This window comes from Mustela lutreola, chromosome 2, assembly GCF_030435805.1.
Source record: "Mustela lutreola isolate mMusLut2 chromosome 2, mMusLut2.pri, whole genome shotgun sequence".
NCBI classification, from domain to species: Eukaryota; Metazoa; Chordata; class Mammalia; order Carnivora; family Mustelidae; genus Mustela; species Mustela lutreola.
This window is the reverse complement of record NC_081291.1, coordinates 16156736-16413955: the sequence shown is the minus strand read 5'-3', so window position 1 is coordinate 16413955 and position 257220 is coordinate 16156736. Positions and strand designations below refer to the sequence as shown.

Here is a 257220-nt window from a genome sequence, read left to right as displayed (position 1 = left end):
GAAGACATTGAAGGGGGCATCTGCACAGGAAAATGGAAAGGATGAGAGAAACACTCCCAGTCCCAGGAGGGCGCAGGCACTGACCTGACCTGCAACCGGGTGTGGAGGGTGGGTGGGAGAGAATGAGACCGCCCGGCGGGAGCACCCTGGGAGCTTGGATGTGACCACACCCACACTCTACAGCCTGGTATTCATGGATCATGCGCCCTAAACGAGTTGCGGAGGAAGGAGATTCCTTCCGAGCATCTAAAATGTGTAAGACCGGGGCCATCTTGTCTCCCTTTTTTCAAAATCGTGTAGAGCCCCTCGACCGGAGTGTAGAAGGAAGCCCAGCACGTGATAAAGGTCCTCGTGCACCAGAGCTGGGGTGTAGGGGGAGGAGGGGGACGCTTTGCTCATCCCATGACCTGGCCCCATGGGAAGCTTCAGTGTATGAGACCAAGTCAGGATTGGGACGCCAAGCCACCGTTCAAAGACTACAAATGCCAAAGAGCCATCTGGACACACGGAGCAGCTTTTCATTTACTGGAGCAGGAAGTCGGGGTCCAAAGGTTTCATGCTTCCTGACAGCCTTCCCAGGGCCTTGAAGCCCATGGTAGACCCACTGCCCATCACCACCACACTATGCTAGAGTGGTTACGGCCTCCAGAGAAGGACCACCAGGGCAACGCAAGCGGCTCTCCGGGGCTGGTGGCTTCCTTGCGCAGAACCATTTATAACAATGGCTGTGGCCAAAAGGAAGACATTATAAGCACACGCCTGTCCCACGGGAGCCAACAGGCGGCCACCCGAGCCTCTCGCCAGGCCACAGGAAGGCACTGTATCTAGTCCCGCTCTAGCCGGCCCTTCCTTGACCACCTGTTCCTGTCAGGCTGCCCGTAGAGAATAAGACGCCATTACTATCCTAAGGACCTAAAGGGCATGTTGCTCAAGGTTGTCAAGCTCTCTTTTCTTCAAAGTTCTCTGGCAGCCAAGGTCTGACATACAAACTACACATTTGAGAGATGACCACTTTTAATTTTAACAAGGTTACCTGTGCAGCATAGTGTATCTAACTTACACCAGGCATCATGTGTGGCGGGAGGCGGTTTGGACCCTGCAGTGGGTCTAGAACACACACAAAGATGCTCGTTCAGAGGCCACCCAGAGAGGCTACCATGCACAGCTTGTCTCCAGAATGATCTACAAACCAGTCCGTCAGCTGTATGAGGCCTCTTCACGCGTCTCAGCCAAGGGACAGCACCTGGCAGAGCTTTGCATGCTGTCCTCTGTGTCTGAGCCCACACAGTGCCCGGCTCTTCCATATTTCCAGAAGGTTAGCATTTTGAGGGAATGGGCTATCGCGAATCTCTTATCGCCTCGGTGAGGAGAGAGGGTCCGGCTCACAGTATACACACCAGTGTTTGCCGAAAAAACGAATGTTCCACAGGCCTGAAAGACAGCCCCAACAGAACGAATCTCCAGTCATCCGAGGGGACTGTGTCAAAACAACCACCCCGCTGGAATGTACCTGTGGTGACGGGTGGACTTAGAATTAGTTTTTAGAAATTTTTTGGTAGGAAAAAAAGAAGATGATTTCTTTTTTGATCATGAAAACACACCATCTTTCATTCAGTTTCTTAATTTTTTTTCCGTTTATGAAGTTCTCGTCAACCATAATTTGATACGATAATCCTCTTTTATCTTTATTTCAAGAAGTACTCACATGGCGTATTTTCTGGAAATGTCCGGTGAGTCATGGTTCTTAATGGGTTTCCCCGTGTTGGCTCTTCCAGTGTTTTTATCTTAGGATAAATCTGCTACCAAAACCTAGATTCGTCTGAATGTAACATGGTTCTGTTTATGTAATCATTCAAAAACCAAGATAATTTGCCGTAAAAAGTACTTAAAATCTTCACTGTGGGGTTCAATGGCAGCCCGTCTAATCCCAGATTGGAGCTCTGTTAGGTCTGGGCCAGTAGGGACAGTCATGTCCTAAAGGAAGCCCTTGGAAGCAGGCATGACCATTGTGAATTGGGGGCTACCCAGGGTTTGTCGTTCTCAGGGTATTTGTTCTCTAGCATTTTGGGGTTTTTTTTGTTCTGTTTTGTTTTTCCCAACTAACGTGCATTGGTCAAAAACACACGACCTCTCAACTCATAAAAAATACCCATTCTGATGTGTCTTAAATAACTCCAGGCTGAGTGTAGACCTAGGAGGCACGATCAGGGCTCAGCCCCTTCCCTCTCCACCCCTCCCCACGTCCTCAGCTCCCCCGTGGCCCCCGTGACATGTGGTCAGAGAAGCGCAGTATCAGAAGGGCACTGAATGGAAATGCCAACCCCAGTCGTGTTCTTTCCACCTTGTGGCACCATGTTATTCAGGTGTGTCCCGTGCTTGTTGCTTATTCTCCTGATTTCCTTAAAAGCCACCCCGGGGTCTCCTGGAAATGGTAGCCAAGCAATGGCTCTGTCCATACAATGGCCTTGGGGATGTCACCCTCCCCTTCACTGTAAGTGGTGTTTTTGCAGGAGGACCCATGTCGCTATGCTGGTCCCAGACAGACACTTACTTACCCCCAGCTGCCCATACATAGGACGGGTTAGCAAAGCCTGCGCGTTGCTGCCCGGTTTGTGCTCCCTCTACTGCTTGGACAGGGAGGAGAAGGAGGATGTGGCAGAGTCCAGGGCATCTGTGCCCCCTTTGGAAGCCACTCTTGGAAGCCCAGCGATGCCTCCTTGAGACCAAGTGTCAAAACCCAGTTCTCTGTGTCCCCCTCGAATAGTCCCCCTTGGAAATTCCACTGGACTGATTGGGACAAACCTGGGAAATAAGCTTGGCCAGAGAAGAGATTAAAAACCAGGTACCCCGAGACCCCTGGGTGGCTCAGTCAGTTAAGCATCTGCCTTTGGCTCAGGTCATGATCCTGGGGTCCTGGGATGGAGCCCTGAGTTGGGCTCCTTGCTCTTCTGGAAGTCTGCTTCTCCCTTTGTCTGCTGCTCACCCTGCTTGTGCTCACACACTCTCCCTCTCTTTCTCTGTCAAATAAATAAATTAATTAAACCTTAAAAAAAAAAAAAGCACCCAAAGAGAAGTGGGGGTGGGATAGGGTAACTGGGGGACGGGCATTAAGGAGACACTTGTGATGAGCTCTGAGCATTGTAGGCAAGTGATGAGTGGACTCTGGCCCTGAAACTAATAATACACTACATGTTAACTAACTTGAATTATTTTTTTATTTTTTAAATATTTTTAATATTTTAATTAATTTTAATTATTTTTTATTTTTTTAAAGAATTTATTTACTTGAGAGGGGGGAGCAGAGGGAGAGGGAGAGAGAGAATCCCAAGTGGACGGCCCCACCAAGCAGGGAGCCAGCCCCCTGCGGGCTTTGATCTCACCACCCTGAGATCATGACCTGAGCCGAAATCGAGAGTCAGATACTTAACTGGCTGAGTCACCCAGACGCCCTGCGTTAGCTTGAATTCATAAAAAGTGAAAAGAAAAAACAAAAACAAAAAACAAAACAAAACCTGCAATCCAGATGGCTTTAAAGTGTTTCAGAGATTTTATTTCCTTATCCTGATCTGTTCTTCACACTCTAATGTGGCTACGGGACCTCTCACGGGGCACTTCTAAAATACAGAAATGACAAAGAAAGTGACCAGTAATGAGTATTTTACACAATCGTCAAAAAGCACTTTTTCTGGTATATAAAACATTTCACAGGTGAGATAGAAGACACAAAGCAAAAGTGAGCTGCATTACTTTTTTTTTTTTTCCCCAGCCTCATCTCAGAATTGGAAGCCTTTGGACAGGTCAGCACTGTACAATAAGAAAAAGAAAAGCAGCGGGGAGGCAGATATCCTTCCAGCAAGCTCAGAAAAAAAGAGGCTCAATAAAACTAACTCGTTTTATAGGGAGGAGACGAAGCAGACCATCCCAGAAGCCACTCGGCAGAGTGCGCCCAAGACAGAGCCAGAGCCGGTTCTGCCAACTTGGGCTCTCGGGGTCTCCCCGCAGGCTGACCCACCCCTGTGACACGAGTGGACAAGCAGAGTCCTCGGGCAGGTCAACCCGGCAGGCAGGTGTGGAGTTACAGAAACCCTTCCAAGGTCAGCCGCATCAATGCTCCATTAGGTGGCAAAAAGCCGGGGGGGGGGGGTGTCTGCGGGACCAGTCTGCTGAAAACTGCAGCCATTGTAGCCAAGAGCCAAGCAACAGTCTCATTGGACAGCCAGTCAGTTTGGAAAACTCTGGCTTGGAAATTCTAACTAAAGTAATCGTCCAAATTTATCCCTTTCCGGGTTTGTCTTTATCCTCACTTCATTCTTCTTCTTCTTCATTGGTTTCCCTCCAGTTGCACGTAGTGCAGGTGTACCCCCGTATTTCTTGTAATTTCCGAAAAGGGCCATCCATGTCAGAGCGGAGACCCCTCAGTAGGAGAGAGCACCAGAGGTCGTCTCCAGCAGCATGGATGATAGCTTCACGCTTCCCTCTCTCCTCGTGAATGAGACCCACTGTGCCTGGCTGATGCAACCCAAGTTCTTCAGGGTCTTTATGAGATCCCGGCGGAATCTCTCGCCCACAAAGACGTAGAGGACGGGGTTCAGGCAACTGTGGAAGAAGGCGATGGTTTGAGTGACCTGGAAGCAGATGTCAATGTTGATGGAAATGGCACAGTCGGAAATGAACATGGTGTAGGCGTCGATGGTCTGCACCAACAGAATGCAGTTGTAGGGGAACTGAGACAGGACAAAGACCGTAAGGACCGTGATGGTCACCTTCAGGGCCTTGTGCTTGGAGGACTTCCTGGCTTGTAACAGAGTGTGAATGATGATGGTGTAACAGCACGCCATGACCACGAAAGGGAGGAAGAAGCCCAGGAGGACCTTCAGGGTCAAGACTGTGGACTTCACTCTGGTGCTCTGTTCGCTGGGGTAAACCATGGTACAGATGGTGATGTCCGATTGCTTCCTGAGTTGACTGTACAGGATTTCTGGGATGCAGAGCAGGGATGCCACTATCCAGACGGTGAGGCAAATCATTTTGCTGTACAGGAGCCTTTTCTGCCTCCAGGTCTGGGCTCTCATGGCCTGAGCAATGGCGATGTACCGGTCCACGCTGATGCACATGATCAACAGCACGCAGCTGTAGAAGTTCATCTTGTACAAGCTGTTGACCACATTGCACAGGAAGGGCTGGAACCGCCACTGGTCGGCAGCAGCGATGGCCCAGAAGGGAAGGGTGATGAGAAAGAGAAGGTCGGCGATTGCCAGATTCAAGAGGAACATGTCGGTCATGGTCTTGACCCGTGTGCAGTAGCAGTAGACAAGGATGACCAGACTGTTGCCCACGGCGCCCACGATGAACACAAGCCAGTACAAGGGGGGGAGGAAGTAGCTCGCAAACTGCCTGACGTGGCTTTTCTCACAGAAAGTGTTCTCAAAGTCATCATCCATGGTAGACGTGGAGGGGTAGCTGTAGTCGTCAGATATGTTAGAGAAGAAGGTCTGCAAGCAGATATCGGATACCGTTTGGTTAAGGACAAGCCTTTGGAAGATGGCGGGATGACAGAGGCATGGGCCACGTGGTCGTCCCCATCCCAAAAGTCTATGATGAGACAGAGACACGTGTGAGTGGAAAGCTGGCATTTCTGAGAGCATCTGTCTGGATCACCCGACAGATTTATATATCCAATGAATGTTATCGTGCGCTGAGGCTATGTCAGGAACTGTGTGCATGTGTTCACGCTAACACCGCAGCCGCCGCTGAGTCAGACATGGCTCCCGCTTGTGGAACCCACATCCTAGTGAGGGCACACACAAGCAAACCAACAGTGACAGGACATGTAGCAAGTGCTCAGAGCCCTTTAGGACCCATGATGGGCACAAAACTTTTATCAAACCCTGAATGATTCTGATTTCTCCTCTCCATTCCCTACACCCAAGGGGTCCTCAGAGGCTCCTAAACTTTTCCAAGACCAGATTCCTCTGAGTCTTCTGAAAGCTATGTAGCCTCTGCTCATGAAGCACCAACACACACACACACACACACACACACTCTCACATGCAAACTCACATCCATACCCTCTCCCATGCACACACATACATAAGCGCTGGTACAAGCAATGTCATTTTCAGGATTCTTTGCTCAAAATTTGGTAAGAATTTCAAGGCAGCAGAGCATGAAGTCAAGCAAATGGCCCTTCTAAGTATAGGCCCTGTACAGTTGTGCAGGTTCAGCACTCACATATCATTCTTTGGTCTCTCTAAAGGCTCTGTCCTGTTAGGCAAGAAGCCTAAGCTCACCATCACCAAGGGTTTTATTGTTTTGTGTTTTTTTTAAACCAAATTATGGATCGTCCCTCACCCTTGTTTGTCTCAATTTCAGAACAGACACAGAAGCAGGCACATCTAGTTAAAGATCATAAACACCCTTACGTGTTAATAAAATCACAAATAGCATTTTCCTCTCACTTCGCCACATACCCCCAAGCTCTTCTGGTTTTGCGTGTTTGCAGAGCCCTCTGTGCTGGCGTCAACGGCCCCTCCAGGGCACAGCTCAGCAGAGATCTCGCCCAGGGAAACCACGCAGAGAAATCGCTCCCCGCAGCAGTTTCCTTCCCACAAATCTCCTCCCACCCCCCACAAACAGGCAAGACGACAGTGTGTTTCAAGGAGCCCGAGGAATGTGGATGTACTCACTGTGAATTCTGTGGCCACCATGATGGATAAGATTCAAGCTCGCTTCTCCAAAGAGAGGACACAGATCAAAAAGAGGTCTGCCTTGCAAAAGAACGGCAATGAATACCTAAAGACGAAGACTGAATGTTAAATTCGTTTGTTCTTAAGAAAGAATCCCAAGCAGAAGTTAGAGTCCTCCTGACATTGATGTCAAACCAAATATTCTCGATTTCAAAATGACCTTGGTCGTTGACATAGGAATAAGAGAGACCGCTCCCCTGAGAGCCCTTTGGGGCCTTAACGTTTTACAGCACGTCCTTTTCACATTAGTTCTTTTTCTCTTGATGTAACTTCGTAATCATGCTCTGTTTTGCTAAATGTTCCACCCTTATTTTATCAACCAGGGGGCTCCTGAAGATCACGGGAGGGAGGTCAACTTGAGAACCATCTGGGCCCAGACTCTGCGGGATAACCAGGTGGCAAGGACACAGGAGACAAAGGCTGGGTCCTTCCCCCAAAGAGGTTCAGAGCCCTAGCACCAGCCTACATGCTCTATTTACAAACCCAGGATAAGGAAACGGGCCCTATTTTCTCCGTCTCCTGACTCCAGCAGGAAAAGGAGATCCCAGGGTTTGTTTAGCAAAGAAAACGTAGTTAGTTCCCTAACACAAAGGGCCTCCAAGCTGACTTAAATAAATCTTGGCTGTTGTTCGCATGTGCTCTGAAGCTCTGTAAACCTACCCTGATATGACTCAGGGAAGAGCAGCTTGCCTCTCTTCAAGGAAGGATCTCTCTACCTGAGCCAGGCATTTCTCTGTACGCCTTACGCGAATATATTCCAAAGAACCATGTCCAGCGTCACACCCTAAGTTTCTAGAAGGAAACAATTCCCCTTCATAGATCCAACCCTATCCTGTTGGTTTCCTTTCCATAACACAACATCGTGACTCAGCCTCCTTTTCTGAAAGTATAGTGGTTTTCAGTACCTGACGTGTGATGCAACCACTTTGGAAAATCGTTTGTCAGGTTCTTAAAAAGTTAAACAAACGCTTACCGTGTGATCTAACCATCAAATAACCATGTACTTACCTAAGAAAAATGCAAGCATGTGGCCACAAAAGACTGATATACACACTAGTAGCTTTATTTATAAGAGCCGTTACTGGAAACAACCCAAATGTCCGTCAAGTCTCGGGAAGGGATAAGCGAAAAACATTGGCGTGGCCACACAATGGAATCAGAATGAATAACGGATATACACAGCAACACGGATGGCTCTCAAAATAATGAGGCTGAGTAAAGAAGCCAGACCAAGGCAGCACATACTTTGTGATTCACTTACATGAAATTCTAGAAAATGCAAAGCAATCTATCGTGAAAGAACTCAGACCAGTGATTTTCTGGTAAGAGAGAGAAGAGGCAGGAGAGAGCGTGGGAGTGGGAGGTGCAAAGGCACACAAGGAAGCCTTTTGGGGTGATGGAGATGTTCGCTGTGCTCATCGTGGGAAGGTTTCGTGGGCATATACATAAGTCAGGACTTACATTCTGTACTTGGAATACGTGCCGTTTCTTTGTAGTTGGACCCCAAAACAGTGGTTCAACTGAAGAAAGGAAAAACAGTGAAAACTTTCTGGTTTTCTTCCCTCCCCAGAGTCCTCTCCTGCCTTTAGCAAGCGAGGAGGAAGGTGGCACAAACTGAGCCACCCAGGCGCCCCCTCTTTTTGTTTATGAATCATGCCCTTAAGAAGGAAAATCTCTCTCTCTCTTTTTTTTTTTAAATGCCCAGTTAAGTGTGGAAATTCCCAACTCAGCTCATGTAATTCTATTATAGGTTGGGAAACAGGAAGATGGGGTTTTTGAGACATTAGCCAGAAAACACTTTATATATTTCTAGTACAGGGTTCCTTTCTACCTGCATAAGAAGACTGAATGTTGGGCACCTGGGTGGCTCAGTTGGTTAAGTGACTGCTTTCATCTCAAGTCATGATCCTGGAGTCCCGGGATCAAGTCCTGCATCAGGCTCCCAGCTCCACAGGGAGTCTGCTTCTCCCTCTGACTTTCTCCTTGCTTCATGCTCTCTCTCACTGTCTCTCTCTCAAATAAATAAATAAAATATTTTTAAAAAGAAGAAGAAGACTGGATGTTAAGAAATAATATGGAAGAAAATAAACTCCCCAGGGGAAAAAAAAGTCCCATAAAGAAGAAAGAATGGCATTGGTTATAATTAGTTATAGCTAGTTAGTGGGGAGTATAAATCACGTGTCCCCATGCTCTCCAGCCTTTAAGGGCCAGCAAAAAAATGTCACCTCCTCGGTGAAGCCCTCTGAGGTTTCTCTGGTGACGGAGACAGAATGGTTGATATTTGCACCCCTCCTGCCCTCTTGCCCTTGCCCTGCACAACATTTTCAGAGGATAGAGCTATCTCTTGTCAAAATTTACAAGGCACAACAGCTCTGACTCCGCCCTTGACCCTGGAAACATGCCCTATTGTTATTCTCACAAAAGAACATAAAGATACACCTTGAGAGATGTGAGAAACAACCTTAACAACCAGCAGTTGGTAATGTTTTGATCCGTCCTTCAATAACACTCAAATAGTCCATAACTAGAATGCACTAGACCTCACACTGATAAAGAGAGGTCACTAAGAGTATTAGGTAGCAATACAAAAGAGAAGACTACATTGCAAGATCTTTTTTTTTTTTTTAAATATATGTAACAGTTACACACTTCAGTGCTTATCAGTACTGAAACATTTTCTGGAAGGAGATTGAACAATCATGACCAGTGGAAAGTGAGACTTTCTTTTTTTCCCTTCAGGTTTTGTAAACTATTTAAATATTTTACTTTGTGCATGAAATTTTATTTTAGGAACTATTGTAAAAATAACCTGTCACCTTTTTTTTTTTTTTTTTTAAAGAAGCCCCAGTGTGCTTCCGTTCCCTACACCATACACCTGTTAGCCAAGCTCGGCCCCAGAAGGCCCTCACGGCCCTCTCCGTTTGGCCTGGAAGGTAGCCCCAATTAGTAGTTAAAAGTAATTAAATTCTCTGGGACACCTGGGTGGCTCAGTGGGCTAAAGCCTCTGCCTTCGGCTCAGGTCATGATCCCAGAGTCCTGGGATCGAGCCCCGCATCGGGCTCTCTGCTCCGCGGGGAGCCTACTTCCTCCTCTCTGTCTGCCTGCCTCTCTACCTACTTGCGATCTCTTCCTCTCTCTGTCAAATAAATAAAATCTTTTTTTAAAAAAAGTAATTAAATTCTCCATGGCTACTTTTTACAACTTTGAGCTCCTACAGGAGCATTTTGGGAAGGCTTATCTTGCCGCCTCTCAATGTGTTTCGGGCTCATGGAAAATTTGGGGAGAGCCAAAAAGTGTAGAATCGAAGCATAGTCCTCCCTAGAGCCACCGTCAAAAGACACTGCCGAGGGCCCTTGAGCTAGAATTCCCCTCTCCCATCAGAATACTCTTGGGAGATTTTACTGCACCAATCGCAAAATCTCCAGGCTCGCTTTCATTTTCTTGTCACCCCTGAGAAGGAGGCAAACACCCACATATAACAAAACATACTGAAAGCGGGCCCCTCTCGGGTCTGCTGGGAGGGCCCCAGCTTCTGGCTCAGCACTGCCTCAGTCTCTCCTCACCGTGCTCAGGATGGCCTCATTATGGAGCTACAACTGCTCAAATCTGAAAGGCCTGGCCGCATCCTGCAGCATAATGGGTGCGGTGAAGGGAAGCACGACAGACCCCCAAATGTCCCTGGATCCATCTCTTTCTGCATGTGGGACCTTAGCAAGAAGGGCCATGTCCTCACCGAGCCTAGATTTCCTTGGCTTGCAAGGGTTTGTGGCAAGGAGCGAGTGCAATGCTCTTTGCAGAATGCAGAGGGCTACGGGAGAAGGAGGGAACATTCTTCGTCCTCCAGCTACTCCTTCAATGTGTCTTGACACCGGATACAATGGATGCACCTCTCCCACTTAAACACCGTGTGAGACCTGATCCATGTCCTCAAGAAGCTGACATTCAAGTACAATGGATATGTCATCGCAGCAAATACCAGCAATGCTAAGTGCTACCAGTCGGTTTGGGAATCAGGAGGAGGAAGTCATGACTCCAGCGTGGGAGAAACCCAGGAGGGCTTCTTCGAGGAGGTGACATTTTTTTGCTGATTCTTGAAGGCTGGAAAGGATCAGGATGTGCAATGAGGGGAGAGAACATTGCTCGAGGGCAGGGAAAGGTATGCACAAAGGCGTGAAAGTCAGAAAACAGATGTGTACAGGAGCTTTGATGGTAGTAGAAAGAACGGAGAGCTGTTAATTTACTAAAAAATATAATAATAATAATAAGGGAAAAAAAGTAACTCTGAGAAAAGTTAGGCTGGCATCCATTACCATCCAACCGTTATTTTTCTGTTCTCAGCTGTCCTTAAGTAATTGACGTGAAAATCATCCTGGAGGGGCTCCTGGCTGGTTAACTCAGTAGAATACTGGGACACTTGATCTCCGGGTCATGAGTTCAACCCCCGTGTTGGGTGTAGAGTTTGCTTGAGAAAAACATCACTATGGAGCCCCAGCCTCCCTGGTCAACCATTGTCGGTGAGCTGGATACAGACACTAATGTGAGTCAGGAATGTGGGTGTTGCTCTGATTTTTGTTCACTTTGCTACACCGAGATTGAATCATTGCTTGCATTTTTTGGTAGGCCTGGAAGCAGGGTCTACCGGGCCGTCTGCAGGCCAAGCCTGGGTCGGGTGCCCACCCCTGCCCTGTTGTGGGTGCCACGCTGAGCAACCTATGAGCCCAGAGTCCTGGTGGGAAGTTTCAGAGCAGACAGATATGGAGAAAAGAGGCAGCTAGCCCCAGGGGCTTATTCAGCAGGGGGAGGAGGAGACGGGCTCCAGCAGGCTAGCAGCTGCCCCCAACGTCCAGCTCTGGGCTTGGCGACAGCTCACCTGCCACACTGGCCAGCTACAGAGCCTTGGCTTCCGGGAAACTGGAGAGGGTGCATAGGTTGTAAAGGACAAAGCCATAGTCACTGAGGAGTCCTTAAAAATAAAGGAGCTTTTGGGGTGCCTGAGTGGCTCAGTGGGTTAAAGCCTCTGCCTTCAGCTCAGGTCATGGTCTCAGGGTCCTGGAATCGAGTCCCACATCAGGCTCTCTGCTTGGCAGGGAGCCTGCTTCCCCCTCTCTCTCTGCCTGCCTCTCTGCCTACTTGTGGTCTCTCTGTCAAATAAATAAATAAAATCTTTTTTTTTTTTTTAAGATTTTTATTTATTTATTTAACAGACAGAGATCACAAGTAGGCAGAGAAGCAGGCAGAGAGAGAGGAGGAAGCAGGCTCCCAGCTGAGCAGAGAGCCCGATGCGGGCCTCGATCCCAGGACCCTGGGATCATGACCTGAGCCGAAGGCAGAGGCTTTAACCCACTGAGCCACCCAGGTGCCCTAAATAAATAAAATCTTAAAAAAAAAAAAAAAGGAGCTTTGCTTTTTTCTGATTCTAAAGGAGATTTTGCACATTTCATAACATACAAGCAGTAACAACAGCAACCCTAGAGCAAATCAAGACGATGACGACGATTAAAACTGCTCCAACAGCCCTTTCTTGGGTTGGCTCTTGGTCACTCCCTGAGATGTATCCTTTTAGACATTTTCTCTGCAACATAACCTCACACACGCGCACATACCCACACACACACATAGACACACACAATGGGAAGGGAATCAGGCTGCACAAACCATTATTGACCCGGCTTTCTAGTTAACACTCTTTCCCAGCCCACTTTTGCCAATTAACGTAGAGCTGTCATCAGACTTGACAGCTGTGGGGTGTTCCATCGTCCGGCTACACCATAGTTCACTTAACCAGTCACATCCTGGTGCAAACTTTACTTGTTTCTAATTTCTTGCTGCTACAGAGAATGCCGCCCCGGACATCTTTCCATGGGGCAGACTCTTGGACCCAAGGCCTGTCTGGGGGCTTTACTTTCCTAGTCCTGACCCTCTTTTTGTCACCTGTCCCGAGTGCTGGCTTCTCCCCCCTGTAAGGTACAAATCACAGAACAGACTGCCTTGAATCTTTACCTCCCATGTGTGGGTGGGAAGGTATCTTATTACTCATCCTTGAAGCCTGGGCAAGCCACTACCTGATTCACCTTTGCCTCCCTGGAAGCTTCTAGCAAAGTGTCTGGCACTCATGAACACTGGACAGATAAGCAAAAGCCATCGAGGCAATGCACAGGGGAGGGCACGGGAGACCTGGGAACGTGCAGAGGAGAAAGGTGATACTCACTGCGGAGGGCAGCGGGCGAGGCTCCAGGAGAAGCTGGCCCCACCAGCTCCGTGTAGAGGAAGAAGGCTAGTCTGCTCTCTGCCTGGGATGAGGGACAAGGCTTCTGTGGGTTCTGTGCAGGCAACTTTGCAAAAACACTATAAAGGAAGTCAGCTACCCCCGGCCTGTGTTGTCACGGGTGGGGTGACCCAGGAGGGTGGGGACGGGGAGTCACCAGCTGTAGCTCCAGCAATCAGCAGACCTGATGATTTGCAACCAGAAGTGAAAAACCAAGAACTGCTGGGCTAAGGGAAACCATCTTTTCTGAAGACTTGTCTATGGACGGCAGAGGCTAAGAACACAGTCTTTTCCTAGACAGCACAACTACTTGCAGGGGAAGGGGAGAAAGAGGTGCTGTTGAGGGAGGGTGCTCAGCCTCGCCAGCTTGCTGGGCTGGGGCAGGGGACGGGGTCTGGCCACACCTGCCGGGGACCAGCACCCCTGCACGGCACATCACCGCATCACCCTTTCTGGCCTTGACAGCTTGACCCAAACCCACAGAGCCCTCCCACTGGACACAGACACAGTGGCTACTGGCCACAGGGACCTTCTCAAAATCAAACTAATTGAAATGTAACTAGTTCCTTGGTTGCAGCAGCCCCACTGGAAAAGCTCAATGGCCCCGCGGGCTAGTGGCTTCTGCAACAGGCAGCACAGGTCTCTGAAAATCCTTCTGAATGACGCTGCTTTAGAAAGTCATGCGTGTGATGCCTGTCTAGGAAGCCAGGGAGCATTGGGGGGGGGGGGGGCGTGTCACAGACCCCTTAAAGTTGGGGTCAGATACTGTAAGCTTTCATTTCGATGTGACCACCCTCCATCAGATACACGGACACCGACAACAACGTTTCATCTGATTAACAATGGCTGTTTTGATGATGTTTTTGTAAAAGCCTAAACATACGAAATGGTATGTTCTTAATGAGGCCTACAGATGAAGTTCTCCAGCCCCCAGCTCTGGTAGGCCTTCGATCACGACGTGGTGGTCCCCTTCCCAGGTCCCAGGGTCAGGGGCTGTGCCTGGCAATGGAGGGGCGTGTGGGGGGATAATCGTGGAGAAGAAGCTACAGCCGGTAACCTCGGCTAACAGAGGAAAGACCCAAGTCAGTTCCTTGCTGTCATTACAAAGACCTCTCTTTTATCTTTGTTCTGGGGGGAAATCACAGCAGCACTCTCGTGGAGACAGGTTTCCTCTTTCCAGTACATTGTTCATCCCGTGGGTTCACCGGAACGGCAGGGTGGTTGTCCCCTGATGCTCGACCCATCGGTCACCGTCCGTTCACACAGAGCACCGTGAGGCATCAGCAGCTCGGCCGACTGTCTCCATGGGAAAGGCCAACAAGCAGCATGTACAAAAGTTACAGAATGAGCAGTAAGAATGAAAGCACTGGTTGATTCAGCAGCCTTGAGGGGGCCGTGAATTCCCTGCTCTCGGCCCAGAGTCGTTGAGTATTGGTGTCTAAAACAGTACCCTAGCCAGGGGCTCTGGCCTTTCATTTCTCCCTCCACATTGGCAATTCTGAACAGAAAAAAAAGAAGGAGCAATAGAGAGGAGAGATGCTCTCTGAACTGGTTTTTGGCCGTCCTCGGGCCAGCGGGGAGCTGTGGACCTGCTTCTGCCCCCCCCCCACCCCACCCCGGGGCTGGCCTGGGGCCTAGGAACGCTTTCAAGATGCTAAGACACGTGCTATGGGTGCGGGAGCCCCCAGCCAGGAAGACGCTCGGCTCCCACCTCTTCGGGACTCAAGCCATCACCTCACCAGGTAAGGGCATCCCCGGGAGTGGGATGAAGCTGGCAGGAGTTAGGGAGGGGAGTCAGGGAAGAAGAGAAGGATAAATGCACTGTCGTGGGGTGATGTCTTCCGCTGTGTGGTCCCTCGTGGTCCCAGTGAAGTAGGGACGCTCAGGCGGCACCAAGTTCTAGAACACCCGAACCCCCTCCCTGGGGATGCGGAGAGGAAGCTCGAGTCTGGAGAGGCAGGGAGACATGAAGAAGGGAAAAATGATTTTCTCCAAGGAGCCAAGAGCAACGTGATTCCTTTCGCTGTGGTGCAGTGTGGGTTCATTCCTCCCGGGGAGGACCCCCGACTTCTGTCCCTTGCCATGTGTCTCCGTGTGCAGGTGGAAGTCAGAGTTGGATGTTTATGAGGTTATAGGCGTCCTCTGACAGAGGGCATGTCTCTCTTTGTGTTCTCACATGTGACGAAGGAGAGTTCTAGAGGGCAGGGCAGTATGTGTGCCTGTCCCCCGGCGCCAGGGCCGACTGAGGGAGCCCCTGGGGCACGGATCCTGCTGCCCACAAGCTCTGCTGCCTGCAGCAGAGGAAGGACCCACATACCTCATTGCAGGGGCCAGTGGGAGAGCCACTTCTGGGTTCCCTCCTGTCGATCGCCCCCCCCACTTCCACGTGTCCAACACAGTCTCTAGCAGAGAGGAAATGCGTTTTGCTTGCATCCTCTGCTTCCCAGATTCTCCGTGCTTAAACTGGAGTCTTAATCCTGACTCCTTCCCGAGCCTTCCAGACAGAGTGGGACAGTTGTATTCCAAAAGCCCGGTGAGGTCTTTGGAGGCAAGCTTGCTAGATCTCTCCTTATCATCGACCAAGGAAAGCCCCACTAACTTGGGAAACCCTAAGCATCTCGAAGGGGTATGGTGGTGAGGGTCTGATCATTGCATGTATAAGGAGCCTCAGGGCAAACTTCCAAGGGACAAAGTTGGTGATGACCCCTCTTTGTCCACTCATTCCATGAGGACAGGGACCGTGGGGTCTTGGCCACGGTTGCCTCCCAGCACCCCATTCTAGGAGGTCACAAATCGTCTTCTAACTACATTAATGGGAAAGACACACCTCCCGTCAGCGCTGGGGCTCCAGGATAGTGCCATCCAACAACAGAGCTTTTCTACAGGGGTGGAAATGTTCTCTATCTGTACGGTTCAGTGGGCAGCCGCCAGCCACAGGGGGCGGATGAGGACCTAAACCGTAGTTCGTGGGACTGAGAAACTGATTTATTATATGGTATTTGTTGTCTTGCAACTGGTTTCAATTCACATGTAAATAACTACAGGTGGCTAGGGGCCACAGAGTGACCCACACAGGTCTATGTTTAGCTAGTATCTGTACCTTAGAATGGCTCATTCTGCTACAAGCTGGGGCAGCCGACCCAGGGCAGAGCCACTCTCCCCTCCCTGACCTCAGAGGGGCTTGAAGAAAGTGGAGGTCCCTCCTACCACAGCAGGCTTAAATCCAGCACAGGCTTGTGTCCCACTGGTTTTCCAGGACACCTGTAGATTCTTTATGTTGCTGATGTTTGGAGACAGAGAGAGGAAGAGAGAGAGATGGCAGGCAGGAGTAGGGGACCCAGCAGCAGAAGCAAGGAGAGGAATGGGAGGGACACGGGACCCACAGGAGCCGGCACATGATGGGCTGTTGCAGGAGCGGGGGCAGCAAGATCATTCGGAGGCTCTGGAGGCCCGGGGGCAGCTTTCTTAGAGGGGGCGAGTGAGAGGACGTGTCGGTTTCAGCAGATAGGGGATGCATGGGGCGTCCATGTCCGCAGCAGAAGTATGGATGCTCAAGGGCAGGTCATGGGTTCTCGGTGCAGCTGCCAAGCTCTTGCAGGACACCAGCTACGTAGAAGAGAAATAAAGGTCATCCACACCCCCCTGAGATTCAGTGCACATAGCACATGGATCGTGAGAGCAGCTGCGGGCTTGGCGATTTTATTTGCTCCATCTATGAAAGATAGATTCTCCCCTCCCAACCCTGCCCCTCTCTGTCTCCTCGAAGATCTCACGGCAATCCTTCATCCAACACGGACTGGTCCGGTTCCGACGACCTGCCGGCTCTGATCGCAGAGGTAGGGATGGAGCAGGAAAGAAGACAGACCGTAGCGACGGAGAGACCTCTTGACACTGGGTGGTTAGGAAGAGCTCACTAAGGAGGTGACTTTTTTTTTTTTTAAGATTTTATTTGAATTTCCCTGATGGCGAGTGACGTTGCACATTTTTACATGTGTGTGTTGGCCATTCATATGTGTTCTTTGGAGAAGTGTCTGTTCATGTCTTCTGCCCACTTTTTTTTTTAAGATTTTATTTATTTATTTATTTATTTGACAGAAAGAGAGATCACAAGTAGGCAGAGAGCGGGGGGGGGGGGCAGGGTCCCCGCTGAGCAGAGAGCCCAATGTGGGGCTCGATCCCAGGACCCTGAGATCACGACCTGAGATGAAGACGGAGGCTTAACCCACTGAGCCACCCAGGTGCCCCTTCTGCCCACTTTTTGACTGGATTATTTCTTTTTGGGTGTTGAGTTTGACAAGTTCTTTATAGATCTTGGATACCAGTCCTTTATCTGAAGTGTTATTTGCAAACATCTTCTCCCATTCCGTGAGTTGCCTCTTTTCTTTGTTTTGTTGACTGTTTCCTTTTCACCATCATGAGCCATCAGGGAGATTCAAATCAAAACCACACTGAGATACCACCTTAAGCCAGTTAGAATGGCAAAAATGAACAAGGCAGGAAACAACGTGTGTTGGTGAGGGTGCGGAGAAAGGGGAAACCCTCTCACACTGTTGGTAGGAACGCCAGCTGGTGCAGCCACTCTGGAAAACAATGCAGAGGCTCCTCGAAAAGTTAAAAATAGAGCTACCCTATGACCCAGGAATTGCACTACTGGGTATTTACCCCAAATATACACATGTCGTGAAAAGAAGGGGCAGAAGCACCCCAATGTTCATAGCAGCAATGTCCACAATTGCCAAACTGTGGAAAGAGCCAAGATGCCCTTCAACAGACGAATGGATAAAGAAGATGTGGTTCATATATACAATGGAATATAATTCAGCCATCAGAAAGGATGAATACCTATAATTTACACCGACATGGATGGAACTGGAGGGGATTATGAAAAATGAAATAAGCCAGAGAAAGAGAATCATCATATGGTTTCACTCACATGTAGAACATCAGGAATAGTATGGAGGACATTAAGAGACGGAAGGGAAAAATGAAGGGGGTGTGGAATCAGGGAGACAAACCTCGAGAGACATGGACTCGACTCCAGGAATTAGAGTGAAGGTTTCAGAGGGGAAGGGGGTGGAGGGATGGGTCAGCCTGGTGATGGGTATTGAGGAGGGCACGGATTGCATGGAGCTCTGGATATTATATGCAAACAGTGAATCTTGGAACACTGCATCAAAAATGAATGGTAGACCGTCTGGTGACTAACATAACATAATAAAATAAAATAAAAATAAATAAATAAAACTCCTCTAAGACAGGTTAAAAAAAAGATTTTATTTATTTATTTGAGAGAGAGAAAGAGGGAGAGAGAGAGCACAAGCAGGAGGGAGGGGCAGAGGGAGAGGGAGAAACGGGCTTCCTGCAGGGAGCCCAATGTGGGGCTTGATCCCAGGACCCTGAGATCATGACCTAAGCCGAAGGCAGACGCTTAACCGACTGAGCCATCCAGGTGCCCAGGAGGTGTCATTTAAGATCCGAATCCCAAGACCTTCCCACGAAAGTGAAGATTGCGATGACCATTCCCAGCAGGGGGAACAAGTGGCAGGAAGAACCTGAGGGGTCGAAGGGTGAGAGGACCAGCCTGCTGGGGGATGGAGAGGTGTGAGGGGCAGCCAGAGAAACGGGAAGTGCCCGACCGTGTGGGGACTTGAGGCCAGAGGCTGTCGTTTTGATCTGATGCCAGGCGTGATGGAAAGTCCCCAGAGGGATTCATGTAAGCAACATGACATGACTGAGGTTCTACTTCTAATAAATCATGGGCTGCCACATGGGAAACTTCAGGAGAAACAATAAAACCAGGTTTCTGGGCAGGCTTGCAGCATGAGTTCCCACTGGCCAGAAGCCTTCGAGCTTCCCCCTTCCCTGGGCCACCACAGGCAGGAGCCAGAGCTGGGCTCTGTCAACGCTCTCCCCCTCCCACTTCCACCTCTGGGAGGCGTCGGGTGAATTCAAAGTGCTCACCTCCTCCCTCCCTTCCTCCCCACACCCCAGACGGAGGGAGGGCCCCTGCTAACTGCTGGGGAATCTTGGAAGTGAACCATGACCGTGATATAGTCCAACGCACTAACAGGATTTACACAGAGTTCCCACACATTCCGGTGCCCGCGCAGAAGCAACCCCCACCACGATGAGAAGCCTGCACCCCGCGATACATTTGCTACAATCAGTGAACCTACACGGACACATTCTTATCCCCCAAAGTCCATGGTTCACCTTAGGGTTCACTCCTGGTGTAGCACTCACGATGCGTTTGGACAAATGCAGACTGTAATGACGTGTAGGCACCATTGTCTCATCCTACAGAATCGTTTGCTGTCCTAAAAATCCTCTCTGCTGGGGCGCCTGGGTGGCTCAGTGGGTTAAAGCTTCTGCCTTCGGCTCGGGTCATGATCTCAGAGTCCTGGGATCGAGTCCCACATCGGGCTCTCTGCTTGGCAGGGAGCCTGCTTCCTCCTCTCTCTCTCTCTGCCTGCCTCTCTGCCTACTTGTGATCTCTCTCTGTCAAATAAATAAATAATAAAAATCTTTAAAAAAAAATCCTCTCTGCACCCCCCCCACCCCGCCCCCCAGTTCATCCCTTCCTCCCCCACCCCCAACCCCTGGCAATCCCTTTTATTGTTTCCATTGTTTGTCTCCCCCTCCCCCCAACCCCCACCCTCCATCCCTCCCACCCCCCCCCCACTCCCCTGCTGTCTAGTCCTATGGTTGGAACCCTACCAGGTGTAGACTTTTCAGATTGGCTTCTCTCACTTAGTAAAATACATTAAAGTTTCCTTCCTGCCTTTTCAGGGCTGGATGGCTCTTTTTTTTTTCTTTTTCTTTTTTAGCACTGAAAACTATTCCACTGTCTGGATGGACCATCGCTCATTTATCCACTCACCTATTAAACGACATCTTGGTTGCTTCCAAGTTTGGGCAATTATGAGAAAGGCTGTTATAAACATCCATGTGCAGGTTTTTATGTGGGCGAAAGTGTTCAGCTCCTTTGGGTCAATACCAAGGAGCTCCATTGCTCCGTCGGGAGGTAAGAATATGTTTAGTTGAGTTTTTTCAAAAAGTCACCAAACTGTCTTCTGGAACAGCTGTACCACTTCGCATTCCCAGCAGCGCTGAATAGGTGGTCTCATCCCCCCAACAGACTAACCAGCACCCGGTGCCACCCATGTCCCAGATCTTGTCCGCTCTCGTAGGTGCATAGTGATACCTTGTTGCTTAAATTTGCATTTTCCTGATGACATATGACACAGAGCATCTTCTCATAGGCTTATTTGCCATCTGTCTCTCTTTTTCAGGTTAAGTGTCCTGTGTATATTTTGGGGTCATAGTCCTTTACTAGCTGGATCTTTGGCAAACACTTCCTCCCAGGTTGTGGCTTATTTTCTTTCTCTCGGCATCGTGTTTTGCAGAGTAGGAGTTGGTAACTTGAGTCAGTTTCCAGCTCTCGGATGCTTTCTTTCACAGTTTGGGTCTTTGGTGTTGTGTCTAAAAAGTCATCACCATGCTCAAGGTCACCTGGGTTTACTCTTGTGTTGCCTTCTAGGAGTTCCAGAGTTCTGCATTTTACATTTTGATCTGTGATCCATTTTGAGTTCATTTTTGTTAAAGGTGCAAGGTCTGGGTCTAGACTTGTTCATTCATCTTGTTTTGCACATGGATGCCCAGAGGTTGTTCTAGGAAAGATTGTCTCTGCTCCGTTGGATCTCCTTTGCCAAAGATGACTGTATTGATGGGGGTCAATCACCAACCAGGCTCTCTATTCTGTTCCATTGATCTCTTTGCATATTCTTTTCACCAATATCACACCGTCTTGATGACCGGCAGGCTTTATATACAGGGGGCCTTTTTGGTGACCCTAAAAATGAGACTATTAAACTTTTCAGTCTTCTTTTCCTGTAAGAAATGTAAACAAAAATGGACCCCCACCCCACAACTTCATCCTATCCCTTGTCCTCCCCACGATGCGGACCCTCGCCCTGGGCCTGACCCCATGCCGCACTGATACTTGATAATTTTTTTTTTTCACAAGCTGAAAGTTCAAAATGGCTGTTGTTTTTAAAAAGTCAGAAAATTTCCACGGCATTAAAATAGCTGTGTCAAAATGTCCTCAGTTTCAAAATGGCCACATCAAAACAAGCACATCAGAGGCTCACGTCCCTATAATGGGGCCCAAAGTAGAGCTTCTTGGGGGGTTGGGGGAGGGGCAGTTGACCCCCGAGACCTCCGGGCTCCTGTTTCCTTCTCGGCCGCACACCGGGCCCAGCACACAGGGGCCGACTCAGCTTCTACCAGCCGGATGCAGGGAATCACGAATTAAGATGCCATCCCGGGCCTCAGATTGCTCACAGGGTCCCATCTAAGAAATAATCATCCAGTTTTCGATATTAACCATGGTTAGAAAAATGTGCCCCAAAACAACATGGTCGAGTCCCATGACCCAAGGTGTGCGCGTAGGTATTCAGCAAAAGGCGCGACTGTTGACAAAACAGACAAAGCAGCGTATTGAAGGTTGGGAGGGGTGGGGTCCTGCGGGAGAGAAGATTCTGAGGGGCCCTAAAGGAAGAGAAGGTTCTAAGGAGTCCTGCAGGGGAGAAATTTGCTTGATATTTTCTAAACCTGGAATTTGTTTTTCCATGGTGTTAAACATTTTATTCAATGTATCTCAAACTGCAAGAGTTTGGGACCCCTCTTCTTGTCCCCTTCTCTGACACGTATTGATAAAGACTTTTCTCCCTATATTCCAAGTGATAGAAGAAGGCCGCATCTGCTGTCCTACATCCAGGGAGCTATGAGGAGAGGCTGGGAGACAGGTCTCCTTCTACTCCTAAGTCCCAACACTACCTACCACTACTAAGATGACCCCTTCTTCCTTCCTGTTGCCCTCAAAGATTTCACTCATTTCTCTTTCCTTTTCAAGGCTCCTACGACCTACATAATTTCTAGAACCCCCACCCCCACCTCTGGGGGTGGCCAAGAAAGAGAGTGAAAGGTCCACACTCGGCAGAAGAGTGCTGGGGTGACAGCTGCTTACTGTGTGTCTCAGGCAAGTTCTTCCCTTATCTGTAAAATGTAGCAATCGCAGTCCCTCAGAGGGTTGCTGTCAGGGCCAAAAGAGCTAACACGGGCAAGAACCTGGCACCTGGTCGGAGCTCATGAGCAGGGTTTGCTGTTGGAGGGTGTCCTCACAGAGTTACGGTTGTATCTGGGAATGTCCAATGTTACATGTACTGCACGGTCTGTGTCCCAGAGCCTCAGTTTACTCTTTTGTAAAAGAGGACGTTAATATCTATGCCCTATGGTTGCCTGGCATTCTGCAGGTACCGAAGCAACAGTGCTTATTCTTCTGTTAAAAGACTTCATTTCTCAACGTTACAGAGAAATCCAATCAATGACGATGCAAGAACATGACTCTACTTCAGGGGAATTAGCAGGCTTGCTTGCTTTGCTCTCCCACCCTGAGTTTCCCTGTCCTCCCCCACTTCCCTTCACCCTTTGTGCCCAACCCCCCCCCTTCCCCCATGGCAACGATCAATTTGTTCTCTGTACTTATGGGTCTATTTCTGCTTTCTGTTTGTTTGTTTGTCTGGCTCCCCTTTTCCAGCAACCTTTCTTCTTATGGTTCCAAAGTCTCTCAGGGCTTTCTCAGGACCTTCTCTCCTCTTCCTGAGGGAGAACAGCTCAGGCTTCCTCCTGACTGTGATCCCTACTCTGCTCCAGGGAAAGAGAAAATAAATAAATGCCCTGGGTGCCTAGTTTGTGCAGGAACTTTACAAACATCATCCCATTAAGTATCACAATAATTCTACAAGATAGAGTGTGTCCTTTCTAAAGATGGGGAAGTGGAGTCTTTGAGCAGCTAGCAGAACTCCCCAAGAGGTGCTCTGAAGGAAATAAACAAGATGTATCAGTTGGCTATTGCTGCCTAATGAACAACTCCATGATGATTCTTATTTATCTCCTGATTCTAGAAGTTGCAGTTTCAACTGGGCTCAGCTGAGCAGTTCTGGTCTCAACCAACCACAACCAACCTCAGCGGGGGCTGCTCATATATCTGTGTCTGCAAACAAGTCAAACAAGTTGACCGGAGTTGGCTGTGCACGATGGCCTTCGTGCTCACCCACGTGGTCCCCCATCCTCTGGTCGGCCAGCCTGGGTCTAGACACATGGTGAGGATGAGGTCCTAAGAGAGAGTGTAGACATGTACAAGACCTCTTGAGATCTGGGTTCAGAGCTGGCCATGGCCACTTCTGTCCACATCCTAATGGTCAAAGCAAGTCATAAGTTTAGCCCAGATTCAGGCAATGGGGAAATCAACTCTACCTCTCCATGTGGAGAGCTGCCAAGTCCACTTCAAAGGGTATGAATAAAGGGAGACTATTAACTGGGGACTCCAGGTAGTGACATTTATGTCGAAGTATGAAAAAAAGAGCCATTCCAAGACAAAGGGAGACGCTCCCTCTAGGAAAAAGTTATTATAAAAGATACAAACGCTATCACCAAATATCTATATCCCATACACGAACCTATTAGATAGACATATATCAAACGAAGGACTTAACAGCCAGCACACAGATGAGCAGCACAGCACAAACACAGCAGCAACACGCTCACTCCTTCACCTCCCCCCACTGCCACATGGAGGCTGAAAGCCAGAAAGTTTTTCCGGTGGCTGTTATTTTCATGAATTAGTTTTGGTTCCATAGAGAACAATGTCTCTAAAAGAGGGACATGAAAGAGAGGAGGAAGCAAAAGGTGGTAAACCATTGGTAAATCCTTGATGCGCAGTAAACCATTGGTAAATTCTTATAGTGGTCACTGTCTATCACATGAGACAAAGCAAATACCAAGTAATTAACATAAGACGGAATAAGAAAGCACCATGAGGTATACACACGTATGTATATACACATGTATGTATAGTAGTATACTAGTGTGTGTGCCTGAACTGGTGCACATGCAGATGAACAATGGAGGACTAAGGGAGTTCAAGAAAAGCAGAGAGAGACATCTCTACTGATGGGGGTAAAGAAGCTAAATAGCTATGGAAAGTTGTGTTACAATTGAGCAATGAGTTGCACGTAGAAGATTTTAGGCGAAGGGATGATTTCCTAAGAGGGAATGGCTTGAGGGCTGCTCCGGAGCAGAAAGGGATTGTTTTTAGATTTAGGGAAAAATTAAAGTGAGTAGAGGTAGGGAAGTCTTCCAGAGAAAAGGGGACTTCATAGAATATCTGCTCTGGTGAGCTTTTGGAGGAGAAACAGAAGATTATTATGAGCAAGACATTGTAAGAAGAAAAGAAAGACAATTCAAAACTCTGGGTAAAACAGAGGGCTTTGTAAGAAATGGACTGCAGTAACCGTTCACTACTTGGCTCTTCACTGAGCAAGTTTATTTTTTTTTAAAGATTTTATTTATTTATTTGACGGACAGTGATCACAAGTAGGCAGAGAGGCAGGCAGAGAGAGTGGGAAGCAGGCTCCCCACTGAGCAGAGAGCCTGATGTGGGGCTGAGATCTTGACCCAAGCTGAAGGCAGAGGCTTAACCCACTGAGCCACCCAGGTGCCTCACAACTTTAGATCATCACTATAAATAAACATGGTCTATTAATATTGGTAAAAATACTGAATAAGATTATAACATAAAGTTGGAAAAATAAATAGGGCTTTAAATCCTCATCTATTAGAGTAAGAAGCATATGAATAGTGTCTAAAATTGATTATACCAGAACACAGAATTAAAAGAATGATTTAAAACCTTCCAGTACAGGGGTGCCTGGGTGGCTCAGTGGGTTAAAGCCTCTGCCTTCGGCTCAGGTCATGGTCCCAGGGTCCTGGGATTGAGCCCCGTATCGGGCTCTCTGCTCCACAGGGAATCTGCTTCCTCCCCCTCTCTCTCTGCCAGCCTCTCTGCCTACTTGTGATCTCTCTGTCAAATAAATAAATAAAATCTTTAAAAAATAAAAATAAAAATAAATAAAACCTTCCAGTACAAAGTCTGGCCCACAGGCCAACATCAGCATAACCTGAGGATTGGTTAGAAATGTAGGATCTCGGGCCCTGCCCCAGAGCCACTGAGTCAAATTGGCATTTTAAAGATCCCCACTCCGGGCTCTGTGCACTCCGTAAAGTTTGGGAAGCACAGAAATGTTGGTTTGGGGGAATAGGAATGGAAGCCAGGAAAAAAGGAACCAGGAATAGGAGTCTCTTGTCTTCAGGCTTCAAAGAATGACTTGACCTTCATGTGGCCACATACATAGTATTTATTACTTTAACTTTACAGGATTTTAATGGTTAAAATAATAAAAACCTGGGTGGGATGTGGTCTCTTTCTCACTTAGGTTTTATTCTCCATCCCAGCTTAGTCTAATCCTGGCCCTGGCCCTCGGTTTCGACTAGGGTGATCCTTCTAAGACATCACAGCCCCACAGCAGGTAACCTCTGGGGACTCAAGCCTCCCTTGCCTTTAAAAGCTCATCAGGCAGATGTGGCCCGTCATCTGCCATCTGCAGACTTTGTCATGTTGCATTTGTGTCCGACCCTTCTCCTCTGACTTCCCTCCCTGCATCAGCCGAAGGAGAGATCACAGACACAACCGTGTAAAATGCCTCTCAGCGTCTGTTTTCTCCCTGATCAAAGGTTTCTCAGGCAACTTCTCTCTAACCCAGTGGTTTTCAAAGTATGTTCCCCAGAGTGGGAGCAGCAGCACCCAAACATTTGTTAATGCTGCGGAGGAACATCACACCTGCCGAACCAGAAACTAGGGATGGGTCCCCTCATCTGTGCTCCCGGGAGCTGTCCAGCAGGGTCCTGCCTCTTGCCAAGCTGTCAGCGCTCCATCTTGGGTCTGTTGGCTGCGCACCTCGGCTGGGCTTCCTTTTATCTCGCTAACCACTTTCACAAAGGCTGGAAGCATGACCTCTCCCAACCCTGTTTTGAAAAATGGCTGGAGCCTCCCCCCAGGAGAGTCTTTTGGAACGATACATAAAACAGAGCGCTGAAGGGATTCTGCCCCTCATCCCCAGCACCCTACTCCACACCACCCCCATCTTTGGAGATTATCTTTAAATCCGCTCCTGGGCCTCAACCACACACACCCATCAGAACCGACTGCAGAGACGACGGCTCTCCTGCCCCCTTCCTCCTCAGCCCCTCTGCACCCCCTAAGTGCCCTGCTTTCTCAAGCCCCCAGACTTCAGCTTTCACCCAGGAAGATGCCTTGTGGAGATAAGTTCCCTTGTGGTTAAGGGTAAGTCAAGAAGCCCGGGCTGCCACTCCCCGTTGTCATCTGGTGCTCCTCTGTGTCTGTCACTGCCAGGGGTGATGAGCCTCTCAGATAACCCCAGCTGGGGGCCACAGACTTACGTCACTTCCTTAGGTGGGCAACTGCTGGGCATGAACCCAGATCCTAAGCTACCGGTAGCAAAAAGTTTTCTACGGGAAGGAGCCCCAGGAGCCAGCCCTGGGATAGCAAAGCGAGCCTTGGGCGGAACACGAAAAAGCCACATTTCACCTGTTGGCTGAAAATTGCCCTTGTTGTTATTAAGCGTCTAGTAGAACAGCCTTATTTTTCTTGGTCTTTCATCTTTGCCGTTGCAATCTTTGGGGGCTTCACTCCGTTTTAACTAAAATGTGTGTGGGTGTTGAAGTCACGCTATGGAAAAAAAAAAACACACAGACAAAGACACACACCACAGGCTTTTTTTTTTTTTTTTCCCTCTGTTTCTCTGCAAGCAGATGCTTTTATGACTTTCTGAAAGAGAGAAAAACTGTCTGTCACTACTTGCTTTTTGCAATATCTCTCCAAAGAAGAGCATTGCTCCTACAAACCCCAAAGAAAAAGACAAACAACCCCAATTTTTAAAACTTGCCAAAGCGTGCAGAGTCCTTTCCCAAAGAGAGAAGCAAAACATCTTGCAAGGACGCTCTCTCTAACTCATCATCAGGGAAAGGCACGTGAAACAGTAGTATTTTCAGTCTTCAAAAGGCAAATCTCCGTAAGTTTAATATTGAGCACTGGGGAGGGGAGCTCGGCTCTTGTGCTCCCGAGGGTGTGGGACCTGGTTCAGCCATGGCAGTGGATCAGGGGAGGGTGTGTTAACGTACGAAGCTCGAATCCCTGTGTCTCAGCCATCCCACACCACTGTCTGCTTTAGAGAATACTCATGCGCGCTCTCGAGAGGGTATTGCAACAGAGGCACTTGTGTTGGTGCAAACAGAAAACATTCTTCGTGTCCATTAATAAGATAATGATTTTGCAAAGGCTGGTATAGTCATTCTATGGAATACGATGCAACAGTTAAAAAGAATGAGGTCAGGGCACCTGGGTGGCTCAGTCCGTTAAGCATCTGCCTTTGGCTCAGGTCATGATCCTAGGGTCCTAGGATCGAGTCCCACATCAGGCTCCCCCTGCTCATCGGAGAGCCTGCTTCTCCCTCTGCCTGCGGCTCCCCGTGCTCTAGCGCTCGCTCTGTGTGTGTGTGTGTGTGTGTGTGTGTGTCAAATAAACAAAATCTTAAAAAAAAAAAAAAAAAAAAGAACAAGGTGTATCTCTATGTATTCACAGGGAGAGATCTCCAGGGTGTGTTTCTGAATGAACAGAAAAAATTCTAGACAACATGTTCAATATAATGGTGTTTCTGTTGGAAACAAAACAAAACACGGAAATGACAATTTGTCTAAGAGCATGCATGTGTTTATCATTGCAGAGAAAGAACCTTCATTCCCAAATGACTACACTGCTTACCTCCGAAAAGAAATTAGGGGGTGGTGGGAGATGGTCAAGGGAGAAATTCGCTTTGTCTATAGCCACTGAATATTTTACTAGGAGAGTATATTTAGGACTAAATCACATAGTTAAATAATTAATACTAAACATTTTAGATTCTGATAAGTGTTTCTATTTGTTGAAGAGCACAAAAAGTTGTCTTAAATGTACGCTTTGGGGGCACCTGGGTGGCTCAGTGGGTTAAGCCTCTGCCTTCGGCTCAGGTCATGATCCCAGGGTCCTGGGATCGAGCCCTGCATCGGGCTCTCTGCTCAGCAGGGAGCCTGCTTCCCTTCCTCTCTCTGCCTGCCTCTCTGCCTACTTGTGATCTCTGTCTGTCAAATAAATACATAAAATCTTTAATTTTAAAAAATGTACGCTTTGAATTTGTGCAAATATATGATTAGTTCCCTGTAGAAAGTTATTACAAAATCATCCCATTTGTCGAAATCTCTCATCGTTCATCTGATCGTTAAGAACAAAGGTAGGTTCTCTGTGTTCAACCACAAATGCACACACATGCACACACACATCCCCCATCACTCATCCTGGGCATAGCAATTTCCCACCCTATGCCACATTGGGCTAACTTTCAGGATGTCTAAAACCACATCCAAGCACATTTTTCTGATTAGCTGATAACTTTGTTGACAGATTTCCGTGCCACCTGACTGTCGGCTCATAATTTCTGAGCAGCCAGAATCAAGAAGCACCTGACTTGGTAGTGGTGCCTAAGTTTGTGGGTGTAGCCTGACAGCAGGCACCTGGTTTCCTGACCCCAAACCACATGGCTCCCCATGTGGCCTCCTGAGCATCTCTGTTACATGCCCATTCCTCGCACCAGCCTGAGCAGCGGAACGGGCACCAGGGCGATAGCGGGAGTCCTAGGTGGAGGCTGGTCTGGCAGAAGTAGCCTCTGGAAGATCTTCATTATAACTTTCTAATGTATGTCCCATTCAGTGAGGCTCATGGAAAGACGTGAAAATTTGGAGGAAGATGTAAAACCGATCGTCTTGAGTATGTCGGTTGGCGTAAGTGCTCTCCGCTGGCGGCCCTACTGGGGAAGCCAAATGAGAAGTCTGGAGGAAATGGTTTTAGACAAGAGGTAAGAAGGTGATCTAAATGTCAGCTTGCGTTCTATCGGACTTTGGGATGACCTCTCCTCTCTGTCATATCTGAATTCCTTTGATTTCAATGAGATGGGGATGTTAGGGCACCAAAGAGAGACCCATCAAAGCCTTCTTGGGACCTTCATTTCCTACCAGGACTGTGGCCAAGACATCCCCAGACATGACCCACAAGGCTTCCCACCCCCTTCCACAGAGGAGGGTCTCATGAATGAAATAAACAATCCCAAGCTCAGAGTTGGCCACGTTCCCTTAAAAATGAGAGCTGAAGGGGCGCTGTATGGCTCAGCGGGTTAAAGCCTCTGCCTTCTGCTCAGGTCATGATCTCAGGGTCCTGGGATTGAGCCCTGCATCAGGCTCTCTGCTCAGCAGGAAGCCTGCTTCCTCCTCTCTCTCTCTGCCTGCCTCTCTGCCTACTTGTGCTCTTTGTCTGTCAAATAAATAAATAAAATCTTTTTTAAAAATGAGAAGTGAAGCACGGGGAGGAGGCTCCATCTCGCAGCTGTGTTCCATCCCAGGCAGGGGAGGCGAGAACTCGTGGGCACGGGGTGACATCCAACCCCTCCTGCATCACTTGAGACGTGGACGAATTCCTCCAAGAGAGACACAAAAGCGTAAGGCAATGCGATTTGTAAGCAAAGAGGAGCTTTCGGCTGGTATCAGGCACACATCGCATCTTCTTTACCCTTCTTCCAGGAAGGTCTTCATGAAGCTTGAGCCATGAAAATGAATTCGAGTCCCCCCTATCCTATGGTCCCAAGGTCTGCATGGCAGAAGTGCAGTATCAACAGGCTTGGATGCCTGGTGCGTGCTTCGAACGGCAGGACTGGCCTTGCCTCTGACCATCAGCTAGAAGCCTCCATCCAGGAGCACTGCTGGTTTGGCCTGCCAGCGGTCACCTCTGTGACACCCCTTTCTAGTCCTCCCTACCTGACCGACCCGATTCAACACACACGTTTTCTGGAGCGTTTCAACCGGTGTCCCACCAGACCTGCCGGCCTGGGGGGACCCTCTGTCTCAATGACTCTGTGTGTCTCTGCTCTGGCCAGACAGATTCAGGATGCAGACCTTCGCTGGCTCACCGGAGAGGGCTTTTCAAACTGTAATGTGCCCACAAGTCCCCTGGGGAGCTTGTTAAAATACAGATTCTGGATGGAGCCTGAGCGTCTGCATTTCTAACCAGCTTCCGGGTGACGTCTGTGATGCTGGGCGAGGACCACACTTTAAGTAGCACGAAGTCAGAGAATGGTCTTGTTTCTAATTTCGGGACACGTAGAGAGAAGCCCAGCATCACAGCAGCCGCCTGGCAGGGCATAGCTGTCAGGACCCAAACAGACAAGGTCCCTAAAGGGTTTTGCAAACTGTGGTGTGTGAGGAAAATGTTGACTATTGCTACTTTATATGATGTAAACCACATACTTACTTTGGATTCAGAGAGGGCTGGATTTCCTCCCTGTCGACACTTAATAAGGGCAGTTTGAACATGTCACTCGGTTTCCTTAAGCTTCAGTGTCCTGAGCTATAAAATGGGAGGTGATTGTTTAAATGAAAATATGTTTGCAGATATTCTAAGTCAACATGTATTTACATATTCCTCTTCTCGAGTTTATCTAAAGGAATAAGAATCTTATCTGCATGTGTGCGTTTAGCTCACTAAAGATTTCTGCTCAATGCTGGGGATCTGGAACCAGAGGCTGACACAAAAATCCACTCCATCCAAGTACTAACCAGGCCCGACCCTGCTTAGCTTCCGAGATCAGACGAGATCGGGCGCGTTCAGGGTGGTATGGCCGTAGACAAAAATCCACTCCAAAGCTCTTCAATCCAATAGCTCTGTCAGGGGGCACCTGAGTGGCTCAGTGGGCTAAAGCCTCTGCCTTCGGCTCGGGTCATGATCTCAGGGTCCTGGGATGGAGCCCCACATTGGGCTCTCTGCTCAGCAGGGAGCCTGCTTCCTCCTCTCTCTCTACCTGCCTCTCTGCCTACTTGGGATCTCCCTCTCTCTATCAAATAAACAAACAAACAAACAAACAAACAAATAAAAACAGCTCTGTCAAGGGTCACCTGGTTTTCTAAGTTTTACAGAGCTTGAGATACCCAGAATGATTTACGGTTTGCTACCATGACTCTGCGAAGCTACTGGTTTCAACTAAGAATCACCTACCCATGAAATTCAGCAGAAAGCTGGGGGATTCCACTGGAGAAAGAAAATTGCTTCGCTGCTGATCACCAGAACTTTCTAGAATTTGGAATCCCACTGGGGCCAGTGTTTATCTTTGGCTAAAATGAGTATTCTAAGGTGGTCTAAAGGGAAACAAAAAAACTTACCCCAAAGATTATTCAAGCCAGGCTGACAGATACTCTTAGATGGGCAGATCCCATCTAAGATAAAGAATTTGAACTGAAAGAGCCAAGAGGGGACCACGGACAATTCTAAAACAAGAATGACCCGTAAGTTCTGGCACTTACTGGCTTTGCCGGCTTTGCACCCTCGCCTTTAATGCACAAGAGGTAGAGACTATTATACTTCCATTTTACAGAAGAGGAAACTGAGGGAAAGAGATGATTCTCAACAAATGAATTTAAAAGACGGGAACTGTAACTGTCTTAATTTTTATCTGGGCCGTGTAAAATTAAGCCTTTAGACAGCTTCCTCGGGTCCATTCGTGGTTTGGGAATTGGCTGCCATAGAGACGAACCTTCCATGACACACCCAAGCAGGTGCCCACAGAGTAGAATATCACAGCATACAACTGGTGACATTGAAACCTGGTCAACGACCCAAGTCCAAAATCAAACAATATATATTCAGACAGGGGAAGGGTGTAGAGTCACAAATATATATTCAAAGCATGTACAGTGACATGAAAAAGCTCTAAGGAGTCATTTAAGCATCTGCCTTCAGCTCAGGTCATGATCCCAGGGTCCTGAGATCGAGCCCCGCATCGGGCTCCCTGCTCAGCAGGAAGCCTGCTTCTCCCTCTCCCTCTCCCACTCCCCCTGCTTGTATTCCCTCTCTCACTGTCTCTCTCTCTCTCTTTCTGTGAAATAAATAAATAAACTCTTTAAATAAAAAAAAGTTCTAAGGAAATCATATGCAATAGAGTAGATTATTTTCTCATTCACTTATTTATTCAAAACAGTTTTGGAACACTCGCTCCTCCAGCATAGTGCTGGGAATACAGCTGCTCATTCACGTGGACTTGTCCTCCTGGGGCTCACAGTCCAGTAGGTATGGAAAAGCCCCACCTGTCAGCTGTAGTCTTCTCAAGGGAGTAAAGGTGCTATTTCTTTTTCTTCTTCATTCTTAGGTTATTTCCAAATTTTCTATGTTAAACATGCATGACTTTTTTTTTTTTTTTTAAAGATTCATTGATAGCATTGGCACATAATTGACCATACCTGTTTAAAGTGTGTAGTTGGGTAAATGCTGGCGTAGCTACACCAATGAGCGCATCAGCCCAGTGCAGGGTGTGAGCGTATCCAGCACTTTCCTGGGGCTCCTTTGGAATGACTTCCACCCCTCACCCCCTTCGTCCTCCCCATTCAACCACCCATCTGCTTTCTGTCACCAGAGTCTGGTTTGCATTTCTAGAATCTTCTATCCGTTGAAATCCATGGCATGGACTCTTTTTCATCTGGCTTCTTTGACTGAGGGTCATGATCGTGAGATCCATCGAAACTGCTGTGTATGTCAGTTGTTGGACAACGTTCAGTCACACGTCATACGCATCTGCTAATCCATTCAGCAGCTGGGGGACATTTTGGTGGCTTCCATTTTCCATGACGAATGGGCTTCTATACACATGCGTGTCTTTCTGACGACATAGATTTCTTTTTCTCTCGGGTTAACACCTCAGAGCAGCATGGCTGGGTCACATGGTAACTCTATGGTTCATTTTTGGGGAACTGCCAAACCGTTTTCAAGGGACTGTACCATTTTTATATTTTTACCAGGGGCATGTGAGTTCATCTTTGCTTATTTTTTAAAAAGTACACAAGAATTCAGTAAATAGCGGCAGTTACAGAAAGAAAAAAATATTTTAATTCAGAAATCTAGAGAGTAAGAAAAGGTCAAGTTCTCTTTTCTTCCATCCCTTTCCTAGTTCCTCATACATATTTATTATTAAAATTTTGGTGTGCATTCATCCAGAGGCTTTTCTTTATAGGTGTGGGTGTGTAAGCGAGATTCAGTGAGGTCTGCCCTTCTGGCTCTGGCTTCACCCGAGCGACACACAGGGAAGCCCAGGGATCTCTCCTCGCCAGTGCATGAAGCTTTACCTCAACCTTGCGAATTCTTGCGGAGAATCCTACCTCCATAATCGGGATTGGTAGGGGCTGTTTGACATAGTTAGACTTTTATCTCCCCATCCCATGAACAAGGTGGGTCTTCTCAACATTGTCAATGAACTTGACACTGTTTCTTCTCCGAACAGAGGGAAGACCACCCATGAGGATGGAGTCCATTTCTCACGGTTGATCCCCATCTCCTGGCAGCACCACAGGATCGGTCATCCCCCTGGACAGTGAGAGAATGTTCCAGAACAATGCAATGGTGGACCGTATGTTTCAACAGCTCTGCCACATGTGATGGGCCTGCTTCTCCCAGGTTTGTCGGGGCAGAATCGTCTTCTCCAGTCAGCCATCTGGTCCTGTGCCTGGCAGCAAGGAGGCTCTCTTGAGTTTAGTTGTTCTGAAGGGCAAAAGGGCTTCAACTCTTCAACTTTCAGTTTTGGAGATGAGTAAAGGGAGGGTGTTCTTTTTCTCATGACAGCAAATTTACCACATCTGCCCCATGTGGTGAGACACCTCGCTCTTGCTTGAAATAGACAACAGGGTAATCCATGCCTGGTAAGCGCGATAGGCTTTTTTTACCGTCTCCTATGTGGGGTTTTTTTCCTCTTATTTTCCTGCAACAGTCACAATGGTGTAAGGGCAACATGAGATGCTCCCTCTTTATCCTCTTTCAGCAATAATGTGGGGCTAAATCATGTACACTTACATAAAATCGTGACTGTTTGGTAAGAGAGTTGTATCTCTTCCACTTCTCATTGTATGGTAAGAATATGTTCATGTTATTAAATAGAATTCCAAGCATTAAATAATTAATTAATTACTTTAATTAATAAAAATTAAATTAATTTAAATTGTTAATGACTTCACAATATTTCCGACAAAGGCATATGCTGTAATTTATCTAACTATTCCCTTACCACTGATCAATTTTTACTAGCAGATGAAGAATTTGAGGAGCACTAAGTGAATACAAGTTATAAAAAAAGTCTTAATTGTACCCTGTGGGAATTAGGTTCCTGTGGCAGTACTAAAAGCTGAGTTAGTTATGAGGTCTTGAATTTTTTTTTTACTTGTCTTCTCATGATTATGCGTTCCTTATTATTTTGAATAAATTTTCATGTTAGTCTTTTTCATGTTACACTTCAAAGACTTCAATCTTTAGAAAATGTTGTAACATTTTTTGCTCATTATTTGATAGCAACTTATCATTACACATTACTTGCCAGTCTCAGTGGTTGGTTCCAAGTCTGTGTATTTGTAGGATAAAACAGTATGTGTGTAAAGAATGAATTAGAGACGTCATGACATGACCTCCTAAATATTTCAAAATGCATTTCTAATCAATTAGTAATGCTGGCCTAAGTAACAAAAAAATAGCATGATCACACCTAAAATTAATAATCATATTCTAATAGCAGATATATATTCAAATTCCCCAAATGTCCCCCTAAATGTCTTTCACAGCCTTTTTTGTTCATACCAAGACCCAGTCCCAACCACACATTCCACATGGTTGCTCTATGCCCTCAGTGTCCTTTGATCTAGACATTAGCCTCTTTCTTCATGGAATCTTCTTACTGCTGTCAGTGGGCCGGCCTAGAGAGCCCCACCCCCACCCCCACTTGCTTAACCTGTGGTGTCATTTAGCTTCTTCCTCTCTCCTCTGTATTTCACAGATGTTACATTTACAGGTTGATTAGACCCAGGTACATATTTTTGGCTTTACTGCATCCCAGGGGATTCTGTGACCTCAAAATGCATGATACCATGAGAACAGGGACTCTCTGGTTGTCCCACCATTTCTGATCCTAGATCAACCACTGGTTAGGGTGATGGGAGTCTGAGCCATCCATTGTACAATTATCTTTTTCTCACAATGACCCAAACCTCATCATTGTGATATTACTTTGGATCCATAGAAATGCCCAGGTCCCATCAACTATCTTCCTCATGTCCTTTACAGAAGCTGATAGTCTTTTCTTGGATCTACACTCTCATGGGAATGGCAGGACTATGATTTTCTAAGTCTATCCTTCTACATCTAGTTGGCATCCCTCTGTAAAATAGTAGTGTCTTGTCAATGAGAGCTATTAGGTTACCCTGACATAAAGTTCCTACTGGAAAGACATTAAATGTATTTCCCCTTTAATCACATAGTGTCCAAATAAGGAGTCGGTGCTATTTCCCTCAAATGAGTTTCTGCTGGCTTTCTTCTGAGAATCATTACAGACTCATGAATTTTCATATATTCACTGAGTGTGTTTTTATTGAACTATTCTTGGCTCCTGTGATAAGACTATTCTCATCAGAACCCAACCCAGCCCTGACTAAGTTTCAAAACAAGGGTAGTTCCAAATATAATCTTCACATATTCCAAATATAACCTTCACATATTCTGGAAAGAGGAAGCGCTACTTTCTAAGAGAATAGTGGTAAGATAACCTAATAAATTACTGTTATCATTTTTATTCACATATATGTTTTCTCCTCCTTTTTAAGATATGGGAGAGTTCCAAATGTGTGCTTGAAGGAGGGTTGCAAGCTTATACCTGTTAAATTCACTTAGAGACACTCAAATTCAAGAGCTAGTTGACTGACCCATACTTACAGATGCTTCCAAGCCACAATAACCACTAAAATTTTTTCTTACTTGCACCCGGTCTAGGGTCTTTCTTTCTGATCTAGCAGATGGTAGAAACAAGAGAATCAGAGCCCACCCTCACCAAGTCATGGTTTCCCCACCACGGTTTGAAAAAGAAACAATGAGGAGGGGGGGAACCAAGCGTTGTTGTTATTGTTTTTGTTAAAATAACTGTTAAGGAGGGTGTATTGTGGAACCCTCTCTTCTCAACGGCCAGCATGGTCTCCCAAATCTGCCTTTTCGTCCTGGGTCACTCCTGGTCCCTTCTCTGGGGAGCAGACTCACCTGAAAAGAAATCAAGCATCTCAGACCCTCACCTTGTGCACGGCCATGCTTTGGTCCCCTTCAGCAGAGGCTGAGACCATCTCCCAGGCTGTTGCTCACATACCTAGCCATTCTGAACGGAGACAACAGAGCCTTCAATTAAACTGCAGGCTTCCCCAATGGAAGAGTAAAGCCTTAGAACCAATTCACACAACGATAAGACCCACTTTACCTCCCAGAGGGGAAACTATATCTGTTTTCCCTACTATTGTGACCCCAGAGCCTTAAGGTGTGCCTGACATACATACAGGGTTTCAATATACATTTGATGAACAGACGAATGAACTTGGCATCCAAAAGTCCATAGCTGGTCATATGTAATTTTATATTCCCGTGAAAAATGAGCTTCACAAAACAACGATGATCATAATAACCAGTGGGGAATAAAATGCTTTGTCAGTGGCTTGGTTCCTTGGGCTAAACCTCTGCTGTCCCCAAGACAGGTTCATAATAAATGATATGAATGCCCCTCGCAGCTTTCCACTTCTGTCTTCCTTAGGTAGGGGGTGAGTAAATCCCTCCAGTAATTACACGGAGAGGGATAATCAGGGAAACCTAAGAAAGCAGAAGACCTCAAATCGGTGATTTGCTTTAGCTTGTCATACAATGCTGATCATGTCGCATTATGGTCCCATCCAGGGTCTTACTCATCTGTGATTCTGTTCCTTGTATCTACAAAGAAACGGGCATCACACACACACACACACACACACACACACACACACACACACTCCTGAAGCTGTAGTATATGGTTTTTATCTGAGACTGGCAGCCAGTTAGAAAAACCTTTTAGGAATCAAGCAAATCTGTTTGACTAGCTTATTGCCCCAGAAGAAACAAACACTTAGCAAACCAAATGGCTCTTCTGGGCTTTCTGAGCTTTCGCATTTTTACCAGTGCTCTCGAATTCACTCATGATCTGTCTTCCCTTTTAACATTAAAAATAAATCCTCCCTTGAACTTTTGCCCTCTGAAGGTTTGCTCTATAAAGGGTTTTTTTTTTTTTTCCTTTTTGCTTCTTTGCATTCTTTCAAAATAACTGTATTACCCACAAGTGGTATCTGTACTGAGATTAAGTGGTTTGGAATAAATGCTCCCCTTGGACTCTCTCTCTGGTTTCCCAGAAGGGGTGTCGGCCTCTCCAGCCTTGGTACCCTCCTGCGAGGCCAGTGTGCTTGGACCCCGTGCTAAAGAGAGTTACTTTTCTCTCTAAAAATTATCCCCAGTAAAAGATCCAGAAGAAATCCACCCGAAGGAGAGACGAACAGAGAAATGGCATTTATGAGAACAGATGAAAGCTCAGGCTTCCCTGCACCCCAAAGACCCCCCCACCTTGCACCCCGGGAGTTGTGTCTGGCCTTTGCGGTCCTTTTCCAAAATTGCTCATGTGTTCCACTTGCTTTGAATGTTGCAGAGTGGTTTTTTTACAGAACTGGAGCCTGGCCTGGGGATGTTGCCAAAATCTAAAATAATAAAAGATTAATCCGAGGCACAGAAAACCTTTGCCTACCAAAGAGAACTCCACAGCTCTCCAACCAGAAAAGTAGATTATTTACGATCACTAACGCAACTATGTTCCTCACCTACAAAAAGGCAGGTATTAAGATAAGATTCTGATAAAGTCTCATCCACCATCTGATTTATTTTAGGGTTCCAAAGTCCTTTCCTTTTCCCGTCTGTTCTTCCCCACTAACACACACACACACACTCCAATACATTCATGCACAGTATACACACATGTTCACATATGCATGCATACAAACACCTATATGCAACACACACACAGATCCATACACAACACACACACTCATACACATTTAGACACACCCCCTACACATTCATATATGACACGTACACACAGTGCAGAAGCATACACACCCATACACTCACACCCACACAGTCACACACACATTCATACACAACACGTACACACCTATAGAGACACACACATACACACACATATATATGCACACACACACACATGCATACACACACAGACACACACTTATCTTTCATTCTTGGTGTAATTTCTCAAACAAATTCTTACTCGTAGGTGCAAATTTTTAAATCTACACTGAATCTTTATTTTCTCGTTCTAAAATAAGAGTGTCTGTTCAGGGGCGCCTGGGTGGCTCAGTGGGTTAAAGCCTCTGCCTTTGGCTCGGGTCATGATCCCAGGGTCCTGGGATTGAGCCCCGCACTGGGCTTTCTGCTCCGCAGGGAGCCTGCTTCCTCCTCTCTCTCTCTCTGCCTGCCTTTCTGCCTACTTGTGATCTCTCTCTGTCAAATAAAAAAATTTAAAAAAAAAAAAAAAAAAAAGAGTGTCTGTTCATTGTGCCCTGATCCTTGGAGACTCTTGGCACCATATTCTGTGATTAACATACAATTCGTATGTCATTCCATGTCAGGTTTCCCAAATTCTTTTCTTTTTTCCAAGTGTTTATTTCAATTCCACTTAGGTAACATACAGGCTAATATTAGTCTCAGGTGCGGAATTTTGTGACTCATCACTTTCTTACAACACCCCGGGGCTCAGCACAACCAGCGTCCTCTTGAATGCCTGTCACCCCTATAGCCCATCCCCCACTAGCAACCCTGAGTTTGTTCCCCATGGGAAAGAATCTGCGTTATGATTTGCCAACCCCCAGCCATGTTCATCTGCTTCGCTTCTTAAATTCCACATAGGAGTGAAATCATATGCTGTTTGCTCTTCTTCCCTTAGCATTATTCTCTCTACCCCCACCCTTGTCATTGCAAATGGCAAGATTTCATTCTTTCACACATTCTTATTTCTCAAAAAGGAAGTGAATTTTATTTCAGTCCTGCACACTACTTAATCAGTATCCCACGTAATGTTCTTTGAAAGAACCACATTCATCCATTCATTACCCGTGTTGCCATTTGGGAAGGAGAACTCAGCCTCTTGGTGTCTTTTGTCAGTGCGAGATGAAAGTATTCGCCTAAACCGGGGGGGGGGGGGGGGGGGGGGCTGAGTCACATGTCCTTTGATGGGTGTGACTGGAGTAAAAAAAAAAAATAGACCCGACTTGCAGGTTAATCAAAAAATTAAAAATTCTTCCTGCACAACATATTCTTCTAAAATACAGGAAGACATCTGAAACTAATATTACACTGTATGTTAACTAACCAGCATCTAAATAAAAATTTAGAAAAATAGCACAGGAAGAGATCAGTTCTCATTTCTGCCCTGCATGTTGAATCAGTCCCAAGAGGCAAGATTCTGCGTGTTGTCTTTCAGTTTGGCTTTCTGTTAGAGCACAGTTTATTTGTCCCTGCAAATAATCTTACGAGGAGCAAGATTCCCACCTGTGTCCCTATTTCTCAGAGAGCGCTCTGGCAGCTCATAGTTCGTAGTTGGTGGGTTCATCTCATGGATGACGAAGTCAATCAACCTCATCTGAAAACCACAGTTTACAACTCGGAGTGAACAAACATCGGTGTCTGTAGTAAACATCCCATAGAAAACCATATTCGACCTCAAGGCTCAAATCAACAATTCTTAGAATTTTTTTTTTAATGATATCATTACAAGAACTCTCTTTGCCTTTTGAATAAAGACTGACTCACCCTTCTGATGGTGAGATAAAATAGCGATTTAACGAAGTTCCCTTGGCTTTTCCTTTGGATCTAAACAAAGGCTCTTTCGAAGAAGTAGTGTCGGTATCCTTGTTCTCTCCAGATTTGGATTTCTTTTTCATTGAGGTGACTTAAAAATATATATCTTTTTACTTCTATGGTGTATATATATAGCATACAGGTAGAGTTTACAAAATACAGCGTGTGATGGTGACTTTAACAAAGGATAGGAAAGATAGTAGGGATATTAGAAAGTTATCTCCATGGCACGAGGTAAAAATGTAAGCAGGTATATCCTGTCATTCACCCGTCGCTTTGAAGGCTGTCAGCTCCTGAACGATGAGTTGAGGACACAAGTGACAAGCAGGGGCTGACGGGGAAGGGTTCATGGTCATCCTCAGATAGGACAGATGAAACCCGGGGAAGGAGTGGAATGACATACACAGGGAGGGTACAGTGGGCAGACAAAGCTGATGAGGACAGAGATCCAAGGGACACCGCTAGTCAGAGGTGAGCAGAAGAGGAACCAACCATGCGAGCCAAGCAAGCCAACGGCCATGTCAACAAGGAGGACATGGTTTCACGGTGAAAGGGTGGGTTTTCAGTTGTTTGTCATTGTTTGGGTTTGTTTGTTTTTTTGTTTGTTTGTTTGTTTGTTTTTAATTTATTTAACAGACAGAGATCACAAGTAGGCAGAGAGGCAGGTAGAGAGAGAGTGGGAAGCAGGCTCCCTGCTGAGCAGAGAGCCCGATGTGGGGCTCGATCCCAGGACCCTGAGATCATGACCTGAGCCGAAGGCAGAGGCTTAACCCACTGAGCCATCCAGGCGCCCCTGGGTTTGTTTTTAACAGGGAGGAGATGCGAGCCTGATTTTCAACAGTGGAAAGGTCAAAGAGAGAGGAAGAGAATGAAGGTATAGGAGCTTACAAAAAAAAAAAAAAAGTGAAGGGACCATTGATGGATCTGGGCCTCCCTCAGGGTAGCAGAAGGGGTTGGCCGGGGCCATGAGAAGAGGATCCTGCTTAGCTTAGCTTTGGGCAGGAGATCCTCCAAGAACCAGTGAAGCCAGGAGAAGAAGTATAGGGGTTTCTAGAAGATAGGATGAGAGCTTAAATTCTCTGTGTGGTCACTGTGAAACTTGACCTACATCACCTAAGTATGTCTTCTGTTTCTGGAAAAAGGCCGACAGTAATAAATCCTGATTGATCATCATTGCTCTCAAAGTAAGTCACACCAAAATTGAAATACACCCCTCCCATAAAAGATACCCTCCATAAGGCAGTTAAAAAGAAAGAAAGAAAGAAAGAAAGACAGAAAAGGACCCTAATGGTTATAATATTCCCATAAGATACATCTTTGTATCCAGAGATATATGCCAACTTCTTGTTTAATTTTGCTATAAAATATCTGAATGGGACCTGCTCAGTGAACCTAATTCAAATCAGACAGAAATTTGACATTCTTTCCCAGAGAGGTCGCGAACAAGGTTAGGCAACAATCAGCCCAGGGCCAGTGGAGTCCTCCCTTGGGTTCCACCCTCCTCACCTCCCGTGTGGGAGACCCTAGGGCTGTTCCGGGGACCATCTGGAGAGCAGGGGAGAAAGCTCACAGCAGAGGGCACCAACCAAAGTGAAAACATCTAAACATTAGCAACAACGTTTGGAGCGAAGAATAAAAAGGAAAGGGCATGTTCCTTTAGGCGATCTCTACGGGGGGGCTCTTGGTGACCTGAAATTTCTGACCTGAGATTGCTGACTGAAAGGGAAGAGGAAAGAGACCTGGGCCTTTGAAGGAAGGTGCCTTGGTTGTGATGAGCGCTAAGACAATGGCAGATGTGGCACAGACTGTGTTTGTCCGGGCTGCGATTTTATTTCCTCTTTGATCATTGAATTATGCAAGTAATGCCCTCATAATCACAAAATCCAAATTACAGGTGTGTATCAAGCAGAGGTCAACCACCCCCGAAACGCCGGCCTTCGTTCTATCACCCTCTCTGCATTCGAGCATAGAAAGGGGATCTCTTTACCTTTCTGAGTTTCTCTGTCTGTGCATTTACAAGCAAGTGGGCTCCCCCCATGACTCTCCTTCTCCAACTCGATTTTTTCATTTTGTTGTGTATTGTGGATATCTTTCCATGCTGCTGGGCGTGGATTCTTCCTCCTGCTTTGTGACAGCTGCAGAAAGATCCCTCTTTCCTATAGCATCATTTATTTGGTCATGGGGCCAGAAGAGAAACATTCACACCTACCTCAAGATTGCTACCACATCAAAACCACAGTAAACATCTTCGTACACACATCTTTGCGCTCTTGTTTTTTTCTTAAACACTTAGGAGGTAAGGCAAATCACTGGGTCAAAGGGCGTGTGCATTTTCAGTTTTGAGACTAATTTCCAGTTTTGATAGTAATTTCCAGTTTGCCCTCTCGAAAAAAAAAAAAGGCCATACTATTGTATCCTCTTACCGAAAAGTCTTTTGTTTTTGTTTTTAATGTTTTTTTTTTTTTTTTCCCTCGTACCCTAGGCAATACTGAGTGTTAATAATCCTGACATGGTTGCTCACTCATTGATGAAGGAACTCACTTTGAACAGCAACACAGAGACGCCAGGAGAGTTGACCCTTCTGGAAAAGCAGGAGGGGAAATCATCTGTTGGGACTGAAGAGGGAGAGACGGTAGAATATTTGAGGACGAGGAAAACTTGAAGGGACGGCCCCTTGGATGAAGAGGCAGAGGAGCTGACCCAAAATGTCTAAGCAGCTGTATTGCCCAGAGGACATTGAGGGGGTGGGGCGGGGCAAGGAGCCTAGATGAACTTGGCCTTGGAATCACTCGGGTGGGTGTTAACAGTGAGTCAATAGGTGAGAAAAAGAAACTTCTCGTGCTTGAGTCATGTCTTGGAGCTTTAGAGCGGGGACCGAGAGAAGTAAGTCAAGGAGGAAGGAATGAGAGGGCAGAAAAAAGCCGAAGGGTGAAAAGATCACAGTGGTGGCATGCCTGGTGGCTCAGGTGGTTAGGTGTCTGCCTTGGGCTCAGGTCATGATCCCAGGCTCCTGGGATAGAGTCCCACACTGGGCTCCCTGCTCAGCAGGAAGCCTCCTTCTCCCTCTCCCTCTGCTGCGCCCCTCCCGCTCATGCGCTCCCACTCTCTCCATGGAATACATAAAATCTAAAAAAAAAAAAAAAAAAAAGATCCCAGATGGGTCACCCTTGGGGCTGAGGCGAGGCCGAGGGGCAGGGACAGGACTGGAGCTGGTGTTCAGACGGCGGGTGATGATCACAGAGGGACAGTTCTCTGGGGGAAGCAGAGCAGGTGCTAAGATGACATCGAGTCCAAAGCCACCAGCCGGTAGCTCACAAAGCAGGATTGGGGACGGTAAGACAGGCTGGAGCCAGATATCATGGGCCTCAAGGAATGTGCGTGAACGGAGGAATGATCCAGAAGTGGGTGGAAGGTGGTTGATGGGAGACAGGCCGTGGAGTGGTCCCTGGAGGCAAAAGCTGGTTGAGGGAGGCCTAGGTCTAGGGGTTGATAGGTGACTGTGGCACACCTGTCCTACCAAGGAGGAAGCTCCCTTTTGGACAAGTAGTGTTCGAGGGAAAAATCTGCTGCTCTGAGGTCATCGGGTAATGGCACGTGTATTCTACGGGGCACAGAGGAAGCAGGGGGGGGGGGTAAGGGGACAAGAGTTGATTAGGATAGCCAATGAGCACTTTAGGGACCCCGAAATGATTGAATGGGGATCAAGGGGTTTAGGAATCGGGGCATCAGAATTTAGATGGAAGGAAGGGACAGTCCACCCAGAGCTTCCAAGTGCAGGTGTCCTGGTTACTCGCTCTGGCCCTGTTGCCTGGATGTGTGAAGTGAGACAGTTGAAACCGTCCATTCTGGAGGAGGGCTGGGGGACCCTGCTCCTGGCCACACATTCATTCATCCGTGTCCCAGCCCCTCCACCAACCAGCCCCACAACCTTGCAGAAGTTACCTACACTGCCTAAGCCTCTATTTTGTCCCTTCAGGAATGAGAGTAATCATAGTATTTAACTCATGAGTCAATGAAATATTGCATTTTTTAAAAGATTTTTTAAATTAATTTGACAGAGAGGTAGAAAGGCAGGCGGGGGTTGGGGGGAGGGAGAAGCAGGCTCCCTGCTGAGCAGAGGGCTCAATGCGGGGCTCGATTCCAGGACCCTGAGATCATGACCTGAGCCGAAGGCAGAGGCTTAACCCACTGAGCCACCCAGGCGCCCCCAAAATATTGCATTTTAAACAGGAAGCGTTTGTTACTGGCCCACAGCAAGTACGCAACAAATGACAGCTAAAATGACTCACAGTGTGGACGGCTTAAATGTATAGATCCATTTTAGAGAAGCAAATCATCACAATACTGTAAATGCTAAGTCTTTACAAAGCACATCGAGCATCTGGACAATCTCTCAATACAGAGACAGAACTTTCTTATGTGGATACAAGCAGAGATCCTAGTTTAAAAAAAAAAAAAAAACCTCCCTGATTTTCATGGTTTCTCTCACGCAGAATCAAATACAGAAACCATACTTTGAATTTCTTCAAATGCAAACTTGTTTCTGTCCTATACAGGGAGATACTGAAGTTGTTGTCGTCGTTGGGTTTAGGCTCACATCTCACTTTTTTTTAAAACAAGACCAGATTTTGTCAGATAAGAACAGCTGGGGACCTTTTATCTCCAATCTAATCATAAAGGTATCAAGCCTACGTGTGTCAGATGTTCAAAGTTACCCCTCACAGACTGGTTTGTGGATGATTTTATGAAGCTGCCCCTATGCCATATTTCTTCCCCACATGTACTTGAAAGGGACAAATCCCATCTGGCTCACCATTCTCTTCCCCACACTGTGTTCCCCAGGTTTCCAGGGGAAATCGCCGGAGATGAGGCCTGAGCCCGTAGATCTAACACACACAGCTATGTTCGTGTAAGGGTGTGAAATGAGGATTTGGGCCACATCCTCATATTTACGTACTTCTCATACTTCACAAGAAGGCATTGCCCGCCACCGGTTCCTAACGTTTTTAGACTTCCCTTTTTGATGGGTCAGGCGTTTTGTTTCCTTTGGGGTGTTTGAATACATGGACATAATCACTGAAACAGATCTATCATTTGGGCTAAGAAGTTGCTGTCATCTACATAAGCTTAAAGGGAGTTGTAGTATTTTATGGTGAACCACCTCCTTGCCTGACCTCTTTGAATGCATATGATAGTGATTTCACTGAGCGAATTCATCAGCACCCGCCAATACCCCGCCGATCACTGGAGCATTCTGCAACCAAGCCATTGAGGCAGTAAACAACAGAAGAACCGGAAGTAATCTCTTGCCCACCAGAGACCCACTGAGCTGCCATAATTTATAGCTCCTATAAAGACCCTTCCAATCCTGGCTTCTTCCTTTCTTTAAAGTCTTGGCTACTTTCTCAGTTGTAACCGGGTAGGGCTGGGGAAATCGGAGGACTCTTGGGGTGTTACATGCCAGAGCCATACTCCAAAGACTCAAGAGAATCCCCCACAATGATTTTCCCCAAACAATTCCCCCACTGGCTCAGTGTTTCTCCAACATTCCCCTTCCCCACCATGCCTTCAAGATTTTTGCCTTTTCTTGGGGCACCTGGGTGGCTCGGTGGGTTAAAGCCTCTGCCTTCGGCTCAGGTCATGAGCCCAGGGTCCTGGGATCGAGCCCCGCATCGGGCTCTCTACTCAGCGGGGAGCCTGCTTCCTCCTCTCTCTCTGCCTGTCTCTCTGCCTCCTTGTGATTTCTGTCTGTCCAATAAATAAATAAAATATTTTTTTAAAAAAGATTTTTGCCTTTTCTATATACCACCTGTACCATGTTTTACCAAATCCCTTCCTCCGTTATTTGGCAACAACCCCCACCCCATCCTGACCTTAACCAAAGCTCTGTAGAGTAGGGAAAGTTGGGGCCTCCTGAATCCCCCGTATCTCTTGTGAGATTCTATCACAGCCACAAAAACTAGCACACATGGCAGGGGTAGGGGTGGGCTCTGTAAATAGTGGCGGGCCAGCTAAATCTGTCAGCACTGCTAAAAGAGCACAATGACCTTCCGTTTCCCCTTTTGCCCAGTGTGGATTGCAAAAGCCCTGGAGTTGGTGGTGCCCATGTTAGGACTGATAACCTATGAACCTACAAGTGTCTCCCTTCCTAAACATCTGAAGAGACAGAGTTGGTCTTTGTTTTATTTATCTTCAGCTAGGCTAAAAAGTATATAATGGCCTCCTTTGCACGCCTCCCACTTACTCCTTCCAGATTTACACACACACACACACACACACACACACACGCACAGAATTTTTAAATGGTCACAGCAATTTTTTTTTTTAAGTATGAGACTAAGAAGCTTGCTATTAAGGTAGGGCAGAGATGTTCTCCCCCGCAGCTCGTACTGTTTGCCTTGATAGTCAAGCCAAGTTAGGAAATAACTCAGAGCACAAGTTCAGCCTCTTCATGAGCCAAATTCATCAGCTGAAGGCCAAAAATCCGTGTTCATATTTGCTGACACTATTTAGACAGCTTATGTAACAACAATCAACCCAGCTGGGTAGATGGGCTTATCGTGATTATTATAACCCCCTTGGTTCAGAAAACTTTAGATTAAAAAGGAATTTTAAATTAAAACAACTACCCGATGCAGGTTTGCAGAGCAACTTGAAAAATCCCCAAGCCCCAAACATACTCATGAATGACATATTTGCATGATCTACCCACTCTTTTCGTCTCCCGGCATTAATAACACTTAGTAAGCACAGACAGGAGTTTGCCCGTGGGAAAATACACTTAAGTTTCCTGCGATACACAAACTGATAACTTCAGCTAAATGTCATAAGAGTGGTTATGAAACTCGTTCTTTATCTTGTATCCACCGTAGCCAGTAAAGTGACCTTCCCTCTTTGTGAACTCATGAATGTCCACTGTAGTAAGAAAGAACCAGAGATTGTGAAGCTGAACTATTGCCCTGGAGTCTGGCTAGCCCATCATGGGCACTAAGCAATGGCGACCATTATCAAATTCAAAAAACACTCAACAGAAATGTGAGAGATGGTGTGATAAAGCAGACATTTAACGGAGTTTGGAGTGGGTCATGATGCAGGTGGTAGGTATTGAGACCTTGATGTATGGGCCTTGTAGGGAGACAAGAGCTCTGCCAGGATGCCCCTGGGAGGCAATGGTGAAGTGGGGTGGCCAACCCAGTGCCTCCAGAACATCCTTCCATGCCTGAGGGTGCCCCAGGTTACACGCAGGGACGCCGTGCCCTCTGTTCTTCTTGTCCCTCAGGCTCAAAGTCCTTCCATGGGTAACTGCATGGATAGCAACCCTTAATCATTTAAGTGAAGGACTCCTGACTGTGCCCCAAGACTTTGCCAAGCCTCACGCAAACGGGAAATCTACACCTTTGCCCCTTGCTTTTCAACAGCCACGGGACACCCATAAGTTCCTCCAAACAGAAGTTAAGGTGCCCCACGTTCACAGGAGTGGAGCTAAAACTGAAATAGAAAGCCAGGGCACCTATATTTGGGTAGGATTAAATGGTTGAGAACTCTCACCGGTGATCATGAGATTTGGATTCTAGAACTGACTCCACTCTCACTCCTACTGGGCAAGACCCTTTACTTTTCTGAGCTGTCTTTCTGCATCGGAAAATACTATTTCCTCCTAGCTCTTAGTTTGTCTGAGTTGAAACTTACCCATTTTGATTATTTCCATTGTACCGTATTGGCCATTTAATTCAATAAACCTGTGTTCATTGTCGCACCTCTTTTTCTAAAGATGTCATCCCTTCATGCATTCCATAGGATATATCTGCTCCCACTTTGTTCTAGCAATGGAAGTTTCAAGTTTATTTTTTAAAGCACCGAACTTGCATCTTGGGACAACTCCTAAGCCTGGTGCGTAAAAGAAGGTGGCAAGAAACAAAAAAAAAAAAAAGAAATTCTCGAAACCAGAATATGATTTAATGTCCCCCATACCAGACAACTTCACACCTACTTTCTGGTTTTTCTCCTGAAAACTTGGTTTCATCACACACTCCGACTTCAGATGCCTCTGCCTAGCCTCCAAGGTCCTGGACACGTGGCCGTGGCTCTCAATCTCCCCATCCATTAATGAATTGGGCAGAACGGGGACTGTGAAGTCCTTTCTAGACTTTTAGGTCCCAGTTGTGACCCTCTTTAAGTAGCACTGTGTAGTGGCCAAAATCAACACAAAGCCAAAAGCAAGATCTAAGTTGGCTTATCTATCCTTGAGTCGGGACTAACTCATGCCAGATAGCTTCTCCTGAGTTTTAAGTCTCCCAGATTCTCAGGAAGTTCCCCACTCTGAGCTCCTTCCTATTTATTTCCCATTTATTTCCTATTTGCTCCTTCCTTTATTATTTCCTCTCATGCCAAGCTCACTTTTTAGCTTATTCATTCCCTCCTCAGTGTGTCTGGCTCATGCTTCTGAGTCTGCTGAAACGCCCACTCAGTGGCTTTCACCCACCCAGCCCCGAGCCCCTGGCACTTGCAATCATCTGTTTCACCCTGCACATTTGCCTCTTCTAGGACAATCTCCTTCCTTCCTCCCTCCCTTCTCTCCTGCTTTTCTTTTTATATAAAATTGACAAAGAAAATTCTAAGAAATACATTGTAAAAGGATTCCCCTCTTTGAGTTAACCCTTTCCTCGTCACCTCACATATTTACTTTTTTTAAATTTATGAGAACACTTAAACTCTACTCCCAATGAATTTTAACTATCCAATACAGTGTTATCAACAATCACATTATGCATGATATCCTCAGAACTTACTCATTTTATAAATGAAAGATTGTACCTTTTTGCCAGTATCTTATTTCCCCCACTGCAAGCCCCTGGCAATCGCCTTTCTATTCTGTTTGTGAGTTCGATTTTTTTCCCTCTAATTCCACATATGAGTAATAACATGCAATATTTGTCTTTCTTTTGTGGCTTATTTCACTCAGCATACATAATACCCTCCAAGCCTATCCATGTTGTCCCAAGTAGCAAAATCTTATCATTTTTATGGATGCATAATATTCCACATTGTGTGTGTGTGTACACATCTTTTTTTTTTTTTTAAGATTTTATTTATTTATTTGACAGAAATCACAAGTAGGCAGAGAGGCAGGCAGAGAGAGAGAGAGAGAGGAGGAATCAGGCTCCCTGCCGAGCAGAAAGCCCGATGCAGGGCTCCATCCCAGGACCCTGGGATCATGATCTGAGCCAAAGGCAGAAGCTTTAACCCACTGAGCCACCTAGGCACCCAGTACACATCTTCTTTATCCATTCATCTTTGGTGGACACTTGGGTTGCTTCTATATCTTGACTGTCATACAATGCTACAATAAACATAGGAGTGCATGTGTCTTTCTCAGTGCTTTCGTTTTCTTTGGGTAAATACCCAGTAGTGGAACTACTGGCTCATATAGTTCTGTTTTCAACTTTTGAGTAACTTCCATACTGTTTCTTCCTGTGGCTGTACCAATTTATGTTCTCACCCCGAGTGCACGAGGGTTCTCTTTTTCCACATCTTCCCCAACACTTACTTCTGAGTCTAGCCATTCTGACAGGTGTAAGGTGTTATCTCATTGTGTGTTATCTCATTTCCCTGATGACTTAGGACAGTGTTTCTTAAAGAGGGCTCCCTGTCCCTCCTGGTGTGTGATAAAAACTGCAGATTCCAAACACCCAAGCTAGCCTTCCTGATTCAGAATTTCTGGAGGGGTGAGGCCCAGGAAGCATTTGTTCAACAAGCTTCCCTGATGATTCTGGGCCTAATAATTTGAAATTCACTGCTCTTTCACCAATGCACATTTAATTTTGTTTTTAAGATTTATTTACCTATTTATTCGACAGAGAGAGACACAGCGAGAGAGGGAACACAAGCAGGGGTCGTGGGAGAGGGAGAAGCAGGCTTCCCGCTGAACAGGGAGTCCTATTTGGGGCGGAGTCCTGGGATCATGACCTGAGCCAAAGGCAGATGCTTAATAACTGAGCCATCCAGGGACCCGTCGCGTTAATTTTTAAGGATAAAGCAAGACTATAAGGGGGGCGGGGGGTGAAGCGGGGCGGGGAGACAGCCATTCAAAAGTATATCGTGGCACCAGGCAGAGCAGGAGCTGCCGGCCTTGGAGAGGAACCAGTCCGGCCACCCACGCCCAGGCCCCCTGAGACCACTAAAAAGCCGGGGAGTCAGCCCTTCAAGCCCCAACCGGCGTCGTCACCAAGCCCGGGAAGGGAGGGACAGCCCTTCCGGGCAACCCAAACTCCGACGCTCCAGAGCGCCCCTGAACGTGAGGGTCCAGGCGGCCTCTCCTCTCCGGTTACTATCGGCAACGGAGGCCGGCTCCCAAAGTCGGCGTGGCGCAGATAGGTGGGACTTCCGGCTCTGGAAACCAGTGCGCATGCGGCGGTGGGCCGGTTACGCTGTACTTCCTGTCGCGTGATCGTGAGGGCCAATAAAAGTGCAGCACTGAGGGTCACGTGCCTCCGTTCCCATTAGCAACCGGAGGCTTCTAAACAAGTTGCCCACCCTCCGCATCTTCCGCGGCCCAACCACCCGCGGCGACCCGGGGCTTGGCGGGGCTCCGCCTGGCCTCTCGGGCTCCTCTGGGCTGCGACTCTCGCCGCCGCCATGGTGAGTAGCCGGCCGGGAGCCACAGCGCGCGGAGGAGATGCGGAGCGGGGCCGAGGGAGGGCGTGGCTGCGTGAGCCCGCTCACGGGCCTCCCGGCTGGTCCCCAGAGTTCAGTTGACCTCGGCCGCAGCCCCTCCTGCAGACGAGCAGCCTCTCTCCGTCGCGTGGCGCCGCGTCCTTCCTCGCTCCCGCCTGGGACCAGTGGCCCAGGTCACACCTCGAGGGAGCTGGAGGGAAAGGTCTCCTGCAGAAGGCGCAGGGCAGGCTTCTCTGTTCCTAAAACTCCCCAAGTTCCTAAAGACACACGCAGGCACACCATTTGGCGGCCTGAACAGTCATGTAGGATAACGAGTTGAGGAGGGAGAACGTGGTGGAATCTGGCTTTCCGGTGTGAGAGCGACATTAAAGAGTCCACACCGTCCACTTGACAGCCCAGGACACTTGAAGGATTCTTCTTTTGTTTGGACCTGTTCAGAAGAGGCTAGTTGTCCTGTGTGCTAAAATATATACATGCATCCTTCCAGCGGATATAGGATGTCAGCTTAAATAGCAGCCCTTCTTAGAGCCGTGCACAGTGTTCAGAAAAAGGGCTGAAACCCGAGTTGGGGCACCATTGAAATGGGCCACTGAAAGACGTCAGCAATGAAATGAATTTAACATTGTGGGTCAGCTGTACTCAAGTTAAAAAATAAGTAAAAGCTCCCAGGTGATCATAAAAGAAGTTGCTAGTGAGCTTTACAAAAGCAATTTGAGCAGCTATGGGTTTAAGGACTAGGGGAATAGCATGGGGATAGCAACACTAGAAAGGGCGTGGAGAAATGCAAGGGTAGCTTTAGGGATTCTCAGGTTTGAGGCTTTTTGGGTTTAAGCATGAATAAAGTTTGTATATATAGCGTTCCCCATAGTCTGAGGGAAGAAGAAACCTGTGGAATGTTGAGAGGGGAAAATAATTGGTTAATCAAGTTCTCCAGGAGTCTGAAAGAGAACCAGTTAAGGCCTGATGAAGAAGTGACCTTCAAAAGGAAGAACGCTTTTAAGTTCATCTGTTGGCACATATCTATTGCTTGGAGGCACTTGCTTAGTACTGGGAACGGGGTTACCTCGGGGAACAGGGTGGGCAGGGTCCTGGCCTTTAGAGACATACGTCCTAAGGAAATCGAGTCTGCAGAAAGGAGGTATGTGGCTGCAGAAGGGCCACTGTGAGCGACTTGGGAGTTGAAGGAGATCATGCCTGATTGCTAGCCTTGGTGTTGGAGGCATCCCAACCCTGTGTGTCCACAGTGACAAGCCTGAAAAAGGCTTGGAAGTTAGATCTTGGTCTCCTGTAGGAAGGCTATGATAAATGATAGATCATTATTCCTAAAATAAAGATTATTGCTGACTCATTTAGTCCCTGCATTAGATGTTCAATGGCATGATGTCCTTTTCAGCATAGCTATAAAATGAAAACTTCATTGATCTCTAGCTCATAGTTGTCAGACTCTCTGTTGGTTTAAAATAAAGACCCAATTACTGTCTGTTTCAAAACCAGATATATTTTTTAAAGCTCTATTAGCTAGGGTAAGGTTAAGTTGGTGTAGTAAATATTAAAAAAAAAAAAAAAACACCAAAAACAAAAACAGTGGCTTAAAGAATGCAGAAGTGTATTTTGCTCACTTAACAGCCATCTCACTAGTTATCTGAGGTCTGTAGGTCAGTGCTACTCCACAAAATCAGGAATGCCGGTCTCTTTCATCCTGCTATTTGCCCGACCCCTCCAGAGAAATATGTATGACAAAGACATGCCCACATCATAAGGCTCAGGCTTTGAAGATGGCCCACGTCTCTTCTGCTCACATCCGTTACTGAGCAGTAGTCACGTGACCAGACCTGGCTGCGGGAAGAGCCGAGAAGCATCACCTAGTTGGGCGGCCATTTACCCAGGAAGAAGCAAAGAACAAAATTTGGTGGACATCTAGCAATCGCTACACCTGAATATCTTGTATATTTTCATTGTTGGCTCCTTTGTCACATCTTCAAGACTAACGATTACTTCTCTCTGTTTTAGGCAGAGTTGGGCCTAAACGAGCACCATCAAAATGAAGTTATCAATTACATGCGTTTTGCTCGTTCAAAAAGAGGCCTGAGACTCAAAACTGTAGATTCCTGCTTCCAGGACCTCAAGGAGAGCAGGTATCAGAGGACTTTAAGGAAACCCAGAGGGAAACATGGATCCTTTCTGGGAGCCATAGTGGGGATGCTGTAGCAGAGACCGCACAGACCGTGGCTGAGATTACTGTGATCAGTTACTCACTGAGAGTAGCTACACCACGCCTTGTGGATATGTGAAATTCAAGAAAGTGGGTTGTGGTGGGAGGAATCTATTACTAGATATACACCCGTTAAAATTACGAGATTGCAAAGTTTCAGAAGAGCCCTCAGGAAGTAGTGAAATGCATGTAGGTTAGTGATCGCCTTGTTGTATTAAAGATCCCAGAACTTTAATTACCGGAGTTATTAATGAAAGGATTAGAGTCGTAAGCTATGACAGTTAGCAAGAAAACCCCTACATAGTTCATACTGAAGAATTAGAAGGGGGTAAAATAGCAGAAGACCCTGAAAAACCATTAACTAACAGAAATTATTAGTAGATGATAACTTGTTGTGTTGAATCCGTCATTCAATATAATAAAGTCCGTAGAAAATGCATGTTTGATCTAGAGAAAAACAGGGGAATCAGTGAAAGAAAAGGACTAAGTAATAAAGAGACATACGACTACTTGGGGGTCAGACTTTGGCACAGTTAAATGTCCGATGAGGTGGAAATGCCCAAGGCCTCCACGTGAGTGCTGAGTGTCATAAAGCCGTGCTCCGCACTTGGTAATAGACAGTGTCAGCTCTAGGCCATTACCGAATATAATATGGTCAGCTGGTTTCCTAACCCCCAGCTGATGAAAGCAGCAGGTTCACTGGCCCAACTATGAGCCAGAAGAAGTACTTCAGTACTAACTTTATACATCGAGTACCTTAATTGTTCAGAGTCATGAACTTGGGTTGCAAAAAAAAAAAGTTGAAGCAGGAAGATTGTTAATATATTGAATAAAGACTTTCATCAAAAATAGTTAAAGTTTGGGGTTTTTTTTTTTTAAGATTTTATTTATTTATTTGACAGAGAGAGATCACAAGTAGGCAGAAAGGCAGGCAGAGAGAGAGGAGGAGCAGGCTCCCCACCGAGCAGAGAGCCAGATGCGGGGCTTGATCCCAGGACCCTGAGATCATGACCCGAGCCGAAGGCAGCGGCTTAACCCACTGAGCCACCCAGACGCCCCAAAGTTTTGGGTTTTTTTAGACTGGTTAAAATCAGGCTAAATGAAACGCTGAAGAACGGTAAATCGAATACTGTTCACTTGGGTATAGTATAACTCTGGTAAGACTTTGTGGCCCCTGTCTTCATTATGTCCTTCTGGAAATGAGGAAGAAAAACTGGGGCTGGGGGCCTTGCTCCTTATTTCCTGAGCAGCTAGAAGTGGGTCAGAACTGGGGGCAGGGCAGGGTGGGGTGAGACTTGGTGGGGGTAGGCGGGGAGGGGAGAGGCCCTTTTACTGCTGAACTTCCCTTGGAAGTAGGAGCCATGTGCAGTTGCTTTCTCGGGATTCAGCTGTCAGGCATGTTAACTGAGATTGCTGGAAATGATTGTGGGTCTGAGTCACCCCACTCCCCGCAGGACCAGCGGCTTACCACCTCCAAGCCTGCGCTCCCATCTGTAAAGTGAGGGGATTGAAGAACATGGTTCTGAACTTCCCTCCCAGGTTCCATAGTGTAATGGTTAGCACTCTGGACTCTGAACTTCCCTCCAAACCCAAACACGCTCTGTGCAAGAGTAGGTTTAATGCTACTGGTGATGTGATGGGTGGTCAGTGCTCAGAGGAGCTTTTTTTTTTTTTTTAATTCAATTAATTAACATGTTATACTATTAGTTTCAGAGGTCAAGGTCAGTGATTCATCAGTTGCACATAACCCCCAGTGGTCATTACATCATGAGCCCTCCTTAATCCCCATCACCCAATTACCCGCTCCCTCACCCCTCACCCCTCCAGCTACCTTCAGTTTGTTTCCTGTGGTTAAGAGTCCATTATGGTTTGTCTCCCGCTCTGATTCCATCTTGTTTCATTTTTTCCTCTCTTCCACTGCGATCCTCTGTTTTGTTTCTTAAATTCCCCGTATGAGCGAAATCATACGGTAATTGTCATTCTCAGAGGAGCTTTTTTTTTTTTTTTTAAGATTATTTATTTATTTACTTATTTGACAGAGAGAGATCATAAGCAGGCAGAAAGGCAGGCAGAGAGAGAGGAGGAAGCAGGCTCCCTTCTGAGCCGAGAGCCCGATGTGGGACTCGATCCCAGGACCCTGAGATCATGACCTGAGCCGAAGGCAGTGGCTTAACCCACTGAGCCACCCAGGCGCCCTCAGAGGAGCTTTAAGAGAAGTCGGTTTCTTTTTCATTGGGGCCTAGATGCTAAGAGAAGCAGCATGTAATTGACCGCTGATTTTCTTACACTCATTTACTCTCATGTGGGTAGTTCATACAATTATTGAAATGCTAAACAAATAATAGAAAGAAAAGAGAAACAACACCTTCCAGATGACTTTTGAAACCACTAAATGGGCTAAGACTAATTTTAGCAGAGATCAAAGTAGAAAAAATTTTAAACTGAAAAACTAAAGAAAAGCGTGAATGTTTGGGGGACTATTTGCGACTATGGACCTCGTATTAGAGGATGTGCTCGTCCACTGCATGATCATTTAAGTAGACCTCAAAGATTACCCGAGCTTAGAAGAAAACTAACTGAGCTTGAATTATTTTTAGTGTGTCTTATTAAGAAAGAAGATCGTTCCCAGAGAGATTTCCACTATAACCCTTGAACCCTTCCGATGACGTGAATGTGGGTTTCTTAATTTTGTTGTATTTGATAAACAGTCTGGGTTGTTTCTCCTGAAGCCTGGGACTGTGGCTGTTTTTCAGGCTGGTGGAGGAGACCTTCACTGTAGACGAGGTCTACGAGGTCCTGAGCGGGCTGCAGGCTGTGGTCTACAGCGAGGTGGAGTCTGAGCTCATCAACACAGCCCACACCAACGTCCTGCTCCTGCGGCAGCTCTTCTCCCAGGCTGAGAAGTGGTACCTCAAGCTACAGACTGATATCTCTGAACTTGAAAACAGGTACCCACATCTGTACCTGCAGTTAGGGTAGGAGGGGCCCCGGCAGGATCTCAAAAGTTAGCGAACGCCTTTGCCGCTTCTTAAGACTGGCGTGGGAGGAGCAGCAACGAAGCATCTGGTCACTGAGTGGTCTCTTAGGTGCAGGAGGCTGGAATATTCCAGTTTGCATCTGCCCTGTGGTAGTAGATCGGGACCAGTGATTTTATTTTTCTGGGTGTGTGGTCCAGATCTAGTCTAAATGAACTTTTTTTTCATATTTGTTTTTATCTTCAAGAGAATTATTGGAACAAGTTGCAGAATTTGAAAAAGCAGAATTTACATCTTCCAATAAAAAGGTAATTTTTGGTCATTCTGAGTTCATTTCTGAACAGCCGGTATTTCAAATCCTGAAGTTGCGCAGAGCAGTCAGGGGTGAAAGTGAAAACCATCAAGGAAGAGCCTTCAGTTCAAGAGCAAACCTCACAGATTGCCTCGTATTTTCAGGCAAAAAAAAAAAGGAACATTTTGGAAGGAACTCTGGAAACCTGCTTCAGTCTCCTCTTGCTCACTTGTGTGTGCTCTCTCTGACACACACACACACACACACACACACACACACCCCACCCCCACCCCCGCCACAGTCCATCTTACTCCCCGCCCTATAAACTCTTCACTGGGTTGACGCTCAGCACGGGCGTCGGTCCTGGCCCTATCTCTCCCACCGGGTGACCTTGAACAGGTTGCCTCCGTCACTGAGCCCTGTTTTCCCCATCTGTTAAGTGGACACAGTCCTTGCCGTGACTCTTGACCTGCTTCTCTTTTCAAACATTGTCATCGTTTGCAGTGACCACCTCACACGGCGTCGGGCAGGCGCCCCGCAAACGCTCCCTGGTGTCCGAGTGAGAGAAACGGTGCTGACATGAGCCCATGAACAGACACGTAAAACACAATTTTCCAGTGATTCACTTGGAACATAATTCTGGCTAAGAAATGTCTGGGGCGGAGGGTGTGGATTCACCTGTTTTTAATGCATCTCGCTGAACGGCCGCAGTATTTGCGGCAAGTTACTCCTCACCCGCGGCGTAGCCACACGTGACCGTTTTCCCCGACGCGGGTTCAGGCAGAAGTCTGTTCCAACCCCCACATGTTAAAACTCCCGTCTCTAGAGGCTGGCGTCTGTATCTGCTCTGGTTTCCAGCACCTTCCATCCTGCCTTTCTTCCCGCCTTTCCCTTCCATCTGAATTTATTTAAAAGGATTTGGGGAGGACAGGTTCCCTCACATCGCTAATCTGTTTGGAGCACTGCAGGGCAGGCACTGCCCTAGTCACTGGGGTGTGGCAGAGAACCAAACCTACAAAACCCCCCGCCCTGTGGAGTTGGCACCCCCATGGATATGTTTTTACAGTGTTTTTTGCTTAGAATGTGCAAGTGTTGAGTGATTACATGTGATTTTGGTTTGATTTCTGTATTTTGGGTCAGCCCATCGTAGAGACCATGAAGCCCAAACTCGCTCCACTTAATGAGGGCGGAAGCACGGAACTCCTGAACAAGGTAATGTCCTCGTGGCAAGAAAGCCAGACCCTCTCCCTCGGCCCTCTCACGGCCTGCACAGCTGGAGGGTGGGGAAACTGAGGGAGGAGGTGGCGCATTCGGGCCGCGGTCCACTGAGGGTGCTCAGTCCACTGTAGTCGTTCTGCTTCGTGGTGCCATGGGCCAGAAGAGGGCACTCACCTTCCAGAAAGTCTGAAGCAGCTCTTAATTTCATCATTTTGTGGTGACACGAAGGGCATGGCATTTTGGACAGTGTTTTATTAATGGACATTTGAAGTTTATCATCTACAATAGCAAGGATGGGGTTTTGAATTAGGAGGTTTATAAAAGTTAACTACCAATATACAAGTATTTGTCATGGCTCCTGTATTCTCAACATTGTGCCAGATGTTATTAGATGAAAAGCAGTATAATACGGAGTCTTTTGTCCTCAAAAACGTTATCGTTTCATTGAGCAGGGAGAATTAATATTCTAGAAGCGGGATTGCTACCCATGTGCCCAGGGTGGCTGAGAAGACACAGTTCACGTGGATGTGAGCAGCAGAGGACAGACTCTGGGGGGAGGTGGTCCCTGAGCTGGGCTGAAGGCTGAAGACGGATGAAATTGTCAGAGGGAAGAAGGGGGCATGGCAGACAGGGCAGTGGCGTGGGCAGCTGTGAGAGGCAGAAAGAAGAGTGCCGTGACTTGGCACAGAGTCCATGCTCTCTGACAGGGCCGATGTGTATGTTGGAGCTCAGGGAGGCAGGGGACTGGGCTCACAGCTGACTCTCGTGATGGAGCTGCTTGGAGCAAAGGCCTGAGGCCTCAGGTCAGGCAGAAGCATCTAGGGTCTTGGGCAGAGTGTGGCACTGATAGAGACTGTGTTTTAGGATAAGTACCTGTGGCAGGCTGTGTCAGCTGGGAAAAGACCCATGAGTGGCAGGATCAGCTGGTGAGAGGTGGGACAAGAGGGCTGAGGACAGAGGCCTGAAGGGAGCCTGAGAGACCAGGGAAGAGGCTTAGAGCCGCAGGTGACGCACCGGTGTGGAGACCAGTGGGCTGGGTGGGACAAGAATCACACCAGTGACCAGAACACGCAGGTGTTCGAGCTCTTCTAGAATTTCAACTTAATTTTGGGGGCTCCTGGGTGGCTCAGTCGGTTAAGTGGCTGCCTTCGGCTCAGGTCATGATCCCAGTGTCCTGTGATCAAGCCCCACGTTGGGCTCTCTGCTCAACGGGGAGCCTGCTTCTCCCTCTGCCTCTGCCTCTCTCTCTGCTTACTTGTTCTCGTTCTCTCTCTCTCTCTCTGCCAAACAAATAAATAAACAAACAAACTTAAATTTTGCAATTCAATTTTGAGGTGAAACACTTTCAAGTATTAAAAATACCACAGTTAGGGGCACCTGGGTGGCTCAATGGGTTAAGCTGCTGCCTTCAGCTCAGGTCATGATCCAGGGTCCTGGGATCGAGTCCCACATCGGGCTCTCTGCTCCGCAGGGAGCCTGCTTCCCTCTCTCTCTCTGCCTGCCTCTCTGTCTACTTGTGATCTCTCTCTGTCAAATAAATAAATAAAATCTTAAATAATAATAATAATAATAATAATAATAATAATAAAAATACCACAGTTAAAATAATAAACCTGAATTGGGGCGCCTGGGTGGCTCAGTGGGTTGAGCCTCTGCCTTCGGCTTGGGTCATGATCCCAGGGTACTGGGATCAAGCCCTGCATCAGGCTCTCTGCTCAGCAGGGAGCCTGCTTCCTCCTCTCTCTCTGTCTGCCTCTCTGCCTACTTGTGATCTCTGTCTGTCAAATAAATCAATAAAATCTTTTTTAAAAAATCAAAAAAAATAATAAACCTGAATTTACCCACAAAGGAAATTTCCAGACTTCAAGAAGAGAACGAGAAATTGAAGTCAAGGCTGAAGACCATTGAAATGCAGGTAACTGAGAAGTACTTTGACAAAAATATTGGAAGCATTGCCTACGGACTGAATATTGAATGTGTGTTGTTTAAATCTGATTATAGGCAACGCATGCATTAGATGAGAAGTCACGGCTAGAAAGAGCACTGCAGGATTTACAGCTCGACCGGGGAAATCAAAAGGTGAGAGAAGTTTTAAAGGTAGGCAGTAATACTGTAATAGCTTTGTGACAGTGGATCACTGCACTGATCATGGGGGTCCCTGTGTTGGTCACCTGAAAATGATAGGGCATTGCATATCAATTATACTTTAATTTTTTTAAAAAAATGTATCATCAACTTTTAGCTTTCTTTTTCACATTTTTCAAGTAGAATAAAGTTACAAACTTAATATGAAGTGTTGAGGGGCGCCTGGGTGGCTAAGTTGGGCGTCCGACTCTTGATCTCACTCAGGTCTTGATCTCAGGGTCATGAGTCCGAGCCTTGCCTTGGGCTGCACAGTGGGCTCCACAAGGGCATGGAGCTACTTAAAAAGAAGAAGTCTTAGTTACTGTTTGTTATGGCCCTTCCCTTCCACTCCCTGAGAAGGGTGCCGCTGTTGTCCTGCCTCGGGACACCCCCGTCCAGGAAAGGCTGGGGTGAGGGGTTTCGCCGGGGCAGGGACACAGCTCACATGTTCCCCATGTCCCCAGAGCCCCCTAGCACACAGATATGCTGAAGTTTTAAGTTCCTCCCCCTTTTACCTTGACATTGCACTTACAGTGGGGGGAAAGGAGGTGAAAGAAGAAAGACGTTTTAGTTCATTGGATGTGTGTTTGGTTTTGTTATGCAGAGCTCATTATTAGTGAAGTCGGCCTTGGGTGAGTATGACAAAAGAGAATGAATTTACGGGGTCTGCATCTTCACATCCCCCATGTCTGGCGGGGCTCGTGTGATGCGCTGAAACACGGGCTGGGTCTCCAGGCCTGTCTCGGTGGGTCAGTGAGGCTCGCTCCCGCTGTGGGAAGTTCGCACAGACAGAGTTCTGTCTCCCGTGGCCTTCCCATCGGCACCAGATGCTGGAACAGACTTCCTGTCCCCAGGCCATGTAAGTGGCTTTGCAGGGTGGCTCTGGCTTTTCCCATGGTTGTATTATCCTTGCCTGTGTCTGCTAAACACTCCCCAGACTGACTTTGCTAGACTTCTATTGTTAACAGGTTTTTTTTTTTAATTTTTTTAAGATTTTATTTATTTGTCAGAGAGCCGGGCGCCTGGGTGGCTCAGTGGGTTAAGCCACTGCCTTCGGCTCGGGTCATGATCTCAGGGTCCTGGGATCGAGTCCCGCATCGGGCTCTCTGCTCAGCAGGGAGCCTGCTTCCTCCTCTCTGCCTGCCTCTCTGCCTACTTGTGATCTCTCTCTCTGTCAAATAAATAAATAAAATCTTTTAAAAAAATCTTTTTTTTTTATTTGTCAGAGAGCCAGTGAGCTCAAATTGGGGGAGGAGCAGCAGGAGAGGGAGAAGCAGACTCCTCACTGAGCTGGGAGCCTGAGTGGGGCCCGATCCCAGGACCCTGAGATCATGACCTGAGCCGAAGGCAGAGGCTTAACCGATGGAACCAGCCAGGCATCCCTCTTGTTACACTTTTTTATGGAAAAATTCGAACACACAGAACAGTAGGGGGACCAGGACAATACACGCCCTGTACCTGTCACTCGGCTTTACTGATGACCAGGGCTTGGCCTGTCTGGTTCCTCATTTACCTCCTCTTCTCCCTCCCACCATGTTTTTTTGAAGCAGATCTCAGACATTACATCATTTCGTCTGTAGAGATTTTAAAATAGGAATATTAAAAAAATAATAACAAAATAGGAAGATAATTCTTAGATGACTAAAAAAAAAAGGAAAATAAATATGGTTTTCAATGCTATTTAAAGGACCATAGATTTATAGAACACAGAGCTACATACTTCAGAATGGCTTTCTAATTTCTCAAAAGTAAAACTGTTACAAACATTTTTAGATAATGAATTTGTTTTTAAAGCCATTTTGGACTTTGTTCCAATTTTACTTTTCAGACTTTAGCAAAAGCAAAATGTGTACATGCTTTCACTAGCTGTGATGAAGTAAAATCTTTTTAAAAGACCAGATTTCAAAAATGAGTGAGGAATTTTGTTGGTAATACTACTTCTCCTTCACATTTAGCAATTAGAGACCATTTTCCTGTTTAGTAATGCAACTTTTTTCTATTACAAATTTATCCAGTCATAGACAAGATCCAGCTGACAGAGTGTACAAACATGCGTATCACATTAATACAAAAAAAAAAAACCCTTAAGATCTTATAAATTTAGCAAGTCATAGAATCAGTAAGCATTGATTAGGCTCTCATATTTTAATGTAAATAGTGACTAAGATATAGATTAAATTTTTGATATAAACTCTGTAAGTCTATTATTTTTCCATCTGTATCATTCAAAATTCTTCACCAGGATTTTTTTTTTTTTAACCTGACTTTTCAAAACTGAAACATGTTTGCCTTCCCTACCCGGGGACACACAACCTTGTTAGACTTAGGATCGCACCTCTCTCCTGTACCTCTTTGGAATTCCAGCAATTTGTAAATGATATTTTACATGTCTGGAGTTGAGTGACCACTGAGTGTCTGCCAGGTACACGGGGGCTGAGGGTGAGCTGGGCCCACCGGTGACCCTCTAGGAGCAGGAGCTTACCCAGGATGGTGGGGGGCCAGGGAGTCTGGGGGCCGACACGCACACACACAGCATTCCTATCACAACACCAAATCACTGTTGTACAACAGTCACCATCTGGGATGTCAACATGAAATTATGTCAGTGCATATATCTTTCATAGGATTTTATAAAAGCCCAAGATCTGAATGACTTGGAGAACACAGTAGCTGCTTTGAAGAGTGAGTTTCAGAAGACACTTAACGACAAGACAGAAAACCAGAAGTCCCTGGAGGAGAATCTGGCGACCGCCAAGCACGACCTACTCAGGGTTCAGGAGCAGCTGAGCATGGCTGAAAAGGTCAGGTTTGTCTGCATGCGTCTACCTCGCTGAGGAACAGGGGTCACTGAGGGACCCACGCTGGAGGCCAGCCATAGATTTTCCTTACCTTTTCTTACGGTATTGGCCAATACATGTTCGAGAATTATCATTTCCGGGCATTGAGATCCTTCTGTGTTTGGCACTAAGATATCTATGATAATAGAAAATTGCCACTCCTTCTTTGGAATGGTCAGAGACTCGGCCACGGATAGCGTATGTGAGCAGCGCCGCACCTCCGTGTTGCCCGGCCCCCTACAGCCCAGCACAGGGATGGCTGACTTCTCTTGAAAGGATTCTACCCCTTGTTTTTAATTTCTATGAAATATGTAGAGAACCGTGTTCTTCAGTTTAGGGATGAGACTTTAAGCACATGGGAGCTAAAATGTAACTGCACGAAAAATCCTCCTCCTAGAATACTGATACCATGTTGGGATTCTCGGGAAAGAACATGCGTATTTCACCTGAGAATTAGTTTACCGTTTCAAACAGATTTCTCACTGTCCTTAGTTACATGCTAACAATGTTGCTGTTTTCTTGGGAGGAATGTATTTTTAAAATTTGCAGTCTTAATTTTATTTAAGTATATTCTAAAAAGAAATTCGAAAATAATATAAAAGTATTAGTAAAGCTAAAGTATACATGTTTATGAGATGTGTTATTTCTCTCCGTCTCCATTTCGTAGTAATGGACCAATGTTTTTCACTGTGCAGGAATTAGAAAAGAAATTCCAACAAACAACAGCTTACCGAAACATGAAAGAGATTCTCACCAAGAAGAATGACCAAATCAAAGACCTGAGGCGAAGACTGGCCAAGTAAGCCTTGCAGATCCCGTGCGGCTCTTGGTTTTGTCTCACTGCCAGATCGCTGTGTGTTTGTCACTAAGTCTCACTAAGTTTGTGTCCAGAGAGGCCAGGCCGGGGGTGCTTGGTGTCCCCTAGTCTAGAAGCCTGCATTTGAGGAGCACAGAGGAGGTCTGGCCAGGCTGTCCGCACTGCCCTTGAGGGCTTCGGTGGAGGTTCTGAGGGACTTTAGACACACATGCACATGCACACACATGGCCACACTGGGCTACCCTTGGCAATGTATTCCTTTAAGCAGGACAACAGAAAGGAAACCCAGCAAGCTTCCAGGGCATCCTTGGGCATTTCTCCTCAGGAATGTCCTCAGGAGCCTAGGGCCTGGTCGTCCTGTGCCCGCCCTCAGCAACAGTTCAGGTGCTTGAGAACGTGGTTCCTGCAAGTGGGTGCACTTACCAGCCTGGCTTAGAGCCCCACGAGCCACAGAGCACTGGGTCCCTAACCATGCACTGTCTTGGGATGGGAGGGACGTGTGCCATTACCAGAGCTCAGCACCCAGAGCGGGGACCCTGCGGCCGCGCCCCTGCCACACAGTCACAGCTCAAGCCCAGTCCTCCCGGCCCACGTGTGCTCCACTCCTCGGGCTCATGTCTGTCCTCCGCGGTTTGCTCCGGAAACTCTGTGGCCCTCTTACCTTCATCAGGGCTCCAGGGGGAACAGAGCGAGGACGTAAACCCCAGATCCACTTCGTCTGTAGAGGAGGAGGGTCTGTTAACCTTGTCCTCGCGTCGCCCCATCAGCACTTTGTGACCGTCCGACGACTCAGATCATTACGAAGTCTCTGCTGTCCTCAGCTGTCTTGGGTCTAAATGCCAGCTCCAGAGACTCGGAGTCCGAAGGTGGCCTTGCACTTCTCTGGTCCTTCGTCCCCACTGGGGGAGCCCCACACGGTGCCGTGGCGGTCTCTGACTTCCCCCTGTAGTGATTCTAAGTGAAAAATGCACTGTGACTGGGGTGGTCGCTGGAGAGCTGGCGGGTCAACTCACGGGGGAGCAGTGACAGCCACAAAGAGTATCGTGTCATTGTTTATGGTCTTAACGGAATTTTCATCTCTTTGCAGGTACGAACCGGAAGATTAAAACCCAAAGAAGATTTCTCCTGGAAGCCGCCAGCACATGGAAGCACAAGCCGGTTCACCCCTCAGTCATGTATTTTGAAGCAGTTTGTTATATTCCCTCTCTTTATTTTTCTAATATATAGACTTGGCTTCTGATATTTAGAACGAGACTTCTGTTCCAGTTCCCTACTTGAGAAGACGGGAACCTACTGACCGACTCTGGCCGGTCCCCCCAGAGCCCTCTGAGCGCTCCTGAGTCTTCGTTCCGATGCAGTGAGAATTCTTTATTAGTCAAGAAGAGATGGTTAGGGTAGGAAGAAGAGTCTTAGCTGTTTGCATTAGTATGAAAAGCACCCGTTTCAGTAAATGTTAGAGCAGCGTTGTCTATTCTTGTACGTTCCCCAGAGCAAAAATACAAACAGTTATTAAAGAGAGTTACTACAAATAAACCTGATTTTTCAAAATCAAGTTCATTTTCTCTATTTCATTTTAAAATACGAATGCACTGAAAATATGCCTACTAACTTTTGTAGGCAGCATTTTTATCAATTATAAGGAAAATTAATAGCAAACAGGATCTGATTAACTTCAGTCTCTCTAGCTAAACTCTGTAATTATCAGAGGATGTGCAGACTTTTTTTTTTTTAAATTTTATTTATTTATTTGACAGAGATCACAAGCAGGCAGAGAGGCAGGCAAAGAGAGAGGGGAGGCAGGCTCCCTGCTGAGCAAAGAGCCCCATGTGGGGCTTGATCTCAGGACCCTTGGATCATGACCTGAGCCAAAGGCAGAGGCTTTAACGCACTGGGCCACCCAGGCGTCCCCCCACCCCCATGCAGACATTTTTTCAACCCCACCTAGTCACGAATCTGGATCGCTGAAGTCAGGTGCATCCATACTTCTACAGTTGAGAAAGTCTCTAGACTCAGAATAAATATAATCTTTATACCTCAGTCGTCTAGAATATTCTCTTAAATTATGACTTATGTTCCAGTTAGCAGACCTAAGATTCAACTTCTGATTGTTGTTCATTTATTTGTATGCATCTAGAGTAACTGCATTTTCAAGGGATTCTTATTCTGTTTCCATGGGTTCTGCTTTTATTCTGGAGTGATTTTGGATAAAGCATTAAAATCATTAAATCATTAAAAATGAGGCCTCAGGGCGCCTGGGTGGCTCAGTGGGTTAAGCCGCTGCCTTCGGCTCAGGTCATGATCTCAGGGTCCTGGGATCGAGTCCCACATCAGGCTCTCTGCTCAGCAGGGAGCCTGCTTCCTCCTCTCTCTCTCTCTCTCTCTCTGACTACTTGTGATCTCCCTCTGTAAAATAAATAAATAAAATCTTTAAAAAAAAAAAAAATGAGGCCTCAATCTCCGCAGTCATGTAGTGCAGCGATTTGCCATAAAGGTAAATAAAATAAGGTGCACAAAGCAGTAATGCATCAGAAGGAAAGGACTGACTTCTGTCACGTTTAGAAAGTAACTGTTTGCGTTTCCAGAAGCAGAGCGTCACGCCTGAAAGAAGTGCAGTCTGCTGAGAGGTCATCCCACTTGCACAAATGAAGATTTTATTCACCAAGAAGGGTTCACCGATCAGACAATAAGGCTCATTATTTTTATTCAAGCTTGTAATACTAGCCTTGAATTTGCTGTTTTTCTTAGAGGCTTTGTGTTAAAACACCGAAGGAACAAATGATAAAGGGTAAGACCAACGACCTCCCCTGAAAAGGACACAGAAGGCAGTCTTAAAAAGAAGAACGAATCAGAGAAGGGAGGGAAAAATCCAACAGGCCAGCATCTAGTGCATAATCTCTCCCCACCAGCCTCTCACCGTTCAGGTCACTTGTGAATCTCTCTTCCTTCTAGAGTTTTTACCCGCCTAGTTCTTTAGCCCCAAGTTGATACTCTCTCCAAAGATCTATCCCATTCCTTAAGGACCAGGATATTCTATATAATTCAGAAACAGAACATGCTAGAAGAGCCATCAGAGACCATTTGATCATTACCTCCCTGCATCTTCTCAATGTGATGCCCACGGGGGCGGAAGAGGTGTTGAGAAACCTATATTGCTAAGAAAAATTTCAGCTTGTTTTTTGGTAGCAACTTTGAAATATTCTGTACGGTGTGTTCCTGTTCAATCATAAATTCCAAAGTAATTCTGAAACCTTAAAACCTAACTGTGCCCCACGGGGAGATATATAGGACATTCTTTGATATAAATCAACACGATGATTCTGTTGCATCTAAATACCTTGTGCTCAGCTTTTGCCCAGCATCAGGCTGGGTATTCTTTTGGAATGAAAAGATAAGTCTTTGTTTGCACAAAACGAAGTCTTAAATATTTATTTTTTGCACACGTACCTAGTTTTAAGATTTATCGCACTTGACTAAGCTAGCAAGCCTCTCCAGTCTATGTATTTTGGGCTTCTAAGAGCATTGGCTGAAGGAGTGATTAACCCTCCGGGGCGCTAAGCTGTCTAGACGGTACATTCCTGGTTGTCATGATGCAACTTTGGTCGAACTTAAAAATTCAAGGCTCCTGCTATGCTCTGACTCAGACCTTTTATCAACAAAAATAAGTATAAAGGGTTTTTGTTACTAATATTTTCTGTTCAACATCTAAGCATTCATTTTTTTCCCCATTATGTGGTTCGTTCTGAGTCTCTGTTAACTGTCTCGTGATCACCCACTTGCGTCTTATAACACTGTTGGGGAGATATTGCTCTATATTGAATGGAATGTAATTCTGTTTCATAAAACATTTGCTATCACTTCCATTCTGATCAATGGGACAGTCCGTAGAGATGCGTACACTTTGACATGCTAGGTGCTCTTGGATAGAGTGGATTGCACACATTGGGCGTGAACGATTTCCATGGCTTATGTGTAAATGCTTATTATATACTGAAGCTTTGCCATCAGAAGTTCAAGACCTGATTCCTCTCATGTAAGCAAGTCTTTTAAAAATAAAGACAGAAGGGGCACCTGGGTGGCTCAGTGGGTTAAAGCCTCTGCCTTCCACTCAGGTCATGATCTCAGAGTCCTGGGATCAAGCCCCGCATCGGGCTCTCTGCTCAGCAGGGAGCCTGCTTCCCCCTCTCTCTCTGCCTGCCTCTCTGACTACTTGTGATCTCTGTCTGCCAAATAAATAAATAAAATCTTTAAAAATAAATAAATAAATAAAGACAATAGTAGTATTTAGGCAAGACAGAATAGTAGTATTTAGGCAATACTGTTTTTCAAAAGATTTTATTTATTTATTTGAGAGAAAGTGAGAGAGCATGAGTGGAGGGGGGAGGGTCAGAGGGCAAGGAAGAAGCAGACTCCCCGCTGAGCCAAGAGCCCAATGCAGGACTCAACCCTAGGACCACGAGATCATGACCTGAGCCAAAGGCAGACGGGGTGGGAGGGGACCCCAGGAAGCACAGTGAGGGCAGGGGGGCAGAAAGCAGAAAAGGGAGGAAGCCGAGAAAGGGCGTGTTCACGTGCGGGCGACCGCTGTGGGCCACCAAGCTCCATCCCACTCAGGAGCGAGGAGGCCGGGGCGCCCTCCACCAAGCTCCTTTATCAGGTTGAGCGTTGCTCATGAGACATGAACTCTCAGCCCTTCTCGTGCCTGGGTCGAGCAAGCTCCAATGTTTGAGAAGAGACACGGAACCTTCCGCTGGCTACCTCCTGGCAATGACAAGCAGGATGTGTTGGGCACTGCCAGCACCGGGTCCCACCATGAACTGGGAAGACAGAGGCTGCACGTGGTGGACGTTCCGTACATGCTGTTAGTCCTTCCCAAAGGCTGAACTCAGACGAGGAATCACAACCCTGCTCAGCCTTTCAAGCCCAGCGTGTGCTCGTGTGGCCAGACCACAGCCAGGGCTCTGAGGAAAAGCGTATCCCTCGACTGAGCGAGCCCTCAGCCCACGGCGCCCCTCGGTGACTCAAGTGTGAGGGCCCATGACAGAAGCTCCGCACCAGTGTCGGTGAAACCGCACCCCTGCGTCCTGCACAAGTGCTGCTTAAGCCATGAAGACCTTGGGTAGATTGTTCAAAATTAGATATTACCTCTAAGTTAGTTTTCTGATAATGAAAATTTCCCCATACCAATGACCAAAATTGTTTGAAAACCCGGACACTAGAAAAACCTTTTGTACGCAACATAATTCCCATCCTTTTAAGTGGTGAGTCACAATTATAATTTTCTTTTCCTGACAAGTGTCAATGACTGTCTAGCAGCCATGGGCTGCTAAGGTATGGAGTGCTGTTTGCCCCAGTAATAAGTGGTTTGCAAGCACTGTAGTTTGTTTAAAAATATATATATATATATATTAGAGAGAGAGAGAAAGATAGTGTGTGAGCAGGGGGAGAGACAGAGGGAGAGAAACTTGAAGCTGACTACCTGGCGAATGTGGAGCCCCACGCAGGGCTTGATCCCATGACCCACAAGCTCACGACCTGAGCCAAAACAGAAAGCTGAACACTCAAGAAACTGAGCCACCCAGGGGGGCCCAAGCACCATGTTTTTTGAACGACTGCATCTTTTCTTAGGGTTTCCCCACGTCCACGGGTGTCCTTTCATCAGGCTGGTAGCTCACACTCTGATTGTGACCCATGCCTAGTCTCTGCTTCTAAGTGGTACGGGCTTGGAAAAGCTTATTAGAATTATTCCTATCCCCAGAGTGAGGGCTTAAGGGACTCCTCTTCTATGGGTGATGTGCATAGACTTGGCATCTTGGCAGCTCCAATACCTTTTCAGGTGCTTTATAAGACAATGTTCACCAGCCAGGTTATCTGCATGGTTACATAGTTGCAGTTTGCAGGTAAATAATTCTGGGTAAGTGGGATACTGTATCGTTTCTTTATTTCTCTTGCCTTATTGCACTGGCCAGGACCTCTAGTACAGTGTTAAATGGAAGGTGATAGAGGACAGCTTTGCCTCATTCCCAGTCTCTAGGGGAACCCTTTAAATACTTCACAAATAAGAATAATGTTTGCAAGGGGCACCTGATGGCTCAGTCAGTTACGTGTCCACCTCTTGATTTCGGCTCAGGTCATGCTCTCAGTGTTGGGAGATCGAGCCCCACATCAGGCCCCGTGCTGGGCGTGGAGCCTGCCTAAGATTCTCTCCCTCTCTCTCTGCTCCTCTGCAACCAAAAAAAAAAAAAAAAAAAAAAAGAAGAAGAAGAAGAAGAAGAACGTTTACAATATTCTGTATTAGATTAAGGATGTTCTTGTCTATTCCCAGTTAGCTGAGATCATTTATAAAGGTTATAAATGGGTATTGAATTTTGCCAGATGTTGAGATGATACTCTTTTTCTCATCTTTTTCTGTTAAGGTTGCAAAGTGCAACACTTAATTTTCTGATATTCAACTATTCTCAGTCAGATGCCTATCCTTTGCTGACTGCCCAGCTAAAGTGAACTGCCTTGGCCAAGTTTACCTGCCCCTCCAGGTGACAGCATCTGACAAGGGTCAATGTAGAGGTACAAGGGTCAGGCCCTCTTGCCCCCTTCACAATACCCCACAGTGTTCAGAGCCTTTCCATGGGGCCTGCCCAGCCCTGCTCTTCCCCTTCCCACGGACCACCCCCCAACCCCACCCATCTGGGGTCCTGCACACCAATCTCTATATCATATGCTTCCCAAGGGACCCCCCCCCTGCAGCAGTCATGATACACTATCCTTTTATACCTTGCTGGTTCCTGTTAGTTGACATACTCCTTGGGATCAATACTCCTTGCATCAATATTCACATCAGACTTTGCTCTGGAATTTCCTTTCCTTATAAAACAGCTGTTATTTGAAAGCCACCAACAAGACCTCTGAAATTGATCACTGGTTCACATGAACTAGACCTTTGAATCCTTGAACCAGTGCCCGTCCCGCTTGGTAACTAACATCCATGATCTGTTGTCAGAGTCAAGCCCACCTGAAAAAGATAGATAAGATAAGATAAATAGATAAGGAGAAGCCTGAGGGAGCCAGGTGGGGGTAACAGGCAACCCCCGGTGTCCTCCAGGACAGCTGCCCTATTAACTCAGTCAAGGGCTCCTCACTCCCGGCGGAGGCTGCTGGTGCGTTCCGGAGGCCTGAGCGGCAGGTGCGAAGCTGGAGCACTGGGGTCGGAGACGGGGACTCTGCCGACAGCGCCGCCTCTCAGGTGCGCGCCCTCTGTCAGGCTCCCGACAGTCAGCACTGCCTGTTCTCTGTCCCTTTGGTGTTACATTTTCTGCTTCCTTCTACATTCTTGCCACATAGAGTCTTGGACTCCAAAATCACATCTTCACACCTGCTTCAGGGTCCACAGTGGGGATTTGCTCTAGATAATTATGACATTATTCTAGACAAACCACCTGATGATACCACCTTTTTTGAGATATCATTTACATACAGTCACCTGCACCCATATCAGGGGTCCCGTTTGATGAGTTCGGACAGACGCGATGCTTGAGTGTTCACTAAGAGATTGGGCCATATTCACCACCCCCCCAAAAATAGCTGGTGTTCAGTGACCCTCCCGTGCCCTGGGCTCAGAGCCATGTTCATCTGCTTTCTCTTGGGAACGCTCAGCTCGTTTCACACAGCCCGCTTTCTTTTATGTCTGGCTCCTTCCGCTCAGCAAAATGTTCTTGACCTTCATCCACATTGCCACGGGCAGCGTCCATTCCTGTTGGCCCCTCCAGGGCGCCACGTGTCAACCATTTGTTTAATCGGCTGAGTCTTAGAATACTTCAGCAGGGACTTCGCACACTAAAATCAATAAATCCGTTCCTTTTCAGGCTTGAGTGCATACTAGGTGCCCAGCCCTGGTGCTTGAAACACATCACGCACAAAATAGTCATTTGTGCCCTCAGGGAGCCAAGAGTGAGAGAACACAGAAAATAATAATAATAAATCCATGATATGGCATATGCATGATTTTCCTAGAGTTGCTGGAGAAAATTACCTCAGCCTCGGTGGCTTAGAACAACAGAGATGAATTCTTGCCCACAGCCGGAGGTCAGGCATCCAAACTGAAGGCGTTGGTAGCCCTGGTTCCTTCTGGAAGCCCGGAGAGAAAATCCACTCCCTGTAGCTTCCGTTGCTTCCAATGGCAGCCAGCAGTCCTTTGCTGGTGGACTCATCACCCCGCCTCTGCACCCCCATCTTCGCATTCCCTGGGCCTCTGGGTGTCTTCTCCCCTTCTCTTCTCTTCTGTGGACACTTGCCATTGGAGTTTGTGCCCTCCCTAACCAGGATGCTCTCATCTCCAGACCTTTCATTATACCTGCAAAGTCCCTTTTCCAAATGAGGTCACACCCATAGGTTCTGGGCGGACATTTCTGGGGTCTACCCTTCAAACCACGCAGAGTTTTTTGGAGGAAGAAGTTGCTGGAGTAACGTCACGAGAGTCGTACAGAATGAGGAGGAACAGGAGTGCCGGGGGTGCTGAGTGCAAGGTCAGTTGCGGGTCAGCACAGTCCTTGTTCCCGGGCTGAGGGAACAGCAGACAAAGGCCTCTGCCGAGAGGGGCCAGGCATGTGGTAGGGCAGCAAGGAGCCCCGGGGCTGGATCCTGCCGGCCATGAGGCTGACTGGGAAGAATCTAGATGCTACTCAGAAGGAGCCGTTGCAGAGGTGAGCCTCAGAGTGATAAAACCCAGCCACTTTCTGGCTGTGTTGAGCTCAGATCTCCTTGGACAACACTGGGAGCAGGGGCAGCTCGGGAGTCACCCGAGGGAGTCCCGGGCTTGGATCCAGGGAGGAGCCGTGCAGGTGGGAAGAGCGGCGCTTGAGTCTGGGTGTTTTGAATCCAGGGAAAACTTAGCAGCAAAGCACACAGATCCTAGGGTGTACACTCACAGCACTCCTACAGGGCAAGCACTTTGTGTAGCCCCCCGGATGAAGACTCGCCAGCGATCTGCCCCTGGAGGCCTTCAGTGCTGCTCAGGCGGCAGCCCCACCTATGCCCAGGGGCAATCACTCCTCCGCCTTCCAGACCCTGAGGCTCCTCGTGGCTGCTCTTGAACTTGACACCCATGGACTCACACCGCATAGCCTGTGTGCGGCTTCCTTCCACACCGTGCATGCGATTCACGTCCAGCTGCAGTCCGTCCTCCTCGTCCTGCCTCCCGTTGGCTCACCTGCATACTCCACGGTTTCCTGATGGTCTCACCGCTGCCGGACAGTTGCGGTTGTTCCGGGGCTGGGTTCCAACACGCTGCTGGGGGACTTCGGTGGAGACCGGTGCACGCAGGAGGGCCACTGCCAGATGGCGCCACGCACCAGCGTTCGGCGTGAGACGTTTCCACGTTGCCGGCTGCCATGCCTGCCTGACACTAGGAGAGTCTGACCCCGGATCTGTGTTGAGGATGAAACCAAGAGGACATCGGGGCGGACTGGAAGTAGGGTCCGAGAGACGGGAGTCCAGAATGACTCTAGAAGGTCGGCCTGAGCGACTAACTGCTCAGTGACACTTGGGTGGGCAGAGATGAGGAGCAGGTCAGGAAGTCTGTCTGTGCCTCGCAGACATCCCAGGGAGGACGCTCGAGAGACGGTAGACACCCCAGTCTAGACGTCTGGGCTGGAGAGACAGCAGTGTAGATGAGGCGGCTGTAAACCATGAGAGAGGAAATCACACCAAGAGGTGAGTATGGGTGAGAAGCAGGGGTGCTGTAATGTATAGTGAGAGCAGGGAGAAGAGGAAGACTCAGCAGAGGAGACAGGGAGGGGGCTACAGAGAGCCAGAGCCCAGGCTAGAGGAAGAAGCAAACAGCAGAGGGGTGTGGGGGGGTAGGGAAGGAAGGGACACTGAGGACTGACCTTCAAACTAAGCCATGTGGGGTCACTGGTGACCTTGACCAGACGGTTTCCTTAGACTGGGGGCTGGGAGTGCTAGGTCTAGTGCAGGTGACTGTAAGTAACAGGAGGAGAGAGACTTGGCGTATAGACGCCTCTTGATGAGTTTTGCTAGAAAAGAGCAAATACAAAACCAAAACCAAAAAGCAATAGGGCAGAAGCCTGAGTGGAAAGGGATATCAAGTGAAGGGACCATTTCCCTTCAGATAGGAGAAGCCCAGCACGTTCTGTCTTCCTCCCCACTAGAACATGCGCAAGCCCGAGATGGTTTTGTTGACTCTGAAGGCATTTTCGTGAAAGTGGAAAAGGCAGGAGAGAGAATGGGCAGAAGTGGGCTGTTCCCCAGGAGCCACGAGAAGGGCAGGAAAGGAAAGATGTGTGTTAAAGCCGCACGGAGGATCCTGCTGTTGCAGCCAGGTCTACAAACCCCGAACCCCGTGTGCCCTGCAGGCGTGAACAGGCCTACAAACCCCGCTGGTGGGGCCGGCTACAGCATGGGATTTGACTTGAGGGGGCCTGGGGAGGAGCCCGCAGGAGTCTGCATTTCTCCCGGGCTCCCCGGCAGTGCCCACGCTCCGCCCCAGACCCCATTTCCAGGATCGACAGGGGAGAAAGAAATCCCAAACAATGTGACCTGGGGAGCTCTTGCAGAATGAAGCACGTGTGTTTCCTGGCAGAGCGAGGCTCACAGGGCTCCTCCCGTTAGGCTGTGCGAGCACAAGCTCAGAACAGCGCCACAGGGCACAGTGGGAGTCCTCAGGGGGTCCCTGATGGGGACAGCAAGGGCCCTATGGACACTCTGACCCTTGAAAATATTTTCACAGAGCCCAATCTGTTCTCCCTCAGTGGATCAGGCCTCCTGGCTGGTCCTGATTGTTTGTTCCCTGCACAAGTATGTGGGGCGCAGAAGCATACCGGGCCAACACCAACAGAAAGGACGGAGGGGTTCTCTGCGGCCCGCTGGGCCCCGTGTTTGCAGAGCACGCAGCTGCGGGTCCTCAAGGGGGATCAGCTGAGTGGCCCCGGGGGGCGGCCACACTGTTTTCCCAATAAACCCATTGCTGCTGTGTCTGTTCGCTGGGGCCTGTGAAACGCCTGTTTGTTCCCCTCAGGCCTTTCTGAAGGATGCCCCCTCGGCGGTGGCCATGCCCACGAACCCAGCAGCATATGCGGCAACTTCGAGAAAATCGTTTCAGGTGACTCGGCTGAAGGAGGTCGTCCTTGGGAAGGGGTCACATGGACAGGAGGACCCCCCCCCACCCTCGATGTTGCCTTTGTGGTTTCCTCTTTTTTTTTTTTTTTAGATTTTATTTATTCATTTGACAGAGAGAGAAAGAGAGAGAGACCATAAGTAGGCAGAGAGGCAGGCAGAGAGAGAGGGGGAAGCAGGCTCCCCGCAGAGCAGGGACCCCCCAATGTGGGGGGCTCCATCCCAAGACCCTGAGATCATGACCTGAGCTGAAGGCAGAGGCCCAGCCCACTGAGCTACCCAGGTGCCCCTTTTGGAGGCCCCAGAGTTCGCGCCAGGACAGACTCTATAATAGAGTCTACAAATTCAAACATTCGCTCTAGCGTTTCCCGAAGTCATTTTCCACTTAGGCCTCCTGTGCTGGCAAGACTTAGACTTCATTTTCTTTTCGCCTGTGTCCGTGACTTTGTCACGTCCCTCAGCGGCGGGAGGACCAGAAACAGTCGCAGCCTGCAGCCACCCGCTCCCCACCCCGCCTCGACCCGGCCCCGCTCTGTGTGGCCGCCCCGCCTTGGGTCCCGGCTGGCCACTCTCCACCATCCCGGGGCTCGCCACCGCCGCGCTGGGGTGGGCCGCACAGTCCGAAGGGCTCTGCAGGGTTCTGGGAGGAAGGCCAGCAGTCTCTCCCACACTGCAAACATCAGATGCCAACTCAGAAAGCTTATATGCTCACTCTTCTCCCCCAAAGCCCATCCATCAGGATATAGTCTAGTGTCTAAAGTGCATGTGCAGCGCTACCTGTCACAGGTGCTGTGGGAAGACCAAAGTGACACATTTTCTGCAAGTTATGAAAAAAAAAACGGTGTTAAATAAGCCCTGGTGAAACTATCTGACAAATCCGGAATGAAGGCCATTCTACAACGGCCTGCAATTCACCCAGTCTCTCCAGAAAGTTCATGCCATAAAAATAAAAAGGTGGGAAAACCATCCAAAAAGCAGCTCTGGGGACACCTGGGTGACTCAGTTGGTTAAGCATCTGCCTTTGGCTCACGTCATGATCTCAGGGTCCTGGGATCGAGTCCTACATCGGGCTCTCTGCTCAGCAGGGAGCCTGCTTCCCCCTCTGCTCCCCCTGCTTGTGCTCTCTCTCTCTCTCTCTTTGTCTAACAAACATATAAATAAAATCTTTAAAAATAAAAAAATTTAGTTAAAAAATAAAAGCAGCTCCATTTGCAACAGCCAAATGCAAGGTACAAGCCCTGATTCACTCCTGGATAGCCATAAAGGGCCCTGGGGACAACCCCCTGAAATGTTCACTTTGCATATTTTGATGAAGCCAAGAAAGTTACGTCCTTAGAACGTTTTAACTCCTATCAGGCTTCCAAGTTACATGCCTTATTTAAGTTCTACCTTTTAATTTTTTCAAAATTCCATGAAGTAAATGCTCCTCGGTGGTGAGATCTTGGTCACACATTATGGGTTCACCGTGCCATTCTGGCACATCCTCTAATGTATCCTGATATCTGTTCTTTTTAAAAAATCCTACCTGGGAGTCACTGGGCTGCGGGAACCTGTAGTGGGAAATGCTGAACTCTTAGCACTTTATTGCTCTGTCTCCATTTTTCTCTCTTCTCCTTCTAGGATTCTAAAGAAACATAGGCCACTTTACTGTTCTACATACCTTAATCTTTGTCTCTCTGTGCAGTGTTCCAGAAAATTCCTTCTGACAGTTCCTTGAGTTCGATGACTTATCTAATCCACTTTTTAAAAAAAGATTTTATTTATTTATTGGACAGACAGAGATCACAAGTAGGCAGAGAGGCAGGCAGAGAGGCGAAAGCAGGATCCCTGCTGAGCAGATAGCCAGACGAGGGACTCGATCCCAGAACCCTGGGATCATGACCTGAGCCAAAGGCAGAGGCTTTGACTCACTGAGCCACCACTTTTAAACCCATCCACTGAGTTTCTGATTTCCTTTACTGCGTTTTTTCATTTCTAGAAATTCCACTCAGTTCTTATTATAATGTATCACTTATACATACACATACATATACATATAAAATGTATCATTTTCCAGTCTAGGCTCTTTCTGTTTCCTGCTCTGCCAGCCACAGACATACGGGCGCGTAGAAGTCTCTCTCGTGATGGCAGCCAGCTCTGGCTCTCCTAGCGATCCTACCAATTTTTGCTTCCAGTTTCTTAAAGCTGTTTTATTCATTGTATTCCACTTTGAAAATGTCCCATCTTTCTGGTGACAGACGTCCATTCTGTCACTAATAACACTTTTTGGGTTTCAAGTCTGTTCGTCTGAAGTAATACACCTCTCCGTGGCTTTCTTGGGGATACTATTTTCCTGGCATTTCCTTTTCATCGATTCACCCTAAGTTTTTCTGTGAGCTTGCGTTTAGTATGTTTCTTCTAAATGAAATTTTTATCCCAGTCTTTGTCCTAGTCCATTTAAGTCATGGATATTTACCATAACTCCTGCCACACTGGGATGCCTTTCCCATCTTACTTTTTGCTTCCTCTCTGTTCTGAATTCTTACGCATGCTTCCTCCTCTTTTGTTTGCTTTCATCAGACCGTGCAAGAATATAAAGCCACTAGAACTGCAGGCTGGTGTAGAGTAGTGACGCCATGACCCGGATGCAACCACGGTTAGGGATCGTCTACCAAAGCTGAAAATACGCACACATGCATCCGCTTCAGCACACGCGCCCATAGAAACGCGTGCGCACATGCACCCGGACACATGCACCCGAAGGCTCTGGCAGCTTTCTTCACGGCATCCAAGCCCAAAGATGATCCAAATGTCCCCCGAGAGTAAAGTGGGTAACCGATCCGTGGTTATAATCATAGAGAAAATACAACAGAGCATCAAAAAAAAAGAAAAGAAAAGAAAAGAAAAACATCAACTACAGCTACACGTACCAATTGGAGGAAACTTAAAAAGCAATAATCAGGTGATACAAATGAAACCAAACCCCGAAGGATAGTCGCTGTATTTTCCATACTATAGAGTTCAAACAGATAAGATGAAAATGTAGTGATCAGGGATTCACGCCTTAGGAAGGAGGGGAGTAAATCATAGGGAAAAGCAAGAAAGGCGCGGTCAGCAGAGGGTTCCCTCTGCACGGAGAGTGGGGGCTCTGACGCACAGGATGGCGGAAGTGCCCCTCGGGGCTGGCAATCCCGTTCTGGACCTGGGCGAGATGATCATTTGTGGGCGGTAGATCTGATGTGCATTTGTCTGCCTGGCTGTTCTATTTCACCATGAACAGGGAAAACAGGAATAGGGCCCATAAGTATCTCTTTTTCTACTCATTACCATCTTTTGCCAAACTCCCACACTCCCTGACAAGGTCGATGTCTTTCCATCCAGGTGTCTCGTCTTCGAAGTCGCTGTATACTCGGTGTCGGCCTGGGGATTCAAGGTCCCGGGGGAGCCTCATTCTTACCTAGGTCACCCCCTGATCAGAGATAAAGGAGTGAATGGTGGATGCGGGACAGAGAATGTGGGGCACACACACACACACACACACACACACACACACACACACACACAGAAAAGCTATTTGCCGTGTCAGGGAGAGGAGCAGAGCGGCCGGTGGGACAAATACCAGCCCCAGAGGCAGAAGGAGGCAGTGGGAGCCCACGCTCAGGGAGGCAGCCTAGGAGGGAGAGGGGCAGGAAGGGTCCCGCGCTGGAGGGAGAGCCGTCAGCCGGACAAGGGCTGCTCAGGACCTGGGTTAAGTCATCAGTGGGCCGAGGGGGATGGAAAGAGAGGCTTGATAGGCGCCCAGAGAAGGTCCGGGACCCCGGCCCAGGGCCATGAGACAGGACAAAGATCCCGGAGCAACAGCAGCATCAAGGCCCTGCTGAGGATTCACGGCCCGTGGCTGCTGCAGACCCAATCACAGCTCTGTGAGATCTTTCCAGAAGCACTCACCAGCAGTCTGGTGAACCCCGAGAGGCTCGTGTCTGGGTGGCTCAAGGCTGAGAGACAGTAAAAGGACTAGGAGTTAGCAGGGCGATACATGGAATTGGGTGGCCGTCAAGTCCAGGCCAGAGACCGTGGTCCCTAGAAACAGAAAGGCAGTGGGAAGGGTGGGGGTTGGGGTTTCCTCTCTTGCAGATGGAGTGGCTTCACGAGACAGAGCCACCGAGGGCACACCCAGCCTCCCAACGGGAAGATGAGGGGTTGCATTCAGCAAAAGAAAGTCCCATCTTTTCTGGAGACAGGACAGCATTCAGACATGGCTGCGTCCCACTTCCTTGCTCACAGTCCGGGCCCGGCAGGCGGGAAGCTCTCTGTGGCAGCAATTAGCAGAGAAACCCCCCTTCAGTCCCCCAGACCCCCGTCAGGAGTGTCCGGTGGGGCGTCCTGAAGTGATGGGGACTCTCCTTGTCCGGCTGCCCAGCATGGCAGCCCCCAGCCACACGCACTACCCGACTCTTGGAGCATGCCTAGTATTTATTTCCCGTTAGCTCATTTAACGTTAAGTAGGGGACACCAGGGTGGCTCAGTCGGTTAAGCATCTGCCTTCCAGCTCAGGTCATGACCCGAGGGTCCTGGGATCAAGTCCTGCATCAGGCTCCTTGCTCGGCAGGGAGCCTGCTTCTCCCTCCCCCTGCCAGTGCGTTCTCTCTCTCTCTCTCTCTCTCTTTGACAAATAAGTAAGATCTTACAAAAATAAAATAAGGTTAAACAATGGCAATGTGGCCAGTGGCTGCTCCATTGGACAGTCCAGCTTCAGCTCCCCTCCCTGAAAACAGAGGCCTGGGCTTGGCAGTGTGGCCCCAGTACATTTGGGGACCTTAATGCTTTTGTCCCAAGTTCTCCACGGAAACCCTGTATCTAGAAATGTGCTGGTGGATCTGCTCCACTCGGGTCCACTACTCGGGCTCCCACTACTGCCTACCAAGCGCCGGGCACGCCGTGGAATTCTGGGGCTCCATGGGCGCCGCCTGTGGGCAAGGGATGGGGTGACCTCACTGCACACGCAGCACCGGAGAGGACGTAAGGTGGCTCACAGTGGACAGACATTCTGGAATCTTTACCAGCTTATCTTTATCAGCATTAGACAAACAGTATCTTTGCCGATATGGTAATGATCGAAAGCTTCCTTTGAAAATGCATTTACGGGGGCGCCTGGGTGGCTCAGTGAGTTAAAGCCTCTGCCTTCAGCTCAGGTCATGATCCCAGGGTCCTGGGATCGAGCCCCGCATCGAGCTCTCTGCTCTGCAGGGAGCCTGCTTCCTCCCCTCTCTCTCTCTGCTTGCTTCTCTGCCTACTTGTGATTTCTCTCTCTCTGTCAAATAAATAAAATCTTAAAAAAAAAAAAAAAGAAAGAAAGAAAATGCATTTATGTGAAACAGTGAATTTCTTTTTTTTTTTTAATTTTTATTTATCTATTGACAGGCAGAGATCACCAATAGGTGGAAAGACAGGCAGAGAGAGAGAGGGAGGAGGAAGCAGGCTCCCCACTGAGCAGAGAGCCCGACGCAGGGCTTGGTCCCAGGACCCCCGGGACCATGACCCGAGCCGAAGGCAGAGGCTTTAACCCACTGAGCCACCCAGGAAAACGATCCATAGAGAATAGTCTCCGTGATTCACAAATGGGGCATAATACGGGCTCAAAACCCTGGCAGATGTGGCCACAGCGTGGGGAGCTGATCCACGCTGATCAGCTGGATCAGAAGGGTCTGATCTGGAGGTCCGGGCATTTGGACCAGGGCCGGCGGCGTGCCCTGGCAACTTGTCAGAAAAGCACCCTAGGAGGCCCCACCCATCCTGGACCTCCCGAAGCCGGACCTGCCTTTGAATGAGCCCCGAGGGCATCTGTGGGCACACGGATGCTTGAGGGCCACGCTCGAATAGGCTGGTGACACTGAGAGTTGGGGGACGGGGGTGTGGGGGGCCGCCCAGGAGCTCCACTTGCAGCCAGAAGAGGCTCAGGTCTCCTGGGAGCTCCTGCCTGCTCAGCACACACACACACGTGCACACTCAGCCCTGATATCGGGGGGCCCCCAGCCTGGCTCCCGGGAGGACCCTCCCCTTCACCCCCTGACAGCACCCCCCCACCCGCCACCACCCCAGCAGCTCCTTGGGGCTTCTGCTCTCCCATCTGCCCTCCCGCAGAGAGAGCAAGCAGGTCCCTCGGACAGCAGGGTGGGGGCGCTGTTCTGGCCCCGGGTGTGCCTCCAGTGCCCCAGCCCGGCAGCCTGCCGGCACGTGGTGGGTGAGCCACAAAAACTCGAATGTCTGGAGAAAACTTCTGAAATGTGGGCACCTCGGTTATCGATGCTAGAGAGCAATAATGATGAAATGGCCCCGAAGTGCTCATCTATCCTCTGGACTTTACGGACACTCAAGGTCAGGAATAGGACTAGGGAGTAAACGATGAATAAGACATGACACCGGGGCGCCTGGGTGGCTCAGTGGGTTAAGCGTCTGCCTTCAGCTCAGGTCATGATCCTGGGGTCCTGGGGTCGCGAATCCCCATTGGGCTCCTTGCTCAGCGGGGAGTCTGCTTCTCCATCTCCCAGTGCCGCTCCCCCTGCTTATGTTCTCTCAAGCGTGTGCTCTCTGTGAAATAAATAAATCTTTTTTAAAAAGACGTGACACTAGCCATGGAGCAGAGGGGACACCTATCCTGCTGTCTTCGGGACAAGGCTGCACGACCAGTGGATAGGACAGCGTCAGAAACCAGATCTGCAGCCCCAGGCTTGGGGGGGGGGGTGCAGGGAAGAGAGAACAATGCAGCCTGGCCAGAGGCAGGCGTGGTGCTGGGCTTCCAACAAAGGATAGTGTTTCATCTGGGTCAAGAAGAATGGGAGAGGACTCTCTCCCAGGTCAAGAAGGCAGAAGGTGTTCCTGGCTGAGGGAACAGCCCCGGGAGTATTAAAATGCACAGCACTGTCGGAAGGTAAAAGCCTAGGTGAGCAAGGGTCAAATTCCTCCTGGCCCAATTAAAAAATAAATTCCTCCAGGCTGTCCGGACCGGGCTCCGGAGTTTGGACTTTATCTCATGGGGAACTAGGGATTGATGTGGTGGGCGGGGTGGGGGGGGGTGTTAAGTAACAGCATTATCAAGCAGGCGAGTCCATTAATTATTGACAGCTGCGTGGCTGGAGTTGGTGGGAAAGACCCGGAACCCCTGCACAGGGCCATGGCCACACCCATGCAGTTGAATCAGGACCGTCCCTCCTTTCCCAAATCAGATAACTGGGGCAGGCTGACCCTCTGACCTGATTGACAGGGGGCCTGATAAGACCGGACAGGTGAGTGGGAGGGAAAGGTTCTGTCCTGGCAGTGGGAGGCCCCAGGGAGCACTCAGGGTGAGGCCTCCCTTGGGCATCACCCATGCTGAGACCCGGCCCTGCTCCCCTGGCCCCCACCACACAGAATTTGCTTCACTAGCCCCGGGGCCCTACGGAGTGCTGGCGCCTGCTCCCACAGGCTCGGGAGGGCCGCCTCTTCCAGAATCTTGCGAGCTGATTGTTAAAGGCAGCCACGATGGGGCGCCTGGGTGGCTCAGTGGGTTAAGCCTCTGCCTTTGGCTCAGGTCATGATCTCAGGGTCCTGGGATCCAGTCCCGCATTGGGCTCTCTGCTCAGCAGGAAGCCTGCTTCCCTCTCTCTCTCTCTCTGCCTGCCTCTCTGTCTACTTGTGATCCCTGTCTGTCAAATAAACAACTAAAATCTTTAAAATAAAAAAAAAGGGGGCAGCCATGATTAAAACTTCAGTTACATAAACCAACAGGGAAACGGCATAAAACAGAGGTGACAAATGCCTTCAAACCCCACCACTTCCTAATGATTCACTAATTCACTAATTCGCTATTGATTCACTGCACCTCCGTCCTGCTCTCCGGGCTGTGTCTACTGCGTGTGCCTCATGGAGATCCAGACAGCGGTGGCTCCTGCGCGTCTCTGCCCAACCCCAGGTCTTGGAAACTTGGACTTGGCCACAGGGGGAGTATTTACACCGGCGAAATCGGCGAGCGCTACAACCCTGAGTTCTGCAGAGAGAGCTGGTCCCTTCAGCATTTGCCACTGCTCACCTCCACCCCATGCTTTGCTGGTTCCCCAGAGAAGCGCAGCTGCCCCTCCCAGGCCTGTTCGCCCAGCTGCACTTCTGGTCTGGTCAGTTGAGAGGGAGCTGTCGGTGGACGTCAGAAGACACCCTCACCAAGAACCCTGAGCCATCTGCCCCTGAGGATTTACTTTGTCCTACTATGGGGTGTCTCTGTGCGCTCCGCCCAGAACCCCCTCCCACCCTGATCAGGCTCCTGCGGGGTCTGGCAGTGTGACCCTTGGGACCCACAGGCCTGACCCCTGGGGCTGGGGAATGGAAGGAGGGGCCTTGCCTTTGTCACACCAACCCCCTGCAAACAGGTGGCCAGCAACCGTGCAGGACATCTGTCCAGAGTGCCCAGCTCCTGAATGCCACCGTGGGGCCGGCCGTCCTCTAGAGAAAACTCACCCTCGAGAGTTGTTTGTTAAGAGTTTGTTAAAATCAAGAACATCCGTTCATCCGAAGACACCACTGAGAGAATAAAAAGACAAATCACAGACAGAGGGAAGGCATTTGTCCTACCTAAAACTGACACGGGGCTCATATCCAGAAGGAGTAAGGAACGATCTAGGTCAGGAGGAAAAGACAAGTCAATTACGAGCTGGCAAAAGAACACACACTTCATGGCAGAGGGTATCCAGACGACCCAGTTCACCTAGGGAAAGGTATGCAGCCTCCCTCATGTGCGGGAAATTGGAAATTTCAATAAGTCACAGCGAACCATCGCGACACACCCACCAAACCGGAAAGCGCTTTTAAAACAGAATGACAGATATTGCTGAGGATACAGAACAACCGAAACTCTAGTGGGAGTGCAAACTGGTCCTACCTCTCCGGGCAACAGTTTGGCAATATCTGCTCACGCTAAACCTCTAGTTACCGTCCAGCCCAGGAGTTCCCAGCAATGAGCGGACTCGTCTCTCCCAGTGGCACTAGGATGCTCATCACCGCCTTATTCACGATAGCCCCAAACTGGAGATGGTACCAGGTCCTTAAGGCAGCGCCCAGAGTCGGTTCGTGGCATGGAGAACTACGCAGCAGGGAGAACAGCCTAGAGAGGTGCTCCCTGAGCAGAACGACTTGTGCAAGGAAGCCGGGCATGAAAGCGCACACGCTGCCCAAGTTCATGTGCCTAGAGGTCCAAGCCGCGGAAACTAACACATAGCCATAAACCCAGAATGGTCAGTCCCTCTGGGGAGAGAGCAAGTTGTAGGAAGAATACTCACTAGAATCCCAACATTTAAAAAGCAGCAAGGGTCTTCCTTGCTGTATCGTAGACCTCCGCTGCTCTGGCTGTTGGAGGTCGGAAGTTCAAGGACAGGCTGCCCATCAGAGGAGCCTCCACCTTCCTCGGGAGCCACCGGCTGGCCAGGCAGGGACTCAGGGGGAAACCAGAGTAGTGAACTCATTTTGGCTTCAAGGAAGATTTCCACTAGCAATTCCACTTCTCATCTCTTTATATGTAGGTATCAAGCCTTTTCTTACCTGACACCATACCAGGCACTGTTCAAAGTCTATCATTATTATTAACTAATTTAGCATGCTACCTTTTCCATTTATCCAAACCTCTGGGGACGTCTACCAGTGCCCCCTTTATCAAGCATTTACTATGTGGCAGATAGGAAGCTATCACTTCATTCTCACATGAGCCCTTGGGAGGCGGATATGTTGTTTCCATTATGGATTAGGCAACAGAGGCTCAGAGAGGTTCAGTGACTTGTCCAAGGTCACACAGCTCAGTGGTAGAGCTGAGCTCTAAAGCCAGCTCTAGCACTTCTCCAAGCACCAGGCTGAGACAGGTGTAGTGACCACTTTGAACCAAACAACCTTTCCAGACAGGTATTTTAGGCTTCAACTGCGGCATAATAAATCAGAATCTCTAGCCCTTAGACCCACCTGAGCAGTGAAGTATATCCCACAGAGGTTGTTCGAAAGGAATCCTGACCCCCATCCGGCACTACAGAGCCAGACTCTATGCTCTGCACACAGTAGGCAGTAGGGCCCATCTGTAGATGGAAGGAAACCTGCCTGCCTGGCTTCCTCTTCCTCCAAGAAGTCTGGAGGCGCTACCGAGTCCCTCCCTCCCTTCCAGTCTCTGGACAAACAGCATTTTTCCTCCTCTGGGAAGTCCTCCCGGACCACCCCAGCCTACCCCCGCGGTACTGCTCACCCTTTTGCTTTGCCTTAGTTGCCTTCCTCGTGTCTCAGTCTTTTATATGGACCAAAATGAACCATATGAAATTGTCTTCTCTGTAGGTCAACAGTAGTTGAAAATGGGACCTTTTATCCTGGCCAGTTTAAGCATTTCCCTCCCCGGATGTCAATTCCCACAAGGGTTGGGATGTCTGCGTGTGGCTCACAGCCCGTCCCCAGATGAAGCCCCGCACCTAGGAGGCACCCAGGAAACGATGGGTAGATGTTTGGGAGAACCTGACGGCTCCGGAACAGCCGCGCAACAACACGCGGGCCCCGAGGTGGAGCCGGAGGGCCCCGGACACCACCCCTGGCCCCGCCATCCCAGGCGCAATCCCGGGCGCCTTCCCGGCGGCGGCGGCGGCCCGGCGGGGCGGGGTGGGGCTCGCCGTCATCCATTTACCAGCCTCGCCCCTCCAGCCGGCGCACGTTAATGAGATTAGCAATTAAAAAGCGAGTGAGCAGCCGCGGCTGAGGCGCGCGGGGCCACCCCCAGGCCGAGCGGGCGGGTCGTCCGGGCTGCGGCGCTCCGAAGCAGCCCCACGCGGCGCCCGAGGGGGAGCCGGCGCCCAGTTCGCGGCCATGGAGAAGTCGCGTCCGCTGTGGGCCAACCCGCTGCAGTTCGTCTTCGCCTGCATCTCGTACGCCGTGGGCCTGGGCAACGTGTGGCGCTTCCCCTACCTGTGCCAGATGTACGGCGGAGGTGAGTGCGGTCCGTGCGGGAGCCCCGACTCCAGGCCGGTAAACTGAGGCTCGCCGCGAGCGAGGGGCACGGGGAGTGCAGAGCCGGCCGTCCTGGACCCAGCACATCCCTATCCGCCACCGAGCTGTTCTCCAAAACCGCCCTCCCGCGGCCTCTGCAACGCCCCAGCCCCAGCCCCAGCCCAGCGGCCGCCGAGCCTCCTCCGCACCCGGGCTCAGTGGGCCTCAGGAGGCTCCGGACTGTCCCCCCCCCCCCCCCCCCCCCCCGGGCAAGAGGCTGACTTCTAGGGAGTAAAGCTGACATTTAAGTGTAAAAAGTGAGCAGGGAGTTGTCTTCTTCAACAGAAACTCCTGCTACAGTTTTCAGATATGAAACATATTCCCAGCAGTTTGGTTTGAAGCCAGTTAAAAGGGTCTTGAGCAATTCTTTAAGTTTTTTTTTTTTTTTAATTATTATTAAAACACTGCTTTGGGTTTGGAGCCAGAGATGGCAGGAAAGGCAAATCATTCTGTTTCTAATTTTTTCTTTTAGTTTTTTGGTTTTGTTTTCTTTTTTGTTATTGTTTTTGGTTTTTTGGTTTGGTTTTACAAATGTTTCCTCTTCTCCTGTGAAGCATCAGGGCACATTTACTAGATAGACCCACCCATGCCCATCATAGTCCCTGTTTAACATTGTGGGGAGCTTGGGAACACCTTAGTGACAGGCTAGGGAGTCTCTCTGCAGGCCAGCCTATCGTTTTGTAAGGCAGTGTGGCGAGAGGGCTTGGAAGTCTCAGCATTAAACAAGAGTTTTCTTCCTTGGTTCCATTTCTAGAATTCTACCGAGAGGAAGTTATCAGAGGTCTGACCAAGGGTGGCGATGGAAGCTCAGTCTCAAGTCTTTTAATAAGAGTAAAATGTTAGAAACTTCCCAAGCCCTCAAGGAAAGGGATTTAGTCCAATAAGTTATGGAACGTCGGTGTGCGGCCGCTGGGATGGAGTTTCCAGAAATTTTCATAGGCGTTTTCTCCTATCGTCTATTCAGTGGAGGGAGGGGAAGTTAGATTCAAAACTGTACAGAAGGGGTGGTCTTAGCTATGTTTAGAAATAGGTCAGGAAAAGAGAATGAGAACAAAAAATACACCAAAATGTTAACAGTAGTTAGCTCAGGGTGGTTTTTCTTTGCCTTGGACTGTGTGTGTGTGTGTGTGAGATGATTCCTATAATCAGGAATGTATTTTCACCATAAAGGACAATAAAAGATGTTAGACCAAAGTATTAACAAGATTTAACCCATTGAAGAAGGACCAAGACCTAAAGTACTGCTCCCCTGAGCCTCCCCTCACCTGTTCAAAAAAAAGAAAAGCTGGCAAAAGGTTAACTCTCTTGATTCCTTTTTTCATTCGAAGGACATAAACACATCATAATTATGGGAAGGGTATGCTTTGCCATGTGGTATCATGGCTTCATAGCTGACTTTTCAAGGAATTGCTCGTCAGGATGAGATTTCTGGGTCCTTCTGTGCTCAGCACACCTACTGCCCACAATACCTTTGTCTTGGCTGTGTGGTTTCCACCCCTCGGGCCAGGTGAGCCCCATGGTCACGTGACTGTTAATTCCTTGTTTCTAACACCACCCCCTGAATAGCCCGCAGGTGACTTGGGTTGGGTGGAGTAATTCTGAAATTGTATATGTGTAGGGAGTTGCTAGGGGAACCGCAGGACCTTCAGGACCCGGAAGAGGAAAGAAGAAATCCTGTATCTGGTATAGGGTATACTCGGGCTGGCTGGGCTGGGTGGGTGGAGAGAGATGGAGGATGGCCAATGGATGGGTAGACACCAAGGAGAGAGGCAGGATTGGTGGCTCACTGGGTCCGGGATGGGCAGAAATAGGCTGGGCAGGTGGCACGTTCTCAAGGTGTAAGTATCTACAGAGTCAAGACCCAGCGTCTTATCCTGGCCCAGTCAGGGCTTCATCACCTGACACCTGCTCCTCTTTCCACCCCATTTCTGCCTGCTCATCTGCCAGCCCCACCGAATGTTCTAGACTATTCTGGACATTTCTATGTCAGCGAATGCCTACTCTCTGCCTGCACACTTTGCACAAACTGTTTCCTCTACCTGGGAAGCTTCTATAGCCTGGAGGCCTCCTTTCTCTGCCTCCCACCAACCCCCGTGGTGGGGTCAGAGGCGGCACCAAAAAGTATTGCTTGGACTGCTGAGCGGGATCTGTTAGAAACGCGTGGGGTACATGAGGTGGGGGTGCGGGTGGTTTTCCCTGAGCCTTTCCCTGTCCAGGGGTGTTGCCTATTAATAAGTGATTTATGTGGCCCAAAAGCCGGGCCATTTGCAGACCCATTCTTCACCTAAAGCTAAAGGGTAAACCAACCACATCATGAAAGTCTCCGGAGGAGGGTTTTTCTCAACAGCACCATGACCCGCCACCTACAGCCAACAAAGGGCTTATTTATAAACTACAGGGCCAAGTTGTGCCAAAATACTTCCCAGAATAAAGAGGATTAGGGATCCGTGCTCCTTTCCACGGGCCACGGGGCTGGCTCTGCGCGGAAAGTGGGGTGGGGGCTGTGTCCTTCCTGCTGTCCAAGCCAGGTTCCAGCACAAGGAATGTTAATTCTGAAGATTACGTTTCGGGTACCAGCCGCCTCTGTGCAGCATGCCGGCGCTAGAAGAAAAATAGCCCAGAACCTCTTCTAGAACGAGTCAGCGGCCCTTGGTGACCGTGTCAGCGTCCAAGGCACTGTTGTTCTGGAAGAAATCTGGGATGTGAATGCATGGGTTCTCCCATGGAGAAAAGAAATGCACCAGCAACTGCTTTTTACACAAACGTGCTAGAGTCGTGGAAGAGACGCCGACAGATGGGGAACAGTTGTGTGGCCAATGGCAACGTGGTTGATTTTTCTCCTAAGTTTTGTCTCTGTTATATGGGATCTGTGAAGAGGAGGAAGTCGGAGGACTCCTGCTTGCATGGGTTTGATGACTCTCAGATGGGCTGTCCCACTTCCCACTCAAAGCCCCCTTTGCTCCTCTCTGGTGCTTAGAGCATAGCCTTCCCATGATCCTGATAAATGACAGGTCTCTGGCCACTGCCCTCAAAGATTCTGACTCAGGCACCTGCCATGAGGCGGTGGGGGCAGGATCTGCCCTTCTAGCAAGGTGCTAAGTGGTGCTGATGCTGCTGGTCCTTGGAGCACACCTTAGAGGTCAGGGGTGTTCTCATGCTGCCCCCAGGCCAGCAGCTGCTGGGAGTGAGGTAGCAGGATGCTGGGAAAACATGGAGCAGCCGGCTTTTGATAGGAGAAGTAAGACCTAACTTGGAGCATCTGATGATTACTGCTGTGTAAATATTCCCACCATGGCTGACTTCACACACTCATGTCCTGGGACACGTCCCACCATGAGGTCCCGGGATGCAGGGCTGGCCGTCCCACCATGAGGTCCCGGGATGCAGGGCTGGCCGCAGTGTGCGCAGGGGGCTCCCGTGAGCTGGTCTCAGCTGGCCCTGCATGCCCCTGCAGCCACAGCCCTCCCAGCCAGCGCCTGCCCCCCGGGGCAGAGCCACAGCAGCTCAGCACGCAGATGGACAGGTGGGTGGCACCTGCTGTGGCTCGCCATTCAGTGTGTGCGCGTGCGTGTGTGATCGATGAATGCTCGTTCGTGTTTCTGCAGTTCTCCTCAGTGGGATGGAAACCTGAGGTTCAGGGGCTGTAGTGCATCGAGCCCATAAAATTTCCAAAGTCCACTCCAGATAGTAGGTGAGAGCATGTGCTTTGTGCGTCCCTCGAGAAGCCCTGACTGCTGCTGCTGCTGCTACTACTGGGGCTTCTAGACAAGGTGCTGGGAACCGGCTGGTCTGGGCTCTTGGCCACAGGCCTTCAATGTCTTCCTCCCAGCACCCCTGCAGTCGTTCCTGTCTGTCCTACTCAGAGATGGGAGACAAGTCCAGGGAAGAAAAGGGGGCTTGTGGAGGTGGAGCTGGGGCTTAGGCCATTTCCCTCAGGAAACTGAACCGTCCCCGGACCCCCTGGGGTTGGGGTTTCCTGTTCTGATAAAGGCAAGACCAGAAGTGACTCCTGCAGAGGCCTGGGCCTCCCCCACCCCCACCCCACCTCCTGCCCCTCCCCAGGACAGGACTAACCCTGCCTGGCTCAGGGCCCTTCCCCACATGGCCTGTGACATTCAACCACAGCTTCCCCTGCACACCAGAGGGGGACTGGCCAAGCACCTGCTGTCTGCTGTGTCCACGCAAGAAAAGCCCTTGACACTTGCAGGCCAGCCCGCTCTCTCCACTCCTGCCCTTCCCCCAAATGTCAGTGCCTACCCCCTCCCAGAGGGGATACCCCCACTCCTCGCCTTTTCCAGGACACCCCCTACTCCTTAATTTAAAAGTGTCTGTAAAGCTGTGTCTTAACCATGCAGGGCACCGTGGACTCGGACGTGGCTCACCCCGGTCCCCGCACCACCCCGGTGGGGAAGAAAGGCCCCCAACCAGATCACAGCATCCACCTGCCAGCGGGGAAGCCTCTAGAAGCCCCCCAAGAGCTGAACCACATGCTGATATCTGGGTCCCACCCCCAAATCCTGAGTTGGTCTCACTCCTGTCCTTACCAGGAGGCATATTAAAGCTCCCCAGGGGGTCCTGCTGTGCCATAGGGATGAGAACCACCATCTGAGATCCTTCCCCAAACAGACACGATCCTAGAACATTAAACAGTCAACAAGGCAAACCTCTTAGGAGTTTAATTTCAGTTCTTCAACAAGCATGGATTGAGAATCTACTGCTGCCGGGGACAAAGATGGTCATCACCCTGGAGGATGCGACAGCATGGGAAGGTGTCTTCCACAGGGAGGGGCGTCCAGGGGGCTCTTCAGGAGGCCTGACCAAGTGCCTCAGCAGGAAGGACTAACTGCCCGGGAGATTTAGGGACAGGATCATTCTGGGCAGAAGAAACCATGTGTGAAAACAACACAGAAGGGTGTACATCTGAGGGAAACGGCTGGAAACTCCACGTGGCCGGGACGTCTGCGGTGGGGACCCGGCAGGAGGGCACACAAGGAACGGTCCAACAGGAATGCAGACAGAAGGGCCTCGACGAGCAGGTTGGCAAGATGGAACCGGCATAGCGAAGCCAGGGTTCCAGGCGGGGAAGGGGCACCTTCCGACCTTACAGAGCCTACGGACGGACCGGATGGACTGATGGATGCCAGGACCGGGTTCACCAGGGAGGCCGGTGCAGGGATACTGCTGGCGGAGGGGCTGGGCAGGGGGTCGGACGAGCAACTGCAAGTTCTAGAACAAGGTGGGAGACAGGATAAGCGGGACTTCCGTTTTTCTTACTTGTGTTTCTGTTTGTTCCCAAAAGTTGATTGGAGTCCACTCGACATAGACTTTTCTGGGAAAGCGGAGATGGGAGGGAGTGACTGAGGAGGAGGCAGGCCATACATGGGGTTGGGTGTGCAGAGAACAGGACCGCGCTCCTCAGAGGGTGGTCCCTGGACAGCAGCTTCTGCATCACCTAGGAAATTGGGTTCTGTACTCCTTAAACACATAGGGGTATGTGCACACACACACACATCCCATAAAGGAAAAGATCAGGGTAAAAAGTCCCTGTGTGGTTTTGGAGAAACAAAGGCATGGAAGTGGAAAGATGGCGTGAGTTTGAAAGCCTGAGCTAACTTGCCCCTGAAAGTGGCTGCCTCTGGCTGTTTGGTGTCTTTGTGGGTCTCAAAGGACAGAGCCGAGATTTGCGAAGATAAATTTCATACAGAGAGGAGTTTCTCTTGTAGGGAGCTTCTTGGGTGTAGCAAACAGATACGGTACTGGCTGTGATCATTAGAAAAATAAGTAGCGGGGTACCTGGGTGCCTCTGCCTTCAGCTCAGGTCATGATCTCAGGGTCCTGGGATTGAGCCCCACATCAGGCTCTCTGCTCAGCAGGGAGCCTGCTTCCTCCCCACTGCCCTGTCTGCCTCTCTGCCTACTCGTGATCTCTATCAAAGAAATAAATAAAACCTTAGGAGAAGAAAAAGAAGTAGCGACATGTTCTAGAAGACATATTCTTTTTTTTTTTTTTAAGATTTTATTTATTTATTTATTTATTTGTCAGAGAGAGAGAGAGGAGCGAGAGTGAGCACAAGCAGACAGAGTGGTAGGCAGAGGCAGAGGGAGAAGCAGGCTTCCGGCCGAGCAAGGAGCCCAATGCGGGACTCGATCCCAGGACGCTGGGATCATGACCTGAGCCGAAGGCAGCCGCTTAACCAGCTGAGCCACCCAGGCGTCCCTAGAAGACGTATTCTTGTGTGTGTGTGTACGCACACACACTTGTACACACACATTGGGTCATAAATGTAAGAATACATGTTCATGGTAGAAAATTTGGAAAATAGAGAAATACATAAAGAAATGAAATACCAAATCACCCCAATTCCAGTAGCCAAAAAGTCATGACTGTTCGATCTGGAGGCATATTTTATTTTATTTTATTTTTTTTATTTTTAAAGATTTTATTTATTTATTTGAGAGACAGAGATCACAAGTAGGCAGAGAGGCAGGCAGAGAGAGAGGAGGAAGCAGGCTCCCCACTGAGCAGAGAGCCCAATGCGGGGCTCGATCCCAGGACTCTGGGATCACGACCTGAGCTGAAGGCAGAGGCTTTAACCCACTGAGCCACCCAGGCGCCCCTGGAGGCATATTTTATATGTAATTCCATATCTTAATGATTTTACTTTCCCTGTGACAATCAGGGATTGTTTCCAAAATCATTTAATTCTTGACTCTCTTTGAAGCTGTGAACTCACATGGCCCTTCGAGATTCCGTTTACAGACGTAGCACTAACTAATTTGCCCATTCTCTGGGGTGGTATGGGACTTGAGCTCACAAACCTTGCAGGCTAGATGTCTGGGTAGTAAGTACATTCTCAAGAGTTTTGCCTCGGACTAGTAGGGCTCCCGGCATGGAGGGTAGAGACCCAGCCCTGCGTCCCCCGCTGATGACTAACGTCTCCGGCCAGCTGTTGACCCTCCGGAGGGGGCACCAGAGCTCCTTCTGGGAAGTCAGTCCTTTTTACAGACATGAGCCCACTTATCCTTGTGAATGAGCTGCTGGGGCTGCCTGACGGGCTTGCTGAGAAGGTGAAACCCTCGGGGGTGGGCTTCCCGGGTGAGAGGGTCCAGGCTTTCCCCTGCTGCCAAAGGCTGCTGTGTCCCTGGGTCCTCTCCTCCCCGCCTTTCTCATGATCTGGCAGGCAGTCAGGTCCGGGCCGGTCACCTGCAGATGGGGCTGAACGACCCGAGTGTTCTGCGGGGCGAATCCTGCAGGCAGGGACACTGAGCTGCACGGTTCCCAGGAGCCCACCACTGTGGCTCTCTGCTCCGTGGGACCTGGTAACTCATAAAACTTTTTCTTTGCTTACAAAAGTTTTTTTTTTTTTTTTTTTTTTTTTAAATGTTTACTGGGAACGAGAGAGTCCTTTCTGTGAACACAGCTAGGGAAACATCTGGTGGAATTTGTTGTTGCAGCTGCTCTGTCCACAGCCATCTCTCCTGCTTGGATCTTTCTAGAGACCCAGGAGATGCACTTGCTGCCCTGCCTTACCCTCTTTCGTTTCCGCTGTATCCTCTTCCTCGGGCTACGGGGTCATTTTTCACTTTTTACTTAAAACCTGCATTGGCTTTCAATTCATTTGCCCTATTTTTTTCATCTTCATAAAATCTTTTTTCTCCTTAAATTGTCCTTTCTTCCTCGTGGCCCTGACGCTCTTCCTTAAGTGCTGTGTTCTCTCGGCTCTTAGAGACCGGCTTCTAGAAGCTGGCTACAGATTTCTTCTGTGCGTCCTGGCAAATTGCTTTCAGAGGAAAGCATGTATTTGCTTGAGAAACCTTTAGAGGAGCCCTTGTGTCTTGATCTGCGGTGTATTATCCGGGGGTCAAACCCTGCCTTGGAACGCTCACCCTTCCTGAGGCAGAGGGGAAGGCCAGTATAGACTTGCCCCAGGTCCAGATTACCTAATTGCAGCCACAAAATAAAGCGAGAGTTCAAAGGAACCGTCTATGAAATTTTACGGGTTTAACAACGTGATGGTTTTAGCAACCATGACAAACTTTCCCAGATCTCTCCTGTCATCTCTCTCTGCTAAGAGCTTCACAAATTGCCCACCCACGTTGAACCACCCACAAAACCACTTACCATCCAGCAGCCATTCAGCAAACACTCACTGAACGTGCATTTACTCTGTATCGGGCCCCGTGGTGGGAACTGGAGATTCCATGGTGGGCCAGGCAGACCCCGTCTCCGCACTTAAGAGCTGTTTTGAGAAGTGGGAGTGAGTAGAGCAGTCACTGTGAGGGGGGCACCCCCACTTAGCTTTGGGTGATGTGGAAAGGCTCCTGGAGGAAGCTATGTGCATAGAAGATCCAGAGCGAGCCTGAGGGACTCTGTCCTGCATCCACCAGATACCCACTGTGCGGGGCTCTCTGCTCTGTTCCGAGCAGACCGGCGAGTGAGGGCATCCCTGCTGTGGGGAGCTAGGCAGCAGGCGGACGCTGGAATTACAGCATCATGTCACAGGAGTTACTGCTCAGAAAGTCCAGTGGGGTGAGAAGTTGGAGGGTCTCTCTGGTGCGGGGGCCATGATCGCTCAGGCAGACCGGGAAGGCCCCTCTGAGTGGGGGCAGGTTGGGTAGAGAAATGAGAGAAGGGAGAAGAAAGCATTGCAGGCAGAGGGCTGGACCCGTGGGAAGGGCCACGGGGCTGCAGGGGCTTGAGGGAGGCCTCCAGCCTGGAGAGGAGAGCGGAGCCCTGGGTCTCAGAGCCTCAGAGGCCGTGGGAAGGAGTGTGGGTGTTATTCTAGGTGTGAGAAGAAGCCAAGTAGGCTTTAACCAGATTATGTGTGGGAAGGGCAGAGAGGGGACACAGTTGGACGATCAGCTGTCAGGAGGGAACTGTGGAGTGGACGGACACCAGGAAGACCAGCCCCGGGACACGAGGGTGCTCGCTGGGGAGGTGGCTGTAAGAGCTCTCCAGGCTTGGAGCTGTCTTTGTATCTCAGCGTAGAATTGTCCTCTGTGACTAACCATTCATTCCCCACACCCAGGGTTGTGCAGATGCACATAGGCCCGTGCCACCTGACCTATCTCGGCACCCCAGAGCCCTCTGAAGCTTAAGGACGTAGAAGGAATGATGGAATTCGAGGGTCGCCCATCGGCAGCCAGCGCGACGACGGGTGTCTCCCACAAGAATCCTTAGGGGCTGCTCAGTCTGGCGGGCAGGGGTCTGATGGGAAGCAGGAGGGTGACCTCAGCTCAAAATACTTCCCCAGCAAATTCACATCATCATTTCCAAGGGGGCAAACCCGTAACTTTCCGCAGAGAAACCTGGCAGAGCCTACCTTGACCAAGTGAGCCAAGTGAACCCACCCGAGAGCGGGGCAAGGCGGCATCATGTGCCCCTGGACAAAGACCCAGGTGGCTTCGGTGTTCCTGCCAAAACCCAAAGCAGGGGACATTCCACAGAAGAACTGGTTAGGATTCTCTGGCAGGTCAAGGTCGTGAAAGACCAGGAGAGCTCGAGAGGCTGTCCCAGTGTGAAGCTGAGTGAGGGGATCCAGCCCGAGACACCACGCGTGATGGTGAGGCCGGGGGAAGGATGGGGGTGGGGGAATTGGTCAAATCACAGGAAGGTCTGCGGGTTGATATTTTGTTTGTTTGTTTGTTTGATAAAGAGAGATCACAAGCAGGCAGAGAGGCAGGCAGAAAGAACGGGAAGCAGGCTCCCCACCAAGCAGAGAGCCCGATGCGGGGCTCAATCCCAGGACCCCGAGACCATAACCCGAGCCATGAAGGCAGAGGCTCAACCCACTGAAGCACCCAGGTGACCCAGGTCTGTGGGTTAAATCCTTAAGCTGCTGCTGTGTCACTCTCCTGGTTCTCCTTGCCCTGGGATTATGCAAGAGAATGTCCTCCCTTTTAGGAGCTGTGTGATGAAGGATTGAAAGGTAAAAAGGGGGAGGGGGGCAAAAAACGAAGTGGTACGTAGAGCAGTGAATTCTTTCTCGCAGTTCTGTGGGTGCCTGGGGATTTCTCCAGGCTTCATCAGGCCTGGCTCTTGTGGGGATGTCCGCCTGCAAGTCCTCCCACGTGGGCACTCGGCATGGAGTTCAGTGGGCCATCGGTTCTCCTCCTGTGGCTTCTCTTCCCCAGGTCTGCTCATACTAAGGCAGGATTAGAGGAGAGAAGTCCGTGGAAGAGGGGTGGTCAGTGGACTCATTTTCAAACTGATCACAAAACTAATTTTTCTTTTCTTGAGATAAACAGGAAAGTACACTTTTTTTTTTTTTTTGGTGTCCATTCTAAGAATTTTGATAAACGTTTGGTTGCGTTACCACCACCGCAGTAATGCCCCTTAGAGTCAGCCCTTCCTTTCCCAACCCCCAGCAACCACAGATCTGTTTTCAGTCCCTATGGGGTTGCTGTTTTCCAGAATGTCCTATAAGGAGAATCATACAGTGCGGAGCCTTTCAAATCTGGCATCTTTATCTTAGCATAACACTTCTGAGAGTCTGTGGTGCTCTAGCGTGGATTAGTAGTTTGTTCCTTTTTGCTGGCTGAGTAGTATTTCATTGTATGGATGTACCACAACTTACTTGTCCACTCACCCAATGGAGAACCACTAAGTTGTTTGTAATTTGTGAGGATTCTGAACAGAGCTGCTATAAACATTCATGCAGAGGTTTTGATGAGAATGTTGTTGCTTCTCTAGAGGAAACATGTAGGGGTATGACGGCCGGGGCACACAGGAAGAATGTGCTTAACTTTATGAGAAACTGGCAAACCCCTTTCCAGAGGGGCTGCACCACCTTCCAGGCCAGCAGCAATGCCCGGGAGTGCCCCCAGGTCCTCGCCAGCACTCAATATAGTCAGCCTGGTTTATTTTAGCCATCCTGATAGGTGTGCAGTGGCATCTCACCGTGATCCGTATGCTTATTTTCACAATGAACACCGACATGGAGCATCTTTTCATGAGCTCATTTGCCATTCGTATATTTTCTTTGCTGAAACGTCTGTTCAGATCTTTTGCACTTTTTTTGAATGGGTACTTCGTTTGCTCATTGTTCAGTTTGGAGAGTCCTTTACAAATTCTAGATGCTGTCTTTTTCAGATTTGTGTTTTGCACATGTTTCTCCCAGTCTTGAGCTTGCCTTTTTCATTTTGCTACCTGTGTCTGTCACAGCACAATTTGAAGATGAAATCTGACTTATCATGGCCATCCTTCATAGATAGTGCTCTTGAGGCGGTAGGTGAGAAATCTTTGCCTAGCCTGCGGTCAGAAAGTTTTTCTCCTGGGCCATCTTCTAGAAGTTTTCTAGTTTTGAGTTGTGCTTATGGGTCTGTGATCCCTTTTGAGGTATGGGGGGGGGTTCTAAAATGTGAGATACGGGTTGAGGTTCATCTTTTTCTGCATCGGTGTTCAGTTCTAACACCACTTGAAAATCTTTTTAAAAAGATTTCATTTATTTATTTATTTGATGGGGGGTGGGCACAACCTGGGGGGATGGTGTGGCGGCAGACGGGGAGAGGAAGAAGCAGACTCCCTGCCAAGCAGGGAGCCCAGTGCAGGGTTCGATCCCGGCGCCCTGGGATCATCGTCTGAGCTGAAGGCAGAGGCTTTAACCCACTGAGCCACCCAGGCACCCTCTAAAAACCATTTGTTGAGAAAACAGCTGCAGAGTGAACTCCTGGGGATCATGTGTTTGGGTAGTTGGAGGAGGGGAGGAGAGATAGAAATGTCCGATGGGCAGACCTCGAGTGCCCCTGTGACCCCACCTGGGCACCAGGTCTTGGATTTCCAGCCTCCCCATGGGCCGTGGGCCATCAGGCAGGCCCTGTCAGAGAGAAAATCTGCCATGGACCTTGCCAAGCCTCGTGTGGTTACTGTTTAACACCTTGGGTGCAAATGAGCTTTTCTTATGCCAGCGGAGGGTTTGAATGCTGTTCCAAGCAGGTGATGTCCATGCAACCTTTGTTGTTAGGTTTGTGGTGGGTGGGGGACCCCCCCCCAACAACCTCCGCCTCTTGAACTCCCTGCTCCAAGAAGAACCTGGGGAGATGCCAAAACATGTTGCTACAGGGCAGGATGCGAGCAGGGCCTGGCAGAGTCGTCAGCGCAGAGTCCAGAAGTGAGAGGGGAGCACGTGTCGTGGGCCCCAGTGTAAGTGGGGAGGACGGAGCCAGCAAGGTGAGGCCTGGTGGTGGTGGCATAGTCGGTGCCTTTCTCTCTGTGGTGGGCAATGGCCCTGCTTGCTCTCTGCTTGGTCTTGGTGCCAGCGATCCTCTTTCTGGGATTTCTGCCCCGAGGAAAGAACCGAACACGTGGGCCAGGCTGTGTCCCACTGCTTTGTTTAGGATGACAGAGGATGAAATGAGTCTGGGCATGTTTTCCTAGTGGAACGTCAGGCAGCTACCAGGGGGGTGATGCACATGGACATGCTGCGGTCGGGAGAGGGATCGTGAGATCCCACTGGGGGAGAAGAGGGACCTCAGGGTGTTGTGTGTACAGTGAAGGCATTGTTGCAAGCATTAGATGTTCACATAAGCATTTATATTTCATTCTTTGACCTGAACCCTTTTGCAACCGGTTCCTTCTGTAACCAGCCCTTAATCCCCACAGCTGTAGTGTCAGGGTTTTATGTTAATCAGGAGTCCTGCTCTCTTCTCCTCCTGGACCTTTTGTCAGGTCAATTGCCAAGGAGCTGGGTGCCCCGGAGGTGGAAGAGATGAGCAGGGCTTCAGAGAAGGAGGGAAGGAGGGGTGGGGCTCCCGGGAGAAGCAGCAGGGCAAGGCCCTGCGAGCAGGGGTGGAGGGAGCCCCCAGCAGGGGTCAGCAGTGGGCAGGGCTTCCAGAGCTCCGGCCACACCGCTGGCTCCCCGCTGTCCTCACAGGCATTCGTCCACTCACGGCTGCTCAGGGACCCGTGGGTTTTAAGTTTGTGTTGGTGATCGTACTCTTCATTAAAATAAAATGTTAGACCGAAGGCCCCCGCATAAAACAGATACACTACAATAGAGGTACTCTGTCAAAGAAGATGGTGGCTTGGGCTCTGTGTGTTGGGGACCCCTGGTCTCCCCACACATAACACACCAGGGCCCCTGCCTATGTCCTTGGTTGGTACAACAGAAGATGGACTAGGATCTCTGGCAGAGGAGCTGGGGCAGCTGAGGCGTTGAGAAAGGCACTCCAGGGGCTTGGGACAGGGGCAGTTTTACTACCGGGGATGGAAGTATGTCAACGTTTTTTTTTGTTGTTTGTTTTATAAAAGATTTTATTTATTTATTTGATAGGCAGAGATCACAAGGAAGCAGAGAGGCAGGCAGAGAGAGAGAGAGAGAGGGAAGCAGGCTCCCTGCTGAGCAGAGAACCCGATGTGGGACTCGATCCCAGGACCCAGAGATCATGACCTGAGCCGAAGGCAGCGGCTTAATCCACTGAGCCACCCAGGCGCCCCAGTCAATGTTTTAACGAACAAGTCCGCGTGTCATCCAGGGACACAGGGTTGAACAGATGGAGGGATAAGTAGAAGGATGGAAAGTGGGAAGCATGGATGGACGGATGGATGATGGATGGTTGGATGGGTGACGTGGATGGGATGAGTGGTTGTTGAGTGGTTGGAGGGTTGTTGAGTGGTGGGAGGGGTGGGTGGATTGATGGACCAATGGAAGAACACGGATGGGTGAATGACAGATGGGGGCCAGGAATGAAAGAACAGCGTGTTGGGGCACCTGGGTGGCTCAGTGGGTTAAAGCCTCTGCCTTCAGCTCAGGTCATGATCTCAGGGTCCTGGGATCGAGCCCCGCATCAGGCTCTCTGCTCAGCGGGGAGCCTGCTTCCCTTCCTCTCTCTCTGCCTGCCTCTCTGCCTACTTGGGATCTCTGCCAAGTAAATACATTTTAAAAATCTTAAAAAAAAAAAAAAAAGAAAAAAGAACAGGGGGTTGTGGGACAAGAGAGGGAAGGCGGAGAGTTGGAGGATGGATGGAGAGGTAGAAGGATGAATGCACATGTGGAAAGACTGAAGGGCGGCTGGAGGGACATGGGAATGGAGGTCCTGCGGGCTCCAGAGTGAAACCCGTCAGTGATGGCCTGGTCTTGGCCCCTGGACGCCCGCAGGCAGCTTCCTGGTGCCCTACCTCGTCATGCTCATTGTGGAGGGCATGCCTCTGCTGTACCTGGAACTGGCTGTGGGGCAGCGCATGCGGCAGGGAAGCATCGGCGCCTGGAAGACCATCAGCCCCTACCTTGGTGGTGTCGGTAAGTGGGTCCTCTCCCATCTGGGGGGCCCCCCTGGAGACACCCTGCTGTATCCCGGACACCGGGGGGTGCGGGTGGGAGCCCACGGGCAGAGCAGCTGGAGCAAGGAGCCCGCACAGGTTCTAAGAGCAAGCCCTTGAGGGTGGACACACGGCCCGGTTTGGGGGGCTATAGAATGCCAGTAGAGAGGGCAGGATTTCTTACTCGTGTGCCACTGAGAAAGGAGGGGATGCGTACCCACTGGGGGGTGGATGCCACATTGCTTCTCTTCTCCAGGCCTCCGTTTGCTCTCCTATAAAAGGAAGCTAGCTGCCCCATCAAGGAGCTGTAACACAGGGTCCAGCCAGCTTCCCTTCTGGGAACTCATCTAGGTACCTGTGCCTGCACATACCTGGCACAGAACAATGTCTCCCACTCTGTGAGCACCAGCTCCATACCAGGTGCCTGCCGGTACCATAGACGCTCACGGGCCCACATGCTCTGGGTCACAGCACTGAGAGCCTACGGGTTGCGTTGGTCCCTCCGTGCATGGAGGCAGAGCCTGCATGCCCACCTCCCCTGAGCGACTGCCAGCGGGCGTCCGGGCACCTCTCAGAGATCGTTAACCTGCCCTGTGCAACCCTCACGCGTGTGTGGCTCACGTTTCAGGGATGCCTGGGCGCTGCAGGAGGGACTTTGGCCCACATGGGCCACGGTGTCTTGGGCTCCACCCTCCCGCCCCCAGGCAGGAAGGCAGGCAGGGGCACAGGGTGGTGTTTTGGGAGCAAGAGGGACATACATGGGACATACATGGGATGTAGCCTTTGTGCAAAAGCGATGCGCCCGTGCCCTCCCAGACCATCTCCAAACCCCAGCAGCCACCTCATCCTGAAGGGCTGTTGATTTTTAACAAGGAGGTGTGTGGTTTTACAATCGGCCCCTGTCATCAATTGCAGAGGGCTCTCCAAGGTGGCATGTGATGCCTCAGAGGAAAGCTACCAGATGCTTGTGCCAAGCCCAGGTGCGGGCGAATGTTTAACCACTGGCCCTCGAGGAGGGCGGGGGTAGGGAGGATCTGGCTGTAGCGTTCACCAGTACCCCTGGTGTAAATATTTGCACTGGTGCCGCGGGGGGCTGCAGACCTTTCACGTTTCAGATGAGCGTCTCTGTGCCAGCGCCTGTTCCACAGGGCAGGGGTGCCTCTGGGGGGCTGGTGTGGGTGGGTGTCGTGCACCCCTGCCCTGGGCCCTGCAGGCTGGCCAGGTCAGCGCCGACCAGGCCCCTCCCCTCCCCTCCCCTCCCCTCCTCACATCCCGTCCCACACCCCTCCTCCCTGCTGCCATGAAGCCGGGCTGGGCACAAGGGACCCCACTTGAGGGGAGCCCCAGGGGACATCTGTGACCTCCAGCATCGGGGTGGCACTGGGCAGGGTGAGCAGGCCACTCACACTCCGTGCTGAGCCCATGCCTGCCACGTCACAGCTGAGCGCACTCGGGCCATCTCCTTGCCTCATTTTCTCCTCTGGGAAGTGCGGGTAATAACGCCCAACCCCCGACCCGTGACCACATTGTTGCCAAGACCTAAAGCCCAGCAGGTGCTCGACGTCGCACCTGGCACGGAAGTGTGGCAGACTGGCATTGGACTCACGTCCTCAAGGTGGTGGGGACGGACTGGCTCTTGGAGAGGGGCCCGCGGGCGCCGGGCCACAGCTGGCCCTCCCGCAAAGCGGCTAGAGGAGGCTTTGCTGTCCTGGTGCAGTCACTGAGATGCACCCCGGGCTGGCGGACACAGGCCAGGCCTCAGCACCCCTCTGCCTTCTCCCAGGCCTGGCCAGCGTGGTGGTGTCCTTCTTCCTGTCCATGTACTACAACATCATCAACGCCTGGGCCTTCTGGTACCTCTTCCACTCCTTCCAGGTGAGTCAGCCCAGGTGGGAGCAGGAGCCACCCCCAGGGGGCAGCCTCCAGGGCTGGGGTCGGGGGCAGGCCGAGCACCCCACGCCAAGCGGTGGTGTGCACAGGCGCGTGTGTGACTCCGCCTTCCCTCTGAAAGATAGGACCCCTCCACCCTCCACAAAATACTGAGCAGCACCCCTGGAAATCTATGGAGAGAGCCCCTGGGGAGGGATTCGGCCAACCCAGCAAGACAGGAGGGGAGCCCTTCCTCCGCCTCCGGCTCACCCCTCCCTGCTCTGGTCACTCATCTTTCCAGCTTTCCGACTCCAGACTGAGCCCCCACTTTGCCCTGCAGACCCGAGTTCTTGTAGAAGGACCCTTGGCCCCCCTGTAACACAATAGGGACTGCTCCCAAAAATAAACATTTTAAACCCATACTTCTGAAGATAGCCGCAGTGGGTGCTCATGGTAGTGAGTGGGAGGGGGCTGAAAATCACGGAGAAGAGAGAACCCCGACTCCTCGCGAGGTGCTCCTTGTGTCCAAGCCAAGAGGGGTCTTTGCTTCTGTCGCCCATGCTCAGTGCCTTTTGTCAGTGCCTGCCCGTCACTCTTGGGGAACCCCTCCACCAGCCTCTGCCCCCTCTTGCCCTCCAGCAGCCACCTTCGGTCTCTGACAGAAGGTCACTGGGCAGATGCTACACCCTATGCCCCTGACCCAGGCCTGCATAGGTCAGACACTGTCCCCAAGTTCCAAAAGCAAGGCAGGGCTGGCCATGCACTGTGGACTAACCCCAGCTTGTGGGGCCGCTCTCTGGAGCACAGCGGCACAGCCCTGAATCTTCGGAACCCCAAGTAATGCTTGGGTGAATGACCTCAATGAGCAGGACTTGGCATCTACACTCAGAAGATAGTACGTCCACACCCCACTCTGGCCTCCCCGGTCACCCCGCTGGAAAATCCCAGTGTACATCCTTGACACGAAGGACTCCCTGCTCTGAGCTTAGTTGTAGCCACTCATCTCCCTGACTCCACAGCCCTGCCCGTCCTCCACCTTCTGGGTAGAAACAGCAGCTCCTTGTACTCTCCCCACGGGTGACAGTTCTGATCCTCTGTGCAGACCTGTCATGTATAGTTGGGCAGGTCACGCACTGAACAAGAGCCCTCCAGCTAGAGTTGCTGTGTACATCGCCGGTGTTGCAGATCTGTATTGAGTTTGCGATCCCTGTCTGTGCCCCTGACCGGCCCCTCCCGTTCCCTGCCCAGAATGGCCGCTACCAGGGCCATTTCCATTCTTCCCACTCAGCCCTCACCTGTCTGTATAAAGGCTTCTTTTGATCCCAAAGGATCCCCTGCCATGGTCCGTGTGCCCGCTGAACGACAACCACACGGGCTACGACGAGGAGTGCGAGAAGGCGTCCTCCACGCAGTACTTCTGGTACAGGAAAACTCTCAACATCTCCCCGTCCATCCAGGACAGCGGGCGCGTGCAGTGGGAGCCGGCGCTCTGCCTCGTCCTGGCCTGGCTGGTGGTGTACCTGTGCGTCCTGAGGGGCACCCAGTCCACTGGCAAGGTGGGGACAGCAGAGCCCCTGCCTGGGGCTGGGCACTGCCAACGGCTGCCTTCTGCCCTCCGGGGGTGGGGGTGGGGGTGCGGGGGACACTTGGATTGGGGGGGGACACTGGGCTGGGGGGGACACTGGGCCAGCGGGGAGGGTACAGACACAAATCACCTCCCAGACCACCAGGCACATGGCCAGTGGTGCTCTGAGTTGCCATCTCGAAAGGAGGACTTTCCCACTGCCTAAAAAGATGAGTGTTTCTGTGCCAGCCAGCCCCACGTCCATACCACCCAAGGGGCGCCAAGCAACTAGACAGTGAGTTTTCCCTTCCCTGGAGATGTCCCCATGATGCCCTTGCCGCTGACCCTTCAATTTAGCAGCAAGGTTGGTGTCGCCTGGAGCGCTTGTAGAGCTCTGATGTTTCACTCCTCCCTGCACCCCCTGCCCGGAAGTCCTGGAGTCATCAGTGTGGCGAGGAACCTCAGCATGGGTTGATGAAAGCTCCCCCAGGTGATTCTAATCTGCAGCTGAGTCTCAGAACCTTGGTTCTAAGCTGCTGTCAGTGACCTTGCAGGGCTGTCCCGCCAGATGGATGAGCCTTCCCCTCATTGGTGCCTCCCCAGGTTCATTGTCCTGCAGGGGCTTGGATGCTCTTTGATCTGCCCCATGGAGAAAGTGTTCCTACAGTCTCTCCAGCACCTGGCATCTTTCTGGAGCTGCAGCAGATGCCCTACCCTCCCCCTCCTGGAGCGTGCCCCGTCCTCATACTCGGGCACTCGTCCTACCTGATCCCTTGTGGGTTGGACCTTGTCTCCATCTTGGGGAGCTCTTCATAGTAGGGTTCATCATCCCATTCACATGAGGCATCGAGGGGCAGAGGGACCTGCCCAAGGGCACCAACCAGTGAGGGCGGAGCCCGGGCAGACCCAGCTTTGCCCCTGAAACTCCCCAACCTCTTGGTTCGGTGAACTACCTTCTGTTTGTTCTTCCCGGCCATTCATGACATAATTCACCCCAGTTTTCCCTTCAGAAGGTCCTAAGAAGCCACCAGTCCTCATCCTCTTGACCACCTGGGTCGCCGCCTAAAGCCCCACCATGTTTCTCTCGAGGCCACAAGACCAGAACTGCTCATGATATTTTAGGTGCCCTGTGATGACCCCAGGGCCATGCCCATCCCACGGCCAGGCTGAGGGACTAATGAGTCCTCTCTGGAAGAATTTAGAGCCTGCAGCTACTCACGTACTCAAGCTGTCCCATCTTGAAGCTTGGCTCATAGTTATACTCATAAAAAAAGTGTTCTTTGCAATTTGTCTTTGCCAGATCATCATCAACGTGACAAAGATCTGAGGGCAGCATCTGTAAACTTGGGAGATTTAATGAGGCCATCTCTTTTCAAGATCATTTATAAATGTGTGAAATGAGGTCATGTCCTGCCGTGAACTACTGCTATTTCCTCTGCTCAAGCCACGCCCCCTCTCCATGCAAAAGTACCCCTGCAGCTTTATTTATGGGGGAGTAATTCGGTTAAAAACCCTGTACTATTTCCTGGCCTCTTCTCTTGGAATCTCCTCCCCCCCCCAACCCCCAACTTCAAGAGTTGTCCTGGATGGGTCAGAAATGATCTCTCCCCATGGTGTAGGCTGGGTCACCTGTCCAGCTTCCCTGATGGGATAGAAGTGAGCCCAGAGTGCTGCTGGGAAACTTACTGACCTGAGGGGAAGGGGGTGAAGTTCCAAGGGCCTGCCCTCAGTATCCAGTAAGTGTCCACCAGTTACGGACATTGGTTACCCTCTCCAGTTGTCCTCAATGGTCTTCAGCTCACGGCCCCCCTGTCCTTGACTACATCTGTCTCCGTCTTGCTCCTGGATTATTTTCCTATCAAGTCAGTGGGCTTGATGGCTCTTCTCAAATTACAACGGCCTCTGAGAGGAATCAGTGATAAGAGATAGGCCCCCACCTCTGCCTGCTATACCAGGGGGGTGCGGATGCGAACCGCTCATCTGGTGGCCTCAGAAGATTCTGGGCAAGATGGTGCCACACACCTCAGCAGGAAATGGGGGCTGAGGGCGAGCCCATCGGGGCCTCCAACCAGATGAACCTAATCTTCAAGCAAACTGCTTTTGCCGAAAGAATTTTGCAAAATACCTCTGTGCTTTCCGTCAAGAGACTAGGGTGCCTACATGGGTTGATTCAGAGAAAAAGTGCTGGGTCTGGATGGACAGGCGTGCACCTGCAGGTCCCGGTATGAAGGTCGTTTAAGAGTTCTCGTCAGCAGGCCTGGGGGTACGACGCTGCTGCCGGAACCACCATGGAAACCAAGAATAAAATATCACTGAGCTCGCGATGCCTGTCAGGGAAGGATTTGGTTGAAGAAAAATGCCACTCATGTGCAGAAACAAAGTCAGATGATCGAATTTCTGATAGGGACATTGTCCCCACACCAACATCATTACGTTTCCACGAACCCTCATGGCCAAGTTTTTCTTGGGTCTCAGTTCTGCAGAGAGATGCCATGCCTGCAAGCCCCTGAGGGTTTTGTTTTTTTCCCCTTTTCCCCAGCCCAAACTGAGAACCATTCCAGTTGTCAGTAGCCTAAATGCCCGAGACAGAGTGGCATGCTCTGTGGGGACCACGCAGGGGTCTGTCCCAGGGACAAAGGAGCCCCGGTGATCGCGGGTCACAGGGAGGCTGATGTTGCCCTCTGCCGCCCTCTGGTGTCCGCAGGTGGTATACTTCACCGCGTTGCTGCCTTACTGCGTGCTCATCATCTACCTGGTCCGGGGCCTCACGCTCCACGGAGCCACTAACGGCCTAGCCTACATGTTCACGCCCAAGGTACGGATTGGAGGGAGGGGGTACCCCCCATCCTGCAGGGTGGGTGGACAGGCGGGGGAGACTCAGGACGGTGGGAGCAGTGTGGGTTACCTATGAGCGCTGGGTCCCCTTCTCCGCCAGGCGGGGGTCCTATTCATGCTGGGGGTACTGAGTCTTTTGTCCACCCATCCACCTCAACGTCTCTGCACCCCAACCGACTATGGCCCTGGCCTCATGTCTGGCCTTGCACCCATCCTCCTGGCAGCCTGTGGACCGTATGATGTGTCGTCCAACTGTCTCCCGCACCCCTTTTCCTGCAGGGATGAATCCACTGCAGGGTATTCTGTGATCCCTCCCCAGCCCACCCGCTCCCCTGCGCCCCGCAGCCCACGCTCCTCTGTCGGCAGGGTGTGGGGAGATAGGGGGTACTATTTCCTTTGGGACAAAACAAGTTCTTTACTTAGCAAATCTGGCCCCTGGAAACAAAAGGACTGGCAGCGCCCCCACCCCAAAATGCCCCCCCATTCCAGATGGCTCCCAGTGTCTTATGTTAACCTCACGCTGGATTTTTCAATTGCGCACGTCCACTGGGAAGGGCGTCACGGGGGACTGGACGGGAGCGATGTGTGCATGTCAGGCGCTGGGGAGTTGATGGGCCCCGGCCGGGGGGGCACAGGTGCAGTGGGTCCCCTGCTGCCGGGCCTTCTGCCCCCTACCGGCAGGTCAACAGGAGTGGTTCAGTGGCCCCCTCCCCTGCTGGCTTTGCAGCTGGAGCAGCTGGCCAACCCCAAGGCCTGGATCAACGCGGCCACCCAGATCTTCTTCTCCCTGGGCCTGGGCTTCGGCAGCCTGATCGCCTTCGCCAGCTACAACGAGCCGTCCAACAACTGCCAGAAGCACGCCATCATCGTGTCCCTCATCAACAGCTCCACTTCCATCTTTGCCAGCATCGTGACCTTCTCCATCTACGGCTTCAAGGCCACCTTCAACTACGAGAGCTGCTTGAACAAGTAAGCCCACCCCGGGGCCGCGTCGGGTGGGGGGGGTGCACATCCCCGCAAGCTCCCAGGGCCATTGGGAAGACGTGGGCGCCAGGAAGACAAGGGGTGAGGGGCAGAGGGCACTGGCTTTGCAGCCCTCCCTCCAAGCCCCAGCCTGGGCACCCCTGCCTGAGGGGTTGAGGGCAGTTCAACAGACAAGCCTTCCTTCTGCCTCATCTCCCCGACCTTGGAAGTAGTCGAGCGGCTCTGTGGGTGAGCCCTGAAGAGGACAGAGTCTGCTCTCTGTCTCCCCCTACCCAAAACACGACCACCCGCATCCAGATCCCGTGTGGGAGTCACCGGCCACAGCCGGCTACTTACAGATTTAAATGGGGATGGATTTATATAATTAACTCAATTTTTAATTAAATTAATTAGTTGATTAAATTTTAATTAATCAAAGTAGTTGTGATTTTTTTTTTTAAGATTTTATTTATTTTTTTGACAGAGAGATATCACAAGTAGGCAGAGAGGCAGGCAGAGAGAGAGAGAGGAGGAAGCAGGCTTATCCACGGAGCAGAGAGTCCGATGCGGGGCTCGATCCCAGGACCCTGGGATCATGACCTGAGCTGAAGGCAGAGGCTTTAACCCACTGAGCCACCCAGGTGCCCCAGTAGTTGTGATTTTAAGTTAAGTCAGTTAAATTTCTGTTTAAATTGATTTCCACTTACATATAAATGAATTCAGGTCGGTTTCATTGTTACACTCGCCACATCCAAGGACTCAGCTGCCACCGCCCCCACCCCCACCCTGTGGTTAGTGGGGGCCCCAGAATATTCCTATCATCCCAAACATTCTGGAGGACCATGCCGGCCCAGAGGTGAAGGTGGCTTAGCTGGGCCATCTCTGGGCTCATCTCTGGTCCTACCTGAGGCTCCATCAAAGCCATTCAAAATCACACACCCCGCTCCTCCACCCCTGCTAAACTTGAAAAAGCCACAGATCTACAGATTCCCTTTGTTGGAGAGACCTGCCCCATCAGAGGGGAAGGACCCCCAGCAGCCCAGCTTCAAGAGGGTCCTGTGACCGTGGCCTTTCTAATCAGCCAAGGTCCGTGTGGTCCTCTGCTCTGCAGGGTGATTCTGCTGCTGACCAATTCCTTTGACCTGGAGGACGGCTTTCTGACCACCAGCAACCTGGAGCAGGTGAAGGGCTACCTGGCGTCCACCTTCCCCGGCAAATACAGCGAGGTGCTCCCGCAGATGAGAAACTGCAGTCTGCAGGCAGAGCTGGCCACGGTAAGGCACGGGCAAGGTCTTGGCCAACTTCTCTCCCCCGAGAGCTGGGACAAGTGCGAGCTGGGGGCTGGGGGAGGGGGTGTTCTGTAGTCAGCCACAGGGTTGGGCCTGTGCGTCATTTGCCAGATGGAGTGACCCCTTCTTTGCAAATGCCCGTGAGTTGGGGGGGACCTGCCAGTTCATACCCAGCAGGAGGCATTTGACATTAACTTTAGTTCTCCTGAATCCCTCCCACGGATGCTGCACTGGAGGATCCCGGGGCCTGGAGCTGTTTCCGTCACCGTCATGCTGCGATCACAGGCCTTCTGGTCTAAGCCGTGGTTAGAGATGTCTGGCTGCTTGGCCAACCATAGCTAAACAGCTTAAGGCAACTGGGGTATAACTTACCCGCCCCCACCAGACCCCTTCTCCTGTGGCTCAGGAGCTGGCTGAGCCCACCCCAGGGAGTCTGGCACCCTGTCAACGTGGGCCACCTTCCCGGGGAACGTTGGCTCTGGCTCGGGCAGTCGGTTTGCATCGCTGTTACTGATCGGCTCATTTCATGCACGAGTCAACACTGTCCTTCCTGGCTCTCTGCTCACCCCGGCCTGTGGCCTGACACCCCCTTCCCGCCCCCGCCACGCCCCCCCCCCCCCCCCCGCTCCCCAGCCCCCAGCCTTCGAGGCTTTGATCCGTTCTCCTTGGGCCTCAGCTCCTGTTCCATGTTCTCACTTCAAAGTTCCTTTTTGTTTGGGGGCCCCTGGAAGCTTTCCTCCCTGACTTCTGGGCTTGGCTCAGTGTCCGAGAACGAGGGGGTGACAGATGGATTCAGACTGTCTTTTCCTATTGCGTTCGTTGCAGGGTTTTCCCTCCCCCGCGCTGCCTTATTCTCTGCTGTTTGGAACTGATCTAGCGAATTTCTCCTCTCGAATTTGTCCTCTGCCTTTTTAACTCAACCAGGTCTGAAATTCAACAGGCTCTTGACTTCCCGCCCACCCGGAACAGGGACTGTAGTTTTAAATACCTCCTGTGTCCGCCTCTGTCCTTTTCTTCAGCCCCTGTGTTGGGGGCTGTGCTGTTCTACACGACAATGTGTGTGTCTCTCCTCACCTTTGTGCCTTTTTACCTGTTCACCATTTCCTCTGGCACCCCAGACATCTTCCAGAATCATTATCTCCCTTAAAACGCATTCCTTTAGAGCAGCTTGCTTTTTTCCCCTCTTTAGTTTTAATTCCTATGCCATTCCCGAGCTGTATTCATTTCCGGTGTATAGCACCTGCTTCTTGGTAAATTTTCTCGGATGTCGTCTGTATGCTAATACCGATACTCAGTCCCCTCTTTTTAAGGACTGTCTCCCCTGTGTGGAAGGTCCCAGGTTTATAGTTATTTTCTCTGGACACTTGGGAGCGGTTTGCCATGTGATTTCGGTTGCCTTGAAATGTCCTGTCTTCCTTCAAAGCTCTCGGCTGCCTCATGGGTTTGCTCTGATTTCTCTGGCCCGTCCCTTGGACTCTGGCCTCGGTAACCGAAGCGTGGATGTATTTTGTATTCATCCGACGTGGGTTGGATGAACACACCAGGATGCCCCCAGCCCCAGGATGGGTTGGGTGAGGTTGGGGCTTCCTGGACCCACAGATCCACGTGTCTTGACCAGTTCTGGAGACTTCACACCCCTTACTATTTCATCATTGCCTGTACTTCTCTGTCTCTGCTTTGGAATTCCTTCCGGACCTCCACATCCCACCACGGCATGTCCACGTGCTTCTCTTTTATGTTTTCCCCAGCTTCTTATCTTTTTTTTTTTTTTTTTTTTTTTTTTGATATTGTGGATCCGTTCCTGGAATATGCCTCCTGGTTCCCTAATTTTCTCTTCAGCTACAAGTGGTATTTAGCTGTGGATGGAGCCTGTCGATTCAGTGATTTGTTAAACATGATTTTTTTTTTTTCTCAAATTTGCTCCCCACGCTGAGTTTCCTGTGATACGCTTATTTTTGGCAGTTTTATCTTCTGCTGCTTTGAAAAGGTCCTACATAGCTGGTCCAGGGGCGGCCTTGGGCAAGAGAGGGAGGGCAGTCGGTTTCCGGACTGACACCATGGAGAATTTGTTGACTCATGATAATGATAAAAAAGCAAGCCAACTTTAGCAGGTTTTGTTACCGTTTGTAAATTCTCTACAAGGGACCACCCCCTGTTGTCTGCATGCAGAGCTGGTGAATCCCACTATGCTTATTGGTAAGCCAGGAGTCTGCCAAGCCAACCAGTGTCGACCATTCTGGGGGAGTTATTCCTAACTCTTTCCTCCGTGGCTTGTTGTCTTTGGGTTTATACATCTGTTTGCAAGCTTGCTGCTTGATCCTCTCTGGTGGTCCTGCGGATCTAGATTGCAGGAGCTTGCCCCCAGAGTGGGTTTGCTTCTGCTGCTGGTACCCAGGGGGTACCCTCCCCCACGCCCCCAACCCCAAGACCTCTTCAGACCTCTTGGAGGGTTCGTCTATAAGTGGGAGCTCCAGGCTCTGGTTCCACAGGTCACCATCCCCGCAGGGCTCCAGCTGCAGAGCAACCCTGCCCTCCCCGGCCCCGTGGCTTCACCCGCCCACCTTGCCTCCCAGCCACTGGGGCCTCAGAACGCCTCAGTGGCCATCCTGTTGGTAGCACAAATTATCTGAACCTTGTCTGATTGTATTTCCTCCCAAATGGACGTGAGTTGGGGCGGGAGATGGGAGCTCAGTGTTCCGAAGTGACAAAAGGGGCTCCTGACGGCTCACGTGTCTACCCAGCCCCACTCAGCCTGAGGGGCCAGTGTGCAGATGGCAAACCCCAGCTCTGCCCGTGGCTTCTCCTGGCCACCTGGGAGGTTGCTTCGCATCGGGTGCGCTTAAGGAGTCCCAAGCCCCTTGGGTGGGTAACTGCCACCTTCTCGCCATGGGCAGGCGGTCCAGGGCACCGGCTTGTCTTTCATCGTCTACACCGAGGCCATTAAGAACATGGAGGTGTCCCAGCTGTGGTCAGTGCTCTATTTCTTCATGCTGCTGATGCTGGGCATTGGGAGCATGCTGGGGAACACGGCGGCCATCCTCACGCCTCTGACCGACAGCAAGGTTGTCTCTAGCCACCTGCCCAAGGAGGCTATCTCCGGTGAGTGGACCCATCCGTGGGGGATGTGGGGCTCAGGGAGGGCCAGGCATGGGGCACAAGCCTTTGTGGTCTCTCGTCCTCTGGGCCGTGTGGGATTCGGAATGCGTGACTCGCCTGTGCCTCTGGTGGCGGTGGCCACCCCAGCCTTGGGGAAGGCCAGACTTAACCAGCATCGTGCTCCAAACTCTTCAGGCCAGGAGACAATCTGCTCTGGTCTTTGTTTCAATCGAAGCATAATGCTAAGAGCATGTACATTTCCTAAACACAATCTCAGTGATTTTTACAAGTAACCACCACCTAAGTCAAGATACAGAGCGTTGCCAGCAACCCCGAGAACCCCTCCCCACCCCTTCCCCGTCCGTACGCTCCCAGCCCCAGAAGCCACCTCTTTGTGACTGCTACCGCTTCAGGATCATTTTTCCCGCTCTTGAACTTCATGTACATGGAATCACGCTGTCTGTGCTGTATGTCTCCTGTCTTCACCAAACTCGGTGTGGTTCTCCCCGTTGTTGCAAGGGACCATCGATCTGTCCCTTTCCCGCCTGCGTGATAGATGATTGCCTAGACTCCATCACCCATCTCCTCCACCATCATAGCTGGTGATGTCTGGGGAACCCAGTGGCCCCCACTCCTGCCCACGATGACACCATCCCACCACACCTAGGACGTCCCTTCTCCCAGCCTCATCCCCCCGAGCTCACATGCCATCCCCTTAAAGTCCTGGCCAGCCAGATGCAGCCGCCCACCCCTTGTCAGAACCTTCTAGCACTGAGCATCACTCTTCCCACGTGGTCTCTGTGGCTGCATGCTATGTGCCGTTAGCTCCCGGCCAGCACATAGCCCCTTCCTCGAGGTGTGTCCCCTCAAGATGGCAGCATGGGGGCTAGGTGAAGGGTGGGACATGGTGTGGCAGGGAGAGGGCAGGTGGGAGCTTGAGGGTCAGATACTTCGTGGGGTCCCTGGGGAAGTCCGCCCCTGGAGGCTGGTTCAAGAACCTGGGTTCTGGAAGCAGAAGGGCCTCTGTCTGAATCCTGACTTCCCCTCTTAGATGCTATGGGATGTTGGGAAAGTACTCCTTATCTTTGAGCCTTGGTTTCCCCAGCTGTGAAAGGGAGCTCCCCAGGATATTGGATCCAGTACACGAGACGTGCCAGGGGCACGCATAGTGGGAGCTGGGGAGACATTCCTGTCTTCCTCTCCCCTCCCTACTCCCTCTTCTGGCCAGACATGAATCCTCTCTAGTGCCCTGATTCACCTCCGTGAGCTCAGAAGCGGAGTTTTAGGGGTAAATGGCATCACCAGACCCACAGACTGGGGGGGACCCACCCCCACCCCCACAGCATGGGGAGACAGCAGCACCCACAACTTTCTCTTTTCCGCTGAGCTTGACGCCCCCTGCAGGACAGCTGCCTGAATTAACATGAGTGACTTGTGCAGACACACACTCCTTGGGACACCTTTGTTGTCCCCTGAACACACACACCTGTGGCATACAGAGGCGGAGAGGCCAGTCCATGGCTAAGTCCCCCTGGGGTCCGTGGCTCCACATAGGAAACTGGATGAATGTGTAGGCGTCTCAGGCAAATGAGTGTGTGGTCTTACGGCCCCAGGTCTGGTGTGCCTCGTCAACTGTGTCATCGGCCTGGTGTTCACCATGGAGTCTGGCAACTATTGGTTCGACATATTCAATGACTACGCGGCCACACTGTCCCTGCTGCTCATCGTGCTGGTGGAGACCATTGCTGTGTGTTACGTGTATGGGCTAAGGAGGTAAGGAGGCCCCACCCCCGACACCTGCTGGGGGAAGGGCCCATGAAGGCCACGCCCCCACGAAGGCCTTGCCCCACAAGGAAAGCAAGTCCCTTTCCACAGTAAGTCCCTTACTTTTCTCCTGCAACTTGGCGCTGTTTTTCCCTTGGCCCAGCTCAGTCTCTGCCTCACTCCCACCTTCAACTAGTATCTCATCTTTCTGCTTTCTGTATTGCAATGGGAGTGGGGAGGACCAGCCATGACCCTAGAAACCAGACCCCTTGAGCCATGTTTCCCTCTGTGTCCCTGGAAGCTCTGGGGTCCCCTGTCACACCAAGGGACTTACATGATCAAGTAATTTCGGGACGTCACAAGAGAGAGTCAACATTTCTTTCCTATAGGACTACTTAGAGCCTTAAAGACCACTGTGAGTCTCAAAGGGGGTATAATGTGTAGCTTGTCCAAAACGTTTTTGGTCAAGAAAGACTTTGATATCTGTCCCTCCATCTGCTGTCTGTTGAGGACATTCGGGTTAGAGTGACTCACTCTCCTTGTTTTCCCAGGACCAGGGGGTTTCCTGGGACGTTCAGTGTGAACACTGGGGACGTCCTGGGTCAACCGGAACATGTGGGTCACCTAGATGTGGTAGTGTAGAGAGAGAAACAGATCAGTCCCCTGAGAGGGTAGGTGTTTACCAGGAAGAGAGAAGGTTGCGGAAAGAGGACCAAAAGGCAGGGCCCAGGGGAGATGCTGGAGAAGGGACACACGTCCATGCAAAGGGGTGGTACTAAGTGGTCAGGGTCAGAGGGAGGGAGAAACCAAAGGTGCCTCGCAGCGCAGAGTTTGTAAGCAGCAGGACCCAGGAATGGCGGGGAGAGGGGAGTCCCTCTGTTCGCCCAGGGGACAGCGCCATCTAGCGACCACTGAGCCACAGTGCCACGTCACCCTTCGTTCCACAGCCAGCTAGCTCTTCCCACATCTCTCTCTATCCAGGCAAGTTGGGGGTGGAGGGCGGATGAGCAGGGGATGTGAAGGGACAAAAGAGCGTGTCATCTTGAAAAATCTCAGGCATTCACATTCACATTCACACAAAGCACAGGAGCCTTTGTGGCCTGAAACCCAGGGTCCAGCCAGGTCAGCAGCAGCATGGGAACAGGTGGCGGTCTACAGACTTCTGTGGGAACTCAGCACAAGCCACAGGCCCAAGCATGGCAGGTGGCTGTGGCTACCGCCGGTGACGGTCCAACCTCACCCCACCCCCCCACCACACACCCGGCCCTCTCCATGCCTGCTTCTCCCGCCATGGGGAGTAGCCCTTAGGGTCTACACCAGCAGCCTTCATCCAAAGGTGGCACCAGGAAGGCATCTACTGATGTCCCTGTAACCATGAGGTGGTTGCTTTGCTGCCCTGCTCTGTGGTGGCCTTAGCCCTTCTCCCCTCCTCACACCGCACACCCTCTCCCCAGGTGTCAGAGAGGGACCCCAAAGAGGTGATCATCGGTGGTGCTCAGAACGGAATCTTTCTAAGCAAACGGATATGAAAGCTGGAGCCCTCTTGCACCTACAGCATGGATAACCCTGACTTTCTCTGCATTTTCCAAACAGATTTGAAAGTGACCTTGAGGCCATGACCGGTCGTGGCCTGAACTGGTACTGGAAGGCCATGTGGGCCGGCGTGAGCCCCCTGCTCATCATCAGCCTCTTTGTCTTCTACCTGAGTGACTACATCCTCACGGGGACCCTGCAGTACCAAGCGTGGGACGCCTTCCAGGTACCCTCCGGCTCCGGCCCCCTGGGCTCCCTCCCTAGCACCGGCTTTATGTTCGCTGAAACCGACCCATTTCCCTGGGGTGGGCAGGTCAGTTATCATGACACAGAAACACCACCCAGGTAATGAAAAACACTCAGCTCAGGACAGCAGAAGTGGGCTTTGCTTTTTCGCTGTGTACTCCAGTGAAGAGAGTAGGATTCCCTTCCAGGACTTCCCAGGGGGCCTCTGGAGGCCCATAGAAGGTCTGCCAGGTGCTGGTTCCCACCCCTGACCTCTATCCACTGAGGCCTCCTCAGGGAAGGCAGAGTGAGCCTGGAGGGCCCGGTCCCTGACCCATGGAAAGCATGGCCCCTGGAAGGGTCATTGCAGGAGCCCGAGGGGACCTGCGTCAGCACTTGGGTGCTGGATTCTGGCAGGGTCTGGATCCGGGTGGGGCTGGGACAGACAGGGCAGGCTCGCTTGGGGCTCCATGCAGCTGCTGTGCCCCCTGGCTGTTCGGGGACCCTCGGCCTCGGGGCTAGGCCGGCTGTCCTGATACAGAAGCGCTTTCATAGAGAATGTGACCGATGGTGGCCGAAGGCGCCCCCAGCCCTAGTTCCACGGCTGCGCTTCTCCAGCCGTGGCTGGGGGATGTGGGTGTGTCTCCCCAATCCACAGCAGCCTGATAAAATGCAAGGACAGTGAAGCACTTGAAAAGTGACATGAGGAGAATATCTGTAGCGTACAAGCTCCCATCACTTCTGATACCCAACAGAAGATGAAGCGGTCACATTGCTACAACAGCTTCTCAGTGTGCCCCCCCCCCGCCCCGCCCCAGTTTCTGCACGGGTCAGGATGGAACAAAAAAAGGGAATAGACAAGCAACAGAAAGTTCGCGGGCTGGTTTCCCACACCACACCCTAAGCAGCGTTTGGGGTCACAAACCACGCTTGGGCGACAGCAAACACCCGCTTCCCCTGGACGTAGCTGTTCCGTGGCTCCCGCGTGGAAAGGCAGCCTTTACAGGCTTTTTGGCCTCATTTCTCATCAGCTTTAATGTGCCTTCAGGGAAGGGTCCAGCAACTGAATCCAGAGGTCCCTCAAGGTTTCTCCTGACCAGAGCTGTGCCATTCAAGGTGGCAGCCAACAGCCACATGGGGCTATGCCCATCTGAGATCACTGCAACTGCATACAATTTAAAATTCAGTTCTTCACCCTCACTGGCCACATTTCCAGGGCTCAGTAGCCCCGTGTCTGGTGGCTGCCATGTTGGACAACCCCGATATGGAACACGTGTGTCATCACCGAATGTTCTGTTGGGCAGCGCCGGGCTCAGGTTAGCCCCCTGCACGTAGGTGCCCCTGTCGGTGCCCCGAAGGGAAGGCCCTTGATTATTCCTGTCGGTGATCCTTCAGAGGCAGGGCCAAAATAGTGGCTGTATGCACACTAGCTGAAGTTCACGAAGAGAGAGAAGGCAAGGGAGGCAGGTCTATCCAGCCTACTTGCTGGTGAGCTGCAGAGCCAGGTGGCCCCAGACACCCCCCCCCCCCACCAGCACACGGCCTCGCCAGGCCAACCTCTGCCTGCATTGGTTTCCTCCTGCTGACCCTGTTACCCCTTGCAGGGTCAGCTCGTGACCAAGGACTACCCCCCATACGCCTTGGCCGTCATCGGGCTGCTGGTGGCCTCCTCCATCATGTGCATCCCCCTGGTGGCCCTGGGGACTTTCATCACACGCTGTCTCAAGAGGGGAGACACGCCCCCCACGGCCTGAGGACTGGGCTTCCCAGAGACCATGCTCAGCTGCTCCCTGTCCGGCAGCTACGACTTATAGACGGTATCTCCTTGGCTGCTTGGAACAATATTTGCTCCAGAAACACTCAGCCTGTTGTCTTCCTGAGTTCGTCAAGAAGGACCGTGGAGGAAGAAGGTTCCCTTGGGAGGACCCACACCCCACCAGCGGAGCAGCCCCTGCTCCTCTCTGCGCCCCTCCTTGTGACCAGAGATGCAGGCTTTTCAAGGCCAGTCTGCAAGACAACTGCTTTCTTGACTCTAGGGAAGCCTAGAATTAGGCCACCCTGTGAGCTGAAATTTGACTATAATTTTCATGGAATAAAATTTAAGCGACTTTTTATTTCTTCTGAAGAAATCCAAAAATAGAAGGCAGTTGTTTTTTAGATCAGCTGGAAGAGAGGTTTTCTCCAAGTGCCTGAGATGACAGCTGAATGTCACTGGTACAAAACCAGGTCTCTCTTTTGAGTCCCCGTGAATACGTAACTGCTGGGTCCTTCACTAACACAACTGACTGGCCAGGTAGAAGGAGGCTTTTGCTGGGGTCCAAAAGGGGCTCACTTCTGTGCAGATCTGAGGTCTCTCATGGTGGGTCCAGGCCTGGTCCTCCCAATTACGGTGCACAACCCCAAACCACCCGAGAAGTCCATGCAGATGGCCCCTACCACCGGGTGTTGGAAAAGGTGCCAGAACCACTTGTGGGTGAGCGTCCAGCCAACTTGGTGTTCTATTTGGACATGGCGGCCAACTCATTAGAGCAAAGACCATGAACATCGCTTATAGTCCATCTTAAATTATTTGTACATAGGTTTTCTAGAGTGTATAAAACAGAGCCTCTTGGAACTGAAGACACCATTATTTATGATACAGCATCAGTCCACAGTGCCAATGTCCCCTGTCTTTGACCTCAGTAAGTAGGTCAAGGTTATCCCTAAGCGGAGAGGGCCGCTTCCTGCCCTAACATTCTGTGCTTCCCCGACATATAGGATTCAGGGAAGTTTCTTTGGGTAGATTTGTACAAACATCTTCACAGACACTTAATTGGGGCATTAGCTGGAGGGTTTTTGTTGGTGGTTTTTTGTTTGTTTTTTAACTTCATTTTCATGGCTCTAAGTGTCCTATGTAACAAAAATAGGCATTAGGAAGGTCTTTTGCCTTCTTTGATAGCCATCCTATCAATATTTCACAACTTCACCTCATTATTAAAAAAAAAAGTCACTTGCCTCTAGAATGCACCAGCATTTCCTAACCACAAATACTCAGTCCTCTGATTTTTTCATCAGAGGGTTTAGGGCCAACAAACCTTACTACCAGGGCTTGAAGAGTGGGTACGCTCCATGTCAAATACACAGCACAGTCTGTTCTGAATCCCTACAGAGAGGAACCGCCTCCCTCCAAGCTCACAGGCACAGTCATGGTCTTGCAACAAGGGCCACCCAGGCGTCAGTGGGGTGTGTCAGCCCTAAATGCCAAGTAGCCTCAGGACCATGGGGGCTGACGCCGTCTTCATTCCTGTATTGAGTTACTGTATGTCCCTGCTGCTACCCCTGGCCACCCATCCGAACCACCTGGGAGCGAGGCTTGCCGTCTCCCCATGCGTACCCAGGCCCAGCCCGAGGACCAGGGCCCCACAATGGGTCATGCATTTAGGAATACTTATATCAAAAAGAACCTTCAGACATTTAAAAGCATTTTTGAGTCCTTCGATTGTCATGGAAAAGCCACTTATTCAGAATAATTTTTGTACCCCAAGCTGGACAGATGAAATTCTGCTGTTCTAGAATAATGTGCTCGAGCTAAAGGCCTCGGGTTTTGGTTCAGTTTTATTCTGGTTCCTGTAAACTTCATGAAGGGCAGAACAGTTCTCAAGCATCCTCTTGAAGCCGTAGTTAAGTCCTATCTCGAAAAAATCCTTGGTTGACCATTTTCAGGGTATTGCATGGAAGTGGTCATCTGGCGTTCATCCACCTGCCTCCCAGAGAGCTGGAGGGGAAAAGCGATGTTCCGTCTCTGTCCACATGATAGTCACCTAGATGCCATGGCCAGATCGTGGGCTCCAGGGGGCTTTCTATTAATGTTAGAGACATAATGGCCCTTGGCTTAGCTCTAAGAAATCAGGGACGGAACTATCTGTTTTTTAGCCATTGTCCCCATAAATAAAACCCTAGACAAGTGTATCTGTAAGGTTTTGGTTATGTACTGGCTGCAGTTTTAAGAGCTCTCCACACAAGATTTTCCTGCATTATGTAAAGAGACAAGTTGATTTGGGAAACATGACAAATAAAGGAGAACCCAGCCAGTGTCTTGTTTCTGTCACCTTCTCCGTGTTTTCCCCCACATGGCCAGGGAAACCATACTGCTGCGGTGTACAAAGACCCTAATGGGACGGTCAGATTCCCTAAGAAAAGCCAGAAAAATGTCTAATGTGCTCATGTAAAACAGGTGTGACCTCAGAATCTTTTCAACCCTTCTGACGGGCATCCTGAGCAGCCTGTCTGTCTCAGGGTCTGGCTGAGACCATAAGAAACCACGGTAGGCATGAGTGTGCCCTTAACAACTGTGCTGGGGGCAGAGGGTGCGTATGCAAACTGCTGTGTTCGACTTTTGTCTGCGTTACATAAAAGATTAATCTGTGGCTGTTCCACTTGATTGACAGAAAAGCTGGGGCAGAGAATTAACTCCTCGATCGGTTTTTACTTGACATTAGTCCAGGGAAGAAAAATAAGTAACAAATTCAAACATCCACTTGTAAGGCTAAAACATCATTGACAAACAGGAAATTCTCAACCAGAATGCCTTGACCAGTCCCTGACATGGGAACCACTTCTCTTCCTGACTGTGGCTCACCTGCACAGTATCAGTGTTTATTAAGAGCACCAACTGGTGGGTTACACACCAGTCCCGGGCGTAGGTGCTGGGGACTGTGCTGAACACAACAGACATCGTCCCTGGCCTTCCTGGCACTTAACGTTCTGGGAGGGAAGAGAGAGAGTCATGGGCAACAAATAAGTGCAGACTGTGATCATTTCTAAGAAGGCAAGAAATGGGTCAAGTGATGGTATGAGAGGGAAAGTACTTCAATCAGGTGGTTGAGGAGGAGCTTTGAGGATGGAATGTCTGTCTAGACAGAGTCAATGGCATGTGCAAAGGCCCGGAGGTGAGAAAGAACAGAAATGAGGCCAATGGTTGGAATGGGGAGAGTGCTTGGAGATGGGCTTGGAGGAGTAGGCAGGGTCGAGTCCCTTGTGGGCCAGGCAAGGGGCTTAAGATTTTTTTTTTTTTTTTAATCCAACAGACAAGAGATCACAAGTAGGCAGAGAGGCAGGTAGAGAGAGAGGAGGAAACAGGCTCCCTGCTCTGCAGAGAGCCCGATGCGGGGCTCGATCCCAGGACCCTGAGATCATGACCTGAGCCAAAGGCAGCAGCTTAACCCACTGAGCCACCCAGGCGCCACAGAGCTTAAGATTTTTCTTCAAAGAGCAACAGAACCCCACTGAGGATTTAACGTGGGCACCTTGCCCTGTGTGATCTGTGGGAGAAGATTTATACAGCACATAAAATCAACAAACAACTCTAGAATATAAAGAAGTTCACAACAAATCAAGGACAATCTAACAGAAACCGGCAAAAGACATCAACAAGGCACAAAAACAGGAACACCAATGACCAAAGAATGACGAGAAGATGCTCAGGGGTCATCAGTGATTGGAGAAATGCCAGCATGAGATTGGTATCTCATCCGTACCTGCTAGATGAAAAAATCCAGGAAGTCTGGCATACCGAGCGCTGATAGTCACATGGAACCACTCGGCACAGAAATGGCACAAGCCCATTTAGAAAATGGTTTCTTGTTGTTATTGTGTTTCTGGCTTCTCGTTCTCCTACCGGGGAGACAGCAGGGAGAGAGACATTCCCACAGGAGCCAGGAGGCATGGGGAAGGTGCACAGCCGGACCGAGTGCAGGAGTTACCGACCAGAAACCACCGAAATGTCACATCAGCATCAGACTGGACTGGGTAAAAAGGAACATGTGATCTATTAAATCCGAATGGACATACAGACTGTCATAAATTCATTCACTATAAACAAGCTGGCAGGAGGAGACGACAGATGGGACCACCGAGCGGAGGAGTCCTAGAAACATCACGCTGAGTGCGCACACGATAGTAAGGACATAAAGATGGACTCGACTAGTAAGGCGAGGAAATGCAGCAAGAGCAAGCAAGGCCAGTGGAAAGCTCTCTGGGAGGACATCAGGGTGGCCCTAGGAAGGACATGGGCCTCCCCAGGGGCAGGGTCCCCTTGACCCCATTCTGTTACGGGCCCCAACAGCACAGGAGGGAAGACGTGAAACTTTAGACTGAACGGAGGGAGGTACTGGACTTGTCCAGTGAGACGCCTTCGTCCCCAGCACTCCTCCCACAAAGGGAAGGGAGCCCAGAGCTATAGGTAGCACTGGGGAGGTCCTTGGACACCGCGGTGTCTGTCTCCTCTTGCTCCTCCCTCCCCTTCTCTCCTGCCCCCGGCCCCCTCCCAGGTGAACGCAAGCTGCTGGTGACGGAGGGCCCCAGGCTTGGAGCCACACAGCCCATGCCCAGTGCAGCAGAGATGAGCGATGCTTGCCAGGCCCAGCCCAGACTGCAGGGTTTGGGGAGCAAAACAAATGGTATCGCTGTTCTGTTCCGCTCCGGGGCCTAATGTGCCACCTAGCGTCTGGTTACCAGAACTCGTCAGTCCTGGTCTAAGCTGCACCACCTGACAGGAGGCCACGGAACTCTCTGGGGCACCAGCCCAGCGTCTCGCTCCTCCCTGGCTGCAGGGGCAGGCCTCCTAACACGGCCCCAGGGACGCCCACCTCGTAGCACTCATGCCCCAACCCTCCAGGGACTGGTTTCGAACCCCCGGAGAACAGCAGACGTGACGGGACGACGTTTCTGAGATTCGGTTATGAGAAGGACTGGCACTTAGGTCTTGCTGGCTTCTATAAGCCAAGCGGCTGTGCTGGGGAGCCCAAGGGCAACGGACAGGGCATTCCAAAAGCTTATCGTAACATGTCCTTATTGGGCTACTTTCTTCTAACATCGGGACTCTTGGACGATAAAACTCCAAGACCTTGGTTTGTTTAAGCTGCTCCCCCCATGACACCCCCAGCGCACCTCCAATTCCAGTCCAAACTGACCCCACAAGTACAGCCCAGACCGTTAGAACCAAAGAATCTGCGTCACGTGACTCTGGGGACCAGCGCCCTCCTACTCCCAGTCCCAGAATCCTCAACAGGACAAAATTGGTCATTCTGGAGCGCAGTCACCGCGGGTCGCACACGGACTCATGTCTCACTTGTACTAGATGTAACCAGGTGATGAGAGAGAGCATCACTGACCTTTCTCTTCGCCCCAGGAAGCAAGGAGCTAGAGATGAGCTGGCACAGACACCAATTAGTGTACCAGAGGAAGGACAGACGGTCACAGGGATGGGTGCGTGGGAGAGAATTCCTGAAAAACCCTTCGCAGGAAGCCACTGGGGCGGCTCACCTTCAGCAGCCTGGGCAGGAGAGGCAGCTGCTGGAGCCCAGACAGCCCGAGGTGGCTTGGCTTAGCTCACAGCGGGGACGGAGGCCCCACAGCCCATCTCCAAGGCCTTTCGTCTCACTCCCCACGTGGGTAGGGGGCCTCCGAGGTGCATTCCCACCTGTCGCGGACACATTCCCGGGGCCTGAGAGATCAGTTTCTAATAGGCAAGACTGTCGCTCTGCGCTGGTGAGATCTGTTATCATTTTGAGAAACAAATTAACTTGGTTGGGGGGGTGTTCAGGGGATATCTTTTTATGGAAAAATACTTTACTAAATAATTTGCTGGTTTTATCTTTAACTAAAAATTAATTATACACACGGACACGACTTCTCAAGTGATAACTGGAAAGCAGGTGTGAGAAGGTATGGATTTTCTTGCTTCCTTACACTGTCTACCTTTCTAAAAAGCCCCTGCATGCACTGCTTTGTGTGAGTTCTAAAATTCTAAAATACAGGGGCACCTGGGCGGCTCAGTCCGTTAAGCATCTGCCTTGGGTTCAGGTCATGATCTCAGGGTCCTGGGATCAAGCCCCGCATCGGGCTCCCTGCTCAGCGGGGAGCCTGCTTCTCCCTCTCCCTCTGCTGCTGCCCCTGCATGTGTTCTCACACTCTCTCTCTCTCTCTCTCAAATAAATCTTTTTTAAAAAGTTGTAAAATAAAAAAAGAACCTCCCTTTTAAGACAAAGTATAGGAGTGATACCAACAGTGGTTAGAAAAGAGTATGACATTTATTTTCACTTAAGGATGTACAGTACATGAATTTAGAAATAAAATCACGGCAGGGCTCTGGATACGGACACTTTTAGGCGCTGACACACCGGTCTGGTCCCCCCCGCTGCGGGGCAGCCACACGAGCCACACGAGCAGGGCGGCTCTCAGTGGGTCTTTGCTGTGGTTGTGGAAGTCAGTTCTTCATGGGAGATGCCCAGGGGCCCCTGACTTACTATATTACAGTAGACATGAACCGAGTTTCAAACATTTCATCTTTGGAACAAATTATGCTTATTTACATGTTAAGAATAGGTAGCTCTGATCACTTACCCTCCTGAGAGTCTTCATGAATGATTTTAAGCTACAGAGGGCTTCCAGCTATTACCTCCTTTAGAGTTTCTAGAAGCAACGACTCTTATTAATGTTTATAAAAGATAATGTTGGGAAATAAAAAGTCATGTTGAAATAAAGGCGCTTTGAGAGATACTGAAGGACCACAGAAGGTCTTACTTCCTATTGAAAAAAAATGTACATATTTTCAAGCACAACACAAATATCGTAGCAGGATTTAATCGAACGGTTTTAAAACAGTGGCAAGAATACTACCCTACACACTTTTCTAATATTTAAACCTCATAATTACAGTTTGAATATACAGTCCAACTTATAATCAGAACTACACGCAGCTTCTAAAGCGTATTTTTCAGGCTTGTTTTGCACATAAATTAACATTGAAGTTGGTCCTTGATTCGGAGAACTCCAACTATGTGGAAGCACAAAATTTCAGACACACTTATCGACACGAACCTTTCCAGAGTGAGAAGGGCTGATGGTGCAAAGCGTGGAAAGCGGCTGCTGCTGCCTCCAAGTGCAACGCCACATCCCGCCAAGAGTCTCCCCGAGGCTCACCCGGCTTAATGAACGGGCCCGAGGGGAGCAACACAGCCGGGAGGGAGGAGCTGGCCCGCGGAGGGGCTTCTCCATGTTGGGGTAAATCCTTAAAACAGAGGTGGCTTTGGACCTTTAGCATAAGACACAGACTTTACATTCTTTGATTTCATTTACACCTTTTAAAAAAGATAAAGTCTATCGGAACTTCCTCTTCTTTACACTCAAGTTCAAGCTGGACTCACAGAGCGGCCCAACCAAAACTCCACTGGAACGCCAGGCCCGGCTCCCCTCCGCCCGACCGGGGAGGTCACGGGCTTCCCTGGCTAACTACCTGTCGTCTGCGAGAGACTCATGCTGTGTGAACAGAGGTGCGTTAGCTCATTTTTCACCTTTTAAGTTCAAAGATGTGTGGGGAAGTCTGCTTGCGATCAGGAACTGCCTTTACAGTGACAATAAGGAAACTGAGCTAGAAAAATAATTTTACCATTTTAAATACGGAAAGAAGCTAGATCTCTTAAATATATTACTTATTCTGCAAGAGTTGATTAAATCGACAAGGAACAGATTCCTTCCGCTCCAGGAGCTGGATTCAGGTTACCTTTTAATTACAGAAGAGCTTCCAATTATAACTAGAGCCGTCCCAGTAGTGAAGAGATGGTCAAGGCAGGAACTTTGGGCCGATTGTAGGTCCTCCCTTCAAACGGAGCACAGGCCAGGCTTCTGGAGAAAAGCTTTCGAAAGACCTTGAGCCCATGTGGAAAGCGGGTCAGTAAAGACTCCAGTTCTGCATAATGGAATCTTCCAAGCCAAGCCGCTTTCCACAGACACAAATTCAGTCCATCTTTTCTTTCTGGACCAATCTGGGAGCATCGACAAAATCCTTGCCGTTATAAAGAATAATGAAAAATGTTCCAATGCTTGCAACTCCCCAGAAGAGCACATAGGCCAGTGTTTCTGTCCAAGTGTCACCTGTTGATATAAAAAAACAAAGAAATGGGGCACCTGGGTGGCTCAGTCATCTGAGAGTCTGCCTTTAGCTCAGGCCATGATCCCAGGGTCCTGGGATGGAGGCCCACTTTAAGCTCCCTGCTCGGTGGGGAGCCTGATTCTCCCTCTCCTACTCCCCCTGCCTGTGTACTCTCTAACACTCCCTCTCTCTCAAATAAATAAATAATCTTTTAAAATAAAAAATGGGAAAAAAAATTGTTAAAAAACAAAGGGTTGGTAAATAAAAATTATTTTATAGAGGGGCATCCAGGTGGCTCAAATGGTCGAGCATCTGCCTTTGGCTGAGGTCGTGATCTCGGGCTCCCTGTTCAGCAGGGAGTCTGCTTCTCCCTCTCCCTCTGCCCCTCCCCCGATTCGAGCGTGCCAGCATGCACGCGCTTTCTCTGTCTCTAACGAATAAATGGGATCCCAGATCCAGCTTTCAGCTGCTTAGCAACATTAAAGTCTAGTGTTTAAATATTACAATTTAAAGTTTAATCTTGACAACATCAAAGCTGATCAGCACATCTACAGGAAAAATACAACCACCTCTCAATTAAGGTTTGAACGACTGGATCTTGAACTCTGGCCGGCATCAGAATCCTTTCCAGAGCTTGGTAAGACATCAGCTGCTGGGCAAGCCCAGAGATTCTGACTTGGCAGGTTGGGATCGGGGGACCCAAGAATCTGAATTTCTTTTTTTTTTTTTTTTAAAGATTTTATTTATTTATTTGACAGAGAGAAATCACAAGTAGATGGAGAGGCAGGCAGAGAGAAAGAGAGAGGGAAGCAGGCTCTCCGCTGAGCAGGGAGCCCAATGCGGGACTCGATCCCAGGACTCTGAGATCATGACCTGAGCCGAAGGCAGCAGCTTAACCCACTGAGCCACCCAGGCGCCCAAGAATCTGAATTTCTAACAAGTTCTCAGATCATGTCAAGGCCATGGCCCAGACACAACAGCATGAGAGCCACCTGACTAAACTGTGTGGTATCACAGAAAAGATCATTTACTTTAAGATCAGGTACCTTCCTATTACAAGAAGCCATCAGTAATACATTCACCACAATCAAAATGCCTACACAAAAACTAACCTCACAAAACACACGCTTCAGAAAAACTCTGTATGAAAGCGTATAAAATAAAATTCAGTAACAGATTTTAATGACCTATTGCACACAACACTCCTGATAGGCATTTTTGCAACATCTAGAGTTCAGGAAGGTTAGCAGCCGCGGGAAAAGATCTACTTTGCCCTACTCCTTGCCGAGTCGAACCGAGTGCTGCTTTTCTCCTGCAACAGGATCAGCTGGGGCCACAGCTGGGGAGCCCCACGGAGCAGGAGATATTGGGGGCGCACGCCAGGGAAGAACACGCTCCCGGCTCCTTCCTCATCAGCTGTCAGTTCACGCTACCCTCCTCCCCCATTTTCTAAAAACCCGAAGTACAGACTACTCAGACAATATCCTATCTAAACATCACAGGGCTCACCATTTCATGGCAATGAACTGACACAAGATGATGCATCAATCTCTTTGTATTTAAAAACACATACGGGGCGCCTGGGTGGCTCAGTTGGTTGAGTGACTAACTTCGGCTCAGGTCATGATCCCGGAGTCCCAGGATCGAGTCCCTCATCGGGCTCCCTGCTAAGTGGGGAGTCTGCTTCTCCCTCTGACCCTCTCCCTCCTCAAGCTCACTCTCACTCTCTCTCACCTCAAATAAATAAATAAAATCTTTAAAAAAATGTGAGCACTAATGTTCACACCTTTGAGTTTTAAAATTCTTCTCGGACAAAAAAGAAAGGCAGTTCCTCACAAGCCCAACCGGGGACCATCCCCAAAGAAACTATCCCCCTCTGTTCAGGCTGAGCTCTTTGTCTTTTGACTTGCCTGCCTCTCCAGAGGCTCCAAAGGGAAGTCAAGAAAATACAGAACAGATCGAAGTCATGAAACGAATTCAACAGGACACAGGCTCTCAGAAAACGGCATCCGCTAGGCAGTGTTTTAAAGAAGTCAGGGAGTGGAGGGAGCAATGAGCGCGGGCGTCAGAGGAATCATGGCGGCAGGTGCCGGCTCGCCCTGTTCTCTTCCTTCCCGCCCCGGAACTGGCCCCAGGACCCGAGTTAGGCCACGCAGCTCTGCCTGTGCTCTAGGACCCCTCAGTCCATTTTGTACCCAGAGCTAAGAATAGTTTTTACATTTTTCAAGAGTTGTAAAAACAAACAGTGGCAACAGAGATGAAACGCAGTTTGGGAAATCTAGACTAGTTATAATTATCTCGCCCTTTACAGAAAATGTTTGCCAACTGCTGCCCTAGAGTAACAACAGGATGGCTCCCTCCCCATGTGGTGACCGTCTACATTGCTGAATCCCCAGGGGATTACAGGGTTGCAGAGACCAACAGGAAGCCAGGAAGCCACTGAGCCTCCCCTCCAGAATGTGCATGGGGGGGTAGGGTTAAGGGTCCCTAGCTCAGCAAACTTGTGCCGAGTGCTTACTATATCCTGGACACTGGAGACAAAACAATGAGAAAGACACAGTGTCTGCCCTCAAAGAGTTGCTCATCCAGTGGGAAAGACGAACGAGTATGCAAATCATGACACACAAGGAGAAGTACACACGGGGGGTGCTGGGGACACCGGAGAGGGACACCACCTCCGAAGAAGAGATCCCCAGGTGCTTATGCGGTCAGAGGACAAAGTGCTATAAGAAAGGGACTCGATGCTACGGAGATGAAAAGGGGGTAAGGTCCCTGTGGGAGAAAAAAGGGTCATGGTGAGAAGGGCGCACGGGAATGGGGCCCTGCCAATGAGTGGGGCTCAGACAAGACAGCCCCTAGTGCACAATACAGCCAGCTCAGACTCCTAGCCCATAGCCCTGGGAAGTACTTAACGCAGACACATTTATCCTAAATGCTTATTAGCTTAGTAACACAGGAAAATACTGAGAGAAAAACAGAAACAGTGAAGACCTTCTTAACACAAGTTCTTATCAATCTCTAAAAAAAGAAAAAAAAATTTTTTTTTTTTTTTGAGACGGGGAGAGACAGAATCTTTCTGTGCTCAGCATGGAGCCAGGTGTGGGTCTCGATCTCAAGACCCTGAGATCATGAGCTGAGCTGAAATCAAGAGTCAGACGCTTAACTGACTGCACCACCCAGGTGCCCCTCAACCTACTAAAATTTGATGGTAAGTAGTGTGTTCCTCTAACAGCATTTATTTGTCCAATAACAGGTGGCTGGTTAAATAAACTATATATCCATAAATGGATTTTAATGCAGCCATTACAAGTAAAGAACATGGGGAAATGCTTTTATTGCTCAGTGAAAACATTACAAAAAATGTGTATCTCACTTGTGAAAAAAAATCACACACACTTACAAAGATTAAAACGTCAAAATGTTAAGAGCAGTTAGCTTATCTCTAGAAGTCAAGATAATGAATAATATTTTCTTCTGTCTTGTCTAACTGTATTTTCTATAATTCTTCCGTATCACTTAAGAGGTAAGAAATGAAAAGCTTAAATGTTAGGTGTAAAAACAAAAAACAACTGAGGGTTGCCAGCAGGAGGGAGGTAGGGAGAGGGGGGTGGGGTTATGGACATTGGGGAAAGTATGTGCTATAGTGAGTGCTGTGAAGTGTGTAAACCTGGCAATTCACATATAATATATTATATTATATATTATTATATATATAATATTAATATTAATATTATTAATATAATATTAATATATTATATATTAATATATAATATATAATATATTATAATATTAATATATTATTAATATTAATATAATATTATATCTTATATATTACATATATTATATATAATTATATAATATATTATTATATATTATAAACATATAATATATTATAATATATTATAAACATATAATATATTATATGTTTATAAAAAGATTTAAAAATTATTTTTAAAAAAGAGTATTAAAAAAACAAACAAAAACAAGAAACAAAACAATGATAATCAGTATTTGTGAGCCTATATTCTTCTTCCTGTCACATCTAAGGACTAATCACATCTGCTCACTTTGCTCACGAAATTTAACAGAGAAACAGCAAGTGCCAACTGAACTCAGCATCTCAAGACACCATACAAGGAAAAGCCACATTCTCCGCACTCAGCGTGAGGCTGTGAAGGAAGAGCAGACTTACCGGCCATCAGCAAACAGATAATGCACATGGAGAAGGCAACAACCATGATAATAGGCAACTGAAAAGAAAAATGAAGAGACACGCCGTCACTTAAGAACGCTGCTCGAAGGCTGTGAAGTCAGCTGCGCTTGAGAAAGAATAAAACCCTTCTGCAACCTGATACACACAGTATCTTTTCCCAACAAAACATCGTTATTTGGGGGGGGTTCAATCACAGCTGCCTGAGTCTTCAGACTGATTAGGACACATCTGAAGAAGCCTGGCTCTGGTCCAAACCCGGGAGGGCTATGTGAGCGGCTGGGACACCAGCCAGCTCCATTCGGGGACACTCTGTCCGCTGGATGGGACCTGAGAGGGGCTCCTGCAAAGTCTGGTGAGCAGAAGAGTCAAAAAGGAGAGAAGTGTCAAAAACACACTCTTGCCTTCCATGTTACTGGACCCCAGCAACCTGTGATCATGACAGGGAGTGGGGTCTTCTGGAAACGAGAAACCTTCCATGCTCCCCAGGCTCCCTTTTGCTCACGTGCTCTCGCATAGCAAGACAATGAAATGTAGCAGAAAACAAACGCCCCGCAGTTGTTTCACTCTTTTCCCTAATCTTCTCCTCAGGGAAACGAAGTTTTCACAGTCCATTTAGAACAATTATAAAGTTTTCAATCAAGGGGAATCGGCACCATCTACACCTTCAGACATAATGCTTTTAAAAACTTGAAAAACGGTGGCATCTACTTGGTGCAGTTGGTTAAGCATCTGACTCCTGATTTCAGCTCAGGTCATTTTCTCAGGTCGTGGGATCGAGCCCCGAGTCGGGCTCCATGATCAGCGGGGGGTCTGTTTGAGAGTCTCTGTCTCTCTCTCACTCTCCCTCTGCCCCTCCCCACAGCTGCTTGCACACACTCTCTCTCAAATCAATCAATCAATCTTAAAACAACAACAACAACAACAAAAAAAAACCTTGAAAAACAAAGGTTTCTTACAGCCAGGAATTTCAAATCCCGTGGAACACTTAAAGGACTATGAGATTCTAATTCATCCACTGAGTAGTTCCCAAGAAATAAGTCTATGGAATCCTAGAACAGAGGAAGAAAATCAGTAACCTCCAGTGTGATGTAATTCCATTACTCAAGAAAAATACAAAGATAGGACCACCCGAGGCACAAACATGGGCACCAAACACGAACCCACCTGCCTAAAGCCGTCCGAGAAGTTGTTCTTGTAATACCGTATCAGGGAGTTCCAGCCGTCCATCAGAAGTCCCAGCTGGGTTCTCTTCCCGGTTCTGGTTAAAAGACGTGAATTCTGAGTTACAGATCTATAGATTAAATTCTCCCACGGTTTTGTGGCCAGTAAGTATGGGGTATGGAGATCAGTGAGTTACAAAGATTTTAAAAATCAGCCCTGAAAGTATAAAGGAGACATCTCACAAAGGAAACCTCTAGCAGGTCCAAGAAATACACATTCTTCTTCTAAAATGTTACCTATTATTAGGCACAGTGAGAGAAACACTCGGGGGCCAGCCAGAAAGGTAAGAAATGCGAAGAGAAACACCCAGCCCAGGTTAGGTGGTCAGAACACAGCAGAGACTAGGAATCCTAGTTTGCTCCCAGGGAATCCCTATGGCAGAGAAAGACCCACACCTGTAACAAATCCCCAGTGTCTTGCCCTCTCTCTGACCAGTCCAGTCCTGGGAAGCCGCAGGCGCATCACCTAGCTGCTTCGCCGAGGTTCGGAGCCTCAGCCCCACCAGGGACCACAGTGACTGGGTGCACGGCGAGCTCTGGGAGGGGCTGCGGGGCGTTGGGTGCCTCCCACATGGCATAACCACCCACGGAGGCTTAGAACCCTCCAGCACCTGGGCCTCCCCTCCCAGCAAGCCTGACTTGACCGCTGTGACCTACGGCCCCAGGGACTGGGGCTCTGCTGCAGTCCAAAGGCTGCCGGGGCGTCCTGATGGGACTCGAGGCCTGTGGACCTGCAGCGCTACTAGAAAAGCACAGCTTGCCTGGTGAAGTCCGTCTTCAAGGCACCGGTGCCCGCATACTGCTTGGCACAAGCATTTGCGTTGTCAGCCCAGGCTGTGAAAACACGGAAAAGTCAACGGGCAGTGATTTACGTGACAACCGGTGTTCCTAAATCCAAACTATTAATTTAATTCACCATTTGAGCAACTTTGCCTCTATCAAGGAAATTTACCTACCATTTTTGTAAATCTTCTCAAATTCATTTTGTTCCTCAAGCTTCTGTCCCACATGCAGAACTCCTAGTCTCTGGAATAAGAAGCACACCATACGCAAGTGTGACCGACTGCAGCGCACGTGATTTAGGACCGGAGCAGATAGTCCCACATGGTACCACATGGTACCACATGGTCCCTGGCTGCAGGCAGGAGACGCAGTCCTTGCCTATGACGCAGTGGGGGGCTGGGGGAGCAGCAGCTCACCACGGCCTCCCCTCTGAGGACTCCTCCCCCTGCGCCCACCTTGTGCCCCAGCCCCGCAGGAATAGAGGGGCCAAAGGGAGAGCAGCAATAAGACCCCAGCTGTCACCTCCTCCTTCCCGGCCGCCCCCTAACCTCTCACTGCCTCCACCATCTAGCGTCCCTACCACTCCTGGCCCCAGGCTTCCCTCAGCCCCAGCCCCACCCCTCCTGGGGCCTCGTGTCACATGCCCACACGCATCTCCCCACAAACTGCACACACACAGCACCCCTTGCACATGACCTCAGAGGACTCCTGGACATGCTGAATCCCCCTGCGGACTACCCGAAGGGCACAGATTAAGAGCCCCAGCCTGGGTCCTCGTCTCGGACCTCAACCACCTCAGAGTCCCCATCGTCCCTCTGAACCTCAGCTGACAGCTCACTATCTCTACCTCAGAGCCGCGCTCCCACCCCAGACAGTGCAGGAAGCCCCGTGGTGACCCTCAGCTGGCAGGGGGAGGGCACGGCTGGAGGCCCCCCACCAGCTGGCACCGTCGCCCCAAGACTCTCAGAAGGTTGCTCAGATGTTACAACACCACATTCAGCCCGTGGAAGAGTTAAGTATAGATTACAGAACCTGGTTCAACAGGCTTTTGTTTACTGGGCTTGGAAACCGTTCTGGGTGTTTTTGCTACTATCATTTCTATTAAAAAATATACCCTGACGTCCGTCCCACAGCACCAGGAGGACAGGTACAACACGAACTAGAGCGCGCTCCGGCAGGGAAAGCGCTCGTTTGGCCCACGTTGCTTAGGATTCAAGGGCACTTCATTTTAAAGGAGGTGTTCTACCTCCATAATGCCTTCCTGGTGTCACAAAATCATCCTAAACAAAGTTGAACTGTCATAAACAAAGGTTACCATTCAGGCAAGAAACCACCTGGCGTGCATTTTGTGTGCCCCTCGTAAGAAAGGCCAATGTGACCTGGAAATCCGGGCTTTACGTTTTTAATTCCAAGGATAAACACAAGAAAATATTTATAGCTCCTCTTCTCAACAGCCCAGTCTTCGTGGCAAAGCAAAATTGTGCTGGCAACTTCTTACCTGAAGGTCAGTACTACTAGCCAGTGATAAAACAGATGCACAAGAAAACCACCCTGAGGAGCTACTCTGTGCTAACAGGAAAGAAAGTTTTAAATAAAAACAGCTCAGAGGGCCCGAGTTCAATGAAACAGACTCACTTATCGTGCTCGCTGGTGTCAGGGGAACTGCTACGACCCTCTTGGAAAGCGTATTCTCTTTAACGCAGTAAATTCCACTTCTAGCCATTAACCCAAAGGGAAGAATTCACGTTAATACTAACATGTGCAGATTTGGTCTCTACAGTACAATTTACAAGCCAAAAACATAGCAACTTAGTAAGTGCAACTCTTAAAACAACTATGGCTCCTCAAAATCCTGCAGGAAAAGGCAGAATTAACAACTCTGGAAATGGGCGTCTGGCTGGCTCAGTCAGTGGAGCATGCAGCTCTTGATCTCAGGGTCGTGAGTTCAAGCCCCTCAAAGGGTGGAGAGATTACTTAAACATAAAATCTTGGGGGAAAAAAAAAAGCCCCCAAACTGTGTACACATACGCTGACCACAGGTATAGAGATGTGCACACCTATGGACAGGAAGACAAAAACACAAAAGCTGGGTCAGCGCGGGCAGCACTGTGAATGTTTTCTGTCCTTTGCTTCTGTAATGGTTCTTGTTAAGGTTGTTAAGGACGCAGCTTCTTCCATTTGGGGCTCTGCTGCGGACGGAGAAGAGACAGAGCGCGCACCTGGAGCTGGGCCTGCAGTGAGCGGCGCGCCAGAAGGCTCTGGATCACATTGGTTCTGTCCAGACAGTCCATGCAGTTGCTGCGGAACACGCCCTCCTGGCTCGTCACCACCATGCCGGCCGCGTCCACTAGAAAATAACTACAACATATTTGTATAAACACCCTCATACCACAGTCAGTCTGACGCACTGACGACCACCTCTCGCGTCACGGCTCCCGTCGGAACATCAGGGAAACCGGCGCATTCAAGGGTTGGACGGGAAGCGCGTGGCCCAGGGGTGCGGGATGACGGGAGAGCCAAAAAGAAGCTGGAAGAGCTGAGGCCAGAAGCAGGACCCCCTCTGCCACAGCTGTTCATCATGGCCTTGTATATCAAGATTTCTCGAAACATGACCCTACACAGTCCGTATCAGAATTCCCTGACCTGTTTGCCAGAAATAAACACACTTGGCCTTGAGATAAATTCAAGTCAGAGTCTCCAAAGCAAGGAAGGGCTGGAAATTGTCATTAAGAACACTTTTTAAATCTTTCTAAAAATGGGTAATATATGCAAATTCTACGAAATTGAAAAGATTCAACAGGGAATTTGAAAAATCAGGTTTCCTTTCTCCCCTTCACCACCCAGGTGTCCGCACTGGAGCCAACCATGGTCACCGATTCCTGTGTTTTGTTAATTTTTAACATTTCCCCAGATAATTCTATGAACTAAAAAACTGGACAAAGTGCCCTCTGGCAGGGAAGAGCCGAGGCCCCGAGCCTTAGCTCCTCAGGCAACTTAGCAGCTGGGTAACTTCAAATCATCACCCTCATCTCTCCCAATGGAAGTTTTCATCCACAAACCCGAGACGGTGCTGCCCCAAGGTCGGAATAAGGTCACGCACCGTGCGCAAGTGCTCAGCAGAGTGCATGGGACAGAACACGCCATGGTAACAGTAGTTTTACTGCAATTACCCCCCAAAATCAGAATGGGCAGGGAAACACAAGAGATTTACCAGGGGCCAAAATCATAAAAACCATAAATCATAAAAATCATAAAAATCAAAAGTAAGGGCCCCCAAGAAAATGCCAAGGCTAAAAATCTAGATGAGGGTCACACAGAGTTGGTGAGGTTCGTCTGGAGCTGGTGTGTGTAGTACATTTGTGGCCATGAGTGCAGGGGGGCACTGGCACCCCATGAGGACCTCAAAAATGCATACTAGGTATTTTATAAATATTACTTCTTCAACTGTACACTGAGCCTATAAGGTAGTAATATTATCTCCACTTTACAAATGGAGAAACCAAGGTTTGAAGGTAATTAACTCACCCCTGGGTTACACAGCTAATAAGAAGCACACAGATTTTGCGGGTTCATGGGTGGCTCAGTCAGTTAAGCATCCGACCATTGATCTGGGCTCAGGTCGTGATCTCAGGGTCATGAGACAGAGCCCCAAGTCAGGCTCCATGCTCAGCGGGGAGTCTGCTTGTCCCTCTCCCTCTGTTCCCGCTCACGTGTGCTAATACATATAAATCTTTTTTTTTTAAAGCAGCAAATTTCAAAATGAGATGTGTAAAACCCTGAAGCCCAGATTCTTTCCACTTCCCCAAAAACCCCTGGGAAAAAATGTCTAGAGAGGTCATGTGCAGGTCATTGGTAAAGCTCCACTGTCCCCACGGAACACAGCGGGTGGGGAGGGAGAGAGATCCTGGGGTCGATCCTCCTTCTCACACTCTTGCACGGCAGCAATTAAGGAGCAAACCAAAGGAGCCCCCTCCTCTGACAGTGTCCCAAGTCCAGCTGGTGTCACTCTAGCCCAGTAACAAAGTATGTCAGTCTCCCTTCACTAGCTATTCCGGATAAAACCTTGTAGGAAAAGAGAGCAGATTTAACTAACTGCAGTCTACTACTTAATATGTACAAAATATTATTTCTAAAAACAGAAATGCCGAGGGAAAAAGCTCTACTATGTTACTGTGCAACTAACATGAAAAAGTGCCCGTGGGTTGCCAGGGATTGAACTACACACAGGCAGAACAACATGATTTTTTCTGGCTTTAGAGTAAGTGAAGACACGTGCTGAGGTGACCACAAACCCGGGAGCCAATGTGGTAAATAACACGGTAAACACGCATGGAAAGTACCATAAAGTTATTCAGACCCTTTGAACCATTAATCCTACTCTCAAGAATCTATTTTAGGAAATATTTTTCACAGAAGTAAGAAAATGTATGCCCAGAGTGATTCACTGCGGCTCAATCTTTTGTGGTAGGAAGAGGAAAGAAAACAAGCCAGATGCTTAGTATGAAAAAGAACACTTATCTGAACCTGTATTATGAAACAGAAAAGCCATTAAACACCATCCTTACAGAGACAAAATCAGAGATCTGCGACAGACTGCTCAGTGAAAACAACTGAACATAAAAATACTAGTACCTGAACTTCAATTATGTAAAGCTTTGTAAGTAAGTGGCAGCTGATTCAAAAAACGTGAAAATACCTGGCTTTGGGTTGCTTTTAAGAATTAAAAAAAAAAAAATCCTCCACAGGGGAATGATATAGCTTACCTTAGTTCATCTTGAATTTCTGCTACCTGATCCACGAGAATACTTAGTCGATCCCATCTCATATTTTTACATTCTTTATGGAAGTCAAAGGCAACATATCTACCAAAAGAAAAATACGCAGAAACTGACCAAAGATTAGTCACTTTCCTTCTACTACTACGTTCACAAGCTGATTTGCCTCTGTTTGAGCATACGGATTTTCTTCTTCACTGTGTGTGGGGTTTACACACACACACACACACACACACACACACACACACACTCATCTATCTTCACGTGTTCTTCTACATGCCCTGAGACAGGAGTAGAGAAGGCGGCCAGCACAAAGCAGAAGTGAACTCCGGTACAGCAACTGGGTATATAATATAAAGGAGCCGTAGCCAAATGAATAACCAGGGTATATTCCCTACCCTCAGGGACCCTAAGGTCCCTTTTTATTATTTTTCAAATCCGTAAAAATTTTCAAAAGGGTCAAACTTCAATTAGTGCGAGGAGGACTTGACAACTGTCGGATATGTACTGGGGTTTGTCGGAAGCGCCAAGGAAGCACGGCCCCCACTCTGGTCACCTACTGTCCATCACCTTCTTTAACAAATCAAAACATCCGCTGTCTTTAGCACTATGTGTAAATCTCACATAAATGTGGCAGAGGGACGCTTCCTGCCCATCGGCAATGGTTGAGTTAATTGCTTTTAGTTATCTGGTATTTAACACGTCCAATTCTGAAGGTCAGAACACATCTGACAGTGAAGGTGTCCTACTGTGAGCTGGAAAATGTTGCCAACTGAGAGCGAGGGGAAAAGAAAATCATGAACCCATTCCTGAAAGTCAAGGGAGTCGTCAGGAACCAGGGCAGGTCATAACTAGGAGGACTGGAAGGACAGCGAGCTCTGGCCTACAAAGTGAAAGTCAGAGGAGGCATCTGCCCTCGTGTCACTCCCCACATCACTCCCTCCGCTCCAACAGACCGAAGGAGCATCAGGAGGGTGTGGGCTTCCAAGCAGGTCTAGTAGCTCCTGCCACCTTAATGGTTATCTCACTGATGAGGTGAGAACGGTCTCCTTAAAAATCAGTAAAAAAGCAGAGGTTAACAAGCCCCGAGGCTAGACCTGGTGAAGCTGGAGTGGGACGAGCTCTTCCAGAAGCCGCTCCCACAAGAGTGACAGAGGGACAGTCACTTCAGGGTACTCCCACAGAAGTGACAGCCCTAGACTGGCTTGAAGGATATAAGCAGCTAGCTAGCACCTAAATGTGTTGGGATTCTTAGCGTACATCCTTCTAAAATCACACTGTATCTCCTAAGAATGAACTGTAGAATTACATTTTGGCAACGCAGGACTATAAATGTAATATTTTGCTTCTGACCCCAACAGTCAAGCAGTTCTGCTTCTTTTCCAAGTTCTAGGAAGAAATGCTCAGAGACACGTCAGCTTACACAGCTCATTTTCTCATTCAGTTCCCAAAAGGAAAACTTCCCATTGCTAACGAGGCTTACCATTCCTCAGAAGCGCAACCACATGACCTTTCTCCTTCTGGTCATTCACTTAATTTACTCAAAGCAACAACCACTGAACCATTAAAAAGTGAATCAATCCAATAGACCAATATCTGAAACATGACAATAAGTATACCATTTAATTTCCCTTTAACCAACAGACTGATCTTTCCCCCTGCCTTCTAGAATATGGACTTACTAAATTAAAAACAATTTACTAAAATAAAAAATATACTTCTTTAATATGCTCCTCTATCTAGTGGTCTTTCGAGCTCACAGAAGGAAAATGACAACAGCTCTGGGTCTTCACTCTCTAGGTGAGGGCTGTGTGTGGCCTCCAAGCTCCTGGAAAAACCAAGGGCATTAACTCTAGACCCTGACTGACACTGCACATTCTCAAAGTCAGCGGCTGTTACAAACCCAAGACGACTCTGAGACAAGTGTGTCTCGGCAAGCCCCTGGGGCAGACAGAGGACCTTCACCGAAAAGGGGGTACACAGCACCCAGCAGACAAACTACTCTCAGAGTATGCATGCTGGACCCCGGAGATTCTCATTTTTCAGGTCTAAGGTATATTCTGAGTTCCTCTAAGTCCTCCAGAGAATGTTTAAGAAAGTTCCACTGTGAGAAAGCAGAAGTATGCATGGCGTGGGGATCTGACGAATTTGCTAGAACTTTTGAGTTGGAGGAAAGACACTTAAATTCTTCCCCAAAGGTTCATTATATCATTCTATTTTTGTGGATGCTTAAAATTTCTCATAGGTTAAAAAAATTTCTCCCTAAATAACCCCAAACTATTTCTCTGGAAAGTTTCTCCCCAGTGCCTGTGACTACTTCCTACCACAGCACCTCACCTCCAGCCCAGTTTCCTACTGCAACAAACTCCAAACGGGCTGACTCAGGACCTCACACCTTTCCACAGGGCAGCTGTGGGATGTTCTAGGATTCCCCTCTTTTGACAAGGCCACGCAGAGTCTGCAAGTGCAGTCTGGTGACGTACAGAGGCAAATCTGCCGCTCCCGACAAGGTCTCCATGCCAGGGTAAACTTCTCCAGCTCATGTGGGGGTCAGGACCACAGAGATCACACCAAATGATCACGAGGAACCCGAATTCATGACCCAGTGGCCACGCGACACAGAGCCTCACAGAGGGGATTTTGATCAGGGACCAAACTTTCACAAAATTCAAAATTAAAATCTGACCCTTAAGAAGTTATTGGGCAATATAACTGTGTCAGAGAAAAACTTCAAGCCAACAGAATCATGCTTTGATCTAGTATTGCTGGGGGAGGGGGGAAGCTGAGCTATAATTCAGGACTCCACTCTACCAGAAGGTGGAGTGTTCCAACGGAACTTTTCAGGATCTAAAGTAACATAAACAAAGAGTGCCCCCTGCTGTCCAAATGTCTGCCTCATGCCACAGGCCACTCTGCTCTTACAAAGACCTCCCCCTCCATCAGCTTGATAATGACCTTCTCAAAAAAGTGAAAAATCAGGGGCACCTGGGTGGCTCAGTGGGTTAAGCTTCTGCTTTTGGCTGGGGTCGTGATCTCAGGGTCCTGGGATCATGCCCCACATCAGGCTACCTGCTCAGTGGGGAGTCTGCTTGCCCCTCTCTCGCTGCCTGCCTCTCTGCCTACTTGTGATCTCTCTGTGTGTCAATAAATAAAATCTTAGGCTTTCTTTCAGTTAGCGACAACAGGAGGCAACGTGGGTCTTTTGTAAAAGCGAAGCAGTGTGACACAGACTTTTGGAAAGTGGGGGGACACCGAATGTCTAGTGAGATCTATGTACAGTAGTTTCCCCTTATCCAGTTTCACCTCCCACAGTGTTAGCTCCCAGTCAACTATGGTCTGAAAGCAGTCGGTCTCCCGACATGCGGTCAGGCTGCCAGTGGCCTGACGCTCCATCACAGTGCCCACATCACTGGGCTTTCTTCATCACGTGGGCACTGAGCCCCTTACATCATCACATCGCTTACAACTACAGTGCGGCAAGGTAATTTGAGAGAGACCACATTCACACAGCTCTTCCTACAATATATTGTTTTAATTATTCTACTATTATTGTTATTCTATTATCCATTTATCTGCTACTGGGCCAACATTATATATTAAGCTTTATTATAGGTATGTGAGTCTAAGGAAAATCACGGTAAACGTAGGCTTCAGGACCATGTGTGGTTTCCGGCATCCACTGGGGGTGTGGGAACGGATGCCCATGGGTGAGGAGGGACCCCAGATATGTAAGTGCACATCTAATCTGAAAAGACCTGATTTGTAGGGAGGTACCTGATCATTCCACTGCCCAAGGAAGACACCATTGTTGCAAACGCCTGTTCAAGTGGTTTTTCTGAGCCCTTCTGATTCACCTGTAAAAAATGGAAAACACCACAGCTTTAAGTTCCTTTAAAAGGAGATAAGCAACATCAGCAAAATGGTGGACCAGGAAGCTCCAAGCTCTTGTTTTCACACAGAAACACTGAAAACAACAGAAGCTATCTGAGCCGCCTTTGTAGGAGCTCTGGAAAACAATCAAAGGTTTAAAGCAATGAAGCAAATGGCCAACCAAAAAAAAAAAAAAAAACTATCTTCAAAACTGTCGGACAGTTCTGTGACATTTTTACTTGCCTTTACCCCACCCAGTCCCTGGGGCAGTAACAGTCTCAGTCCTAAGCCACAACCAGGTTCTCGGTTCACCTCCTCAAACTGGAGAGAGGGCCCCAGACCTTATCTGCAAGTTACCGCCTATGTTTTGTTCTGACCTGAAGGATGGGTTTGCCTGTCTTCTGCCTCGCACAACTCTGAACATGAGCAGGGCACGACGTGGACACGGCTCATACACGCCACAAGAGAACTACAAACCAACAGCCAGCGAGAGCAAGGGATCTCGGGAAACACAGAACAAACCATCTACAGGCTATAGAAGCCAGGGTGATACTCTGCAAAATGAGGACATTCAGAAGCAGCCACGTATAAGGAGGATTCTAGAATGCCACATGTACACCCAGGCAAGAGGCACGTCTGGCAGTTCCTGAGAAGACCTGGAGCCCTCCCCTCAGGCTGAGTGGTATGATTGGGCTAGCCTATCCATCCAGAGAAGAACCGCTCCAGCACAGAACAATCTGCAGAGGCTCAAAGATGGGGCTGTTCTCTCTTTTTTGGTTTTTGCCTTTGTCAGTTTTGGTTCCTGGCATTCAAAGAAATCTCTGTCAAAACATTAGCTGAACATGAGCTCAAAGAACAGAGGCTTCAGTGAGCATAAACAAGGGAGCCTTTACAAAACTGGTTGGGAAACATCTGAAAACAAATGGATTACTACAGCCTTCAACAATCGAAACAAAAACACCACAAAATCCAGGGAAAGGAGAATGTGACTTCCAGAGCTACCGTATCATAACCACCCAGTGCCTGATTTTCAACAACAAAAATACCAAGGCATAACAAAAGACAGGAAAACAAGGCTTATTCAGTTGAGAAGCATGAACTGACAGAAACCATCCTTGCAGAAGACTTATCAGAAAAAGGGTTTTAAAAAAACGAGTGTCTTAAATATGCTCAGAGCTAAAGGAAAACACAGGGTACAAAAGGAAACCAGGAAAACGGTAAATGAACAAAATAGGATTACCAGCAAACAAACAAAAATCACTCAAAAGAACTAAAAAGTAAGTCTGGAACTGAAAAGTATCAAACAGAAATTAAACATTCACTAGCAGAGTTTTAGGAGCACATTTGTGCAGGAAGAAAATCAAATCAGCCCACTTCTAGATGAGAGAAGTGAACTAGCCAAGTCTGAGGAACAGAAAGAAAAATGCATAAGGAAAAGTGAGCAGAGCCCTGGAGATGTCTCGGATAATACCAGGATACAAACATCCATTCTGGGAGTCCCAGAAGGCAAAGAGAGAAAGAAAAGCCTAGAGGTCTTTTTTTAAAGGAAAAAAAAAAAAATGCCCCCAAACTTCCTGAATTTGATGAAAGACATAAATCTTCAAATCCAATAAGCTCACCCAGTTCCAAGTATGATAAAATAAACCCATACCAAACACATTCTATTCAAATTACTGAAAGACAGAGAGGATTTTAAAAGCAACAAGAAGGAAAAAAACACATTATATACAAAGTATTCTCAATAGGACTACAGGCCCATTTCTCTTCAGAAAACTTGGAGGCTAGAAGGCAGGGACTGATCTACTTAAAGCACTGAAAGAAAAGAACCCTAAACCAAAAATTCTGTATCTAGCAAAACTGTCCTTTAAAAATGAGAGAGAATGGCGTCCGTGGGTGGCTCAGTCAGTTCAGCGTCCGCCTTTGGTCCCAGGGTCCTGGGATCGAGCACCACATCGGGCTCCCTGTTTGGCAGGAAACCTGCTTCTCCCTTTTCCACTCCCCCTGCTTGTGTTCCCTCTCTCACCGTGACTCTCTCTGTCAAATAAATAAATAAAATCTTTAAAATAAATAAATAAGTAAAATAAAATAATAATAATGAGAGAAATTAAGACGTTCTTAAGCTGAGAGAGCTCATTATCACTGGGCCCGGGCTACAAGGAAAGCTAACAGGGATCCTTCAGGTTGGAATGAAAGAATATAAACAGGCTGAAGCCATGTGAAGGTATTCAGATTTCTTGTGAAGGTAATATAAAAGGCAGCATTACTATAATCTTGATCCATACCTCCATTTTTTTATATTTTACAGGACTCAGAAGTCAAATGCATTTAAGAAATTATAAATCTACATTACTGGGAACAAAATGTATAAAGATGTAATTGTGACATTAATAACATAAAAAGGGACAAAGCTTTACAGGAATCAAGTTTTTGTATGCAAACTGAAGTTGATTAATACTAATTCAAATTAAATATTACAACTTTATTGATTTATTTTTTTATTAAGATTTTATGTATTTATTTGACAGAGAGGAACACAGCAATAGAGGGAAAACAAGCAGGGAGAGTGGGAGAGGGAGAAGCAGGCTCCCCACCTGCTGAGCAGGAAGCCCAATGCAGGGTTTGATCCCAGGACCCTGGGATCATGACCTGAGCCGAAGGCAGTCGTTTAGCAACTGAGCCACCCAGGCACCCCAAATATTACAACTTTAATTAAAACATTATATGTAACCTTCATGGTAACCAAAAAGAAAATATCCACAGAATACAAACAAAAGAAAATGAGAAGGTAATCAAAATATATAACTACAAAAAAATTCAATATAAGACAGTAATAGAGGAAGACAAGGGGGAAAAAAAAAACTATAAAACGTACAGAAAACAAAGAACAAAATGGCAGAACTAAATCTCTACAAAGAAGTAATTACTTCAAGTATAAATGGATTAACTCTCTATAATCAACAGGCACAGACTGACAGAATGAATTAAAAAACATGATCCAACCATATGCTGTATAAAACAATCACTTTAGATCTAAAAACACAAGTAGAGGCGCCTGGGTGGTTCAGTGGGTTAAAGCCTCTGCCTTTGGCTCAGGTCATGATCTCAAGGTCCTGGGATCAAGCCCCACTTTGGGCTCTCTGCTCAGCGCGGAGCCTGCTTCCTCTCTCTCTTCGCCTGCCTCTGCCTACTTGTGAACTCTCTGTCAAATAAATAAAATCTTAAATAAATAAATAAATAAATAAAGGGGCACCTGGGTGGCTCAGGGGGTTAAGCTTCTGCCTTCAGCTCGGGTCATGATGCCAGGGTCCTGGGATCGAGCCCCGAGTCAGGCTCTCTGCTCAGCAGGGAGCCGGCTTCCCCTCCCCTGCGCCTGCCTCTCTGCCTACTTTTGATCTCTGTCTCTCTGTCAAATAAATAAATAAAATATTTTAAAAATAATAATAATAAATAAATAAATAAAAATAAAAATAAAAACATAGTAATCTGGAAGTAAAAGGATGGAAAAATATTGCATGCAAATAATTAGTAATCAAAACAGGGCAGCGGCAGCTCTAGCAACATGAGACAAAACAGACTTCAAGTCAAAAACTGTTATTAGGACAAAGAATAACATTATATAGTGATAGAAGAGTCCACTCACCACAAAGGTAAAACAATGAAGATACACACACACCAAACATCAGAGCCCAAGAACAAAGGAAGCAACACTGAAAGAACTGAAGGGGGAGAGAAACATTCTACAATAGCTGGAGATGTCAACAGCTCCCTTTCAGTAATGGATAGCACCGCCAGACAGATCAGTAGGAAAACACAACCTAAATACCACGAACAAATCAGACATAAACAAAACACTCCAAGCAACAACAGCAGAATACACATTCTTCTCAAGTGTGCGTGGAACAGTATCTAAGACAGAGTAGCTGTTAGGCCACAAGACCAGTCTTCATAATATTCCATATTCAAATTCAGTAACTGTCATACAAAGTATCTCTTCTACTCACAGTGGAATGAAGCTAACCCTCCGTAACAAGGAAAAACCAGAGATTTCATAAATATGAGGAAATTAAACAGCACATTCTTTTTTTCCTGAAGATTTTATTTATTTATTTATTTGCGAGAATGTCCCAGCGTACAAGTGGGGGTGGGAGGGGCCGAGGGAGAGGCAGCAGCAGACTCCCCGCTGAGCAGGGAGCCTGACATGGGGCTCCACCCCTAGGACCCTGGGATCATGACCTGAGTGGAAGGCAGACACTTAACTGACAGAGCCACCCAGGCGTCCCTAAATAGCACACTCTTAAACAATCATTGTGTTAAGGAAGAAATCACAAGAGAAATTAGAAAATAAACAGAGACAAATGAAAACAAAATACGATATACCAAAACTTATGCAATAAAGCCAAAGCAGCACTAAGGGAAATTTGCAGCTATAAACACATACATTGAAAAATAATGCTCAGTCAGCTGATGGCCAACTAGTGATTCTGGCTTAGGTCATGATCTCACGGGTTATAAAACAGGAGGCCCACCTCGGGCTCTGTACTCACAGCACAGTCTGCTTGGGATTCTCTCTCTCGCCTCTCCCTTTGCCCCACGCCTGCTCGCACACCTTCACATTCTCTCTCTCCCCGTCTCAAGTAAATAAATAACTAAAATGTTTTTTAAAAAAAGATCTTAAATCAAGGACCTCATTTTACACTTCCTCAAGAATGAAAAAGAACAGCAAATGAAACTCCCAGCTAGCAAAGGGAAGGAAATAAGAGATTAGAGATAAACAAAGGATAGTAAAATAGAGAAAAAATTAATGAAACCAAAACCTGGTTCTTTGAAAGATCAAAACTGACACACTATTTGCTATAATGACCAAGAAAAAAGAGAAGACTCAATTTACTAAAATCAGAAATGATAGGGGCACCTGGGTGGCTTAGTGGGTTAAGCATCTGCCTTCAGCTCAGGTCATGATCCCAGAGTCCTGGGATCAAGCCCTGAATAGGGCTCTCTGCTCAGCAGGAAGCCTGCTTCCCCGTCTCTCTCTGCCTGCCTCTCTGCCTACTTGTGATCTCTGTCTGTCAAGTAAATAAATCTTAAAAAAAAAAAAAAAAAAAAATCAGGAATGACAGATGGGATATTACTACTGATTTTGAAGAAATAATAAGGATTGTAACAGAATTCAATGAACATTTGTAGGTCAATGAACCAGGCCAGCTAGATGAAATGGACACATTTCTAGAAACAATCTACCAAAATATTAATCACAAAAATACAGAAAATCTGAATAGACCTATAACTAGCAGTTATCAAAAAAACACAAAAAAATGGGAGAAAACATTTGCAAAGCACATCTAATAAGGGATTAGTTGCAGAATATATAAAGAACTACCATAACTCAACAAAAACAACCACCCCCTGATTTAAAATGAGCAAAATACTTGAGTAGACCTATCTCCAAAGAAGACATACAGCTATCCAATATATACATGAAAAGAAGCTCAACATCACTAGTCAGGCAAATCAAAACCGCAATGACACACCACTCCAGGACCATAAAAACAGCTATAATCAAAAAACAAAACAAAACAAACCCTGAAAATAACAAGTGTTGGCAAGGATGTGGAGAAAGCGGAACCCTGGCACACTGCAGTGGGAATGTAAAAGTAGCCACCGTGAAGAATAGTGGTGGTTCCTTAAAAAGTTCAACCTAGAATCACCATATGATCCAGCAATCAACTTCTAGGTATAGCCCTACAAGAAATGAAAGCAGGGATTCAAATGGATACCTACACACTGATGTTCAGAGCAGCACTATTCACAGTAACTACAATGTAGAAACAACCTCATGTCTCTCGACAGATAAATGGATAAACCAAGTATGGAACATACAAAGGAATGTTATCCGGTCCTCAAAAGGAATGAGATTTTGATACATGCTGTACCGTGGACAGACCTTAAGAACATTAAGCTCGATGAAATAAGCAAGACCCAAAGGAATCAGTATTCTATGATCCTCTTGCATGGGGAACTTAGAATAGTAAAATTTATATAGGTAGAAAGTAGATGGTTACCAGGGGCTGAGGGCTGAAGGATAACAGGAAGTTATTGTTTAGCGGACACTGGGTTTCTGTTTGGTGTGATGCAAAGTCCTGGAAATGGTCAATGGTGTGAGGAGCACAACACTTTCGAGTACATTAATGCCACTGAACTGCACACTTCACAACAGTTAAAATGGTACATGTTGTATTTTTTCAAATGTGAAGTTCTTTTTGTTCCCCCCAAGAAACAAGTAAGAAACCTACCAGATTGATTATTACTTGTTTTCCATAAATAATTACTTGTGAATCAAAATGCCTTTGGAAACCATCCATCTAGAAAGAGAAAAAAGAATTACATGCTTTACCAAATGACACTATATTTATAAAATTTTTTAAAGTATCTCCTTCAATGTGCTGTTTGTATATTTGAAAGAATGACACTAGGATTGGGACCAGGTCTTCAAGGCGTTCTAAATAGCATGTCGTACGCAGCCATTATAAGCCGCTAGATTCTGAGCGAAAATACCATATTTTAATTCCGAGCACGGCCTCAAACAGAACACACCGAGGACTACAGAATGCCATGAAGCTGCAAATCTTACAGGACCTCTAAAGTCTGAATCCGCCATGCTGTCCCATCATCCACGAGTTTTCCGAGTTTTCCGCATTCCCAATGTGCCATCTCTGCAGCGTCTGGGCCAGAGGTTCAGCAGGTGCCGGAACCAGAGAGAATGGCTGCAGAGATGCTGGGTTCTGACTCGTGAGGATTCGGATTCATGACACGAAACTCCTATTTTTAGCCAAGGAGAAAAGCATAGAAGATACTCACGTGATTTGCTACTTTGTTGATTAGCGGCCGTGGTTTGTACTTGAGGTTTGGTCTTTGAGACCAGAAAACAGGTATTGATCCACGAGTCTAAAAGAAAAAGAGAAATATGAAAAGAAACATATACACAAACTTGTTTTTCTCAGCTTATCTCCTGTCTGGGGTGTGTGTGCATCACTGACCGCAAAGGGAAAAGCATGACTACAATCTACCAACTATGAGAGCAGTCTGTGGGTACCCACTCCTACAGCTCCTCTTCCGTGGGAATACATTCAGAAAGGACTTTTCCTCCTGGCTTTATATACACGTTTACTACCTGGGGAGGGCACAGTTCTGTGTTTCCCCTAAGCTCCAAAATAAATGAATTTATCTACAAACAATTATTAAGTTGTGTCTGTCACGTAGTCGGACATGATGGTAAAACTAGAAAATGCTTTATTGGTCCTCGAATGAGAATGTTCATGAACTTACAAATACGCTGAGCCACTACTGTTCTAGAGAACAAATGACCCACAGCACCGTAAGGCGGCAACAGGGGACAGACTGCCCCCAAAGATGCTGGGTGTGTAACGCCCTCGCCAGCTACCTTCTGTGCCATCATCACTGCCTTGAAGAAGTGGAGGGGGTGAAGCGGGGAAGTAGCTCCACCTCCATAACCCTTCGACCTCCTTTCCTCCCCTCTCCGTAGGGATTTAATTAATTCAAGGGCAGGAAATGTAGGCAGGTGAGCGCCAGGTGAAGGGAGTAGCTTTGTTCTGAGGGAACGTTCCCCACATATCCGACAACAGTATTACTTTAAGAAGCAGGGGAGCCGAGGGAAATTTCAACACCAGAGCAGAAAGTCCGATGGAAGCAGAGGAGGGCTGGCGGGCCGCCTCACGGCCACGGCCACTTGCCTGTACAAATGAGGCCCTGCTCCCGTTGTAGTGCACAATTTGTTCTGTTTCTACAAAGTTAGCGGCGTGGCCTTCAGAATCAATTCCTAAATTGAAAAAAAAAGTCAAAGTTAACTCAATTTCTTATGTAAGAAACCCATCAGAAACTCAGAAAATCCATTTAAACTTGGAAAGAATTAAGTCAGTTCATATTAGGAGGAAAATACTTGTAAAAATCAATTTCAGACAAATGCATGGTACACCATCCGAAAGCTACCAGAAGCTCACTCATTGCAACAGGCTTAAAGCAGTGTATTAAGGACCTATTCATAAATAGATGAAGTTGGTTGCTGTTTGATATATCAATTGTTTAGACATATAAAATTCCTCTGAAACAGTGTTTCTCAAACTTGAAAAATATTTTCAAGAAAAGTCAAATTCTCAAGGACCCCTGACAGGATGCCCACAGATCCCAGTTTGAAAAACACTATCTTGAAAGTTAAAACCATTAAACACAATATTAAATGCAAATATGGGTCACTATGTTAACAGTATTTTGTTGTGATAAGGAAAAGGGTCCAGCAGATACTTATAATGATTTTAATTATCAAAATAAAAGCACAAAAATTCTATGATCCTAGAATTCTTGTAACTCCATGCTTTTCATTTTGAAAAGCACTGCTCTCAAGTGTTCAGTCTTAACGTCAGTTAGTCCTTTCAATCGCGTGAAGCAGTCCTCTACAATGTTCACATAATCCACATGCATACGAGAAGCTTGTAAAGGCAACTCTCAAGCTGGTCCCTGACTCAAATTACCAAGTAAAGAAATCAACAGATTTTTTTAACCAACTCAAATATTTCTTAACACCCTTTTCTATCTAGTTCTCAAACACAACATTTTAAGGTGAGGGAGATGGTTTTGTTAATAGTGACGGGGACAAAATTACTGAGTCAAATCGGAAATGAAAAGCTTCCTCAAAACCTTCTAAGATTACTTGTCAGAAGCATCTTCTACTTGGGTTCTTTCCGTAATTCTCATTAAGGAGTATTTTCAGAAATTAGAGTGAGACTGGTGTGGGGGGTCGGGGCGCAAGGAGGGAAGGAGGGAAGGACAGGAGGGGGGCCAGGTGGGGTGGGAGACCTTTATGAAGTAATTTCCAAGATACATGAAATTAAAAAAAAAAAAAAAAAACCAAGGTGCAAGAAAATGTGCTCAGTATAGAACCAATGTCTACAAAAGGGGGAGGAGAACACACAACTGTAACAGCATAAAATAATGATCTGGGGGCGCCTGGGTGGCGCAGTGGGTTAAGCCTCTGCCTTCTGCTCAGGTCTTGATCTCAGGGTCATGGGATTGAGCCCAGCATTGGATTCTTTGCTCAGCAGGGAGCCTGCTTTCCACACCCCCCTCCGCCCTGCCCTAGGCCTGCCTCTCTGCCTACTTGTGATGTCTCTGTCAAATAAATAAAATCTTAAAAAAAAATAATAATGATCTGAAAGGATAAGAAGCTAACATCTGAGTAAGATGCAGCAGATGGCCTCAAAGCCAAGAAGTATTTGTATTGCATATCTGTTTACATTTCTTGATACCTGAACTACGTGAATGCATTACCTATTCAAAAATTTAACGAAGACTGTATCTTCAACCAAGAAAATCTAGTTATGAAGGAGTCGCTAATTCCAATTCTGGTTCTGTAATTTTGGGCCAGGTCACTTACTAAATGCCTTTCTTTTGCTTTATTACCTATAATAAGGGAATAACCTTTAAAACTTCGTGGCCCGAAATGTCTACCGCTGATCTAATGGCCCACAGGATTTTATTCCGATACACCCTGGCTTACAAAAAAAGAAAAACAAAAGACAGAAAGAAAAGAAAATGGGACGAGTTAGGAAAAACTTCTTTTCATAAAGCCAGTAATTTTTAATGCAGATTTTAAAAAGCCTGGTTTAAGTCAATTAGCGTGCTGCTAGTACAAATCCTAGGGAATAAATGCTCAAAACGTCAATCTTTACAGTTGAAGGCATAAAGTCAAATGTCTAGCTTTATGCATACAAAGAAACCAAGAGTAATAAAATACTTTCTGGTGTGAGTTTAGGCTGCTGAAACTACACTGAGTTCAACTAGCTTTCAGACATCCAGCGAACCACATGAGTAATTCCTCTTAAAGCAATAAGAAGCAACCTATGGGTCTCATTAACATTTGCCATACTAACTACAGTAGCTGCAGTCAAGCACAGAAAACCTACCTAATTATTATAATGAAGCAGGAGATAATACTTAGTGAGGCTATCAAATGATAATGGGAACAAATGAAATACAAAAGGTTATAGTCATGTCACCGTATGACAAAACATTAATTAGTGACAGATAAAACCCAGTACTGAATCACGCTCACAATATCAATCTCACCTCTTACGTAATAGCGCACACCGGCTCTGAAACAACTCCTCCTTGAGATGAGAATCCAGTCAAAGTATTTTCCATTAATAGAACACGAGTGCATAGTAATAACTTAGCTAGGTTAAGAAAAATATTAACATTTATAGAAATCATAGGTATTGTTTCCAGAGGACATCTGAACCTATTTACCCTGGAAAGAACAACATTGTCTTTAAGAGAAAAATGAACCAAGAATGTACAATCTTTTTGGGTTCTTCAGGAATGTTCGCAAGCCTTTACTACTGTAATATTCAACTGTGAAGTCTGGTCAAGTCAGTAGTCCTATAATGATATATAGACAGTATGTTCAAGGGGTTGATTATATTGTTTGTATTTTGAAAATATGATTTCTTTTCCCTGCTATCCTCAACCACTTTCTAAAAGTAAATTATCTACAACACCAAAAGACCCTGCTTAGAATGAAAAACATAAAGTAGTTCTGCCTTCAAATAAGAAATGGAAAAGGGCAGGGTGCTAGGCTACTGCAATTAAAGAAACCACAGAAATATATGTATAACTACAAATACAAATCAGTGATAACAGTTGGTATACATATGAAGATTTACAGATCCAACTGTGATTTAAGGATTATCCAGAAACAAATTCTGACTCTACCTTTTCCTTGAAACAGGAAAAGCGAAACCGAGTAAGAAAAAAACAGTATCTCCCCCCAAAGCTTTTCTTAATCTAAAACTACCTCCCTAGCAACTGGTAAAGGGTACCCGCTGTCCACCTGCTTGCTACCACTCAGCAACGCACAAGGCAAACCCTCAGGGCCCCGCCTCTCTACCTCTGTGCCAGAATGAAGGGCTGCAGAAAGCCTCTGGAGATGGCAGGTCTCTTAAAACTATGTTATTAGGAAGTATAATAGAAAATAATACACAATGTATCTAAATATTTGCAAAAAGAGCCATATCTAGGGAACTACTGCTTCCCATTGTGGGGAGAGAGATGGCTTGATTAGGAAGGCAATGCCTCTTACTAAACTATATACTCAGAATTGGTTAAAATGACGTGTTTCCATTAAATATTGTCTGATCATAACAAACATCACGGAACCCGCTCAGGCATCCACCCCACACACCCCTGGCAGCTCTGAAACACCGAGCGTGGGTACCTCTCCGTATCCAGTCCACGGGCAGACCGCTAGCCACTCGGTTCACCACTCCCTCATTGGTCCTTCTAGTTCTGCCGCTGAGCAATCTGCTGGCTAGACTGGACAGTTTACTTTTTTTTACCTAAAAGGGATCATACTGTGTATGTTTTTGGCCCTTGCTCAGCAACACGTGCCTAGGGCTCCCTTACTGCTGGGGCTGGATTCTATTCCACTGGGTGAAGACGGGCTACGCTAGTCTGGCCAGCCGACTGTCCAGGTTGTCTCCAGTTTCTGCTAGCAGAAAAGTGCTGCAAACAAACATTCTGGGGAAGGGGCTCTAAGGAGCTAGGACTCTAGGTCATGGAGCAGATTCATCATCTGATTTTATTAGGAAATGCCAAACTCTTCTAAGAATTACTCTGACTTTTCATCTTTACCCCTTGATAATGTAAGGGGAAAGACACTTTTCTTTCACGGTCTCGAAGGCCTTACCTTTCCTGCTTTCTCATTTGTTTGGGTTTGCCCTCATCTTATCTTTTACATGTAACACTTTTTCTTAACACAACTGGAATCATCCATTATAGAGCATAACAGCACAGTAAATTAAGTATCTATGACCCACCCCCTTCAACTTCAGAACAGTACCAAAATGCTGATCTGTTAACTTCTACATCCTGTCCAAGTGCCTTCTTGCCCAGAAGCAGCAACTATTCTCAAGAGACCATACTCCTGCCTTTTTAATTTCACCACAGGCAACCATGACTTAAAAACACGTGGCTTGCTTAGACTTGAGTTTATAAAAACAGCACCATGTTCCTGACTAACTTCAGCCCTTGTCTATTTCCACCAGTAAGTTCCTAAGATTCATGCTTGGCGAGCACGAGCCAGTAGGCCACTCCTCCCCGGTGCCGTGTGCCATGTGCAAGCACCACACCACGAGAGCCCTCACTCTCCTCGGAGGGAACTCGTGGTGCTGGTTCCATCCAACAGTGGTGCTATGAACACTCTTGCAAACACCCATCATATGGACATATTGGGTATGCAAGGGGAAGTTCTGGTAAATTCACAAGAGAATGCCAAATCGTTCTTCAAAGTGATGGTCCTGACGGACACCAGCAATGTGAATTTCCAATGAGTCACCCTTCTCCTTGACCTGGGACCATCAGACTTAACGATGACTCATCCTGAACTCCCAATTCACTTTTCTTTAAAACCCACAGCACTAGAGAAGAATCTAAGGCTGTATTTATTCATTCATTTACCCACTACCGATTTTGGGTCAGGGCACAAAGATGAGTAAGGTATGAGCCTGCCCTTAGAGAACTAAGGATAGCACAGAAGGTGAGTGACTGCTTTATGAATCATTTCCTTAGATTACAAGAGAAATACATACACGCTTTAAAGAATCCAGAAAGCATGGAAGGAACAAGAAGAAAATAAAAACCACAGAGCAGCCCAGCACCATGACAGAACAGAAACACCTCCGGTCTGGATCAGTGAGCTCCGCCCAGGGCCACACACTCCCACTTGGATGCCCCTGCCATACCTTCTCAGCCTCCAACACTCCTCCCTCCTCTCACTCACCCAGCTGACACAGTTTCCTGGTCCTCTGCGGAAATAAAAGCCATCCCCCTGTTCTCCCGCCACAGCTCTCTACCAACTGGCGTCCACATCCACCTGTCCGCTTCCCTTCCCGGTGCTGGAGGACCTGTGCACCTGTCACACACCACGAGGACATCACTCCAGCACGTGACTGTGCTCTCCCCTTCTGCGAAACCTTCTCATCTGTCATATCCGCCATTTGGGGAGGCAAGTCAGGGGAGCACGTACATAATCTCCCTCTCAAATGTTCACACTGAACCAACCAGCACCCGATCAGCTGATTATCCCGAGCCTGCAGTCTCCGTTTGCTTCGCTCACCTGGGTGGCTCCCCTCTTCCTCGCTGCCCTTCGCTGGGTCACCCTCATTTCTCCTGTCCTTCCAGCTCACTCGCGCCAGCACTCCCCAACCTCCACCACCCCCGTCCTCACTGAGGTCTGCAGTGTGTGGCTTCAGCAATTCTTTACCGTCTAGAACTCCCTCAGGCCATCTTCTTTCTCCAGGCCTTTGCTTTTCTCTAGATGCTTTCCTTCCTCTGATGAACTCATCAGCCTCATGGCTTTAACGCCATCTGTGCCCAGACGACTCTCAAATTTATGTCTGCACCGTGACCTTCCCTTGTAAACTCCTGCCCCATTACTCCACCTTCTTCTGTGACATCTCGACTTGGAAGCTAGAGCATCTCAAGGTCAGCGTGTCCCGATGGAACTCTGGGTACTCTGGTCTCACCCCCACCTCCAGACGCTTCCACACATCGATGGCTGGCTGGCTGGCTTCCTTACACGTACTCTGGCCAGAAACCTTAGATTCGTACTAAACCCTCTTCTTCCATAGCCCATGTACAATTTTTCAGAAAATTCTGTAAGCTCTACCTTCAAGACAGATCTAGAGCCTGATCATTTCCACCACCATCCCTGCTACCATCCTGGCCCCAGGCCTGCACTACAGCAACTGCCTCTAGCTAGCCTGGTACCCTCCCACGCTCGCCTCTGGCCCGCTCTCCACACCGCTGTCACAGTGAGCCTGTCCTATTATGCCGATGTCCACTTGGATCACCGTTACAGCTCACACAGAGCCTGCAGGGCCCTGGATGCCCCAGACCTGGCTCCTTCCCTGAGCTGGATCCCTCCTGTCCATCCATAGTCGTCGCCTAGGTATGGCCCTGCCTCGAGGTTGCTGTTCCTGCCCAGCTGTCTGTATGTACTTCAAACACTGAAACTGTGTGACCCAGAAACTTATTAAAGCATTAGATTAAAGGTAAATAAAGGGGCACCTGAGGGGCTCAGTGGGTTAAGCCTCTGTGTTCAGCTCGGGTCATGGGACCTTCGGCTGGGATCAAGCTCCGCATCAGGCTTTCTGCTCAGCAGGGAGCCTGCTTCTCCCCCTCTCTCTCTGCCTGTCTCTCTGCCTAACTGTGATCTCTCTCTCTGTCAAATAAATAACATCTTGAAAAAAAAAAGTTCATTTAAAAAATGGAAGGGGGTATCATTTATAACCAATATTCTAAAATTTTAAGGTAATGGGTTTGATTTTGTTATCAAGAGCAATTTCTGTTCATTCTAAAACACTCTCCTCATCCGAATGGGATTGTTCCTAAATCGGCCTCATACTAATACAGAACTGAGGACAGGTAGACAACTGGAGAGGATACAGCCGTGCAACACTGGAAGCGCGAACCGATGGACCTGAAATGAAGAGAGACAGGACGCTGAGGAAAACACATGCTCTTCGAATGAAAAGAATCACTGCATGAAACATACTTACACTATGTAACAATATGCGGGTGTTATGGAGATAATATACAAATAAGGTATGAAACTCATGGGTAACTTCTTTAAAAACGTCTCTCACATACTCTTGTCTTTCCAATTAAAACACGATTTGAGCATGTGATACAATCATTTAGACTAAAGTGTGCAGGTTCTGGAACACTAATCAAACTGCATGAAGCCGCCAGACATCTACCTCCCTCCCTGTCAGTCTTTGCCTATAGTACCTTCACTGCTCTGGGGAAAAGAGATACCCGTGCTAAGGTTTACAGCTCAAACTACTTTTCCAAAAGAAGCAAAATAAAAGAAAAGAAATAAAGACACTAGGCAAATCTATGAACCTAGGTGTGGTGTGTTATACTTCCTGGCTGGGCCTCCCTGTTCCCCCTCATCTGTACCAACGAAGGACAGAGGAAGATGGCATCCGTGCGTGTCTCTCTCGGGTGACTGAAGACAAATGCAGAGTTCCGCATTTGCCCAGGGACCTCGTGGGGCCCCTCATTTCTCCACTACTGACCCACCAGGACCCCTTCTCTCTTACTCACAGAAAGCAATGTTCTTTTATGTAAGAATTTCTTCTTTTTAAGGCTTCTATGGGAGATCAGCTTAAAATCATTGGGCTTCTTCAAACCAGAACAATGCAAGGAGGCAGACCTATCAAAGCTCCTAAGTTATACTGAATTATAACCAAAATCCCTGGTGATTAGGCAGCCATTTTACATGTGTAGCCAATTAGAACTTGGACTGAAACAGATAAGCAGGTTTTATTAGGGTCCATTACCTCTGGCTGGGCAGAAAGTTCTCTTAGAAGATGACCATTCCACACAAACCGCTGATCTGCCTGAGAAGGAAGATATAAAATTAATCAAGTAGCATCTGCCAACCTGAGTTTCTACAAAACGAAAACTTCACAATCAGAGTCTCTACCTGGCGGCTACAGGCAGGTCTTCCCCTCAAACCCACCCCTCCTCGGGGTGTCCTGTCCCACTGGCTCAGGCAGAAACCTAGGAGTCCTCTGGGGTCGGTCTTTCTCTTATCTGTAGTCAACTGCCAAGTCCTACATCTCTTTCCAAATCCGCCCCCTCTCCTACATCCCTGCTCCCACAGGCCTGGCTAGCACTTGATCTGCCCTAACTACTGTGGGCAGCTGCCCCTCCTCCCCCACTCCTGTCTCGGCCTCGCCCCTCCCACCCACCCCTCCACATGCTGCCGGCAGAAGCTCTCCAACGCGACCCGTCTCCTGTCTGCTGGGGAGTCTTTTTTTTTTTTTTTTTTTTTTTTTAATTTTTACTCATTTTATTTCACAGACAAAGATCACAAGTAGGCAGAGAGGCAGGCAGAGAGAGAGGAGGAAGCAGGCTCCCTGCTGAGCAGAGAGCCCGATGCGGGGCTCGATCCCAGGACCCTGGGATCATGACCTGAGCTGAAGGCAGAGGCTTTAACCCACTGAGCCATCCAGGCGCCCCCTGCTGGTGAGTCTTCACGGGCTCGCTGTCACCTACAGAACAGCCCTCTAACAGGGCCTAACCCTCGCTGGCGTCTGGCAGCGCCTCCAGGAACCACCTGCCGGTATCCCTGGCCGCTCTTTCACACTATAAATACAGGAGAAGTTCTCTCAACAACACGGGAGGTTGACCAACTCTCTGTTCTCTTTACAAAACACACCTATAGACTGCCACTCTGCCACCCCCCCCAAGTCCCGGGAGAGGCCACAACCGGGCTCGCGGCCCACTTCGCCGCTCAGGTGTGCGCTCGCCATCGCAGGCCGCCAGCTGCACTTGGTAGCCATCACGACATAACCAAGCTCAGGGTCGTACACATCAGTGAGACAGGACTTAAAAACAAACGACTTTTTTTTGGAGAGCTGAATGATAACAGAACTTAAAGCAATTAAAGGCAAGCTGCTGAATCAATACAGCTGTTGGAGCCGCAGGAGGAGGGACAGCTCTGGAAGGTCCGAGAAACGGTCAGAATCTACAGGATTCTGCCAACAGACCGCTCTGTGGGTGTCCAAACCTCTACCGGTTCAAACTGGAGAAGTGAAAGGGATGTACTTTCCACAGAGATCAAGGAAGCCAAAACAAAGAAAAGCTTACAATTAGTCCTTAACCAAAAAATCGACCAGTTGGTGTAGAATTTTATGTTTTTAGTCAGACAAAATGTCTAAGATATGTATGGTTCATCTGTCACCTTCACGATTTCCTACATGAACTCTGACTCTTGAGAAGCTGACAAATTCCCTTCCCAGCGTGCAGGACGCCTGTCTGTTTTGCATCGCACTGCCACTGCCTCCCCCTGGAACCCTCCCTCTCCCACTGCCCCCTAACCACGATGGCCCATTCAGAACAGCCTTCGGTCTCCATTCACAAGCACCCTCCTTTGTAAAGTCATCCCCAGCTCCCCCCAGACCGAGTGAGACCCAAGTTTCCCTTGGGATCCCACTCCATTTTGGCATAGGCCTCATCGCAGCGATGGTCCCTTATTCTGTGACTGCCCAGACTTCTGCTTCCCCAGGAGGCCACAGGCTCCCACAAGGGACCACCCTTTCTGTTCCGTGTCCCCACTGGCTAGTGTAGCAACTGGTACACAGCAGGCATCTGAGAGACGTCTCGTAAACAAATGGAGAACACAGCATAGCAACTGCTTTTAAAAGCAACCGTCTCTGCAGTTAAAAGACAAATTGCTTGATTGCTTAGCTTACATCTAAATTTACGTCCAAGCCTACATATAATTTTCCTAGATTAGAGTACAAAATCTTAAAAGAGCCAGTCAACAAAAATATTGATTTGGGGTGGACCATATGAAATTATCATTTTTACTGGTCGAAAATGGTCAGTGACTGGCAATTTCATAGGGGCCAGCCTAACAGACAGCAACCTTTACAATTCGGTCTGACCCCTAAACACATCTAAAGTCTGTTACTAAAATATCCAGGCAGCAATCATCCAGGTTCCTGAACAGCAGGGACTTTAGGATAATACCATTTGAGGACCTAGTTTTAAAGATACGCTCATATTTAAAAAGAAGGCGGGCAGGGCAAAATAACAACCAAAAAACCCACCTTAAATCACTATTTTTCAAGTTCTTATATTAGTAAATTCTTACTTTTCTAGTTATAAAAACCACTGCAGAAAGAATATCACCTAGAGGCATGTTAATTTTATAAGGACAAATATGTTGTTAACACTAGTAACTCAGGAAACTACCGGCATGTCTGTTGAGCCTCTACTTCTCAATTCTTGTACCACTGGTTCTCAGTCCTGTCTGGGCCACACAGACCGATTCTGGGATCCTGAATTTGCAATTGTGATGGGTACTGAAAACACAGTGTGTTTTCAACCCCACACGTGAGTCTGACATAGCCAGGATTGCGAAAAAGCGGTAAATATTTTTATGGATGACATAGAGCTATATCCCTTAAAAAAAAGAAAAGAAAAAAGAAAAGAAAAGCAAAATAAGGAAAAATAAAGATGAAGCTTACCCTTTCCAAAAGACTCATTTCTTGGAATTCCGGACTAGTGTTAGACAGCCGCTGCAAAGTATGGGTCAAATCGTACGTCGTTGAGAAGTAAAACCCATCCACATTCAGGACGTGGTTTATCATGGCTAGGAAAGTTTTATTATCTTGTAACTGTTAACAAAGGGGAAGAAAACATCAGTGTGTCTCAGACTCGAAACGGACTCTGTCCTCATCTGTGAGCCCACCGGCCCTGTTAAATGCCACTGGCACAGGTGAGACAGGAGAACGCTCACCATCTCCCCAGAACCTAGGCCAGCTCCTGCCCACCGAGGAGGTTCAGTGGACAGCATGGGGGTATTATTATATTAACTGATGGGCTGCATCCCCTGCCCTTTAGGGGCAAAACTTAACTTTAACTTCTAATGGGCAGAAGTTACTTTAACAGAACATCACGGCCTTAGGTGATGACCTTCCACATGTCTGACCCTTTAGAGACTCTCTTTCATCCTCACAACAAACCCTGCAGTTTAGTGTAATTACTCTCATCTGACAAGTGAAAAATATAAAGTCATGAGAGGCCCAATAACACAGCGAGTAAATAACAAGGGAGTAATATGATCCCCATTCCTAAGAAATTTTACTGGGCTAGATGGGAATTAAATTCTTTTTTTTTTAAATGCAAAGATTAGGGGCGCCTGGGTGGCTCAGTCATTAAGCCTCCGCCTTTGGCTCAGGTCATGATCTTAGGATCCTGGGATCAAGCCCCACATCAGGCTCCCTGCTCAGCGGGAAGCCTGCTTCTCCCTCTCTCACTCCCCCGCTTGTGTTCCCTCTCGCTGTCCAATAAATAAATAAAATGAAATAAAATGCAAGGATTAAAGAAAAAAGTCCAGTAAAATAATACTTAGTTTTATTTTCTGATAATCACTTTAGCTGAATACTGGGACATTTATTTTTATCCTTACTTTAAGAAATAATTGATAATGTCTGGTAATGTTTAATGATTAACATGTTAATTTACCTGTTACAAATCTATATATTACAAAATTTTTAATTCAGGCTCAGATAATATATAATGTCTGATATATATACATATATTTTTTTAGTATATATATATATATATATATATATATATATATTTTTTTTTTTTTTTTTTTTTTTAAAGAACAAAAGGTACCAGCAAAGCACATGCAGTGGGCAATGTTAAAATAAGTTGCACAGCTGACAAGCAAGTACAGCAATCAAGAAAAAACGGTTCAGGTAAATATTACTGAGCTATTAAATAAATACAACCATTTTTATTGCCTTAAACACCATGTGTTATAGGGGTGAACATATTGATCTGTGGAGTATCTTTTCTATACCCTGTCATACACCTTTCTTTTCTTTTTTCTTTTAAAGATGTACTTATTTATTTAAGAGAGAAAGAGAGAGAAGAAGAGAGAGAGAAAGAAAGAGGGCTCTCTGCTGAGCACGGAGGCCAGTGCTGGGCCCAATCCCAGGACCCTGAGATCATAACCTGAGCCAAAACCAAGAGTTCGGCTGCTCACAGAGGTACCCAGGTGCCCCTAATTGTCTTCTCTTACCCTGACACCTCATCCTTGGCACTCTCCAGGTCATGGAATAGCCCGAAGAGTCCCCTTCCTGGGGAGTCTATCGCAGGCATCACTTCCTCTGGGACATCTTCAAGTCTCTCATCACAACCACGTCATTACGAATGTCGAGAAGTTCACCTTCACTAAGACCCCGGGCTGCAGACCGAGAGCCTCGTGAAGGGCAAGCACAGGCATTCCCAGGGTCAGCCAAGGCTTCTCTACCCAACCCAGGTTCAACCCCAACTTCCCTCCTAGAGCTGCTGCTTTTTTGTTCCTTTGCATTCCAGCTTGCTGCGCCAGTGCTTGATGTCACGTACCATGGTAACTGAAATTTAAACCGCTTTGTTGGGGGACTGCATTCCCTAACACCTGAAGTAGGGTAACTAACTGAAAGACGCACGTACACGATTCGTGCTAAAGGGGTGCCGCTGGGACATCCACACACACGCTGCTGTCCCCATGCAGCAAACGCAAAGAAAATTCTTTCTCTGGACAAGGTGGGAATGAGAGGGGGTCAGCAGAACTTCAAAGGCATCTCACATTTTCTTTCTGTGCGAAAAGGATATGAGGTTAATTCTGGTTGCTGGCTATAGGCGCTTTTTCTGTTTGTCCTTTTCTCTACATATGAAATTTCAAAACTCAAGAATCTGAGTCAGTTTTTAAAAACAAACAAACCAACAACAGTAAGATACAGAAAGGACTTTTAGAAAGTATGTGTGTAGAGGAACCCTGCTTGTTGGACTGTTGAAATCCTTGGGCTTAAAAGAAATCCATCCGGTGTTCCTTGTCCCACTGCCCCCAGCGTCTCAACGACGTCAGCTTTTGATTTACGTCAGCAAGTGATTTCGGTTCTTACCTGAATATCAGTTAAGTGCAACATCGTCTTCTTATAAGAAAGGATGTCAAAATCTGTTGCTTTCCAGATGACATGATTGAAAAATTCCCCTATTTTTGTCTTTTTGGTAATAACGATTAGATAGTTACCTGCAAAAAACACACACAACATGACTAGAAAGGAGGCGACTCGAAGGCCAATAGTGGCACTCTACACAGTTAAGAGGCCAACAGTCAGACCGCACAGGGCCGCACAGATGAAAGGCCTATGACTTTTTTTTTTTTTTTTAAAAGGAAATCTTAGGATTTGTGAATAGAAAGAACAGGGCATTATTTAGAAGAGATCCTACTGAAAACTCAAATCTTTTCTCAAAAAAATAAAAGTAAAAGCAGTGATCTTACCAGATGGGAGAGTAAAGTCAGAAAACGCTTCTTTCCCTCTCTGGCATATAGGCCTCTGCTAATGCGTTTCCTGGCGTGTAGCTTAAAGCATCATGTGTCATGAGATCTGACCACTCCCGGAGAGGGGTTAATGTCCTGTCTACACCACCCCTATGGCCTCTGTGTCATTATAAATGGCAGAGAAATGTGCTGGGGTGATATCACTATCTGGTCCTTGCAGGATCACGAAGATGAACAGTCCAGAATTAAGAAGGCATCACAGCACCAGGAATAATACCCTAAAAATGATCCTGACTACTGCTTCCTCCCACAAATAAAATAGGGTAAGCCTTTACCACTAACTTAATTCTTAAGCTCCATTCAAGGCTCTTCGCACAAGTGTCCTTCCAGGAAGTCTTCCTGTGAACACCTCTCTCCTGGAACTTGTCACATCGTACTACAATGATTTACTACCTAAAAACATCTCTCACTAGACTGTAAACTGCAGGGGAAAAAAAAAAAAAGGGCCTGGCATCTTCTATAACTTAGCATCTAGCACACTGCCTGGTAGTACAGGAATTTTTTTTTTAAGTTCAATGAAATGAAATTTAGGTAAACAAAATCTCCTTCTTAATAACTCAGAACCAGGTAGCATTCTCTAACCCACACTAGGTCATATCCAACCTCCATATGGGGCTAACTTTAGAGGATACTCTGGTTCATCAGTGCATTAAAATGTTTACTTACTTAAACACTCTTAGAATTTATGAAAAATGTCTAGTTGACTAGGGATTTCAACTTCAGTTGAAATAAAATAAAAAACGAAACTTTTTTCAACAGAACCTTCAGGCTGATCGATTTTACCACTTGTCATCTGGAGTATGTCACTTTTAGAAATTAATGACAAATATCTAGCCTACAGATTTACTGCCTTGAGCACGATAGGAAGTATGCCTTCATCTTATACTGTGTCAATTTAATTAACTTCTTTGCCCATCTTGGCTTATTTTTTCTTACCTGCCACCAGACGGATTGTACCCAGTATACCGAATATTGGTCTTGTAACAGCTGAAGGAGGAACATCTTTCTTGACTTTAAATGAGAAAAAAAAAAGGAAAAGAAAAAAATCACATAGAAGCAGCTCACCGATATAAAAAGAGATGTAGTTTGACTTCTGTAGTTACATGAAAATTAGTATGCATGATTTATTCTAAGAAAGCAATAGTCCTTCATGAGTCGTAGACCTCCATTTTGGCAAAATATAAAATAAAGATGTCCATGTGATGTATAAAAGCCACTGCCTATCTAGAATAAGGTGTCCAAAGTAACATGCTTCTGAATCCTCAGCAAGTAAATCATGAGGTATTTCTATAGTCATTTCTTTTAAAAAGATTTTATTTATCTATCTGACAGACAGAGATCGCAAGTAGGCAGAGAGGCAGGCAGAGAGAGAGGAAGGGAAGCAGGCTCCCCACTGAGCAGAGAGCCCGATGTAGGGCTCGATCCCAGGACCCTGGGATCACAGCCTGAGCCAAAGGCCGAGGGTTTAACCCACTGAGCCACCCAGGCGCCCCTCTATGATCATTTTTTAACCAAATTTATTCAACCTCTTGCCAGAAACTAAGTCCATGTTCATTTAAGGGAACTAGAAAGTTAATGAGGAAGAAGGCATGAATTTAACACCAACATGCAACTAATGGAACGCAAACAGAGACTTGCCCTTCCACCTCTACAAATACGGGAAACGGAAGCAAGACCAAAGGGACAGAGGAGGAAGGAAATGCAGGTGTGCAGGGAGCCACCACCATTAACCGTGACTTTACCAATAATGCCCTTCATAACAAAAAAGTATCTTTGATTATACAGTTCATTTCATAATCGTTAAACTTTAAGTCAACGTGTTTCACAAAACACATTTATAGAACTCTAGGGAATAATGTCCCAGAGCGGGGAAGGTAAGGGTCCCCATCAAATGCGCTGATTTTGCTGTAGACACGCACATCACCTCTCTTCCCTCTCTCAGGGTCATATAAGGCCTGGGTCTCTGAGGAGGCCTACAGGGGAACAAAGCTGCTCCCTGGTTTCATTCACGGTTCCCCGATTCATGTGGCTATACAATTTTTCTTTCACAGTTTCATTACTATCCTTGAACTCATTCCACAGTTTCATTACTATCCTAGAACTCATTCTGAAACACTGCTGTCAATCCAAGTCCTATTTCTTAAAGGCAGTCCTGTTACTCAGCATAAAGTAATTCCGAATAAGGTCTGAAGTTCACTTCTGTTCCTCTCGGTGATTCAATTTACTTAGCAACGCTATGCTACAATTAACAAACATGATGAATATGGGAATGCCAGTGTGGTGAAAAGCTTAGAGAAAATCCTGAATATACCAAGATCATCTGATAAACCTGAATGTACTATTTATGGATGCAGTTCTAAGTTACATTAACTGGAGTATAATAACAATAAAACTGATAATTCCTAAGAATACATGTTAGTTCATAGAAGGGAAAAAAAAAAAGAATCCCTCTTTCCGGAGCAATGATCTGCATTCCCAACGGCTAAAAAAAAAAGAAAAAGAAAAAAGTTGCAGAGCAACTTGAGTACTGTGCATGAGTCAGCCCCTCATCACCACTGGCTTTGGGTCAATGTATTTCTTCAAGTGTTTACTGATGACTACTTGGTGTCCTTTTTACATCCAAATTATTGGTGACCTTTAGCACTGTCCCGTCTAATGGATCTGCAATTTCTACCTACAAATAAATGTCACTGAAAGGTCAAAAATAATTGAAAGCACATCCGTGCTAAAGCTTTTATAGGACACCAGGTTGTAGCAACACAGTCTAAAGAAGCAGCGTTACTACACTTTAGAAGGGCCCTAACATTGGTAAAAACCAATCAGCTCTCTTGAGAAAGCAGCCACCAACCAACAGACATGGGAAATGCCAAATTATCAAACTAAACCAGACCACTAATTCCATCTGGTCAAAGGAAAACTATATATAGTACTTAACAGAATAACCAGATAACTAAGAAAATAGAAATTTAGAGCCATCCCCTTCTTATACATTACTATTCTATTCAAAGTATTTTCATATTTTACTTTATCTATTCAAAGGATATTTATACTGACTGAATTCCTACTCTGTGGTTACTCAAAAACTGTACTTAAAAAAAAGACAGAGGGGCGCCTGGGTGGCTCAGTCGGTTAAGTGTCTGTCTTAGGTTCAGGTCATGATCCTGGGGTCCTGGGATTGAGCCCCACATTGGGCTCCCTGCTTGGTGGAGAGCCTGCTTCCTCCTCTCCCTCTGTTGCTTCCCCTGCTTGTGGTTGCTCTCTCTCTCTGTCAAATGAATAAATAAAATCTTAAAAAAAAGAAAAAGAAAACTCTTTCTAGAGGTGAATATTTAAACACATGAAATATGAAATTCTAAATGTTGTAGCACGTGGTAACACTAATTTATCACCAAAACTGTTTCACTTTTAATCAGTATATCGTTTATTTGGGGGGAAAAATTGCTTTTCACACACTAGAGAAGCAAAACCGAAATATAACTGGAAAGACAGACAAGATATAGACAGATAAAGCTTAGGAACATTACTTGCCTACAATACAAGTTTTAGTCAATGATACATACATATACATATTTTTTTCATTTATTAAATTATACTCAGTCATGAATATTTTCAAAACCTAAAGCAGCTGTTAAAATTCCGCACACTTATTGCTCAAACAACTTTCTCGCCCTCCAATACCTTAAGTCTCACAGCTAGAAAGGAACTGACCTCAACAAACCGATCCTGTTAAAGTACAGATAAGGGAAGTAAAAAAGAAATAATTATGTTTTTAAATCCTTACGGACAGTAAAACTTTCGAGATCATTCCTCCTTTTTAGAACAAGGGAGGAAGCATAAAACAAAAGGCATAAAAATCAAATGAGGCAGCAGGAATTCAAATTTATAAGATAAGGCTCAGAGCCACACATGGAGACACCCCCGATCCGTTTACTTGAATTATTACAGAGTCTCTCTGGGCTGCTCCTGCCCCCGCCCCATCCCCCCACTGCTGAGAGCTACCTGACAGGGTAACTTCCGTGGACACACGGTCAATGACAAGTACGTCGTCTGCTCCATCATCACAGGCTTCCACATAAAATTTTTCAGGTGTGACGTGCCTAAGAAGAAATTAAAACCATAAATAACCACAGCAGATGAAATTCAGGCTTCTTTAAAAAACAAAACAAAACAAAAAAACCTAATTATCGTAACAGTTTCTGCATTGCTTAAATCTGACATCAAACTGATTTCCCAGCTACTGAATAAATGTTTTTGCTGTCCTGACACATTCCCAGCAACTGTTTTCACTGGTGCACTAAGCTCACAAGGTTTGCTGTAAAACCAGTTTGACTTACACAAGAAAATCATATGAAATTCTAACTTACTACATTCAACACAGTGCAGAAGGTAGCACAGTAGTCAGGAACCCAGTCTGTAGAACTAGGCTACCTGTGCTGTGTGAACTCAGGCAAGTTACTCATCCTCTCTGTTCTTCAGTTCCCTTATTCATAAAACAGGGATAATATCAGATAATCGAACAACATGGTTGTGAGGATGAAATGAGCTCAGAACATCTGACACATAGTAAGGAAGATGTATTAGCTAAAAATACTAAGAAATACAAATAAAATATTTCCAGGAAATTGTTTAAAGTAAACTATTTTAAAGGTGCCTAGGGGCGCCTGGGTGGCTCAGTGGGTTAAAGCCTCTGCCTTCAGCTCAGGTCATAATCCCAGGGTCCTGGAATGGAGCCCAGCATCAGGCTCTCTGCTCAGCAGGGGTCCTGGGATAGAGCCCCGCACAGCCTGCCTCCCTTCCTCTCTCTCTGCCTGCCTCCCTGCCTACTTGTGATCACTGTCAAATAAATAAAAAAATAAAATCTTAAAGTAAATAAATAAATAAATAAAGGTGCCTGGGTGGCTCAGTGGGTTAAGCCTCTGCCCTTGGCTCAGGTCACAATCCCGGGGGCCTGGGATCGAGCCCAGTATCAGTCTCTCTACTCCGCGGGGAGCCTACATCTGCCTCTCTCTCTGCCGGCCACTCCCCCTACCCGTTGTTCTATCAAATAAATAAATAAAATCATTAAAATTTTTAAAATGAACTACTTTAACATTTGGGCATTTTGTTTTTGTTGTTAGAATGCCATTAAAAAAAAAAAAAAAGAATGAGGGCAGAAGAAAACTCATTCTGCAAAATAAGAAATAAAGGAGGGGTAAAAATCAGGATTGGGACAGACTATTTGGAGCGGATGCAACCCTGTAACCAGAGTCCAACAAAAACCACACTTTTTGGTTCCTTGGAGAACACATGGATAACTCAGAACAGCAGGGAGCTCGAGGTCCAAGGTCCAGGGCTGCTTGCGGCAACCGTAACCCCCTACACAAACAAGACGGTGAAAACAATGCAGCCCAGCTGGGGCTCTTGCGCCCCTCCAGGAGCTGACCAGGTCTGAGGAAGGAAGCAGTTTTCTTTCTGTGGGGTCTTCTGTTTTGTTTTGTTTGTATTTTCCAGTCACTAATATTTACTGTCTTAAGCCTCCTTTGAAAGAACTTCTGTCCGTGCAGCAACCAATCTGAGGGCTTTTTCCTTTCCTTTTAAATTCTACTTCCGCTATTCCACTGGCCCTGCCTGTGAAAAATCTTACACAGATCCCCACAACCATCACCGACACCGTTTCCGACACACAGATGGCATTTCCGCTACCTGGGATTACAGGAACAAGTCCCACAGCGGAACAGATGGTACTGCACATTCCGGACGACAAGCTCTCAACTCTTAAGGATCCAAATGCAACTTACATCCTCTTATAGTTCATCTATAACTAACTCTTTAATATGGGGCTAGTTTCCTCAAGGGGCTGGGGGGTGGGTTGCTAAGAGAATGAAAATCCATCAGTTTTAATACAAGTCAAGCAAAATACAACAAAGACAAATTTGCTTTAAATATGGGAGTCTTGGAGTGCCTGGGTGGCTCAGTGCATTAAGCCTCTGCCTTCAGCTCAGGTCATGATCTCAGGGTCCTGGGATCAAGCCCCACATTGGGCTCTCTGCTCAGTGGGGAGCCTGCTCCCTCCTCTCTGCCTGCCTCTCTGCCTGCTTGTGATCTCTGTCAAATAAATAAAATCTTTAAAAAAATATATATATATGGGAGTCTTCAACTCAAACCAAATACAAGAGTTCATTCCTTTCTATAACACCCAATAGTATTCCAGCGGATCTGTTTATCCATTCACTTGCTGCTGGACATTTGAGCTGCTTCTGGTTTGGGGTATTATGAATGAAGGTTCTGCGAACATTCCTGTACAGGTCTGAGGCAGATGTACCCCTTCATTTCTCCTAGGTGACTCCCTGGAGATGGAAAGGCTGGATCTCATGAGAGTTATGGGTTAACTTCCACAGAGGGGAAAAGGTCAGGGCTGCTGAAACTTTCCAGAGGTGTTCACCATCTTGGTACTGGTGATGGTTTTGTGGGTGTAAAAATACGTCAACATGTGTAATACTACTGTACACTTGAAATAACTGGAGTTTACTGTCTGCCCAAATATACTTCCAATAGAGTTTTGGGTTTTTTTTTGAGGTCCTGAAACCAATGAAAACGAATAAAGCAAACTTCCAGACAATCAGCTCATAAGGTAGTTATCTCTAGTCTTCAATCATGAAAACCAAACCAATATGCCAGTCCTTGTCTGCAGATGTCATGTACCAGGGTGAATCGCTCGCTAAGAATGAGTCAATAAATGTGCTGAAAGCTAACCATGTGTGAAGCATTACACAAGCATTAGGGCCTGGGAGGCAGGGGAGAAAGAAAAAATTACAAACAGGAAAAAAATTTCAATAAAAAAAGAGACCTCAAAACCAAGACTTCTTTATAATCTATAAAAGCTTTCAAAGAAAGTGCTGTCTCCCAAGCAGAAGCCATTGTGACACAGCCCCCTGCTGAGGGCCACCCCTATCTTAGAGAGGCAGGCAGCACAGATGCCCGATGGCATTCTTTGAGGCTGAAACAGGCTTAGGACCTGAAAGAGTGTCCGTGGCTGGAGCTACATGGGAACATCCTGTCCCACCTCTGATGTCTGAAGAAACTCCAGGAGATCTTTTCACAAGATTCAAATGAATAACAAGGAATCTATCCTCTGTTCTCTTACTTCTAAAATAATGATTACAGCATTGCTAAAGAGCGGTCCATTACCAATGCTGCTTCAGTGTTAAGTCGACCCCCAAAGACGTGTTCTAGGCCCAGCAGTGAGCGCCAAAGCAACCACCCATGATCGTGGTCAGTCAACAAACACATGGGGGCCTTGTTTAGATGGGAAGTCGAAAATGATGGTTAGGGTTGCCCAGAAAGAATTTTTGAGATGTCTTTGGTGCAAAAAGGTGGTTTTATTAAAGCATGGGGACAGGACCCATGGGCAGAAAGAGCTGCACTGGGGTCAAGAGGAGGGGGAGGGGCTTAGGGATAGTGAGACTTACAGAACTCTCTAAAGAATTCTGGAAGCATGGTTTCCAGGATCCTGAGGGGGCTAGCTCTTGTTGGGAAAGGTTGTCTATTACTGTTTAGTGAACCCTCAGTCATGAGACCCTTCCGATGTATATTGGTGGGTCATATGATTGGAGGATGGATCTTGGGGGCGGGGAGGGGGGGTAAGAGATAAAGGGCCACATTTAAGCAAGAGGCTTGGAACCTGACCAAGGCAAAGGGCTTACAGTGACCATCAAGCTGAATGCAAAGACGCAATGCCAATAGGTTTATGAAACGACCCAGTCCGAAATAGCCATAAGGGCCTTACTAACCACTGAGTTACTCACAACCAGGCACAGTTGATATCCCCACACTCCCGCACTCCATCCTCACCCCTGCCTTGCAGCAAAAAGCCTCTCCTCCACTGCCCTGTCCGCCACTTCCCTGTGGTGTACTCGATAAACTTCTCTCTCTTTTGTTCTGTCTTGGGTGAATTCTTTCACTGCCCCCCACTGCCAGGCCCCACCTGATGTGGACACCCCACAGTCGCAGCCCTTCATTAAGCCCGGGGACGAGACTGCTCATCCTAACTGCCTCACAGACAGCGGGAACTAAATGAGCACTTATGAAGCACTTTTGCAAAGAATAAAAGGTCTGCCTCATAGGTGTAATAACTCTATCATTAACAAAAACATCCTTTAACAGACAAGAAGGGAGAAAAGTTGCAAATTTTCACGACAGGACCAGAAAAGTTATTTACGTCACACTTTAAAGAAATAATACTGCTGAAGGTTCTGATATCTTTGCTACATGGGCTACCTCTGAACAATCTGGTTTTGAAAGGAAGATACTGGAATCATACTTTATCTTCTAAATATATATCCCCAAAGTTCAAGACCATATGAAACAGAGCTCTGATTTATCAAAAAACAAATATTCCAGAATAATAATGTAAACAAAAATTATGAATGAATGTCTTTCTTGATTTATTTGTAAATATGACTCTATAACAAGAAAAAAGCTTTTAGTATAAAAGACAATGTTAGCTCAAAGAAGCCAGCATGAAATGCTGGTTATCCCTAGCTACTTCTTCCAGTAATCATTTTTACATTGCATAGTTAAGAGTTTAAGCAATTGGGGCACCTGGGTGGTTCAGTCCGCTAAGTGTCTTCATGATCCCAGGGTTCTGGGATCGAGCCCCTCAGCAGGGAGTCTGCTTCTCCCTCTCTCTGCTCATGCGCTCGCTCCCTCTCTCTCTCTGTCTCTCTCAAATAAATATTTTTTAAAAATTGAGTTTGAACAATTAAACCGGATACAGAATGTGCTGGAATTTAAACTGTATCATAGAAGTGTCTGTGGTAGACTGCGTCCTAAAGATGTCCCCCGCCAAGATTCCCATCTCCTGATTACTCATTCACTCTAGGTACTGCCCTGCGGATGGAATACGGTTACTAATCAACTGGCCTTAAAACAGGATTATCTTGGGTAGTCAGGGCCTAGTGGAATCACAGGCATCACAGGAGCCCATAAAAGCAGAAGAAGAAAGAAGAGCCAGTCAGAGAGGTGCAGCAGAAGGGGAACAAGAAAGTTCGGGCAGGAGACAGATTTGATCAACTGCTGACGGCTGCGGCCACATATAAAGACAGCAGAGAAGCTTCTAGAAACTAAGAGTGGTCCCATGCTGACAGCCAGCAAGGGAACAGGGACCTCAGTCCCACAACAGTCCCTAAGTGTTACTTTAACTATGCTCTGCATCCTTGCATCCTGCTTAGGGGCCTACGCTCCTCTCCGTTTACAGCTGTGTTTGGGGACACAGGGTTGGCACGATTCTCCCCAGGAAGGGTGTGTCACTTCTTGAATAACCAATGTTCCTTTTCGTACAAGAAGATGATTAATGGACATACAATCTCAGAAATCAGATTTCTCCACGTTTTAATACAATGCACGAAACACGGAGCTTGCAGCTCAACAGCCAACAGAAAAAGGCATTGTGTAGGGGCGCCTGCGTGGCTCAGTGGGTTAAAGCCTCTGCCTTTGGCTCAGGTCATGATCCCAGGGTCCTGGGATTGAGCCCCACATTGGGCTCTCTGCAGGGAGCCTGCTTCCCCCTCTCTCTTTGCCTGTTTCTCTGCCTACTTGTGATCTCTGTCAAATAAATAATCTTTAAAAGAAGAAAAAGGCATAGTGTTTTCCCTCAGTGGCTCACCCTCTTATACTCTGACTACCTTTAGAGCTCTCTCTCTCTCTCTTTTTTTTTTTTTTTTGAAGATTTTATTCATGTATTTGAGAGAGAACACATAAGCAGGGAGAGGGACAGAGGCAGAGGGGGAAGCAAACTCCCCACTGAGCAGGGAGCCCCACATAGGGCTTGATCCCAGGACCCTGGGACCTGAAACGAATGCAGATGCCCAACCAAGTGAGCCACCCAGGCGCCCCTGACTACCTTTATCTACATAAATGCATTTAAGCACCTCACCTGCAAAACTTCTATAATGAAAATAAATTATTTGAATAAAATCAACTTAAAAACCTGTTTCCGGGATGCCTGGGTGGCTCAGTTGGTTAAGCAGCTGCCTTCGGCTCAGGTCATGATCCCAGCGTCCTGGGATCGAGTCCCACATCGGGCTCCTTGCTTGGCAGGGAGCCTGCTTCTCCCTCTGCCTCTGCCTGCCATTCTGTCTGCCTGTGCTCACTCTCTCCCCCTCTCTCTCTCTGATAAATAAATAAAATCTTTAAAAAAAAAAAAAAAAACCTGTTTCCATATACAAGTTGTGGTGTTAACCTAACAGATAACCTTTCAGTTACTAATCAAGTATACATTGTAAAATTCAGTGTTTACAGAAGTAGAAGAGTCTATTAAAATTTATGTATGTATGTATATATACAAAGTTATATAAAATGTGCATGTACCTATCTTTTGAAAATATATATGAAAAGGAATGCCTGGCTGGCTCAGTTGTAGATCATGCAACTCTTGATCAGGGTTGTGGGTGTGAGCCCCATACTGGGTATAGAAATTACTTTACAAAAATAAAAGGTTAGGGGCACATGGGTGCCTCAAGTCATTTAAGCTTCTCACTCTTGATTTCAGCTCAGGTCATTATCTCAAGGTCACGAGATCCAGCCCCACATCAGGCTAGGCGCTGGGCATGGAGCCTGCTTAAGATTCTCCCTCCCTCCCTCTCTACCCCACCTACTCTCTCTCTTTCTCTCTAAAAATAAAATAAAATAATAAACAGAAGTTTTAAATTATATATGAAATTAAAAGTATCTCTATTATAAGCAATTAAAGTTTTTCCCCACTTGGTATTTAAACTTAAAACTGATGTGAAAAGTTCTGGGAACACTGATTAAATACACACATCCTGGAATAAGACTTTTCAAGCATATACTAAAAAAGTAGAGAGCTGTTGAACTAAGCCTTTACTAACTGTCACATTCCTGATCATCACAAAGTTAGTGACTTCACTATGTCCTTAGAGTTCTAAAAATTATAGTTAGAAACTGAAATTTCTTTTAGAAGAAGATGACACTGCTATCACACTTCTAGTCTGGACAGACACATTTGAAATGACAGATCAACTAATTAAAATTTTAACTGAAGTAGAAAGAAATGCATTTCCAAGAGTAAATTCCATCCATTAAAAAAAGCTCGGATATCCTTTCAGAACATGGAATCTGGGGGGTACCAACAGGAGGGTGCAGCGCATGGGGCAGACACTAGTCATTCAAATGCAGGTCTGGAAGAGGGAAAGTGCTTGGAAATAGGCTAACTCACTAAGTCATCACAGAGACTCATCGCCGGTGGGGTGAGAGCCAACAAAGAAAGCCAATTCCCACAGCAGAATGCTGAAAAGCCTCAAGGACTGGAAGGAAAATGTAATAAGGACTGGGGTAGATAGGGGCGAGGTGGCTCAGAGTCTGTGTAAGTCACTCAGATCCCTACCCAAACCTACAGAAGCACCTGCCCACATACCCGCCCCCCCACCCGCCCCGACCCTGGGATTTAATGCTCAGAACAGTTCAACAGAAGATGTTCTAAGGCCTCCAAACATGAGGCACAGCTGAGGGCCAAGGAAAGAGCCAAGTCAAGTCAAGAGACAAAGAAGGTCTACTTAGAGACTGGAAAACTCATCCAACCCTCTTTCTCTGCGAGATTCCCAGAATGCTGGCAGCCTAGCTCACACCATCCCTCTCCCGGAGCCCTCACAGGAGCTCTGAATACCATCTCTGAACAAACTCGTTGTCCTGAAAGCAAAGACCAGCAACTGCTGACCTTGAGCTGTACCCTCTTTCACTCTAAGAAAGAGCTGAGTTCCTGTGCGATCACTCTAAAAGCAAAGGCCACCAGTTTGTTAAGTCCTGACCCACAAGCAGACCCTCCGATCAATTTTTAGTGCCTTCTTCTTCAACAAGAAATGACAACCAAGGATCACCAGATATTAGGAAAGCTTCCATCACATAAGAAAGAGTCTAAAACAAACAATAATAATTCTGGATTTAAAAAAAACTATGCCGAGAACAGACGACAACCCCAAAACACATTTATAACTGATGTGGCCTCAGACAGAAGACCTTGCATTCATGAAATAAGAACAAGAAAAGCACATTCAGAAAGCAAGAACGTATTCTTGGACTGAGAGCAGAAGTAATAATTTGACTACTGGACAGAAAGACTGGAAGATAAAACTGAAGAACTCTCCTTGAGAACAGAATAAAAAGGTAAGAGCTGTAAAACAGGAAAGCATAGGAAGAAAGGGGAGAAGGAACAGGGGAAGGGGGAAGGAGGGAGGGAAGGAGCGGGAAAGAGAGCGGAGCCTGATCCAGGATATTCAACATCAATTCAGCAGGAATTCCAAAAGAGCACATAAGGAAAAAGGGAAAGAAAATATTTCAAAGAAACAGAGAAAACAAAAACAAAAATAGTGAAACACACACACACACACACAGGCACATTAAGCATTAAAATTCAAAACACCACACAAAGACAATCCTAACGTTTCCAGAAAAAGAAAAAGAAAAAAGAAAGAAAGAAGCATTGAAATATTCAACAGTCACAGTATTGGATTATTCAGCAACAACACACACTGCACGATTCATCAGCAGGTCCTCAAAATTCTACAGGATAATAATTTCTAACTGAGAATTCTATTAATCACACTATCCAAGTGTGAGGATAGAATGAAAACACCTTCAGATGTACAACATCTCAAGTACCTTAGAAAGAAGGAAACGCTTGTTTCACTAAAATGGAATGAAGAGGTAGACTAAGAATCCGAAACAGGACAGAAGTGAAAAAAATTCTCCTGACGAAGGGACTGTCCGGGACCACAGCTATGCAATGAGCCTAAAGAAAAGCCAGTGCGGATTAAAGCAGGGCGTACAGTGCTCCCAGAAGTAAATCTCAGAGAAGAAAATGAATTCACAGTTACCCAACGTGTTTCAGAGGAATTTTACTGCTGTCCCAGAGACTGAAGATTCATTAGCAACAGGTACATTTTCTTTAAAAAGTCATGCAAAGGAGCACCTGGATGGCTCAGTGGGTTAAGCATCTGCCTTCGGCTCAGGTCATGATCTCGGGGTCCTGGGGTCGAGCCCCGCATCGGGCTCTCTGCTTGGCGGGGAATCTTCTTCCCCTCTCTCTCTGCCTGCCTCTCTGCCTACTTGTGATCTCTCTCTGCCTGTGTCAAATAAATAAATAAAACCTTTAAAAATAAATAAATTAATTAAAAGTCATGCAAAGAAAAAGGAAAAAGGCACTTTTCAATTCCCGGAAAAGCAAACATTTTTACTGACTTCATTTGAACCCTATCTACATGAGCATAGCAAGATACACTAAGTATCTTACTATAAATATACTGAGAGAAGAAGGGAGGAAAAGAGGGAGAGGTATAAAAGCCGAAATCTCATTCTCAGAAGTAGGAAGTCATCAGATAACTAAAACTGAAAAAATTCAGGAAGCAGCAGTACAAGCGCACTGTTCAGAAACGTGGAGTAGAGGGGCATCTGGCTGTCTCCATCACCGGAACATATGACTCTTGATATCGGGTTAAAGTTCAAGTCCCATGCTGGGTACAGAGATCACTTAAAAAATATCATCTCTAAAACAATAGGAAGGAAGGAAGAAAGGAAGTTAGGAAGGAAAAATACTAGAAGAGGGATGCCTGGGTGGCCCAGTGGGTTAAGCCTCTGCCTTCGGCTCAGGCCATGATCCCAGGGTCCTGGGATGGAGCCCCTCATCGAGCTCCGTATGGGGCTCTCTGCTTAGCAGGGAGCCTGCCTCCTCTTTCTCTCTCTGCCTGCCTCTCTGCCTACTTGTGATCTCTCTCTGTCATAAATATATAAAATATTTTTAAAAAATAAAATAAAATACTAGAAGGAACTGTTTAAAATGCTGAAAGTCCATGTCCGTGGGACGGTGGGAATTAGGAGTGCAGAACAGTGTTCTCTTCTATTATAAGCTCTGTATACTGATGACTTTTAAAACACCCACAGGTATTATATTAAAATAAAAAAAGTTTAAAAAATATGTTAAGGGGTGCCTGGATGCTTTAGTCGGTTAAGCATCTGCCTTCGGCTCAGGTCATGATCCTGGGGTCCCGGGATCAGCCTGGTGCCCCTCCCACTCGGTGGGTAGTCTGCTTCTCCCTCTCCCTTCCCCCCACCCCCTGCTCTCTCACCAACTCTAATAAATAAAATCTTTTATAAGTACATAAATAATGTGTTAAAATAACAGAAACAAAAATAAGAGCAACTGTGGATCAAGATAGAGAGATCGGGCCCAACAAAGGCTCTCGGACAGTTGTTGGATCCTGCCGCTCAGAGAGATGCTGCTGGAATCCTGGTTGCTGGTGCTCCACCAGCCTGTTCTGCTAATGCTGTTGAAAACAGCTCAAGAACTGGAGCAGTGAAGATATGAACAGTGACCGCCACCTGATCAACATCTCTGAGTGGTCATGGTAAGTGGTGACTCAGACTCCCACCAAAGATCGCAGCACGTGTCCTCTCAACTCCGAGGCGGCTACACACCCTCTCGCTGTCCTCTTCTTCCCACCACTCTTTAACGGCCCTTAATACTGACCGCAAGTATATGCACTTCACCCAGTAAATTGTATTCTGGAAGTTTTATGCTCCCCAGGTTTCATTTCAAAAGCTAGTGAAATCAGAGGAGCTTGGATGGCTCAGTCGTTAAGGGTCTGCCTTCCGCTCAGGTCATGATCCCAGAGACCTGGGATCAAGCCCCCAATCGGGCTCCTTGCTCAGTGGGGAGTCTGCTTCTCCCTCTCCCTCCGCCTGCTTGTGTTCCCTCTCTCACTGTCTTTCTCTTTGTCAAATAAATAAAATCTTTTGGGAAAAAAAAAAAAAACAAGCTAGAGAAATTAGCTTCAGCTCTCTAGCACTTACCATCAGAAACACTGGAGTAAGCCATCCAGTGGAGTAACTTTTGCTAGTGCACATGGTCTTATTGTTATTTTTGTTTGGGAAGCCTCACCAAATAGGCTACCAGGTAGACAAGGACTCTGCTTGTCCATGCTCCTTGGTGTTCTCACCCAAGAAAACAGCAGAAGTTCAAGTACTATTCTTAGAGAATACTACATAATCAGTCAGCAAATACCTACCTTAAGTTGGGTTTTTTTCTATGGACCAATGTTTTCTTTGGCTCAGTGACAAAGGATAAAGGATTTAAAAGCTGTTTTCCCTCCTCCTAGCTAAGGAAAGATCTCGGCCGGTCACATGTTAATGGATTGGAGGGTATGGTGTACCTAAGGAGAGGGCAAAGAAGCAAAGCAGTGCTTCTCCGATTAGACAGCCTACAAAGTGTCACTGGTGCCAATTCCCGCCTGGAACTTTTCAAAATTAACCAGCCAACAGGCTATACTGAATTCTCAACATAGTAAATACATGGAAACCAAGATAGAAGCCTCCCTGATAACCAAGAATCTGGGAGGAAATCCGTCCTCTACTGACAAAAGAATGGCCCTCGATTGCTGTCAAGTCTCTGATTCTATTAAACCCGCTCACATTACTTTTTTTATAAAATAGATTTTAGAAGCTAAGACACAGAGAGTCCATCCAAGATTATTTGGTCATTAACTATGCTGCTGATATCAAGCTCGGAAGTTGACAGAAATACCGTACAGTAAAAAGAGCTCTGGTCCTATATAAACCAGCAAGGCTGTCCAAATCCAACAGGCATGAAACCATGAACCCTAACCGAACAAGACTACTGCCTCATTTCTCTCAAACCTGCGTTCTGCTCTCTGTTCAGAGGACACATATTCTGGAAGATACACTGAAACAGCAGAATAGTTAAATAACAACTATTTCCTACTCTGACTGCTTTCATCTGGTTGACTATTTCGCTTTTATAGATTGCTGATCAAGTAGGAGATAAAAAAGAAAATTCCGAGGACTAGGACTTTAACTCAACGCAGGTTAATTTCATTATACTTAATAGAAATGCATTTAATATTATGGCTACCTGGGATTCACTAGCTCCAAAGAGTGCCTTTTAAAAATTATCCTTGTCAAATTTTAAGAAAAGCAACATATTTAATTATAATCACATTATAAACACAAAATATATTTTTTCAGACTTGGCAGTATGATTTTCTAGTGGCTGAAAACATCCCTGTAACATTTACATCTCCAGGCAACAACACTCGCCTCTTCAAAAATCGCGTCCCATCCTGGGAGCAAAATTAACCCACTTCAAAAATATTACTATTTGCTGACCTCACACCCAGCACAAGGGCTGTTATGAAAAACAAACAGAGAATAACCAGTGTTGCTGAGGATGTAGAGAAACTGGAAAACGGGGCGCTGTGGGCGGGAATATAAACTGTAGTGAAGTGTAGCACTGCAAGAAAACAGCATGGGGGGTCCTCAATGAAACTAAAAATAGGATTAGCTCATGATCCAGCAATTCCACCCCTGGGTATATGGTCAAGAGGACTGAAAGCGAGGTCTCAAAGAGGTATTTACGCACCCACGCTCACAGTGGTATCAATCACAACAGCCAGAAAGATGGAAGCAACCAAAGCGCCCATTGACAGATGAACACGGGAGACAAAATGCAGTACATACGTAAAATGAGAATTCATACAAAAACATACAAAAAAGAAAATTCCGACCCCTACTATTACATGGATGAACTGAGTACATTATGCCAAGTGGAAATAAGCCAGTCACAAAGGGACATAGAAGTGATTCCACTTCTATGATGTATTTAGAGAAACATGTATCCTCGAAAAATCTTACATAAGAATTAAATCAAAGTCTTAATAATCAAACCTATCCTATCTCTGGTTCAAACCCTACAGGAATAACATTTTACTAGCCCTGACTAGCAAAAAGTAAAAACTCAAGACAGTAAAGAAGGGTCCTGTGAGCCCACTACACCTCCACCCAGAAGGCGCTCCCACCACCCCTCATCCAGCCACCCTCCGGGTTCCTGGGGTTCCAGCCTTGCGGAGCCACTGCCAGGGTACCTTTGGTATAGCCCAGGTTCATCCCAGACAACCCAGGAGCGCAACCCAATCTCAAACAGCTGCTATTTCCAGGAAGCTAATGCACTTTAAGATTTTATTTATTTATTTATTTGACAGAGAGAGAGATCACAAGTAGGCAGAGAGAGAGGGGAGGAAGCAGGCTCCCCGCCAAGCAGAGAGCCGGATGCGGGACTGGATTCCTGGACCCTGAGATCTCAGGATCAACCTGAGCCGAAGGCAGAGGCTCAACCCACTGAGCCACCCAGTGCCCAAGATAATGCACTTTAATTCCATCTTCTTCCTCAAAACCCTGAGGTCCCGCCTACTTCCTATTCTCTGTACCTCCTAAAACCCATTATCTCCAAAACCTAGACTCTTCCAGAATAGTTCCAAGTCTAAGGACCACCTAATCCGAAGCTCTAATCCACAGCAAAATCCTCCAGGGCCCCCAAGCCTTCCAGAGAACACTCTTCTACTCTTCTGCCCCAGTATGCTTTGGTTCTCACTTGGCTCTAGAGTGTGTAAGAACCACTGGGACAACTCAATTTAAACATGAAGATTCCCAGCCGCCCCCTCCCCCAAGAGATTTTTCACTCACTAGGCCTCCTGTGAGGAGGCTGTGAGGCTCTCGGAGACACACAAGCACCACTAGTAATCTGACGCAGCAGCCCAGCACGAAACCAGGCTCCAGCCCCAGCCCCCAAGCCAAGGAGTACCTTGGACATCGACTGTGCGTTATCTGTGCCCGTATTTATAACCTTCCCTTCCCTCCATCCTTCCTTGCAAAGAGATGAGTGAATATGCTTTCTGTTGCTTGTACTGGACTGTGTGACTCAGTTTCCATCTGGTCAGGGATGCATCATGGCCGTCCTGCTGACCTCACAGCTCTGGCCATCTCTTACAAAGAAAGGTGACTTCCTAACAGGGAACAATGCTTCAGAGGCAAGCTGCAGCCTAATTCACTTTCTAAAGGACTTCCTGTCTTAACACCTATTTCAGCTGACTTTTTAAAGGCAAGGGTCCTTTAAATGTTTCCAGTAATGGATTTCTGGTGTAACTGTGTCATAATTTCAAATTTATCACTGTCTGACATTCTCTATGCTTTATCCAAGTAACCTAAAAAGAAAAAAGGAGTCAGAAAATAGATTATTTAGAACTGTCTGGATTTTTTTTTAAAGATTTTATTTATTTATTTGACAGAGATCACAAGTAGGCAGAAAGAGGGGAAAGCAGGATCCCCGCCGAGCAGAGAGTCCGATGTGGGGCTCAATCACAGGACCCTGAGATCATGACCTGAGCAGAAGGCAGAGGCTTAACCCACTGAGCCACCCAGGCACTCCAAACTGCCTGGATGTTTCAGAAGAATTTTAAATTCTGATCATAACAATATTCTGTTTTCTGTATTAAAAATCCATATGGACGTGTTGACTATTTTCAAACATAAGTGACCCGCTTCTATACCAGGCACATCCAAGGACCCAGGTGAAAGCAATCTGATAAGAAAAAAAGCAGTCTGAATAATGCAGTGTAATGGAAAGCTCTCCGGACTCTGGCCCTGCTGTGTTCCAAGGCCAGTTCCGCCATGGCTGGGCTGTGTGACCTGCCTGTGGGGCCAAGGGCAATTATTTCTGTCTTCAACAATGATGGAGGATATACGTCAACGCATGACTTCACAGAGGCACTAGAAGACAATCATCTACAAAGAACAACTTAAGCAGCTGCTACTTCAAAAGAATACATTCCAAAGTACCCCGGAGTGTGTCATTTTGAGATGCTGGTGGTATCTCTACACTGGAAAGTACATTTACTTAGGTGATTCACCGAGGATCTCTCTGCACAAGGTCTTATGTGAGGTACTGAGGAGCAGAGAAGAAATCAATGTTAGGGAGAAACAAAGCATAAGCACGACACTGTAACGATTTTTCATCATTTCTCGGGGGCAAAGTGAGTAGTTTAAACAGAGCTATGGTGGAGCGCCTGGGTGATTCAGTCGGTTGAGCGTCCAACTCTCAATCTCAGCTCAGGTCTTGATCTCAAAGTAGTGAGTTCAAGTGCTACATGGGGCTCCACACGGAGCCCACTTAAAAAGGGGGGTGCCCAGGTTGTGAAGTCAAGGAAGTGTCTGACTCCTGGTTTCGGCTCAGGGTCAGAAGGCTGATCTCAAGGTCGGGAGGCTGAGCCCCACATCGGGCCCCACATTCAGCACACACTCCGCTAGTTTCTCTTTCCCTCTGTTCTCTGCTCCTCCACCCTCCCCTGCAAGCCCATGCATGGACGTGCACTCTCTTTCTCTCTGGTTCGCAAGTTAATTAACGAACTAATTAACGTTTTTTAAAAAGGCAAACAGTGCTATGAATTGATCATTCTACTTCCAGTCTTCTACATTGCACATCAATCCTAAGAGACAGAAATGTGCAAGCCAGATGGACGTGTGGTGTCCAGTCCCTGTGACCGTAAACTCTTCTGGGAGCTCAGTGAAGGGAGAGATGTGGGGAAAAGGCTTCTCAGAGAAAGTGAGTCTCTGTCAATTGCACTGGGTATCTCCTCCACACTCTCCTTCAATTGCCGTAATAATCCTGTGAAGTAGGACCGTTCTCATTTCACAGATGAAAAACAGACTCAGAGATAAGTAACATGGCTGTGACACAAAGCAAATAACAAAGTCAGGATCTGAATCAAAGTCTCCTCTGACCAAAAATGCCTGCATCTCTCAGCTCTACCACGGGTCCACGATGGTGATTAGCGGCATTTTGGCAGAAGGATCAAAATAAAATAAGCACAAGCTTAAGGCTAAAAGAGCGTGGCCAAGTCGGTGGAAAGGGGAAAGAATGCACTGAGCAGTTAGAGGAAATATGGTTAAGGGTTAGCTTAGGAAGAGGTTGGAATCCAGATGACAAAGAAATGTGCGCTCAATCCTATTGGCAAGATGGAACTGGAGACCGTAAGCAGGAGAGCAGCTGATAACATCAGGGCCGTAATGAGCAAGGTGAACTTCATAGCGGGACAGAGATGGACTGCAAAAGGGTGACATAATGCAGAACAAATTATCATTTAACATCCCGGGCATTTCAATATTGTGACACACTCAGTAGCAGCAGCAGTTTTGTAATAAATGGTCAAACTGCCTCTTGGATGGATGGCTCTCTCTTAAAACATCTCTAGGCATGTTTTTAAAATGGCTATTACTGGGGTGCCTGGTGGCTCAGTCCGTAGGCATCTGTGTTCAGCTCAGGTCATGAGTCCAGGGTGCTGGGATCAAGCCCCACGTGGGGCTCCCTGCTCAGTGGGAGGCCTGCTTCTCCCTCTCCTACTCCCCATGCTTGTGCTCCCTCTCTTGTTGCCTCCCTCTGTAAAATAAATAAATACAATCTTTTTAAAATAAATGGCTATTATTAGGGCGCCTGGGTGACTCAGTCAGTTAAATGTCTGCCTTCAGCTCAGGTAATGATCCCACGGTCCTGGAATCGAGCAGCCTCAGCAGGGAGCCTGCTTATCCCTAACACTCTGCCTACTTGTGTGTGCTCTATCTCTGTCAAGTAAATCAAAACCATTAAAAATAAATAAATAAATAAAAATGGTTATTATGTCCTACTAATTTTTACATAGGTCAGAAACTACTGCCATGTCCAAATGCACCTAAAAAATAAAGAACACCCCTTAGGTCAGAGGCCACATATAAGAACCTTGGACATCATGCCTCAGAGCAGTAAGGCCCAAAAAGAGAGATTCCAACTCACAAACTTCTTGGTAAGAAAAACAAAATTACAGAAAAGCCGGCTCTTCACATATAGACTGGCATGCAAAACTTCTCCTGGGGGAATAAAGTTAAGGACTGACAAACTAGAGACCGGCTTTCACATAACCCCAGATTTACTTTCTCAACTCAGATTCATAGTCTCCACTTCTACAAAATTCAATACAAAAGCATCAACCGCCCCACTTAAGGGCCCTTCTCTTGTGTGGATATAGAACTTTTTCTTTTTTTTTAAGGTTTAGACTGATGAATTTAGTGACTCCCTAGCAGCGTGTAAGCAATCATGAGAATTCTCAAGTTCTCCACCTTTGCCACATTCAAGGAAAATTCAACTGCATTCCATAACCCAATACGGAGCAGCATTGAGCCAAGGCTCCATATTGCTTAAATACATTTGAGACTCCGTGTAGGATCGCACCAAGCCCTTCAGTGACTATCAGATAGTCAACGATAACCTAATTAGCCAGCAGAGCACACGTGACACCAGCCCAGCCAGTACCCTAGTCAAAGGTGATCACCTTGCAGAGGGAAACTGGGGGAGAAGAAGGAAATCGGGAAAAGGAAAATGTGAACGGAAGTGTGCAACTGAGGCTTTAAAAGAGAATTACAGTACACAAAAGAGGCAAAGGAGGGGCTGAAAAAAAAAATAATGTTTTCTGCAAAACATCGCATGTCAAGTAGATGACCTCACTCCCCAGTTCGCACCCAAACTTTAAATTGACCCTTCCAGAAAGTTAAGTGAGTTTGAGGTTCCAGAGAGCACAGGAAGTGCCCAAACCACATTCTGATATCCTCATATCCCTACAAAGGAAATACGATCCCTCTGCCTAAGTCCCAAGGTATTTTAGCTCACTTAGGGATAGGTGAGCTTCCCCAAAACTACATTTGCTTCTGAGGCCAAGTACATTCTCTGACCAGGGCAACTTGGCTTTTCAGTCTAGAGATAAAGTATTAAACCCAAAATAGTACAAAGTTATTCAGAGGCAAGAAAACCAAGGGGCTGATAGTAATGCTCAAATGAATGCATGTTTTTATTCAGGACAAATGGAAAGAACCTACAATTACTCAATTTCCAACTCTAACAACCAGAGCCCATTTCTCAAAGTCTCAAGAACTTAGCTTTACCGGGAAGTCCATCTGCAGTGCCAAAATTCTCGAGAATGGCCTCTGACCATCAACAGGAACTTAACCCGCTTTGGGCTTAAGTTGTATAACATTTAAAACCGAGCAAATCCTTCAGGAGCTCAAGAGTATTGACGCTTCTTTTTATCTGCACCTTCAAAGCTGGTCAGACAGGCTTTGGTGCCCAGATAAGGTACGTCGATTTGTGTGTGGACTCTAACGTGCTGTCATGGGTCCATTACACAAGAGGGCGGCGGGGGGCGGGGGGACCCACAATAACAAACTTCTCTTTCCTCTGCTAAGCAATAAAGATAAATTCAGCCGCCACCTTTCTAACAAACAAAGTGGGTGGGGAGGAACGCGCCCAGAGCTTGCCGCATCGCAACGCCGACCCCGGCTCGCTGGAGGCCAGGTCTGCAGCTTCGCTCTCCCGCCGGGGGCGCTGAGGCCGAGCAGGGCGGAGAAAGGCCGGCGACGCTGTCATTCCAGGGCTCCCCGGCCTGTAGCGACTCCCGCCGGGCCTGCGGACGGCCGCGACCTACAAGCTCCCGGACGGGCCGCGCCGGGAGAGGAGGGCGGGGACCGCCAGGGGCTCCCACACCCGGCCCGCAGCCCCGGGACTCGGGAGCCCTGCCGGAGGCCGGGGTCCCGCACCTGCCGCCCCGCCCCGCCGCCCCGCAGGCCCCCTTCGCTCATCGGACTCCGGCTCGCGGGACTCACAGCTTCAGCCGCTCGTAGGTCGTCGCCGCCATCGTGCACCACTAGCTCCTTCTTCCTCTTTCCGCCCGCCCCGCCCCGCGCCGCCACCTCCGCCACCACGGTACGGTTCGCCCAGCTCCGCGGCCGCAGCGCCCGGGTCGCCCCACCCCTCTCCCCGCCCCGCCCGGCCCCCAGCGGACGGGAGGCGACCGTGGACAAACTTAGTAGGCGCGCTAGAGAGCGCTAAAGCAGCTGTCCAGAGTGCGGATTGGAGCGCGCCGAAAAGCGCCGTGACGTACACGCTGCGGATTGGCGGAGAGCGTTTGCTTGAGATAGGCGGAGCCGTGGGAGCTGTGGGCTGGAGCGGCGGTGCCGGGGAGCCGAAAGGCGGCGCTGCTGTGGGAAACCTGCCGAAACTGCGTTACGGCTGATCTACATCACTGCGAACCGTGTCTTAGCACAGGGCCAGTGGCGCAATGGATAACGCGTCTGACTACGGATCAGAAGATTCTAGGTTCGACTCCTGGCTGGCTCGAGCTGTACTTTTTTTTTTCCCCACTCTGGCTTAACGGTACAGGGTTCCCGTGGAAGGGGCTCCAGCTAGAGTGTGAGGGTTAGACAGCTGAGTGTTACCGCCACTTTGCCCGAAATGTCATCTTTTCGGTTGCGTCTGGCACCGGGAGTTGTGTGAGGTGGTTTGTAAAGGATGATGAGCTCCCTCTTGAGGATGCAGGAGTCCCAGTAAATGGGGTACATATAGGAAGACAAGCCCGAAAAGGCGGCCGTTTGGAGTCGGGGGCGCGCTGGAGCCGGAGGCTGGCCACCCGGGGACACCGCAGCGCTCTGCGGACCGCGGTGCTGGCTTTCTTCCCTGGGCCAGAGAGCCCCGTAATGACGGGAAAAGCGGCGCAGCCCGTTTCCCCCGGACGGCGTGGGCGCCCCCGCTGCGGAGACCAAACGCCGCACTGCGTGCAGGCCCGGCCACCCTGGCCTCGGAGGGCTCCCCGTGCAAAGGCCACCTGACCCCCAGATTTCCCCGGGTGCCCTCAAACACGCGTGTTTTTTACGATGAGATCACCCCCAGGTTATCTGGCGTGTTAGATTACGTCCGGCTCGAAGACCTCGAAGGCAGGAAACCTCTGCGGGGGGGAAAGCGGACTCGAACCCGCGGACTGGCCAAGACATCTTTCCAATGTGACATTCTTTTTCCTCCTTTTCATGGAAAATTTGTGAAATACAGAAAACTATTTGGAATAAAAATAATGTAAAAAAAATAATAATGTGAGTTCCCATCCCGAGATCACAGCTATGAATAATGTTGTTTTTTTTTTTTTTTCCGGGTCGCCTGGGTGGCTCAGTTGGTTGAGCAAGTGCCTCAGGCTGGGGTCATGATCCCAGAATTCTGGGATGGAAACTTACATCCATCTGGGCTCCCTGCTCAGCGGGGAGTCTGCTTCTCCTTCTGCTTCTCCTTCTCCCCTGCTTGTGCTCTCCTGCCCTCTCCCTGTAAAATAAAGAAATACTTATTAAAAATATATTTTTTTTTCCTTTTAGATATTTTTGCTTCCAGGCTTTTAAATATGGCTATACCTGCCCACGAATTTTTCCAGATTTGGGGTTGTATTAGAAATGCCTTTGTGGTCCCGTTTTGTCCCCTTTGATTTCTGTCTGAGATTTCAGGTCATCAAATAGATTTTGAAGCTACCCCATCCAAGAACTAGATGATTTTAAGCATTATCCTCTTGTTGGGAATTTGGGGTGTTGTCAGCTTAACACTTTTTAAAGATAATGCTGTGTTGGATTATTTCTGATGTGGCTTATAAATTTCTAGATCTGGAAGGATTAGGTTGACATTTCTGAGACTTGGAACATATTTTCAAATTGCCCTCCAAAAAAATAAAACGGACATATTTCCATTAACAGCATCTGTTTTCTTGCTTGCTAACCAAAACTGAGTGTTATAGATTGCATTATGATTTCTTTGCAATTTTCATAATAGAAAATGGAACTTCTTTTTACATACATTACTTAACGTATCTATTCTCTTAATGTATGTGTATTATTGTTCTTCTTGGATTTGTTAGGTTTTGTTTTGTTTTTGTTTTGTTTTGTTTTGTTTACAGAGAGAGAGATCACAAGTAGATAGAGAGGCAGGCAGAGAGAGAGGGAGAAGCAGGCTCCCCGCTGAGCAGAGAGGCCAATGCGGGGCTGGATCCTAGGACCCCAAGACCATGACTGGAGCCAAAGGCAGAGGCTTAACCCACTGAACCACCCAGGCGCCCCTGTTAAGTTTTTTAATATATAAAGGACACTAATTCTTTGGCTATCAAAACACAGAGCAGTCTTCCAGTTTATCATTTACCTTTTCCTTATAATATATTTTTTTAAGATTTTATTTATTTTATTTGACAGAGAGAGAGATCACAAGTAGGCAGAGAGGCAGGCAGAGACAGAGGGGGAAGCAGGCTCCCTGCTGAGCAGAGAGCCTGATGCGGGGCTCGATCCCAGGACACTGAGATCATGACCTGAGCCGAAGGCAGCGGCTTAATCCACTGAGCCACCCAGGCGCCCCTCCTTATAATATTTTTGACCCTAACAATTTTCACTACTATATATTCCACTTTACCAGTATTTCACTTTATGGTATCTTCTATGGCATAGATGGTATTTTTTAAAAAAAATTGTGTGTTTGTATTGTTTTTCCCATTTAATCCATTTGTAATTATTTTTTGTCCTCCCAATGGAAAAATGAATTAAGTCTTAAAGCCTATCATTCTCATTGAGCAATTACGAGCTCTAAACTCTTTGCTTGGACTAATTCAATCAATCCTACAACAATCCTATTACGCAAGTTCAGTTATCCCCATTTTCACATGTGCCAGAGCTAAATTTGCTTAAGGTTATTGAGCAATTAGGTGGTGGAGCCTGAGTTAGAACTTGAGTCTGGGCTCTTGATCCCAAAGACATCCTGGCCTTGAGCTTACTGTGCACCAGTGAGCGACCAAAGTGAGTGGACTCAGGGTCATTCCATATCTGGGCATGAATGACAATCACGTACGTGCCTCAGCTTTCAATCAGATCTCATCTCTCTAAGTCCTGATGATGGTTCAGCTCACCAGCTGTGGGCTCTTGGACATTTCCTCTTCTTTAATAAGATGGGAATATAAATTGCAGCCTATCTCTTAAGGCTTTAAGACTGCTTTTAAGACTGGTGGCTGAGCAGCCACCACCCTACAGAGAGCGCCTCACAGACTCTAATCATGTCACCATATAGAAGTTCTGTTCACCGCAGAACAAAGAGACACAAAGGTTGAACTTTCTTTGCCAGGTGTGTAATACAAGCCAAGGCCTTCAGGAGCACTCAGTGAGAATGGAAAATGGAAACTAATCCAGGCAGAAACAGACATTCTTCCGGGGCTTTTCAGTGCCTAGCAAGCCCAAATCCGATCTAAGAAGAACAATGTTCAGGATAAGAAATCAGGCAAGGGTAACTAATATGAGTGGACACCTTTAGCCAAGTTTTTCCTATCATGAAATTATGTTACCTGTGTAAATACAAATATAATTTTTTATAAAATCTGCCAAGGGGCTTCCCATAGAAGTAATCCTAGCTGCGGATGAGGTTTTTGGCACCATATAAATGATCTCTGTTGCCCGATTTTATGTCCATGCTTCTGTAGGGGAGTGTGGCTCCCAAATGTAGCTCTTACATACTTTTTTTTTTTTTAGATTTTATTTATTTATTTGGCAAAGAGAGAGACATCACAAGCAGGGGGAGCAGCAGGCAGAGAAAGAGAGGGAAGCAGGCTCCCTGCTGAGCAGAGAGTCTGACTCGGTCTTGATCCCAGAATCCTAAAATCATGATCTGAGCTGGAAGGCGGAGGCTTAACCCACTGAGTCACCCTCTTGCATACTTTTGATCTGTTATGTCTGTTGGGGGGCTCCGCCTTACTGCCAAGTCTCCAAATTGGGTGCATTTCCTCACTTGCTCTCTATCGCCTGCTGTGGGCCAGGTCCCATGGGCAACTCAGGGCCCACAGCCACCTGCCCTTGAGGGCTTGGGTCAGTTGGAGGGACGTGTGTATAACCCCAGTAATGCGAGTGCCTTAGGTAACCAGGGCTTCTCCTAAAAGTGTTAACATCTGCAGCTGTCACATACTTGGAACCTTCTCCTGGACCAGACCACTGGCTTATTTCCCTCCTCTCCCCTTCCCCGACACCCCACTGCAGAGTATGGCCTATTATGATTTGTTTTTACACCCAGAATTCAAGGTTCAAGTCACTTTTATAGATGAAGCATTTCTGTTGTCAATCCAGGGAAAATGTGAACCCCACTTCTAGCAATGCTTGAAGAAAATGCACTTAATAATCCCAGGACAGGGGCGCCTGGGTGGCTCAGTGGGTTAAGCCGCTGCCTTCGGCTCAGGTCATGATCTCAGGGTCCTGGGATCGAGTCCTGCATCGGGCTCTCTACTCAGCAGGGAGCCTGCTTCCTCCTCTCTCTCTCTCTCTGCCTGCCTCTCTGCCTACTTGTGATCTCTCTCTGTCAAATATATAAATAAAATCTTTAAAAAAAAATAATCCCAGGACATTCTTTCATTCCACCTTAAAAGTTTGTTGGACTCTGTAGAAAGCCTGAGTAGTACTCCCCCACCAAGAAGTCTACAGCCTAATCCCCAGAACCCGTGAATAGCTTATCCCACAAAGTAAAAGAGATTTCGCAGATGTGATTAAAGGGGCCCTGAGATGAGCCAGAGATTATCCTAGACCACGTGGGCGTGCCCAGTGTCATTGCATGGGTCCTCACGAGAAAGAAGCAGGAGGGGGAGAGAGAGAGAAGGTGTGACAACAGACTTCAGTGACAACACCGTAAGCCAAGGAGTGTGGGTGGCCTCTAGAAGCTGAAAAACAGCAAGGGACAGATTTGCCCCTAGAGCCTGCAGAAAGAACTTTGGTTCTACTGACACCTTGATTCAAGCTTTAGAAAACCCATTTCTCCAGAATCATGGGCCGTGTGCAATTTTAAGCCACTAAATTTGGTTATTTGTCCCAGAAGCAATGGAAAACCAAGGGGCGCCTGGGTGGCTCAGTCGGTTAAGCATCTGCCTTCGGCTCAGGTCATGATCCCAGGGTCCTGCGATGGAGCCCTGCATCAGGATCTCTGCTCCGTGGGGAGTCTGCTTCTCCCTTTCCCTGCCCCCGGCTCGTGTTCTCTCTCTCGAATAAATAAATAAAATAAAATAAAAAGAAACCAATGCAGACGCCAGCAGAGAACAGCGACAGGTGACAGGCTCCTCCCCACCTACCCGCCCATGAGTGTTTCAGGCTGAATGGCTCTAACAAGACAGCCTGGGATAGGTTTACCGGGTCCTCGATGCTCAGAGAGTAACTTTATTCTTCTGTGGCTCAGTTGCCTTGTCCATAAGCTAAAGGATTATAAAGAATATGGTCCTTAGAATAGCACCTAGTACATGTTGACCCCACAATGAATGTCAGCTACACCTGTTGTTACCGCTTTAATCACAGAACTTAAGACCAAATCAGATTTCCTCACTGTTTCAGACCCAAATGGCCCATTTGGGGTCATGGCTGGTTGGTGGCTGTTCCTGACTGTGCCATCTCCACCCAGGACCAGGTTCAGGGATGTCATGTGGATTGCCTGAAATTGGCCATGAGGGGAATATTCACATTACAGAAACCACCAAGCACCACAAAGCAGAGCCTCGTCCCCACCGCCCACCCCAAAACCGGGCCACCAGCACACCCTGGCCCAGGCCACCTTTCTCCCAGACTATGTAGTTTCATCCCGTACGGAATCAGGGTCACAGGAAAACTGATTTATGAAATCAGTACATGTGCTCTTTTACCATATAAAGAGGTTTTATTTTCCAGTAAGACACCCACCTCCACCCTGTCAGTATCCTTGTGCTCAACTTTCCTGCATCCCTGGCAGCCACGAGAACTAACCTGAAGCCCGCAGCAGCCCATGGACTGAGCGATGGAAGGTGAGGGAGTGCCTGGACCCCTCTGCCACCCCAGGGGCTCCAGGCACACACTCAGCCCCTCCCTCTGCAAGCCCTCATCTCTGGGACTCTGATCAGAAACACATTAGAAAAAAACTACATACACGAAAGGAGAAAGAACAACTACCCCTGCCGTACAACCTCCTGTCTCGATGTTAAGAACCCAGGGGCAGGAACTGCCGATTCTTGGAAGATGATTCTCCAAGGGTCACTCACGTTCCTGCACATCCCATGAGCTGGACCGCCTTACTTCCAGACGGTCTAGCATGCTGGCATGGTGAACGGTCTCGGGCTGCAGACAAAGAGCCTCTCTCTGGAGCAACACTCAGGCAGGCTTACCCGTCATTGTAAGACAGAGGTTCCCGGGTACCTGGGTGGCTCAGTTGGTTAAGCCACTGCCTCTGGCTCAGGTCGTGATCCCAGACTCCCGGGATGTAGTCTAGCACCAGGCTCCCAGCTCTGCGGGGAGTCTGCTTCTCCCTCTGACCTTTTTCCCTCTCATCTCTCTTTCACTATTTCTCTCTCTCAAATAAATAAAATCTTAAAAAAAAAAAAAAAAAAAAGATGGAGGTTCCCTAAGTTGGGGTGACCTCTTGTGGCTGCATTGGCAGGTACCACCTGGCCCTCTTCCTGGAGCCTTGGACAGAAGACAGGTCAGGGAGTCAGTGTAAATGCTGATTAAAACCACAAATGCTATAAAATCTTTAAAAAAAAAAAAAAAAAAGGAGGGGGGCGCCTATGTGGCTCAGTTGGTTAAGGGACTGCCTTCAACTCAGGTCATGATCCTGGAGTCCCGGGATCGAGTCCCATATAAGGCTCCCTGCTGAGCAGGGAGTCTGCTTCTCCTGCTGACCTCTCTCCTCATGCTCTCTCTCATTAAGAAATAAAATCTTTTTAAAAAGCCAAAAACCCACAAATGCTGATAAAATGCTGATGAAATGCTCCTGCTGGTGCTGCATTCACCTGTCCTTTGTCTCTGACCTAGGAGTCCACCATCCACAAAACCACGGCATGCTAACTTATTAGCTGGCAGGGAGGGTAAAATCTGGGACCTTTCATAGTTTTGACACCCACGTGTTCCCTTAAGGATCCAGAGCTCTAAAAGAAGACCAAATCCAGTTAGCAAAAAATGCTGTCTGCTTACTTACACACACACACACACACACACACACACACACGAAAACCCAAGAAGCATCATCGTGTTGGAAAGCACTTTAATCGTCTACAAATTGATGCAGTTTATTGGCATGATATTTTGAATAATTTTATAATAACAGTACAATTCTGAGTAATTTTGTAGTAACAATATTTGGAAGAATTTTACAGGAACAGTATGATTTTGAATAATTTGTATAGGAAAAGAAGAGATACAGAGGAAAACAAATTTCCCTGCATGGTGAGCTTTTCACACACTATACGGAAATTTCCCACATCTATCCAGTTCCGACTCAGAACGATAGCTAATATATTTTACTTATTGTATTCTATTCCTTTTAAGACTGACTTCAAATAACCGGAAACGAGAACTGACTCCTGGCATGTAGGAGACTGCAAAGAACTCGGGTTTCCTGGCAGACAGAGTTGGAACAAGAGCATCCCACAACAAGGCTGGTGTGGGGTCAAGTCCTGCACACGTGGTTGGTGGTCTCACCCTTGGACTTGGCTGAAAGAGGCTCTCACTTGAGCACCGATCACGGAGAAGTAGGAAGTCCTGTTGCCATGTCTGGGCGATGACCCAGACAGGATGTAATGCCCTTCCACAGTGGGAGGTGAACGTGTCACTCTTCCCCCAGCGGCAGTGGGAGAACATCAGAGAGAGAGAAGGGCAGGCCAAGCCGGGCGTGGGGAGGGTGGGGAACTGTGGGCCAATTGAGGTGGGAAGAGAAGGCGGGAGGCTGGCCTTGGGGTCTGCCATCAGACCTTAATTCTCCTTGTTTATCTAAAGTCCAAGAGCTATCTAGGGAACTCAGGAAGGGCTATCCGCTTTACCTTTTAAAATAAACAATTTCATCCTGTTCTACGGGGTTCTTGTGTATCCTTCCTAGGAGCCTATAAATACAACCCCATTACAATTCTGTTAGGCTAACAGCTTCCAGAATGTCTAAGATACCACGCAGGTGAACTTCTTCTCCTCGTGGCTTTAGCCCCACAGCCCGAGAAACAGAACAGGCAGGAGATTAGTATAGCTCACCACTCTAATTTCTCAGGCTTCTGGAAATTCTCTTATTGTTTTTTCCTCAAATAGTAGAAAACACCATGGGTGCTGATCTCTGAATCACTTCCACCAAGGCCACTTAAAAGGTATCATTTAAAAAATTAATCACAGATATTTTTAAAAACTATTTAGTTATCCAATTTGCAAACAAATCACAGCTGCTCTCAGGCAATTTTCTGCACTTTTGCTGGATTTGCAAGTGAAGCCAAGGTGTGAGAGCAAGGCAAGAAACGTTCCTAGGTTGGCAGAGCCAAGTGACGACGGCCCCCCAGTCTGGCCAGAGCCGAGCTGGCAACTCTGGGAAGAGAAGGGTTCATTCCCCCAGGTCCATGCATCCACGGGCTTCTGGAGGCTTGGCCTGTGCCACGGAATCAATGAAAGCCTACGGCCTGGGCTGAAGTGACATCGGGCCATCTAACGGACTGAATTTAAGAATAGCAGGAGACAACGCATGGGGCTGATTCTGTGCGTCTTAGAGCAGCTGCTACCAAACGAATGAAAATGCAGCCTCAAGCTGGGATCCCGGCGCTCTGACAAGCCTGTGAGTCCCATGTGCCTTGGGCTCCACCGCCCGCCCTCCGCGGCCCCCACGGCCCTGGGGGTGAGGTGAGGTGACGAAGGGCAGATGCCGGAGGGTGGTCCCAGGCCGCTGTAGCGCTGAGTCGGCCCCTGCGCTCCAGCAGGCCCTCCCCAAGGGCTAAGAGGGCAAATGCCAGCCAGCCTTTTTTATTTTTTTACACCACCTTTTCACCGAAATACTGGGGATAGGGACGTCTGGGCTCGGGAGTGTGTGACACGCAGGGCCAATTGTGCTTCCTGAGTGCACAGGTGGCCTGGAACTCTTGCGTGGCCCTCCCACTCCCCAGGGCACCAGCCCGATGAACTGCATCCGGGCAGTAACCCCCCCAGTCGAGCTGACCCACTGCCAGCCAACCTTTAGTTGAGATGCCCGTGCCCTAAAGTGGCCGGCGTCTGGCCCACGTGGACGCAGAGACTCGGCAAGCCCCCGTGGAGGCGCGTGGGGTCAGTGCCACGGCCGAGTGCCTCCTTAGCTGCGGTTTGGTGAAGCTCTTATCTGTGAGGTATTCTGTGTGTGGGGAAGACTGAGAGTGGGGTGGGGCGGAGAGACGATGACAAACAAGGAGAAACACCAGACAAGAGCAGGGTACCTTATATGGGTCTCGTCCCACGTCACGCCTGTGCCAAGAACTGGGTGAGGGAGAGATGCGTGAGGTGAACACACTCATCTATCCTGAGGCACCCCCTTCCCGGGCTGCTCAGAGAGCTCACCCATACACTAACTCTCCCCGTGGGGAAGTGGGGGGGGGGGGCTAGCTCTCAGCGGGGGGGGGGGGGGCAGGACGGCCCAAACCCCATGTCCCCACGTTGGGGGGATCCTGAGACCTGCCTTTGTGGAGACGACTCCGGAGTCACAGACTCTCAAGAGCTCCAGAAAGAAACAGGGCCAGCAGCTGGGCAAAGGAGGCCTGGTGCCCGCACCAAGTCCTTGTCCCAAAGCACACTTGGCTAGAACAGGGCAAATCTCCATCGGGCTCCCAGCTGCCTTTAAGGGACTGAAGATCTGCAGGGCCGCACCAAACGCGGTCAGTGTACCAGGAGGAAACCCTGCCTGGCTCGTTCATTTCAAACCTCGGCTCTGGTTTAGCCACCAAATCCTCCCCAAGATACAGGGCATGCGCGAGAGCTTCCCTCTTGCCGTAATGCAATGAAGTGTGCAGCCAGCCGACAGGAGAACTGAGTCTCTGGGGTGGAAGGAAGTCTTAAATAATGCTGTGTGCGTGTGTGTGTGTGTGTGTGTGTGTGTGTGTATGCACACGTGCGCGCACATAGGTCTGGGCACAGCCTTAAATCATGTTGTGTACGTGTCCGTGGTGGGGTAGTGTCCGGGTGTGGGTGTTTTCCCTACGGACAGGAAAAGGCTGAACGTATTGGCCACTGAGGTCTCTCTTGAGAGGATATTGTGAAACACGCTCAGGGCGACCCTTTTCTTCCGAGAGGGGCTGGAGGGTGGGTGCCTCTGTGGCACGGATGCGATCCTGTCACACGCCACACGCGGCTGGAGTGTCTTCCTGAGTAATGTGACGAGGGCGTGGCGGTGGCGAAAGGCACTTAGAAAATACACATGCCAGACAGGCAGGGCTCCGCTCCCTGGTTCGAGGAAAGGCACCGGCGGCAGCATCTATGCAGAAACTTACTTGCCTAAGCCCTCTCCCCCCCACCCCACCCCGGGGGGCCGCTGGAAGTCACAGGCAGATGTCGTGCTCTGCTGCGCTTCTCCACGGCAGGTCCGCGAGAGGCTCCAGCTAGAAGCGAGGCTGGTGAAGAGCTGCAGACGCGGGGCTCTGCTCCAGCCTCTTGACATGGCAGGAGTGACAGAACAGGTGGTCCTCCAGCGGGTAGCAGCGGTGACCGTCTTCGTCATTGAGCTCCAGACCGCAGTCCTGGGGGGAGGCAAAAAGGTCCAGCGGTGGCAGAACAGCACAGAAGGGTGGCAAGACTGACCCGAAGGCCGACGGCCCTGGGACCAGCAGAGCGGGCTGTGTGGGCAGCACAGGCCGGTGCGGAACCCAACAGTCGGCTGAGTGAAAGCGTGATACGCCCTCAACGTGCACTTGAACTGGGGCTGGTTGGAACGGAAGTGGGATGTTGGTGGATACATACTCTGTCCTTCCGAGACTTACAGCAAAAGAATGAATGTAAGACCGCTCATGGGAAGTCCCTCATACTGGTTCCGTATTGAAATAACACTGGAGGGGTGCCTGGGTGGCTCAGTCAGTTAAGCAGCTGCCTCCGGCTCAGGACATGATCTCAGGGTCCTGGGATGGAGCCCCATGTCGGGCTCCCTGCTCAACGGAGAGACTGCTTCTCCCTCTCCCTCTGCCCCTCTCCCCTGCTCACACTCTGTCTCTCTCTCAAATAAGTAAAATGAGATAAAAATCTTAAAAGAGAGAGAAAGAAAGGAAGGAAGGAAGGAAGGAAGGAAGAAGAAAGAAAGAGAAAAAAAGAAAGGGAAAGAACACTGGATATATGGGTTGGATAAAATACTGTAAGAATGAATCCTATTTCTTTATACTTTTTTATTAATGTGACTACTAGAAAACAAAAGGACACCTGTGACTTGAACCCATGGCTCTTGGGTTTCTATGGGACAGCGCTGCCCCAAAGGCAGAGAAAGAGCTGTTGTGGGCAAATGGCCCCATCCCCTTTTTCTCCAGAGCCTAGGGTACCCCCTAACCCTTCACAGCTGGCAGTGAGCTCAAGCCTCCCACCCTCGCCCCAACCCCTCTCCCATTCACCCCACCCACAGCGTCACAAAAATAAATCTAGTCTCCTTCCGTGGGAGAATCCACTTAATTCTGGCTGAAACCCCATGGGCACTTAAAGTGTGTGCACCCTTCACAAGGGCTGGGGAGGGGCGACCCCAGGCCTGCCTGACAGCCAATGAGGCACCCAGGACTCCTTCAGCCTGGGCACGACACCAGGTAAAGAGGGGGCACATGGGCCCCTCCACCTTCACCCCACCCATGCCTGTTTCCAAGGAGGCATGGATTTCTTCATGATTTCCGGGCTCAAAAGAGGGCTCTTGGCAGATAGAACAGCCTACAGGCTGGAGGGGAGGGATTTGTTCCCCAGATCACACAGCTGCCTGACAACGTGGCATGGGAAACCCGTGCTCCCCACGAGCCTCCCACGAGCCTCCCACGCCCCAGCCTCAGGAAGGCAGTTAACCAGTGTGGAGGAAACAGTGACCATCTTTATGCCCCAGACATCTGCGTGTCCTCCAACCTCCCCTACAAGGCAGGCTTCACCCCTTGACCTAGAGGGCAGCCCTTGACCACGCCTTGCTGACCATCTCAGGCCCCAGTCACCCCAGGGATGCGATCCTCTCGTACTTTTGGGTGTCTGGGCAAGGGAGGGGCCTACCTCGCAGTGGTAGCACTCCACATGGTAGTCTCTGTCCATGGACACAACGCGGATGGTCTCATCTGAGCCCTGGACGGAATGAAAGGAAGAACAAGAGGCCAGTTGGGGGACCCATTGGGCTCCTCATGCCACGGATGCAGGGGGTTTCTGAGGTAGCAAGTGGATGACCTCAGAAAAGCTTAAATCCACCGTGAAGTCCCACAGCGGTTGGAAGGAGGACATCTTTAACTGATGAGAAGGGAAGTAAGATGGACAGCAGTCCTACCTTCTAGAATGTCAGAGTCAACACTGATAAAAAACCTCTTCCGTGGAGAGTGATTTTTTTTTTTTTTAAATGAATGAAAGGCAAACTTTCTGCTCATCTTCTCATCTGGAAGCCACTAGCATGTCAGGGAGTATGACCCGATTATAGGGCTGAATAGGGCGCATGAAGGGCTCTGGGCTAGGGAAGCCCGCCAAGAAGAGAGGGGCTTCTTGTGAGGACACTCTTAATGTGAGATTTTAGGACGATATTTTTCAAAGGCACAAGGACAGGACACAGATCTTGTAGAAGACCTCGGGGAGGTATTCATGCCATGGAAGACGCCAAGAACAGGTCTGAAAAAGCATCTTACCTCCGGTGGAAGGATGGGAAGCCCGCACGCTGCACACTTGGGGGCCAGCACTCTGCCGGGAGAAGCGAAGAGGTGGTAAAAGGAGTATGGTGCTGTTCCTGGGAGGCAAGCCCTGGAGCCCACACTGAGCCTTCCTCACAGCTGGCCTGCCTGTCCCCGGGGTACCGGGGTGGCTTAGTCGGCGAACATCTGCCTGAGGCTCAGGTCATGATCCTGGGGTCCTGGGTTCAAGTCCTGCATCCGGCTCTCTGCTCAGGGGGGAGTCGGCGTCTCCCTCTGCCCCTCCCCCTGCTTATGCACATGCTCTCTCTCTCTCTCTCTCTCTCTTTCTCTCTCTCAAATAAATAAAATCTTTATTTTAAAAAAACCAGTTTGGCTCATTCTCTGGGAGGTGTTTCAGTAGCACTTTGAGATTATCGCCCAGCGGTAACAAGCCTGGCTGGTTCCCTCTCACTCTACTGGGGATGGAGACTAACCTGTTCGCTCCCCTCGTTCACCCAGCACAGGCCCAGGCAGATGGAGGTTCGCGGCCGCCAGCCCTGTCTCTGCCTTAGGAACTTAGGTCAAGCCAGAGCCACCAGGCTTGGCAGAGGCCTCCTGAGGCCTAGCCGGGAATCTGATGCTAGGGATCCAGAGTCTGATTTTTCAGGAAACATGATTCTGTTACCAGTTCCTGCCTGCACGGGCGTCCCCTGACCTCCCGAGGGCCCCGCTACACCCTTTGCCGGACTGTGGACTCAGGGTTCAAGCAGAGCCTGCGGGTGAACCCCAGCGGGTGTCCCCCCTTCACTCAGCGAGACCAACGCCGCCCGCGCCCCGCCCCTCCTTACTTGTGGTAATCTCGGACACAGTAGATCTTGTTCTCGGAGTCCACGGTGAAGGGCACCCCGTCCAAACACTCGTTACAGATGACGCAGCGGAAGCAGCCGGGGTGGTAGGACTTCCCGAGGGCCTGCAGGATCTGGGGGCAGAAAAGAAAAGGCCGGGGCTCAGGGGCGGTTACGGGGACGGGTTGGACGGCATAAAGGAGGGGAACAGGCCAGGCCGAGGGACCCCCTGCGTGGTCACACCACGTGGCGCACACTCGTCCCCGTTTCCTTTGGACCAAGGTCAAGAGAGGGCGTGGTGGGAAATGGCAAATCTAGGTAAATGCGTCAACAGGAGGGAGCCAAATGGGATCCTTCCCCTGGACATCAGCCTCCCGTAGAGAATCTGGAAGGCTCTCCGGCAGATCCTCGCAGGAAAATGGTGAGAAGCAGGCAGGGCGGCGCCAGGCTCCGTCCCAGCTTTAGGAAGCGTCTGGTCCACGGAAGGATTAAAGTTAATTCCACATGGAAATGGCGGAGCTCAGAAAACCTCTTAAGTTCTGCCTCCCAGATGCCTCCTCCTAAGCAGCTTTCTCTCCGCAGCAGCTCAGTTTGATAATCCGGACACTGTGATTCAAACGCTGATTATTTCAAATCCAAGCATTAGCAAAGCTTCTTTGTTACTGTTATCGGTTTTGTTTTTAAGATTTATTTATGTGAGAGAAAGCGACCCCATGCTCACGCACAGCGGGAGGGGCAGAGCGAGAACATCCCCAGGCAGCCTCCGCCCTGCCAAGCACGGAACCCTATGTGGGGCTCGATCCCAGGACCTCAATATCACGACCTGAGCAGAAATCAGGGGTCAGACACTTGACCAGCTGAGTCACTCAGGTACCCTGTTGCTGTTGTTTTTACACACAAAGTGGAGAAGTCCCACAAACCTTCTTCATCTTAGTGTCAGGTTGTGATGCCTGGAGAGGTAAGAAGCTGTCCTGGAACCAGGACAGAACCCAAGACATGCAGGGTAGGGGAGAGAAGATACTCGAGAAACATCTTTGGTGACATCAGCGAGTGACCAACTACCTCCCTGCAGAACGGAACTGCCTACCTCCAACCTGCTTGCTAGGTGACGTCACACTGGTTTCCTATTAAATCAGTGCCTCTCAAAGTGTGGTCCCCAGACCTGCAGGATCAGCATCACCTGGGAGCTTGTTTAAAAATGTGCATTCTCGGGCCCCATCCCTGATCTCCAGAATCGGAAGTGCTAGGGTCAAGGCCAGTGGTTGGTGTCTTCAAAAAAATGATTCCAGGGCATGCTAAAATTGCAGAACCACCAGTCTGAGTTTGTGCCAGTACATGGGACACCTGCAGGAAAGGTGCGGGCCTGCCAGCGCCCGAGGCCTGCTTCCCCTCGAGGCCTGCTTCCCCCCAAGGCCAATGCCACACGTCACATGCAGCAGCCACGGAGGCAAGCTGGCGGCTTCATGTGCTCTCTCAGCTTCCTCTGAGGACTCAGCTCTCCAGCTTCCTCGCTCCCTCGGGTGCGTCACTAACCTGTGAGGCCCCTCTTGCTCTGCAGTCAGCTGCCAAAATGGGCAAACGACATGCTGGGCTTCCAAAGTCCACATGGCAATGTGGACCTCGGAACGCATTTTGCTCCCCAGCAAACGCCATGTTGGCAGAAGAGACCCTGAAATGAACTTCACCCACAGTGTGCCTACGGCATGGCAGGACACTGAGGCCATTTTGCCACATGCTGACTCCCTGCGATAATTCTTTTTAATGTGGGGAAAATGCCCGGTTTCAACCTGTGCGCTCAGAACATTCCCCTGTACTAACCGGGGAGGTGGGGGCGACACAGCTAATTTGTATGAAGAACTGGACCACTGCCTGCTTTTCTTGGAGAACCAAGAATGGTGCCTGTGGGAGATCTTTTCCTGCAGTATAAAAAATTCTTGGCAGCAGTTAAGGGTTCTTAAGGGTGTCACTACCAGACAGACGCTTGCTCAAAGTTTTCCAGTCCTAGGGGAGACCCGCAAGGATCCAGGTTCAACTCGGCATTATCCTCGTGGGCTAGAGATGGTCTCCAAAGCTTCATTCCTTCCCTTTCCGCCATGAGAGGCTGGTCCTCACTTCAAGAATTGGAGGACAGTCACCCCCTCACCGCTCTGCTGGGTACTGAGAGCGGCCTTGTGATCTTCTGTGATCTACAGAATGGGGACGAAATGATGTGGGGAGATTCTTGAGTCAAAGACTTAAGGAGTCTGGCAGCCTCCCTCCCTCTTTTGCTGTAGGAAGTTCAAGGTAGACGACTGAATGGGATCCCTGGTCACAGGGAGAAAGGCCTGGGAGGGAGAGGCCATCGTGGGCACTCAACTGGGACACCAGCCGAAAACCGCTGCATAGGAGACCCCAGACAATGTCACGCGGAACAGAAGAATCATCCCACTGACTCGTGACCGACAGAGTTCCACGAATCACCATAAAGAAGTCACAGCTGTTTTAAACGACTATGTCTTGGGCGGTGATGTACCATGAAGCAGGAGGTAACTGAACTACCATGAGGCCCCAAGTAGGCTTAGGATACCTGGAAATAAAAATAGCGTATAATCGTGTTTGGACATTTGGACACTTTGGACTCGTATGCAGTGGGTTTGTCAGAAGGACTCTTAAATTGAGGACCAGTTCTGCCAAAGAACTGGATGCCTGTGGAGTCTGCCTGGCATCTGCGGAAGGTACGGGTGAGGGGGTGTGGCTCCTGCCTGCCTTGCCTGGGGGGGTGTGAGGAGGCCTTGGTTGCCAGTGAGGACTCTGCCCACCCGGGGCTAAGCTCCACCAGGGTGTATCCAGGAGTGGACAACAGCAGGTTCTCCTCATGAACAGGGCAGGCTCCAATTCACTGCTGTTTCACACACATTAGCAAGAAACCAGCGGAAATGAGTGTTGATGTCCAGCAACGATACTCATAGCAGCTTTATTCCTAGATAGCCTCAAACTGGCAACCGCCCAAATCCCCAGCAGCAGAACAGCAGATACAGAAACTGCTCTCGCTGTCCAGCAGAAGTCTACCCAGCAATGAAAATAAACCAACTACGGACGCAAGCCACAACATGGATGAACTTCAAGAACGCTTGCTAGGGGTGCCTGGGTGCCTCAGTTGGTTAAGCATCTGACTCTCAACTTTGGCTCAAGTCATGATCTCAGGGTCGTGAGTTTGAGCCCCACACGGGGTTCCACATTGGGCATGGAGCCTGCTTAAGATTCTCTCTCCCTCTCCGGCTGCCCCTGCCCGCCCCCTCAAAAAAACTACAAAGGGGCTCCTGGGTGGCTCAGTCAGTTAAGTGTCTGCCTGTGGCTCAGTTCATGATCTCAGGGTCCTCAGATCGAGCCCCACGTTAGGCTCCCTGCTTCTCCCTCTCCCTCTGTCGCTCCACCTGCTTGTTTGCTCTCTCTCTTTCTCTGCCAAATAAATACACAAAATATTTAAACAACAACATTTTCTAAGTGAGAAAAGACAGACTCAAAGGACTCTATGCTATATCATTCCATTTATATGCAGTTCCAGGACCAGCAAAACCAACAGGGGCAATAGAGCTCAGAATAGAGAGTACCTTTGGAGGAGGGGTTCCGGACAGGGAGGAAGACAAGAAGGAAGTTTCTGGGGTGTGGCATATGGGAAATATCCACACTTTGACCTGGGTGGGGTTACATATGTGCGTATGCAAAACTTCATTCACTTGTACACTTAAGATGTACATCCTTTACTCTAGGAGTTGTTTCTCAAAAAAAAGGTGAAAGAAAAAAAATAGCAATGATTAACAATTCCCTTCTTCAGAATGGAATTAATGGGTCAGCTTAGAGAGGGATTTTATTTCTTTCCAACTAAAAGAATATTATATAATAATTTTCCTTGACCAGTTTATTGAAGAAACTCTTGAGGCCTGATCTCCAATGGTGAACAGTTTGATCCCTGAGACAGACTAAGTATTCAGCATTTGTTAACCTTACAACCTTACCCTATAAGGAGGCCAGGAAAGAAACACTGTCCCCACTGAAGAGATAAAGATACTGAGGCCCAAGACAAGCTCAAAGGGCTAGTGGCGGAGTGAGGAACAGGATGTATAAAACTTGCTCCTTGTTCGGGTGTCTCAGAACTAACGACGGGCCGGCGTCTTAGGAACAGATCATCTTAAGAACAGATGGAGTCAGGCAGAACACGGGGCACCGACAACTCTGTTTATCTGACTTTTCGTACCGAACTCCAAAGGTGATGATGTTTGGGATTTGGCATCTCACCTGGGACACCACGGGGACACAGAAAATCAGAGGGAGGCCGGTGTGACCCAACCCCCCCAGAGAAACGAGCATCATCAGAAACACAACACTGTGTGAACTACATGATTAAAGATGCTAACTCCAGTAAAAGCCAACAATATGGCTTCTTGTAGAGTAAGCAGCAGCCTTACGCAGGTCTTCTCTTAATAAAACCAGATGCAACCACAAATCAAGTTAGGAAACACAGTTTTCCACAGTTTCTATTTCTGTGACTGCCTTCCGCTCCCGCCATGCCGTCATCTCGTTCCGATGACCCTACTCACCATGTCCATGATTAGATGCCCACAAAGAAAACACCTGTCGGCAGACTGCTGGAACCCAGAGTACTACAGAGGAAAAAGAAAAGAAAGTTAAAGCCAGGCAGGACAGCTTACCCAGCCATGTGCCCAGTCACAAGGATGACAAGGAACTTAACAGAAAGAAGTGTCACTCTATACAGGAATCTGTTGTTTCCTAGAGGACAACACAGTTGTGTGATGAATCATAGAACAGCTTCTGCCACGAAGCCATTACACATACCAATACCACTCACCCGAACAAGAGCCGCATCTGGGCACCCACAACATGCCGGGCTCTGTGTAAGAGGCTGTGCATAGAGAGGCTTTAGCCTCTAAGCCAGTGGTTCTCAAAGAGGAGTTCCCTGACATGACCTGGGAACTTGTAGGAAATGCAAATTCTTGGGGCGCCTGGGTGGCTCAGTGGGTTAAGCCTCTGCCTTAGGCTCAGGTCATGATCACAGGGTCCTGGGAGCGAGCCCCACATCTGGCTCTCAGCTCGGCGGGGAGACTGCTTCCCCCTCTCTCTCTCTTTGCCTGCCTCTCTGCCTACTTGTGATCTCTGTCTGCCAAATAAACAAATAAATAAAATCTTTAAAAAAAAAAAAAAAGAAATACAAATTCTTGGGCTCCACCCAAAACTGAACCCCAGTCCGGAGGTTTAAGAGAGCGGTGGGGTAGGCAAATGGGCAGAACACAAGAGGACAGGCCAAGTGACCCTCAAGTCCCTTCCCAGTACATAATTCTGCGGCTTGTCATTTGCTTCGGGAACAAGGGCCACCCAGGGCATCTACTGAGGGAAAGTCAGGACCCCCTTCTCTGGCTGCGCTCAGCTTCCCTGCTGGCACCGGGGATCACAGACAGAAACCACCCTCTTCTGCCTGGCCCCTGCCTCTGATTCTGTTCAGGACTTCGAGCAGGGGAGGTCAGGGTAACACACTCACCAGGAAGTCTTCCTCACAAAACACCTTGCCATTGACAAAATAAAAGGCTTTTCCTCTCAGCTTCCGGCCTAAGGGAAAAACACAAAGGCAGAATGAAAAGAAGATGATGTGTGCGGTTTGAAAAAAGGAGAAAAGAAAGGCAAAGTGTGTTTAAATAGAAACAAACATGCACAAGATGCCAAGAGTCCCTAGGGGTGTGTGTGGTTACAGAAAGCTGCTGGCCTGCCCTGGCTCTGGGCAGGTGGAGGCGGGACGGCCGGGCCCCTGGCAGGTGGATGTGGCCGGGGACACCAGCGCTGCCTTGGGAATCATCCTACGCCCCCTTCTCCCACTTCCTCTCCACTGAGAAAGAGCCCACTGAGACATCTGGTGGGAAAGGGAAGGGGTGGGGTGGGCTGGGGTGCAGGGCAACAGTTTCGTGTGAGCTGTTTCCCACAGGTGTTTGGGATGTTACCGTTGACGTGTGCTCCAGGGGACACTGGTGACAGCCTATCAAGAAAGTCCTAGAAATTGGTCAACTTTATTTCCTTTATTTTCATGTCTCTTTCCATCTCAACTATACAGAAAATACATATTGTTGGACAGATAATGATTTTTCTTGTTTTCCCCTGATCTAAATGGGGTGAGGAAGGGTGGGAAAAATTCAAAGCACCCCCCCCCCCCCCCGCTGCTTAGGTGTAACTTTCGTTTCCATAAAGCTAGGACACTGGCAAGACTAGCACAGTTTACCAATGCCCTTGATCCCTAATGAAAAAATACAGAAGGTCACATGTTCAAGGAGCATCTTTGTAGGAGACCCTGGGTCCATAACTCCGAGGCGTTCCCAGATCTAAGAACACTTCCAGCACCAGGCACACCACACGTGCAACAGACCGTGCAAGTTTCCAAAACTGAACGCCTTCTAAACTCTAGCGGAATCACACCCCTTGGAGCCAGGATCCGCGACATGAAACCAAGCTCACCAAATGTTGTGCAAACGCTAATGGGGCTCCAGGCAGAGAAACCACCTTGATTAAAGCACCGAGCACCCTTGCCTGGGACCCCCAGAACCGGCCAAGAGCACAAGGCAACAGAGAAAAGCCGGTGACACAGACCTGCTGGGGCTTAGAGAGGGCCTGGAAAGGATCAGTCAGTGCAGAGGAAAAGCCACAAAAAAAGAAGTGTAACTACAAAAGCAAAAAGCTCCAGAGAGATTAAAGACCTTGAGTGTGAAAAACAAAGGTTATCATAAGAAAATGTGAGCAACGGTCTTTGACTGGGGCGTGGCACAGGATTTCTCCCGTAAGATACAAAAGGCACACCTTATGAAGGTAAAGGTTGATCCACAGGACATCAAAAATTCAAACTCTGGGGACGCCTGGGTGGCTCAGTTGGTTAAGCAGCTGCCTTCGGCTCAGGTCATGATCCCAGTGTCCTGGGATCGAGTCCCACATCGGGCTCCTTGCTTGGCAGGGAGCCTGCTTCTCCCTCTGACTCTGCCTTCCACTCTGTCTGCCTGTGCTTGCTTTCACTTGCTCTCTCTCTGACAAATAAATAAATAAAATCTTAAAAAAAAAAAAATTCAAACTCTGTTCAACATAAAACAACATATACAAAGTTCAAAAAATAAAACTGTTGAAAAGCCAAACGGTTCTGAGCAGGGAGGGAGAGGGAGCGGGTCAGAGGATGGCAAGTGGAGGTCGTGTGGCGAGAACAAGGAGCAAGGGAAGACAGAAAGAAGCCTGGAAGGACGCAGATTCTGGGGCTGACCCTCCACGCCCCTGCCCCTGCAGCCCCCTCCCCAGGAAGGCCCTGCCCTTCTCGGTGTCCTGCTTGTTGCTGGGAGACCCACTGCTATCTTGGTGTCTCCCCATCCCTCTGATCGGCTCCTATAGAACTTTCTAATATTCTGAATATACGCTGCACTCCTTGAGGACAGAACGTTAACTTCAACTTGGCCTCATAGGAGGATGGCTTGGCCGTGGTCTGACTGCAGGCAATCAAGGGCAAGTTGGAGAAATAAAAAGGCAGGCAGGCCGGGGGCCAGAAGATGCTGCAATGCATGTACCAAGGCAGTAGTCATCGAAAACGTAAAGAACACCAAGCGCCCATCCGACCAAGATAACCCGACGGAAAAGCTGAGCGAAGGATAAGAAGTGAAAATGCAAAGAGAGAATCTGTTAAACTCTAGGCAGTAACCATTTTACAAGATGTTCAATCCTATCAGCAATCAGGATATGCAAATTAAAATCACAAGGAGATGCTGTCTCAGTGCTGGATGGATTAAAATCACTAAGCCTGGCAGTACCATGTCATGGTGAAGGTGTGGGACAAGAAGAAATCTTTCCCGATCAGCACGATGGGAGTGGGAGTGTCGATCAGCACGAGTACCCTGGGAAGAATTCGGCAAGAGCCCAGAAAACCCACATGCCCAGCACATACCCCTAGGGGTTCCCTTTGAGAAGATCTCACAATGTGCAGAAGGAGAAGCACATAGGGCTTCACTGTAGCATTGCAAAAATAACCTAGATACCCAGCAGCATCTTTAATGTTCATCCAAGTAGAAAAATTGAGAAATACATTGAAGGAGAATTTGGAGTTATAGTCAATGGATGCGATACCACACAGCAGTCAAAATGCATGAACTAAATTTGTATCTATCGTTGGGAACTTAGCTGAACACACTGCTGTGCAAATAAGGAAAATTGCTCAATGATATATATGCTATAGGATAGTGTGTGTGTGTGTGTGTGTATACACACATTAAAATATATATACACACATTAAAAAATATATATATATACACACACATTAAATCATGAACAAACACATATGCACACACAAACTAGTGCTGTATATTTTTTATGATACTTGTCTATGTGATAACAGAAGAAAAACTGGGACTGGAAGGATCCATACACTGAATTCGTAACAGTTCCTGTCCTGGGGAAGGGGGAAATGGCATGTGGGAAGGGGAACCAGGACAATTCCAATTTATCTGTTATATTCTACTTCCTTTATCAGAAATAAGTCCAAAGGAGGACATATAAATGTCCGTGCATTCTGGGTGGCAGGTAAACAAAGGTTATTTCCTACTGTGCTTTCCTGGAGTTTTGAAACTATACACAAACACACACCACCCACACCTTCTTTAGGTGAAATACTATAAGCCAAAGGCAAATGACAAACCAGAGAAAACATCACACTGTAGGACAAAAACAACTTAATTTGTCCTCATACGCAAGTAATTCAATTAACAGTCCATATAGAAAAATAAGCGAAGAGGGGCACCTGGGTGGCTCCGTCAGTTAAGTGTCTGCCTTTGGCTCAGGTCATGATCCCCAGGGTCCGGGGATTGAGCCCCCCGCCCCCCATCGAGCCCCATGTCCTGCTCCCTGCTCAGTGGGGAGTCTGTTCCTCTCCCTCGGCCCCTCCCTCCCCCTGCTCATATTAGTAATCACACTGAAGACACTCCATACTCTGTGAGGGAGAGCAGAAACTAGATAAGCTTATGAGAGAGAATTTGGTATCAAATATCAATAGGATTTAGAAAGTTCGGATTATTTTGACTGAAAAATTCCACTGCAGGAATTTATCCTAAGGAAATAATCAGAGTTGGATTGTGTAAAGGATCTTCACCTCAACATTATTTAAAACAGCTGAGGGATGCCTGGATGGCTCAATTGGTGAAGCATCAGACTCTTGAATTTGGCTCATGAACTCAGGTCAATGACCTCAGGGTCGTGAGATCGAGCCCCACGTGGGACTCCACACTCAATGGGGAGTCTGCTTGAGATTCTCCCTCTCCCTCTGTCCCTCCCTCTGCTTGTGCGCTCACACTCTCTCCCTAAATAAAACCTTCAAAAAACATTTAAAACATTAAAAAATAAAATAACTTTAAAAATGAGCATTAAGCAAATATGTAATTCCTATTAAATAAATAATAGCATTTATACTATTATTTATAGCCATAAAAAAGGTTTTCAAAAAAAGACTTGATGACACAGAGAGATATTTAAAATACTTCAGAAGGTGGTATAAAGCCTATTTGTGTATGAGTACAGATATGGAAACGTGTTCACACACCTGTATGTTCACAAAATTATGTGTATGTTCATACACAGCAAATGCATACAAAATGTTAATAGTCATTATCTCTGAGTATAGAAAATGGGTGGTTTTTATTTTTTCCTGCAATGATTATATATTATTTTCATAACCTGAAACAAATTAAAATAGGATGAGGGAGTGTGGAAAGAACAATGGGGCATATGTTAGAAGTCTACAAGGCAAGCCTGTAGCTCTCCAAACTTTCTTTCCTGTCCTTCCTCAAAGTTAGTTACATTCACTTCTGGACGGTTCTAGAACCTTCACAAGCATTTCCTGACTGTGAAACTAGGGTGACAAGAAGGGGCACTTATAACTAAATGATTTCAAGGTTCATTGACAGAACCCCCCCCCCCTTACAGCCATAGGAAGTTCATTTATAAAGATCTCACTTTCCCCTCGATAAAAAAAAAAATTCCAGCAAACTTAAAGTTGTACGCAGGAAAATGAGAACTAACTAGAGTAGCCTCTCCCATATTTTTGTTCCAATCAGGCACCTGGGTGAGAGCCTCCAGTCCCTCCCCCGGCAACCACGGGGACAGGAAGGACACAAATAGTCCACCACAAGGGAAAACAATGCCCAACACTGTCTGACCACAAGGAAAACCAAAGTCCAGCCTGGGAATGGGGCTGGCTTGTTTTGCTGCCCCCAGGTTGCGAGGGGAAAGGAGGCGAGGCTGCAGATCCCATAGCGGCCCCTGGAGAGAGCGAGGGGGCCGTCTGGAAACAGCACCGGGCTTCCTAGACAGAGATGCGGCTTCTGATCCAATGCAGAGAACACGGGGCTCTGGTTCCAGGAACGGAGTCCAGGAAGTTCCAAGGAATCTGAGCTGGGAATTAACTTTCTGTTTTAATAAAGGGCATGTCACCTCTGTTTCAGAGATTATAGAGAAGGGTTATTAAACCCGTCAAGGGCCAAGTGCTCTAGCGCCCTAAGAAAGACAAACAAGAGCTTTTTCATTTATAACATCAACAAACATTTCTTAAATGATCACAGCCATTTATGACGGTCCTCCTGGCATATTTCTGTAAGCTACTGATGAGAGTGTAAAATGATAAACTCTCCCTGGAGAGAAACTTTAAAAAGTGACTCGGTGCGGCTCTCCGGGACTTCGCTTAAGGAAAGACTCAGAAATGTGAATAGATATTTACTTAGGTCCACACCAGAAGCCTTAGGAGAAACGATTACGTAAAACAGAGTACATCAAAATGATGAGATATTATGCGGCCGTTTCAAGTACGGTTCAAGTACGTGTTTCAGTGAGACTGGCGAATGCTTATCCTAGAGATGGTTACGGTTACTCAAAACACATTAATAAATGAAAAATGCAAGTTGGGCAGCTGCACAATTCCATTTCAGGAACTTACGTACATACGCACACATGCTGATACGCCAATGAGAGAAAACTCTAGAATGCCGTATTCTGAAACTGACAGGGCTTGGCACTGGTAAGATGGTATTTTATCAGGAAACTGCACTGTCAATAGTGCTGTTTAAACTTATCTAGTATCACGCAGCTCTGGTAGGTTGTATTACAGGGAACTCCTCTGACTACTTTATATGTTTCGATATTTGACATTTTTTTTTCTACTATTAGGGACACCTGCAGATGGTATCAGAATTTCACTTTTTGCTTTCATACACTTACATTAACATTTTCTAGAATTATGTATTTAATAATTTGAAAAGCGATGCTTTTGTTTCTTAAAGATTTTTATTCGTTTATTTATTTTGAGAGAGGGGGTGTGCATGGGAGGGAGGAGCAAAGGGTAAGGGAGAGGGAGGAGGGGGAAGAATCTCGAGAAGACTCTGCCCGGAGCATAGAGCCCCAAATAGGGCTCTGCCCGGGGCTTGGTCCCACGACCCTGGAGACCAAGGTCGGAATGGAAACCAAGAGTCAGAGGCTCAACTGACTGAGCCACCTAGGTGCCCTCGGGAGTTTTTTGTTGTTGTTGTTTAAAGTAGGCTTCCCGCCCAACACCGGGTTTAAACTCACCCACCCTGAGATTAAGAGTCACATGCTCTACCAACTGAGCCAGGCAAGTGCCCCCAATACTTTAATTTTTTTAAAAGAAAACCCTTATGGGGTGCCTGGGTGGCTCAGGGGGTTAAAGCCTCTGCCTTTAGCTCAGGCCAAGATCGCAGGGTCCTGGGATAGAGCCCCGCATCGGGCTCTCTGCTCAGCGGGCAGCCTGCTTCCCCCACTCTCTGTGCCTACTTGTGATCTCTGTCTGTCAAATTAAAAAAAAAAATCTTAAAAAAAAATAAATAAAACCCTTATGTAACAGTACAAAAATTAATAAAGCTAGATCTAAAAATTGTGTATTTCAACTGCGTAAAGAAGAAATTCAAAGAAAAAAAAAAATCTGCCCAAGAGTGACAGTGCCTCTGGTGGACATACATGGTATCTGCATGCTTCGGGAGCAGGGGTGGGGAGGAGCCTTGTTTGCGGATTGAGTGCTTCTTGATACTTTCCTGCACTTCCCCAAACTTCTACCAAGGAGCAGGCAGGACTTTAATTGTCCTCTGAAAAACTGCCCAGCTGGCTAGTCAAATCCTGTCGCTGCTGATCCCCAGAGCTGAGAAGTCCCCTGTCCAGACCCTGGTGGCCAAGGGAATGGCTTCAAGGCTGCATCTGGTTTTTCTTTATTCTAAAATAATAATTATTATTGTTATATATAATAATAATTGTATATCATATTGATATATACTATGTCATATTAATATTATATAAGCAGAAATATCATATATTAATATATTATTATCTATTACATATAAATAATATAGAATATATTTATATATAATATAGATTATTAATATAATATATACTATGCATATCAATAATTATTGTATATTATATTTTATATGACATTAATATATTCATATAGAATATGATAATTATATGTTCATGTTATATATTAACGTGTAATATATCAATATATTTATAGAATATAAATATCCCATATTATTATAATACTTATTATATAGATTAATAATTATGGATAATAAACATTATTCTTACTACTATTGAGGACTCCCCCATAGAGAAAGGGTGGGGCCTTAAGTATGCTCTGAAGTACTCAAACTCCACTTTTGACCTCAGTTTTAAAAGACTATCTAAAAAAAAAAGACTAAGTTGAGAAACTAGATCCCACAACCAATTTGTTTATATTTTATAAGTAGGAGAAAAAAATAAAACCCTAACATCCGTTGATTGCCTTGTAGGTTTCAAGTACCGTGTTTACAACTTTCATATATCAACAAGTCTAAAAACGTGTAATGTTATCACATGTTACTGCACCATCAGCCCTCCTTCCTGGCTTTGCCCCAGCCCACGCCTTTCACAGGCAAGTCCACGCATCATTCCCTGTCACTGCTGTAGGTTTTTGGTTCCTGTAAGTGGGGAAACAGCTCACCAAAGAATGAGGCAGAAATAAAACCCATCACTTGACAATATCACGAAGCAGTGCCCAGATGCGGGAATTAATTATCCCTGGGAATCACTAGAAAGGACACCCCGGAAATGCTCCCACTTTCTGGGTTTCCCTTTCTCTTCCTAAAAACAGGACATTGATGGGAGGAACGTCACCTCCAGTTCGTACATTCTGAGGCTCAGAGTAGTAAGTGGGCAGGAGGGGAACCCAGTTAGTCGGCCCCTGAAGCCCACACCTGTCCTGCTGTGCCACGAGATCACCCACACAATTTAATGCCTGAGAGTACACACCTACACATGGAATCCACTTTTTCTCTTCCTACCAAGGAATCGAGAGAGGAATTTTCATTTTTTAACGTTTATTTATTTAAGCAATCTCTACACCCAATGTGAGACTCGAACTCACAACCCCGATAGATCAAGAGCCGTATGTTTCTACTGACTGAACGATCCAGGCACCCAGAGGCTTCTGGTCTTTAAAAGCAGAAAATTAGGGGGCAAGTATTCTTCTGGCTGAATCATTCTAGGTCTGGCCAATGACACAGATGCTAACCTGGCAATTCCTGGAATCACTGAAACCATCCTGAAAGTTCCATGCCACTGCTCCATCCAGAACCCCAAAAGGTCTTCACTGACACACATACTAGTAGCCAACCACCACTAGGTGGCACCAAACCACAGCCCAAACCCACAGAGAACACCAGGAGTGGAGGCGACTGGCTTAGATTATGTCACTCATTAACCCTCCAACAATGCCACCTTGCAGGGGAGGCACTTTAAGGACCGCATTATGCAAAAGCTAAATCCCTCAGGCACACTTGCCCACCGTGGCTATGAACTGGGATTTGAACCCAGCTCTCTGGCTAGAAGTCAGCACTCTTCCTATCACGTGATACCCTCTTTGTCCCCCAAGAACTCTCAGACTCAGGGTAGGGGGAGAAGGGGGATTTCCTGGCCTTCCCCATGAAGCACCTGCTGGGTTGGTTAAAACACAGACTGCTGAGCCCCATCCCCGGGGACCCTTGTAGGTTGGGAAGGGCCTGAGACCCTGTCCCTCCCACATGATGCTCAAGGGTCTGGTCCAGGGACCACACTAAGATAGACAATGCCTCAGGCCAGTCTCTGAACCAGCATTTCCACTTGCCAAGATTTGTCTTGGTCAAACAGAAGTGTGAAGATCTGGACCATCCCTGAACAACAAGCAACCAACAGAATGGCGAGGGGGATGGCAGGTCGGTGCCCCGTCTTCATAATTCAGCCTCAGAATCATCCCACTTCTGGCAGGGGAATTCCTCACACCAGGAAACACGTAGTGATGTGCACCCCAAAAATATACCAAAAAACCGTTTTCCCGGAGCTTTAGAGCAGTCAAAGGTGCTCTTTATTTTCCAATCGCAACAAGTTTAGGAAATATTGACTAATAAATGCACAGACTCGTCAAAAGGCCACTTCCTATTTATGGTGGATATTTTATATTTGCCTTTGGGGACCCCTTCAGTTGAAAAGAACACTCTGGATGAAGCCAGTCTACCCCCATGAAGGAAAGGGTGGCCACAGTCACAGAGGTCACCAAGAGAAGTCGGCCACGTAACCTGACAAATAAAACTAAACAGGCCATTCTCGCCGTTCTCCCCTCCCTCCAGAAATAGGAACGACTTGTCCCTTCTGGAAAAGTAATCGGCCCTGAGCTGGAAGACTTCATCACAAATTTCAGTGTCTAAAATGCCTCCCTGGAAAGTAAAAAGGGAAGGTTTCCCTGGCCACAAGAGGAGTTCCTGAAAAAAGGAAGTAAAAATGAGCAACTGTTTAGATTTTGTTGTTACTGTACTGTCCCAAGAGGGTAACTTCTACCAGCGTTGTCCACTGCTTACCAATCATACGTGGCTATTCGTATGTAAATCCAAGTTAATAAAAATCTTTAAAATGTGGGGTGCCTGGGGACTCAGTGGGTTAAGCCTCTGCCTTCGGCTCAGGTCATGATCCCAGGGTCCTGGGATCAAGCCCCGCATGGGGCTCCCTGCTCAACGGAGAGCCTGCTTCTCCCTCTTCCTGTGCTGCACCCCTGCTTGTACTCTCCCTTGGTCTGTCAAATAAATAAATAAAATCTTTAAAAAAATTAAAAAACGGTTAGAATTCAGTTCAAGTACTTGAACAAGAACATTTCAAAGTACCCCACGGCCACTTGTGATAGAGAGCAGCTAGGCACTGTTTGCTTTATTGCACAGAATTCTACCTGATCTACCTCTTCAGCTTCCTCCAGAAGAGGTTAACTCTTAAAATGAACTAATACGGGCGCCTGGGTGGCTCAGTGGGTTAAGCCGCTGCCTTCGGCTCAGGTCATGATCTCAGGGTCCTGGGATCGAGTCCCGCATCGGGCTCTCTGCTCAGCAGGGAACCTGCTTCCTCCTCTCTCTCTCTCTGCCTGCCTCTCTGCCTACTTGTGATCTCTCTCTCTGTCAAATAAAAAAATATATATATTAAAAAAAAATGAACTAATACAAACCGACAGGAAAACCAACCAAATTGGCTCCGTGAGAATGAAACAGTGCACCTGGATTTCCCCAGACTGGGGCAGCCTCAGCGGACTGAGGAACAAGGTGGAAGATAGAAAGTAGAAAAGCAACGAGGGCTGCATCCTGGGCTTTGCCACTTCACAGAAATGAGAGGTTGGCCAGTCACCTGACCCTGTGGGTTCCTTGGTAGAGGATGTCGTGGAGAAGACAAAACTGGGGGGGTTCCAGTGGGGAGTCCAATGTGGTGTTGGCTCTTATTAATTGTTAGCCTAAGTCACGGCTGCCAGGATCCTGTCAATGACCTTTGTGTCCTACCTGAGCTAAAAATCTCATCCGCTCCCACCTCCTTCTCCCCAAACCCTCCAGGTCACTCCTTCCCTCTCAGTTTATCTGTGGTAAAGGGCTGGGTTTTTGTTTTTGTTTTTCAGCTCCATCAGCCAGACTTATTTTCTTGGAAACTAAAATATTTTGAAAAACAAAACATAAAATCTAAGCAGCAGTCTACTCTCTCAAACTACGAATGTTGCTTAACGGTCTCAGTTTCTAGGCTTCTCTCCTTACTGGCCAGCACCGTCGGGGATGACACCACGAGAAGCCCCACTCCAAACTCCAGTTCTCTTCTCACTGGCTGCCCCCAGGTCTTTGTACATACGTTCAGTTTTACAAACCCACTATCTTTTGGTTTTCCATTCCTACTACTCCAGGCCATTATCACCTGGATCCAAGAAGAGAACGCTGCACAGAGATAAAAATCCTGGAGATCTGCTGAGAGTCTCCCTGCGTGTCCTGCAGGGCTTGGATCAACTCGTGCCTGTGAAGAGACTAATGAAGCCCAGGGGGAAAAGTCATCCACAAGGGCTGAAAATAGTGCCTATTCCCACCAGTCAGAGCGGGAAAACTCATAATCCACAGGGTTCCACTCAAGAAGGTTCTACCCTGAGTGAAGGATAATTGGCCCGGGATGGAGCTCTGCTGTGAAAAGATCACCATCTCCAAATAACTTAGCTGCCTCCTGGGACAAAGCTCAAGAAGATTTAAAGGAATACAAAGATATCCAGGACTCAGCGAAATGAAATCACAATGCCTGGCAGCTAATCGAAGATTACCAGGCATGCAAAAAGGCAGGAAGAGAGGATCCATAATGAAGAAAATAGTCAACCTAGGGAAATCAAGCCAGATGTGACACAAAGCTTAGAATCAGTAGGAAAAGAGATCCAAGTTATTGCTACTGTATGCCATATATCTAAGACAATAGAGGAAGATCTTTAAAAATGCCCAAGGGGCTGGTGTCAACGACTAGAGTATCAGAAAAGAAGAATACGCTGGATGGGAATGGGAGACTGCACACTGCAGGATAAAAGGCTAATAGATTTAAAGGCATCATAATAAAAACTGGCCACACCATGGCCAAAATGAAACAGAGAGGAAAAGAGTTTTAAGCATAAAGAGAACATACGGTAGTTGTGAGGCAGCTTCAGTGAGCTAAGATTTAATTTAAGGGGTGATTTGTTAAATGTAACAAAGAAGCAACAAAAGGGGTAACAAAGCCCCTGGGCGGTGGAGGGGTGGGGGGAGGGGTGAAGGAAGGGTGTAGCAAAAAAAAAAAGTGAAGAAATAGTGGCCAGAAATGTTTCAGATTTGACAAAGGTTATAAACTCACACATCCAGAAAGCTCCACACACCCTAATCACAGGAAACATAAAAAGGGTCCCAAGTGATATCATAATCAAATGTCTCAAAATCAACGATAGAAAACTTAACAGCAGCCCGAGGAAAAGGACACGTTACCTACAGAGAAACAGAGATAAAGAGGACATGAGATTTCTGATGGAAAACAATGGAACTACATCTTTAAAGAAGTGAAAGAAAAAACTGAAAAAACTGTCTAGAATTCTCTAGCTCCACAAAAATATCCTTTATTCTTTTTTAAAAAGATTTATTTAGGGACACGTGGGTGGCTCAGTTGGTTAAGCATCTGCCTTTGGCTCGTGTCATGATCCCTGGGGTCCTGGGACTGAGTCCCAAATCTGGCTCCTTGCTCAGCAGGGAACCTGCTTCTCCCTCTGCCTGCCGCTCCCCCTGCAGTATGCTCGCTCGCACGCACGTGCTCTATGATAAATAAAAATATTTTTGGAAAAAGAAAAATCTTTAAAATAAATAAATAAATAAAAATTTAAAAGACTTATTTATTTATTTGAGAGAGACAGCATACAAGGGAGGCGGAAGGGTCGAGGGAGGGAAGGGAGAGAAACTCTCAAGCAGATTCTGCACTGAGCAGGGAGCCCACATGGGGCTCAATCCCATGACCCACGGGATCATGACCTGAGCTGAAACCAAGGGTAAGATGAATTCAGACATATAAAAGCTGAAAGGATTCATCACCAGCAGATCTGCATTATAAAAAAAGGTTGAGGAAGGCCTTTAAGCAGAAGGAAAATGGTACCAGATGAAAATCTGGATCTAAACCAAGAAATGAAGACAACAGAAATTGCAATTGCCTGGGTAAATGAGATTTTTTGTCTTATTAGTTAAATCTCTTTAAAAGATAATTGACTAGAGGGCGCCTGGGTGGCTCAGTGGGTTAAGCCTCTGCCTTTGGCTCAGGTCATGATCCCAGGGTCCTAGGATCGAGTCCCACATTGGGCTCTCTGCTCAGCAGGGAGCCTGCTTCCCCTCTCTCTCTCTCTCTCTCTCTGCCTGCCTCTCTGCCTACTTGTGATCTTTCTCTCTCTGTCAAATAAATAAATAAAATCTTAAAAAAAAAAAAAAGATAATTAACTAGAGCAATGGAAACAAACTGAGAGACCAGAAACAAACCCTAACATTTAGGGTTAATTAATTTTCAACACATTTGCCCAGACAGTCCAATGGAGAAATACTAGTCTTTTCAACAAATGCTGCTGGGAAAACTTCAAATCCATGTGCGAAAGAAATTGGACCTCTACGCCAAACTGTATAAAAACCCACTTGGGGCTCCTGGGAGGCTCAGTGGGTTAAAGCTTCTGCCTTAGGCTCAGGTCATGATCTCAGGGTCCTGGGATCGAGCCCCACATTGGGCTCTCTGCTCAACAGGGAGCATGGTTCCCCTTCTCTCTCTGCCTGCCTCTCTGCCTACTTGTGATCTCTGTCTGTCAAATAAATAAATAAAATCTTTTAAAAAAATCCACTCAAAATGGATCAAAGACCTCAACTTAAGAGCTAAGACTATAACATTCAGAAGAAAATACAGGCGTTAGACTTCGTGACCTTGGGTTGGCAATGTTTTCTTTTCTCTCTCCTTTTTTTTTAAGATTTTGTTTATTTATTTGATGGAGCAAGAGAGCACAGCAGGGGAAGCACAGGCAGAGGCAGAGGGAGAAGTAGGCTCCCCGCTGAGCAGAGAGCCTGATGCGGGGCTCAATCCCAGGACCCTGGGGTCATGACCCGTGTCAAAAGCAGTCACTTAATCAACTGAGCCACCCAGGTGCCCCTGGCAATGTTTTCTTATACAAAGTACCCAAAACACAAGAAATAAAAGAAAAAAAAATAGATAAATCAGACTGCATCAAAATTTAATAATAGTAACATCAGGAAAGTGAAATGAGAGAAAATATTTGCAAGAGACTCATATGTAAAAAATATAAAAAATGTATTAAAACTCAATAATAAGAAGAGTTCAAAAACCCAATAAAAAATGGGCAAAGGATCTGAATACACATTTCTCCAAATAAGACGTGCAAAGAAGCCCACGAAAGGAGGGTCAACATCATTAGTCATCAGGAAAATGCAAACCAAAACCACATTGAGATTCAACTTCACACCCACTAGGATGGTCAGAACCAAAAGGTCAGATAACACGAGCGTTGGCAAGGATGTGGGATCCTGACAGCCTCACACACAGCTGGTAGGAATGTAAAATGCTGTGGCCACTTTGCAAAACAGTTTCTCAAAAACTCAAACACAGAGCTACCGTGTGGCCCAGTCATTCTACTCAGATACATACACAAAGAGATGAAAACGTGTGTCCACACAAAAACATATCCAGGTGACCCCTGAATGACATGAGTTGGAAATCCACATATAACTTTGGACTCCCCCCAAAATTAACTACTGACAGCCTACTGTTGACCTTCTGAAAGGCTTACCAATAACTAAATAGTCGATGAACAAGTATTTTGTATTTTATATGTGTTATTTACTATATTCAAACAACAAAGGAAGCGACAGAAAAGAATGTTAAGAAAATCCTAAGAAAGAGGTCCCTGGGTGGCTCAGTGGGCTAAAGCCTCTGCCTTCGGCTCAGGTCATGATCCCAGGGTCCTGGGATGGAGCCCCGCATCAGGCTCTCTGCTCAACAGGGAGCCTACTTCCCCCTCTCTCTCTACCTGTCTCTCTGTCTACTTGTGATCTCTATCTGGTAAATAAATAAAAATCTTTAAAAATTAAAAAATTAAAAAAAGAAAATCCTAAGGAAGACCCGTTCCCACTATGGTACTGTCAAAAATCCACATAAAAGTAGACCTTGTAGTTCAAACCTGCATTGCTCAAGGAGTGAAGGTACAATGTTCACAGCAGCATTATTTGTAACAGCCAGAAAGTTAGAAAAAAGTGCCTATCAACTGACAGATGGATAGATGATATGGGGTATATCCAGACAATGGAATATTATTCAGCCATAAAAAGACCCACGTTCTAATATGTGCTCCAACATGGGCAAACCAGGGGCGCCTTACACTAACTGAAAGGAGCCAGTTAGCACAGACCACACAGTATTGGGTTCCATTTCTACAAAACCTCCAGAATAGCAAATCTATGGGAGTAGAAAGCAGATCAGGGGTTGCTTAGGGCTGCAGAAGAGGGGAAGAATGGGGGTGAGGGCTAAAGGGTACATATGGGGAATGCCCAGCAGTACCCACAAAGTATGAAGGGCAGCAGGGGGTAAGTCAAGATCAATGCAACACTGGCCATGTAGGGGCAGACACAGACCTCTGCAAGCGGCTTCAATTTAACCATAGCTTCGGACACCACAAGATGGGTGAGCGATCAAGGTGTCTATGAGACCAGAGATCAGAGGAGCCCCAAGAGAGACCTCGAGGGAGGACAGCACCTCGGAAGGTGGTATTCGCCTCGGTGGACATGAAGGGTGAGGGGGACAGGCACTGGTAGGGGCGGGGGGTGTCCCGGAAGGCCAGGGGACTCTGCAGGAGGGCGGGTGGAGGAGAGAGTGGCAGGACAGGAGATAGGCAAGGGGCTGGAACTGGTTTAAGGACTGGGACCAGAGAGCCAGGGTGCGGGCCCCCCAAAGGTGATCCTTGAAAACCCGGCCTCCGTGCGTTCTCAGAGCAGAGTCTGGGAGCCCATGTGGTAGGGGTTCTCTTCCCCCTTTTAACAACGGGCAGGAAAGTCGTGCTGGCATTGAGTCACCAAGTCAACAGGCTCTTAGGCAGCATCTGGCTTTGAAGGCAGTGGAGGCACGAAGAAGAAAGCGTAGGATCTGCTTCTCAAGGGAACGGGCGGGGAAGCTGAGTGAGCACACGACAGGGACGTCCCAGGCACCGCGTACAGGCACGGCACACGCTCTTTGGTCTTGTTTCAGTACTGGGTCCCGGGGAAGCTTCTCCCGTGTGTATTTTTTTTTACAACGTGATCCTATTGCCTTTGTGATGTCTAAAGCATGAAAATAGTAAATGTCACTGACCATTCCTTCTTCATAAGTGAACTTTGGTTCAGGAACGAGATGCCTTCCCTGTACTGTGCAACGTGCTGGCCTCTAGCCACGTGTGGTTATTTACATTTAAAGTTCTTTTTTTTTTTTTTTTAAAGATTGCATTTGTTTGAGAGAGAGAGTGAGTGGGGGTGGGGGGAGAGAGCAGACACCCCATTGAGCAGGGAGTCCAATGTCATGCTCGATCCCATGAGCCTGAAGATCATGCCCTGAGACGAAGGCAGATGCTTCACTGATAGAGCCACCCAGGGGCCCCTACATTTAAGCTTTAATTAAAATGAAATACGACATTCAATTCCTCGGTCTCACTAGCCACGTTTCAAGTGCTCAAAAACCACGTGTGGCCACAGACTGCTTCGAGTCTGGAGTTTGGGAAACGGGGAGCCGGAGGCCAAGGGAAGGCTGAGGCGGGGCGGGGCGGGGAGACAGATCCCCAGGGGCGCTCATCACGCACGTGCACGCAGGCCTCTCCTCCACGGATTTCAGGAATCGGGGTCCGTGCGGCTGCAGCCTGGGGGTCTGGGTGGTTGGGGGCTCCTTGTGACTGTGACCGATCTCCAGCAAAGGGTGAGAACCACCAGTGTGAGCAAAAACACACACAGCGGGGCCACCTGGACCCCAGTCCCCCACGCACCAGCCATCAACGGCTCCGAAACGCCACTTCCTCTTGTGTAAACAAGCGTGGTCGGTTAAGGCAAATGAGGGGCCTCGAGAAGACAGAGCAGTGGCTACCAGCAGGGGCTCGGATTCCAGCCCATGTCAGGGGCAGAGAAGCCCCATGGGATACGGGATGGAAACTGTGGGCGCAAAAGAAATCGTCAGTGAGAGGACCTGAGGGAGAGAGGAAGTAGGGAGGGAGAGTCGTGCAGAAGGAAGGGGAAAGGCCTGTGGGAGTCAGGGGTCTGTGGGGGACCAGAACGGGGAGGGTGCGTGTGTGCCTTTGTACACTCATGCGTGTATGTGTGTGTGTGCGCATGTGCGAGTGTGTGTACATGAGTGCGTGAATGTGCGTGTGCGTGGTGGGAGGGTCAGCTTTTTGGTTTTATTTGGGCCTTTGACTGATTGGGCAAGGATCACCCACATTAGGGAGGAAAACCTGCTTGACTCAGTCTACCCGTCGTTACTCTCATCTGGAAACTTCCTGCCAGACACACTCAGAACAATGTGTGACCTAAAGCACGGGCACGTCTGGCCCAGTCAAGCCAACACACTAAATCCACCAACCACCCCAGGACCAGAGGTGAGGACAGAAATTGAAGAGAATGTTTGGGAGACAGAACACTTAAGAGAGAAACGAAGTGATACTCTTAGCAAGAGAGCCAGAGAGGCCCAAGGAGCATCAGTGATTCCAGAATGTTCAGAACTTACTCCCTAAACCCAGGATTCTAGCGTGGAGTACCTGGCACCTGGTATGGTGTCTCCATGCCGATGACAGTGTAGTGACCCCCGCATCCAGAGTGCCCTCCGTCCTCATGAGTTGAGGAGACAGGGGACACACGGGGTACCACCAGGTAACACTCTGGGTCTGGGAGTCCCAAAGGAAGACAATGCAGATTTCTACCCCAAACCACGCATGTGCGCTATCGGGCACCTAAAATGCTAGGGTAATTCACCCTGGAGTCTCCCTCGACCGTACAGCGCTCCAATATCCCAGACCTCGCCACTGTCAAAGGCACGAAGGATCTGATGCCTTCCCATGGTCCCCCAACGGTCACAGCCTCTGACCGGACCAACACCCTGAGCTGGGAAACCCGCTTGGGCCCCAGTACAGGTGTCCCCAGCAGAACTGGGTTCGCTAGCGACAAACGCAATAGACCCTCTGACCCCACGCCGAGTCAAGGTCGCCCCTCTGCCCTCTCCTGACCCCCACGGCCCTTTGTCCCGGCTCGGCTCGTCTCTTTCTGTTGCTTCCTGATTTCTTCCCCGCCCACGGGCTTCCTTTAGGACGTGCCCACTCTTCCTTTCTCACATTCTTGATCCCTGGCTTTTCCCTTAGATCCAGCTGACTCACTTGGCTTACCCATAACTGCTGAATGTGACAAGAAACATGGGCATGACTCAATGGCTCAGAAATGCAGGCATCGGAGCCTTTAATCCCCATCTGTGCCGTGGGTTCACCCGGCTGCGGATGGGGTCCCCTCTCCCCTAACCCAAACCCCCGGCATCTCTCCTGCACTCGCAACCAGAAAGTCTAGGAAACCCAGCCTTGGCCATCACACAGCCCTGGGACTAGATGCCGGGGGACAGAGCCAGCTTGCTTCCTCTGGCACACGTTCCCTCCAAGTGGAGATCATCTAACACAGGGGCAGAAGCAAAATACACTCCCAGGCCTCTGTCTGCAACTCAGCAAACGGAGGCTGCTAAGAATGCTTGAGTCCCTGGACGTCCCAGGACCGGTTCGCCAGCGCCCAGGGGTGCAGGGCTCAGCGTGGGGTCCGCCGACAGGAAGCTAGGAAGCACATCTATGAACCACTGATAAATGTTGTGATGACTGGTTTAAGGAAGCAGGAGGGCCAAGAGCTAAAGGAAGACCTCCCTAGTGCCAGAGCCACTATTTCAGACTCTGTGAGTATTTTCATATGCTGGCAGACAAAGTAATATACAAAGTCCCCCCCTCCAAAAAAAAAAAAAAGGTAAACATGATCTCGGGGGCAGTATTTAGACTTTGCAAGGAAAACAAAACAGAAAGGCGCCTGGGTGGCTCAGCCGGTGAAGCATCTGCCTTCGGCTCAGGTCATGATCTCAGGGTCCTGGGATCGAGTCCCGCATCAGGCTCTCTGTTCACTGGGGAGCCTGCTTCTCCCTCTCCCTCTGCTGCTCCCCTCCACTCATGCTATTTGTCACTCTCTTTCTCACATGAATAAATAAAACCTTAAAAATAAAACCAGTTGACAAAAATCCCCCGACTTCAGAACCTGCTGGATATGATGGGGTGTCAGTCACCAACCACCGACTTACTCAAGAACCTCTCTTCCACCAAGTTGGGCTTAATTCTCATTGTTTCCTTTCCTTGAAGTAATGAAATGGTACTTTTTTAGAGCTCTAGATGCAGGCTTTTCGGTAACTCAGACAGACTTTGGCCTGACTGGGTCTAAAGGGGTGAGATTTCAGGACGAGATCCATTCATGATCTCTAATGGCGCAGTGTGTGGTTTTGGGGAGGTGGATGGGCAACCGCGTACACTCCTCATCTCACGGTACGTTTTCCCGGAGGCTCAGCTGGCACATCACAGCACACCTCCAGCGACACTGAAAACCACCCATCCTGGCCGTGACTCGTACATCCCAGCACCGTCCCGAGTGAAACCCTCTGGTCATCTGTGGCCTCTCCCTGAGCTCAGACCTGTATTGGCACAATTTCCATCTGCTCCGACCTGCCTGCCCCCCCATCCCACGCCCAGGCCCCAGTTCTTGTGCTCTGTGGGCTTCAGGGCAGGAGGGCACAAGGAGTCTCCTATCTGCTCCATCATTTCCAGCTCATAGAGACAAAAAAAAAATCACAGCAACCATGAACGTAGACATGGCAAACAGGTTTCACCTGGACTTCAGGATGGAAGTTATTCGGTCTTCACAAAATGAACAAAATCTGACATTTTGCAGGGCACCTGAGTGGTTCTGTGGGTTAAAGCCTCTGTCTTTGGCTCAGGTCATGATCCTGGGGTCCTGGGATCAAGCCCCGAATCGTGCTCTCTGCTCAGCAGGGAGCCTACTTCCTCCTCTCTCTCTGCCTGCCTCTCTGTCTACCTGTGATCTCTGAGTGTCAAATAAATAAATAAAATCTTAAAAAAAAAAATCTGACATTTTGGACCCAAAACTGCTGAAAGCAAGGACACGGAGCCTTGCCTTCCCTCCCCTTCATGGTCTGTTCTAGAAGGTGCTGAGGTGGGCCCCCCTTGACCCACACCTTCTTCCTCCTCACTACCCCTCTCTCAGCCACAACTGGGCGCCAGCATCTCCTCAGGCCAGTGGACACGCGGCGTCTGCCACGGAGCGTGGCCGCGGCCAAGGTCGAGCCTGCTCTCTGTGCTGACCCTCCTTCTGCTCCACACTGTGCCAATGGCTTCCCGAGGGCCCCAGTTGACAGCACTGCCACTTGGGGTGGGCAGGAGCAGCGGGGGTCAGGGGAGATAAGGGAGACATACCCCACACACACATCCCCATGGCAACCACACACACTGGCCGTCCGCAGAACCGTGGAGAAAGGCGGGACTTTAACAAACCACATGAATACCCCCCCACGCCGCGCCCACATTCCTCCCGGGAAGAACACCACAGAGACAATTCAGCAGAGGGAAGAGAGGGTCCAGAGGCACGAAGACATCCGGGCAGGGAAGCGGGCTGCATGTAACCACTGGAAACCCCACGTGAGCCACATGCCCCAAACCCGTGGCACGAGGCCGCCGATGCCTCTGTAACGGCTCAGATCGTCCTTCTGGAGGCCGTGGAGGTGTGGGTGAGTTCACGGCAGGTTTACGTCAGAAAGGACGGAACAGCACTGTGATCCCAGCTTGGAGAACTGCATATCTGCTTGGACAAAACCTGCCAGGTAAAACGTCCAGGTAAAAACACCTGTGCCAGGGCGCCTGGGTGACTCAGTTTAGGTTAAGCAATGGCCTTTGGCTCAGGTCATGATCCCGGGAGTACCAGGATCGAATCCTGCATCGGGCTCCGGGCCCGACCTTCTGCTCTCTCACGCTCTCTCTCAAATAAATAAATAAAATCTTAAAAAAAAAAAAAAAAAAAAAAAGCAAAACACACCTGTGCTGGGTCTCTCCCCCTACTCTTCTCCCTGTGCTCTGTCCTGTGGCTTCTTGTCGGGGTGGGAGTGAGGCAGCAGGGAAACACAGGTGTCTGTGTTGGGGAGCCCTCCGCAGTGCCCCGGAGAACTCGCACCATCCACTGAGGCGTGGGTTTGTCTGAGGGGCGGAACCCCTCGCCGTCCTCCCGGGACACAGCGGGTGGGAGGCTGCAGGCAGGCTCCGGATCAGCATCGTCCATGGGCGCCCGCGGCTCCCCGGGAGCTGTCCCAGGCCAGACAGTCTCTCATCAGCCTCCCCCCAGCACAGCCCTGCACCTCGCGGCGCTGGCGGCTGGCATCCCGTGACTCCCACCCCCACCGGAGTCTTCTGGACCCTTTTGTTTCAGTGTCCTCCTCCTCAATGTGTGGGACAAGGACCCAGGGGAGCTAGCTGGGTGCCCCTCTGGGGTATCCTCGGCAGGACCCCGACACTCTGTTTTCATAAAGCATCAGTAACAGCCGGGGAGTGGGTACATAGGTACAGAATTCTATTTCCACGGCAGACAGCGGGGTAAGCTAGATCATTTTCCTAACGAAACAGGAAAGGAGAAATCACACACACCTATATGCTCACTAACAGACACACTCACAGACCAGAAAAACGGGGCTGTGCGAAGCTAATTAGATCCAGGAGCCTTGGATTCGGGTGCCAGCGCCATCGCGAGGTCTTCGATCTTAAGAAATTCTCTTCTCCTCTCTGGACCCCCACTTTTTTTTTTTCCTTCTGCCAACAAAGGAGGGAACAGGCCCAGCCCCAGCCGTGCCGTCTGCACGGCGCCAGTGTTCACAGAGACACACTTGAGGACCTGCCGGGCCAGGATGTGGAAGGCCCAGGGGCCTCCTTCTGCTGAAAGGAATCGCAGGGCAGTAAGAAGCCAATGGAACAAAAGTAAATTACTTCTAGCACCCAACAGAAGCTGCTCAGACACCTACCGGCGTCTCCAAGTGCTCCCCACAAGTGCAGAGGAAGGTATGTGCTTACCCACGACAGGAGCGGTGCAGGCCCCTTGGGGAACAGGAGTGTGCAGCATTGCCCCTGGGATGAAATGTCTGTCCTTATTCCTACAGCAGCTCTGTTCTAGGGCCCAGCCTGCTGGCACGAAGTCTCAGAGAGTGTGGTTCACACTACGTGACAACACTGGGGCATGCCGAGCTCAAGACAAAGCCATTTCTTCCACTAGGAGAACAGGGAAGGCTTCTTGGAAGAGGCAGCCTTTGAGCTGGGCCCTAATGGCTGGACAGAACTTAAACGTATGAAGCAAGTGGGGAGAGCAGATCCTGTGGGACAGTGTGATCGGAGATACAGAGGCAGAAGAGAAAGTTCAGTTTGTGACAAATTATAGGAAGCATTACGACAGAAACCAGAACACGAGGGCCTTAGAGGCTAGACCCAGAAAAATCCCCAACCAGCTGTGTTTTCCTTAAGTGTCTGTGTTGGTCATCATTTGAAGAAAAATTCAACCCATTATGGAAATGCATGTTAGTCCTGTCCCGACAGACTCAGCAGTGCCCGTCCCCCACTAGCCCTGAAAAACTTTCTTAGTTCAACTGGCAATTGTTTGAGATGAAAACCAGCTTCTACTTAATATTTTCTTTTCCCCTGGAAAACAGCAAATATTGAGAAACAGTTACAGGAGCCAAAACGGAAAGATCATTTTCTAGGAAGAGGAAGGATCGCAACTCTTATACAGTTAAGACTCAGACTACACTGTCTGCTTTAGTCACTGTGTGTATGCGGGGTAGAGATGCCCACAGGTGTGTGTGTTCACAGGCCCAGACACCCCTGCAGTGGACACACACGGGCTTTCACGCACACACTCGTACCTCACACGCACGGAGCGGCCTCTAGATCAGAGCAGGGTCACAGAGTGCTAACAGGACCCGTCTCCCATGGGGCGGGTTGGCTGGTCCCATGGTGGGAGAGGTAACTGACAACAGGGCAGACGGCGGGGAATCCCAACACTTCCCCCACTTGAGACCTCTGATAATCATTACAAACCTGACGTTTTTTTTTTTTTTTTAAGTTTTGTTTTTTTTTTTAAATAAACATATAATGTATTATTAGCCCCAGGGTACAGGTCTGTGAATCTCCGGGTTTACACACTTCACAGCACTCACCATATCACATACCTTCCCCAATGTCCATAACCCCACCACCCTCCCCCAATCCCCCGACCCCCAGCAACCCTCAGTTAGTTTTGTGAGATTAAGAGTCTCTTATGGTTTGTCTCCCTCCCGATTCCATCTTGTTTCATTTATTCTTTTCCTACCTCCCAAACCCCGCAGGTTGCATTTCCACTTCCTCATATTAGGGAGATCATATGATAGTTGTCTTTCTCCGACTGACTTATTTCACTAAGCATCATACCCTCTAGTTCCATCCACGTCGTCGCAAACGGCAAGATTTCATTTCAAACCTGACGTTCTTACAGCTTGCTTTGAACCCACTCAACTCATTACCAAGGTCGGCCCTCGGGGGCCTGGCACTCAGGGCCTGTCCCCTTCCTCGAATGGGCCCTGGTCTGGGGCTGTAAATGACACCAGCCTGCCCGGCGTGGGACTGTGGAAGGCCCGGGTCAAGCGTCTCCAGGAAGGATGCTCGTCCCTGTCCCCCCTTTCCCGGGCCCCACGCTCCCTGTCCCCCCACCAACGCCCCCCCCCCACACTTACTGCAGGCTGCGCAGGTGAAACACGCGTCATGGTAGAGGTTCCCCATGGCCTGGCAGGCCTGGCCGGCCCCGAACACGCCTTTGCTGCACTTCACGCAGGCTCCTGAAAGGCAAGAACATGCCGTTGAGTCGGGGGGTGGGGGGTGTAAACCGAGTCATTAAAAAAGCCAATGAACAAAGTGAGATGTCTCCCCCCCCCCCCATAACCAGCCTATCACCGAACCCCGTGGATTACTCCTTTGAAATCGATCTCTCTCTCTCCATCAGCTTTTCAACTGCAGGAAAGAGCTTCAGGCCCCAGCCCCGCTCCCTCACCCCCCTGCTGTCCTCTACGCCAGCGTAACAGTCAGAAAGTCTCTGCTCTGTCACCCTACTTCCCAGCCCAAAGCCTTTCAAAGACTCCCACCGTTCATCAGATGATGTCCAACCCACCACACCACGATCCTAATAGCCAAGCACAAAGGTCAGGCGATTTCAACAACATTGTTTCCTTCAGTTCTCCTTGGGAACCAATGAAGGTGACTATCCTGATACAAAAGTATCAGGCCCCCAACCCCAGGTCTGTCAGAATGCAAAGCCAATGCTCTTTCCTGCCCCTCACCTCCAAACAAGCTCCCCCTGGGCCCCTGAGCTTAACCTTTGCTCACAGGCTCCCTGGCCAGGTGCCCTACACCCACCTGTTGTCCCTTCAAGACCCCAGGCCCCCCTACTGCGCTGCCCTCCAGCTCTGAAGACAACATGAGGAGACAGGCTCTAATCTTCAGCTTCCCACCCAACTCCTTTCCCACGTGGCAGGAGTTAGCCTGGTACCTTCTCTGCGCATCAGCTCTCAATTTGGAAAAAGAGGTTCATTCCACTGCCCTGCATGTTCCCAGGAGCGGCCATCAAGGGCGCTCTGCAAACGACCAGCTTCCAGAATGGGTTGCCTCCGCCCCAGACGGCAAAGCGGAGGTCCGGCTCTTGGACTTGAACGCCACAGTCCACTGGCTACATGACTGGAGTAGAGGGAGAAACATCACAGTGACAGAAACACTGTGTGAGATTAAAAAAAAAAAAAAAAAATTCGGGGAATAAATATACCAAAATAGAAAGAATGGTTTCTTGAGGTTCTAAAATTATGGTTGGTTTTACTTCTTTGCATGTTCTCTATTAAAAAAAAAAAAAAGTTCTTGGAAGAGCAGGCGTGACTTTATTTATTTATTTATTTATTTATTTTTTATTTATTTTTTTTTAAAGATTTTATTTATTTATTTGACAGAGAGAAATCACAAGTAGGCAGAGAGGCAGGCAGAGAGAGAGAGAGGAGGAAGCAGACTCCCTGCTGAGCAGTGAGCCCGATGCGGGACTCGATCCCAGGACCCTGAGATCATGACCTGAGCCGAAGGCAGCGGCTTAACCACTGAGCCACCCAGGCGCCCCAGGCGTGACTTTATAGCTAACAAAAGTCTAGTGTCAAAAAAGCATCTGAATGTAACATTAAGATTTTTTTTTTAAGATTTTATTTATTTATTTGACAGACAGAGATCACAAGTAGGCGGGGAGGCAGGCAGAGAGAGGAGGAAGCAGGCTCCCTGCTGAGCAGAGAGCCCAATGTGGGCTCGATTCCAGGACCCTGAGATCATGACCTGAGCCGAAGGCAGAGGCTTTAACCCCCTGAGCCACCCAGGAACCCCTAACATTAAGATTTTCGAACACACACACATATGCGCACACCCAGGGTCCAGCGGCCAATGAGCTTGAGTTCTTGGTCAGCAGGAGCTCGGGCACCCTCTTTGAAATCTGGGTCAGGCTGGTCTCCGGCTGCAAATCCCCAGGCTTCTGCCTACAGGGTAGGAAGCCCCACGTTTCAGAGTTCTATTGATTCAAGGTCACGGACTGCGTCTCCCTCAAGGAGGTCCAAGCTAACACCCGTTTTGTGCAATGCACCCACAGCGACCACACCAGCCTCGCAGAGGGCACACCAAGCCACGAACCCTCCGTTCGCTTCATCAGTGCTCCCAGGGGAAGCGAGTGAGGGTGCCTGCAGGAGGAGTGGGGTATCAGCCTGGAAACCAAGCTGTCTCGGGAAATCGTTTATGGAAAGCTCTAGAGGGCACAAGCAGTAGTTCCTGTCAGTTCTTCTGTTTCGGCATTTTATTATGAGATGTTCAAACAAGCAGAGAGGTTGGAAGAAAAAACAGCCATACGCACCCCCCCACCCATTCTACAATCGTGAACAATCCACTATCAATCAATCCAACAACTCCTCTTAGTTTTGATGCATTTTTTAAAAAAAGATTTTATTTATTTATTTGTCAGAGAGAGAGAGAGAGAGCACATAAGTGGGCAGAGTGGTAGACAGAGGCAGAGAAGCAGAGAAGCAGGCTCCCTGCTGAGCAAGGAGCCAGATGCAGGACTTGATCCCAGGACCCTGAGATCATGACCTGAGCCAAAGGCAGTGGCTTAACTGACTGAGCCACCCAGGTGCCTCAGTTTTGATGCATTTTTTAAAATCAAGGTGAAGGCAGCAGTCCACCTCATCCCTAAGCACGTCAGCCTGTAAATCATTAAGAGTTTATTATTCGCTTACAATTATTTTTTTATTTTTTAAAGATTTTATTTATTTGAGAGGGACAGAGATAATGAGACAGAGCATGAGTGGGGAGGAGGGGGAGAAGCAGGCTTCCCTCTGAGCAGGGAGCCTGACACGGGGCTGGATCCCAGGACCCTGAGATCATGACCTGAGCCAGAGGCAGACGCTTAACTGACTGAGCCATCCAGGTTCCTCTACTATTATTTTTTCAGGATAAAATCCATGAACAGTGAAATGCACAAATGATGTCTACCATCTGATGGGTTTGGACAGACGACCTAGGAAATGCAAAAACAGAGCAAGAAAGAATATTTCCAGCACCCTAGCAAATTCCCCAGTGCCCTCACCTTCCGTTTTCAACACATGTGATAATGAAGGAAAACACTGTCTCCAAAAACATCCATCTCAGGCACTGGCAAGGTACTCACTAGACCATCCTGAGATCCATGTCCAAAAACACCCATTCCAAGCCCCTAGACTGGCCTGACTCCAGATCCCCACAACAGTCAACAAAGCTCTCTTTGGGCAGTAACCAAAGTACAAAGGAGACCATCCCCAGACTGGACAGGATGTCCAAGAAAGAGAATTCTAATTCTGCCCGGGAATAGGCAACGAAACCACCCCCGAGGCAATTATCACCTCTTCCCTGTCGATCACTGTGGCCTCTTGGCTAACGATGTGAGATGTGAGCAGCAGAGACCAGAGGGGCCCGGAGACCCCGCGGGGTGGGCAGCCCTTTCACCTGTCCACAGGGTGGGTGTGGGAAGAGGGCCAGCCTTCTAGACGGGGCCCCAAAGAGGAAAGGCCCGATGCATCTCGGAGTCCGTGGGATGCTGCCAACTCACCACGAGGACGTGGACTCCTGTTGGTTGGGTCTGGGGAGTAAAGTCAGACCCCTCTCCCGTTCCCACTCGGAAAGCGAGTGGCAGGACGACAGCATCACCAAGGGGACAAGGACAAGTGCACGGGCCTCTCGGGGTTTCCCGTGTCTTTATCGCGGTTCCACAGGCCTTCCTCCCCACCCCCCCACCCCCAGAGGCTTCTCCTCTGGTTTCCTCTCCACCTGAGGGGCTCTGACCTACTGGCTTTTGCCTCCCCCTGCCCCGACTCTGACTCCTGCAGCCCACGTCCTCCAGGCTGCTGACCCCCTTTCCCGCCTCTCCGACCACCCAGCACGGGCACAAAGCGAGGAAGGAAGCCGCTGGTGCTCTCAGCCGTCGGTCACGCAGCGAGGAAGAGCCCGTGAGAAGCCAAGTAGGTGGGAAGGTATTTCATCCCTGGGCCTTGTGGTACATGCACAGGAAGGTACTAAACAGGCAGGAAATAGGTCTAGTCTTCCTTTGGTTGGAAAAAATGAAAAAAAAAAAAAAAGGAAATGTCATATTCTAGGGAATAACGTACCTACCCAACTTCATGATGGGAGTTTCCATCCAGTGAAGGACTTGTTGGATAAACGCGTTTTATTCACAATCTAGAAAGGCCCTGTAACTGACAGACACACAGCCAGTAGGTCTGGGAGACGGAATTCGAGCCCAGGTTCCAACCTAAAGGTCCTGTTCTTCCTATTGGGTTGGCAGCTGTGGTGATTCCCACCACACTCTGGGGGTGTCCTTTCTCACATTCAATACACTCCCTGCTTGCGGATTTGAACCTAAGCCCAGCCCTGCCCCAGAGCGCCCACCAACCACCCCAGCCCACCTCCCCTTCTGCCCTGTTCCCAGCACACAGCGCTGTCTTCCCACCTGGGACCCCAGCCACGGGGCTTTCCCCCACACAGACCCTCACTCGGCCCCTCCTGCCCTCCCAGCCCACAAAGGCTTCTCTGTCACTCGCTCGGAACCAGGCTCCCTCTAGATTGGCGGGGACGGTGAGCGATGTGACTGCCCTCGGGGAACGGTCACCCAAGGATGTGGGAAACTAGAATCTGCCCCCTGTAATAGGAGCGCTGACCAGTGTCACCGGCAGACCTGCCCTGGGAGTTCACTAAGTGCCCAGGGCTCATGACCTAAGAAATATATCCACTGGTCTCTGTCCCCAGTTCCTTCTAGTACTTGGTCTTTGACCCCAGTTCCTGACACAGAGCTCCTAAATCCCTTGGAATTTCCTGGTGATGGGAGCATCCCGGATGGGGGCTGGTTGCTGGGAAGACCAAGCCATGATTCGAAGCTTAGAACTTCCTCCCCCACCCCCATCCTTCCCAGAGGGGAGAACGGCTGGAAAGCAAGTTAATGATCCATCATGTCTACATGAAGCTGCCAGAAAAATCCCCAAAGCATGGGGTTTGGACAGCTTCTGGGATGGCCCATGCGTCCACGTGCCGGGAGAGTGCCCATCCCCTTACTCCACAGGGCAGAAGCTCCCACGCTTGGGACCCTCCCAGACCTCACCCCATGCACCCCTGCTTCCTGCTGGTTCTTCTGTATCCTTTAGCACACACCTTATTATAAAATAATGATTTTATATTTCCCTGTTTCCCTGAGTTCCGTGAGCTGTTCTAGTGATGGTTGAGCTCGAGGAGGAAACCATGGGGACTTGTGATGGCAGCTGCCATGACGGCAGTTTTGTGGGATAGAGCCCTGGTCTGCGAGGGCTGTGCCACCCACGGGTCAAGAGAGTCAGAACTGAATGGGGTCTCGGGACAGCCCACTGGTGGCGGTAGGAAAGCCTGCACATCTGGTGTCAGGGCACCATGAGTATGAGTAGTAGCAGGTCCGGGAAAGAGAAGACAGAGTCCTCGCAAGGCAGGGCTCAGCAAGAAGGCTACTCAACCCCTTCGCTTTCATGTGGCCCCTTAGCTGTAGGATTTTAGAGAAATGCCCAACAGCGGAAAAGAAGAAAAATGTCATCCATGTTACTCTTATCATCTGAGCTCACAAACCAGGAAGAAAGTAAGGGGAAGAAGGAATTACATGTTTAGAAGAGAGGGACATGCATTTCTCTCCCCTGCAGTTAGACCCACTGCCTGAAATCTATTCTCCAAACCATAGCCAGCATGACCTCTTGGAAAACAGCTTTAAGGAGATATAAGTCACATAGGGTAAACATCACACATTTAAAGTGTACAGTTTGGGGACGCCTGGGTGGCTCAGTCAGTTGAGCCTCTGCCTTCGGCTCAGGTCATGATCTCAGGATCCTGGGATCGAAGTCCCTGCATCAGGCTCCCTGCTCGATGGGAAGTCTGCTTCTCCCTCGCCCCCTGCCCCTCCCCCTGCCTGTGCCCATTCGCTCTCCGACAAACAAATAAAATCTAATTAAAAAGTTTAAAAGAATAAAGTGTACAATTTGATAACTTTGACAGCTCTAGAAACCTACGAAGTCACTGCCACACTCAGGACAGTGAACACACCCGCCATCCCCCAAGATTCTCCCCCACTGTGTGCCTTTTGCACATCCTCCTGCCTCCATTCCTCAGGCAACCACTGATCTGCTTTCTGGGATCACAGACGGGTCTGTGTTTTCTAGAGGTTATATAAATATGCACGCTCTTCGGTCCGGCTTCTTCTTGCTGCACGTAGGAAGTGTTCATTCCTTGCCATGGCTGCGTAGTGTCCCGTGTCTGTCCAAACACATCACAACGCGTTTTTCTGCTGCCCTGTGGATGGACGGCTGAGATGTTTCCAGGGTGGGACCGTGACAAGTAAACGCAGCAACTCACGCACAAGGGTGCATACAGAAATGTGTTTCCTTTCTTCTCGGGGCAAGACCTAGGGGCTGAACGGCTGGGTCTTACAGTAAGTATACGTTTAACTTTCTAAGAAGATGCCCAACTGATTCCCGGAGAAATTCAACATCGTACAGCCCCGCCGGCAGTTTACCAGACTTCTAATTTCTCCGCATCCTTCCCAGCGCTTGGAAGGACAGTCTGTTTAATTTTATCCATTCTACGAGGGCCACAGTGACATCTCCTTGGGATTTTAATTTTCTTTTTCCAGTGACGAACGATGTTATGGCCTGAGCAACTTCTCATGTGTTGATTTACTGTCTCTATCGTCTCTAGGGAAGGGAAGGGGCTGTTCAGATCTTTTGTCTGTTTTTTTTTTTTTTTTTTTTGGTTAAGCTATGAGAATTACTTTTATTCTTTTAAAAGATGTATTTATTTAAAGGGGGGAGGGGCAGAGGGAGAGGAAGAGAGAGAGTCTCGAGCAGACTCCATGTTGAGCACAGAGACAGACGCGGGGCTCGATCCCATGACCCTGAGATCACAACCTGAGCTGAAATCAGGAATCGGACACCCAGCTGATGGAGCCACCCAGGCACCCTGAGAATTACTTTTGTAACAAGGATACAAGTGCTTTTCTCAGATGCATGCTTTGTAAAGAATTTGCTAGAGTCCTACTCACTCCAGCTGCTTTATCTCCTCGGACTGTCAGCTGCATCTGAACACAACAGGAGTCGAGCGGGCTCTGCCTCAACTTCCCTGTGTCACAGCCTGGACTCTGTCTCAAGGCAGCACATGGCAGCCAACCACGGGGCCTGCCTCACTTGCTTCCTGTCTCTCAAAAATCACCATTCTGTGTTGACTGATGTCCAGTGTCCTGAGAACCTTTGGTCTAAACACTTGGTCTGGTTTTGGTTCGTTGGTGGTTTTTTTTTTTTTTTGGGTCGTCTCAGGAAGGAGGTTATCCAGCCCTGTGACTCTATCTTTAGAATGGTGGAGCACAATTTAGATGTGTTTCTTCCTTTAATAACAGACCCACAGAACATCATTATCATCACTTCACAGGCAAAGAAACAGATGTTCAATGATTAAAAAGAATGCCCAAAGTCGGGATAAGTAGACACTGGGTCCTCTCTAGTCCACACACTGCATTTATTTATTTTTTCAAAAGATTTATTTATTTATTAGACAGAGCAAGAGAGCACAAGTAGGAGGAGCAGTAGCAGGAGAGGAAGAAGCAGGCAGGCTCCCCGCTGAGCAGGGAGCCTGATGCGGGGCTTGATCCCAGGACCCTGAGATCATGACCTGAGCCGAAGGCAGACGCTTAACCCACTGAGCCTCCCAGGTGTCCCCACACACTGCATTTATAAGAGGGATTAAAAGAGTAAAGAGTAAAGAGGCAGAAAAGGTCCAAGGGCTCCAAGTTTCATGTTTTCACATGTTGGGGCACCAGCAAATCCACAAATAAAGCTCGCTGGGCGGGGGGGAAGGGGGACAAGCACAGCCCTTTCTTGGCTGCAACTCTGAGGCAGAGGCCAAACCCACCCCTCCCGACCAGAGACGCGGCCTGGGGTCCTGGGCACGATGAGACCTCAGCAGAAAATGTACCTGTGCCCGGGGCCTCTGCTTCCCAGGATGACTGCAGGAGCTTGGGGAACTGGGGCGGGGGCGGGGGTTAGGGGCAGGTGAGGGCGGGTGTTTTGAAAGATCTTTGGACTTGGTGGGGACTTCTTTCTACCATGACATTTATCATTTTGGTTGGCTTCCTTCTGGCACTTCCATTAACAGAAATGATTTGTCAGAACCGTTTGAAGATCACATTAAAACTGAGCAGAAGAGGGGGCACCTGGGTGGCTCAGTGGGTTAAGCCTCTGCCTCCGGCTCAGGTCATGATCTCAGGGTCCTGGGATCGAGTCCCGCATCAGGCTCTCTGCTCAGCGGCAAGCCTGCTTCCCCTTCTCTCTCTGCCTGTCTCTCTGGCTACTTGTGATCTCTCTCTCTGTCAAATAAAAAAAAACAAAACTGAGCAGAAGGGAGTGATTTCCTGTATATTCCTGCCCCCTCCATGTGCACTGCCTCCCCCCGCCATCAGCATCCCCCACCAGAGGGCTACATGTGTTCCAACGGATGAACCCACATTCACACACCATCACCCAGAGTCAGAGTCCGTAACTTACATGAGCTGCTAAACACCCAGTGGGTTTGCACAAATGTGTCTGACCCGTCTCCATCATCACAACAGCACACGGAAAGTTTCACTGCCCTCAAAATCCTCCGTGCTCCCCCCCGCTCATCCCTCCCTCCCTCCCCCAACCCCTGGCAACTGCTAATCTTCTTAGTGTCTCCATCGTTTTGCCTTTTCCAGAACGTCATGGAAGTGGCATCGTACGGTACGTGGCCTTTTCGGATTGACATGCCTTGCTCGGTAATATGCATTTAAGGTCCCCCCACGTCTTGTCACAGCTGGATGGCTCATTCCTCTTGAGCGGCGCTGGGTAAGACGACACTGTCTGGAGAGACCACCGTTTATGTGTCCGTTCCCCTCCTGAAGGACATCTGGCTTGCTCCAAGCTTGGGCAATTACGAAGAAAGCTGCTATAAATACATTGGTGCAGACGTGTTTTCAGTTCTTCTGGATAAACACCACAGCGCGACATTGCCGGGATGTATGGGAAGAGTATGTTGCATTTTGAAAAGAAAAAAAAAAAAAACTGTCCAAATGCCTTCCAAAGTGGCCATCTGGGATTCTTTTAAAAATCATAATATTCCCACAGGAAAGGGCAAGGACTAGGGACACTTTCCTGTTTTAAATGATGTACGGCGGGACGCCGAGAGCCACCAGGGACTGTTTGAGTGCCTCGTCCACCTGTCTTTCATGGCTTGTGGCCCAGGTGGGTCTCACGGTTTATGTCTCCTCTTACCTAACAGGACGATGAGCTCGAGGAGGGCGGAGACCCGGTAGCTTCTGGCTCTGGCAGCCCCACAGACCGAAGGAACACAGGGGAGGTCCCGGACAAGGACTGGATGCATCCGAAAGGCAGAGTCCAGGGAGGGGAGGGTGGTGCAGGTTGGGGAAAAGGTAAGAAAGCCAGAGGCAGGTGCACAGCTAGGATGATCAATGTGGCTGCAAGGAGCCAGCTGGGCTGGACACGAGGAAACTCCCGATGGGGCCCCTGGGACATGGGAGGCGACAGGAAGTACAGTCCTGAACGAGGAGGTGTGTGTGGCGCTGGAGAGGAAGGACAGGGAAAGACAGACACACATCCCGTCATGCACCGCAGGCAGCAGGCCAGACTCATGGGGGGACCCTCCCCAGGGTTTGCAGGAGGGGCCAGGTTTCCTGCTGGGAGAGTCTCCGGAGTCCGTGGAGGACCCCTGTGGCTCACACCTCCTGGGGCTGCTTCCAGGCAGAACCTCCTGGAAGACAGAGCCCCTACCTTAACCCTTGACGGGCTCCTTCAAGGTTGATCCCTGTCATCCAGGAGGCTGGGGGAAGAGGGAGAGGCACGGCCTCTGGCACTGGTCCAGAGCTTTCTTTGGTCTTCCAGGTGCTAAGAAGAAATACTGGGTACCAGGCGGAACACAACTAACACGGATGGTCATGTCCTGAAGAAGCCAGAACAGGGAGAACGGGCCTTAATAGAGGAGCTTTTCAATTCACCGGAAGCGGACAAAAAGCCAGGAACTGGACATTTGATGATTACTGTTCCTACCACGGCCTGCTAAGGGCCCGGTGATGGACAGCTCATGTCACCTCTCTGTGCAGAGCTGTGGTTCGCAAAGTGCTTTAGAGAGAAAGAAACTTTTCTCAAATCAATCAATCAGTCAATCAGTGAAACCTCAAATCCATAGAACAGAGGAAAGGTAAAGCTCTCTGGCCTCAGTGGGACTGAACCGGCTCTCACTATGGCCCCGAGCATTCCCCACCCCCACCCCCCCACCCCCGCACCCTCCCAAGCTCCAGGAAAACTACTGGAGAACCAGTAACACAGTATTACTGATCAAATGCAGACACACCTCGCCGGGGCCATGTTCCACGTGAAATCAGTTATCCCAAATTGGGATTAAACGATCTCCCAGGCACCCAGAGCCAAAAAGCAACTTTGGGTTAAGGTCACAGCCCCTTCCCCACTCCCTTGCAAAGGCTGGATTGACGAACAGGGAGGCCAGAAAGCAGCCTCAGCGTGAAGCTTGGAGACGAAAGGACTCCTGCCTCCTTCCCGCGGATGGCTGGGCAGCCAACCCTGCAGCCCTCCTTTGGCCAAACACACAGCCAACCCGGGTGACGACCCAGGGGGTACCTCTGGTTGGTATGATAAGGTTTGAAATAAGAAGGCTCCATCAGACTAGCCCACGGGGCCCTGCAACCTTCCCCGGCCTCCACCCCCCTAACCCCAGCTCTGGTTTGGGCCTTGCCCCATCCCGGTGCCTGCTCTTCTCTCCATGAGGAGGGTGGCCGCCCCCACCCCACAGTGGCCACCCCAGGGCATCCTCTCTACTCCGCCCCGACACCACACACCACATGGGATCGCACATCCAGGACCCCCCTACTGTGCCGCAAAGGGATCAAGGCAGGGGTCAGGGCAGGCAGTCAAGCTTGGGAGTTGGCTGGGAGGGGGCAGTCTCCGTGGGGCACAGGTGAACGAGTTATTCTGGCCACAGGTTGAACAAGGTTTTTCCTTGGCCGAAGGCTGCAGCCTGTGGACCCTGGTGGCTCTGGGAGTCAACAGGTTCTGCAAAAGGGGCCAAGCGTTCGGGGCAGAGCTGGACCAATGACCCCAGCAAGAGTCTTCCTCCTGGCTCCACGGAAGTTCACAACCCCCACCCCCGGAGGCCGTGGGTGCTGGGCCCCCTGACCCCCCACCATGCCGATGGTCATTCTCCACCACCACCTCCAGAGACTCTGGTTCCAGTCTGGGGATGCGGCCAGTGCACCTCAGATGGATCTAAGGGGCAGCCAAGGTCAAGAGCTGTGGGTGTAGATAACACAACCAGCATCCTCCTACCTGCACCCGGGGCCTTCCTTGCCTCTGCCCTCTCTCCCATGCACCTGAAGCTCCAGCGCCAAGGGGAGAACCTCTCCCCAAGCCACAAAGGAAGTATTTAAGGCCATTCTGGGTTACGGGGTCATTACGCCAGCCTGCTTTCTTCACTCTGAAAGCTGCTCGAAACCAATGATGGCTTCACTTCATCGCGGTGGGGAAGGAAGTTTCCGCCTCAATTTCCTAATCCCTGCAGGCTAGAAGCTTGCCTTGCCACGCTGCCCATGGGTTCCAGGCGGCCCCAGGGCACTCCCGTTCTTGGGCCTCAATCCTTCCCTGCCCTCCACTCCCCACAGGAACACAGAGTTCAAGGGGCCCCTGAGCAGGCCCTGCACCCCCGCCCGGCTCGGCAGCACCCCGCCCTGCGCCTCTAGGCTCCCCCTCCTCCGTCCTTCCCCCACTGCCGGTCTCCACCCCCCACCACTGGCACCCTTCCCAGATCCGATCAGCCGAGGAAACAGTCTTCCCCCTTGCCAGGAGCCACGTGCAACATGGGATACCACACGTCACTGGCCCTCAGGCAAAGACGAGGAACAATGACAGTGTCACGGAGGTGCAGCTCGCGGAGCTGGTGCAAGCCTAAATGTGGACAAGGCTTCGGGACAGCAGTGTGGCACCATGTGGCAAAAGCCCTAAAAAACTTTCACACCACCTAACCCAGTAATTTTTTTTTTAAGAATTTATTTATTTATTTGACAGACAAAGATCACAAGTAAGCAGAGAGGCAGGCAGATAGAGAGAGAGAGAGGAGGAAGCAGGCTCCCCACTGAGCAGAGAGCCTGATTAGGGGCTTGATCCCAGGACCCTGAGATCATGACCTGAGCTGAAGGCAGAGGCTTAACCCACTGAGCCACCCAGGCACCCCATGACCCAGTAATTTAACAGGATTTTTCCTAAGCAAAAAAATCAAAGATGCGGCCCCAAATGGGTACGCACAGAGGCAGTGAGTAGATTGGCGCCTGCCTAGGACTGGGGGAGAAGAAGCAGGGAGCGTCTGCCAGTGGGGGAGGTCTCGCTTTTGGGGGGTGAGAAAGATATTCTAAAATCACATACTGGGCCGGGGAGCACCTGGGTGACTCAGCCTGCTAAGTGTCTGCCTTCAGCTCAAGTCACGATCTCAGTGTTCTGAGGTCGAGCCCTACAATAGTCTCTCTGCTCTGCAAGGAGTCAGCTTCCCCCCTGCCTCTGTGATCTTTCTTGCTCGCTCTCTCTCAAAGTAAATAAATAAAATCTTTAGAAATAAATAATAAAACATTTTTATAGACATATACAGGATATACATATATACATGTACAGTATACATTTGGCGGCTACACCACCAAATTGTATACTCTCAAAGGATGGGCTATGGTGTGTGCATTACCTCTCAACAGAGCTGGCACAAAAAACAAAAATGTTCACACAAATATTATTAGAACACTAAGGTATGCAATACAGAAAACAAGGTAGACACCCACATGCAGAGGCAAAGCTAAACAGGGACAGGTCCTGTTTTGTTTCCATGGGACTGGTCCGGCGACTGACTAAGTCCGATCCTAAGGAAGCCTGCTTGCTGGCTGGACAGAGGGAAGACTGGCTCACCACCAGAAGCGACCTACACTCTGGCCGCCCCTGGGCAGGGAGCTCCTTCCTGCGGTGGGCTCCCCGGAGGAGGGAAGAGGGCTTTGTCCGGAGGGTCCGGAGAAGAGCTTCCTGTGGCCCCCAGCTCTCCACTCTGATTCTCTAAGTTAGACTACATAAAATTAGACTCTGGCTGGCCTTCAAAAAAAATCACGCCGGTGGGCTGACATAAAGCCTCCCAGTGGGTACCAGAAACTGAACAGAAGTAGCAATTCCAACAAGCAGCTGAAGGAGGAAAAGGTTCACTGGCTGGCTTCTGAGCGTGGTGTTCGGGCATCCCAAGGGGCCCTCCACCAGGACAACTCCCGCCAAAGACTCGATTCTCTAACAAAGTTCATACTCGTTCACTCAGATACTTAAAAATAAACTATCTGGGGCACCTGGGTAGCTCAGTCGGTTAAGTGCCTTTGATCAATGATCAATGATCCCGGGGTCCTAGGACTGAGCCCCTCATTGGGCTCCCTGTTCAGTGGGAAGCCTGCTTCTCCCTCTCCCTCTGCCCCTCTCCCAAGCTGTTCTCTCTCCTACACATAAAGAAGTAAATAAAAATCTTTTAAAAAATGAAATATCTGTGTGTACAAGAACGAAAGCCTATCTCAACAGTGACCACCCCTAGTCAGAATGACGGGCCCCTTCTATCATGATTTCTGTTTGTTCAGAGTTTCTGACTTTCCCACAGTTAGTTGTGCTTAAGTTTTTAGAAATGGCAAAAACCACAGAAGTGTTCTGTGTTCGTGAAAGCTGGGGGTGGAGGATCAAAGCCTTGTGAGCATTAAAAAAAGGGATGAGGGCGCCGGGGTGGCTCAGTGGTTGAGCCTCTGCCTTCGGTCATGATCTCAGGGTCCTGGGATCGAGCTCCGCATCGGGCTCTCTGCTCAGCGGGGAGCCTGCTTCCTCCTCTCTCTCTGCCTGCCTCTCTGCCTACTTGTGATCTCTGTGTGTCAAATAAATAATTTAAAAAAAAAAAAAGGTTATTAGCCATACCTTTAGGAAAAAAAAAAGGGATGAAAATCACTGTATTTCAACAGAAGAAGCTGGTAGGGTGTCAGTCAAGTGACACCAGGTCAGAAGGTCAGAGAGGAGCTGGTTTAGAAAGTCACCCATGGGGCAGAGCCCAAAAGAAACCTGTGACACAGCCGGTCAAGAACCACAGAAGGGCTCTCACACACGGCTTGTGGCAGAGGGAGGGGGTTGTTACAGGGCAGGGCGCTTCTGGAGAGCTTGTTGGCAGCTGCTGAAATGCTAAATATCCTCCTGTTGTATGGTCCAGCAATTCCACTCCTGGGCATCTACCCGGGAGAAGTGGGTAGAGCAGATCTCCACACAAACGATCCCAGCCCAGCAGACTTATTATTCAGCCCCCGAGCCAAAGAACCCAAACATTCCTCCGCAGGGAAATGGAAAAACCAACTGCGCACTTGTGGAATGGAATACTCCTTCGCAGTGCAAAAAGGACAGACATGGAACACACACAACAAGAGAGATGAACGTCACAATCTCTGAGTGAACTATTCCAGACAAAAGAGATCTACAGTCAAGTCTCGATATTCACTATGTACAAGGCTCCACAAAGTCACTGCAAATACCGGATTAGTGAATAGTGAACCTTGCTCCCAGAGGAAATATAGGGTTAGGTTCCTGCCAGCCTCTGGGCACAACCTTTTCATCAACTAATCAGTACATAACCTTGTTTTATCTGTGCTTCTGCTGAAAGACACCTGATGTAATATGCATTGTTGATTTCATTAAGGTTGAACTCAGGGCCCACAGCACCAGGACTCTGTGCCTGAAGGAAGCTTATCTAGCACAGGTTAGATAAGCATGACAGTCCCCATGAGGCAGCCTCCTTGAACTCAGGAATACCGGGCAGCACTGCACTTGGGGAACATTCTGAACATAAAATTCACCGACAAAGAGCCCAAGAATGCGAAAAACATGGCACTAAAGAGACGGCAAGGAAGACGCATGTTTACAGGATGAGGCCCAAAACAAGCAGGCAGAGCACGACCCCGCTCACCCTCAGCTGGGATTGTGTGTGGGGCCACACCTCTGTGCGAGTCCTCAGATAATTGCCAGAAAGCCACGAGTGAATTTCGGGGTTCCAAATAAATTTTAGCAAATAGGCAAATTCGCAAATGCGGAATCCGTGAATAATGAGGATCGGCTATAGGTGAACACCGTATAAATACGTGTATATTGTGTTTTAGGACAGGTAAAACTAATAAATGATGAAAAAGTCAGAATAGTGTTAGGGAGGGGTGGACACTGACTAGAAGAGGCACGAGGGAGCTTCCCAGGGTTGGAACTCTTCTAGATCTAGACAGGAGCACCCGTTACATGGGTGCGAGCATTTTAGTGTAAACCCCATCCCACAGCACATTTCAGGGAATGTAAGTGCAATTTTTTAAAAACACAGCTGCAAATTCCTTGACACATCTTCCAACCAGAGGTGGGGGGAATGTGCATGAATAGGGGAGGGCTTGGCACTCTTTGACCAAGGGAGCATAGCAGAAGTGACACCCAGCCACTTCTACGGCGGGGTCAGAAAAGGCCACACAGCAGAAGAGCCCTGGGCCTGCCCCTGAGTATCCAGTGCAGAGGTGGAAACCCCACAGAGTGCACAGCTGGGCTGAGGCCCTGCTGGTTTACTCCACATCGGTTCCTTTCTTCCTGCCCCCCCCACCCCGCCCTGCTTCCTTTGCTCTCTGGCTGTAAACTCGGGCAGGGCTGCTGCTCCCCACACCCACACCTCAGGCATGGGTGACTCTGCGGGGTGGTGGCCAGGGGCCACGGGCAGAGGAGGGATGATTGGCTCTGAAAATGGCCTCACCTCCGAGGCCAGCCACCAAAGGGCCTCTGTCTCAGCCCCACCACCAGAGAGGAAGGCGTCAGCCATGCTAGAAGAGGCCGCAGACAATCAGCCCTTTGGAGGCTGCCTGGAAGGCCACCCAACTTGGCCACTCTCCCCAGGCCAAGGCAAGGCCTCCAGAGCCCAGCCAGAGGGGCAGGGTGTGGGCCCATGCTGGCCGGGGCCCAGCAGAGCCCAATCCCAATCCCAGAGGGCCTCTCCCACCTCTCTTGCCAGAAACACTGTCTTTCCTTTCTCTAAAGACGGCAAGGGGACGAGCGGTCCTCGCTTATCCTCGCTAGACTCAGTGTGTTAGCGAGGTCTTGGAAAACTGGCTCAGCTACCGCCACCACCACCTCGGACCCCAAAGTACCTTCTTCCTCCATCAGAAAGGACCCACTTCAGGGGCTGTGAGAGCCGTCTTGGCCCCTCCTGAAATGGGCGTATGGCCTCAGTGGGCTCGTTTCAGGGGCTGGCAACGGAACATATTACAATCTTCCTGTTTAAGCATTTGTGGATCAGAACAGCCCCACTGGGCGTGGCCTTCAGGTGGGACAACGTAAAGATGCTTTCGTATTTGGAGGCAAACAATAATATTAGTGCCTGCCCAGCCAGCAGTCCGCACAGGCCATACTCCAAATGCTTTAGGAAGCACAGCGGGGACGGACAGAAAAAGCGCAGGCTGCCTGCGAGTTTCTATTTTCAAGTAGCCACACTTAAAGAGCAAAAATGGGTGAAAGTGGGGTGCCCGGGTAGCTCAGTCAGTTAAGCGTCTGCCTTCGGCTCAGGTCATGATGCCAGGGTTCTGGGATCGAGTCCTGCCTTGAGCCCTCCGCTCAGCGTGGAGTCTGTTCCTCCCTCTGCCTGCCTCTCTGCCTCCTTGTGTGCTCTCTCTCTCTCTGTCAAATAGATAAATAAAATCCTTTTTAAAAAATGGGTGAAACCGATTTTAAAGATACAATTTACTTAGCCCAGCACGTCCCAAGTATTCTTGTTTAAACACAGAATCGACGTAAAAATGTTAACGAGCTACTTTACATTTCTTTTCCCACACCACATCTTCAGATCCCCAGACTGTATCTCACACTTGGAGCACATCTCATTCGGACCAGCCACGAGTCCAAGTGCTTGGCTAATGCCTGCAGCTAGCAGCTCCCCAACTCACGGGCACAGATCTCTGCTAACTAATTTAGTATTCACAGTGGCCATGTCCACATTTTCCTGATGGGGAAACTGAGGCACGAGACTGTCGAGGCGTCTGCCCAGGGTAGATCCAAAGCCTCCACGCAGTTCCTCAAATTCTACTTTAGTAGAATATGAACATCTTCTCAGCTAGGAACACGTCTGCCAGCAGGTCTCCCTGCTTCTGTCCCAGCTTCCCCAGGACTTTGGTCCCTGGAGCTCTGCAAAGCTTCCGCCCAGACAAACCCCAGCATCCAACCTCTTCCAGCCCCTCCAGCCCCCAGAAGGCTACCCGAAGCAACTTCCAGCCCGGTGGGAGAATTCATCGGAGTCCCTCCTGGCCAGGGTGAGGTTATGAAGTTACCCTGGTGCTCCTGCCGGCCTAGAACTCTCCAGCACCTGCGTGGGAGGTGTGGACCGGCACTGGAGTGCATGCCCACCCCAGTGGTAATCTCCACACGCAAAGCCCCAGCCCTCGGGAGGGACTTGGGGACTGTCCCCATCCTCCTGTTGGCCACGGGGTTCACTCGCTCATTCGACGAGCACTGTGGGCCGGGCACTGCCTGGGGCTTTGAGACACAGTGGTGAACAGAACGGACACCCCACTCTGAGGGAGTCTACATCCCAGCAGAGGAAGGAAGCTCCACCGATCCTAATCCCGTCTCCTGTGTACAGTAGCTGTTCCATAATGACGGCAACCGAAGGAGTATGTTCTCTGTGCTTGGAACTGGATGTGGTGATGGACAGAGGTGAGTGAAGGGTCTGGGGTAGAGCTGGGGTGAGGGGCAGGTGACCCCTACGGGGTCACACCCACAACCCCCGCTTCAGGATTCCAGAGCTCTGTGTATCTAAGCAAGACAGAAACCACCCAGGTTTTATTTCTTCATTTTCCTTATTTAAGTGGGGCTTTTTATATAGCTTAAGGGGTTTTCCCTCCCCAAAATGTCATTTTGGCTTTGTGATTGAGACGGAGGACGACAAGCATTATTAGGAGCAGGGAGGTATTTCAGAGTCACCCTAGCTGGGGACAGTGCTCTCACAGGTTCCTCCGGAGGCTCGCAGCCCGGGGAAGGGAAGAGAATTATATCGAGCTCAGGACGTCCAGTGTCCACGAGGTGAGGAATCCAAGGGCAAAAGAACCAAAGCAGGATGCCCAAGCTGGCACAGGCAGGCCGGCCTCCTGCTGTCCTGTCCCCAGCATGTTTACAGTGAAGAGACTTCTGTCAGTAAACGCCCCAGGGGTGCGGCACGGCCAGCCATCAGCTAGGCTGCCCCCAAGTCCATCTTTCTAAATTTAGTACCTCCCTGCCTCCTCGGGAAGCAAGGCAAGCCACCATAGGGGAGAGAGGAACAGGACAGGTGATATTTCAGCCATGCAAAAGCTCCACCCCTAAGCCCCGGGCGAGCTGGGGCCATCCCATCGGCAGATGGGCCACAGCTGGGCTCCACCCTGCTGGGAGGGAGGCTGAGGCTTGGAACAAAAGCCAAGCTGCTACTACTACCAGAGGGCCTCCGGTCAGCAAGAGGCAAGCGTGCTACTCTCTCAGCACGCCAGAATGACCACTGCGTGCTGTCGGGCCCAGAGCCTGCTGTGACGTGTGCTCACCCCCAGACTCAGGGCCCACATTGTAAGAGGAGTGCCCTGTCCACTCGTCCTCAAATTACCAGGGTCAGCCGAAGGGCAGCTACACACTGAACTCAAGGCCCCTCCTCTCCAGCGACAGACGGCCTCAGAGCAGGCTTCCAGAACTTTCTATAGACCGCAAATGCATGTGTGGGGGAGAGAGGCCCGAGGTCCCTGACAGGCTCCCAACAGACTTCCAGTAACCAGGAGTAACCAGTCCTCGCTCTCCTGGGACACGCAGAGTTGAGTCACAGACCGAGAAAGAGGAGGAAGGAACTTGGCCAAGTCTCAACTCGTGGCTCTCAAAGCTTAAAAATAGCCTGGCCGCCGACCCTGAAGTATTCCCTTTGAGACAATCCAGCAGAAAGTCTCCAGCCTTCCAACGTGACCCTGATGTTCCGTGTCCAGCTGGTTTCCCTGGGAGGGGACAAATGAAAAACAAAACCTGGAGCCGATATAAATATTTGCTGGCAAGTACCATCCTGCCGTTGACGCGCCCTGGGAATTCTGGAGGCCTGTTTTGTTGTCGGGTAAGGTTTCTGTTCGCTTTGCCGGATGGACTCTAAGTGTCGTTTCGTCCCATGTTTGGTTCTAAGCATCCCTGCCCCGTCCTAGGGTTGACACTGATCCTCAGACCGAGGCATCCGGGCACACCCCTACCCTGGCCCACAACACTCGGGGGTGTCATAAGCTCCCTGAAAGCAAGACGTGCTGGTCCTAACCGACACCTCACAGAGAAACACAAGTCAGCGGGTCCCAGGGGTCGTGGGCAGTCAAGGTCACTGCATGGCCTCGGTGTCCTTCTGAGCCTCGTGGTTCCATCTCGGGCCGGCAGGGAGGGGCTGGTGCGGGCACGGCTCCTCCAGCGAGCCCAGGTGCCCCTCCATGCCCTGCCTCCCTCCACCACAGAAGGGGAAGACCTCAGCCCTGACCGACTCGGGGCTGCATTTCCCCCCGAAAGTTCTCCTTATCAGAAAGCCATTGCACTCCCAGGAGCGGACAGGCAGCGCCACGGGGTTGTCAAGGCCTCAGATTCAGCCAAGCTCCTTGATTAATGTGTCCGGCAGGTTACTTAACTTCTGTGTACCTCAGCTGGCCCGCCTACGAAATGGGCCTAGCATAATGGGCTTATTGGAAGGACTGAATAAGCCAATGGCGTGTGATGATTAAAAAAGTGGCCAGTGGGGGCGCCTGGATGGCTCAGTGGGTTAAAGCCTCTGCCTTCGGCTCAGGTCATGGTCCCAGGGCCCTGGGATCGAGCCCCGCATTGGGCTCTCTGCTCGGCGAGGAGCCTGCTTCCTCCTCTCTCTCTGCCTGCCTCTCTGCCTGCTTGTGATCTCTCTCTGTCAAATAAATAAATAAAATCTTTAAAAAAAAAAAAAAGTGGCCAGTGCACAGCGACACACTTTAGCACCACTGTTTCAGAGCCATAACCGCAGCTACAAATCCCACCCTCATCTCCCTTCACGTCCCAACAGAAGCCCCTCCATTCCTCCAACAGACATCCTCCAAGCACCTGCTGTGTGGGCCCCGGACGGGGCCAGGCCCTGAGGTCACTGTCCAGCGTCCACGGACCCAGCACCACCAAGGCCATCACGGGAGTCCACGGAGGAAGCCTGGGGCACACGAGGGAAAACAAGGCCAGTAAACCCCGTGGCCGGTGCTACCCGCTGTCCCCCCAACTTGACCCCACGTGTCATTAGAACGAGAGCCTCCAAAAGGCCTCCAGGGTGGGTGACAGACGTAACACCCTGCATGTGATGCTTTCCTAGAGCTCTCTCCTTTCCTCATCCTGCTTTCCTTAGACACCCTCTGCAGAGCCCCGTGGGTGACCTCCGGCTGAGTCGCTGCTTCTACGTCTGGCCAGAGAGCCACGAACACACATATGACGCATCCTGATTCACAGCGGGCTCTGGCTCTGCTCTGGAAACTTCCTGCAGGAAACCACCACACTGATTGTCCTCAGGATGGTAGCACGTCAGTGATTCATGGCTCTTGGTTTAACGGTATGTATTTTCCAGATACCTAAAGTCAAGATGATGACCATTTGCAACAGACAACGTAACTGTAACTAAAAATACAAACTTGGGCTTCACCTCCGTAGACGTCCGGGAGAGGGGGGGAAGGCCAGGCCGTCCAGCCCCCGCCGCCTTTCCGGGCTCTCACCGCTACTGACATGGATGCTCCCCCATCCCTGGGTTCCTCAGTCAGCTAACAGCCAGGCCTCCGATGGGACCCAGAGCCACAGACACAGCACTTGGGGCTGGGATAAGCCCTCAGAGGAAGAACAGCTTGCCCACCGCCATGCCTGGGCCTCCTGGTGGGATCAGGCCCAGAACACCTGGTTTCCTCGTGTCCCAGGTGGCAGTCATAAGTCAAAAGACATAAAGAAGAGGCACTGGGGCGGCTCAGTCAGTTAAGCATCCAACTCTTGGTTTCAGCTCAGGTCATGAGCTCAGGGTCGTGGGATCGAGCCCTGCGTAGGGCTCCGTGCTCTGCTGGGAGTCAGCTTGGGATTCTCTCTCCCTCTCCCTCTGTCTCTCCCGCTCATGTTCTCATTCTTGCTCTCTTGTTCTCTCTCTCTCTCTAAAATATAGATAAATACATCTTTAAAAAAAAAAAAAAAGATGTAAAGAAATATGTTCGTTTTTAACCCTCTGGCAAGAAACTGTCCTGTCAGAAGATCAGCTTCATGGCGTGGATTATTAATAGAAAAAACAAGGCATTCTTTCCTGGTCACAGAGGAATAGAGCAGAAACATACTGTCCCAAGGAGGCAGGACGGCAGAGAGGCAGCGTGATGGGACCTGGCCGATGCCGTGGGAACCTGACGTCGGGTTCCAGCTGAAGAACCCCCCTTTCCGGGTGTGGGGTCACAGGGGCAGGCACATTCTAGGTGGGCCAGAAGGACACTGTCTGGGGAAGGTCAAAGACAAGGAGCCTGGGGAGCGGGGTGGGGGGTGGGGGGCAGTTCCAGGAGCTGAGGGCCCAGCAGGGAGGCTGGTGTGATGGAGGGCCGTGAGCTCAGCGTGGCTCCCTGGCCACAGCGAGGGAAACGCGGGGTCACCGCCAGCCACGTTCTGTGCCTCCATCTGGTGGGCACGTTCATGTTGCGGGCACCTACGATAGGCATATCTTGTACCTCCCTAGAAAAGTAAACACGATATGCCTTCCTGATTTTGAGAAGGAGATTTCTAAAAGACTGGGGGTGTCTCTCTGTCCCAGGACTGAGGGGCTGGATAGGCAGAACCAGGGTCTTGGGTGGCATTTACGAGAGTTACCAGAGGCTCAGAAATTCACTTCCACATCAATGAAAGCCGGGCTTCAGGTAGGTCCACACTGTGGCCCTGAGTCTCTGGAAGGAATCTAAGCGCCCAGGGAACCACGCTTGGTCCTGAGCCAGATGCTTCTTGTACCTTCACTTCTACTTCAGCCCCTGGTTTGGCTTTACTGAAATGCCTGATATTTAGTGGGGATGGGGGGGGTGTCACAGGGACCTCTAGGGTACATGCCGGCCTCTTGTCCTGGAATTCTGGGGAGGAGGGCTACCCTATTACAGGATTGCCAGGAAGAGCACTCTGGAATCACCCCCAATTTTTCATCTGGGGCTAGAGGTAAGCCCCACATTTCAAGCATCTGCTGCTCATGAAGTCAGACAGGGCGTGCTTCAAAGGGTATTAGGGCCATCCGCGTGCCGCCCGAGGTCTGCAAGACTGTCTGCTGGAAAGGAGCAGCTAGGACAGTTACACAGTCCTGGTCTGGATGGCGGCAAACGAACCTCGTGGCTTCTAGTCATAAGACATCAAGTGTGACGGGCTCCCTGGCCCCCAGCAGGGGCGGGGCCATTCCCGGGTGGAGTCACACCTGTTTACTGGTTCCCAAGCACAGGCGGGTCTGCGGCTACAACCAGAAGGCCCATGGGAAACAGGAAAACTAAGGACAGAGGCAGCCTCTTCTCTCTGTGCAGGGTGGGGAGGAGCCTACCCACCCACTTACCGGGTGAGGGAGACCCCCCCAGCCAACCTCTTCTGGCCTCTCCACCCCTGATGCCTGACCACATCCAGCAGAGCTGCCTCCACTTCAGACTCAGGACCTGGTACCCTCCCGGGGGGCGTTAGCAGTGACAGATCCCAGTGACGGATCCCCAGGCTCACAGCCCGGAGGGAAGGCACAGGTCCTCCAGGCTCAAAGCCCACGACGCCCCCATGGTAGCTGCGTGCAGAGTGAAACCGGAGGGACAAACAGAGCGACAGACCAGCGGGTCCCCTATGGGAAGCGCCAGAGCCCACCTGGTGTGATACACCACTACCCATGTAGACCCGTGTGGTCTTGAGCAAGTCATGGGCCTCAGTTTCTCCACCAGGAACAGAGTACTGGCATTTAACTGTGAAGGGTAACGCAGGCCACATCCCCAAAGCCTAGTGCGCCACCGGCCCTAAACAGACGGTGGCCAGGATCGGTCACGGAGCCCAAAGGTCACTCCTAAAGGGGTCTTATCTGCCTGAGGACAGGAGGGGGACGGGGGGGCGGCCTGTGGCGGCCACTTTGAGGTGGGGGCCTCGCCCGTCCCTCCCTCGGGCTCTGCCCCCAGCTGCACGGGGCTACCTCGGCCAAGGTTGAGGCCACAGGGCGGCCCACACTTAATGACCAACCTGAGGGTGGGGGTGGAGCGTGAAGGCCTGGATAGCTCCCCTGAACTCAGGACGCTTCTGAAGGGCTTCTGCAGCTCTGTGCTCCCTGTGGGGTGGGCCCAGGCCTGTGAGGCCTGCACTGCAGCTGGAGCCCTCCTCCCCAGGGCTCCCCCTTGGGAGCCCCCTACACGCTCCAATGTCTGAATCTGCTTCCCGGGAAACCCAGGCCGTCACAGGTGGCTTCTTTGTGTCCTTTTTCCTTGGGAAAGGAGGCGGGAACCCCTGTGGGGAAGACAGTGGATGGAGGAAAAGGCCAGGAAAGAGTCAACGAAAGCACGGCGACCTCTTCTCTTCCTCTGCAGTGGAAACAGCGGTGTTAAAGCAGGAGCTGCACAGGGCCCTGGGCAAAGCAGCAACCCTCACCAAGCAGCATCAAGAATCTGTCCTGGTCTCTTTCCTCACGGGCACAAAGACACAAAGAGGCCACAGAGGAGGAACAGCGAAGAAAAGGGAGGCAGGGGGAGAAGGAGCCCCTGGGACCACAAGGTACCAACCCCACAAAGACGGCCAAGGAAAGTGCCAGAAGCATCCTTGGAGACAAGCAAGTCAGTTACCGGAAACTGAGGTGTCTTCACACCTAAGGGTCCTCAAAGGCAAGAGCAGGGATCCAGGAGCTCTTCCCACAGTGGAAACACCTACAGGGACACCTCCGTTCGCCCCAGGAAGGGGCCCACGTAACCAGCCCAAACATCGCCTTTGCTTGGCTCCCGGCTAGACCTATATCAACCCTGATGGTCATGGTTACCTTACCCTGCCTCTCGCAGCAAGAGCCCTGTAGCCATTAGATACTCTTCTATTTGGAAGTAAAATCTCCTCCTAATTCAAGAAACGCAGGCTGTTGGGCAGACACGGTCTCTCAAAGAACACCAGATCTAGGGAAGGGAAGACCTCCGTGTGCGGAGCCCCTCAGTAAGGCCGGACGCTTCGCAACACAGATGGGTGGGGGGAGACCTAGAAACAGGAGGTCCCCCAGCAGGGTGAGGCCAAGTTGACCACCAGAGGCTCCGATGAGAGACCTCCTCCTTGGCCACACAGCCGGCCACAGAAGTGCCAATAGAGACTCGGCCACCAAAGCAGGTGCGCGAGGCAGGCGCTCTCCTGTGTGTGGGGCAGGTGATCCCCTGTGTGTGGGGCAGGTGCTCTCCTGTGTGCGGGGCAGCGCGGGCCCCGGACCAACTCTGCGGACAGCAACTAGAAAGGGCACCCCGTTCCATGGCAGAGGCAAAGAGCAGGTGGATGGCATGGAGTGTGGAGACTCAACACGCACACACATACACACACACACGTACTTATATTAATCACACCCAGGGCACTGGACTAGGAGCCCAGGCTTCGGGAAGGACACTCACTGTTCACTGCTCAGGTTTTGTGACTATGTGTGTGTGGTCTTTGGAGTTTTCTATACAAGAAGGTCATGCATAGGCAAAAATTAAATATGACTCCATTTACATGATCTACCCAGAACGGGTAAATCCACAGAGACAGAGCACATATGGTGGCTTCCAGAGGCTTCCAGAATGAGGAAGAATGGGGAGCGACTGCTTTTTATGGGTATGAGGTTTCCTTTCGGGGTGACAAAAATGTTTTGAGACTATTAGAGTTGGTGTTTGTAAAACACTGAATGTACTAAATGCCACTGAACTGTTTACTTTAAAATGGCTAATTGCATGGTGTGGGATGTTCATCTCAATTAAAAATAAAAACCAAATCCACAAAAACAAAATAAATACAGATACAAAACAACTTTCTGCATCTGTGCTTGGGAGGCAGCATGGCGATGCTGGTTAAGGGCATGGGTACAGTGTCTGAACTGGGGGGCTCCAATCCACAGCTATGCCCAGCACCCTACCTGCGAGGCCTCGGTTAAGTGATCTGACTTCCCCAGGCTTTATCGTCCTAGTCGATGAAACAGGTCTAATGACAGAACCTGCTTCCCAGGGTTGTTGCAACTAGTAAATTAAATGGTAGAAGGTAATTGCCCAGCGTGGGACCAGGTGCAGACCGGCCCCAGGGCCTTTGCCCCTGCTGTCTGTCCACCCAGAACGCCTTCCCCCAGGGCAGATGCTGCCTCCCCCAGGCTTTTCCTCCAATGCCACCTTCCTGATGGGGCGATCCCTGACCCCCTGACTTAAAACCCAAAACCTCTCTGCCAACACCCGCCCGGAGGCTCCACTCCCTCCTCCACCTCTATCTCTCCCCAGGATTTGATTATTTATCTGGTCCACCTGCCGTCTCCTTCCACTGCCCTGTCTGTCCTGTTCTCTGTGTGTGCCAAGGCCTTGAACAGGGCACAGAGCCCAAGGCAGGTGCTCAATAAACACATGTTGAATGACTGGTGTTAGCAAACACCCCCGCCCCGATCCCCTGTGTGAGCCTGCCTCCCGGACAGAGGAAAACGGCTGTTTTGTTGTTTAATCAGCCCAGAATTAAAAATTAAGCACCAGTTTGCAGTTAAAAGTCACAATATTTCCAGTAAGCGTTATTCGCCAAGGGGGGACATCTGCAAAGGGAAAGAGACAGAGAGCAGCCAGATGGTGTCGTATGCTCAGAAACATAAGCCAACGAAGTCACCCCAACCTCCGAGCGCCCTTTGTGCCATGAGAGCTGGTCCCATGAGGCTTCGGAAGGATATGACCACCGTGTGGCCATGCTCACCCAGGACCCCATCCCTCCTAGCCCCTCAGGCCATAGCCTTTCGCAGAGAACTGACAGCCGTTAAGGGCTTCCCCAGCCCTGCCCTCCTCCAGGGGGGCCTAGCGGGCACCCTCCTGGGACTCAGCTTCCCAAGGGCGTCAGGCCTCAGAGTGGGGAGATCGTGTCCCCAATTCTCCAGAGTTCAAAAATGGGGGGGGGGGAGACAAAGACCCTCAGACTCTGCTAAAAATAGGCTTTCTAGTTCGTTCTCCTATGAGACCACGACATCGTGACTCCACAGAACAAGAGAGCCGCTTTCTCGCGGCTTCCAAACCCGGACAGGGCAAAAGAAAAAGCTGAAGCTAGCAGTTGCCAACAATTCGAGGTTCGAAAAAGACTAAAACAAGACCCCGAAACTGCGAGTAAAACCAGCAAGGAAGCCCCTCCCAACCCATCAGGTGCCGGGGCTGTGTGTGTCCCCTGGCTGTGGACTGGAACCCAGGCTGGGGGCTGAGTTCTTCGGAGACACCTGGTCCACAGGTCTCAAATTTCCTGGAGAGTCAACACATCATTTGCTTTCTAACCAGTTCCCGGGTGAAGGGATGCTGCTGGTCTCAAGACTACACTTTGAGAACCACTATTGCTCGAGAGCAAAGCCTTCCACGTTAATCTTGCAACCGCACACAGGACCTACACACACACACACACACACACACACACACACACACACTCCTGCGCAAACACGGGTCCTCAAACAGCCAGACCCACCAGTGGATGGAACCCAGAGGGGTGCCTGGACCCCAGAAGCTGCTCGCATTCAAGTCCCTGCACAAGCCCGTCCCCGCGAGAGGTTCTGGGGCACACCCGAAACCCCTGGACCCGAAGGCACAGCATTTCCCTTTTTGGAGAGCCATCACGAGCCATCCTGCCCCGCGCCACCACCACCACCACCCCCCCGGCACGTGGGTAACTCCCAGCTGCAAGATCCGCTTTCAACTCAGGGATGCTTTCAAGTTTCTGAATCTGAAGCAGCAGCCAAAAGAGGAAACCGCACATTTAAAAAAAAAAAAAAAAAAAAAATAGGCGTGGCACTGATGGGCAGCTACAGCATCCCTGATGGGCAGGGAGCACCTCCCTAAACACAGGGACCTCGTCACCCATGGGGGGCGACGCCACACATCTCTCACTCACCAAAGTAATCGGCCTTCGGGTGTGCGTCCATTTCTCGCTCCAGACGTTGGGTTAGGGCTTCTAATTTCAATTCGGCAGCGGAGGGCCCGAGCTCGGGGCCTGGGACAAGGGTCTGGCAGGGCAGCCTCACCCTGGGGGGGCTGGGGCTCTCCAGGAGTGCAGGCCCCAGGCTGCCATCCGACGACCAGCCAGGGGGACCTTCTTTACAAGATAACTCGGGCGGGGTGGACATCGCTGGGTGGACAAGGCTGGTGGGGCTGAGCTTGGGACCAACGCCAGGGTCTGTGCAGACTGGCTTGGGACCCAGCCCAGGGGCCGCACCCGACGGCATACTGTCCACACTGGCTGGTGAGGATGATGAGGCCGAACTAGAAAGGTAAGATTTGGGTCCGTCTTGGAACCAGACTTGAGGGTCCACCGTGGCTTTGGGCATCAGGCCTGAAACCTCGCTGCCCACCCCCGAGTTTGTTCTTGGAAGAGCTCCTTGGCTGGGGCAGCTCTGGGCCAAGGGGGCTAAGAAAGAGGAGGTCCTGGGCGGAGGGGGCCCTACCATGGCCCCATTCTCTGGGCCTGGGGAAGAAAGGCCAGGGCTCACCCGTGGGGAGGAGGAGGTAGTCCAAAGCCCAGTCGGCTTCTCGTCACCGCGGCCACCAGCGCCATCCTGGCTGCTCTCAAATGACCTGCTGGAGCTCAGGGACAGCTGAGGCTGGCACAGGGGATGGTCCCTGGAGGGTTTGGGCAGTGGTGCGTCCGTTCCTGGGGAGCCAGGCCACCCACTCCCTGCGCCCGGCCTGATGCCGGGGGACACTCGGGGTTCATCAGCCCACTTTGGGCTTGCCAAGGAGAGGTTGTCATAATAGTCTCCATGGGTGAGGCAGGAAGGGTCCTCACAGGAGCCCAGTGGGCGGAAGCCAGACATCTCCCAGCCTGCCAGGCTCTCCTTGGAGCCGTAGTCCTGACTGCTGTGACTTGCGCTGTGGGCATATGTCCTGGCCCTCTGCTCCTGGGGTGGGTATGAGGGCTGCCCGGGGGCGACAGAGGGGGCTGTCCCAGGACCCACCGTGGAGGCAGCGAGAGGGGGCTTGGCAGCACCATCCACGGTCAGCTTGCTGCTCACACCAGCGTCCCGGCGGGCCTGTGGGCCCATGGGGGCCCCACCATTGACTGGGCCCCGGCTCCCCCTGGGCAGGGTCTCCTCCTGCAAGAGCTGTTGCTGCTGCTGGAGGTGGATCTTGGCCATTTTGGTGGCAAACACCCGGCGCGTTTCCTCAAACTCAGGGTTGTTGCCTGCCCCCTTGTCCACTCGGAAGAGTCCATCCTTGGAGGCCTCGTACATGTTCAGGTCCTCGATGAATTTACTGGCCTCCAGGCCCAGGTCCCCATACTTATCCATGTCGCAGACGGGTATCAGAGCCCAGCGCAGATGTCCGGTGTGTGGGGTAGAGGGGGTGGGGGGTTCGTTGCTAAAGACGGGCAGGGGCTCAAGTCCAGCCCAGGACAGGTAAAGCCTTCCACCTGCCCGGCGTGAGAGTCATGACCCCAGGCCTCAGAGTCCGGCAGAAGTTGAAGCCTCAAGGCCAGCTGGACTGAGTTTGCTTCCAACTCCCTTTCCCCTCATTGGTGTCCACGTGGGGGCAGCTGGTGGCACTTCCCTGTCCCAGCCTGCTGTGCGTTCTCTTCTCTTTTTCCAAATCGTAAAAGGAAAAATAGGGGGAAAAAAAAAAATCTGCTCCGTAAGCAATCGAACTCGGAAACCGACGACGCGAGCAGCCGCTGGACGGGGCCGGGGTGCCGTCCGCGGGGCGGAGAAGGAGGAGGCCGCGGGACCCGCCGCAGCAGACGCGCGGGCGGCGGGACGCGCGGGCTCGTCCCGGGCGCCGGGTGCTCGCGGCTCCCGGCCGGGCGCGGAGAGGGACGCGGAGAGCGGCGCACGGGCCGGCCCGGGCCGGGCAGGAAGTCCGCTGCAGGCGCGGCGGGCGGCCTATTGTCCGATGGCGGCGGCGGCCCGGCGCGCGCGGGCCGGAGGACGGCGGGACGCGGAAGTGAGCGCGCCGGACGCAGTCCCCGCGGCTCGGTGGCCGGCCGGGCACGTCCCGGGCCTCGAGGAGGCGGAGGCGGGGGAGGCGGCCGAGGGGCGGGGTCGGCGGCGGCGGCGGGCGGGCGGGCGCCCCGGGGCGGGCCTGCGCCAGGCCGCGTGGCCCCAACGCCCGCACCCCGGCCGGGCTGGGGGACTCGGGGCCGGCGTTAGCGCCGGCCAGCAGGCATCGCGCGGGGGCTTCCCCTGTCACCGCGGCCCCCCGCGACCCGGGCCCCGCTCCAGTGCTTGGGTCGGGCCCCGCCTCTGGCCGCGCTGGGCGGGGTGTGTGGGGGGGGGAGGTGGCCTCCGCGCGGAGACCGCTGGCAGGCGGCCGGGGCAGCCTGCGGGGTACGCGACGTGCCACTTGGAGTTTGCGGGAGTCTCGGGGGCCGGTGCTCCTCGCCTCACCGTGCCTCAGTTTCCCAGGGTGGGGCAGTCAAACACGTGTGCCGCCCGGGGCCGCCTCAGCCCGGACCGTGCCAACCTCTCGGCTTGCCGGAGGTGCGCGATCGGAGGCCCGGGACGTCACCCGGGGCTGGCCCGAAGGTCTAACAGGTGGGCAGATTAAGGCACAGACTAAGTAGCCATCGTGGGATGCCATCGTGGGAGCCCAGGTCCTCTGAAAGGGGGAAAAGAAAAAAGTCACATTGTTCCCCGGAGTGCGCGCGTTTAAGGCTCTCAGTGAAGCAATCAAAACAATAAAAAATACAATAAAATCAAAACAAGCGCCTCCTTATTCATATGGGGATTCCTGACCCGCCTCCCCAGGTTCGCGCGACCGGGGGATGCGGGGCGCGGCGCGGCCTCGGGTAGGGGGTAGGGGGGCCAATGGGCCTGACTCCAGGGCGCCCCCGCATGGTCCCGCACTCCCTGTACCAACTCCGAGGTGACTCTGGAGAGGTGCCCTTTCGCACAGGGCAACCAGAGTGATCCTAAGGCAAATACCAGACCAGTCAGTTCCCTGCTTAAACCCTCAGTGCTTTCCTGGGCTTAGACTGAAATCCGTTCTCTACCAGGGCCTTCCCCAACCTGATTTGGGAGCTTTCTGTTCCACACACCGTCCTCCTCCCCCGTGCTGCAGCTGCAAGAGCTTCCTAGTGCCTGCCCAGAGTCTGACCTTGAACTTCCCTAGTTCATCATTCCCATGTCTGCTGAAATCATCTCCTCCTAGAGGCCTTTTTAGGCACCTTCTTTATTTTCTGATCAGTCCTGATCACTATGTATAATTCTTTTTCTGTTTACATGCCATGTGTTTGGTGGGCAGGTGGTTTTCCACCTCCTTAGATGGGATCTGTATGCCCAGTGCCTAGTACATAGTAGTACCTGATGGTACTGAGCAAGGAGCCCGATGCAGGACTCGATCCCAGGACCCTGGGATCATGACCTGAGCCAAAGGCAGACACTTAACCGACTGAGCCACCCAGATGTCCCAATACATAAACTTTTTAAAAAGTTGCCCACAACCCCCCTGTTCAGAGATGATGATGATGATGATGAATTCAGTAATATATAATATTCAATAATCCTTACTCATTAATAACTGGGCGTTCTCACAAGGTGAGTGACAGGCATCTGAACTTTCTGGAACAGTGGTTCTCAGAGTATGGTCCTGGAGCCAGCAGCATCAGCATCTCCTGGAACTGGTCTAAACCTGTGGTTCCCAAACTTGAACATGCATCAGAATTCCTTAGGGACCTTATTAAACACCGGTTGCTGGGACCTACCACCAGTTTCTAATTCAGTGGTTCTAGGGTGAGGTCTAAAAATTTGCATCTCTACCTAGTTCCCAGTTAATATCGATGAAGGTTCAGGTACCACCCTTGAGAACCACTGGTCCAGAGTCCCCATTCCCATGCTTCCTCTCCGTGCAGAGAAGGGTGAGGGTGTCTTATCAGAGTAGAAAGCTATGGCCCGCATTCCCTGACCCTGCGAGTCCTGGGAGCACATGCCCATTCCTGTGCGAAGACCAACAAGCCCAGAGCCAGGTTCCTGGGTGTTTGGTTCTAACAGCTGGAACCCTGGTATTAGAGCCACAGACACCTGCCAGGGCCTCTTGTAAACCAGTTTTCTCATTTGATGTACTTGGCAGCAGCACCTGGGCCCTAAGCCGTGGTCCCAACCCTCATTTTGCCTTGCCTGGAGGGCTCAGAAGCCATGAGTTTTACTCCCCATCCCCACTGCAGTTCTAGAAGCTACTGTACTCTTTCCACCCAATAATACAGACACCTGAACCCGCCATCTTCATATTTCCTCACCAGACTGGCTTGTCCCCTCTCGGTCCATGGAGTACCTTACACCTTTACAAAGCAGCTTGGAAAAACGGCACTCCATGCGCCTCAAGCCACGTAATATACTATACTACTGGGGAGAGGTACTCAGACCTGGCCAGCAGCCCACTGGATATTTTACCACTGCTGTTTAATATTTAAAAGACAGACGTGTTTTCCCATTCTGTGCCCAACATTTAGAATCCCACCCACGATTATTTCCTACAGGCCAATTTTGTCTGTTCTGTGTGCTTGGAAACATCTGTTGATTCGAATCTCAAAATATGGGTTAATGCCTTGCGAATCAGTTGCTTAAAAAGCAAAAATACTGAAGAGCTCGGTATTTGCATCAATCTGTAGGCAGAGCGTGGATGATTTTGTTTTCACATTTACAGATAATGTTTTGCTTTGTTGGGTGAGAAATGTTCCATATTCTGTTTTATCAGGACAGCCATTCCAAGGCAGTGATCATTCCCCATGGTCCTGCCTGGAGATCCAAGGGCATGACCAACACGCAGTTTTCCTTTGGTCTTGAAGCTTATTTTCATGAGCACATGGATGTAAAAAGGACCCGCCCTCAGGACGCCTGGGTGGCTCAATCAGTGACGCGTCCCGCTCTGGATTTCCACTCAGGTCATGATCGCAGGGTCAGGAGGTAGAGCCCGGCATCGGGCTCCATGCTGGACAAGGAACCTACTTGAGGTTCTCTCTCCTTCTGCTCC

At 49.0% G+C, this 257220-nt stretch overlaps 5 protein-coding genes, 2 long non-coding RNA genes and 1 other non-coding gene across 14 annotated transcripts; 4 read left to right on the top strand and 4 right to left on the bottom strand.

Moving 5' to 3' along the window:
- Positions 1–3524: 3524 nt before the first annotated feature.
- Positions 3525–13084, bottom strand: CCR9 (C-C motif chemokine receptor 9). 3 transcript variants are annotated; one of them, XM_059160684.1, is made up of 3 exons: positions 12955–13084; positions 6687–6792; positions 3525–5492 (listed from the first exon to the last, which is right to left on the bottom strand). In XM_059160684.1, exons 2-3 carry the CDS (start codon positions 6705–6707, stop codon positions 4416–4418), a joined length of 1098 nt encoding a protein of 365 aa, XP_059016667.1. In that variant the 5' UTR covers positions 6708–6792; positions 12955–13084; the 3' UTR covers positions 3525–4415. The 3 variants fall into 3 exon arrangements, with proteins under 3 accessions (XP_059016667.1, XP_059016669.1, XP_059016668.1); XM_059160686.1 differs by lacking the exon at positions 12955–13084 and adding an exon at positions 6907–7235; XM_059160685.1 differs by lacking the exon at positions 12955–13084 and having other exon boundaries at positions 6687–7235.
- A 37193-nt stretch (positions 13085–50277) lies between these two features.
- Positions 50278–64497, top strand: LZTFL1 (leucine zipper transcription factor like 1). The gene is made up of 10 exons (XM_059160683.1): positions 50278–50434; positions 52481–52605; positions 55436–55630; positions 55905–55965; positions 57090–57161; positions 59017–59082; positions 59169–59246; positions 61916–62092; positions 62824–62927; positions 64033–64497. Exons 1-10 carry the CDS (start codon positions 50432–50434, stop codon positions 64049–64051), a joined length of 900 nt encoding a protein of 299 aa, XP_059016666.1. The 5' UTR covers positions 50278–50431; the 3' UTR covers positions 64052–64497.
- A 105-nt stretch (positions 64498–64602) lies between these two features.
- Positions 64603–85232, bottom strand: LOC131823841 (uncharacterized). Of its 3 annotated transcripts, none has more exons than XR_009350674.1 (5): positions 85002–85232; positions 81907–82598; positions 72824–80636; positions 69714–72613; positions 64603–69166 (listed from the first exon to the last, which is right to left on the bottom strand). It is a non-coding gene; the product is annotated as an uncharacterized LOC131823841 (long non-coding RNA). The 3 variants fall into 3 exon arrangements; XR_009350675.1 differs by having other exon boundaries at positions 64603–72613; positions 72824–72914; positions 75730–80636; XR_009350673.1 differs by having other exon boundaries at positions 64603–72613.
- Positions 84743–116590, top strand: SLC6A20 (solute carrier family 6 member 20). 2 transcript variants are annotated; one of them, XM_059160678.1, is made up of 11 exons: positions 84743–85023; positions 99178–99318; positions 101122–101213; positions 102536–102763; positions 105476–105586; positions 106334–106575; positions 107681–107843; positions 110753–110957; positions 112568–112727; positions 114312–114477; positions 116081–116590. In XM_059160678.1, exons 1-11 carry the CDS (start codon positions 84903–84905, stop codon positions 116228–116230), a joined length of 1779 nt encoding a protein of 592 aa, XP_059016661.1. In that variant the 5' UTR covers positions 84743–84902; the 3' UTR covers positions 116231–116590. The 2 variants fall into 2 exon arrangements, with proteins under 2 accessions (XP_059016661.1, XP_059016662.1); XM_059160679.1 differs by lacking the exon at positions 84743–85023 and adding an exon at positions 94498–94644.
- A 5936-nt stretch (positions 116591–122526) lies between these two features.
- SACM1L (SAC1 like phosphatidylinositide phosphatase) lies at positions 122527–182907 on the bottom strand. 2 transcript variants are annotated; one of them, XM_059160680.1, is made up of 20 exons: positions 182755–182907; positions 164230–164327; positions 161167–161241; positions 159791–159918; positions 157361–157510; positions 154661–154720; positions 153762–153795; positions 149385–149486; positions 146996–147081; positions 146103–146189; positions 145538–145606; positions 139152–139231; positions 135366–135464; positions 132822–132960; positions 130776–130845; positions 130581–130653; positions 129764–129857; positions 129556–129648; positions 128579–128636; positions 122527–124388 (listed from the first exon to the last, which is right to left on the bottom strand). In XM_059160680.1, exons 1-20 carry the CDS (start codon positions 182784–182786, stop codon positions 124252–124254), a joined length of 1764 nt encoding a protein of 587 aa, XP_059016663.1. In that variant the 5' UTR covers positions 182787–182907; the 3' UTR covers positions 122527–124251. The 2 variants fall into 2 exon arrangements, with proteins under 2 accessions (XP_059016663.1, XP_059016664.1); XM_059160681.1 differs by lacking the exons at positions 159791–159918; positions 182755–182907 and having other exon boundaries at positions 164230–164304.
- A 288-nt stretch (positions 182908–183195) lies between these two features.
- TRNAR-ACG (transfer RNA arginine (anticodon ACG)) lies at positions 183196–183268 on the top strand. The gene has a single exon. It is a non-coding gene; the product is annotated as a tRNA-Arg (tRNA).
- Positions 183269–189953: 6685 nt separating this feature from the next.
- Positions 189954–254183, bottom strand: LIMD1 (LIM domain containing 1). Its single transcript, XM_059160677.1, has 8 exons — positions 252155–254183; positions 225095–225196; positions 201891–201958; positions 200935–200997; positions 196361–196491; positions 195531–195582; positions 194917–194985; positions 189954–193433 (listed from the first exon to the last, which is right to left on the bottom strand). Exons 1-8 carry the CDS (start codon positions 253545–253547, stop codon positions 193296–193298), a joined length of 2016 nt encoding a protein of 671 aa, XP_059016660.1. The 5' UTR covers positions 253548–254183; the 3' UTR covers positions 189954–193295.
- LOC131823836 (uncharacterized) lies at positions 243974–245879 on the top strand. The gene is made up of 3 exons (XR_009350672.1): positions 243974–244169; positions 245141–245645; positions 245744–245879. It is a non-coding gene; the product is annotated as an uncharacterized LOC131823836 (long non-coding RNA).
- Positions 254184–257220: the final 3037 nt, after the last annotated feature.

Bases quoted from the DNA above. Each gene is read 5' to 3' on its own strand.
- LZTFL1 (XM_059160683.1), top strand. The intron at 55,631-55,904 runs GTACCCACATCT...TTTATCTTCAAG, and splicing joins ATCTCTGAACTTGAAAACAG to AGAATTATTGGAACAAGTTG. The intron at 55,966-57,089 runs GTAATTTTTGGT...ATTTTGGGTCAG, and splicing joins TTACATCTTCCAATAAAAAG to CCCATCGTAGAGACCATGAA.
- SACM1L (XM_059160680.1), bottom strand. From the start codon at position 182,786: ATGGCGGCGACGACCTACGAGCGGCTGAAGCT. The intron at 164,328-182,754 runs GTGAGTCCCGCG...ATTTCTTCTTAG, and splicing joins ACCTACGAGCGGCTGAAGCT to GCACGTCACACCTGAAAAAT. The intron at 139,232-145,537 runs GTAGGTTTCTTA...CATTTTTTACAG, and splicing joins AACAAGTAATAATCAATCTG to GTGAATCAGAAGGGCTCAGA.
- CCR9 (XM_059160684.1), bottom strand. From the start codon at position 6,707: ATGGTGGCCACAGAATTCACA. The intron at 5,493-6,686 runs GTGAGTACATCC...ATCTGCTTGCAG, and splicing joins TGGTGGCCACAGAATTCACA to ACCTTCTTCTCTAACATATC.
- LIMD1 (XM_059160677.1), bottom strand. From the start codon at position 253,547: ATGGATAAGTATGGGGACCTGGGCCTGGAGGCCAGTAAATTCATCGAG. The intron at 200,998-201,890 runs GTGAGTGTGTTA...TTTCCTCTGTAG, and splicing joins TTTGTGAGGAAGACTTCCTG to TACTCTGGGTTCCAGCAGTC. The intron at 194,986-195,530 runs GTAAGATGCTTT...CATTCCGTCCAG, and splicing joins TTCCCATCCTTCCACCGGAG to GGCTCAGATGAGACCATCCG.
- SLC6A20 (XM_059160678.1), top strand. From the start codon at position 84,903: ATGGAGAAGTCGCGTCCGCTGTGGGCCAACCCGCTGCAGTTCGTCTTC. The intron at 99,319-101,121 runs GTAAGTGGGTCC...GCCTTCTCCCAG, and splicing joins CCCCTACCTTGGTGGTGTCG to GCCTGGCCAGCGTGGTGGTG. The intron at 114,478-116,080 runs GTACCCTCCGGC...TACCCCTTGCAG, and splicing joins AAGCGTGGGACGCCTTCCAG to GGTCAGCTCGTGACCAAGGA.